Genomic DNA, 288,358 nt, shown 5'->3' with positions numbered 1-288,358 from the left:
TTTGCCTTCCTGAATACTAAGAAGCATACATGAATCCTGCAGGCACATCAGAAGATTTAGACAAAGTTATATCAAAATAACTGAGGCATGTAAATTGAGAACTGAAGAGTATTTCCATGATAAATTTCATAGAAAACAGGAATACACAGAAAATTTTTCTATGTTGTCATACAGTGAAAGGTAAATACAAGAAGAAATGTGACAACAATACAGAGAATTATATGCATTAATAGGGTTGATGGCTTTTCTAATGATCTTTAAACAGAGAAACGGGGTCTGTGTTCATCACTGATGAGAACAGACTGCTGGAAGATTTGCTAATATATACTAATTCTCACTCAAGTGTCCTACCTGTTCTTGAGCTGGTAACACCACTCTTTTTTTTTCTTTCATTGTAACTCACTTTTCTGTATTTGAGGATGTATAAGTTGAAGTGAAAATGGGATACACATCTTTTTCCCCTTATTGCCTACCATGTAAGCAAGAGTATGTCAGAACAATGATAATTTAATAAATATGTGTTATAAAATGCTTAAAATCATGTTTTCCAACAGCAATTAAAAACTGTTTTCATAGAGTTACTAGTTTCATCATCAGAGAAGTTATATAGAGCAAAAGAGGGATGCTAGAATATATAGAAATTTGTGTTAAATATGTTGAAATTTCAGAGAAAACTATCTTTGAGAATTTCTGTAGGTTTTGTGAATTTTCAGCTCATACATATGCCTTGTGGACCCCATTTTCTATGTTCAATGTCTAAGAGCTGTGTTACAAGATACAGCACAGAAACAAAGCAGTAGCTTTTGATCAGTCTGACTCAGTTTATAACAAGAAGTCTTGACAGCAAGCTAAGATTCCTTTTGTCATGTTATACATTCTTTTCTCAGAATTTGACTCCATTTTCAATCTATGCAATTATCCCTAGGTTCAAGATAGAATTGCACTATATTCACACTAGAGATACAGTGTCAATAAAGATTCAGGGGTAGGATTTATTTTAGTAGTTTCTGCTAAGCTTCAGGACTGCTCCATAATTTTTGCTACAAATTCTTGTAAATTTATATTTCATCAATTTCCTTAGTTACAATCATGTTATTTGAGCTTCTGCTTTGGAAGTTTTTCATGATCAGACACACAAAACCATGTCAAAAATAAGAGATATTTAACACAATTTTCAGCAAATATTATTTTAAAAATAATTTTATGAATTCCCTGAGAAGTCATAAAATTTTGAGGCATAAAAAAGTTCCCTAATGATGAAGATTTTGTTTCTAATAAGGAAATTACTTTGATGCAACTACTCCACCAATATTCTCAAATAAACTGCTCTTTTTAAACAAAAAACTGAATGTGCAGGTACTAAGAAGGATGGGAACCCCAGAATTTTTTCTGCACATATTGATCTCCTGAATTGAAAAGGTATTTCAAAATTTCATTTAAATGGTGTGTTTCACTGAGTTTTGGAATTACTGCTGCTGTTCAGTTAGCACCGTTATGTGAATATTGAAGACTGGCTTTCTTTACAGAATGCAACTCACTTTTAATGCATTTTTAAAATTGTTCAATTTACCCCGAGATGTAGCAAATAGTTTTAAGCCTTTACATTATTAGAAAATTGAAGGTGTATAAATTGGGTGGAAAATACAAATACATAGCACCAAATGAAGACAGATGGTGACCCTGTACATTACTGAAGACAGACTAAATAGTGGCTCTTTTGCAGCAAACCTCAACTTTTACCAACGCCAGACCAGAAACTTTAACCAGAAAAAAATGCAAGACACAGAGCTGCTGCTATGCAATATTTAAATTTATGTTTACTGTGTTCAGCCATTTTGTAAGATTCAGTTCCGTTTTGGAATATCCTCTCTCTTGTTTTCACAGAAAAGGCAAAACATCTAAATAGGGGATCTCAGCTAGAGAAGTTCTTAGGATTTTCTTTCTCAGATTGAAAACATCCATGGTGAAATCTGGTTCTTTACTTCTGGAAGTCATTCCTATGACTTTTAGCTGCAGTGAATCCTAGGTTACTATAGGACATAGCTGAACATTTCTGCATCTAACAAACAATCATATGTGAAGGATTTGCATATTAACAAGTTTTATTCTGAGCACAAAATATATAAATTAAATAAATAAATAAAAGTTTAAGATTGTGTTACTTTTCATTCCACTCCAATGACAATTTTTCATCATCCTAAATATCTGTCTAAACATCAGGACACTGTAAATTTTTGTAGTGGGATAATAAAGCTAGCTGAATTGCCCTTTTCTAAGAAGGGAGAACACTTGCAGCAAGGAGAAAAATTGGGGTTTTTTTAGTTAGTTAGTTTTTGTTTGTTTTCCCTCATTTATTTTCTGTATTTGTTTTATTCTCGTGCATAATCTGGGTAAGTTTTCTAACTGATGGGACTGAATGAAAGGAGGAGCATTGCTGAATAGAGGAAATAGTGTTAGGTATGCAAAACTTTGGCACTTTACTCAATTCTGGAAAGAATTGAAACTAATTATAAAGGGCAAAAAATTGACTCTTTTTCCATACACTTGGTAGAACACTTTTTTTTTTTCTGTGTTATTTGTAGTACTAGCTACTTGGATCAATGGATTGCTAATTAGAAACTGACTTTGGAAGGCTGCAGCATGCTTCTCAATGATTCATGTGTTTGCATTGATTTTTGCATAAAAGCAAAATCTAGCTGTAATATTTAGCACTTAGAAATTGGTCCTCAATGAACTATTTGTAGCTTAATAGGCTTGATAATACTTGGAAGCTCATTATTGTGTTTTTATAATTATTTCTTGGATTAAACTATATACATACACACATATGTATATACACACAACAGTCACACTCGCATACGGAGTTGTATTAAGCCAAAAGACAAGGTAGGCAGCAGCTTATGGCAGCAGACTGTGTGCTTCCTCTGTGCCAAGGATGGGGCCTGGCTTTCCAGGATGAACAGCAGGTCTTTGTTTCCTGCTTTATGCAGCCATCTTCCTCTCCTGCTGTTGCTAGCACTGAGTGAACAAACAGGATGCAACCTAGGGATGTGCAGCTTCTCAGGGAAAGGATAGTCACTTCTCTGTCTGCCTTTCCTCCAGGAAGGTGTGTGGCCCAAGTCCTCTGTGACAGCCGTCCCTTTCAATGTTCTGCTGTTGCTTATCCCAGGAGGAGCAGGCCTTGCCTCTGTGGGATAACAGGACACTGCAGGCTTTCCTGTCAGGAAAAGGGTAGTGCATGAGGATGGGTCCATGGCTGATGAGTAAAGGGTGGATGGTGAAAGCTCTGTGCTTCAGAAAAGTGAGGAAGAAGGAGATTACCCATGAAAATAGTCAAGATCTCAGAAGCACAGAGGGGTAGAAGAGCTGTCACTACCCGGATAACACAACCCCACTAAAGCCTCCCTTAGCTTCTCCAGCCTTTTTAGTCTTCTCAATCACTTTGTACCCAGAATATCATGGACCTTCCTTGACCTCTGAGTTGCAAGCTCCAGTCTTACTCCAGAAACCCCATTCTCTCCCCCCACAACCCATCTGTTCTGTCCGCTGAAGCCTCCACTGAATCTTTTTAGCCTCTTTCTCCCATCTGCTGTGACCCATATTGCTGCTTCCATAAAACTGATTCTGCCTACACTGCTGAGAAGCCTTCAGCTGAGTTAGCATATACAATATGGATTGTTGGTGTCATATGTCCTATATATGTATGTGTCTATAAATAGATTTATTGTCTGTATATGCAGCCAACAGTTCAGCCAAGGTTCCTGTGAACATTCTTAACTTTTTGTCCGTGAATACTTAAATATAAATTTAGGCACCTGCTAAAGTTCCTTGCAAAACCAGGGAACTAATATCCAGATGGTTACTTACAGGATCTGTATCTAAGATTCAACTTCATTCTCAATCTGTGGACATATTTAAGGCTATTGATGAGATCTTTGCTTCCAAATCCATGAACCTGCAGAGAACAAGTTTTTGCACTAAACTGCCAAGGTCACCCTGACTATTTTATCATATCTTTATTTATCACAGCCAAGAGATTACGGAATTTTTTTTTCACTCCATTTTCCAGTTCTGATTTAAATTTTGCAATATATAAGTCTGTATTTCTTCCTGAGAAGAGGTTTCCAATTTAAAACTTGCAACACATTTGAACTCTTTGAAAATAATAGCATCCAGACTGACCATTCAGCAAATCTCTTAAGCAGAATACTGATATTGTAGTGATTCCAGATTTGGTTTTCAACTTTGAAAACTATTTCTGCATGTCCCCATGACTAGCAGAGAAGCTGTACTAAACCAGAACAGTATCAATTAACCACAGACACCCAACTGTACTGCTACTTTAGCAGACAGGTGGAATTGGACGAATTATCATACGAGGTTACAGAAGGAAAAAAGACCTGCAGTCTCTCTAGGAGAATTACCAGCCAGAGATGGCCCCCTCCCTTTGCTGCAATTATCTCCAAATCACACCTGCCAAGCTGTAGGGAAGCATTCCTGTCATTTGTGGCTAAGAACAGAGTCAGGTAAACTGTTATTTTAGTTGGATTAGAAATCCTCCATACTTCCACTTTTTTCAAAGAATACTATACTGTAACTGTTTCTGCAGGAAAAGAGACACGATCAGTAAAAAAAACACACGTTAGAAATTAAACTTTTTAAAAATTATTATTATTATAAAGGAGTTTTAGGGTGAGATACCATTGAAAGATTTTAGTGTCAGAATTAGAGAATGAGTAAAAATGATTCTTATCATCATGGCTAAATTGAGATGTTTTTCCACATAGATATGAGAATGTAGTTCCTCTGTTGAAGGAGACCAGGATCTAGAGAGCATTTGTGCTAAATGAAAAACTTGCTCAGTTTGTAAGAAAGTGGTGTTAATACAAGACAGAAATTTCAAGGCCTGATTTTTCGGAGAGATAGATGAGATATCTGAGAGGCAGAATATCACCTCTTGGGATTCTCAGTGGTGAATCTTAAGTCTAGATTGTAAGTCACCTTTTTCCTAGAGGTCATGAGAGAGCAGAGTTTATTTCAGCTCACAAGTTTGCCATTCTAATGTGTACCTTGGATAAGATGAGTAGTGGAACCTCTGAGAAAGATCTCCGAACCCTTGTTAAGTACCCTTATCACTGTTTTGTAAAGGTACTCTTGTTTGCAATTGTTGCATCTATTTAAATGTTTTGAAAGTGATGAGTTCAGAAGTATGAAATCAATCCTCCAAATTTTTGTGGCAGATGATTTCTATGTTAAGAATCTAATTCTCTCTGACTGCAATAAATCGTCAACAAGTCTTCCTGATGGTCTTTTAGAAGATGGAAAAATCGCATGTGTAGAAATTATTTGAAAATAATAGTTTTAGATAAATTAGTTTACACTAGTCATAAGAGAAAATGTTTATTTTCTTGAAAGAAAATTGTGTTAAATGCAATTGCTCTCATTCATTGTGTCTACCTCAGTACATGGAAAGACAGTGAGAGGGCAGTACTCTATGCAAGCAGTCAAACTCAATATATAGGACAAACAAAATGACAGCAGCTATTTGTATGATTGACTTTCACATGATTGTGCCATGCCCAGTGTTTGAATCTTAGCTGCAGAGTCCAGATGGTATCCTATGGAGAGCCAACACTTCGATCTTGAGCACTGGCTCACTTTTTCTACAGGCCTAGAGCTAAACCACTGGATAAAAGACCTGAGATTTATGCTTGTGGTCACAACATGGTCTAAGACACATCTGGAGTCTGAGAACTGACATGCAGACACAGCTGCTGTTATTCTAAAGAACAATTATCTGAGGGAGAGTGAAAGATGGGGAGATGAAAATAAAGAACATTGGATTTCAAATTTGCTCTTGACAAAAATAGGTTTAGCCTCAGTTATTTTTAGCAAATTATCAAAACACATTTTTATTGCAACTTAATTATCTTCAATACGTTACTTTATTTTACATGATAAAAATATTATACATACTGCAGTGTTCATAAAGTATTAACTTAGATATAAACATTTGCATTAATTCATGCAACGGTGATCCATGATGCAAGCATATTTTAAAACTAGTCTTACATTACACATGATCTAATTGCCTCTATTATATTGACAGATACCTAGAAATTAATTTGATTATACCATTAAGCTATTTCAGAGATTCATATCAGAAATGCTCAATAGAACCCTAGTGATGTTATTGGAAAAAATTCCTTTCTTCAGTTTTTGTGTTACCAAGTTAGTAAAAGAACACATCAGTCAGAGTAGGGGCTGGTCCTGTAATTTTATAATCCTACATTGTTGTCAGGCCTTATGACTTTTTGGTGGTTGCAGTTTTTTTGGAGGCAAATTGGCTGAAACAAGTACACTTGGGAATGTGGCTTACAATGTTGGGTTGAGAGAAGCATGCTTGGTAATGTTATCATATCCCTTTTGGAATCTGTCATGAGAATAAACTGTGTCCAGGATGATACCTGGGGTTAGGTCAAAGGTGAGAGAGAAGTTAAACAGTATGAACAATCAAGAATCCAGTTTTCAATCACTCACCCTATTTTATTTGGCAATGTAGGTGTACCTAGGGAGCTCATATCTGAGTTTCCTTGTCTTTTACATGGGAATTAAAGATGAAAAAGGTATCATAAAGGTAACAATGGTCTATACAGGGTCAGCTACTGACATAGCTTTCCTGTCATGCTGTTTTTTCAAGAAAATATGGTAATTCAGAACATTTTCATAGTCCTGCCCTTTAAATGTGAGGCTTATGGTTATGTTAAAATGCAAATTGCAGTGTAGAAAGAAAACTGATATTGTGTTATATGCATTGTTTCAAGTTCTCACAGCCCTGCCACAGGAGGTGATCAACCTCAGCTAAACATTCTACTAGAAAAGAATACAACTGGCAATGAATTCCTGCAAACTTTTATTTTTACTGGATTCTCTGGACTTTTACACAAGATTTGGGCCTGTTCTTCATTTACATTTTCCTACATCATTTTTCTTTCAACTAATCACAGCCAATCACAGACAGAATTTTACTAAGATATCTAAGGATTGTCTTTCCAGATAGTGTGATTGTAGCTGCTGTTTCCGGCAAAGGGCTAAATTAACTCTTGTCATAGTTTTCCTTTAAGGGCAAGAATGTGATGGTAGGACTGAAAAACTTAAGCAGGCGTAGACCTGTAATTCAAATACAGGTTCTTCTCTCCATTCTCCCTCTTCATGCCCAAAAAAATCCATATTTTCCTCTTGAATCCATGCTTCATCCCTATGTCCTTCATTTCTCGTCCTCCAGGTTTTCAAAATCTTCCCACTTGCTTCTCATAACATGGTGTTTACACATATTCCTTCCAATGTGTGAAATCTTCATGGTGAAGCACATCAGAATAAGCCATTGCTTTATTGCTTCTTTGTGTGGATACAATCTACTTGATAGATACCCTCTGAAATGTATGTCTGTAGACTTATGGGAAAATTAATAAAACAGAAATTAAAACTGACAGCTTTGAAATTATATGCTACCCTTAGCATATGGACTACCTCACACGAACACTTTACAGGATTTGTATCAGGATTATGGACAGTAACTCAATAGGGGATAACTTCCAAACTATATTCCTAAATCTCATTTGACAGGTTTTGGATGCTGTATAATTCTTACAGTATTATAATGTCATGTCAGTGATGCTACAGTCATCATTAAGATAGTCCTTTCATTCTTAGTGCTAATTTTGTCTTATAATTGCTTTTGCAGTGAAATTTCATATGCTTTTTCTAAGCAGACAAATGAGCTTCCTTAAAAAAATTAAATGCTTCATTCTCCAGTAAGACATGCTTTGAAGATCCAGTTTCCTCAGAAATAGGCAGCTCTATTTAGAGAGGAACAACAACAATCCTTTATGCTCTGAGCTTTTAAATATATACTAATGATTTACATTATCAACTTTGGCACCATTAAAAATATGCTAGGAAGTAAAAATAGTTAAACATTAATTGTGTTAGGATCCTCTCCTACTTTACTTGCGGTATTGGTATGCATCAAGGATCTTATATCTTTAAGGGAGTGAAAGACTGGGACAGGTTTAATTATGTAAAACCGAAAGCAGAGTCCTCTATCACATCAAAATCCCAGAGCAGTGGTTAAGTCGTTTTCTTGGAGTATAGAAATAATAGCAATTTAACCAGGAATATATGTCTTCTGGCTATCCTGGTTGGTATTTTGTGAAGTCAATTTGCAAACGTTGCAATTTACTCTTCTCCTCTTGGAACAGAAGTATGAGGAAAGAAAAGGGGTGACTATCAAAGTTCTTCAGTCAAAGCAGCTACACCCTGAAGCAAGAACAACAGGGAACTTGAAGTGAAAGAGAGATTGCTTACTGTGGATTGAAAAGAGCGTTCCTTTCTGCATAGCTCTTACTAGCTTTGCTAGATTAATCTCTCAGAATAATTTTATGCAATCTTCCTGAAAAAATTAAGTATTGCCACTGGTTTGGCATAAGGATAGTGGATGTCTTCAAGCTTTGCTAACTTTTTCTCTCTCTTTTCTGACAGAAGCCTTTGATTTGTTTGCTTCTGCTCATTCTGTAAAATATACCATGGCTGTTTGACAGTTACTTGTGCTCCATGCTTGTGCTCTACATAGATTTGAGCTAGCTTTGCAGGATATATATAAGCTGTGTTTTGTACTGTTTGGAGTACCTTTGCTCCAGAGTATGCATCTTCTCTATGATTATTAAAATATTCTAGAAACAGGTTTTTGCTTTCTTTGGAGACAGATTGTTACTTTCAAAGACTATTAATAACTACTTTCAAGCTATATGCTTTTGTGAGCATAAAATGGAATTGGTTCTTCACTCCAGATGAAATAATTTTGTTGCTAGTAAATACAATTTTTAGTTGATTTCAGTAAACATTCTTTTTTGTGTTGGTGACATTCCAGCCATTGTGCTGCATCACAATCCAAATAGCTTTTGAAGCTCAAGCAGAAGGAATTGGTGAGAGTGAGGGAGAAGGAAAAGCAAACTGCAGGTCACATGCAGTAGCTGAAAAAACAGTTAATGGAAACTACATCAAAACCGTGCAAGTGTCTCTGCCAAGAAGGGACTAGGAGGTTGTGTACAACATTGAATATTCTAGCTCTTTACATTTCCTTACTTTCTGTCCAGAGGCAACAGCATAAGGAGCTTCAGTTAATTTTGGCTGCCTGCAATGGAGACAATGTAGTCTCCACTAGTCCTGTAGGAATTCCTGTTGCACATGTGCACTATATTCATATGCATATAGTACATCTTATCTTCTAGCCTTGTTTTATTTTGTTATGGAAGTATATTTGAACATATATGAAAAAAAAAGTGGATTTTCAAACATATGGCTGATCACGAAACAGTGAAAGTGGCATGTAGGGGGTTAATGGAATGATGAGGGAAAAAAATGCACTGCCAGCAGAATTCCCCAAAGGGTAAACAAAACTCTTAACTGTTGCAAACAATAAATTGTCAATACCTTGTAGAAACAGTGGATAATGAAAAGTTATAATGCCTATAGTTAGTACCCTCTTTAAAAGAATTTACACAGGATATGAAATTAAATTCTGTGCACAGTTCTCTTAATTTGCCCTTAATTAAACAATACTCCATAAATGGTGCATTCAGTGACCAAATGTTCAGAGACAGCAAAATGGTGGGTCCCAAGCCATTAGGAATGAAATAAAGTCAGTCCCCTGAGAGCCTGCTAGAATCTGGTCTATCTAAGTGACAACTGATGGTTTAGGAAAGATAATTAACTTTGCAATTACAAACCGCAGCTTTCACCAATGCTGTTTCTTTCAGTATTCTCTTCTAAATGTTCTACTATTTTTACAGTGAGATAAAATGCTTTTTAAAAATGCTGAGTTCATAGGGGCCCATTTTTCCTACACAAATATAATTTGAATATTTTATTTTAAATATTTCAGATCGTTAATTATATGTACAGTTATTTTATAAATTACAGAGGATAAATGTTATATTTTTATGACAGTTAAGAGATCTTTCTTTATTTGAAAGATGAAAGGGGCATGCTGCATCAAACAGATTTCATTTTTTTCCTTTGGTAGCAAATCCTGGACCTAGCAAATCTAAATTAGGCTTGTTCTTTAGCTATGTAGATTGAAATTCTCTTCAGTATAGGGAACATCAGTTCTAATCTGCTGACGTGCCTTCATATTCATAAAAAATGCTTGTATTGAAGAGAGTTTTCTAGTTGAATCCATATGTCTGTACCCTGGATTATCTTTACCATAATGTCTCCTAGCATGTAAATGAGTGTATTTTCATGCTGGCATACATGTCCTGAAATCTTCAAATATGCCATACGCACATACTTATATGTGCAAGCATTGGTATTTCCGTATGATGTATTAGAGGATTATGAAGAAGCTCAGCTTAGACTGTAAAATATTATGTTCAGCAGTGGGCTTTTGTTTTGACTGAAGATGTCTATATACTAAATAGAGTTCCAGGTAGGTATAGACACAGGTAAGATTGAAGTCAGAATCAGAACCTAAACTTTGTGAAAAATTTATTGTAACTATATTTGCTGTGATTTCACATACTGTAGTCCACTGAATAGTATTAGAACTGGCTTCAGAAAATCCCAGTTTTAAAAAAAAATTGAACAAGCTAATTTAGCTTGCTACAAGGGACCAGCTCCATGCATTGATTTAGTAGGTGAAAGCAAAATTTAGCCCTTGCTGGAAGTGTAGCTGCTTCCTTATAATCACCTGCAGACTGATGCTGATGCCTGATGCCAGACTGCTGTAAGCAGCAGATGTCCTGACACTGTTTGCTGGGATGTCCCGTGGAACTCTGCTCCTGGAATTAGCTCATCATTTTGTCTGTGCTTAGGGGAAGATGGTTTATCTCTCTATGCCACCATGACAAGTGATAAGGACATTTTTCTCACTCCATTTGTGTTTGATTTGGAACCTCATCAGAAACTTTCTAGCTGTGCTCATGTACAATCAAGGCTGCAACACTCTGAGATCTCAGTCACTGACTCTGGATGCTCTGTAAGAAAAAAACTAATTTAAATTATGTATATCTTTTTGGTAAAGGTGCATTTCTGTGACTTGCTCTGTATAACTCCAATTGCACTGGTCATGCCTGTGTGATTTCACATTTGCCACTTATATGTAGTTAACTTTAGAAAAGTAAGGAAAATACTGTGATATTTAAATTACACTTAAGTGGCAGTTTTAAAGACTTTAATGACTGGCACTCTATAGTGACATGTAAATTTGTAGATTGTCAAGGAAAGGGATATTCTTACTGATAATGTGTATATGTATTCTATTTCCCTAACCAATCTTACTTCATGAATATGCTTTAACATATTAAGCTGTCTTGTATGTCATTTTGTCCAGCATTGCCACTTGTGAAGTGTTACACACATATGCTTCATCACAGTTAATAGTTCAATCTTACCAGAGGGCTTAGGGTTTTAAGGTAGTCCGAAAACTTGTATGAAAGGAATCATTGCCTACAAAATGCCTGTTATTGCACTCACTGATTCTTATATGGGCCTCTGAATGTTGTGTTGATATTTGTGTTTAACATCTCTTTCCACTGGAATGTGATTCAACTCTCTATATCACCCTTAGTGAGGCATTTAAAATTCTTGTTGCTGGGCATAACACAAGCTGCAGTGTTATTTTTCTGTCCTTCAGTGTTGATACGTCTGAAGACAATACACAGAACAAGAGAAGGATTTTTGTGGTACACACAACAGTACTTTATTTGAAAGTACCAGAATGTTTGTTCTTTTAAAAATTATTTATTAATATAAAATGCATGTCAAGCATGGGCTGTGGTTTGATATTTAGCATCAGCTTAAGAAATTGCCTTATTTAAATTCATCAGAGGTTAATAGAAAATGGAAAAATTGTGAGATCTATGGGAAAATTCAGTTGATATATCTGAATTTCTATAAATATAAAGAAAGAAAATGATACTGCTTTTTAAAAAGAATTAACTATAGTTCTTGTTCTTTCTTTTTTGTGCAAAGATTTTCCAATGTGTTTTAGTAGTTTTAATTCTAGATCTTAGTTTGGACTACTGCTCCATATGGATTAAAAAACAGATAGTAAGAGATGGATTCAGGTTTTCAAAAGCATCAAGTAATTTGAAAGAAAAGTGCTTCACAGTGTTAAGTTCCAACAATTTGATTTGGCTGTTATTGTGGAACCCTGGTATCCAACACTGAATTTCTTCAGAAAGGAAAAGTTTATCTCCACCCTCTTTCATGATGTGTGATTCAAAATGCCAATCACTGGCAGTGGAATACAATTATATTCACTAATATGTCTAAAATAGAAACTCTTGCTGTCAATATATACTCATTAGTACTGAGTTGCAAATGAATTCTGGAATTGTGCTCTTATTAATTAGGTGGCAGACTAGAAAACTTCTTGCTTCTGTTTAGCCAGATGGAGGGACAGTGGGTGTAATGACCTCTGTTGGGCCTTTCCCAGGGGATTTCTTTGGTGTTTCTTGATGTCAGTATAGGTCCATCTTCCATTTGCCATTTAAAATAAACAACCAAAAACTTGCACAAGTGTACATTTCAATTACATTCAGAAAAAGAGATAGTAATTTTGTTTAGTTTTAAAATTAGTTATGCATTGCATTCTTAAAATTCCAGGGGGACTTGGGCACACAGATGCAAGATGAAAAATATTTTTTAGGAAAAAGTAAGTCAGTCTGCTTTTTTCCCTGTTACACTATCTTACATAGTGTGCCTCATAATCCAGCAACATAGTGCAGTTTGGTTTTACAACTCTGTTTCTTGTTTTTTACTTTTTTTTTTTTTTTTTTTTTTTTTTGCTGTATGAGTTGCTCAGAATTCTAAGAGGCTTCAGTGATTCAAAAATGGACTTCTGGGGGGAGGGGGAGGAGCAGGGGAAGTTGGTAATCAGCCCACATGAAAAGTCCCTAATTCTCTAATTGACCCTGTATATTCTAAAGAGTTGTCAAGATACTTAAATGTGTATCTTCATTAAAGGGTATGAGTAATACCATGAACTGAATGGAATTACTCATGGGTTTTACATTTTACATGAATCAACTATCACCCTGCATAGTAGCCTACATAAGAAAATATTTTTTAAGATTTGCAGAAGATGCTTCAGCTTTGTCAGCATTAAAAAAGATTCTTTGAAAGTTGGTCGTTTGTTTCAAATGAATAAGAAACAGGAAAAAAAGCACCTTCAGAATAATACATAGCATCAAGTTGTGGTTTTTCATGGCTACAGTTCTGTTCTCAAAGTTTTAAAATCTATGGCACTTGAGTTAATTGGAAAAAGAAATTTTCTCTTGACCTTGTGGATGACTAATTTTCCACAAATAACTTTATTCTGTGTGAGCTCCCAACTGGTGTTGGTTCTGCCAAGTAAAAGCTAATACCAAGCAAATCAGTTGAGCACCCTCATTTCCCACTGTGCGTCTCTTCATCTCCAACTGTGTTACTTACTGTGCAGACAAACACTGACAAGATTTATGTGGATCTGAAAATTTTCTGTTTAAATGCACAAGAATGTGCAATTTTTGCTCTCTAAAGAGGGAAAATTATTTGCAAAGAAATCTGGTTAATGATTTCAGAGAAAAAAAAAGGCCTAGATTTTTATTGAACAAATAGAGAAATATATTTAACAACTTATTCCTAGTAGATTATTCACTTGGTTTTACATTTATAGAACTTCACTTGGGTTTACATTTATAGAAGTTTATTACAGAAATTGTGAAAACATTTTGGATTTTGTGAGTATAGAATCACACATATAAATCATATGGTAGCTATAACTTGATGCAGGAATTAAAAGCTTGCTTTGTATAGAAATGTAGTTTCTCATTCTCATTCTCATTCTCATATCCAGTGTCCTTAGATTCCAAATGAGATGGATAATTATTTTTTATTTTCTTGTGTGTGAGTCTTCTCTCTGTCTTGTCCCTTTCAGGAGATGCAAAGAGGTTGGCCCAATGAGTCAGTGATTTGCTTCCCCTAAATCTGAAATATGAGGTGGACAGTAATGTGATTAAAATCCCTTGCAGGCCTAGGAACTATATATACCTGAAAGCAGCTGGGATCTGAGCATTTAAATTTGGAAGAGAAGCAGAACTTATGATTGAAAAAATTATGAAGGTCATGTGATATACAACAGTGTATTTGATCTCTTCATTACAAGGGCAATGGAATGAATTGCCCTCATGTGACTGTCTGACATATGACTGCCGTGGTCCAGTATAATCCCAATTTTTTACCTTGAATGAAAATGATGAAACAATTAAGAATAGAAAAGAAATAATATTGCAGAAGGATACAATGTGGCTTTAACTGCAAAAAGATAGCAGATGAGGAGTAATCAAGAGGGTATTTTTAAATAATTCATTTTTGGAACACAGTTGTAAAACTTCAAGCAGTTTTACAGGCACAACTCGATGAGCACCTGCCTGAGGCCAGCCACATTAACTTTGAAGCCCTCTGAAAGCTGAGGGGAGAGAGACTGGATACTAGTTGTTGGAGATTTTCAGAATAATGTAAAAGAGCATGACACACATGAATTCCATTTTTTCAGATCCCTACATAATAGGTCACTTTTTGAGACTGACCCTCTATCAGACAGAAATAGTGAATGTACAAGAGCTGTCATCTGTCATGTCTGCCCATCGTGTTCAAAGCCAGATAAAATAAATTTCATTCTCCTTTTTCCTTTAAAGCTTTTTATTTCCCTTCTATTCTTTTACTTCCTTTTTTTTTTTTTTTTTTTTAATTAAAAATATGCCCTGGTGAACTGTTAAGTGCCAAAGAGTATTAGACCCTTAGTGTTGTCTTTGTAAATTTTGCATGTAATTTTTAATCAAAAAATGCTAATGAAGCAATGAAAATATATGCAAGTCCTTATTTAACATTTGATGATTTTTCAACATTTTTAAATACTTGTCTGTTCAAGATTTTTATGAAGGCTTTAAGTCCTTAATTGTCTGAAGGACCACTTTATCAGAATCTAAATAAATACATTAATATATTCTGCACTGTGAAGTAGGTTCAAAATAATATGTACGCAGTAGAAAATGGAAACATGTTGACATTCTTAAGGTTATAAACACATTGGAAGTTATCCTAATTGTAAAATTGAAGATTGTGAAGTGCAATGTCCCTGAAAATCCTAGAACGGCATCTTTCTCATTTTTTAATTGCTCCAACACTTGAGATCTCAATATGATGTTTTTTTCTCTGCGCAAATGAGCAAGTGGAGGCCACACAACCTATCTAAAAAGGCAGTTGCATTAAATAATTGATCTATAAAACAATTAGTGGCAGGACTAGAGTGCAGCTATTATGACTTATTGAGGTCAGGTTTTGGTGGGTTGAACTAGGTATGCAACTTTTTTTTTTTTTTTTTTCACCAAAACACACAAAAAAATATTGCCAAAATCGTCATTTCTTCTTGGCACAATTTATCCCAGTGCTAGTATCCATATATATCTGTGTCCTGTGCTTGATGGTGGGAAATGGATATGGAAGTTAAGGCTGTGTGTTCACCTTCTGCTTTTCTGTGTCTTTATGCAAGGATGAGCCTCAGTTCTCTTCAGAAATCTTAAGAAAAATGTTATAAACTTTTCTAATAAAGAATGTTTCCTTTCACTATTCCTACTCAAAGTGCTCAATTTTCTTTGCTTTTTCTATTTTTTTTTTCAAAGAAGAAGAACAAGAAACAACCTGCAACTTCTGCAAGAAAGAAAGGAGCTGTCATCAATCACTGCCTGATAATAATAGAATATCAGGTGTTAATTTTGTCTTGTCCAGCAACAAATCAACAAATAGGAAGAGGGGTAATATAAAAATTTACTGTTGCAATTAGGAGTACTCTATGCTCCTTTTTGTTAGAAATCAGAAGTGTGGCGTTCTTCAGGTCAAACTGTAGCTGCTGAATGTTCTGGACACATACATCTGGCCCTTATAGCAGTGATTATGATAGAAATTAATTCAGATAAAGTAATCAGAATATTAATGGGGAAAACAGTCCAGGTGGTAAAGCATTTGAAGAAATCATCCCTGAACACCCTGGTGTTTGTGAAGCCCTCTGCCTACTGATAACCACTACTTCAGGCAGAATAATCTCCTCGTCATCCACAGTGATGGTTTCTCTACTGCATATTTTGAAACCACCTATGGAAAAAATAGCAAGGACTTTGTAAACTCACATCAATTTTTACAGAGTAATGATATATTTGAGGCTGAAGATAAAGAAAAATCAATAGAAATCATTGCCTTAGACAAAAATTCTCTGAATTGAGCAGAATGATTTTTTTATAACTGATTCCCATGGGGATAAGCAAAAACCAAAGGCTCCATGTCATCTTAAGAGATATTTGGTCAGTACGAAACCCTGGATTATTACTGCCTCCATGTAACTTCTCAGTGATCTTTTCTAGCACTGATTTCCTTCTCCTGTCAAACAATGACCACAAAGTGTCCTGGAATCCTATTTAAACTTCAACCATATCTTGTAGCATGGCTTTCTTAGTATCATGTATTTAGAGAAAATATAGGAAAAACCTTTTCTAATGACTAAAGACAAGAGAATATTTTTAATGCAAAACCCCCCAAGAACTTACTATTTTCAAATTTGCAGTAGGATTTTTGAAAATTGGGATGGAAAATATTGCATTTTTCTAGCAAACTCTTTTATTATGTATTGTGTGCATGGTTAAAAATCCATCTAGAGATGGTGATGATTCAGCCTATTGTGATTGAAATAGATAAATGGCTGGAAATCTTTGTTCTCAGATGCCAGAGGAATACCCAAAAAAGTGATGATGTATGATAATAAAGATTGGAGACACCCCTTTTTGAACAAAGATTTCTTAAAATTGCACTTTAGTCTTTGTATTCAGCATTGTGTTAGTCTCATTGAGATAACTTTTTATTCTGGTAGTAGACAAGAGAAAATTTTTCAGTTTAGATATAACTAGCAGGATTGCAAGGTTTATAATATATGGGTAACATGGAGGGAATACACTGAAGGAGTTAAGGATTTTGAATATTTTTTAAAGATGATCCAACTGATTAACATAGTATTATATGCCTGAGGAAAAACTCTTTTTAAACCTCAGTGAAATTTGAGAGTATTTCCAAAGTTTTTCTCTTTGAAAGAAGTTATTTTTCTAGCAAAGTAATCTGTAGAATATGGAGAAAAAGTAGAATTTGCAGTAGAGATGTTCTTTGGGGAGGAGCCAGACTGGACAATTTTGAATTGTGTCTTCTGTAAACAAACATTGTACCACCATATTAAAAATCTACTAGAATCTTTAAAGTCTTTATAATTGAGATCTGAATTTTTCTGCTGAGGAGTTTGTGGATGTGCACTCTAAAATTTAGAATGTGTCTCCACTTTTTGTGTTTAACTACATTTTTACCTTGTGCAATGTGCTTGTATCTGTTTATCCACTGTTTACCACATGTAGACTGCAAGTGCTTAAGATATCTGGACAAACTGTTAGAATTTCTTAATAAAATGCCACACATAATGGACCTATGATACAACAACAAAAAAAAAAAATTCTTGCAATATCCATGACATTCAAAGGTCTGTGTATTAGTGGAGCCTCAAATGGACATTGGCTAATTTAGCCAACAATCTGAGTAAAGAAAGATAGGAGATAATGACAGAAAGATTTTTCACAGTATCTTAGAAGTAGCGTAAGCAGGATATTAGTGGAAAGCAGTTGGCTACATAGCTTAAAAAGTTACTGATGGATCACAGCAGGGGGATCCAGTGAGAAAAGTGGTAAGATTAGCAGGGTAGATATTTTCTACTGGTGAGGGGAAAAGAGAGACAATGAAGGAAATATTTGGGGGTAGGGTGTCAAAACTAGAGATGTAAATACAGGCTAGAGACATAACCTGGAAACTAGGTGGTGTGCTTGCTTGGATTCATTCCCACACCACTTGCAGTTTGGAAGAGATGAATGAGTGGAGCTGGGTGGAAATATTAACCTGTCTCTGTTCTTTGTATTCTTACATGTGACAGCTAAGGCCTGCATTGAGCGCTCCAGGCTGAGCATCAGATCCATACAAAGATCCTGTGCTCTCTTCTAGGATGTATCTGCTCCTCAGCATATTTTTAACACACAGAGTCACTTGAAGTGCATAGAGACATTGCTGCAGTCATCCTTATCACACTTTCAGCACACAGCCAGATTATTGCCTGGCATTAGCAGATTGACAGACTCCAGGATCCTGGGAATGTTGCCCTTTGTGAATACATCAAAATCTTCATTATTTTTCCAGCAAAATACAAGGCACTGTGAACAGAATGTAATCCAAATTCTGAATGCCATCTCTGTGACAGTAGCATGCACATCTCAGCATCTGGTCTGTGAGAGATGTGCCAGATTCTAGGGCTCAGTCTGGGATGTGAATGTCTGCTCCCAATCTAACCACCGAGTCCTGTGGTTCTCTGTAGGTAACTCCTGGTAGCTGGCTGCTCAGTTAAAAACAGTGTTCAATAAACGTACCTTTTGCCAAAGAAACTTTTTTCATAATGCCCTCGGCATTAGGGGCAAGTGCTGCTTGGCCTGCTGTCTCCTATTTCTCTGTACTTAATGAGTCTAAGGAAAAAAAAGTCCTATTCTTGATTTTCTGTCTTTCATTTATCTTTCTTTTCTTCACAGGAATCTTGTCCTTCCCCCATGCTTTCTCTTTTACCTCTAGTAAGAAACTTATGGTTAAAACTCATGTTCTTCTTGCTTCATAACCGAACAGACATGTGGTGTCTCAAAACAGAAGTGGTGTTTTTTTCACCATTTCTGCTTGATGCTGATATTATGAGAGTGTGACAAGATGAGAAGGGCAGCTGTAACTGATGGAGAAAGGCCTGAAGGAGGGGTCTGAAGACAAGATGCCCTTCTGGATGCCAAATTGGTTCCACATCTGTTGGACAAATTAGCAGTGGACAGCTTGCTGTCCAGAGTAAAAAAAAACACAGAACCCCCTCAAACAGATAGGAGTCTTTGAAACAGAATGTGGGTAAAGGGATTTGACCAGCAGGAAATTGGTCCTACTGTCCAAGTAAAGCACTCTGTAGGATGTTTAGAAAAAAAATATTTTGGAGGCAGAATTCAGTCTACCTCCTTCCACCCTCTCAGGGCTTATGACTGTCTCCAGTGTCCAGGAGCAGTGCAGCATGGGAAAGCAAAGTAATAACAGGGGCAAAGAGTGGCACTTTAGTTCTCAAGGCTGTAGCCTTGAGAATATTGATCATGAGAAAAATGTATTGAATGCCAAAGTGTGATCATGTTCATCAGCCTCTGAAAATGTGATAACAGTTGAAGAAGGATATTGAGATGAACTACATCACTTGAGATGGGAGCTTAGATATTTAGGTGGTGTGCTTTATTGATGATCTGGTGTAGACAGTCATGTCTCTTGGGTAGTTAAATCCTGATTATGTGTGGATGCCTAGGAAACATTTGCCAAAAATTTAATTAGGGTAACTCCTCTTTCTTCTTTCCACACTTTTTTCCTATAGGCTCTGACTGCATAATAATAACTTGACTGTGCCAGTGACTGTTCTGTGGCACTGAGGGCAACTGGTGTGGGAGGGCTTCAGTCACCCTATTCAGTGCTCTTACCCTTCAAAACAGGGTGATTGCATGAACATTTCTACCTGGGAAAGGTACCTGGGTTTTGCTAACTTTCCTAATGCACCCACATATATATAAAAATACCAGTTTATTTAAAACTTTTATTTTCTTTAAACTGGGATCCCATTAGTGTAGTTTGACTAATCACCAGTTTTTTACTGATTCACAGGATGTGTTCCTATGTATATTCTTTAAATATAGAATTACATGATCTTTTATAAGCAATGAGACATTAAAATGTTTTGTTTGATACTTTAGGCAAAATATTATAGCACTTACAGTAAACCATAATAAGAAGTTGTGAAACTTCCAGAAAGCCACATAGAAAGTCATTGGCATGGCTAAAAATTGGTTTATTTTTCTATCTGTACTTTCTGGTATTTCTATTATCTTTTGCCTGTACAAACGCATCATCATAGCGCATTCAAACTAGTAGGCATAATATGTTTGATTGCTAACAAATTTGCCTGCTGTAACCAGTCTGCTAAATCTGATTTTACTTCTTTTCCATCAAATACTCATTGCATTTCTTGTTACAGTGTCTGACGCTGGGGATATCTGGCAATCAGCTAACACATTCATTGGTTTGCATAAGGGGAGGAGACAGGACTGCACAGTGGCAGCAACTATGCAAACAACTCATTTCATGCTAGCTCCCCCAGGTAAGAGATTCTTTCAAAGGAGATCATTGATTTTGTGTGTTTCATATTTCAGGCACCATTGTCTGATACCCAATTGCACATAAAGCATCTGGTGTAAGCAAAACTAATTTGGATATTCTTTTGTAAAATGTTAGCTGGATTAAGGGATCAGGTAGCCTCTTTCCTTATAAGAATCACTAGTGGGAACCATACTGTGAAAAAGAAAAAAATAATTAGGGCAGCAGAAAACAGGCATCATGGATCTCAACTGCAAATATTCCTGTGTAAACTCAGCCCATATAATTATATTAGTTTCCTTATCAAGCAAGCTAGCTTCTTTTGAAATTTAATAGCTATCTGTATTGCACTCACTGTATTGACACCTGTGACTATTGTATTCTAGAGTTTTCCAGCTCTTATGGGCTTGAGTCATCACATAGGCAAAAATTAATATTCCAGAGCCAGTTCAGTGTTTGAATTCTGAGGGGAAAAGGCAACATAAACTAGACTTTGTCAAATGCAGGATGTAATGTTCATATTTATAGTAGAATAAACACTATAGAAGTTACTAAAGGGAAAGCTGCTGGCCAACGTCTGAAACATATTGCAAGGATTCCTAAGAGGTACCATAATCCAGATAATTAATAGTAAGTCACAAGAACATACCAAAGTGTTAGATACTTTTAAATGCATATTTTTATTTTTATGTGTGATCACAAAATTCTACAGAAATCTACTGTGAATTTTTTAAAAAGTGATTAATTCTTTTGCATGTTGGTAGCTATTATTTAAAATGACACATCGCACACAGTTACTTTTGTTAGTTTGTATGACCTTCAGTAGTTTTAGGGTTTTTTGCCCTGCATAGTCCCAATGTACCCAACAGGTTTTCAATCTCATGTCAATACTAGCACTGAGAAAATCAATCATATAAAGAAAATAAAATTGTTGTCCTGGAATGGCTAGTCCTTATTACAGTGTAACTAAGGCTTTTTCTAAGATAACCATAAAATATTTTCATCACAATCAAGCAACTCAGCACACTATTACTAAATTAGTTGGAAATTTTTGAAAAACTTTGGCCTAGTAAGTTTTTGTACCTTACAGTGCTTTACACATTTGTAAAATATGGTCTAACTTCTCATATTTCTTAGTCCATTACACTACTTTGCAATTCTGGGAAAAGAATAAGCAAATATTACAGAGTCTCTTATCCATCTAAATGGCACTTATTACAGAAGTGCTCAGGCTTTTCTTTCTATACGATATACTACTTAATTCCTTTATCTTTCTGCAGTATTATAGTTAAAACTTTGTCCTTCTGTTATAAACCCTTACAACCAATAGCTTGAAATTTACTCCACATGACAAGAAAACAATGTAATGCTTTAAAATATATTTCCTATTCTTTATGAACATGAATCAAAACTACCACTTTCAGAGAACAAATGCTAACACAGTATTACAATCAACCATTAATCTTCCTGTTCAGTCTTCAGAATTCCCTGTAGGCTCAGTTCCCACCACTGCTCTGAACTTGGGAACAGCAAAACCCCAACTGACTGCTCTGTTTCCATTCATTTTCAGGGAAGAGTAATACCCTATATTTAAATGTTCTGAACACTTGATTTTTGAATAAAAGAGTTGCAGACCTATGTCCCAACTTAGAATGTTTCTGATTTAGAAATATTCTGTAGAGTTTGGAATAAATACATAAGCAAAAACAGTGGAAAAGACACTTCTGCATTTTTAATTTGGTTCTTGAAATGAATAAGACAAAAATCTACCGAGGGGAGCCCATGGGACTACCCTGGTCATAAAAAATAAAGGTATATTTCAGAACTGATATTATACTGGTCCCCATATATTAAATGTTCAGACTCCCTCTGAGGAGGAAGAACTACGTTTTTTTGCATGGGGAAACTTACTAGACCTTTCAAGTGATTTACCAATGTTACATTTGAGTGTGTCACCGGATGCAGGGGATAGACTGAAGATGGAAGCTGTGGAAACATATGAAATTATTTCTATATTTGAGATTTTTCTTCAACTAGCTGAAGCATCAAGGACCTGTACTGAGGCTAAGTAGCATCAAAACATGGATGGGCTGAGGCATTTAAAGAAAATGTACTCTTGAATGTTGCAATAACATTTTTTTACCACAAAGTGGTATAAAACTGTAGCTGTCTTCAGCATCCATAAATTATCCACATTCCTAGTCTGGATATCATTCTCATTGTGCTTTGCTGTGGTGAATATCATTAGTATCAGTGTGGCTGGTTTTATCAGTGTGGCTGGAAAACCAGGGACCTACTGGAGGTACCCTACTACCAAGTGGCAGAGAACCAATTGCTCTCTGTAAGGGGTAGGTTTCCAGAGCAGTCTTTGAGCAGTGTTGCTTTTCCCAGTTGCCCTGTGAGAAGATCCCTCATTGCAGACCACAAAAAAAAAAAAAAAAAAAAAAAAAAAAAAAAAAAAAAAAAAAAAAAAAAAAAAGAAAAAGAAAAAGATGACCATTTCTGAATAATGTCAATGTCAGGGACCTAAAATGTGAGTCTTAATATTTGTGTTGAACTTACTCCAACAGAAGATTCAGAATGCCTTTTATGCAGCTAAGGTCCTTGCAAGAGAGACGTGAAATTAAAGTTGGTATAAAGGCAACACATACTCTCTAAATCACAAAAAAAATTTCCTCCTCTGAATTGGTGTATCTTAAATTTAGACTTTTTTTTTTTTTTTTTTTTTTTTTTTTTTTTTTTTGAGTCATGTCAGAATCTGGTCCCACATCCTCTGCAGCTGCAGAAGAATTCAAACAGGTTGTTTGGGTTTTTTCAGAGGGTTTTTTGGTGTTATTTTTTCGTTTGTTTGTTTTTTGTTTTATTTTATTTTATTTTATTTATCTCTTCTGTCATCTACAACAGCTGTAGAGAGTTGATTAACACACCTGTTTTGGACTGGAAAAACTAAGTATGCTTTTGATTTTTTTGTCATGTGAGACACTTCTTAAAATTTCATTTGAGAAATGCAGTTGCACTGAGTAAAAGAGTAAAATCAGAGATCAGTGAAGATTTTGTTTACAGCAGAGTATTTGGATGAAATGAGGTTGTATGTGGACTTCAGTATTTCTACTACTGGACTATTTTTGTTCAAGGAAAGCTCATCCTAAATAGAAATCCCAGATGATGCTTTTGTCATCATCTTCTTGGTCATAGTTCTCATAGGCTGGTTAACATTTAAAATGAATAATTTTCTGCTATGGCATATGTGAGTCTTAGCTGTTAGGGTGGGAATGGTTGTTTTGAAGAGTGCTAGGTTTAAATCTGGTTTTGGAACTATTCCTGAAGAGAGATACTTCTTAAATTAAAATAAATATTAAACAGCTCTTGTATTGGAAATTCCTGCCAAAGTTACACATAGAAAAGAAATAATGATTTTTTTTAAAAAACAAAACACCAAGAAACACCAATTCTTGTGCTTTTATTCACAAATAAAAAATAATATTTACTGTAATTTATAAAAAAATTCATTAAGCATCTAATACAGATCTTAATATAGGCTTTGTCAACATTCTTATTCATATTTTAGCCTTTTCAAAAATTTAAAATTGGTTTTAAAATCTATCTTTCTGAAGGAAAAAAAAGGATGGCTATACAAATGTCACAGTTCAGAGGAGACAGTGCCAGAACCACATTTCACTGTTTTTTTAAATACTTTTTTTAAAGTTCTATTTTCATTATGAGTTTCTATGTATTGTTTTAACTTTTATCTTTAAATTGTAAAGTCAGCCACGTTTGTGTGTTCTGTAGTGTACAAAATGGATCACTAAAAAATAGGAAACTATGGCTGGCAAGTTGTAGTTAAATAAAATCTTTAACATCATATGCATTACGGAAGATATAAAGCAGAAGCTGTCATTTAATTATCCTAGTTCCTAGAAACCCAAGATTAAGAGGGAGAAGAGAAAAATGTTGCTTGACAACAAGTGCACTGCCCCATAGCTGCTGATGTATCTGGCTCACAAACAATACTCTTTGTTGTCATTTCTCTTTCCTCAGTCATGTGCCAAGACAGGACAGACAACAGGTAGTTTAGTTTCTCTCTAAATAAATCTACAGCCATAAGCATTCTGTCTTGTTTTATAGTCTTTCCTACCTCTTGTTTTATCTGATTTTTTTTCTTTAAAATAAGGAAACCAGATTTTTCATTTCATTTAAGTGTCCTCAAAATTACTTGTTTAGTTGTGTTCTTTCCTTCCATGCATTCCTATTGACCTCTCTGACTGAATTTCCGATTGTCTTACTTTTACCAAAAGCAGACAAACAGATTGAAGCATGGACTGTGAAAACAGGTAGAAAAAATGCAATAATTTGGTTTAGATTGTTGTCAAGGCTCTTAGAACCAACCAATTTATCACATTTTCTAGTCTTCCTCAATGACTGTGGCTATTTCCCTAATTTCTCTGTTACAGTATCAGTAATTATGCTTCTTTTATAGCTCAAGGATACTGTGAATATATAAATGCACTGGAAATTGTGAAATATCCTGATACTATCTCCTATAAGAGAAGTTGAATTAATTTCTGAGAAAGAGAAAAAATTGAAATGACTCATAAATTAGATTACTTTTAGAGGGTGCACTTTTGTAGTTTTATCTCAAGTGCAGATGAAATATGCTTGTAGGACTTCAGCTGTGAAGACAGCCTGTCTTAGGTCTTAGCTCTTAGCTCTTTCCTCATTCACTCTGTTGGTTACTGTAGATTGCATTCTTAGGCACAGACACCTACTCAGCTAAAGGACATCTAACATGGAACTTATCGGTCTTTATTGATAAGACTGGCCCCCAGGGATCTCTGACTCAGAAGTCCAGGGTATATGAATTTTGGGAGAAAGACCTTCCCTTGGTCAAGGACAATTTGGTCAGAGAACACCAGAATGAGCTTGATACCTACAACTCCATGGGCCCTGGTGATATGCGCCCACCAGGGCTGAGAGGATTGGTGGACATCATAGTCCGGTCACTCATAGTCATCTTTGAAAGGTCATGACCATCTGGAGAGGTGCCTGAAGGCTGAAAGAAAGCAAATGTCACCCTGGTCTTCAAAAAGATCAAGAAGGAGGACCCAGGGGCTGGTCAGCCTCACCTCAATCCCTGGAAAGGTGATGGAGAACCTCATTTTGGAGGCCATCTCTATCCACATGGATGACAAGAAGTTGATCAGGAGTAGTCAATGTGGATTCACTGAAGGTAAATTATGCCTGACCAACCTGATTGCCTTCTATAGTGAAACAAATACCTGGGTGGATAAGGGGAGAGCAGTGAATATTGTCTACCTCAACTTCAGCAAGGCTTTCGACACTGTCTCTCACAATATCCTGGAAAACTCAGGAAGTGTGGACTGGATGAGTCAACAGTGGGGTGGATTGGGAACTGGCTGAACCAGAGGGTCGTAATCAGTGGCACAGAGTTCAGCTGGAGGCATGTAACTACTGGTGCTCACCAGAGTTCTGTTCTGGGCCCAGTATTGTTTAACTTGTTCATCGATGGCTTGGACAATGGAGCAGATGTCTCGTCTGCAAGACCACCAATGGTACAAAAGTGTGAGGAGTGGCTGGTATCTCAGAGAGTTGTGTGGACCTTAGGAGAGACCTCAACATTTTGAAGAGATGGGTAGAGTAGGACCTTCTGAAATTCAAAAACAGCCAATGAAGGTTCTTCACCTGGGGAAGAATAACCTCAGGTACCAGTACAGGCTGGGGCTAACCTGCTGAAAAGGACTTTGGGATGCTGGAGGATAACAAGCTGTCCATGAGGCAGCAGTGTGCCCTGGCATGCATTAGGAACAGCATTGTCATCGAGTTAAGGGAAGTGATCCTGTCCCTCTACTCAATTATATGTGGCCTCCTAGTGAGGCCATATCTGGAGTGCCATGTCCAGTTTGGGGCTACTCAGAGAGACATGGAGTTCCTGGGGCAAGGGGCTGTGATATGTAGGGGTTGGAGCACCTCTCCTGGGAAATCTGAGCTGGGACTCTTTAGCCTGGAGAAGACTGAGAGTGGATTTTGTCAATGCATATAAGTATCTAAAAGGTGTCAAGTGAATGGAGCCAGACTCTTCTTGGTGATGCCAGACACTGGGACAAGAGGCAATGGGCAGAAGCTGATGCACAGGAAGTTCCACCTGAACATGAGGAAGAACTTTTTTCCTGTGCCAGCAACTGGGCACTGGAACAGATTGCCTGGAGAGATTGTGGAGTCTCCCTCACTGCACATTTTCAGGAACCATGTGGACATGATCCTGTGCCATGTGCTGTCAGATGACTCTTCTCAAGCAGGAAGGTTGGACCAGATGATCCACTGTGGTGCCTTCCAATCTTACCCATTCTGTGAATTTCCTTTATTTTTAAATTTTTTTTTTACTTTACTTTTTAATTATTTTTATTGTATTGTGTTTTGCTTCACTTTTTTGTTTTAATTAGGTATGATTTTTTTATTTAGTTTTATTTTTATCTTTAGCTTTATCACTGTTTTAATGCTAGGGCTTCTTGTTTGGAGTTCTTTGTCTATTTTTTCCTTTGGTTCCTTTATGTTTACTTACTGGGGTTTTAGATTGGTATTTTACATTTTATTTGTATTTTGTTCCTTATTTTGGAATACTTTGTTGTTTTTTTTTTGACCTTTTAAAATATTGTATTTAGTTTTATATTATATTTTGTTTTGTGCTGGGTTTTATGCTGGGGTTTTACATTGGGGTGTATGTAGAGATCTTACATTAGGGATTTTGTGTTTTTAAGTTGGACTTATAATTTTTGTTTGGGATTTTGTTGTTAATTTTGGTTTACTTTGTTGAGTTTTCTTTATTTTACATTGCTGTACTTCTGGGATTTTATTGTTTTGTTTTATGCATTACATTGGGATTTACATTTTATTCCAGTTTATTTTTGTTTATTTTCATGTTTTCTTTTTAATTTTACTTTGTTGTAAGGTTTATGATATTTTATGTTGGGGCTCTACTTTTTCTGGGTTTTTCTTAATTTATCTTGAGTTTACTTTGTTTAAAATTCAGGGGCTGTTTTTTTTTTTTTATTTACTTTCTGGTTTTAAGTTTTTTAGTTTTACATTGAATTTTTTCCATTAAGGGTTTACTTTGGGGCTTTACATTGAGGTTTCAGGTTAGTTCTTTTCTTTTACTTTGGTTTATGTTTTGAGGGGGGTTATTTTATTTTATTTCTATTCAATTATATTAGGGGGCTTTTTTGTTGATTTTATTGGGTTACTTTGGTGTTTTATTTATGTTAGGCTTTTAAAAGTTTCTTTTTGTTTACCTTTTATTTTTTGACGGGGTTTAATAGAGTTTTCTGTTGGGATTTTCTTTTTGTTTCTTTTGTTTTGTTTTACTTGTTTGGATTTGTAATTTTTATTTAACTTTCAATTCAGGTTTCTTTTTGTATTATTGTTGTATGTTGGGGCTTTGAAGATCTTTCCTATTTTTTGTTTACTTTTGTTCACCTTTTTTTCCCCATGGTTTTATTCTGGTATTTTTCTTTTTGTTTTACGTTTTTTATTTTTGCTTAACACTGAGGATAAATTTTTGGGTTTTTTTTTTTTTGTTGTTGAGATTCTACCTTGGTGTTCTATGTTGGAGTTCTACTTTTTGCTTGTTCTGTTTAATTTACGGTTTGCTCTTTTTACTTTTGGGTAAAAAGCTGTAGTGCACACAGCCATTGCTGATTCTACTGTCATCATAGCTTTAAATTAGCTTCCAGCCAGTCTTCTTCACCTTCCAATAGCAATTACATGGCAAAAGACAGACTTGCATATCTGCAAGTATAACTTTTTTAGGATTGCCTTCTCTTCATATATGAGAAGATCTTTCTGTCTGAAGGGTTGCCAGAAACATTTTGGAAAATGTGGAGAGTTCATGAAAATAAGACTGTCAGTAAAAATTGGTACTGCAGAAGTAACAAGGCTATTTTGTGGCATTCTTTTCTACCTTGTGCTTGTACTTTCTGCAAGCTTTAGTCATCATGATTCTGTGGCTGAATTTTAAGCTTATACTTTGCTTTTGGTTCTAAATTAAAATTTGGATTTCTTTTTTTTTTTTTTTTTTTTTTTGTAATTTCCTGAAACTGCAATCCATTTTGAGTACAGACTATTGCATATTTTAATATTCTTCAGAATAGCACTCCAGGGTCTTCTTTTGTATCACAGACACACAACAAGAGTACCACAAATGAGGCATCATTGACCAGGTTTTATGCTTTTCCTTGCCATTTTGCAAAAATGCTAAATTACTCAGTGTTGTCTTGGCCTTTTCCATAAATGCTGACAGCCCACAATTTCCTCTTCCACTTTTTAAGTAGCACATTTTTTTACAGTAGTCTATAAACTACATCGTTAATCAGATAGTGTAAAATCCAATTAGAGACATTAGAATCCAGAAATACAAGTGTTAAGGAATTTATTTCTTGATTGACAAGAAAGCCAAATAGACTCATCTATTTAGAATCTTAGCAACAATTAGCTGCCTTAGTTTCATTTATTGTGACATAAAAAATCTGGTTTATTGAGAGCTCTATTGAATAAGATTTCTATGATATGCACCATGAGAAAATATCTTCAAACTAAAATGATTGTTTTGCTGTAATAAATTGAACCATATGTACACTATGTTATTCAATCCTTTTTCTTCAAGGCATAAATTGATATTAAAGAACATTTAAGTCATAACACATGGTTATCCAGGCATGAACGAGGCAATAACCCATATAAGTTGTCAAGGTGAAGCCAAAGCATTTATTAGAGGTTTGTGTTGTTTTTGAAAAGTGCACGGTTGGATAAACATGGATTAGTGCTATTATGCTGCTACGATGACTCAAGTGTGTTTTTACAGTGTCAGTAATTTTTATGTTTAAAAATCACTGGTGCAGTATATTAGCTATAATTTATGTTTATCATCTTGTGTACTCTAATAGGTTTCAACAAACCATTTAACACTTCAGCTTGTGCATATACATTACTTAATAGGTATTTATCTTAAAAAAGAGATACTTAAACGGGACTTTCAAAGCTTGCAACTGCATGCTAAGAGCAAATACTGCAGTCAGGCACATTAACTATTTTTTCTTTGGTCTGCATTTAACTTTGAACAGTGTGACCACACAATTTCTTTGCACATTTTGTTCCTAACCAGAGCAAGAAAGATATATCATCTCTAAACCCCATCAGCCTGAATGACATCGAAGTCCCTGACATGAAGTGTCCGTCACACTTACTAAGTAGAGTAGATGTGATAAAGCCTACGCAGCTGAAAATGCCAATAAGTTCCTGTCATCAGAGATTGCCCTTTCAGGATAGCATAGGACTTTATGCTTTCCTAATTATGCTTTCCTATTGCTAATAGCAGACTCTATTAATTATATTTCTTTTGCTATTATTTTTTGGTACCTTGACTTTCTTATTTTCGAAAATCAGTTACCCTTTCTCATAACTCTCAACACTTGGTTTGGAGAGCAACTTCATCTCAATATAAAGGAGTTGGGGTTGGCAAAGAGAGAGCTGAAGTAAAAGCTTCACTTGGGGAGGGCTTTTGGGTGGCAGTGGATGAGTTGAACATATGATACTATTGATTGCTTCCAACAACATGTTGCTTATTACATGGGTTGTGCTGATGGTGATTTTCTGTTCTAGACAGTCTAGGTTTGAATGAATGATGTTTAGTGCTTCCATAAAAGAGATTGATGGCAATTTAAAAATCATCACATTGGCCTTTTCTTGGGGCGAGAGTTCTCCTGCAGTTTCCTGAAGTTAGGTATTAGTCAGAAATTTGTAGAAAAAAACAGCCAAATAAATATTGCTGTAAATTCTGTTTACCAATCTCATGAAATGCCTGATTCCTTCACTAGTGAGGTCATTTCAGAGGAGGTAAAGGAGTTGATGCAGAACCCTGAGATTATGGACATGCTGATCTGGTGTGTAATAGATTTTTTACAAAGAGGTTATCAATTCTCCTGACTCAGTCAAGCATGTCTGTTGGCTGAGTCGGCAAATAGGGAGGATTTATTACTCACATGGGAATAATTGACCAAGATGGACTACTTGTTATTGCAGACTACTTTTTTGGAGTAGCCTCTTTTTTAAACATAATTTAAAAAATATTGATATAATTTAGAGAATATTCTTAAGTGCCTACAAACGTAGGAAGTATATTCAAAAGATTTGGATATCAATTGATACCTGTAATAATTGCATATGCATAGAAATTACTTTTTCTTTAATATTCACCTATTTAAAAATGGAGTACTAAAAAGTCATGCTTTACATTTTATTACACCTAAACAATACATGCCATTTTCACTGCTTTAGAGTACACATTCACAACACTTTTCTTGTGTTGCAAAATGTACTGCTTCCTTCCATGTTAGGCATCATGCAAGTTTATTCTGTTGACATTTTTAGCAGTTTTAATGTTCTGTGCAGTAGGTGGTATAGTGTAGTCCATGTTTGATGTGTTTCCTGGAAGCATTACTTATTTATTTTGTTACAGAAATCCCTGCAGACCACATGGGAATGCGGTCCCATTTTCCAAGATACTATACAAAAGCATCATGAAAGAGTATTTCTGCCCTAGGGATCTTACGGTTTTACCATTACATATTTAGAAAGAATTGAAAGCATGATATTTTCCCTGGTGAACAAGGACAAGGAAGTCAGAACTACATTTTTGTGGAGGTCTTTACTGTGTCTTTCATTTTTCATTTTTTGTCTAGTTTAAGAAGGAGTGATTTCCTATATCACAGCAGAAGTAAGGAAGAGACTTTGAAGCAAAACTGATATTACTGTCCTCATACTAACATAGCTTTACACTTTCCACAGCAAAATTCTTACAACCTTCTTCTGGGGAAGAGAGTGCAGATCCTTGCTAGTACTTCTGTCTCACCTGGAAGGCTTTTCAGAGTTGCTTTTAAATCTGTGCAAAAATTTGGAGGCTTTCCTGCGAGTGAGGATGCTGCAAAGGCCAGCTGTTGTCCATGGCATGGAAAGCCCTTAGCCGAGGGCTGAGCTGCCACAAAGATATGAAGGCAGGTTCATCACTGGCTACAGCGGGTCGGAGCTTGGCATGATGGCCAAAGAGGTTACTCATCAACCCAATAATCGGGCAAGCTGATAATCAAATGCATTTATCAAGTTCACTGCTATTGCCAATGTTAAAATTTATGAAAGATATTAGCAAACTCTTCTTTTCTCTTCTCTGATTATAGTAATGACCATTAAAAGTGGCTGCATTGTCAGTGTGATTTTCTACTCACTCACTGGTGGAAGCGCTTCTATTTTTCTGGCCATGCTGGTAGCCATGGGAGTAATGGAGAAAGACCACATCATATCTTCTGCTGTTGTGCACCAAAGGCCTCTGGTGGTACTAACTTCTTACATGACTATCCCTGGAAATTCTGTCCTCTTTCTGTCCCAGTGGCTGTTTAAAGTAGCCTCTTCTCTATAGAACAGATAAACAAAACAGGTAAAGTTGAAACTCATGGAGAAATGAAGGGATAAGGCAGCAAGGTTGCCTTATTTTTTGCTACTCACTGGAAGTGCCTTTTACATTGCCAAGGTACCCCAAAGGGATTTATGTTTCAAACAAACAGTTAAACCCCCAACATCAAAAGGTTCTGTCTAGTCACAACTCCATGGTTCAGGAAGAATGTTGAGAAATTGCAGAGGAGTCAGAAGAAGCTTCTTAATATGGCTCAGGTTCTCATGTACATGACCTATTGGGAAAGGCTGAGGGGTTTGATTTTTTTTATTCTGGTGGAGTGGTTGTGAAACAGAGATCCAGCTGAAGCTTACAGCTACTTGAATAAAATGATAAACATTGAGCTGTTCTTGGTACTGACAAATAATATGGCAAGGAGGAAGAGTCATACGTTGCAGTTTGGAAAGGTCCATCTGAACATTAAGAAAATGTCTCAGTGAGTGCTACGGATACGTAATGTTTTCCCAAAGACCATGGGATCTTCATCCTTGGAGGTTTTCAAGTCAGGGAGGTAAAGATATGGCTGACCTGACCATGTGTTGGCAACAAGCCCTCTCTGAAGGGGACATTGTACTAAGTGACATCTAGGTGCTTTCAGACAGCATTTGGGTGATCAGTGAAATATAATCCTCCAGTTTTCAGCTGGATTTTTTTGTTGTGTTTTTTTTTCTTGTAGAGATTAACTTTTTTTCTCATTTTAAAATTGTTTACTGCAACAAAGTGACGGTACTGTTTCTAGGTTTCCTCTTGTCCAGGATTGAATAAAATCCAAATGAGTGTTCCTTGCCTTTAAGACCTACCACAGAGGTTAAACTCTATTTGTCTTGCAAACATTCTTTCTCATTTTACCTTTTCCTCATGGGAGAAGATTGTTTCCAATTGCTGATGAAAGCCTTCTTTGAGCATGAAGGAGGTAGAAGGAAAATCTTGTCTCTAGAGGGTTCTCAGGGCAGAAAGCTCACTAAAAGGATATTGGAAGATGCTTTTTGCTGACAAGTTTTTTGTAGTGCTGTGCCTGTAAAACTGGAGACATGGTGTATTTCCATGGTAAAAATTGTAGGTCCAGTTAGGGCTCAATCTATAGCAGAAATAATCTGGGAGGGCTGGTAGAACTGTTTTTGCAAAACCAGCCTGAAAGTTCTAGGAAGCATGGTTCTTATGAGTACCTGGAACTTATTTTTCTCTATGCTATCTCTTTTTTTTAAAGGTCCTTACTAATTTTCAGCTTGGTTTAATATGTGTGTTTAAAATTATGATAATCTTCTAGTGCACAGAAAGCCTAATGTTATTAAAGCTAGAGGGGCTGTAGGTGGAAGCAGGATAGCCAAGACCTTGATGTCAGTCCTATTCTTAGTCAATCAAGATTAGCTATAATGGCTTTTCATATGGCTGCTGATAATGTTATAATTAGATGAGCTAAAAAAAATAGGGGGAAGAAGGTAAATATTACAAGCAAATTTTGAAATTTTTAATGTGAAAAATCAAACAATTAAGCAATTAAACAATTAAATTTTCAATGGTTCAATTAAACAATTGTTTAATTGAAAAATCAAATCATGAAAGAGTTTGGTCATAATTTGGTGTACTTACTTAAATGTATATATTTAGATTTTTTTTTTTCCTGTTAGATGGGTAGTCTGCATTTACAATACTGTTATATGAGAAGTTTAATCAGCCAAATTTAATTAATAGGTTTTTGTTGTTTATTCACTACTCTTGGTGATGAAAATGTACTGATATTTTCACAAACAAAAGAATGGATGCATATTTCTTCAGTGAGAATTTCTTTCTCACTATTATGCAGGAAATAGAAACATGCAGAGTTTCTCTTTGGATACTGCCCATTTTAAACTCATTCTTGCATTACAGAAGAAGAGGCAGAATAGATTTTTTTTTTTTAGAAGCAAACAAACAGCTCTAAAAAAGAAATATACCTCCATCTCTTCAAATATATATAAGAATACTAAACATGCATGGATATATACACATATATAAATAATGTGTATAGAAAGTAAGTGAAGACCTTCCAGTCTCATTAATTTCTTAATTTTTTTGTCAGATAACTACTTAAAAATAAATCTTTAGTTATGCACAGAGTGTAAATCTAACTCTGATATTGATGGTCTTGTACCAAATGAAGATGGCATTAATATTGAAGGGAACTGAACACTCTATACCTTACCCATCCCATCTTCCCTGATAAAACTGTATCCGCTACTGGGATATTATTTAATTTTTATTTGTTTGTGGCTTAGGACCCCTGCTTAATATATCAAAACTGTCCCAGAGAATTTTAGGTTCTAATTTGAGAAAAAGAGAAATTTCAAAGGTTAAGGGTAGGGAAGAAGGAGAACCATTAAGAACAATAAAAGCCACAGCAAGTGTTTGAATAATTTTTTTCACTGTTTCTAAAGGATCTTAGAGGGTTTATAAAATCTGTTATTTCTACACACAAGTGACAGTATCTTAAATTATTGCAGCTGTGCTCAAGTACAGCTTTATACTAATACAAAATTGTTTAGCTCTGAGAAATATAATTTTCCTAAGGTGTTTCTTCTTTGGATAAAAACATTTGCACTTAACATATCTCAATATGATATTCAATAAAACAAAAGTGTCATAGGCTGGTTAAGCCTAAATCTGAGTTATTTTTCTAAGGCAGTAATCTAAAATCTGCCTACATGAACTGGTACAAGACTCAATCCTCTGCTTCCTGATACTTGTGTAAGTCTACTCTAACAAGTAACACAATACATAAAAGCAAACTGTGAAAAAATGCCACCAAATAACCAGTCTAAAGGGCTTTTTCTTTGCTAGTAATTCTCAGAAAGCAAGATTTTTTTCCTCTTTCCATTTTGCAAAGCAGTTTCTTGCTCAGCTGGTGGAAATCTCAAACAGAACATTGAAAGCATAGTTTGGCCTTTATGCAGAAGATGTGTAGCAAGATACCAGGCAAGATATTTTGTCTGAATTCCAAGGTGGTAAATTTTGTACATTTGTTCACTTATGAAGATTTTGACTTGTATGTAGTCATTTAATGCTCAGAGTTTAGATTATTTTCTAAACAAGTACTTATAGAAAACTATACAAACTAAGGAACTATCAGTCTTAACAGAAGCAATTCTGAAAAACAATTATTTTCATTTTAGCACTGACAATTATGTAAATGTGTCTGCAACAGCAATGGGCACCTTAATTATGACACCTAATTATACCAATTTATTTATACACCTCCTTGAAAAACAACATTTTATTTATAACTCTCCCACTCATTCAAAGACAAGAAAAAATACAGTGGAATTTCATAGATGGTTGTTTTATCATTGAAACATAAACACAACTTGAACTATTTGAACTTGAACCTTCACATATATAGCATGTCCACATTGTGTTGCCTTCTTTTTGTTTTCCATCTTTCAAAGAATGATTACTTTTTGTATCTCAGTTTTCAAGTGAAACACTCTTTCATTCCTGGTAGAAATCTTTCATATATGCAGCACATTTGGAAAATGCAACCCAAAATTACCTACATTCCCTTATTTTTTAAAATTTTTCACAATCTTCTTGCTGAAAATTAGAGAATCATGAAGACTTTAGGTTGGAAAAGACCTTTAAGATCACCAAGTCTAACCATAAAGTTAACACTGCTGAGTTGACCACTAAACCATGTCCCTAAGTGCTAATTTGCATATATTTTAAATGCCTCTAGGGATGGTAACACCACCACTTACTTCCCTGGAAAACCTGTTCACATGACAGACAGCCCTTTCAGTGAAGAAATTTTTCCTAATATCAAATCTAAACTTCCTCTGGTGCAAATTGAGGCCTTTCATTCTTACTTGGAAAAGGAGACCAGTGTCCACTACACCCTTCTTTCGGGCAGTTGCAGAGAGTGATAAGGTCTCCCCTGAGCCTCCTTTTCTTCAGTCTGATCAAGCCCAGCTTTCTCAGCTGCTCCTCAAAGAACTTGTGCTCCAGACCCTTTACCAGCTCCATTGCCATTCCCTGGACATGCTCCAGCATTTCAATGTTTTTCCTGACTTTCCATACTAGTTTTGATACTTTGATATTTTGTCATTGGCCTTCTTGGCCACCTGAGCACATGCTGGCTGATGTTCAGCCACTGTTGACCAGCACCTCCAGGTCGTTTTCTGCCGGGCACTTTTCCAGTCACTCTGTCCACTCTGTGGCACTGCCTGGGGTTGTTTTGGCTGAAGTGGCAAACTTGGACTTGTTGAATCTCTCACAAATGGCCTCAGCTCATCAATCCAGGCTGTCCAGATCCCTCTGTGGAGGCTTCTCACCCTTCAGCAGATCATCACTCCTGCCTAATATGGTGTCAGCTGCAAACTTACTGAGGGTGCACTCCATTCCCCCATCCAGATCATGGATAAAGATACGAAAGGGGACTGGCCCCACCACTGAGCTCTGGTGGACACCACTTGTGTCCAGCTATCAGCTGGATGTAAACTCCATTCACCACCACTCTCCGGGCCTGGCCACCCAGGCAGTTCTTTATGCAGTGAAGAATACATTTGTCCAAGCTAGGAGCAGCCAGTCTCTCCAGGAGAATGTTGAGGGAAGCAATAGCAAAGGCTTTACTAAAGTTGAGGTAGACAATGCCGACAGCCTTTCTCTCATCTGATAAATGGTCACCATGTCACGGAAGGAGAGTACCACAGTATACATGAAACCAAAAGTTATAAAAGTATTTTATGAAGTGTAAGATCCCAATGCTCTGCTTGAAAAAAATGATGCAGTCTTCCTTCTGGATTATTATCATTTGTCCCTTCCAAGAAAATAATGTTTTTCTCTAGACAAGCAGGACAATTCTGTATAAATTAGCATGACTAGAGTCCCTGCTTAGGACTTGCTTAGGACTGGGTTAATGCAGTTAATAAATAATAGTAATAATAAATCAATGAGAGTATCTCACCTTTCCAGTTAGGCTGTACATTCTGTATTACAGAAGGTGTCTGTATGTCTTTGAGTCTTTCCATCACTGAATTATCTGTTTGGCCTTGGGGTTGAGCACAGAGAGCTGCTTGAACAGAGATGTTGCTGGGAAGGAACACCTATAAGTGGATATGCTGTATTGTGTTGTGGTTTTAATTTTTTTTCCCTGTTGCAGTCAGAGAAACAGGATTTTATAACTGTTTTTTAGAAATTACAGAATCATAGAGTATCCTGAGATAGAAGGCACTCATAAGTATTGAGTTCAACTCCCTGTTTCAAATAAGAAAGATTGCTCTGATGCATACACCTGATGTCAGTTTCTCTCCCAGAGGACAGAGCCCCAGGCACTGGCTACACTTGGCTAACAAGGCAGCACTACTACATAATTCCCACATGTTCAAAAGAGGTTGCTAACTTTCCCTGTTACCTTATTATTCCCATTTAATTCCTTTGAAACATTTCTTGTCCAAGATCAGTAACTGTGATCGAGTCCTTAGGGTAATTTCCTCACTGTTTTCTATCCAAGGAAACAGTGATAGTTATGTGGATTGCTTAGGTTTGGGGTCTTGGAGGGGAGGGATTTGTTTGTTCTTTAAAATTGGTTCAATATGCGGTGTGACTTTGGATAATATAATTTTTAAATTCATTTGTTTGTTAAAAATACCCTAATTTCTGTGTCCCAGAAAAAAATCCTGAAATAAAGATCTTCCATTTGCAGGCATTTATTGCACCCTAATCTCCCTTGTTTTTATTTCCTGACAATGCACTCAGTGTGTCTTTTTAACCCTCTTTCAAGTTATTCTGTAAGATGTTCCAGCCATGTTGTAATTTAAAAATTATAGGTCAGGGTGCTGCCATCATCCCTAAGATTCCTAGTATAGAATGAATCACACAGCCAAAGATTTATATTTTAGCAATCATGACTGGCACAACTCTTTCTAAAATTTCAGCTGTACATTTAATATGACTAATAGCCTCTGGTCCCCAAACTTGATATATTTCTTCCTTTACATGCAATTAAAGTTATATTTTCAGGCACAAGAGTTCAAAATTACTTCACCAGCAAGTGAGATCACTAAAGCTGGATAAAATAGAGATGACAAAATTGTACCAGGAGGAACCAGAGGGAATTAAACAGATTAAGGAAGTGGAACAAGACTGAGAACAAATTTGACCAAGTTTGATAATGACAGAACCCTTCTGCTTTTTTCATCCTACTCATCCTCTCTCATTTCTCTCATCCTTTTTTGCTAGAGCTTTCTTTTTCAGTTAAACAAACCATACAATTTTTATAGGTGTTGCTTGAGAAGCTCAGGACAGAATTTCACTTCAGACTAGTGATTTTAATATTTATAGAAGAGTAAGATTCAGAAAAAAAAAAAAAACCACTGTGTCCTAACTTAAGATCTGAGTTCGGATCAGAGCCTGAAACATAGAAACCAGCACAGTTTGAATGGGAACATCACAGTCAAGAGACCTTGAAGTCAGGAAAGTTCTTGATCTAAACCTTTAATATCAGGAATGCAGGAATGGACAGTAAATGAGTACTTAAAAACTACAGGAAGCAGTACTATTCTAAGAGGACTAGTAGCTGGATCATGGTTCATTTTCATAAGAAATATGTACAGTATATTCATGAGTGTCCTCAGTGGGGCTGATTCTAAGACAGAAGCACATGGTTGATACCTTCCCTTTTGGCAGATTTGTTTTCAAATTGGTATCAGTAATTTGGTTCCATGGAAAGAATAATGTCTAGGTAAATAATGGAGCTGAGACTGAGAGTGCTGAGTTTGGAGCCCTAGAACAACAGAATATTTCTGATGACTCTCAGCTGGATGGTGGTATTTTCCCACATAAGTGCTGTAAAGATACGTAAAAGAATTGCAGAGCCTTTCAAAGCGCTAAACAACTCACTTTCTGCATGTCATTAAGGGTGCTGGGGATATCTACCATGCATCTGTTCACAGGTATGCACAGGCTTCCCTGAGAAAGATTTATAATCCTACAGCCTGAGACTGTAGTCTTGAAGTCATAGCAGTGTGAACTTCAGCTTCCAAGAACCTGTCAGTCTTGTGCTGGGCCTGTGCTGCCTGCTATAACACCTGAACTGTTTTGGTACATGAGCTAGTTGAAGGATGCCCACATACGATGCAATTCTATGCACCTGGACGGCAGTGAACATCCTTCACTTTGTAGCTGCAGTGCAGGTCATAGTACAAAGCCCTCAATATGGGTACAGGGAAACATTCATAAGTAGATCTAAACCATCTGCCTACAAGTTTGCACTGTTTCTTTCCAGTGAACAGAAGCACTATCATATCTGCCTTGTGGGTCTGCTTGTAGCTGCTCAATGGCTGCTCAGTTCATAAATCCATAAAACTGCTTATCCCAGTCCTTGCACAGAAGAGATGTAGGAACAGGGTGGAATGCTGGTGACATGGTAGTCTGGATGTCTTGACTCTTACTTGCTCAGAACCACTGTGATTTCCTACATTCTACAAGAACAGCAGTTTTTGAGTTTTGTAACAGAGCAGGTATATTTTGTTTCTATGTTTACACCATCAAGAAGTTGTTATGTTAAACATTGCTTATATTTTAAATATGGTCTGCTTGGAGGGAGACATATAAAAGAGTTAAGCAACTTCCTATTATTAGTGGAACCAGAAGAATATATTTTAAATGTCCAGTTCACTCAGAAACCCCTGCTGATGTCTAACAACAGCATGCGTTAAAACCATGATGACTACATACTGTAATTTCTGGTACAGCACTCAAATTATCAGAACTGTCATTAGGTAGAAGATAGAGTGGACACAATTCCAAGAGAAACTGAGCATCCGAGTCCCTTTAAGTAGTTGTGGAAATTTCAGTCATGCATTCAAGCCTTATATCTCTTGAGTCACTGACATATGTATTACTCACTTCACTAATCTGAAGAGGAAAAGAAAAATAAAAAACAAAAACAGCACCTCCAGTTGAGGAATTTCTTCAACAAGGAATTTTAAATGTGCACTCATTTGGCAGCAGCCTTATTGTAAGATGATTATACAGTGTATGAATGTTTATTGCCTGACTTTAAGATGCAGAATGTAAGATTAACAATTATAGGGGTTTTTTTTCTGCAAATGCTGTATTTCTGCTATTGTGTTTGCAGAATACGGCTAGATAATAATTGATTCTGTGACAGGGATTGGCTAATTTGCCAACAGTATAGTATAAAACACATTTATACAGTCAATTACACCCAAGTGCATGGCCTATTTGCTTTATAATTTCATAAACTTGCCAGCAATTTAAATAAAAAAGTTCCATTAAATTATCATATCATGTGATAGAATGATATTGCCAAGTATATTAAACCATGTGTGTTCAGCCAGAATTAATTAAATAGTATTACTTTTTTCTTATTAACACATTGAACCTATCCTTCCTACTCAGTACTAGAAATAGAAGCCTATTAGTGAACAAAGTAAACTTAGGGGCAAAGTTTAAACATTTTCCTGAGGGTGCTTCATTAAAATTCCTCGTTCTTTTGTTTAAACATTTGCTTATGCTAAATGTACTTGTATTGTGAAAATATTTTATGTTCTTAGATATGAATACTGGAGAAGTTTAAAGGTAATACTTAATAATAATATTCAGATATCCAGGTCAGATCTGATCTTTTCTCATCCAACTTTGTTTTAAACTTCATTCCTTACTTATTCTTTATCATGTTTTCATAACCTTATGAAGCAAAAAGTAATATTGGTGGTTCAGCATGACCATTATCCAAAATCTCATCTTCCCCTGCCAAACAGTGAAATAAATAAGAAATTCCTGTTTTATATGAAATATATTAACATGATGGCTCAGGAGAACTTCTTATTTCAAGAAGGTGACAACAAACAGTGAGAATTAACCATATAATTTTAATGCAAATTGACCTGCTGAGTTATAAAACAAAAATTTCTCAATAACCTGCTCTGTGTACATGCAAACATGTCTTCTCTCCCTCTCTCCCTGTCTCTCTCTGTCTCTTTCTCTCTCTCTCTCTCTCTCTCTCTCTCTCTCATATCAGGTGTTGTAATATCAGGCTCTGTTTGAGATCTCTTGGTTTTAAAACACAGGGGATCCTTTTAGGGAAAGCTTTATCATCTTATTTTAAAAAGACTTTTAGAAAACGCCAAATTTAAAACGTGCAGCTTCATAATTACTGGCATGTATTTAGTCTAATAAGATAGTGTGTTTGAAAGTGGATAAGCATATCTTTAACAGCAGTCTACCAGGAATCAGCAGAAATAATTACTGTCAAGATTTAATTATGTCAGACAAGAGTATCTGTCCTGAATAACAGTGTCGACAGTAGAAGCTGGCATTGCTGTATGTTCAAGCCAGCTATGTGTATACTTCTGTTAAACAAAGTCTTAGCTATTCTGCTGTGACTCACTTCAAATTAATGTTATTGAACATATCGAAACAATGAAAAAATATGGATGATTAAAAAAAAAGAGAGGAATATGAACAAAAAGAAACTTTTGAAAGAATTGGGGTTGGCCTTTCTCTTACATACAAAACATTGATCAGAAACACCTCAGCATGTTAATGTGGGAGCAATGTAGTATGAGGTATAAAAGAGTTCAGAGGTTTATGTGTAAGAGTCTCTGCCTTCTCTTAAGAGGAGCTTCAGAAATTATGCAAAATTATTTTGACTGTGATGTTATTGATTTTCTGATTTTTAAGGCAGGCTTTCATTAGAATGTCTCCAAACTATGCAGAATACTATAGCTTGTGTTGCAGCCAAACCAAAATACAAAGTTTTTGATTAATCAAGCAAGTGGTGTTATTGAGCAAAGCAAATCTGTAATCTGAGTAAATATTACACAGTATTATTAAACAAGCTTAAAAAAGAAAGAAAAAAGAATTGTACTAGACTTAATTAAGGCTTCAAGTAAAGCTTGCTTTTATGGGCAATTTTTTGTTGCAACAAGAAAACTAAAAATTAAGAGGATGGTTGGCAGCAATATTGATATGCTAATGGATAAACATGCTAATTTAGAAAAAAACTAATCAGCAAAGACATTACTAATGGAAATGTACTGGAAAATGGCTAATGCTGTATGCAGACCTGGTATCTCCCAAATTAAGAAGAACTCATTTTGTGTTTATAATTGTAACTTGGAAGCTAAGCCTTGATCTTCTCTCTGCTTTGCTTTGGTTAATATTCAAAGATATTTCAGATGACCTGTCCTGGTACCATGACACCTGTTCAGTTTCTCTATAATTATGTTGCTGAAATTACATGTTCTATTTATTGAAAGGAGAGCTAAAAGTCTTACATTTTTTTCTGGTCTTTCTGGTACATTTTTAAATCTAATTTACCAGACACTTTCTCTAGACAAAGAGACCATTCAAATTAAAAATTATGTATGAGTCCAGTCCTCTGACTGAGGTGCTACAGAACATCTCTGATTATCAGTATTAGATGTTCACTGTCTCAAGAATTGAAACATTAATAATATATTTAGGAACTACAATAGGACTTTTAGAACACTTAGTATTGGTTCTGCTTTTTTTACACCATGGTCAACGGCTTTACTTGCAGCTGAGTTAAACTAGTTCTGAGTCTTTTCTCTCATTCCACAATCATTTGTATGCCTTTTTGTCTATTTTTCCCCCCAAGATGGTTGTTCCAAATACTTTTTTAGAGGGTACACACTCTTTTTCTAATTTTAGTCTGTATTTTGAGTGTACAGCTGTAAGCCAGGTTATTTTAACAACAGCTCATGTTATCAAAGATTTCTGAGGTGTTTTTAAATCTAATAACTTTTTCTGGTTGGAAACTGTCATTCACAGATATCAATTAAAGAATTAAATAATAAAGATTGTTTTGAAACAGTTTTCAGAATTTTCCAGGGTCCTGGGGAGTTATGGAGGACAAAACAGTGCTTAGAGTTTTATGGTCTGTGAGATTGAAACTGATTGAAGGTTGGAAAAGGTTCATTTTAGTGGGGAGGTGGAGTTTGAAGATCCGGGCTACGTAAACTCAAGATCCAAGGGAACATTTGTATATGTACTTCTCAAACCACTTTGGTCTGTTTTCATGTAGTTTTCATGTATTGTTCTTATATCTCATATATTTGAAAGAAAGAGAAACAGGATAAACTGGGATTAAGAGATAAAAGTTGTTTCAAATGGCACAGATGTACATAATTTTTTTCAGATTAATACCTTCTTTTAAAGCAAATTTATTTAGTTTTCAGATTGTTGTTGCATGAAGATCATAGAGAACAGGTTCTTAAACTGAAAAACACTTAGCTTAAGGTGATATGGATGTATTGCATAGAGATAATTTCAAATCATTTTAATCCATCAGTCTGCCTCATAGCATAAAGCAAGATCAGAAGACCTATTGACAATAGAAAATTGCTCAAGTCTAATGTTTACAGAATACACTTAAGAAGATCTAAATCCCCAAGAATTTTGTAAGTGAAAAGAACTCTAAAAGAATTTAATGTCCTAATAATTGCCAGGATTCCGTGTTTTATGTCCTGACAAATAAAAAATCAATTAGTATTACTTCTCTGGCTCTGATTGAATGCAAAGTAAATTGTCATGATTTTTTTTTTTTTGTTGAGGATAAGCAAAAATATCTATGAAATTAATATTTTTTATCAGATTGGCACAAATAAAACAGTTCTACAAGACTATTTGAATGAGGGAGATTTACTCAATCCTTTATGATTACCCTAAAACCAGGAATAATTTAGCCCTAAGAACAAATGGGTCATTCACTTTGGAATCAGATATAGCAGTTGAACAGAGAACGACAATTTTAGGATCATTTTATTTAGACAGTACTTGAGGCTAAATGTTAAAGTTTGCATAGCTTAGACAATTAAATCAAAATAATAAATTATTATTGAGTGCAGAAAAATTATTTCCCTCTACAGATCAAAGCACACAACATAACAAAACCATTCATTGCTGCCTCAAAATTTGGAAATTTACTTTTTTCCCACTTATTTACCAATTAAAATAAATAGAAAAAGGAATAAACATCAAGAAATTTCTTTTCAATAAATAAATTAATTACATCCAAAAAAATCTAGAAAAGTAGGAAGAGTTATTGTTATTGCCAATAAAAATTTAAATGAAAAAATACTACCATTATGGTGAAATTAGAATGCCCTTGTAGGATGCAATGAATATACTTCATCATCTTCAGATGAATAATAGTACTCAGAATGGACCATCTTCCTGAGGTTACCTGTTTCTAACTCACATGACTGAAACTTTATTGATAAATACACTCACACACATGTAATGTGTTAAATGTGTGGGATAAATTGCTCATTTCATATGTTGTGCTTATTTCTTTCATCCCAATATTGATTTAATTTATTTCATTCAGGATATTCCAACAAAGATTTTTTTAAGCAGAAGATAAATCATATTAATGTCTGGCAGATAATTATAACAAATTATAAGTCAAAAGTAATAAGCTGATGCTGGGCCCTGGAGAAGCAACATTATGTGCATTTGGAGATTGTAATCTGAAATAGCTCTATTGTCCTAGGAACTAAAGACACCTTAGCAGCTGGAGTAAATTGGGTGGACTCCTAAAGCTCAACTTCTAGTTTCATCCATAAAAAATCTGAATCATAAGAGCTCAGGCTCTTTCATGGCTCAAGAAAAAAAAATACAGACTGGAAAAAACTATACTGCCCTGTTTTTGGCTGGGCCAGGGTAGCTAGCTGGTACAGTGCTGTGTTTTAGACTTACTATAAGAATAATGTTGATATTGCATTGATGTTTAGTTGTAGCTAACTAGTGCTTAGTATAAGTCAAGGATCTTCTGGTTTTCTGTGTTTTCCCAGTGTGGAGGTGAACAAGAAGCCAGGACAGCTAACTCAAACTGGCCAAAGGTATAGTCAGTGCCATAAAATGTCATGTCCATTATATAAACTGGGGCGTGTTGGATGAAAGGCAGAGATTACTGCTCAGACACAGGCTGGGCATCCATCAGCAGGGGATGAGTAATTGTAGTGAACATCAGTTGTCGGTCTTAGATTTTCTTCTTCTCTCTCCTTTTCATTATTACTATTATTACTGATATTATTTGTATCATTATATATATTATATATTATATATTATATATTTATAATAATATAACATTATTACTTGGTTGATGTACCTGCTGGTCAGTTGATTCAGTACTATGTGTTCTGTAATGAGCATTAGATTTAGCAATACTGGATGTATATAAATACTAAAGTTTCTTGATGTAATTTGATTTAGTTCTATAAAGCTCATTTTACAAGATAGTGTCTATGTGTCACCCACATCTGATAGGCAATGGTCACTTCTCACTTTAAAAGTTCAAAGATGTATATAGAAACAGAGTGCTCATTCAAAATACAAATCTCATCAGCAATATAATTATAGAATTATTGCTTAAGTCCACTTCCAGCAAGTTTTTTTTGTAGTATAAAAGATAGGATTGAATCATGAATGGAACCGAATGCTTGCTAAAGGATTGTTCAACCCAGTTGGAGATAATGAGCCTTAGTTTATTTAAAAGTGCTTATAAACAACTAAATATGAGTCCTAAAAATTCATATCAATCTCTCTGTTGTATTCTGAAGACAGAGAACAATTTTACTCCCAGTGTACACATAGTGGGTGTATTTTCATTGTTGGTGTCAATGCATTCCACCTTTGGGTTTAAATAAGCTGAAGAGATCAACACCAAAATGTGTGGTGCCATTGATTCACTGCAGGGAAGGGATGCCATCCAGAGGAACCTTGACAGTTTTGAGAGGTGAGCCTGTGTGAACCTCATGAAGTTCAACAATGCCAAGTGCAAGGTCCTGCACGTGTCAGGGCTATCCCAGGCACAGAGATGAAAAGGAACCAGAGAGACCTTAGAGCAGTACCTAAAGGGGACCTACAAAAGATCTGAGATGGACTTTGTGCAACAGCAGGAAGTGGTAGGGAGAATAGAAACACAAAGAGGGAAGGGTTAGGTTACATATTAGGAATAAATAATTTATTGTGAGGATGTTGAGGCAATGGAACAGTTTTTCCAGACAAGTTGTGAAAGCTGCACCATGGAAGGCCAGGCTGGATGTGGCTTTTAGCAACCTGATCTAGTGGAAGATGCCCCAGTGTCCATGGCAGAAGGGTTTGAACTAGGTGATATTTAAGGTCCCTTCCAATCCAAACCAATCTATGATTCTATGAAATTATCAAAATGTTCATTGCTTAGTGTTGCTTCTTCCTATAGAAATATAAGGGTCACTCTCTTTGCAACAGGTTCATGGACCCTATGATCTATTGTGAACCCTTTTGGACTTATTTTTTATTATTTCTAGTGAAATACCTTCTTGTCTTCATCTCATTCTTTCTTAGAAATAGAGTAATATTGCCCTGAATAATGAGTTACATTCTGCCATTTAAAATGATATTAAGTATAGTTGTCGCTCCCCAAAATTGTAATTCTATAGGTACTTAAACAAAGGAAATACTCTAGACCTTTTTGAGGGGTAATTTTTCAGGAAGGTGACACATACATTACTGAAGCATGAGAAATACAAATAGCTTTAAGATGTTTATGCTTTTTACAGGCATTCTAACCTTTTTAGAAAATGGCTATAATTTGAAGATATAATGTGAAGGGAGTGTTCTTAATGTTACATTAATTACAAGGGCTCGCTTTCATTCCCTCTTTGCAGACATTTTTGTATTTTTATATGAAAAGATGCATATAATATTGGGCAATAATGAGCTTAATGTAACTGGAAGCTATCAGCTAAGATTGTATCAAAATTTCAAATACAAATAGCACCAGCTATTGTATGCCTGAATGTCTCTCTTCATAGCTCACATACTGAAAACTTTTTCCTTGCCACTAAGTGGCACTGTATTATTGTTAGTTGGTTGTTTAGATGATATTAAAAAACCTTTGGGCCAAATTTATTCTTGATACAGTCTTATTAAGTCAATGGAATACATATTAAGTGAATTTGGCCCACAGTTTTAACAGCACCTAATTCTAAATAATTGCTGTACATTTCCATTGTGGAGGCCCAAAAGAAAAATAAAAATCAGTTTGTGTTTAATCTTGCAAAGAACTGACCCTTTCATTTGTTGTTTAACTGTTTCATTATATTTTTTTTCTACTGAATTAGCCCTAGTTAAAAAGGTTCATCTTATCTATTTCAGTAGAATTGTCAGTAAATTTTGATTTAAAAACAGATGAGCTCTGTGATCTTTGCATTAACCCTTAATTTTCATCAATAACATATTTATTGAAATATATGTGAGTCTGCTATTGAAAACCGTATTATACTCTCACAAGATATGTCAAGAACAAAATCTAAAGAAGATTAGGTTTATCAGATGTCATAATTTACTCTTTTTTTTTCTTTACAGTGATAGAAAAGTAAATAGGCTCATGAGAATGTTCAAAGCACTGCTTAAAGTCTCTTTTTTCTTTGTCTTATCAGTCTGCATAAAACACAGAAATGTGTTAAAGACTTAAGACACCATAAACTTTTAAGCAAAACTGCTTGCAGCTTTGGCATAAGACAATCCTTTCCCTCCTAATATACATTTAAATTGTTACTTGCTTAGATAGTAAAAGAAAATGACAGCTATTTTCCTGAATTGTTAGTAAAGAGGTAGTTTATTAAATCCTTTATATATGAACTGAGAGACTTATTTGAGAAAAAAAGGCTATGTTCACATCCAAGAATACCTGTCTCATTGGCTTCATACAGACCAAGTAAGGTGTGCAAGAGAATAGAACATGGCACAGGATCTCCGGTAGCAGAAAGTATACCTGCATGAGAAAACATTACCTTTGGAGGACAGACTCCATAGAGCTGTATGGGTCTGGCAAATATTTCCCTTCCAGTTTTCTACTAGACACCCACATTTTTTATTCTTTCCACAACAGGAGTACAAGTATTTCTTTTAGGTCCTAGCACTGCCTTTTCACTATCTGTAGAATATTCAGAGTCAGGGTTTTTTTCTGATAAGGGCTGTCATTTATAAAATGGGAGAGATATTACTTTCTTCACAGTGTTGGTTTTGTTAAAAAGAGAAGTATTTTTTTTCTTTATCTAATACTAATCCTTGTTTAAGGTTTACCAAATTACTTAGAAACAAAAATTACAGAAACCATATGAGGATGGCAAGGTGACACCTAACCTTTTATTAGGATAGTTAGCTAAAGGATGGGAGGTTTGGGGCACACCAATATCATCACAATTGTACACAATCTTTTAGGATATTAGAAGCGGAATCAATGGTGATTAAAACTGTCTTGCAATGTGCATGGAAGACTTTGAAATCCGTCTTACATTGAGTGACCAAACCAGGAACTAGCGGGAACCTTTCAAATGTTGTTTCTTTATTTTATTTTTAAGCTGGTTTTGAAAACACAAACACATGGAATAAACCTAAATACTAGACTAGTTCTTTCTCTGATATGAGAATTTAGAGTACTGACAAATATTACTTTTGTCTGTTTCTGTTTGGGGTGTTGCTAATTTGGTTTATTATTAATAAATATATGAACAACATGTACTTGACAGGGTGACTGTAGAATATCTTATAACTACTTCCCTTTTGGTAGTACAGTCTGTTCATATCTGTTCTGATTTAGCTACCAGTATTTACCAGAATAAACTAATATTCAGACATCTTGGGAAAAAGCAATGTCTTGGAGAACTAGTCTACTTTCTTCCCAACTTCTAATAAAAACTTGGAAAGTGTAAATACAAATTAATGTGAACTATTGTAAATATTAAGAAAATTTTCTGAAAGGGATGCTTAAAGAAATGTTTTAAAAACAGCTGACTTGGCTCTTACAGTTCCTATCTCCAGCGAAACATTTGCAAAATATTTGTTGGTCTAGTATGTGCCTACTGTGTGGGGATTCTAGCTGGACCCACATGAATAAACTTTGGAAGCGGAATTGTACACAGACTGTGAGAGTCAACACTGCAAGTGATATAGTCTTAGCATTGTTGACGACATACTGCAGAGAGACTTGGTTTGGTTTATCCAGTAATATTTTTACCATCTCTGTACTGATTTCCATTTTAATATCACTCTTGACAGTGCTTTCTGCATGGATAGCCTCCTGTTTTGTGATGCAGTAACCTGGAGATACATCCTTAGTTATCCAGGCTGAACCTGGAAGAGCAATAAATTCCATCATGTTTCCTAAGTTTACATACTGGAATGCTTCATGCATGAAGTATCATTGTGCTATTTCTCTTGCTCAGTACTTTTTTCATTAGTCTGAGCTGCTGCAATCTTATTTCTGCAGAGCACTTATGTACTAGGTATCACTACCTTGGAGCCCTGACAATGAAATCACTGCATTTTAAGGCCATTAACAAGGTCAGTCCAGCAACTTTAAAGAACTGATCTGTTAGTTCTTTGCTGACATCTCTGTTCATGAACCAATTGCCATTTAAAGATCCCATCTGACATTTTCAGTTGATAACCATTATGCCATTTTGATGAGTCCTATGAGAATGTTCGGTAACCACTCTATTAATTTTTTTCCCTTCTCCCTTGTTAAAAACAAAAGGCCTTCAGGTTCATTATTTTATAGTTGTAAATGTTGAGGAGAAACAAAATATTATTTTTGTACAGACCATGAATGTACTTTTTTTCCTAGTGCTTCTCTTTCCCATCAGGGGAAAAAAAAAAAAGTCCCCTCATCTATAGCTTGTTATAAGATATTTTATTTGTTTTGGATCTGTTGACTGGCATACAGAGTGTTTCTAAATAGGGAATAGGATATAAGGACTTTTGGATTTAGTATAGTCAACACTTTTACACAGGTTACATAGAGATGTTTTATATGAAGCAAAATTGAATCCAGGCTATTAAATATGTAATTTTATAAATCACCCATAATAATACAAATAAAATAATTTTCATGCATACTTGCATAAAACAATATCATGTCCTGAAATTAGTATTTAGTAAAAAACTCTTTATTCTCTTTTGCAGTAGAACTCTTTTTCTCTACCATCTTCCAGGAATAAGAACTAAAAAGTTGTCATGGTTTGACATGGAAGTGATTTTTTCAAGAAGTTGGGTCAAACCAATCAGTGGTCAAGTTTGGATATTGGCACCTGAAGTGACCACTGAAGATAGGGATACGCCTCTGAGAACACAGGGTGTTAAAAGCAAGAATTTCTAAGAGCTCGCTCTCTTTGGTTCCGGTCAGGGTGCTGTGCAGACCTCCCCTGCCCAGCCATGGGGCTGGGTGGGAGAGGGGAAGCCATGAGGCCTGGTTGAGGTGAGCTGAGGGGTAGAAGGACTGGAACCGAGCCAGCTCCTGTGGACGGAAGGGTGGAGAGAAGCGGAAATGTCTTTGTCATCCCCCCTCACAGAGGGAAGAGACAGAGAGTCCGGATGGCACCTGTAACTTTGCCGGCGCGGAGGAGAAGGTGGGGGGGAAGGCGCCCAGCCTTGGCCTTGGGAATCGGCTGCTGGGCAGAGATATCAGCCGTCCAGGGAGTCTGAGCTTTTAACCCTTTCCTGAGAAATGAAGGCTTTGTAAAATATTACTCCTCCTTGATTTGAAGTAGAAGAGAGACAGTCTGGGATCCGAGATGATATAAGAAGAAATTCTTGAGTTGGAAGGAGATGATGGAGTGGCTTGTGGCTGGACTTTTCTTGTTAGCCATAGACTGAACCAAATTCTCCTAACAGAAGCTGCACTTAGCGGGGTGCGTTGGTGTGCCAAGAGACTTGTTTCAGTGATTACCAGCAGAGGAGTAGCGAGAACAGAGGAAAGTTGGAGAAAGTGTGGAGAAGCCCTCTATCTTCAAGGAAGAAGAAGAGGAGAAGAAAACCTCTGTTCTTGGACCTTCAGCCCCAGGGGAAAATGGGGGGGACTGTAGTCCCAAGATGAGAAACTGAACTGTTGTCTCTTTTGGTCCATGGCAAAGCATCCTTAAAGGAGCCCTATGAGCAGTCTGTCCATGCACGGTGGTGAGAGCACTGTGACATGGAAAGGAGAGTGTCACCATGGCAGATTTTCTCTGGGCGGTTGCCATGTGTGGCATGGAAACACAAGGGTGGCAATTGTGTTTCCTGGGGAGTCTGTGGCACAGGAGAGACTCCTGTCTCCCTTGAAAGATTTAGTATTTGAATATCTGAAGGGTAGCAACTTGATCAGGATCCTGGGTGGTGTCTCACTGCTGAGTTTGTTTGGAAATTAGGCGGGGAGAGGAAGGGTGTTTTGGAAAGTCTTCATCCAGGATTTAGTGTTTGTAGTTTTTCTAGTAGTAGTAGTTTAATAAAGTTCTTTTCTTTGTTACTAAGCTTGGGCCTGCTCTGCTCTGTTCCTGATCACATCTCACAGCAATTATTTAGAAAAGTACATTTTCATGAGGGCGCTGGCATCGTGCCAGTGCCAAACCATGACAAAAGTGAATAATGTCTACAGTACTTGGCTCATAGCATGTAACAGTAGTAGCAATATTTATTAAAGAAACAAAGTGTACATTCTCCAATTTATCCAAGAGTTAATCTCTCAGCTCTTTGCCCTCTGATAAGCATCTGTAATTCCATCTGAACTATCTGGGAATTTAAGAGCACAGTTTTGCAGGTAGATGGAAGTCCTGAATGTGAGAATACCACAACTGGGCATAAAGAAATCTATGGCAAGGTCAGCTGGTGAAAGGGTACAAACATACAAACTCTGATTAATGCAAGATAGAGCATGTCAGTGAGAAGAAGATGCCTATGTTTAACCTGTAGTTTGAGATGTTTCTAAAAAAGGAGCCTTAACCAAGCACTAACTTCACGTTGCAGATAGAAAGGATAATACAAAATGTGACTTGAGTTTGTTTAGTGGTAAAGGGGAAGATGGCACAGCACCTTATCTGGAACGTCAGAGTTAACCTCTCTCTGCCCCACCACTCATCCCACATTGCATTCTATATGTGATGCCTCTGTTGGCTGCATGCTATGGGCATTATCTCCCATCTGCGGTAGAACATGCATTTATCCTACCCTTCATATGTGGTAATGAGAGATTTGTAGAGGATTCAGTACTTACTTTCTGAGATTATACATCTCAGAGTGCTGAATCCTGGTTCACACCAAGTTTGTGAAGAGGCTTGGAGCCTTACCCATGATTTACGAAGACTGCAGCCTACGCACACCTACAACTTACCCACACTTAGAGAGATCATAGAAATCTGAGTAGATGGCACAGTAACCTAAATATGTAGCACCTGGGGTTTTGCATGTTTTCTCAGGGACTTTTAACTCTGCTTCTGTAGACCTTCGTTGCTGTTCTACACTTTACCTGACCAACACGTGCATAAAACTGTGAGATGTGCTTATCGTTTGCATCAAGACCAGTATCTCACACACACACCCCTCCATAACTAGCAATGAGCTACATAAATCCTCACATAAGTTGCTTTAAATGTTGCTTTAAATTACATGTGTCAAGCTGCAGGTGTTTCTGCACTAGTTAATACAGAGCTTTTTTTCAACAAAGCTTTTGGTTTTCCTGATTCTTTCAGTTCAGAAAACTTGATGTAAAGTTTCTCTATGATTTTACAGAAATTAATATTTTGTAGTCTACTATTTTTTATGGAAGTTGAGAATGTACCAGTTGCTGATGTTGTGGCATGCCTTAATTGTTTTAAAACAAAATTGAGGGCTGATAATTGCTGCCAAAAATGATTTTTTAGTACGACCTCTCTGCCCTAAACCAGGACACTCTCTTAACAATTTAAAGTACAGAGATGAGAAGTTCAGTGCTGGAGTTTCTGTGAAAATAACTCTAGATCACAGCTCAAAGTGGTTTTTAAATCTCATTTTTAAAAATAATTTCTTTTATATGGTTAGTTGTTAAAATGATAAGCATTTTATTAGTTCTTTTAATCTTTCATAAACCCCTCTGTTTTCAGAAGTGCTCTTTAGTGCCTGTGCAAATGTTGACACTAGGTCTGCCTTTGACTTGCACAGCCTGAGTGGGCAAACTAGGCAATAGATTATGAAAAGACCTAAAGAATTTCAAAAACACCTTTCTAAGGGCAAAAATTTTTTTTAAACCTGTCTCATCACACTCACTCTCAGGCAGTGTGTGTGTTCTGTCATTTGAACTTGTCTGAGAGTCTAAAAGGCAAAGATTAAAAAATAATTGTTCAACAGAACCCTCATTTAAAATTTTGCAGAGGTTTATATCTAGGAAATAAAGGTGGGAATGACCAAAATGAACTCCACCCATTGATGGACTTGAAAATATTTCAGATAGTATTCTTTCAGTTGTGCTGATTAAAAGTAAAAATTCAGCATATTTCAGTTTTGTTCCCTGAGTCTGATCTTGAATACAAATGAATTCTCGTGGTGTACTGAGGTTCACATTATAACATTGATTTTTATCATGGGTTTAGTGGAGTTGGAAGGAAGAGTGCAGTTGTCTTGAGTCAGATAATAACCAAAGAGCTTAAAAGTGAATGCATATGTTATTTCAAAAGAACATTTCCAGGCATGAATTTTCAGTTTCCTGCTAAACAAACAAAAGAATAACAGCTTGGACCTGGTCCTCCCCTTTTAAAATCAGTGGGAGTTTGGGCCCTAGAGTCTATTTTAGCAGTTTATATTATTTGAAATGAAATATGACAGACAGTAAAATTATCTTTCCTGATGGAACACTCATTAAAAAAAATCTTTCAAGGAAAGGGAGAAATGAGAAGGGAACAGGGATTTCTGTGCTTGTTGTGCACTGAAGTGCTTTTATTTTTTTATTTAAAACTTTTTCTTGTTTAGAGGTCAAAAATGTCACTTTATCATTGCCTTGTATATCAAGCAGGAGACCCTTAGACATCTGTCTTCTGATGGACCCTGAGCACAGCAGGAGACATATAGAGCTGTAAATTTGAATGTTCTCCAAGAAAATTTCACTTGTCCTAGTACTTCATCTCCTCTTTCTACCAAAATATTGCATTTTCTCTTCCAATAAAGATGTTTTATAATGGCAATAAGGGGCTGTAACTCTAGAAGGTGGTATTGCTCATATTTTCTTTGTGCCATGCAGCTCCCACTGCATTATGATAGCATATGTTACCTCTCTGTCATGAGTTATTGCCTAAGTGCAGCACATTTTTATCTATATTTAGAAAACAACCTTCTTCTCTCACAAAAAACCCATGAGCAATGCTAGGCTGGCCATATTGCATAATGGTTTCTGTGCTAAGCAAAATAATTGTATGTGGCACTTCCTACTTGGGTTTTGCTTCCTAAATCCTTAATTGGCAAATATACTTCTTAAGTTCTATAGGCATTTGAGGCATTTTGCCATGCTGTGTTGAAATAACTATTCAGGCTGTCTTTGTACGTGTGAGATCTATAATAAGAAAATTTATTTTCAGTCCATGAGAAAAACAGCTGAGGTCAAATAATACCAGTTCCAGAAAAAAATAGAAACATTAATTTCCAGTCACCAACTCCTCCACTCTTTCACAAATACTGAAAAGGAAACTATCAAAATGGCTTGTCTTTGATATTTTTAGAGCAGTTTTTGTAATCCCACTGTAAAGAAGTTGAAGAAAATAGGTAAGGACATAGTATTGATTTGCAGCAGTAAAAGTCCTACAAATTCTGAATTTGTGCTTTGTGTTGAATATAATACCAAAACTAGCAAACTGTATGTAGAATATTTTGTATTTTCTAAATATAAGGACTCTGCACAGACAACATATGTGTGTTTAGGTATTATCAGATTACTACTTGAGAAGACTGTAGTCGCTTAGAGACTTTTTCTTTTTTCTTAATTTCTAATTAATGTGGAGTATAATATTTAAAATTTGCTTATAGACAAACTTTAAAAAGAAACCCACTGCAATCTCAGCATTACAGGATGTAGAAGCTGAATTATTGCCTAAAGGTAATACATTTGAAACGATACTTTAATCTGTGCTAAAGCCAAGGTTCTTACTTGAGTGTTTCTTGGAGGCAGTCATTGCACCCTGACTGTGGCTTTAGAAAGTCCTTCCATGTGGTATTTTAATTTTTTTTTTGCCTTCTACAGAATTATAAGTAAATAATTCAAAGCATCAGGCTCTTAAGTTCCTTACAACAGCAAATATCTTATGGTATCATACATGCACATGTTTTCCTGAGCTACTGTTGACTGAGGTGACTGAATCTCAACATGAAACTAAACACACTGGCTGTGAGTCAAACTGTGTTGATGCAAACCTGCACTCAGGCACAAGCTTTAGATAAGCTTCAGAGAGTGAAGACAGGGAGAAATCTTCTACCCATTCCATCCTGAATGAGGATTCTTGCTCATATGTCTACCTGGAATATAAATTTAACAGCTTCACTATCCATGGCTATGGTTTTTGTCCTCTCTGCACATATATCTGTCCTTACAGTTTGTGTCAGAACTGCAACTTTGTGAAGTTCTCTGAGTAGAGATTTTTTTGAAAAGTAATTTTGAAGCTGAAAATTTTAATAAGTCATATAAATTAAAAGCAAGAAATACAATATACTTCGGGCAGTAGTAATTAATTTCAGAGATCTAGAAGCAGAGCAAGGATTTTTACAATTGGCAAGTAAGGAAAAGATGTTCCTATCTCAACAGTGGGATTCAATTGTAAATTTTCTGGATACAAAGAAAAGTCATCTATGCAGAGAGATTATGCAAATATGTAACTGAAAAGAAGTGTTTTCTTATTTTAAAGTAGATTTCTGGGTACAGAGAGAACAAGCAATGGAAAACCTACTGGCTGTTTAATTAGGAAATTGAGAAATTAATGGAGATTACAGATTTTGCACAGTAAGGCAAGGTAGGTTTCTGATTAAGCACACTTGGATTTGAATTAATGGCTGAAAATGAGACAGAAGCAACAAAACATGAAGCTGTTTCTCACAAACTAAGACTGTATGAAATATAATGCATGTGTGATGCACCTGTAATTTTCAGAAGTAGTGATGGAAGTGTTATAGGAAAGCATACTTTCATTCTTTCAGATGATAAGTAAATCAGAGTAATCTTACTTTGCAAATAGAAACATCATGAAGAACAAATCAGTAACTTTTTTAACATCGCTCTGTAAAGATTGACTTGTCAAATGCAAGACAAAAGTGAAAGCAGGGCTGGACATGATGCTGTGGTAATTAATGAGTTCATGGAGAGATCAGCTTTTCATTCAAGTCCTGACAATATGTCACTGTTAAAATATAAATAATAACAAAAATTATGTGAACTGGCTTGAATTTAGTAATACACTTAGTTATTAAGTAGTATTGATTTGTTATTGGTGTATAACATTAACCAACATTTTACTTTCAGTTTTACTGAAACCAAATATTTTTAGTAATGTTTCTAGTAGTATTATGTATGGCTACTGATTTATAGGTCCTCACTTTTTGTATATGTATCACTGAATTCAGTAGTTTTCTTAAAGAAAAAAATTATCATTTCTTTAGAATTTAATAACCACAAATAATATTTCTGCTTCTACTGGAGAGGCCTTGAAAATCTGACTGTTTATAGACTGAACAGACATGGTTCCATTCATTTTTTCAGAGGTCATTTGTAAATATATTTGTAAATATGTGTAAGTATAAAAGGCATTATTAAGAAAAAAATCTCAGTTCTAAATGGCAGGTTTTTTCCATGACCGTTAATTGTGATTAATGGTGTTTTTTAGCTATTAAGAAAACTGAAAACCATTTCAATTGCTAGAGTCTTTTTTATGTTCATCCCCTTCCTTTTAATTAGTAGTGGTTGTATGATGCAAGAATTCTATTTCCATCCTAGCAGAAATGGCTTACAAGCATGATTATATTCTTGTATTTCTAGGTGGGTTTCCAAGACATATGATAACTTTAAAACTTGATACAGAGGCAAATATATTCTTTTTGGTTTGAAGTGATGAAACTCATAAATTTATGTAAAGTGTAATAAAAAGGAAAAGTTGTTGCCATTATCATTAAAAGTAGATTTACCAGATTGAGCTGAACCAATTGCTTTTGACAGCCCAGAGGATATTTATATTTTCAGTGAACTTTTTATATCAATTTTTCATCACTAAACTATTTACTCTTGCTGGTTTAGCTAGATTTTGACTCCCTTGATTGTTCATATGGGAAGCAGATGATGACGTTATATTTGATTTTCATTACTCCTGTGAGTGTATACAGTTTGAGATGCTTAGTGTGATGCATTCTATTCATATCATGTTACTTTAATTCCCTCTTATCACTAAGTTTGTATTTTTATATTTTTATTAAAAGGAAACTTCCAAATAGGAAAAAAAAACATTAAAAATTTGACACAAATATGAAGGAAGGGAGTCTCAGCTATTAGAAGATGCCCTTTTTGTCCTAATGAATGATATTTTCTTGATCCAACACACAATCAGTACTCCAAGTTTGTAATAACTGAAAAGAAGTTCCTTTGCTGGCCAAGCAGATATCCAGAGTGAGAAACTTAAAAGTGGATGCATATGCTAAACAGAATCTGAGCATACTGTAATTCATTTTAAGCAGAGATTTTATAGACCTTTTTAATAAATTCTATTTGGCTATATTCCATTTACTGTTCCATTTATTTTCCCCAAAGCTGTTTCTCACACAGAGGAGTCAGGGAAAGATATATAGATATATATCTCTCTCTATATATAGATGTATATATATAGATGATATAGATATAGATATAGGTATAGATGATATAGATATAGATATAGATATAGATATAGATATAGATATAGATGATATAGATGATATAGATGATATAGATGATATAGATGATATAGATATAGATATAGATATAGATAGATGATATAGATAGATAGATATAGATATACACACCAAAAATACTTCAAAAGTCATTCAATCAAAAGCTATAATAGTATCTGTGATTTTAAATGACCAGTGCAGCTGATTGGAAGGTAAACTTCAAAGGCATTACAATCAGAAGAGCTGTATGGCAGCATGCAAAAATCTTCTGCTAGGCCTGCTGTGAGAGAAAGAATATTTTTTCATATCAATTTCACAGGTAATTATTATCAGGTCTATCTTCAAAAGTGACCACTGTTGACCAGTGACTTGAAGGAATGAAATGAAAGAAATGCCAGAGCCCCCAAGAGAAAGCTCTTCTTCTGAGCTCAGATAGGACTTTCAGCATTCAAAGAAAATTTGGATTTATTGGTTCAGACCCAGGGAAACAACATAGCAATCTGAAATATAAGTATTCTTTTCTGAAGGAATTTAGTGGAAATTGCCTGAAGGATACTGTTGGAGGAGGTTTCGGCTGGCATTTAGAGATGTTTTCATACTATCCTAGCTAGAGGAAGGTTGAGTCCATGCTGATAGCCCTGATAAGATTATGAGACGTGGATAGTAGGTGTTGTCTAGAAGAGATAAAACATATTTCTCAAGAGCAAACACTTGCAGTCATTCTATTATTTGTTAACTTGAATACCCAGAACAATCTATCCATGCCACACATGCTATGAGCAGTTGAAATTTCTTTGGAACTCGTAATCTGTTTATGTTAAAGGAGAAAGTATTCTATAATATTTTATGTAGGAGGTCATCAGTAAAGACAACTCAGATATACATACAGGAGGAATAACCTTTTATATACATCTGTGGTGACTGAGCGAAACACCAAGATGATTGTAGGAAACAGACATATGTGGATAACACCTTTTAGTGCGATATTTGTGACACTCATCTTCTGAGGGAGAATGAGGGAGATGAAAATCTGTTTTTAAGGCACTGGAAAGAAGTCTGTGGAACATAGATGAAGGACTGAGCATAATACCTGAATGAAATAGCAGTGCTTGGTGCAAAAGTTTTGTCAACATACAGGAGAAAATCCATATAAAACAATACTTATAGCCTGTAGGAGCAAAGAAGAGTAAAAATTTTGGTGAGATAAATGTTTCATGCTTCAAGGAAAGATATCCAGTGTGAGGGATAGGAGAAGGATTATTTAGCCAGGGACAGATGTAAGGTTCAGTACAGGAAGTCAAGAAAAATAACTCCCAATCTTTTATTCTTTATGTCATGCTTATGATGTTCTCATTCCTGATTTTCAAACATATGGACTATACATTACAGTCCTTAAAAAGATGACTCTGGTATTTCTTGAGGGGACTGAAACCTTCCTTCTGCTGTGTCAATAAGGAAGAATTTATGAGAAAATGATACTGTCTGCTAATAAAATTAATCCAATCCCTTCAGGACAGACTAGGACTGAAGCAATCCTTTACAATAATCCAAGGTCTTTGCCATGCTACTGGACAATATGAAGTCCAATAAAATAAGAAGATAATCTCAGATCTACAGACTGGACATGTGGAGGATCAATCCACATGGCTTTTAAGAACATACCTGTTTCTGTACTGGGGTCAATCATCCTGCAATAACAAAATGTGAACATTCAGAAAGGAAGTCTGATGGACTGAGTGTCCTCTACCTCTTTACAAAAGGAAAAAAATGGTAATAGAGGAAAGCAAAATCCTCTTTACTTAATGTGGACCTCTGTCTCTGGTGTGCAAGTCCTTCGTGTCCAAAGATAATTAGCACTTTATAATGCTAATTATTATAATTATGTCTGAGAAAAAAATCATTAAGGGGTAGGGCTGTTCAATGATTTTCAATTGCCCCCTATATTAAAAAATAAGGTCATTGTTTGATTAGCTAATTTTAGAAGCTAGAAGATGGAAACTGTGTTACAGAAAATCCTTTGGTTGTTTATTTTCTCATCTAAGATATTTGGTTAATACTTTAATAAGAAAAAAAAATGTCATAAATTATGGCTGTCATAAAATTACCTCAAAATTTCTGCCCACATGGTACCAATATATATAACAGAAAAGGTATTTATTTTTATAATTCTTTGGCATAAGAATGTGAAACCAGAAGTAAAAGTAGCTAAGAGAAGTCACCTTATAACTTCTTCTGTCACATATTTATTTGAAATACCAAGGGTGGCAGCTGAAAATTGAAAAGCATATGTTGTAGAACATTAATAGGAAATTTACTTTTGGACCCGAAGTAAAAAATTCAAACTGGAACATTTTACTGGGAGTGAAAACAACCAAATTAATAGAAATTATTTGGGTTTTCCTCCCCTCAGTCAGCTTAAAATTTGTACAAGTATAGTTTAGTTGCCAAAAGCTATAAGTTTCAAATTGTATTTTTAGATGTACCTTCAAAGCACCCTAGAATTAACATTATAACCAGTAATTAAACTGTGAGTGATGTCAAGTGTTATGATTGTTCCTGAACATAGTGAATTCATTTCACCACAAACCTAGAAAGATAGTTAGTGAATTCATTTGACTTAGTTTTGTTGCTGAGCAGGGAGCCAAGCTGGGGGCTATTTTTCCAGCAATATACAGAGATATGAGAGAAGGAAAATGGTGATGCTGAGTAGGTTGTACTACAAATGGAGCAAAAGATGTGTTGATTTAAAAATATTTAATAGATGGCTTCTAGAAGGTAATGTACCTTAGCTGTCAATTCAGAAAGTGAAATTAGTTGTTAAGATACCTTTATAACACAGTCTATTCAGGTAGACATAGGGGCTAAAAGGAAGTGTATTTCATTATTTTTCCAAATTAGGATTATGGAATTGAACTAAAATTAGAAAATTACACTAAAATCTAGCTTCTGTTGTTGATGAACCATGTTCTCTGATTTGGGCTGATATTTCATGTTGTCTTAAGTGTTTGAGGGTAGAGAAAATATGACCTCTGACATATGCCTTAACTAATATTTTGTGAAAAAAAGTAGTTTAATCATTTATATTCCATATATCATAAAAAAAAAAAAAGGCCAATAATTTTACCACATAAAACTGTGGTGTGAAAACTCAGAAACACATTGATGGAATTCTCCAACATTTAGAGACCACTTTTGCAGATTTGCTTTAATGTGGAACCTAAGGTGAATTAAAATGCTTTTGCACTCTGGATCAGACACTTCCCTACAGCTCTAGAGACAGCCTAGATTTAAAAAAGAAAAAAAAAAAAAAAAAGTAAGTTATTCAGGAGGAAAATATTTCCCTCCCAAGGTTGTGAAGAAGAAAGATCCTCACTGATGTCTCCAGATGGAAATTAGCCCTTCACATATAATTTGACATATTAAAAGGAAAAGCATCCCAGGAGAAAGCAAGATATTTGTTGCATAGATTGAACTCTTTAAAAGGGAAAAGCTTGAATGAATTTTGAGATGGCCACTCCACATTTTCAGAAGATGGGTACTGACAAAAAAAGAAATGTAATGAAGAAACCACACTAATATAAAAAATAATAATCTGTTAATGCAGATTTTTTTCTTAATGTAATAACAAAATATGATCCACTGCACACGTGTGATATTTATAAAGGAGAAGAAGAAAAAAAACAAAACAACACTAGAGAACACTATCTTAATTATTTCAGAAAACAGTTTAGGCAAAGCAAATATCAAGTTAATGTATGATAAAACTGATAAACCTTCTATTTTTCTCTTCCCTCTCAGAATTTCCATTATTATGACTTCAGGAAACCATCAGAAATTCTATGTTGAAATTCATTTTAGTAAAGCACTCAAGCCTGTTCTTAATTTTGAAAGCCAATGAAAGTAACAGAATTACTTGCATGCTTAAAAGTTAAGCACACTCACAAGTACTTGTTCCCACCAAAGCAGCATCCTTTCATCCCTAATGAAATCAAAATATTCTCTTATGCCTAAAATTAAGATGATATAGCTTTTATTAGTATCCTGTGGATACTGAGGTCAAACGCTGATCTGAATAAACAAGGCAGTCAGGCATCTCAAATTGCCTAGACCTAACATTGATTTTAGGGTGCCTCAATTTTAAACACCAGTAGAATGTATAAGTAAGGATTTTTTTTTTGACTTAGCTCTTTTCTTGTTGTTCTTGGCACTTCTGATATGTCTTTGACAGTGACCTTTTTTTACAATGCACTACTCTACAGAAAGAGAATAAGACCTCAGCCCATCCACTCTAGTCATATAGGATATCAGTTGCCATCACAAAGATATTTGACAGGCAACAGCTTAAAGCCACAAATTTTTGTCATTTAAGCGACCTTGGTTCACCTAGCTTATAACTGTTGAATACCTAAATGATTATGAAAAGGCTGTGTTGTATGGGTCTTGGAGCAATTTGGTCAAGTGGAAGATGTCCTGCCCATGGCAGTGGGCTTGGAACTGGGTGATCTTTAAGGTCCCTTCCAACCCAAGCCATTCTACGATTCTATGATTCTATGATTCAATTCTATGATTCTATGATTCAATTCTATGATTCTATGATGACTTTCATTCTTTGCATCAGAGAAGGAAGGTGGGCAAGAGTGATTCCTTTCAGTTAAATTATAGCCATGACAGGGACAAATCTCAGTGTTAAAGAGTGATTCATGGACCACTGGTATTGATGAGATCATGGTGGGTAACCCTGAGCCAATATTCAGATTTAGTGTGAATGTTTTACATTAATGGTTCAGCTAAAAAGTTGATGATAATGTTACTTGCTTTCTTATGAAGAACTGAAAGGGATTTCTAGATCCAAAGAGCCTAAGAAATATAATTGGTTTCACTACAGACAGATTTTAGCATGCAATCACAGAATCACAGAATGGTTGAAATAGGCAGCTCTGGAGGTCATCATCCAACACCCCACTCCAAGTGGGTCACATAGAGCCAGTTACCCAGGAACATGTGTAGATGGAGTTTTTTATAAATCTTCAAGGAAGGAGACTCCACAACATCTCTGAAAACATGTTGCAGATTTCAGTCACCCTCACAGTAAACAAAATGCTTCCTTATGTTTATAGAGCCTCTTGTGCTGACACTGAACATTGTAGATTTGTCCTGTGTGCATGGTCCGTTCAGGTATTTACATACATTTGTAAGATGCCACATTAGCCTCCTCTTCACAGAGGTAAGAACTTCTAATAAAGGCAGATGGTAGCTAGACTGTAAAAAATATTGTTTATTAATTTCTTTTTTCCTTTGCTTCATATAGTGATTCTGCTATTGCAGGCTGGGTGCCAATAATTTGGGATGGTGAGACATGGAACTAATACAAAATGTGTTCAGTTTATAGTTGGGCTAAAATAGAAGCAAAGTTGAAAACAAGCAAAGTTTAAGTCAGCCAGATTCAACTTTATAAACTTCCTTGCTCTAGTTTAGAAATATTACTTGTGATGAAGCAAATCTGTTGGTTCTGGTGGGTGTAGAGCCCCCAGTGCAAGCTGTGAGATCTCTAGCCCAAAGAATCAATACATCTTCTAATTGTGTCATGCCATGTCTGTGATTTAGACTGCAATATAGTCTGTGATTTGTTTAATAAACTTGCAAGCTTAAATACCATGCTTTTGTGGGATGCTCCCCTGGGATTCATCCTTAAGGGTGTCCAAATGTATCTCCTCTTCCAGTGACCTACGTAGGAAGTGACATGAGACATGTGGTGGTTTAATTAGCAAAATGTTGGCATCAGATTAATAAAGAAGAGAATATCCTTTTCTAGAGTTTCTGTTTCATATAAATATCTCTCGCAGAGCTCTGGTTCCATATGGCAATTAGAAGTACTTGTTAACAGTTGTTTAGGTATACGAATAATGAAGGTGAATTTTCTCCAAGACTGAAAGAAATAAGGATGGACAGATTTGTTCAGATGGAATCCAAACTCATCAATCCACAGAAAAATACTCATTGGTTTTTTTAGAAGTCAAACTTATATTGTAAGCTTCTAATATTCTCATTTCTGGGTAGGTTTTTAAAATTATAATTACTATTTTGAATTACTTTTTATTTATTTTCACATGCTAAAGATTACTTGGAAATAAGAATCATTATTTCATGAGAAAAGTCAGTGTCTCAAAGAAGCACTCATATAGGAATTGAAAATTTGATTATCTGCATAAGTTGAGTATAGTTCTTAAATATAGTGAAACACTGGATACTGGATTTAAAAAAAAACCCACAAACAATAACTATAGTTCATTTATTCAGTCAAATTACCTTCTACCTTTAGAACATCCATCAGAAGACAAAAAGAAATCTTGAATTTACATATATTCAAAGATTTTTTCAGTCTTATTCTTTGAGAGGTGAATTGCAAAAGTCTTCATTTCATCCATAATATTCAATATTTTATTGATGACAACAGAAGTCATAGAATAGCAAGATTGCACATTTGTGCAAGCTAGAACTGCAAGAGTAAAATTCTTTAGGGAAAATTTAGTGAAGAAAAAATCTTGAATTAAGACTGCTCATGTATAATTTTAAAATTTTCCTCCTTGTTTGGAAAAAAAAATGTCTTCAGCTTCCTTGGGTCTAAGAATGCACTGTCTTGCTTTGTATAATTGACACTAAGACTGCTAAGATAAAGGAAAATGGAGGTAAAGTTAGCATTAATTTTTTCAATTTTTTTATTAGCCCAAAAGTGGAGTTTGGGAGTATCACAATCCTCACTGCATTAGGTATTAAATTATCTTTTGCTCTTCCTTTGCTTATTTCAACTTCTTCTTAAAAGTCAGGAATAGTTCTGTTATTTGTATCTCTTCCAAAGAGCAACTTTTAGCAAGACCTTAAATCAGAGACAGATCTTGACAAATAGACTGAATAGCCAGACAGACAACTGATGATCATGACTGAAAAAAAATCCTTAACTCTTCTCTATCTCTATAAAAAGAGCACTTCAGATTTTGGACTTCTATCATCTTCTGTGATGAAGAAGGCCAAAGGCCCACTTGGAATTGAGTCTGGCAAGGTATATCAAGGACAACAAGAAGGATATCTACAAGTACATCTGTAGCAAAAGGAAGATTAGGGAAAATGTGAGGCCAATGCTGTATCTGATGGGCATCCTAATAAAGGAAGACACAAAGAAGGTGGAATTACTGAATACCTTTATTGCCTGTCTTTACTGCTGAGGTTGACCCTTGGAGTCCCAGACCTCGGAGGTAACAAAAGGCTGAAGAAAGGAGGACTTCCCTATGTTTGGGGTGGGTTAGAGATCAGGTAAAGAGATTTAATGCCATAAACCCATGGGCCCTGAGGGGATGCACTCATCAGCGCTGAGCTAACTCGCAAATAGCGTTGCTAATTCATTCTCCATCATCTTTTAAAAATGATGGAGAATGGGAGAAATGGCCAATGAATGGAGAAAGGACAATGTTAGTCCTGTCTTCAAAAAGGGCAAGAAGGAAGACTGGGGAAACTTCTGGCCAATTAGCCTCATCATCCTTCCATCCCTGGAAAAAAGATGGAGCAGATCTCCCTGGAGGTCATCACCAAGCACATAGAAGAAAAGAAGGTCATCAGGATAGTCAGCATGGATTCACCAAGGGGAAATCTTGCCAGACCAATCTGATAGTCTTCCATGATGGTATGGCAGGATGGATTGATAAAAGCAGCGCAGTGGAGGTTGTCTAGTTTTACTTCACCAAGGCTTTTGACATTATCTTCTGTAACATGCTTCATAGGTAAGTTTGGGAAATGTGGATTAGATGAGTGGACAGTGAGGTGGTTCAAGCACTGGCTGAGCAGAAAGGATCATGATCAGTGGAGTAGAACCCAGATGGAGGCCTCTAGTCAATGGCATTCCCCAGGAATCAATACTAGGTCCAGTCTTATTTAACTTGGTTTTAACTCACTGCTGAGATGCCTGGTGGTGGTTCTGGTGTGAATAATATGACAATTACTCTTACATGTCTCCGAGCCTTAATGTCTCCAAACTAGACAAACACAGTGTTTTCAGCCGCTCCTTACAGGACATTCCTCAGGGCTTATCACCAGCTTTGTTGCCCTTCTCTGGACTCATGCAAGGACTTCCACATCCTACTTAAATCGTGGGCCCCAGGACTGCACACAGTGTCCATGGTGAGGCCACAGCAACACTGAATGCAGTGGGATGGTCACCTCTGACTGGCTGGAGATGCTGTGTCTGAGGCACCTCAGGATGGGGATTGCCTGCTGGGCTGACAGGGCTCACTGCTGACCAGGAGTCCCAGAGGTCTTTCTGTAGGAATGCTCTTCAGCCACAATCTCCCAGCTTGTACAGGAAAATTTATATTTGAGCCTGGCATCAGAGTTAATTGCAGTTGAAAGCTCCTCAATTTTATTTATTTGTTTTCATGTTTGTTATCAGAGTGGTTTAATGTCTGTTGGAGAATTTCAAATTGCTTGAGCAATGTGTGAAATTCTCTTTACATGTGATGAAATTGTTTTATTCTGCAAAGACTGTGCTCCCTAAAAGGAGAGGAAGCTCACTTTTTTTGTTCTTAAATGTATGTAGGTTAGCAAAAACATTCTTCAAAGGATTTGCATGAGACTTACGGAACATATGCAATTAAATTATGATACTTGCAGAATTCTTCAAAGACTGTGCTACAGGATATGGTTTATATTGTTATCTAGGTAAAACCATAAACACAAAGAGCAACAGATCTGCAAGAATTATTTTGTCAGAAAACATGCCACTCATGTAAGCTAGACATTCAAAGCTAAAACACTGATTTAAAATACTTGGGGTTAGATTTAATGAAAAGAATAATAAAGAGTCCTCATGTTGGATGGTACAGACAGGCATAACATAGGCTTTCACAATTTATTTCATCTATTCACCTTGTCCTGCTGTTACACCACTGCTATTTCAATTTTGAGCTTTGTGAACAGAGGCATATCCATGTTCTCAGCTCTACTGGTTAATATAACAGTGATTCTGTTACAAAGGTAAAAGGAGAATAAAATAACCAGATTTTCTTTTTTTTTCCTTGTAACCTCCATGTTTGAAGCTAAATTCCAGTAACAGAAAGGTTAGTATCTTCATTTAACAAAGAGGTCTTCATGGACTGGCTCCTTTGAAATCAATGGAAGTTTGTGAGAATCATAAATGGCATTGGCAGGGAGTAATTGCAGGGTCAAGGAACAGTGTGTCAGAGCACTTACCTCTGAGATATTTCTCTCTGCCTATCTGTTAGCAGCAACAAAGAGAATTCCTTTCATTTTCTTACAGCAACTGGGCCTTTTTAAATAGAGGAAGAAAAATAAAACATGAATTCATTCTTACTCAGATTTGAATTGAATGAATAGAACTAATGTATAATCTTCTTTCTGCAAAGTGATAAATATTTACAGTGTGTAATGAGATTTCATGTCAAAAATTGATGGTATTTATTGTGTTTTAATAAAAGCAGATTTGAAAATGTTAGTTTTATTAGAGAAAAGAAGTGTTGAAAATATTGCCATTTTCACATTTGCTTTTTCTACGGAGACCTTATATGCAAAGACAGATTTTGAGCTAACTACATTACTATGGAAATCAGTTGCAACAGAGTAGAAATGGTATGAAATAATGAAAACATTAATACTTCTTTACACCTTGTTTCATTTATTTATCAGTTACATTCTCATTTTTTTTTCTTTGCTATTAAGGCTCACACATTCCAATAGTAAAAATCTTTTCCTTCTCTTTTCATAATTTCTTTTCGCAATTCAAATTTCCAGAATTTATAACAAGAAACAGACATTTTGTACACAGAAATATGGAAGTTAAGAGCACTGCCATGTAGGGTGCTGAACTTAAGTGCTACACAGAGATTTGTGTCTCAGTGAAGAAATTCTTTTCAGCAATATGTTGTTGTTAGAAAGAAGCTGTATCCTCTCTCCGCTCAATGATGAGTCCAGTCATCAGTTACTTCTAAACAGACTTATGGCAGTACCTTAACAAATGTTGCCATTAAGTAATCTGCTAAGTCTATAGAGCTCAGCTTTCTTGGGGATTTAAGACACATTAGTCAAAATATCACTACACAGGTGCTGAGTGCTTGAAAATATCTATGTGGTTCCTTCCATTTGTATAAAACTTTTAATCATTTAATGTTTCACAAATAGATGAAGCAAGTGATCAGGCTTGTTTTTAAAAGGCTAAAAACTCTAAGCAAACTCTAAAGTAGTTCAATAATATTTAGTTTCCAGGTCATGTAGCTTCAAAATCCCTGTTGGCTGGTATTTATGTTAAATTAGTGAATGATTTTCAAAAGGATAAATGCACAAGGAGTTTTTTCTTGTAAGTTAAAAATATAAAGGAGGAAAGGTAATGGCAAAATATAGTAAGATGTGAAATTCAGCCTATTTTGTGCAATAATGATTATTTTAGATTGCATGTATGTAACATGCATGTGTGTATTAGCATGTGTAACTCCTAAGATCAGCATTTGTTCTTCAGGCAAACAGAAAGAAACCTCTTACAGTGTCCCTTTAACTGGCATGAAGCCAGCCTTGCTCATTTTCTGCAGCTGGCATGAAAATAAACTCATTTTCCAGAAGTGACCCCCATTATTTCATTTTTCCTAGCTCCCAACAAGTTGATGAGCTATAATACAAAGCAAAGCAATTAATTGTTATATGGCATCTTTGTTAGAATAGTAGTGGTGATCAGCAGTTGGGGAGGAGGAAATAGTCTTGAGCATGTAGTAAAATACAGATTTTTCAGCAGAATAAATAAGTAAAATGGCTTCAGATAGAAGTTACACGCTATTTAGTTATGGCTGGAGAAGAAAATAAAGGTCTTATGTAAAGTGGACTAGAGATTTCCCAACTAATTGAGACAGCTTTGGGAAGCTTTTTTGGTTTTTCCTGAATTTTTGCTTGCTTTTAAAATTCTAAATCTCCCTTCTGCACTTGAAATGCAAGCTTCAGCATTGGCAAGGATGGAATTCTCTTCCAAGAGGAGGTGTTGCTCTGCAGTGCTGTTCTGACCTGGAGAATTACAAACTAGAGCAGAAAGTCACCCAGTCAATCAAGATTAAATCTTCTGTGGAGTGACACGAGACATGGCTTGGGCTTCTGTCTACAGTGCAGCTGCACCCAACCAGTAGATATTTGTTGTATTCCTTGTTGAACCTTGTTCCACTCTATGTCAGTAGTAGTAAATATTGATTGAAGTTGCATCTGAAGTTCAGCCTCTTATCCTATTTCAGCATCGCAAATGTGAGTCACTGGCTGTTCTGTTGCTAATTGAGGTCTCTTCCTTCTTTGTCACACTCTTTCTCTCAGCACTTCCCATACTAAAAGGCACATACTAAATTTTAACCTCTTACAGACTAGATTCTTCCCTAATTCCAGTTCTGAACTGTGGACATTTTGTGGGAGGCTAAACCAGGGAAACCCATGGTAAAAAATAAGGTATTATAAAGCAAGTCAGTGAGGCCATTACTGTCACTGGAAGCAGAGATTATAACTCTACTGTTGTAGAATACTGCCACAGCTGGGAAAGATGAAGGGAGGGATTTTACAGCAAGAAATGAATGACTAAGAAGACAGACAGTGCTTCCTAGACAGAAGGTAAGAGTAGGAGACCATTAAAGTAAAAATGGAATATTGCAAATTTTGGCACCTGATATTTGTCAGAGAGATAAAGAGAAGAGCAGCAAGATGTTGTGCTGTTGAAGAAGGACGAAAGAGGCAATTGTGTTCTGGATCATCATCTGGATTCCATGGAAATGACAATGAATTAAGTCTACTACCTATATTACTTTAGAAGATACGTTAGAAAGGGGAAAAGCCTGGGTAAACAGGAATGCAAATTGAGTAATTCTTTTTAGCAGCAGTATGACTAACACAGTCAGGTTAAAACAAATTGGTTTCAACAGATTATTTTTAATCTTTGTCAGTTCATCACATTCCCTTGCTACTGGTATTAGTGTTCAGGAACACACATAATCACAGGATATGATTATATGCAGGTTCTTTTATTGAAGAGCTCTGGGAATCAGGGGTACAGACCCAAATCTGACTCTGACATGGCTTTTGAGCTGAATGTATTTTATATTCTATCATTATATAACTTACATATTAATTACTAAACTTATATTTTTCTATTGTATACATTGACCTTATTCAAGTATGAGATTCTTGTGATCTTTCTCAAGCCCCTGACCACAGTTTCTCATGATTATTCTTACGATTAAACAGTAGTTATATTTAATTACTAAACAATCATCACAGCTAACAATTATATCATTTATCATATACTAGCTACACAGGCGCAGTTCTAGCTAGTGCAAGGCCAATATTTTCCCAGGGTATTTCCCAGGGCCTACTAAACCTAACTTTCCTTCGAACTCCCCAAATTCCCATGATTTTAAAACCATTTTACTATCTCTGAGTGTACAGCTGAAGAGTATAAAGGGTGTGGGAACATTAAGCCATGCACCAGAAGGATGAGAGGGAATATCTAGGCTGTTTAAGATGGTGCTCTTATCAAGACCACTCTTCATCACACTGTAACATTTCTGCATGCTGTGATGCAGTTCAGACTTCTTTCCATGATCAAACATCTAAACCCGATTCCTTCTCTGCACCTACACAGAGAGATGAAAGAAAAATCTGGAGTGTGTAAGTCACTTGATGATAACTTAGGGTCCAAAATACCTCTACAGTTAAGAACATTTATCTTACTGATTTACTACAGGCCTTTGGAAGGTTATCAGAAGCTCCTAATACAAATGATATATTGTTTCAGTTGTTACCTGCAGAAATACTTATCTTAACCAATAGTGATTTTATTTTTCTTAAGCCCGTTCTTAAACTACAGAATGAGCAAGTCTTCTGCAAAGCTGTATCTCAAACCTGGGCTAGAAGACCATACTACAGGCATAAAGGAAGCAGTCAGGTGTCTACCTGAATGTGAGGCTCTAATTCTCATGTTCTGACACAGCTGAGCTGTAGCAGATGTCGTGGGTATGTCTTGTGTTTGGAACATCTGCCTTCTTCAAAGCTATCTGAGAATGAGGTTTTCTTCTCTTTTAATGCTTTATCTTTTGATATACCTGGCAAATGCAACAACCACTGAACCATTAACCACTTGAATGGTATGCATACTTGTTTCCCATAAAAGACAATGTTTTCTGTCTTGCTGAAAACTGTCTGAACTAACATACCTCACTCCAGAAACATGTAAGTTTGTGAGAAATGTGTAAAGTCTTGGTATTGCTGTACGAATGTAGGAATGACATTCACTATGTGAAAATGAATTGGTCAAGAAATACCACAGCGGCAACAAACAAATAATCTCTGTTTGGTCCTTAATTTTGCAGTAGAAACTACCTCCCCAAGGCACTACAATAAATATCTTGAGAGACAGGAACAAATGGAAAGACATTTTTTGAATAGTCTCTGATGGAAAACAGTTGTTTCCACCTATGACAGAGGACAGCAGGAGTCTTGAGAGAGGAAAGAGGGGAGACAGTGCTGTCTATGAACAAAATGTTGATGGAAGAACAGTGACATGTAACTTCCTTGTAACATGGCATACAAGGAGGAAAGAAGTGCAGCACTTCTCTATCAGGAAATACACTTAGAAGAGAAGTATAAAAACCAGCAATTATTCAGCTGAAAACCCACAACAAGAACTCAGTTAAGGTTACCCACTGGGGTGGCATCACTAATATTGCCTGTGACCTTCTGCTTTAAGGAAGAAAGGAAGAAAGCCTGTTGTAATTGGAACAGTAATGTCTATTAAAATGTTATTAAATTTTGTTAGCATTACAATTCTATTTGGGAACACAGCATGTTAGATGGCAGGACTTCTAAAACACTGCTAAGACTGACTACCTATTGTAAGGCTATAGTCTTGCAAATAGTTTCTGAGGAGAATATATGTGACTAGTCTTGTGAAGACAGTCACAAGAACAAATCACATGAAATTTGTAGATCAGAAAAAACATAGAAGGAGGACATGACAATATAATGAAGAAGAAGCACACATATGTATTTGCAAAAATATTGAATAGAGTCTGAGGGCTATATTCTATGTAAGAGAAAAAAATTAGAAAGTCTTTACTTGTTTTTTATGATTTCAAAATATCTACTGATGCTGTAATGGACTTCCATGTTGTTGAAGAATATTTCTAGGCAAGTGAAGGCCCCACAACTGTTAAATTGTATTTGTATGACAGTATTTTTATAAGCATGTTTGTAAACAGGAAAAAAGTTCTGAAAAATTATGTTAAACCATCCATAATAATTCTTGTTTTATCTTTCCTGCAAAATACAGTTCATGTTGACCATACATTGCATAGCAGTGGGAAAGATATTTTTGTTTCAAGATATTGCAACATGGCTTTGATGCTGTTAGTGGCAAATCCATCCCAAGTTCAAGTGACAAAATCACAAAGATGGAAAGACTGTGGAAACTTTAGCCGACCAGTGAGATAGCTGGCCTATATAAATCATATTCTACTGTATATCTTTACCTTTATCAACCTGAGATTCACCACTGGATCCATCAAATCTGTAATCTTTTGCTTGTTGGAATAGCTAATACGCTACAAACATTTTAAAATAACCAGATCAAAGTCCATTAATTTAGTTAGCAGTGCTTCCTGTAGTGACTCTCTTTAACCTTTCTCCTGATCATCTGATCACACATAGGTTACATATTTTGTTCTGGTCCCGGATATAAATCAAACAAGTCCATTTCAGCAAAGAATGACACAAAAGAGATCAGTGCTATGTGCTGAGACAGAGAGGCTGACTGTCTCAGCTGGCATAAACTGGTGTAGTTGCAGTAGGGCTAAGTTATTTTACCCTAGATGAGAATCTCTTTATTGTGTGTCTCAGAATAAGCCTTTATTGAACCAAACCCAAGGGGAGAAAGGGAGAGAAGAATGATGGAAAGAAGGAGACCAAAAGGTACGCAGGGCAGAAGTAGACAAAACCCTCTTCCCCTATCACTGATTACAAATTATTATACAAGCTGAGCCCCATATTGTATACTTCATTTACAGTAATTGTACAACAGCTGTATAATAGGTGTAGTTTAAGGTATGAGTGTTGCTCAGAGTGTAGCTTAAATGTCCACAGTGAGATGTGAATATGAATATGAATGGTCCTGACTGCATAGTAATTGGTGGTATTATGGGAGTGAATGGAAAAGCTACATATGGATGAATGGGTGGGGCCAGGGAAGGGCGCAGCACAAGAGACTAATGGTAGATTTTATTTTCTCACATAGATGGCTTTTCCTTTCAATAATTAGCCAGCGGCAGTAGAAGCAAATGAAGAGAAAGAGAAGGAGACTAGTTTGGCACATTGAAGCTCTATACTCATTACATTAAATCATTCCAATTTCCCTCTCTTCACCCCACCTACCTATACATTGATTCATCCACATTAAACTTGTAACAAGTTCCAGCCTGCATGGGGAAAAAGGTTTTGAGAATGTGATAGCGTTAAAGCAAAAGGATGGTTGTACAATATACCTTAGAACTCTTAAAAAAGACAGCCAATAGACCCCTCAAAATAACCAGTGTGGAATAGAATCATTCTTTTTCACACATGCTACTGGTTTATGTGTGTTGCTGTTGGGGTGTTAAAAATGAGAGGTGTATGATGCTGTGCAGGAATGGTGACTTTGGAGTCAGAGCTAAGAACCAAATTATATTTGCTCAGTTTTCATATTATGTTACAATAAAATTTGGAAAGCATGTCTCTGGTTTTGCTTGGGGTTTTTTCCCATCTTTTTTTTCTTTATTATTTTTGTGAATTCAAGTGCATGGCAATCTGTCCCTTTGATCCAACTGAATATATGGTTATCAGTCAAATTATGAAATTTTGACTGCTTGGGTGATTTGAACAATTTATTGCTATATCCAAAATTCTGTAAGTGCAAAGCAAGAATTATACTTCATGACAGGAAAGAGACTTAAAAAATCTTGTGAATTATTTTGCAGTATCACAGATAGCCACTTATATTGAAAGTTCATATAAACTCAGAGGCTGATCCTGCAGATGTTAACACTTCAGAAAACTTGAATTCAGTGTGATTTCCTCACCCAGTACATGACTGTTTGGGGGTTCTCCCTCCAGCCAAAGCAGATGAATCTGATTTTGCATTTTAGGTTGTAGTGCAAAGCTATACAGTAAGAAGTAGCAAATTATAAAACAATTAAAACTGATTATATATCACATTAAGACAGAAAATATATTTGGTGTTAAAAACTTGACAAGTTGGTGTTATGCATATTACTGATCCTCAAGGTCCTTGTCTTTTTGATGACTATTTTTTATTTTGCCAGACATGATTTCCTAGAGAAGACATTGAAACCAGATAGCCTAGTATTGCATCATGCCACCTATTTATAAATTCTAAGGAATAAACACAGCAAAAATTAATTACAATTATTCATGTTCTTGAAAATGACAGTACATCTTGAAAATGACAAGCAAGAAGGGTCACTATTGCTCACTTCTTTTTTAAAACAATCTTTGTTTACCTAGTTCCCAAGTGTTAAGAGCCAGTACGGTACATTTGCATAGGATAACTAACATATACCACACCATTTTCACGTCTGCAAGTACACGTGAGTAACCGTAATTACACGTGACACCAATTACTCTATTACTTTGTATTAAATTATAATGGAAAATTCCACTAGAGAATTGAAGCCTAATTGCATCTTAATTTGCATATTTTTGCATATTAATTACATCTCAGATGAATAATAAATTTCAGCAGATTTTTAATTTATGCATAGACACAAAAACAAGTGGAGAAATAATTTACAAAAAAATACCAGCAACTATTACTTAGGGCATTCAACTAATTTTGCTTAGTTTAGCAAAACAAAACTTGGTTTGTTTAATATAGCATCTTTAGGCTGATTGCTGTTTATTGCACAATATGTCAGTTTTGAAGCACAGAGAGAAGCTGAGTCTTTTTAATAGAAAATATAAATGTTAATTCAGAGCATTTTAAGTTGAGGGATTTTACATTTTTGAACAAAATGTTTGGAGGACATTGCTATTTAATTAATTTGAGAATGGGCTTAATTGTGATAGTTTTTTTACTTATAAGACATCTTATTTCATTGCATTTTTTTAAATGAAGGAATAAAAAATAGAATATTAAAAAACAGTCTTGATGAGGAGGTTTCTCTGTTAATCAAATGTGGAATGTTTTCTTGTTTAAAGACAGCAGTTGAGCCACTACAATTTTGATGACTATTAGTTTCAAACAAAGGGCAAAATTAAGGCCAGGAAATGCGTAACACTTTAAATCAACATATATTTAAATAATTCTGGAGGTATTCTGTTTGTTTCAGAGTCATTTTATACACCAGAAAAATAACTATGTAATCAAAATGCACAAAAATATCATACTTAAACTGCAAAGCTTGTCTTAACTTTAGAGACAAAATAATCCGAGTTGCCCCCATGAAGTTCAGCTGGACAAACTCACTTATACAAAGTTAGGAAGGTAGGAAAAGGAAGAGTCAATAACAATGCTTGCTCTTTTTGGCTTAGCAGTTCTCAAATCTTTATTTGAAAATAAAAATATTTTTACATGTCTCTGTCAAATTTATTTAACAAAAAACAATTAACAGTACAAATTTCACAGAAAGGTTTTGCTTCGATAAATTCCAGCCACATTACCAACCCACTTACTGCTTTTCAACCTAGTCTATAAAACTGAAGTCCCTTTACGCTGTCAATTCATCCCAAAGCCTAATCTGGTATGATGCCTTTTGTACCTCCTGCCACAGTCAATCTGAGACTGCCTGCACAAAGAATAATTCTATTGATCATTTGCCAAATTGTACAAAGAGAATGGATGTCAATGCTCTAATAAATCAGGAGACTGTCAAAATGAATGAACACATTTGTCTTCTCCTTTGCTCCAAAAACATTTTAAGAAACCTACACAAAACCACCAAACCCTAAAGAAGCATATATTTTCTAATTTGTTTTGTAGTTCTGCCACTATAGCGGCTAAGCAAAATAGGAGAAGACTGTGTAATCTCCAAGAGTCCACTTTATGTATTTTCTGGTGCAGTAGTCTGGATTTTGCCAGTTGAAATGGCCTGGGAGATTGTAAAAATGAGTTCTTTGTAGCATATGTTTACATTGTACCAGTTACACATAATTATTTTTACTTGTCAAGGAGGAATCTGATGAATACCGAACTTTTCTTTTTGTTTTACCATGACACTTTTTTAAAATTAATAAATCCCTAGGAAAAGTTTTCTTTTGCTCTAGAAAGCACTGAATGTAGCAAATGTGTTCTTGTTGTGATGTCTATTGCTATCATGTCTCTGGTTTCTGGTGTCAGGTGCCTGTCACTTGGTTCCATCTGCATAGCACACCAAATCCCATTAGTAGCACCATCTTTATTACCCTTCTTGTTAAAAGTTAAAACAGTCTAGCTTTCAAAAATAGCATTCTAATGAGGATCACGATTGTCCTTTTACGTTCTGAACATCCCATTTGGCAGGGTTCAGATAAGCAGAGGGAAATTGCGCTGAAGGAACTGAAGTGGGAATTATGCATCTTCAACTGTTAAACAATAGTTCCCTCTCATGGACGTTGGGAGCTACCACAGTTTGCAAAACGTGTCTGGAAAGTGGCAGCATTTTAAAAAAGCATTACATTTTACTTCTTCCGTGCACCAAACACGAGATATTTGCTTACAGAAGGGAGGAGAAATGGTCCCTACAGCACTCACCATTACCCTAGTCTGTGGCAAAAGCAGGTGGGAATGAAAGGTTTTTTTTACACTTTGCGAAGGGATATAACTTTTTTTTTTTCCTGTAAGGTATTTTAACTGGGAGAATACTTACCAGGAAGTTTATAATAATATTATGTATTGTTTATTCAGTCCTCACCATAACAGAAAAACTTAACATTTTATCTCAATAAAGTACAAGTTAATGTAAATAACTTTTGTCAAATGAGATTATAATGGATCATGTATTTTGTAGTTATACCTAAGATCAGTCTTTGATATCTTGAGACTGGGTTTGATCCTGCAAGATAGTAAAGCCTGGGTCTCCTTTTGGAATTTGGAAATGTAAAGTAATCCCTGTAATCTGCATGGATGTGAGAATTCTCTTCCCACAGCACCTTCCCTCTCCCTTGAATGCCCACTGCAATATTTCAGGAAAAAGTTATCTACTTTTCCTTAATTGGTGTTATTTAATTCCTGTGCTGCCTGCTTCTGTAACATTAGGTGGCTTTTTCACTTTCCAGTTAAGTACCACATCAGACATCACACAGAAAGCAGAAGAGAATTTACCAACTTTTTTTCTGTATTTACATGTCCTAACAAAATGCCTTTTAATCCTCTGCAGATCTATTTGGGCTTTGAATGTTAACATTCTCCTGCTTTATTTTGGAAATCAAGACCAGCTTGGAACTGCACTCTTGCAGAGATGTGTTTCAAAATCCCTGACTTATCTCTCTTTCAGAAGCATAGTTTGATCAACCAGTTTAGCAAATGCATATATAAAAGGCTAAGGACAGATGACAAGTGACATTTTTCCTGGATATAATTTTCAGTATTTGACCTATACCAAGACAACCAGGATATACTACTCCTTAGATTTCAAATTTATCTTGGTACGAGACATTCTTTCAGATGCTAACAAAAATTACTCTTAAATTCAAAAAAAATGACTCAAAAATTACTCTTAATTTCAGAATTGCAAAAGACCTAACGAAATTTTTAGAATTAGGATGTAAACAGAAATTATTTATCTACTGATTTAGTCTAGCATCTTAAAATGTTTTGGATTTTTTTTTTTTAAATCCAACACAGCTGTGAAAATGAACTGTTTGTAAGGGGGCATTCTATTGTGGCATGTGTGAAAATATTTTTGTTCATTTTCCAAAGTGTAGGAAATTTGCAGGGAAAAGAAGAAGTTCATTTAAAGTGAATTTCAAAATGGAAGTAATGGACACAATTTTAAAATCAGTCACTCAAATGCTTTTGACATTTGTAATATAATGTCATTACTGTACCGATGTAATGTTTGTAAAAATATATTGCATGTACAAAATGAGAAAAGAATAGTGAAAAAGACATGATTCTGAAAGTCATATCACAGGGCTGTGTGCAGGCAGAAGATATTGATACAAAGGCTTGAGGAATAATTTCTATTTTTTTTTCTATAAAACATGTAAAAAGATGTGTCAATGCTTTTCCAAACTGCTTTTTTCTTGTTCTGATTAACTCAAAATTAGAAGTTAATTCTTGGCTTCTTTTCAGAAGGTGAGCTCTAAGTATCAGTTCACACATTTATATGATGTGGATGCCTGGCTTCAGGGAGATGAGTTAGAATAACAGCTCATTTCACACAGAAGTATCATACATATAACTGAATCCTAATTTCTCTCCTTTTTAACTCTAATTGCCCCATTTCACTGTGCTATGCACCTGTAATGCTAGAGATAAATAGGCTTCTTTGAGGCTGTAATGGTAATTTTTGTCATCCCTGTCCACTTCAAGGAGCAACAGAAGATGTCTGTTTCCACTAGCAACAGAAAATGAAAAAGATGAATTGCAAATCTGATGCAGCCATGCCTTGTTCAGGCATGATCTTGTCCAAGTGACCAAGCTGAAGTGACCCCAATGAGTTCTAAAATTCACCACTTGCCCGATATATTTCAAATTTAGGACATTGCTGTGATTTCCTCAACTTTTGTATGTTAGATGCCAGGAATCTGCGTGTTTTGTCAGGTGAGATTTCTCATGTGCAATGCAATGTTGCAGAAGAGTAAGCTGAATTTGCAACACAAAACATAAATCCATCAATTCTGGAGTCAAAAGACTATAGCAGCCAAATGTGACCTGTACAGTCAGGGACTGGCTACCAAGCCTCAAAGCAAAGTAGACCCAGGTCACAGATCCCCAACAGGAGCAGTAGTACCCTAGAAAACTGAGCTGCTCTTGTTTTTCTACAGTGGATTAGATTAGGACCTGTGGCTGTAGGGTTGACTTTTCCATAGTAATCTCCTCTACCCCATAGAAAGAGTGAATCTGCAACTTTGACAGCACAGGGCTCTCCCTATCCTGTTTGGACCACATCAGCCTTCATCTGTGTGTTTATTTTTCCATAGCTGAGCATCCTGACTTTGAGGTAATATTGATCTGTCATCTTTGGGGTTGCAAAAATTGGTTTTAACTCACCGCTGAGATGCCTGGTGGAGGGTCTGGTGTGAATAATATGACAATTACGGTTACATACTTATCCAGGTGCAGGGAAATGCAGGAAACTTTAACTTAAACATCTGAATATAAGGCAGCAAATGCTATAGAGATTTCAGGTAATCTTTTGCTTTCATTTATTGCTTTGGGGTATTTATATGTTTTAATTTCATATGTCTTAAAACAGTTCTGTACTTTGTTATATCATTCAGGAAAGCCTGGAAGTAGAAACAGGAAAAAGAGATGCTGAAATAAAACTGATCCATTTCTCTCCTTTACAACCAGATGAATAAAATCCATGTGATTAACTGATTGCTGTAGTTGTCTTGTGATTTTCTTTGACACTTTTTCACTTATTTACTTGCAATGCAGAGTATAGCAGAAGAATGGCACCTCTGTCCTATTTAGTTAGGGGTTTGGAAGAAATGCTCAATGTGCAAGGTACAAAGATATGAGTATCTCCCAAATGAGTGGATGTTACTTCAGTCTTCAGAGACCTTGGGTCTACTCTTTTCCTTAAATTAGACTCTCATTCCTTATTCATAAGATTGCCATTTTCCATCCCCGCTTATGCTTTCAAATCTCAGCTTTGGAAAGGCGAGGTTTGCTGAGTCGGTCATTTTAACTGGGGTGGCTCAGTATTTGACTTTTTCCTGTAGTATTTTTCTTTATAGCACCAATGAATGTTAATCAGGATGGGAAAGTATTGGGGAAATCCTAGCCTTTCTTTAAATCAGCAAAGTATTAGATGCAGAAGAAAAAGCACAGTGTGATTTGTAGATGCCAAAACATTTTTGGGTTACTAAGCTGCTTACCATGTTCTTTGTCTCCTATCTGCTATATAAAAACACTGTTTAAAAACTGTGTGAAAATTTTCAAAAACACCTTTAAAAGATTCCATTACTTAAAGTGATTTGGATAATTGTGTTCAATGGTAGCCATTATTTAAAAATATAATTAGTTGCTGAACTCGGAGAAGGAGGGAAATTTCTGCAGGTGTTTCTCATTATTTGCTATGCATACAAAATATCTGCATAAATTACCATTATTATTTCAATGTATACTAAGAGACAATAAAGCATTAGCAAGCAAAGGAAAATGTTGTTGACCCACAATCTGTGTTAGCAGCATAGAGTTTTGGCCTTCAGTGTTTTTGAGGCACATGTGCAACAGCATTCAAGATTGAAATTACAGTTTTGCACCTGTAACAACATTAAATATGTAACAAGAGTGTATCAGAAGAATATTGAAAATGCAAAGACATTAGGAGAAAGACAGTAGCACACGCTACATGACTTTGCCACACAAAACAAGCACTGATAGGCAGAACTTTTTGGTCTGTATTAAGGCTTCGAGTAAAGGAAGTAATTCCATAATGATCTGAGCCTTCAAGAATATATTTTTACATTTATTGATGCTGCTACAGAATGATTTGTATGTGAAGTGCAGAGACCGGTTAGGAACTTCTGACTTTTACTTCTGGTTCTGAGCAAGACATTCTGCAACTTTGGGAAAGTTTCTATTTCTTATTCTGTGAAATGGAGCAATAGTAGTAATAAGAGATGAACAATAAGCAGAAAAAAATCAAGTTCTCTACTAGAGCAGTCATTTTGAATATGTGCATTCTTTATGAACACAAGTGAGAGGAAGTTTCAGACAATCTTTAATTTCATAGAAATTTATTCTGTTTTAAAAACTTGAGTTATACACTGCTTTATATATTAGTTTTACAATGAGGCCATGCAAAAGTAAGCTTTGATTAGTTTACTGGAATGTTGATGTATGAAAAAGCATTTACTCATTACAACAAAAGTTTTATCTTTCCTGTCTGAATGTGTTTTATTTTAATCTTTTTGTTTTTAGAATGTTATCCAATAAAGGGCAAAAGGTAGTAATCTTAAGTCAATGCATACCCATAAATTAGTTCTCTCTTACTGATTATGAATGCTTTGCATCTTATCACAGTAAGTGGTATTCATAATGCCCCACCAGGTAGAAAGATCTGCCTTGAAGGGAGAATAAGATTTTCTCATGTTACACACTCAGGATGTAATGGTGTCCACATCAAGACTTTTTTAACAATTCAAAGTTCATAAATTGATGATGAACTTATGCTCTGAAGTATTTATGCTGTTATATGAGCAGACTTTGCATATTACAATACAATCCTATTGTATTTAATTTCAATGAGGGGGATGCAGTCTCTCTGAGACTCAAGTTCACAAAAAGTCTAGAAGGGCAAAGGATCATAACTAGAAGTCCTAACAGAAAATATTAAAATACACTTCAAATAACCATTTGATGGTTTTTACACTAGAACAGAATTTTTAAAATTAGTTTTACAACCCTCTTAAAAAAAAAAAATCAGAGGATAATCTGGTGGTAATTGACTTGCATTTGTTACTAAAAGAATGTCATGTGTATAAATGCAAGATAACACAGTGTGAATAAAAGGCTTCGGGAAGACTGGAATGATGCAGTGTCTATCTGCACAGGAACAGATTTCAGTGTTCTCCATTCCTTATTCCTGGGATAATGCAAGACCTTAGACAAAGGTGTACAGGAAGTGACTCAGTTTTTTTGAGAATTCTATATTTCAGTGTCTCCAAAGTTCTCCTGTGAATTCAAGGATGGAAATTGATATTTATAGTCACTAGGAAGCATCTTAATGTTCAGGTTCAGAATCAATAGCAGAAAATATAATGGTTGAGTTATGTCTTATGGGAATCAAAACTTTTCAAAATTTTTGAAAATCTGTTGCATTGGTAAGTAGTCAAGTTAGAAAATTTTAGTCATCTGCTGGTAATTTTAGACCAGTTTATTGCACATATTGCACCAGGTTTCAATGAGCATTGTCTTCCACTGAGAAATACTCTTCTATCCTTGCTATTCTAATTTCCCGTGCTTAATGCAAAATATTTTCTCTTCTGAGTAGGATGTTCCTTTGTGTTTGTTTTGATCTGTAAATTCTTCTAAATTTGGAAGGCCTGTTTATTTTGTACTGTTCTTGGTGGTTTCCTAGTTTTTAACAGGAAATGGGTAAAAAGTTTTTTGCAATTAGTTGAAGTATGATTATCCAAAAACATAACAGTTGCAAAATTTAAGTGAAGGAAAAGTAAGAATTCTAGAGCACATGACAAGTGTAATGATATACTGTATAAAGATGTCTGGTCAGAATGACTGTGCTGTGTGACAAAGACTGTTCATTTAGAAAGAACCACAACTTTCATTTACCTAAAACCTAGCTCCATTTAACGAAGTATTGCATTTATAAAACTATTCCTCCTCCTCCTAAAAAATCCTGTAACTTAAAATTCCATGTACTAACGCTTTTAACAGCTCAACATAATAGCTGGATACTAGCCTTGAAATTTATAAGAACTCGGATCTCCATAATTTTGGTGGTGTATCACAGTAACATGAAGGAGAAGATTTATTAATTCATTCTTCTGAGATTAAATGTAATTGGTTTAAAGTGATAATAATTCTTTTGTTTGAGTTTTATGCATTTCTTATGAAGAGCTAACACATTTTTTTCTGCAGTCTGACAAAGTCTACGGTCTTTTATCCTCATTTCCCAGTGGATAAATACTTTGTTAATTAATAAAGTATTATATTAGCACTTAGTGTCTGCATTTAACAGTGGAAGGATTTTATTCAGATTATGTTAATAGATTTTTCTGCTTTATTTTTGCATTAATTACAACCTTTTCCTGTGATGTTGTCATAAAATAATTGTCCCTATAAATACAAGGGCTTGTTTGGATTATTTTTGTTTGACTGTTCTGAAACAATGCTTGTTATATATTGTTATTTATGCTATTGAGCTGGATGATTAATCATATTACTCACAATTACAAAAAACTGCAAATTCAACTTTTCTTCTGCTTCTTAATTGTTTACAAGTATATCCTGATATACATATGTATCTGTATATAAGTATATAAAGCATTTACAACATAGCAAACAAATTTGTAAGTATCTTAGATTTTCTTGGTGCATTTTTTTCTGATTATGTGACTTTTCTAATATCAGCTAAATCACATCCTGGAGTGGTACAGGTGCTAAAGAAAATGTATGAGATTTCTTCTTAAGCAAGATTGAAGAATGAGAAAAAATATTAACCAGAAAGAAAATAAAAATTCACCATAAATACTTACCTTTGTAGCAGTATTGTAATTCTGTGCATGTTGCTGGATTGAGTTGGTCCAGATAAATGTGTAATTGCAGTGGCAGGTCTTTGCATCTAGTCTATGAGACAGTGTATGTATGTGGGAAACAGAGGAGCTTTGTGGAATTGTAATGTAGGACATTCTTAATTAGCTTTACCTATGTCTATGTTGCTGGAATGAGAAGAGGAAACAGTTTCATTTTCAATGTCTTTTGGACACATTTCCTTGGAAGGGGAAATTATTTGTCACTATAGGAACACATATTGTATTATTTGGTTTTGTACTTCACATCTAATGATAGAAAGAGAATCTCCTGGTTGGACATTGAAAATCAGTGAAACCTCATTGCATTCTGTGGGAATCTGATCATACTGGCCTGTAAATAGAAAACATGTGCTATTTTTAGAATACTCAAAACAAATCTAGATGTGACCCCGGGAATTAATTCTTCATAAGATGTGTTTTAAAATATACTGAAATTAATATTTTTTTTCTTTTCCATTTCCCAATAATTCTGCTGAACTGCTGATATATTGGTAATGAAGGAAATGCCAAGTTTTCAATTTAACCTCTTATTTATTCAGCTTGTTGTTCTTATTTTCAGATAAAAGGATCTCTAAAGGCATAGATAATTTTTAAAAATCTATCTGCAATCTTGATGAAGATAATTACTACATGTGCTTTATTAAAAATGTCTGAGGTACTAGAGGTATGTTAGTGGAGTTCCAAGTTATAACTTAGGCCAGGTGCCCATGACTCAGGAGGCAAATAACTATCCGTGGTTTATCATTCTTCTATCATTGGCTTTGGGCTTTTTTTTTTTTTGGGGGGGGGGTGGTGGAGGGTTGAGGGTTTTTTAAAATTATAATTTTTTTAAATTTTATAATTATAGGTATTTCCTGCAAGCCTAAATAAACAAACAAATAAATAAATGAATAGAGGTCTAATTTTCCTGTGTTAAAGCTGATGGTCTATATATCACTATCTGCTACCAGGAAAAGATTCTCAGCCCTTCTCATACACCCACATGGTGATACCACAATAGCTTAGATGGCAGCCTCTGCACAGAGGTGTCCTGCCCCAGAAGAACTGAAGCTTCAAGGAACATTGGCAAAACTAGCTGCAGAAGCTTACTCACAGTGCTCACAGTGTGTTAGGACCTATCTATATCTTTCTCTTTCTGCTTCTTCTATTGTATTCATCAAATTCACCAAGGAAAATAGGTGAAAATAAAAAGGCAAAAAATACAGATGTACCTTCCAGTATTTTACATCACATAAGCCACCACTACCTTCTAAATATTGCTGGTTTTATTTACTTTACTGACCACACTCAAAAAAAACTCTCAATTGAGTGTTATACAGAGACAAGTAAGTTCAGGCCTGGGAAGTCTTCTGACATTGGGGAATCTGAAAGAAACCGTTTTTTTCAATTTTTGAGACATCAGTTTGTCTCTTAAGAGCTTATAGAATTTGGGATGCTAAAACATGAAGAAGCTTTCAAAGGCATTTTTCTTGAGATCAGGAGATCACTTTCTTTTGCAGTGAATCACCCAGTAATCCCCATTGCCATGATGTATGTATTTTGAAGTGGTTCAGACTTGGAGATGGAGATGAAACTGAAGTGGAAGATGTACTCCCCAATGCATATTGGAAGAATCACCAAGAGTGTTCATGTCAGATGTTCAGCAGCAGCAGTTTTGTTTCAGAAATCTGTTCCTGATATATGACACAATTTGCCAATACAGACTTGGCCAGCTGCATACCTCAGAGGATCTGCTAGCAACTGGATACACAGATTGTGGGAAAGAAGAATGTCATGAGCACAAAAGCTTGCCACTCATTCCAAGTGAGAAATTCATATTACAGAAAGGCTCTTAACCTTCTGATGTTTTCCAAGGGGATCGGTGATCCTTGAGAAGACAACGTGGACAACATTGAACATCTCCCAGTTTCTAGGAGAACATACAACTCATGATGCTTTTGGATCCTTTCCCCAGTCTGAAAGCTGCCTGCTTTTGATGACATGGTCCTCAAGTTGCTCCTCCTTCATGCTGAAAACACTGTAAAGTTGTAAGAAGAAGCAGAAGACACGGACAAGATTGACAACTACCTAGAGGAAGATGCTCAACTAACTAAAAGAAGGTCCCTCACTATTTTCATCACTGAGAAAACAGGTACACAAGGGCAGCTTTACTCTACTAATTCAGTGGTGTTGACTGAAGTGCTTGCTTGAAAGAAAATCAAACGTGCTCAGAAATGAATTGTATGAAGGTAACCTTCTGATGGTACAAAATCTAGTTTTTCTGTGGTACAGAACTGAGAAAACCAGAATGCATTTGTTCTTTGGAATGAAATAATGTTTTAAATTATTGTGAAATGTTTAGAGAAACCAGGCAGACCGGTATTAGCAACGTTTCCAGATAAACAAAAATCTTTGTCATTAAGCATGTTAAAATTTGATGCAAACACATTGCTACCTTTAAAGTGGAACATTTTTCTTTATAAACCTCTAAATATTGTGATAGCTATCAGCTGTCATTCATTTAAGGACAGTGATGCAAAATGGCTGGAATTTTAGAACCAAATCTGCAGAACCTATTATATTTTTGTAACATATTTGGAGGCTTTCCAAGACACACTTTCAATATAAGACTAAGATGGGCAGTATTATTGGACTATTTTTGTATAATGCAGTTTAACAGTTTGTTTGGAAGGCCCTGGGCAATTTGGTTAGTGCTGTTTGATGGAGCAGTGTCATCAGCATGAAGTGGAACAGTTCTGCTTGTAAGTGTCTGGCAGGAGATCCGAGCTTCTGAACCTCATACCGGCATAAGCAATAAACAACATGTTATTGTATGCTCCATTTTATATTTTTATAGCTGAAGAAAATTAATAATGCATGAGCATCCAATAGGTCTCCATAAGACTCTGCCTTGAAAATAAAAATACCAACTACAGCTTGTGGTAGCATAAATGTCTCTATTTCATATCTGTGAGCACACTTTCATGTCTCTCGTGGCAGCAAGAACCTGGGCTGAATTCTGGTCTTGCTGAAGTCAGAGCTCCACTAGACCCAGATGTGCCAGTATCCCACCCTGGTTTGCAGTGGTGAATTGTGGCCATGTTGCTGCACTAGAGACTGCATCAGGTGCTGCTGCTGCTAGGCAGTGCAGATGGAGAACAATCCCTCTTTGTAATGCTCAGCTGCCCTTTTGTTCCCCCATGTCGGGGTTGCACAGCAGATACTGCAGAGACATTCCTCATCAGAGGATATGTTTGAATTCAGATTTCCCTGTACCCATACTCTGAAAATTTATCCTTATTTGCCTTTTGTCCTTTTTTCTGCCAAGAAAAGTCTTCCAGATTATTGATCATCTGAAGCTGCAGAAGGACAGAGGTCCAATGGTGCTGTTGATAGGTGAAGAGTTGATAGGGTCTGCCACTAACTGTGCTTTTTGGTTTTTGGTCCAGAACTGTTGAAAACACATGAGGGCTGGACTGCTGGTTGTGATGGTTTCCATACCAGAGCCAATGTGTGAACGCTGCTTATCTGAAACTTTCGGGTAGGATTTATTGGTTGATGCAAAACCAGAAAATGAAACACCTTGGAACTGAGCATTATGCCTCAATAACTAGATAAGATTCTTGCCAAAGTAATACTTGAGGTATTTTTAATTTGCATTTTGCAGACAAACCTTTCTTTGTTTCATAAGATGGAGTTGAAATGGCATGAGCACTCGAAGTAATTTTCTGGTCTTTATGACACAGCTGCAGAAATCCTAGTTGGTTATCTGCAAATTCTTGGATGTTCTGCCATTGAATTAGATCAAATATTGCTTTTCACTTTGCCTTACCCAGGATCTATACACACTTTACAGCTGCAGTTGTGTGGTAACAGATTTAGGTCTGTGAAGTGCAGGATTACTTCACAGTATACACCAAAGTAACCAAAGTTAGGATTAAATTGTCCAGCATACATAAATCAATGTTGATATTGGTTGCGAGGGAGAAAAAAAAAAATCACATTTAGCATAACAGTGGAACTGTGTAGGTTGGTGATACCTAGTCTAGGGATGATGCCTGCCTGGAAGACATACTTCCACAGTGTTTTGGACAAATATCAATATGAAAAGCATATTCTAATTTTAGTCTTCTTGTGGCTGTGGTGTTTCTACTCTATTTTGTAATGCTCTGAAACCTGATTTACTGTATTACATAAGGTAAATTAGAATAAATAAGCTCAAAGGCAAAGCCATAATCTAGAAATTCAGCCCCACTTTGCTGCCTCTGACAATGAACAGCCAGTCTTGGCTGTATAACTCACCATTACCAGAAGTCAGGCAGAATTCAAGTGTACATGGTAATATATAAAAAACCTTCATTTGCCCTTCACAAGAAGGCAAAAGTAGGCTCTAATTCCTTATTTATTTATTTATTGTTTGAAGAGCAACTATAAGCTGAAACCTAAGAGGCAGAGATTTAATTTTCATTTTTACTGTTTGATTGCACAGAGTGACACCTGATGGCTGCATAGAAGATTGTCTTTGTAATGTACATTGTGATAGATTAACAGATTTTCAAGCCAGAAGGATTCTATTAATGTGAGCCACCTGGAAATTAGCACAGGTGTCATCATTTCCTCAGGTGATTCTGGTCTAGCATAACCCTGGTGAAACAATGCCATTCATCACCTTGAAACACAGTGAATCCTTCAACATGTTAAAGTGATTCTGTAAAAGGATATAAATTGACTTAATGTGCGTTTGTCCTAAGGTGGTTAATGATCTAGGTAACTATTCTAGTCTCTGCCTTTCTATATTGTTGTGATTTTGTTAGATTAAAGCTACTAAGGTGTAGAAAGTCTGCAGCTTCCATGGTAAGTTCTGTTATTTATATAACTTTGTGATTAACAAATGAATATGTCTTCTTGGTTTATTTTCTCTTTCCACAAATTTTCTAGTTTTGGCTAAAAATTCTGGAGCATAGATATGATCGTGGGAGTTTTTCAGATAATGCTTCTTCTAAAAGTCCTTGGGTAAAGAGGTGGTGGGGTGTTGCAGAGAAGGAGAACTTGCTAGATGTTTTCAGTGAAGACTAGAATTCCTCCTACTTGCAATAGAAGAAAGGATTTAATAATAAAATGTAATTTTGGGGGTTTCCCTGTTCACATTTGGTCTCTGTGGCTGTACATTTAAAGCAGATCTAGGTGTCTCTTTCATGTGATGCATGAATATTCACTAGGAGCAAAGTAACAATTCCTAGTAGATCACCTGTGTACCATTAGACTAATATAATCAATTGCATTTCAGATTATGGATTTAGTTTAAGCAAAAGAAAATGAAGCTCAAAAACAAGGGAATAAGTTACAAATTCTAGTTAACTTTGTCTTTATGTGGTTAAAAGTCTGACGACTTCTGTGGTTAGTAAGACAGATTAAGTTTCTATGCTCTTAAGTATTATAGTACTTAAAATGCCTCTTGGATTTTATTATTGAAATTTTCTAAAGTTTTCAGTCAACATGAACAAACAATAGATGGAAGAGTATTTAAAAATTACATGACTTTAAATATCAACTGTTTTGAACTCCATGGAAAAAGAAACTTGGTCAACACTTGCAAGCTCTAGTCCATTGCAAAAATTGAGAATACAATAAAGAGCCCTTCATGCAAAAAATATAATATTTGCAGAAGCAGGGCCGTGCTTTTCACATCAGTAATTTCATGTTTCTTAATTTGTAGGGATTTTTATAAGTAGCTGTATGACAGCTTTTATGATAATATAGAGATCTGCAATGTTGATAAGGATTTAGATTGCTAAAGAGAGAAAGCAAGCAAGATCAAAAATATGAGGGACAATGCAAAGTAGAGTCTTAGAGAAAGGCTGCCTTTATAGCTCATCAGTGCAAATTTCTTGTCAAAATGCTCCTTGAGCTAAGTAAGGGTTACTTATTCATGTGAACACCTGACTTATAAAATCAATCAAGCACTGATATCAACGATGTCTGGCTTTTACATCTATTCAGGTTGATGCTTCCATTAACTTAACTTCATACTCTAAAAGCATATTTCATTTCTAAATATGCTGTGTATAACTCATTAACATCAGAGCCCCCAGCAGTAATTGCTTGAAAGTGAGTAAAGAAAATCGAAAAAGATGAAGAGCTGAATTGCCACTTAATGAAAGGAAAAAAACACACAGACACACACTTAAATTGGCTATCATGCAGTAGCAAGTCTCTTCTCTATGGAAAACATTCAGACTGCATTTACAGTTTGTGTCGAGATGTTTAAAAATGTGTTAAGTAATACTAAATACTACTTAAAAGCTCAATGTGCTCCTAGATGGAATTTTACTCAGAAATTATGCTTGTTAATGATCTTTTCTTTATGTTTACAATATTTTATGCTTTTTCACGCTACATATTGTGGTTATGTCAGCCTTTAGAAAGATCTTAAGAATGAAGTGAAACTCAGTTTTAAGAAAGTATGAAGTAGCAGAAATCTGTTTTTCAGAAAACTTCATTTCAGGCAAAGCAGCACCACCACTTCCATTATCTGACTGACCTTTGGGAACTGAAGTTATTTGAGTCCAAGATCAGCCTGAGAATGTGCTTGCACATGTTTTTTGTGGTCGCCATGTAACAGAGGGGATGGCTTCCCAGTGGAGTCTGTCAGTATGGCTCCATTTGCCTTGGTGCAGCTGGATTGACTTCCATCAGCTGCAGATCTGTGTGGGAGTGTGCAGGGATCATCATGGAGGCAGGCAGCAGCTTTAAATATTTTAACATCATGAAGGCAAATAAAGGTGAGGACAACTTTTGTCAGTTTATCAGGTTGCAGCGATAAATGCTTGATTTGATTGTTATAATGCAGCACAAGGAAGTCTTTGTGCGTGTGCACTACTAGAAGCTAGATTGAAACATTTTGTAGGCACAGTTGGATTTGGATTGAAAACTAAGTGTTGTTGGTGCAATTTATATTGATTCCTTGGGTGCTTTTACTCTAGCTTTGTGACATAAAAATTCTTATTTTCAAGACAGTTCTTCCAAATTCCTCCAGGTAGCTGTTGGGGAGAAGAAGGTGACACAGTGCACTGGCACAGCTTAACTCTAAATCATTCACAACTCTTGCAGGGACTCTTACTACAGGATGAATATTTGTTATTCTTATCCTGGGAACTAACATTTCAGTTGAAGAATGCAGTAAGATTTCTTTTTAAAATACCTATGTAGATGTGATCAAAGTAAGAACTAAATATTTAGGTACATATATGCTGTGTGCTAAGGGTGGATAGGGAGGAAAACAACCACTGAGAAAACTGCTCTACCACTGAGGTATAGAAGGACAACATCTAGGAAGACCAATGTTTTACTGGAGCAGCTATAGAGATTAATTTATCCCTATTGCTTTACAGTGCATGATTCAAAGAGATTCCAGGTAGCAAGTTAAAAATCCAGTGTTTTAAAAATAACAGTCAAGTTTACTTTTTCACCTTAGCTGTGAAATGAGGAAATAAAATATTTATTTTCAAACTGCACCTATTTCTGAACACCTTCCAGTCATGAACAATATGATTCCTATCAGGCCACATGCCACTACTGATATTTTATCTCCCTAGAATGACAAGCACACATATGCATGGTATTTTAGGTGTGCCAAAGCTGTGCTGCATGTGTTTAGCAGCAAGGAGAGAATTGAAGGCTGATAAGCCTTTAACAGAAGTAAACAACAGCAGAGTTTGCTGTTTATTCTTTAGACATACAAAGGTCTATTTTATGGTTTTCAATGTGTTCCACCACAAGTGTGGTTTTTCTTCTTGCTTCTACCCTCACTAATTCCTATTGAGCTTAATTAACCACTGCTGCCAGGGTAAGCGCTTCTTCTTTATATATTTCATAAACTTTTCTTGGATTTAAATGTATCTTTAATACTTCACAATCTCGTGGTTTTATATTGTACACATTCCAGAAATCTGTCTTTGTTAATTCCCCTCCTTTTTAGGCACATGCTGAACAACTCCATTTTGGTAAACCATTATGACCATTTGCCAAAGCACGGGCACATGAATGGCAGAAGTGTGGCTTGTTCTGGGACCGCACCCGCAGGTGGCCAGGTCTTGGTGGCATATGTATTGTGGAGTGACATTTAGTGAAGACCTGATGGCATGTACTTCTATTGAGATGGCAGAGCAGCTTTGTCTATGCCACCTCAACAATGCATTATTTCTGGGCCTGTTTCTCCTACCTCAATCATGTATGGACACGTTTGGAGATGGCATGGGAGATGTGGAGTGAGAAAGTACCACTGTTCCTATGCACTGCTCTTCACAGCAGACATCTGCTTGGACCTGGGCTAATGGGTGCCATGGAAACAGGATTTGTTCCTCACCACAGTCTGGGCTTATGATCACATAACTTGTATCAGATAAGTATGAACTCAAGCATAAGGTTGGACTCATGCTTAAAATCAATCCTGAAGTAGCCATAATAACCACTCCACTAGTAGGCTGAGTTTGCCAGAGCTACTTTGTGCCCCAAAAATGTGAACAGTGTTAGCAGTATGTTTCCTTAATTGGTAGGATTTGTATGTATACATCCTGACGTAACCTTTTCCAAGAAGAGAGTCTCTACGCTCAAAGACTAATAATTAATTTTACAGGAGGCAAAAGTCCACAATGAATGAAGTATCAGGACTTAAAAAAAAAAATCTAAATCTATCAGTCTGCCCAAAAAAACCTGCATTAATTATAAAGCTTATATAATTCTTTATGGTATTCATTAATCTAAATTGAAAACATGGGCCACAAATTTGAGATTGCCACGAGTCAGTAACCTGTTACCTTTTGTTTTCATTATCATCTGCTGTTTTTCTATGCACACACAAAAAATTGTAATCTGAATATCCAAGTATTTCATAAGTACTTAGATGAGTAACACTCTTGTTCCAAGGAAAACATAGTCTAATATGGAACAAAGCACAAGTAATTAAGAGGAACAAAGAGGAGATTATAGATAACATGAATGGGATCCTGCTGCTTTCCTATGATATTTTTGCTTCATTCTGAAGTTGTCAGATACTAAGTGATAAATAAAATCTGTTATTTCCAACTGCTGCGCAAACACGCCAATTACAGTTTCCTGGGCTTTACTGTTGGACCTGCCCTTATAATAATGATTAAAGGGGTCAGTTTTCAAGTGAATGGTTTTGTTAACATGGAAAGTATTTTACAGTAGTGAGTAAATGCAGAATTAAAATTTGGAAATGCTGGAGAAGCTGGAATTGGAGCATTCAAAACCAATACCATTAGTGGAGTAGAACATGTGTGCCAGTGTGCTTACATAGTACAAGAAATATTGTGAGAGGAAAAAATGTGGGTTGCAGAGGAGAAAGACTTGTAAGGGAATATTTTAAGTAAAGACAAAATAGAAGTAGAATTAGTAACTAAAGTTTAATGCAGTGTATTTGGCTTCACTGGACAGTAGGAAATGACAGAGAAATATGGCAGGTACCACCAATACTACCTGTGGGAGGCTGGCAGAGGGACCTCAATTAATTGTGCTTTGTTTAGAGGGTAAATGTTTAGAATGTTTAGGTATTCTAGGGACAGGGCTCCAATGAGACTTCAATGCTAATCTGAAGATTGGGCTTGTTCCCAAGAGTTCAAGGCTCCAGTTTCTGATAGTCACACAGTTATCTGATTTGTTATTATTCACAGTTTAAATGGCTTTATTTTTCTATAAGTTTCTAAGCCACCTCAAAAAAAAAAAAAAAAAAAAAAAAAGGAGAAAATATCTGATTATGTCTGTTTCCTTTCTCATTCTCAGCTTTCCGAAACACGCAACTCCAATTTTACATGGTATCCTGTAAAGATCAAAAGCAAGCCCTGCTCCATCCTGCTTCTCTTAAACACTTGTACTGCATACAGCTGCTGTGCACAGAGAGATGCACAGACCTTTCTGAGCTATCAGACTTCAACAATTAATATATTTGTGTACTTCGGCCTCTGTCATTAGTAACTGGTGGGAGGTGTGACAGCAAAGCACAGGGTCAGTTTTTGCTATCCTTGTCTTGTCACCATTCCCATTACTCCCACCTTAAAGTCAAGCCTTTTCTTTTTGTATGACTCCCTTATCCTCTACATAGCAAAGAGGAGGAGGAAGACAGCCCCCTGTCTATAATTCTGGTGCTAGATGAAGCTAGTAGGAATGATGTTTAGAAGGCCAGATGACGCTGAATTGTCATCTGCCTCCCTTGCTCGGTCACGAATGAGCGGCCGCGGGGTCCCGGCTGCGCTGGAGCGCAGTGCGGGAGAGGGGACGCGAGGGGGCGGCCGTGCCACGCCAGCCACAGCCGCGGGAGCCATCGCGCGAGTCCGGCATGGATCGCGCCCGGGGGCCACTCGGAAGGAGCCGAGAGGGGAAAAAGTGCTGGAGAACACCCACAGAAGTGTTACAATAAGAATCCGCGTGTGGTTGTTTTTTCCTGGACCCCATTAACCCTGCTTAAACCAGAAGTGTTGCAACAAATTATCTGAGAAAATATTTTAGGGGCGTGCAATAGGAATTTATTAGTTGCGAGGTGCAATTGGTAACCCAGGATTTCTGAGCGGGATATTTGAATATGTGTTAAGCTTGCTGGTTCTCTGCTGAACAGCCTGTTCTGTTATTGGCTTGGTTTTGTGCTTACAGTGGAAAATAAAATTTGTCAGTTCTTGATTAATAAATAAGGCTTGTGAAAAGAATGATACAGGAGAACCAATCAAAACACTTGCTCCTTTGATTTAAAATCAACACTACTGTACCTCTAAAGAGAGTTTACCCTATGCCTGGAGTGGGTCAAAATATTTTTTAAGTGCTGGAATGCTGTATCTAGAAGTCAAGTGCAAATATGAATTTCTGGTTTGGGCTCATTCTTTTTGTTTGTAGGATATGTGAATGGCCATGCTAAATGATAGATAAGGTGGGTGGATGTAAAAGAAAATAATACAGTGAAGGGATTATTAAATAGCCATCTAAAAAAATCCTCTGAGTTCTTCTTCAAATGAAGTTATGAATGAAGGATTCAAAGTATAAATATTAGTGAAATATTCTGTCTCTGAAGAGCAACAATCTTGAAAATCTTCTTTAAACCCTTAGAAAACTTTGTTATGGAGTATTTCAGTGTTCAGAATACCTAATTTTGCAAAGAAAAACATCTAACGCTAGATAAAGATATAATTTTCACATTTGAAACAATAGGTTTTACGAGACAAAATTGGTTTTGAGGTAATGAGGCAAAGATTAAAGCTTTGGGTTTTTTCCACAGAAAACCAGATTTCAGAGGCTTTTCTGAAAATGGTTTATAATGTCCATTGCAAGTAAATGCATCAATTCATTGTCATAATTGCTGTTAATTTCAGTAATTAGGATTGTGAAATTAAGCTTTTTTCTAGGTTTCTTCTCTCAGTCTTCGTTCTGACAGTCAATATTCAGAATTCTTCCACTTGTAATCTCAAAAAGTTCACTCCTTGGGCTAACATAATGTCATGGTTTGACGCTGGCCAAATGCTATGCGCCCAGGAAAGTCATTCATTCACTCACTCCCCTCTGCAGCTGTGCAGAGGAGAGAAAATTTAACAAAGGGTTCATGAGTTAAGAACCAGGAGCGGTCACTCATCAAACACCATCACAGGCAAACATGGCTCAACTTAGAGATATGAAATGATATTTTTTTATTACTAAAAAATCAGAGCAAGATAATGAGAAATGAAAAAGCCGTAAAAAATACCTTTGCCCCACACCTCTACAGTACCTCCTGCCCCTCCTTCTCCACTGACCTTGGTGTCTGCAGAGTTGTTCTCACTCCTCCCTTCTCTAGACACAATTGAAACTGCACCTCAACTTTTATTTTAATTTCTTCTCAAATCTTTTATCACAGAGGCATTGCCACCATTTCTAATTGGTCCAGCCTTGGCCAGCAGCCTGTCCATCTTTGGAGCCACCAGCAATTGCCTCTGTTATACATGGAAGAAGCTTCTAGAAACTTCTCACAGGAGCCACCCTGTAGCCTCCCCACTGCCAAAAATCAGGCCTTGCAAAACCAGTGCACATAACTACCCATAAAAGTGTGTTATGGGTGAGGCACAGGAGGCCTGTGCTGAGTTTTTGAACTGTCACATTCACAGAATTGTGCCTTTGGGCCAACTCTAGCTGTCACACGTCAGAGTGGTAAAGTTGTTTCACTGAACGGTTTCATACAGTGTTTTCCCGTAGGTCACTTCTGGTCCCTTTATGCATGTGCTTGTAATGGTGTTTTCTTGATAATATCATCAGTAGTCACATTTTTGAGTAGATTCTGAGGAAACACGTATGGACAGCCCCATCCAACCCGAAAGTGAGCAGGCTGTGTCTGAGTAAGAGATGGAATTATGCAAATGTTCCCGCTTTATCTCTGAAGGAAACCACTGTAGGCTAAAGAAATTCTGTAATGATCCAGAAATATGAAGTTTAATTATTGCAGTTACACTCCTGAAACAAAAAGTTGTTTAAATGACCTGGGGGACTGGGGGTTTGGTGAGTAGATGATTAGATGCTGGACTAATCATGGTCATGTCTTGGTTCCTTAGAGAGCTGGTAATTGCAAAGCGAATGACTGTTTGTTGTTGCACTTACAAGTTGTGGTATGCTTAGACATTGCAGTACATCTTGATCCTCACACAATTGTCTGCATGCTTTTGAAACTTGTGTGATTGCCTGGTGATTAATGTATGGAATAGTTGGAAGATTATGATATATGCTTAATACACTGCTTATGTATAATGTAGGAGATGAGACATTGTTTGGATTTTCTGAACCAAGCTGTTGGATGGCTAGGAAGTACTTGGTATTACAGCCAGGCTGTAATTTGGTGCCTTTCTACCTCCAAAAGAGGCTTTGCATTCCTCTTTTAAGGTCTTGATTAATCACACAAAATAAGCTGATTATGTTAATATATGGTATGTTAATAAAACTTCATCCTGTTGTATCTCATAAGTTAGCTTGTACAGTGAATGTTAGGACTTTTAGATGGATTAAAGACATTCTTTCAAGATCCATTATTTGTTGACTGTGCTATTTTAATTAAAAGAAATTTTCTGATTTTGTTACAAAAAGGAGCACAAACCTAGTTTAAAACTAGTTGAGGGTAGTGGCAAAGTACTTTCCTGCTGGCCTTAAGGTGTGCAGGAAAGTCAAAATAGTCTCAATGCCCTAGGAAAATCCATAATTTCATTCTCTATCCTATAAATCAGTATGTTTTTCCACTATAAACCATCATGTCTGGAAAATGCAAATGCTGCACTGAGGAGTAGCATGCAGAACCACAAATGGTAGTGCAGGGTGCCTGCACTATTTGTGTTCTCTGTTCAATACTTCTCTCTTGTGTGAAAAATATAAAGCATTTGTCCAATTACTGCAGCTCTTTCCTGAACTGGTCACATGTAGTTAAAAATGTGATAGAAATGTCTGTTTTATTTCAATTTGTGAGCAAAGGACAACTTTAAGAAACTGCACTGTGCATGGTTTCTTGCAGCAGACCTTGTGCTAGGAAACCTTGTCCCACACATTGTGCTGACACAGATTTTGGCAGGGCTACAATACAACCTGAATCAGAGGAAATATACAGGCTGGAAAAGGAATTTGATTCTTGAAGGTAACTCTGAATCCAGAAGAATTTGCTGATTTGATTCATTGAGCAGCTATTAAACAAATTCCACTATCAAAACTAAGGTCCTAGGGAACCTGGGAGCACCAAGGAATGAACTTAAGCTGGTTTTGTTTGCTTTAGGCTGCTTTTCTGTTTGTTTGTTGGTTGTAGAGGTAATGGATTTTTTTTCTTAGATTATATGGGAAAAGGCAAAGACTTACAGAATGCTTTGCTGGTAGGAACATTGGAAACATTTATGTACATTTCTAGATATGTTTCTAGCCAGGTTTGAAGCTTAAAGTAAACTGCCTACACTGAGTAGATAGATTACTTTTATTTCTTATATCCTTTTCCTTTTTTTCCCCCCAAACTGTAACAAACTTAGATATCAAAGCAAGAATCACCGAGTTGCCCACTGAGCAACCAAACCAGAAATTTTGAGCCAAAGAGTTCCTCTGCTAACTTCAGTGAACTGGAGAAAAAACTTGGCAGGCAAAAACCAAATTTATGTCACAAAGTTTATGCTACTTTCTATGGGCTCTGGCAGGCAAAAACCAAATTTATGTCACAAAGTTTATGCTACTTTCTAACCTTAACTTTGGAGTGCATGTGCTCTTTCAATTGACTGTAAAGAACTCTGCTTCTCCAGCAGTAGAGCACCAATTTTTACATGATAAGCTGTTTGTGAAGCTCTTTTTTGAGAACTGGACTTTTGCATCAGAATCATGAAATATCAGTCATGATTGCTTCCAGGTTACTTTATGTCATTAGGAAACTAGTTTCTCTTGTATTTAATTCAGGCTATTTAGCAGTAGGTGGCATCCTACTTTAAGATTAGAGTGAACTGTAGACTTCCTAGCGTGCATTGTCACTCAGTCTAGAAAGTTCTTAGAATTTCTCTTCTATTTGTACTCATGTGCGGTATTACCAAGGAAATACTTTTTTGGCTTAAAGTAAACAAAAATGTGTGTGAGTTCTGATGTAAGTACTATATACTGGAAGCTTGCTAGTACCATGCAGTGAAAGTCCTAGTTGAAATTGAATTTGAAATTTGTTTTGCAAAACTCAAAGGAGACCTTTTTAAATCAGGAGTGATGAGCAAAATCAAATTATTAAAGGCTTTTATGAGAAGCTGGATTGGTTTCAGCTTTCTCGGATGCTTATTGTGTTCTGTCTGCAGTACCAGTGGGAAGTGAAAATAATTAATCCTGAAAATTAGATTGAACGGCTGTTCAAAGCAATAAGAGGAAGGAAATTAATTGCTAGTATTGATACACTATCCTTAAGTCATCTCACTCAATATCACAAAGTGTCAGATTATGTGCTTAGGTAGAAGCTAGTGAAAAAATATAACTCAGATGTGTTTAATGGAAAAAATCTAAAACAAAGTTTTGAAAGGAAAAGAGTTAGTGATGGCTCTAAGTGATAATGCAGAAGGAAATTGGGAATGGTAAGAGTCTTGGGAGGTGGATGACAGGGAAATCAATCAGTAAGTGAAGCTGGTTTTGTGGGATCTTAATATGCTTCACCAGAATCCCTCTGACTTGGATTAGCTATTCTCTTTTCAGACTCAAAAAAGGTCGTCAGAACTGCTTTAGCAGCATCCAAAAAGGTTCCTAACTTCCTTTTCCTTTCTCCCAGTCCCCCTCCCCTACCCTGAGGTTTTTGTGTATAGAAATACACTTTCAGTACAATTAAAGTATAGATTGCTGAGGTATCCCTGAGAGCATTCTTTGAAATACCAGTGCTCAAGTTTGAATGGGAACTACCAGGAGTAGGCAACATTTGAGACTCAGTGTCCTAAACTGGGTGAGGTACCTCTTTTATTTTAGTATATATTTATTTGTGTGGATTTTGGCCAGGACAGATTTACCTAACAGCTGCTCATTCTCTTTCTAATATGATAATTGTATCATGCTGAAAAGGAAGAATACTCAGTGCTTAAATGTTTTTGTGTATCTGGCCCTTGTGATGCAAATAAGCAGCTTTTGTAATATTCAAAATCACATGGGTGCTCAACAAAAAAATATTTCATTTATTGTTTAATCTTTTCTCTTTAAGCTGATCACTTTGCTTTTGCATAAGAGAGCAGCTCTGTTTTAATAAGTAGTGAAAGATTCAAGCCTTGTTAAATGTTCCATGAAAATGTACAAAGACATAAAAGGTGTTTAAACATTAGTTTGATATGAATTGTGTCTTTAACTTCACTATAATAACTCATGTGCTTAACATCATTCATGTACTTATATAACCACTTAAATGTGGGCTGTGAGAGACAGGTTTATGAAAGAATTTTTATGGCACACACTTTTATCTCAGTATTTATATTTCTGAAAGGAAAATGTTACCGTAACATGATAGGTCTTGGGCCAATTCACCTTGGGTATTGCTGTCTCTAGAGCCTGCTTCATTACTGATGTATTATGAAATATATCACTTGCACATTTAATAATAAACAATAAAACTGAGTTACATGTGGTTCTGTATTGCAGATGAAACCTTCCTAATGTTAAAAACAGTGTTTGGTGAATGGGACTGGTACTCCTCAAATAAAATAATATCTTCCTGTTTATGTTTAGCTCTTACTAATTTACCATCTATAATCTAATTACAAACTAGACAAATATAGTTAGAAATGGGACATGGGATTTCAGTATGTGTAGGCTGTTTAAAAAGTGAGAATACTAAAGAAGGAAATATAGAATGAGTTGCTGTGAGACAACACATGTGCAAAGCATATAAGGGAGAAACCCCACCCAATTTTAGTGTCAATTTTATGTTTAGACCATAGCTGGAAATATTATATTTATCTTTTGTCAATTTCAAATGTTACATAACAGTTATTGAAACACTTTCTTAAGGTTTTTAAGGAAAGAGAATGGATTATTGACCTAACAACATCTAAATAAAACTGCTAAAAAAGATCCTTCTTTGAGAAAAGTAATTCTGTGTACATCTAAAACTTCATTTTTAAAGCCACATCAAATACAGCCAAGTGAACCTCCAGTGAAAGCAATAGATCCTGTGGGAACTCACAAAATGTGTATGTTGTATAATGTTTAGAGCCAAGGACTGGAAGCTGTGTTGTATCTCCAGTGCCATCAGTATAATTACACCAGCAGAGACCTAGGCTTTTTGTCTATTCAGGCTTTAAAACATATAAGTAATCAGGTCATGCTGTGGCTGGAGGCAAACATTGACCACAGTCCTGGAAAAATGCATTTTGAGAGTATAATGCTTGAGTATGCTTATCTTACAAAATACACTGCAGCAAGTGCTAAAGGTATTTCACTAAATAGAGCTTAATGTTAAGCATATTACCAGTCCTATATTAGTATATGTTTTAAGTGCTTTGCTGGATTAGTTCTGGAGAACATTAAGCTTGTGCTTACAGTACTAGAGTACTGATTTCAAGTTCTTTTTCAGAAAAGTAAATTTAGAAAAAAAGCACGTACTTATTTGAGTACAAGTTGTATTCAAAATATTTGCAACAGTTGTGTATTTTACTGAATTGAAGTGTGCCAAAATATGTTCATACAAGCTCCTTTCCTGTAATTCAACCTGTAGTCAGTAAAAATACTAATTTGAACAATTTCTGCTAGTTATAATATTCAGAGTAGCATATTGCCCAATTAAATTAAGAAAATGGAGGCACATCTAGCTGTGAAAATAATATCCAATTTCTTCTACCACACTTCTATAACCCGAAACCACATGAATGATGGAACTGGTTATCAATCAGCAGGTTGTTAGCTTGTATTTTCACCTGAGGAAACAGCTGGTCCAAATTTATATTTCAAAGCTTTTATTTTAAGTTATTTTTTTCCAGGATCTTTCATGTGCTTCTTATATGCTCATTAAAATTGCTTCATGTTCCTTGTGGTAAGGCTGCTCTTTTAGTGATGTAACTACACTGAAGGATAAGGGCCCAGATCACGCATGATGCAAAAGCCAGACTTCCAAAGTGTTCAGGGTCTGACTGTGTCCTCCTTCAGCTGCTGCAGCTGGATGACTGAAGAGGTTCCTGCCCCTAATCACTCATCTCTGCTCTCTGCTGACTTGTCCAGCACTGCCTGGGATGGTGGTCTTTGGAGCAGCCTGCCTCACTCATATTTATCAAAATGGGCTGCATAAGCAAAGGTGAGGGAATGATTACAGGGAGCTATTCAGACTGGGGAGAAGGAAAATTGGAGTCCTGATGGCTATATGGTCCTGAAGCAAATCATTTGCTTCATGCACAGTGGAGGAGAAAGTGAGAACAACTTCTCATGCCTCCATTGGGACTTACAGAAAAAAACAAGTGGTCCTCAGGAGGCAAAATTACACAAAACAAATAAACATTTTTGTAAATCCTCTACCTTTCCCACCTTCTTCTTTAATCACCTAAAAACCTTTAAAATCTGATCTTTAGTTGTTAGTACCTTGAACTTAGTGTTTTACCTGACCTTAATCGAAGTTTGAACAGTCTGAAGCTGATCCTTGCGCTTTATTTTACTCAATATGATATTGCAATCTCAACTGTGATATGGCAAGATTTTCTACTGTAACTCTTGTAATTCTCATCTATTAGTCACAAAATGCTTCAGTAAAGATACAAATATTCCAAAGATAAACAAAAAGTAAATTGCAAAAATTATTTAATGTCTTCTTCGGAGTAAGAAAATGTGGTAATACTTAATGTGAAAGGCAATGCTTGTCCGTGTTTTCGTTTAAAGAATGTGAAAATCCAAATGCAATCTTACATTTTGTGCTATTTTAGGTAGGATAAGAGGCCCAAATATCAGAGGTGTTAGAATAAGCTTGTTACTATGTGAAATTGAATGAGATGAACTTTTAAGAGAAGAACATCAATATTTAGCAGCTATGACAAATGTAGAATATTCATTCCAGAGTGTGGAAATGTACTCAAATATGCAAATATTCCAAATCTGGAAGACACATTCAGAGTTTTGAAATTAAATGTTTGTGAAGAACAACAGGATTAGTCAAAAGTTATTACAATAAATCTGAGAACCACAGTATAAATTCATAAACGTTGCGTGCCTTGTCAAAGAGGAGAGAATTAATTCCAAAAGCAGGTTGGCAGTTATTAGGTGACGGCTTAGACATCGTATTCTGTTTTTTGCAGTTCTGTACAAGAAAAATACTAAATGAAATTGATATAATAAGGCAATAGGACTCCTTTTACTTCTCTAATAACCTACTATGGCCTGTTGATTGCCAAATGCTTGTTTTTCTTGCTTACCATATGTTATATCAGTTACATCACTACAAACCTTGGATTTTTCAGCAGGCATTTCCATGGACTCTTCGCTTATTTATTATAATAATTCCTTTTGTCTTGTAACTGAAACAAACCTCCTAAACCCTGGTGTCTGCAATAGTTATGATCACGTTTCAGTTCTTTACAAGTTGTTCAAGTGTTTATTCTGCACATAGTTTGTCATAAAATATAAACAAAACCAATATGTTTTGAAAATTAGGGAGGGAATAGCAAAGTGCTTATCTCAGCTGTTAAAAGATTATAGCAAACGAAAACTACTGTGAGTAGGTAATAAAAGATTATTCTCTGCCCAGGGCAGTAAACTCTAGAATGTTCCAGCTGTAAATTTATCTTTCCAACCATTTACAGAGCATAGGTAATATCTGTTACTTAACCTGTCTAATAAATACCTACATTTCTAATGAAAAAAACAGCTGTTTAGATTGCAGGAGCCTAGAAGTGTATATTTTAGTAATATTAAATTTACTTAGGAAAATTGTAAGCTAATACCAATGAGATAACACCATAAACTGCATGTTTACCTGTGTACATATAGCTTCAAACAAATTGTATGATAGAGGTTCCCTTAATTTTCCATTTTCATCTTCTGACAGATGATCAGATAGTGGAGATGTACATAAAGGCCGGTTCATAATGTTTATGTATTTCTTAGTTCACTTGAGAAAGTTTGTGATGCTTATTTTTGTGAGGCTTTTGATTGTTGTTTCCTGTGGATAACCTGGTAGAACAACTTAAGTAGAAAAAATGGTACCAAAGGGTGGGAAAATGAATTCTGTCCAAATCATGAATGTTTCAGCTCACCTTGAATTTGATTCCACATTATTTGATCCCACTAAATCACTAGATAGAATAATTCCCACCTCTGCTGTTTGACACGAGATCAAATACTTGAACCTGATCACAGGTTTCTGTTCCATATTATGAAACAAATTATTTTAAACCTTAATATAAAGAGGTTTTTTAGTATAAGCAGCAGAATAAGATATTATTCCTTGGAAAATAAATGTGTTTCAGAAGAACACCTGGGAAACCTTTTCCATGGCCATGAAATCTCAAAACAATACTTATAAAGTACCCATGGATTTTATATTGTTCAGTTATTATGAGCTTGGAGGAAGCTGTGAGCTTTTTTCTGGACCATGACTACATTATCTACTTTAGTGTTTTAATTTCAGGTCTTCATGGGACAAAAAGTGCTGACACAAATTCTGTACTGAGCTTTAAACTGCACTGTAACAGCAAATGCCATCCTAGATAAAAGATTAGTCTTGAAAATTGTACCAAGAATATACCAACTTGTCTATGCAAAAAGGATAAGGATATTAATTCAACCTGACTAGGGAGCGGATTATACTATAAATAGGACTCTGAGGCTGCATCTACTGCAAGGCTGGTACTTTCCTACAAAATCCATTGCATGTATATGTGTCCTAATCCTATAATATGATCCTCAGTCTAATCCTTACACCTACCTATTATGCCATACTAATTTTCCTGTGCAGAGAGCTCTGCATACCTGTGGCTTTACTTGCTTGGATCCATTGTAGGACCAGAGCATTGCTTATAGATGAAATATATAAAGTATAAGGAAGATTTTATGTAGAAGGTAAGCTAATAGAGGACTGACACATCTGAAATCCCAAATTCTTTGAAATACTGAAAAAACTGGGACAGATCAAAATCTAAATAAAAGCAATAATTCTTCAGGTTTAAAGTGTCATGCAGACTATTTTGCAGTGTATTTTGGAGCTGACTGGAGTTCAAGATTCATTTCTTCAGACAAAGTCCAAAAAGAACCTGTTTCTGCCCTGTTGGGGGTTTGCTGAAAGAAGAGCACACAAAATTAGATGGATGTGATTGCAGCATAAAAGTCCCCTTAATCCTGATTTCCACGTTCTCACAACTGTTTCAGTTACAGACAAAAATGTTGTATTTTTATTTTTTCTTTCTTTTTTTCCTGGTCTCTGCATGATTAAGCATTGTTTGAATCTTCCTCTTCATTCTTAGACCTGGTGTGCTGCCCACTTTCCTCTCCCTTGATTTCATCTCCTCCTACTTAAACCCTGTTTTGCCTGTTGTCACAAGTGCTGCACAACAGATTTAGTCCAAACCTCAGTCCTGTGCCAAACATAGTAACTTTCACCTATTAGATGTTTGCTTAACTGTCTACTTCCATAGGATTTATTTACCAGTTCTTTGCCTTAGTCATTGAGATTCTTTTTCTCTGAACAGTGAAACTTCTTTCCTGCAGTTTTCTTTGTCTACCTCTATCCTTTTGTAGTGTTCCTCTCTGCAAATGTCTAACTCAAAGTACACATTCAGGGAAGACACATGGATGAAAATCTCTCCAAAATAAGGGAGTAACATATATGTTTTTCTAATAAGGGTGAAAATAGGGTAGTCTGTATGACTTATTTTTGGAGAATTGGAGTATCTTCCAGACAGAGAAACATTTCTTCTGACTACTGAAGTATCTACTGGCTCTTCTGTTTAAATGGACTCATGAGAAGAGCAACTAATGAAACTGTTATTAAGATGGAAAAGAAGTTGATGAGTTGGAGAAGATTAAAAAGCAAATCAATCAGTATTAAGGCAGATCTGTTACAGCCTTGATGGATCAAGTTAGACTCTTTTTCCTTAATTACTTGCTGTTTAACTGCTGTCTTCTGAAGAAGTTGTTTTGTAGAAGTAAGATTTACTGCAAAACAAAAGGTTGTGGAGGATTTGTTGTGTTGTAGGGGTTTTCAATTTATTTTTAAACAGTCATGCAATTGACTTAAGTAGAAGAAAATTCAGTTATCGCTGTTATAATCGAAAAGTCATGTAACCTGAACTGTAGTTAAAAAAGGTACTATCTAAAATCTGTGGAAAATGGCACTAAAATGCATTTATACTTTATAGACAGGTATTTTGGAACTATAGTAATATCTTTTTGAGTTAAAGACATTTTTATCTAACAATTTGGGAATTTTCTCAAGCTGCTGCTCATGACATTTTAATTATACATCAAATATACTTTTTTATCTCTGTGAGCGTTGTATTTACAATCTTCTATGGCAAAGATTAAGCACCTCAAGATGCCTTAAAGTACATGTCAATTAAGGTCACTTACTATATGTATTGAAGCAGAAGGTACATTTGACCTGCCATAAGTATTGATCCTGAATTATTTCTGTGTAAAACAATGCTAAAAGAATTAAGCTCACATCATCCAGTTATTGCTCAGATATTATGAAAGGTACTAAAAAATATGCTGATTATGCTTACGTAATGGGGAGAACTTCAGTTTTCCCTGTTGGAAGCTTTCAAAAGCAAAAATTAATATCTGACTTCAAGTTATTTCTGACTTCTGCAAAGCTTGCCAATTGTACCTTAGAGAAAATGTACTATTACTGTTAACACCCAAACAAACCATGTAATTGAGTGGTATTCATATTTACCATCAAAACCCCTAAATATAAGAGAATTTTCATCTATGTCTCTCTAGGAGGATGTTTTTGGTAGGTAAATTAGATGTCAGGTCTAATTTATATATTAATATAAAAGTACATACATCGTAGCACTAATTTCTGTGTCTTTGTGATATGAAGTGATTAAAAATACTTGTACATTATGAGCTTGGAATTTTCCAATACTTTTAACTTGTTTTAAACATTAATCTTATATTTTAATATTAGATTTTCACTTTTTAAAATGCAGTAAAACCTAAGAGAAAAGAAGGAAGAAGACCTAATAATGCCACCTAGGCTTTTTATTAATGAATTATCTGTCAAGGCAATTGCACTGATAAATCTGAAGATGACATCTAGTAAAGTACTATTCTATTTCCTTTTGAGTATTCTGTGTCTTGGTAGTCTTTTGTGACTTGCAGTGATTTATAACAAACAATATTGCTCTCACTTCCTGCTCTCTTGTCACTTCATGGATGGTCACCAAAATCTTAATTCACATCAGCACTACAACATTGCTAGGGACCAGCATAGCTGTAGTGCTTGATTCTTTCAGCATTATCCACGGTGCTTTGCAGGTCAGAAAAATTAATAAAATCAAACCAGCTGGCATGTCTCATCCTGCTCTTTATTGCACTGGTGCAAATCAGGAAAAATGTGGCTGAGTCATGCGAGTTATTTTGGAGATGTTGAAGATGTTTAAGCACAATATAAATTGTACTCAAAAAATATCATGTAAGGAACAGAAGAAATTATTTTTGACTGATTTGGTTTAAGGATTTTAAAATAGGTGTACTTATGAAGGGATTTTTTCTGTCTTTGGAGTTGCTTTTCAATAATGGTATTTAGAATGTGATAATGAAATTTAGATAGCAATTTCCCAGTGTTCAGGGGATATCTGTGTAGAAGCATGGTAGCACAAATTCTAATAAACTTGGAGGGATCTGTGGGAGGAATCACTTTTTTCACATCCATGTAAGATGATGTTTAAGGCTTGAGAGAAAATCCCATATCTAGAGCTGTACTTGTGATTATTCTGTATTCAAAGCATCCTTCCATGTCTCTTATCCAATCAGTATCACCCCTTAAACTTTTGGACAGAGTTCTCCTTGCTTTTCTCTGAGCACAATCTTGCCTTGCAAATAATTCTGGTATTGTACTCTTTGAATTCAAGCAGATAAATGGCAATTGATTACATTTTATAATGAAAATATTTCAAACTCTAGGTCATAAAAAAGAGAAGTTCTGATATTACTACAAAGAATATTGTCAACAGCTATTTTGATATTCACTGAGTGAATTAATTCCTTTCCAAAAGGAAGAATTTGGAACAAAATTAACTGAACTGGCCACTTTTTGGAGATGTGGAATAATCTACAACATCCTTTAACATCAACATTGCCTCTAATGCCACAGTGAGGGTGAAAGGCTTATGATGTCTTTCATACCCAGTAAATACAAAATAAGTAATTACAATGCCTCAGTCTCTTCTGAATTCAACTTTCTTTTTATTTTTATTTTATTGCAACAATTTTAAGAAGAAAATTCTGTTCCTATTTAGTTAACTATAAGGTTTGTCACCAGAATTATAATGTAGATATTTAATTTTACTTTTTATTTAATAATAGTAGTATTATTTTGGAGGGCTCTTGTTTTAGTTTGCTGGGGGTTTTGGTTTTGTTTTCTAGTGAAAACCAAACTCCACTCAAAACAGAGATTGCTTATTCAGTTTTGGATGCTAATTTTGTGCATAGAGGTACATTTCTCCTTTATGCAGTACTTTTTTCCAATAAACAATGATTTTTTCCCCACATGATGGTGCTCAATTAATGTTAGAGCAACTTAGTGTCTTCTTAATTCCTTCTTGTTTGAAATATGGTTCAATAACTTTCTGAATGCTATCCAATCTCTTCAATAACAACTGCTAATTTGTTTCGAGCTTTATCAGAGGTTTTTGTGAAATTTTCTTGTTTTGTGAACATTAACCACATACACACTATCTTTGGAGGTGAAATTATGATTCTGTTTTTATAGAAAGGAAAGTGGAAAACAGAAATTTTATAATGTTATTAATTTTGTGGTCTGATAGTCTATTCACCATTGAACCATTTTTTTTTATTTGACAACAGAGCTACCTTTAGATCTTAATTCAATTTCTACTTTGTAAAAAACAAGAGACAGCATCTTCTCTCCTTGTAAACCCAATGGACATATGAAACCTGGTTCTGTAAATGTATGAAGAGCTTTCTAACCATACAGAACACAAATCAATATTGTATAAATCTTTAATCTACTTAGTTGAACTATATGTATATTGGAATTAAACCTTATCCATGATTACCTATATATGTCAAAATAAAACAAATGCATAAATTGCAGCCTAATACAATTGTGATATCAATATAATTAGAACCTTGTGCATCTACCACAGTGCTTTTTAAGTATATTGGTGAATGGCATGTCTCTAAGCATTAGGTTTGCATCCTTTAACACCAGTACTAAAGAGAAATTAGGCTTTTGCCAAAATGTTTAATGGGTGTCTGCCAAGAGCAGAGGAAAAGTGATGTTTGAATCTTTAACTTCATTCAAAGTACTACCATATATGTATTCTTCTGTTTGCTTGCGACTTCTTCCGGTTTGTAGGAACTTAGTCTCCTCCTGAGCCAGATGTTCTAGCTTTACATTTAAACTTCAACCCAAACAGTCCCTTGTTTGTCAGAGTTTTAATTATGCAGCTCTAGTCTTGAAAAGTTCTCTTGTTGGCTTATGCACAACAAAAGGCAGGGGCCAGCATTTTTTGAAGCACAATAATCATTTATCAGGATAATATTCTTAACACACACTACTTAAGACTAACTTAACCTGTTCATTGCAGATGAACAGCAGGTTGCCATTCTTTGCCATTTCCTAGTATTTTCAGGCTTTTACATAATTCCTTTTTTTTTTCCACTGGATGCCAGGGTTAACAAACAAATAAGTGGGTGGCAATTTCAAGCACAAAAGTAAGCTGCAGGCAGTCCTTGTTAATTTGATTTTCACTATCTGCTTTCATTTGCATAATTGTAGCAGGTAAGTTGAGGTCAAATGGTTATGCCAGGGAAGCAATTCCTGACTTCTTGCTTCATGAGGTAATTCATGATACTGTGGAATATTAATAACAAAATTTGGGAAAAGTTCTGTTGGTTAAATCGTAAATGGAAAAAAGTTATGAGCAAAAATGCTACAACATGGTGCTCCTTGCTTATATTTTATGCAAAACTCTGCCCATGCCAACATTTCTGGGTAACAAGCAATAATATAGCTTATACCATGCCTCACTATGTAATGTGCTATGTTGAGGGCCCAAGTAGCTGTGGATAAGTAGGGGAAAATGTATGGCTGCGATTTTATATACTGCTGAGTAATTTGAAGTGGCAAACCTTATTTTCTTAGATAGTCCTTCTGGTCTAAAGTCCAAGCCCCTGAGAAAACTTCGTTTGCAATCTCTGGGTGCTAATGCCTTCCTGAAGAGTAGCAGCAGTGCTATCAGTACTTAATTTCTCAGCTTTGGTACTGTTCATCTGTAACTCTTATCCATATATATTTACATATATTTATGTCTTTGAATTCAGAAAAATGCTCCACAGTGGGGGGAAAAAAAAAAAAAAAAAGAAGGAATACAGGGAGTGGGCTATTTACGTAAATTGGATATAGATTTATACACAAAAAAAAATCAATGTTGATTCCAACTCTTGCTTACCTGTCCCTGCCAGCAAAAATAAGTATTATATTAGGCACTGTGTCCAGATATTCCAGATATTAGAAATTAATACAGCAAAATTGAAAGCTGGCTTCTTGAAAAAAGATAAAAATCACCTGTGTTTTAAGTTTAATTTTCCTTAAACATTTATATATATATATATATATATATATATATGTCTGTGACTATTCAGAGTCCCTAGTTTGCTTTTCATTTAAAGGTGAAAAATAATTTTCTACAACTTGACTGCAAATTTTCAGCTGCTCCCTTTACCTCCCTTTTACACATACTCAGCTCGTGTCTGCTTTTCTTAACTATTTCTTCTTTGCTCACTGAAATTTCAGCCTTGAGCTTTGAGCAACTTTAAGCTTCTGTGTTTTGCAGTAAACTCTCTGAAGCACCAGTTTGGATTAAGGAGGATTTTACTCTGAGTAAAAGTCTCTAGAATATGCTAAATACAAGTGCAAAATAGGATAGTGCACTTCAATTTATCATCTTTTGTAGTTCGAGCCCTTTTATGTACATTATTTTTCTAATATATTTTATTCTATTTCAGAGGCATTTGGGTGGTTGCTTTGTGATACATAAAACGCAAACACAATTTTTAGGACCTTAATTGTTACTAATTGTTCATGGTACGTAGCCATTTCCATTAGCAATTTATAACAGTATGGCATGATTGTGGGTACTTCTGAAGAACAGCAAACTTTCTTCCTCTTTCCTGAAGTTCTCAGAAATGAAGAGGCTTTCAGCAGCATTTGGTAACTTTCCCTCTTGTGCATCAGCAGAATTCCTCTGTTGGTAGAGCTTTCACTGCCATTGCTATCACCTCCCCTTGGCTAGTGGTGAATTTCAATAACTAATTTGTGTTCACCCCTATCAACATGGAATATGCCATGTAAATACTCTGGCACTTATCCATCCTTACTGAGCTGTGTGTTTGCACAGCTGTTTGGCATTCTTCGTCCAAGTTAAGTCCTAAGGCTTTATTAAAACATTTTTTGTCTCATGATTAAGAAATTTCCATGAGCTGTTAATAAAGCTCTAAACTTGCAGAAGCTGTTATGTCATATAGCCCTTAAAACATTATGATTACAGCTCAGACTTGGTGTGGCCATTTATGGGCTTGCCGACTTACCAGGCAACAACCTGACTCCCCTGGAAAATTGTCTCTTTTCCCTTTTGTGATGACCAAAATTGAGAAATACACTTATATGTTTAAAAGTATATATAGGTTTGCTTCTCCTGACTGCCTGTACTAGGACTAAGAATGCATTCCTTTCTCTTTCACTGCATCCTTACTTAAATGGTGTTTGGGCAGGCCCTGGAAAAAAATGCAAACTGAAACACAATTGCAGCAACACAGGCTACAACATAGGCAACTCTTTTGTCAGGTTTCAAAGGTTTGGATTTATCTTAACAACCTCTGTTGCTGAGCACTTTGGCAGAAGTGAAAACCTGATCATGCTTTTCCGGGTTTTCCAGGTATTGAAACAGGATTTTCTTTATTTCACTAGTGAGTACATGTACCATCAAACCCAACTAGCCAGAGAGGATAAATGGAAAACTATCAGTAGAAATTAATTTTATGACTCTGCTTATATTGAACTAGAAGATATGAGAATAATAATGAAAATTTAAAATTGCTGGTATTAAAAATTGTATATTTTAAGGACATGGCTGCTGCTTATGTACTTCAAGGACAAGGCTAACATGAATTTGAAGACTATCAATTAGCAAGAAGCTGATAGTACTTTGAGACCTTGAAGATTTCCAAAGTACTGTACAGGCAGTCTCTCAGTTCATGTGCTCCTTCTGAAAACTGATCTGGCAGCTCTATATCAACTAGTTTGTGAAAGGCTTCTAGTACAAGGGCAACCAGACAGATTCATGATCTCAGCAAAATACTGCTACATTCTCCAGAGCCAAGGAGAGGTTACCATGGGTAGGCTTTATATTGTGCTAGAAACCCTGTGTATCAGCATTTTCTGGGGTTCTCGGGGGGTTTTATGTTTCATTATCTATTGTAAACAAAGACCATTTTTTCTCTTTTGTAACCTCTCTGTGCTGCTTATGCTAAAAAGTGGAAATCAAAGTCTTCTAACCATCTGGAGAAAGAGAGAATCCTAAATAAACAGGAATAACAAAATATACAAATAGCAGTACTGTAAAATAGCAAGAACCCAACAGGCTTCCTCTGCATAGTGACTTTGTAGATTAGGGAGTGTATTCCCATTTCTTTTCTCTAGGGACTTTTAATCCTGAAAGAACATGGGGAAGTTTTGCCATTGCTGCTACAGTAAGTGAAATGACTGTACTACGGAGAGTTATCTGGCAGCATTTAAAGAACCATGGTACCAGTCTGAGCAGGTTACTCATCTGAATATGGAATGCCACTTCTTTATTACTATTGTTACATATTTATTTATTGGAATTTACACATTAGCCCTTCTGGGCTAGGATATGTATTCATTCTTTCTTTAGCTGTCAGGAAAAAAAAAAAAAATTCAGGAATTTTTCAGGGAAGAATGTTGAAAGAATGCTATAGGATGTACTAACAATCACAGAAAAATGTCTATTCCTTAAATAAATGAAATAGCCTAACCATGCAAATAATGTCTGAGGCCACATTCTGGTGGAGAATTATCCATGTCCCAGTCTCACTCTCCAATGAGCACCTCCAGAGGCATTTGCTATCTACCACGGGTGTTTCTTCTCCTTGCAGCAAAGTAAGCCCGTCCTTTACCCTGCGGTATTACCCTGTTACTCATATAACAGGGTCCCTGTGAGCTGAGATACCTGGGACCCTTCTCAAGTGCTAGAGCTGAAATGTGTCTGGGTCTGCCGGGGGCGGAGGAGGCCCCGGAGCCGCCGGTCCCTGCGCTGCCCCGCCCCACCCGGCTCGGCTACAGGTGGATAAAGGTGGCTCTTCCCCAGCTCCCTGCTCTCCTCCCGCCCGTCCTTCTTCACGGCGGCTCTCCACAGGCGCCCCCTCCCCCTTGCCTTTGGAGGGGTGCGGGGAGGGGGAGCGGGCGCTGCCGGCCGGGGGCGCGGCTCCGCACCTGTGCGCGGCTCCCCGGGGCGGGAGCGCTGTGCGGGGCCGGGGCTGACGAGCGGGGGGCTCCCAGCGCCGGAGGCGGCGCGGCGGCATCCCCATCCTCCTTCTCCTCCCGATCCCTCCGCCTCCTCCCTCCCTCCTTCCCCCGGGCGCCCTCTGCACTTTCTTCTCGAGCCACCCTCGTAGACAAACTTTGATGGGGAACCTCGCACCGCGCTGGAAAAATGCCGGTTATGAAGGGATTACTGGCACCCCAGAACACCTTCCTCGACACCATCGCCACCCGGTTTGACGGCACACGTGAGTCCGGGCTGGGGCTCCGGACTCCCGGAGAAGGGGATGCACGGGGGGCATTGCACGTACGGTGGGAGCTTCCTCTTCCCTCCGCCCCCCCCCGGGGTTTCCCTGCTACCAGAAGCCGGCAATGAGGAAGTCGAGGCGAGGGAGCTCCCAACCTCTCCCGCTCTCCTGCCTGGCTTCTCTATAGCTTTGCAGGCGAGGAGGGCGCCAGGTCCCCTCCGTCTTCGATCCCCTTCGCGGGGGCTCCGATGGGGCAGAAGCCCGGCTCCCTGCAGGAAAGTTGCGCCCTGCACTGGGGCTTCCCCCGCGCCCGGGGCAGCCGAGAGACCGCCAGGGAAAGGCACCCTTCGAGCCTGGGAAGGGGTTTGGGGAATTTATTTTTGTTAAGTACCCCCAGCCTTGAGGGGGTTCGAAATCTCCCCAAAAGCTGAATTCCTGTAAATCGGGCTCAGCAGCCACAGTAGCTGTTGCAGGGCGTTGGCGGAGGCAGGCAGCCGGGAAGGGGCCGAGGGCCCCTGGGCCGTGGCTCTGGCAGCGCCGGCGGCCCGGCTGCAGGACCACGGACAGGTCCCGGCCTGGGCGGGTCCCGGCCCGGGCTCCGCTCCGCTCCCCGCCGCGCGCGGCTCCTCCCGCTCGGCCCCGCCGGGCAGCTCCCCCGGCCAGGCGCTGCCTTCCCCGGCTGGCGTGCTCCCCCTCCGGCCGAGAGGGAGGACCCGCCTGTTTCTTGACTTTTGTTTCTTCTTTAACGGGGCTCGCGCATAATAAAAGGAGCAGGGAGATAGCGGATTTGGGCCAAAATGGTCTGCCTTCCCTTTGGTTCCCTTCTAAGAAATCTCGACATCGATAGTGGAGAATAAACTCAGATTTGAGTTGCTGTTAGCTGTTTCTTGACTGAAAACATTGCTATCTAATTGGTTTGGTATCTTCTTGATTATTGGCATTCTCTCTATGGTTCAATTACCGTGTGATTAAGACAGCTGAACTGTGATTACTGAATCAGCAAGTTGTAAAACGTCAGGGAAACGATGCAGACACAGAGATCAATTGCAGAGAAGCATAGAACTGCATTATAACTGCTCTGCTAGTCTGAGGATAATTATGATCCAGGGATGTGTGTAACTGATACTTCACTATAAAGCAATCTCTCATAAGACTACTTAGATGTACCTTTAAATTCCTTTGACTACAGAACTCAAAGTCCTTTCCCCCCATCCTCCAACCTTTTATTTCTACAAAGTGTATGAGTATTATTTACTGTATATTGAAGCATGTGGCTCTTATTAGAGTTTTGTTGCTGATACTGCCATTTGCCAGAAAAGCAATTCTTCCCTTCTTTGTGCTCAGGACCCTCCCCCTTCACAATGGTTTCCTTTCAAAGGATGGAGCACACAGTCTGTGAGCTGTACACACAAACACTTCACATATTCTATACTGTTCTTCAAAGATTCAATTTAGCAAGCGATATTAGTGATGACATCCAGGTCTCTTATTAAATAAAACACCAGAAAAATGTCTAATCCCTGTCTTCTCAGTGACACCAAGAGGCTAGTGTGGTAGAAAGCTTATTTCTTAGCTGCATTCTACACCCATATTGAACTATCTTTTTAAGCCAATGATATTACTGACTTTCATGAAGTAAAGGACTGACCTTTGTTTAAACATAAAACAGACCCCAGTGTCTTACATTGAAATGTAATGCTAGCAACTCATCTACGTTTTCCTGGGATATAATTGGAAAAGAATGTAATTAGGTGTTTAAGTTCACCAGAAAGTACAGCACATTATCTATTTATTAGAGTCATTGAAATCATTCTTTTTAGTTAGCTTTCCAGAATCTGGCTTAAATGTTAAACAGGTGTATTCTAGAAGTCGTCATTGTACAATTATTGGCATTCACACAGAAAGATGCTTTATGTACTATGTGGTTTTACACCTAGAAAAACATTGCAGGAAGATACTATTCTATGGAAAACTGCTGGCATGTCTCTTAAAATGCAGAATAACGTAACATCTCCTTTAGAGCGTTAAAGTGATGAATCAACTTCATGTCATCTGAAACAAAGTTTCAGAAATAGAAAGTAGTTCACAAACAGCTCATCTGCTTTGTTGCTTTAGAAAAGCTAAATTTAAATATAAAATTAATACTTCTTTAACTGGCCAAAAAAATTCAAATAAAGAAGTACAATTTTTCAAAATGTGTGTACATATCTGACCCTCAAGTAGAAAAATTAAAACCAATTTATTTTTCATTTAAATTGCCTGTGTGGCTGGTATTTTTTTTCTGAGCTTGCTCAGGTGGATAAAGCTAGAAGTAGTAGGCATGGCTAATCCTTGCAGGAATCAGTCCCATGCTTTACTAGTTTTACAGGTGATACAGCCTGTAGAAAGAGTAGGAGTGATCCATGGCACTGAACCTGAGGCTATGTTTCACTAACTTTGACTTCCCACATGATGATAGTTGAATGTTAAAATACGGTCTCATATCCAATGTCCTTTTTTTCCTTCTTTTTCTTTCCTGTTGTTTTAATACAGTCTGTAGTTAACAGACCTCTTTTCAGTTTAAGCCTCTGGGAAGGATATATTATGTTGTCATCAGTGATAGACTAATCCACCAATGCATCTTTAATCCAGGAGAGGGATAATTCTAATTCCGGGCAAAAGTGCAAGAAGGGATTCCAGATAATATTAGAAAATATGCTTTGCTTTGCACGGAATTGTCAAAATTTCATTGACGGAACTTGTAAAACTATACTATTGCAGTGATTTATGTCTAATTAGCAGTTATAAATTACACTATGAAATACTACATTTCTCAAAAAATGTATAAAACAAGTTCTTGGCAGGTGCTTCAGCTCCTCAGAATTCTCCCAGTAGATTTTTTTTGCAGTATGTAACACATAAGTATTCTTTACATATAAAACTAATAACATGTGCTAAAGAAAGCAATTAGATTAATTTTGGGGTTAGTATTAGCTGTGCAGGAGATTGCAGAAGTCTCCTGCAAATTTCCCACTACCTGTGTTGCACATGTGGAAGAGGAGCATTCAAGGTTTGCTTCTCTGGATTTCCAAGGCAGAGCTTCTTGGCTCTGCCTATGTGTTTTTATACCGACACCTTCTTCCAACTCAAAAATATCTTTTGTGTTCCTGACATCTTAATTTAAGTTAATGGTTTCCCACAATGTTTCCCTCTCCATGCAAAATGTAAACACCAAGTCATCCAAAAACTTTTTGTCCCCTCTGTTAACAATGTGTTTATTGCATACATGGAAAGCAAACAGAAGCATTATCAAGTGAGTGGTGTGTGGTTTAAGGGTTTTGCTTTGTTTAGTTTTGTTTTTCTTTTTAGATGTTCGAGACAAAATATCATTTTCAAGTGTGAAAATATTTCAAATACAAACCTATAATTAACTCCACCACCAAATATTATGAAACTGAATGTCTGAAGTGAGTTATTTCACTTCAAGCTTTTGAATGGAAAATTTGCATATTGTTGCTTCTTAACCCTATTTAGATTAGGCAAAGCATTCAGAAATAGTTGCATGGTAGGAAATTATGTTCTATTGTTTTCATATATATATATATATGTATATATACACACATATACATAAATATTCTACATGCACTATTTATTTATTTAAATAGATTAAATACACATAAGGTGGTGGTTTCTGAAAATTTGTGAGACTTTCTGAGGAAGTAAAGTTAACCGAGATTCAGAAAATATCCTTATTAATTTGCATTTAAAAAAGAACAACAATTTTGTGTATGGTTATGCTATGAAATGACAGCTGAAGTTCTATAATTATCTCCTGTCTGTCATATGTGATCAGATTCCAAATTAAGCATGTACTTCGCATTCTTATTGACAATTTTACACTATCCATCTAACCCGAAGATCAAGCTAAGTAAATTCCTTCTTGCTCAGTGTCAATGGTGATAATTTGTTAATTCTCTATTTACTGAACAACTTCTAGATTCAAATATATTTTCCAATTAAAATCGTGCTCAAGTGCTATCAAAAGGATCTTTGCACCTAAGCAGCAATTTCCATAACTGTTTGGTGTTTTTTTCCTTCCTGATAAAGTTGAATCAGTTTTCCGATTGTTTTAGTTACCCTCGAGGTGTGATTGAAAAGTACCTGATGAGAACATACAGATTGAAGCATACCAAATGTGATGTCAGCATACTTCTGCTGGCACTGTGGGTAGAACCAGGTTGTCTCTTTTGCATCATTGTCAGTTGGTACAGACCGAAAGCCTTTGTATGCAGTGATCTTTCCAGATTGCAGGGTCAGATTCCTCCCCCACTCTTTCCCAGCTACCCTCAGCACTTTCTTTTCTGTCTCACAAACAAACTGGTGGTGTCTGCTAAGTTGAGCCAATGAACTAACACTTTCTGCAACTTTGTTGTCAAATTCTGTCTCATTCAGGGTGAATCCTATCCTCTCTCCCCCAGTCAATGTGCTGCTTAATAGTATCACCAAAACTTTGAAAGCAGAAAAGTGCTTCTTGGCTGCCTGGGGGTTCTCCCTCAAACAGGGCTCAAGGAATTGCAGCAGTGTCAGATGTAGGGAAGCAACAACTGAGTTTCTGGGGGGAGGAAGCTTTTCATCAGACTCCAGGATCAGAATGGTCCACCTGACAAAGACAAAATATGCTCCAATTACAGACTGGGAGCAGAGTGACTGGAAAGCTGCCCAGCAGAAAAGTCCTTTGGGGTGCTGGGTGACAGCTGGCTGAACATGAGCCAGTGTGTGCCTAGATGGCCAAGAAGGGCACTGGCATCCTGGCCTGTATTAGGAATTGTGGGGCCAGTAGGACCAGGGCAGTGATCATAGCCTCATACATGGCACTGGTGAGGCTGCACCTTAAATACAGTGTCCAGTTCTGGGCCCCCCAAATCAGGAAGGGCATTGAGGTGCTGGAGTGGGTACAGAGCAGGACAATGAAGCTGGTGAAGAGTCAGGAGAGAATGTCCTATGAGGACCAGCTGAGGGAGCTGGGGTTGTTTAGCATGGAGAAAAGGAGGCTCAGGGGAAGCCTTATCACTCTCTACAACTGCCTGAAAGGAGGGTGTAGCCAGGTGGGGATTGGTCTCTTCCAGGCAACCAGTGACAGGACGAGAGGACACAGTCTCAAGCTGTCCTGGGGAAGCTTAGGTTGGACATTAGAAAGAAATTCTTCACTGTCCCTGGAGGTGTGTAAGGAAAGACTGGATATGGCCCTTGGTGTAAACATGGTGATGTTCAGTCATAGGTTGGACTTGATGATCTCAGAGGTTTTTTCAAATTGAGTTGATTCTGAGATTCTGTAAAATCCTGTGACCAAGGAAGGGTGAGGCAAACTATGATAAGCACTAATCAAAGTCAATGAGACTTCAAAGCAGTGACAGTGGAAAATCTGGTGGTCTGTCAAACTGTCCCTCTGAAGGAATAAGAGCGGGGAAGCTGGTCAAGTTCTTTCTTGTAGAGATGGGGTGAGTTGGCCAGAGGGAAATTTCCAAAGATGATTCTATTGTTGCTCCTATGTTAATGCAGAATTGTTTAGTGCATTTACTCGTATCCTTGAACAAGTAAATAATGGGGTGTTGTGAATAAATAATTTGTTACTGGAAAAATATACATTCAACACTGGAAAGAATATTGCCTGTTCTCAGCTCAGAACCCCAAAAATGCAGACCTTACCTCTCTCTACTTTTCTCCATAAGATGTGACCAGTACTGCACCTTGCTGTAGCTCCATTACTAAAAAGGCAAATATGGGTTTTAATAAAAAACAGGGATTGGATGTTGGAGCCTGTGTTGTATTGTTGTTCTTTCCTGGAAGTAACCAAGTGCCTAGATTAGGCAGCTAACTGGAAAAATCTTTTTCTCTTCTTTTGGCACATGTTTTGGGGGTGTAGAACTTCATAATTTAATGTTGATTAACTTGTTTTCTTCACTTGCAGCAGTTAGAGTAACTTCTGATTCTAACTTGAGCTGAAATTGGACCTGAAAGATGGAATTGGAAGGGTTTCAAGGCATCTTAAGATCATGTTTTGCTAAATTTTTGAGTTCTAGTCCTAAGGATCTGATTCAAGCAAATAAAAATGTATTCAGGCATTATTTTTAAAGTGCAGTTACTTTAAAACAATGAAAAATAGTCATTACTGTAAGTTTTATTCAGAGTCTATGTTATTGCTAGAGAATATACTGATGTATTCAAATTTTTCGGTGATGTTCTCTTATTTTTTGCTAGACAGAAATAAGGCAGGATGATAATTCTATAGTTCTTCCATTCAGATGCTATATAATTCAGTAATCACACTAATCTTAGATTAGTATTATAAATATAAAGTTGGACTAATAGCACGCATCATTACTTGAGAAATAAACCCTATATTTGTATTAAAGGCAAGCATTTGAGATTTAAGAGTGAAAATATCCATTAAATAAGGGACTCTTTTTCCTGAGTAACAAAAGAATATTATCTTCTGTATTGTTTTTGGGTAGAAACCTGATACACATTACAGTGATCAAATCAAATCTGTATATATGAAGTTACATATATTTGAATGAACGTGTACTTTGGGTAAGTGGAAGAAATTTTTTAGTGTTTCTAAACCATAGATGATTATCTGGATTCCCACTGGAGAGTTTCTGTAAATGTCCCTTTATTCCCTTCCCCAAACATATATTACTTTTTTCTCTGTCTATGCATTTCAATGAGTAAATAGGTTTATCCTGAAAACAAATTTCTCTTATTGTTATCATTACATTTGTACACTCAACTTCCATTTTATCAATTTTTATTTTATTTGTGCAGATAGCAATTTTATACGCATTCCCAGCCTTTTTGGATGTAAAGGAAAGATGCTCAGAGTATTTTTCGGGGCAGTAAAGAATAGAAATACAACAAAAACACTGCCTCAAGCACATGTAGAAGTGTAAGCTAATAGATGTATATGAATATATTAAAATAAATCAGGCAAGATAGGGGTTTACAGAGCATTCGCTGCTCCTAGTACTAGTCTGAGGAAATGAATTTTTGAAAGGAAAACACAGTATGTATATTACACATGCTGTAGCCTGGAAAAGGTTAACAAAGGCAGTTGCTACAGCAGTTTTGCATTATCACAAGCAAGCTCATCTTACCTTGTGTTAAAGTGACTAAAAGAAAAAAAGCAGGTAAGGAACAACCTGCTCACAGAATAATTTTGTTTCTTGCCCACTCAATCTAAAAATAAATAAATAAGAAATAAGGAAAAAAGAAAGGATAACAAGGGAAAGGAGTGGGGGAAGGGGAGCAAAATAAAGAAACAAACACAACATTCTCAAATCCCAGAGAGCAGAGAGACTTTCTAAACAGTAAAAAAAAATTCTTCTTTTGGACTTAATCTTGCCAAGAGTTTCTGGCTCCTTCTGTTTTCTGGGACTGATAGTAGTATTCAAAGACTTTGGAACAGGTGTTGTTCTTAAAATACAAGTGCATTCAATGTTGAACTTGACATTAAATATCGTCTGAGCATCCCTAAAGCTTAATGCTGGCTGTCAATCATTTCTGGGACAGATGAAGACAATTGTGTTATGGAGAAATATGTAGTCTTCCCTGTTGATCTTTTGAAGAGGAAACAGATTCCAGTGTGCCAGCACTCAATTCACTTTCTCCTCAGGCCTTACTTCTGATGACTAGGAGTCTAGGATAATTTTGCTTTTTTCTCTTTTTTAAACCTATAGAAATACAGAAGGATTCATCTGAACCGAATAGACCTGAAATTCATTGTTACAGCTTTTTTTGGTGGCCTTTTCTTTTGGCCTTCCATCTCACTCAATAGCTAGTTATGAAATGTGACTAGGAATCTTATTCCAAAGGTATGAAAGAGAATTCTGAGCTAGTCCTTTTGTCATTTATTTGATGTTTAGAATGAGAAAATTGTCCTTGGACAAATAACTTGATTTTTTTCTTCCCCCCTAAATGTCAGATAACTCCTGGACAAGTGTTTTTGCGTAAGTTCTGCCTTTTCTCACATTTTAGTTAGGAATTTCTCACAATTTAGTTTAGGAATTTATAGTGATATGAAAAAGGATAGGGAAACTATATTGTTTTAGTGGAAGATATTTTTGCAGAAAAAATAATCTTTGTGGAAGATCAAAAGTTCTCTTGGAGAGTAAAAAATATTCAAAATTCAATAATAATCACAGTGTATCAGTGGCAAGCTGTTCTCACTACTTTTTGTGTGTTTTTATTGGTTGAAATCAAAATACATGGTATTTATTCTACATATTTCTTTTTACTGTATGAATTATGTTTGTGAGATGATAAGACATTCACTACATTTATTAAACTGGATTGTTTCTTTATTCTATTGAAAGATCTTGAGGATTTGGAATTTGGACTTAACATTTTATTTTATTCACTTCTAGAACAGTGGGAAGAAGAATGCACCTAATAAAACCTGTAGTTATGGAATTATATGTTAGTGATTTAAATAATTAAAAGTTCAATGTAGAAAAGAATAGTTAATAAATATTAATGAAAGGTATTGAGCTACACATTTGCCAAGACTAAGTAAAATTAACAGGGTCACTGATTTACAGAGGAATATATATATAGCGGTAAGTTGTGTCTGCTTCAGAGCTGTAATAATTGGGTGACAGCATGGGAGGAAAAAGGTGAGAGAATAGTGTGATTATGCACTACATTTTGGGGGCCTTTCAAGGTCTTACTGTAAATTAATGTTTGGGATTTTAATGGCCATGGTCTTAATGGCCCTCTTTGAAGCTGAACTATGACTAAGTTATCTTAGTCATGCTCAAGAGTTGCTACTGCACTGGAAACAGAAACCAGGATGCATTAGAAATCCTGACTGTCTTTGCTACCTCTTTGTATGTTTACAGGAATATTTACCGAAAGCTGTTGGTTTGTTTAGGGTGTTTTAATTGACACATATGAGTTGTTTAGATTTCACGAGGAGAGTGGCTCTGCTGACATGCCTTGCAGAGCATGCACCTGAGAGTGGTTAGAGCAAGGCATGGTCCATGGGTCTGTTGCCAACAACTTCTTGCCTGGAATTAGGCAGGTGATGCTCTTCCATTGTACTGCACTGAGCACTTTCCCTAAGGAAAGGGGTGGGAGGCTTGGCTACCCACATCAGTCATATGAACTCACTGCAGTGTAGTGTGGGACCACAGACAGGATTCATCCTTTACATGCTTACAGATTAAAGCATACTTCCAGATTTTCTTTTGATAGGGTGGAGGTTTGCATCCAACTATTTTCAATTCCCTGTAAAAGCTTGCCATTTTCCCTTCTGAATCAGCAATTTTGTTTCCTTCAAATTCATCTGCAATTACAGATATTAATTAACAAATTCTTGTACCTGTGGCGAGTAGCCATATGTGATGTCTAAATTTTAAAAAAGCAGTCTCTTATCCTTTAAGAAACTTTAAAAAAACCAGATTATAAGAAACCTTAAACACAAAATTGATTTTTTTTTAAGTTTACTTACAGAACGAACTGCAGAGGTGATTGATTTTTAGAGGAAAAGGATAGTCCTGGGTGGTAAAGTGTACAAGTGATGTTTGGCCAAGAACAGAAAGAGGAGGGAGCAGCTGTGAAGAAGCAGAGATGGATTGACTGATGGGGTTGCTGAGTGAGCAGCAGGTATTGCTCTGGAATGAGCCAAATGCTTCCCCACGCTGCTGATCGATCCCTGCAGCAGAAGCAGTGATCAACAAGAGTCAGGATGGACAGGTGGAAATTACTGCAGACGTTTAAACACATCAGCCATGATTCTTATGTAAATAAGACAGGCAGGTGTTGACGTGTGTTCATACTGCTGTGAGCAGGATCTAGATGGGGATTTGGGATTTTGGTTCCAATTACGACTCAGTGCTAATCATCAAATTAGATAGTGGGAGCAGTAACTCTTGGAGAAATGCAGAGACTTTGCTGCCTGCATCTAGTCGGAGCTATCTGAATTGCAGTTTTTTCCTCCTGATTTTGTTCTGATTAAATAAGACAGTTATGTATCAAAAATTTTCTTCCTTTTAACACCAACAGTATCTTCAGAAAAGCAGCTATCTATCTGGACATTGCAACACTTTGTATTTCAAATAATTTTATAAATAGAGAAACATATAGGCAGGTGATAACCTGCTTTAATTGCAGAAGAAATCATGCTTCAGATAGAAGAAACAGTTAATTTATTAATTTTTCTGCTGATGTGTGTCTCCTGGGAATGATTGCTTGAACTGGCAGGGGAGCTACAGACCTTCTGTTTGTGTCTTTTGTAGTGAATTATGGTAATGTTGCTAATTTCTGCTGGGTTTTTTGTGGGTATGCTTTTTAAACATAAATAATCACAACCTGATGTTGTATCAATCTCACATGGAATATATCAAATTACTGAAGCAATAACTTTATATATATAGATATAATCACTAAAAGAAAAAGGTGGAAATAAAACCAGCCACTTTATGCATCAATAAGTCAGACATGCAGTACAGGTAAATAGTTCAGCTGGCACTCACAAGTGATGAGCATGAGTGTCTCTTCCAGGGAAGCAGCAGACTAAGTTCAGGGAAATAAAAGTCATCTAAATAAATAAATAATCTGGAATTATAGTAATTATTTTGCAGTTTACCTTTATTCTTCATTTTAAAGCAAGTTTCCTTTTTATGAGTTCAGTGTAGGCAAGGTCCTCTCACTTCCTCTCACAAGGAAGACAAAGGCCAGAAAACCCAACAGTAGAAATACTGTGTGACCCACACCATGATGGATGGATCTTAATAAGCTGAGTTTTAGGAGCTGAGTGAAATAATTGCAAGTAAAGCTAAGAGGTTAGAATTAATTGGGAGAATATTATTAGGTTTTTCCCCAGCCTGATATAGTTGATATGTCAGTTTATATGAACTGTCATTGAAAATAATGTTTCCAGGTGCTCTATTAAAGGTTATGAGACATCTTCTGCCACCTTTAGATATTCTGTTTTATGGTATCATTTTCTGAGAGAAGCAAGAATGAAGGAGGAAGTTTTTTATATTCATAGAACGAAGGCATTGGCTTCTAACCTTTTTGATGCTCAGAAGTCTATAAAATTGATTGTTTGTATTTAATTAAGATATACATAACTATTTATTCAATGAACTATTTTTCTAAAGTGAAGTTAATGAGAAAGAATCCTTGTTATAGTGTTTCTTAGTTTGATAGTAGCTGTTTTTCTAGCTATTAAATTTTGACATATTGCTGTGCTGAGAACAGTGATTTTATTTCATCTGCTTTAATGCTTAGAGTATTGTAGCAGTTTGCACAGCACTTGAATGTTTGGTGCTCATTTATCATGGCTAATTCATGGCTTCCAGGGAGAATCTGTGAATGGCACAATAAACTAAATGTAATAACAGAATAGTTTGCCCTTGAAAGCAGGTGCTTCCTGATAGGTTTCTCATGCTTGGCAAGCAAAGTTTGTGGCACCAAAACAATGCAGTGAGTGTTCTAATAGTTTGGCTGAGCAAAAAAATGGAATCCTTCCTTTTTGACAGACCAGTGTTTTCTTTGGCACATAATAAAATGCCATCTTGGGCCGCATGACACAGAATATCTCTGGGGCTGGTGATGAAAATTTGGATATGTCTTCCAGCCAGGCTCAGACCAACTGTAGGGCTTGCTGTTGTGCTGCAGGGAAGCACCAATACTTCTCTTGTTCTGGGAACCTCTCTTCCAGATAAGTCCTTGAATAACAAATCAAGCATCAGAGCTGGCATCTACACAAATAATGTGGATCCCTGACAGGAAAGGGTCTAAATTAAAACACTGTCTGATGGTCACAAGCCTGTGTGCTGGGATTATGAGGCAAGAGTCAAGAGCTGTTCTCTGTATTATCAAGAAAGTAAAATAGTCCCCAGAAATAAATGAAATTTTCTACAAAAATTTAATTTCTTTCTGGTAGAACTGCTGCTCCACATTAAGGGATGTTTGTACATTTGTTAAATCCTCAGTAGTGCCCACATGAATTTATACTTGTACTTTAAATCAAACATGTGGTGTAATTATAGAAAATAAACTAAAACATATTTATGAAGAAAAAAAATATCTTCAGTTTTTAATATCTGAAACTTTGGATGAATCCTGAAATTTTATCAAGTTTTAAGCTTTAGAAGTAATTTTCAGTAGCCTTTTACATTTTATTACTCAAGAAATGTCATGTTGACCAAAATAATTTCAAGATCTCTTGTAGCATCTAGGTATTATATGTTAAAATATAGTGCTGCAGAACATAATAGCTACAGCAGAAGAGAAATGGAGAAGTAAAAAAAGTGAAGGCTGTATCTTATTTTCAGAAGTGCAATTTACTATGAGAGTTACAGATACAAGACTTTCACCACTAAAAATCACCCTTGTACCTTATCTATCCAATTCTTGCCATAAAAAGGGGCGTGTTTCACACCCTTAATCCTTCCAGTATAGCTCCTTTATATGAATGGATTGTTGCAGATGAGAAGCATATTTCCATCCTTACCCTGTGTTTCCAAAATTACTCTTGTAAAATGGTATCCTGACAAGACCAGACTAGCTGGAAATGTTAAATTTGGCTGAAACTATACTGATGACAAACAGGAAGGAAAAGAGGATGGAACTAGATAGTCTAAGCCACAGAAACAAATCTTGCATTAGAAACAGAAAATATTCTCACTTTTTCTAATCTTGTAATGGTCTCGATCACAGATTTTGAAGAAATGAAAGGATTTTTCACCACACGAGATTTGTAACAACCTACACTATGATGAAACAGCATGTCTATAATGAGCAATTCTATCTTTACTTGCAATGCATATCTTTCAGAACATTAATGCCCAGTCAGCAACACAAAAACTTTTCATATAAATGTGGTTTTAAATGTCTAGTAAGAAAAAAATGTTCCTCTAAAAATGTACTCTACTTTCCAAAAAGTTGTTCTAATGACATAGCTTTCAGACCAAAATCAGAAAGCAAATTGCATTAATGTTTAAAAAGAAAAAAATGCCTAAAACTAAAAGAGGAACCTGAACAAACTCACATTGGTGAAAATGTGGTAAAAATTAATTTATGTATTTTATCACACTGATATATTTTTATTTTAGAACTTCAGGATTGCAATACTGTGTTCTACCACATTTTGGGAAGCATCAAAAACAGAGTGGCTTTTACTGGTATTAACTGCATTTTCTGAGGGACAGCTGAATTTATTTTCAATCTACTTAAAGTAAAAATAGAACTACTATGAATACTCTAAGGTGTCACGGTGTGTTTTCATGCTTTCTAAATCACCAAGACAAGAACTTCCTGGCACTTGCTGTTTCTTCAATGTAGTATCTTTCCTGATTCCTTCCATTCCAACTGGGTACCAGTGACCCAACCTTTCTCCCAAGACAGCTCTCGACCCAGCTCAGATCAGCTGGAAAATTTCTTTTGCCAAGTGTGAGAGAGTTGTCCTTGAAGTGTGGGGCCTTCAGTTGCTCCCTCATTCACCAGGCTAACTGTAAAAGTTCTGTGAGGTTTTATTTCCATAAAAAATTCACACGTTCCAAACTGTTTTGTGAGAACAGCACAAACCCAAATTTTTCTCCCTAACTGAAATATAAAATCAGTGATGAGAAATGAAAACCTTTAGATTCTAGCCCTGGACTGGTCACTTTTAGTATGCAGTGAGCATGGTACCAATTCAAATGGACATCTAGAAAATTTCTTTGGATAGTCCTTTTCTCTTTGTTTTTAATCAATAATTTTTGTTTCCTAATTTCACAAAGTGCTGAAATTCTAACATTTAATATTTGCTAAAGTATCAGAGAAAAGAAAAATCTCTTCAGCTCTTGCAAATATATGAAAGGGGTAAAAAATGATTCTATATGCCAAAGAATCCTTGTATGCCCTTGCAGTTGAGCTGCTATATGAATGTTCTGTAATCCAATACTGTCAAGCTGACACTGAAATTTTGTGAAATTAGGGCACAAGTAATTTTTCTCCTGGCTGTTTTATAAAGCTTATTGTATCTCTTCTTCTCTGATAAATATTGCTGAAAATAGGCAGGGGATTTAGTGTTAAGAAGAGACGATATGGGGAGAAGAATCTGAGGTGTATGGGAAACACTGTCACTTAAGTCCTGTTTGCTTTATTACAAAAAGCAGCAGTACATTAAAACTTCCTTGAGAGATTCAGCAAGCATGGGCAATCCATAGCAGCTCAAATATCACCCTTTAGAATACTCTGAAACAGACACCTAAGTGATTCTGTATTGAAGCTTTCCAGTTTAAGTCTTTTTTGGCTTCAGGAACCTGAAATAAATGTGATGCATTAATTCTGAGTCTACTGTGGTAAGGGAGAAAATAAATCAGTTGAAATGCTCAGAAGACAGTCGTATACGGTATTTGTCCTTCTTACTATTTTAGACAGGAGGTTTTTTTAGCACTGAATACCTGTGAAAGGTATGGTGAACATGGCACTATTTTTCTTTGCTGAACTGGTTCAAGTTATTTGCAGAATGGAGTACAGGAAAGTGCTTTTCTTTCTTTTGTCTGCAGAGGGAATCTTGCATTCCTAATCTTTAGTGCTTCTTGGATGCACTCTAATTAGAGGTCTAAAATAGACTGTATAACTCCCCTTCATAACTGCATAAAACTTATAAGAATCTCGTAATAGCTCCTCTCAAATCTCTCATATCTGGAAATAGTGAAACCAATTATGTTTGAGAGTTGCCTTTTTCTGCTTTTATGGAAGGATCTTGCATAACACCCTGAGAAGCACACCTCTTAGAAGAACTGATGCAGAAAGTGAAAGAGTGGTCAAAAGCAGAGCTACCTAGTTTCTTCTCTTGCATTTTTTTCCATGCAGATGGATTTGAACTAATTTCATCTATACAAATTACTGCCTAAGTGGAATAATTTATTTGCTTGAAACAATTTAGAAATAAATGACACTTAAATGAGTTTTCTAACAACATTCATTTTTATACTGTTTCAGCTAAATCATATATTAGTACACAAATGAAGCAGCTGGAGATAGTTCTGACACTTGAGAAAAGACCCAAATTTATAGCCATAAATTTAACCCATATGGGTATGATGAATATATTTTTAGATATATGTGATATCAGTACCAGTCTTAATATGCACATAATGTATTTTCTGATAATTAAACCATTATTTGAGTATATATTTAATTATTTAGTATCTCTAATATTGCTGAATAGAGTTTTGGTTTTGCCTAAAAATGTACTTGAGGAGTATGAACTTAGCTGGTTTTGCTATTAGAATCAAAGTCTGAACCAGCAAAGTCTGGTTGCTGTTTGCTTGGGTTTTTTAATATACTGAAATAATCACTAATGTAATTGCCAATGAATCACACATTGCATGATACTCCAAATCTTTCACACAGTTTTTTGTGGTTTTCCCTATGAAAACAATTTCTCCCCAAAATAACAGCATTATCTGGTATGCAGTCTCTGAACATCATGTACTTACTACGTTCTCTGTTGTTCTATGCAATGGTAAAGATTATATCAGAGTAGTTTCCATATAAACTGAACCACTGATTTATAACATTTTATGCCATTAAGTATTTCAAAATAGTTTTATCCACTGGTAGAGAAGAGTCATGAAGTTATGCATTTATAACACAAAAATCAGCAGAACAGAAATATTTTAAATATTTCTTCAGAATCAATGATTGTAAAAGCCCAGAGCTTTATCATTAACAATGAAAAATAACTCTCCAGTTGGGTTGCCTTGGCCTGCATTCATATTTCCATGAGTGGAAATTGGGTAATAAGGAACAAGTCCCCCTGACAGATCTCAAAATACAGATACAAAATTATTTTGTACATAATCATCCATGTCTGGTGAGTCAACATGTTATATATAACTTGCAGTGCATTATTTTTTATAAGTGACTTCATTCTTGGAAATATAATTTTCAGATAAGTCTAAGGAATGAAGTCAATTTTAAACTAGAACTTCAAACTTCTGGAGGACCAAATGTTTTAGTGTCTTTATTAGGACCACACTCACTAAATGGATTGCCAGATATAGGAAGGGGACAGGCGAGTCCAGATGGTGTTTTCACCATCTGAAAAGTGTCCTTTTCTCCATTGATAAGAATACAGAAGTAGAGAATATATGCCTGAAATTTGACAAGACAAAAGAGACCACTAGTCGTGTTCCACTGTGTTTAAGTGGCCATAATGGCCACGGTTATGAAGTTCAATAATTAAAGAATATTGATTATTTTAAATAAATTAATTTAAAATATATTTGTGTATATATATATACAATATATATATATATATATACATATGTATTACAGCAAGTTCTGATTGCTGCAGTGAAACCAAGTTAGTATTGATATTTGAATTTAAGTCTACTGGCTATATTTATCATCAGTAGTAGGTTACATCTGCAGAGCAATGTATTGAAAGCCATGTGCCAAATTAAAACTGGGAATGGTATTTAACAGGGTTGCTCTGATTTTACTCTAGGTCTGAACTTAATTCTGTTTTTAATGAAGTTAAATTGCAAATTAAAACCCCTGTATAACTCTTGGCTTTCAATGCTGAGGTAAATAGAGTAGATGTAGAAACAGATGACCGTGAGAAGCTGCCCACTCTAGGTTAAAAGGAAACACGGGTGAGTCAGGAGTGACTGGGTTGTTGTTTGCCACTTACCTTATGTTTGTTCATAATCCTGTAGGCCTTTGGGTGATTACTGTGGAACATAGCAGTCCTGTAACAACGCTTCACATGGTAATAATCAGGAAAAACCTGTTTCCCAGTAAACAGAAGGAGCTCTGTACACCCACCAAACCATAAGCCTTTTCGAAGTAAGCCCTCTCAAGCTGGAAACACTGCCTGCTTGCCACAGTATGCTCTCCTTCACTGTTCCTCAGGAACTTGCAAGCCCGGACTTCTAAAAGGAAAGAGGGCTGAAAATGTCGCTACACAGATCAGATCATTCACAGATAGAATATTTTCCATGGGAATGTTATCCCCATCTCTCTTGATACTGCTTGCAGCTATGCAAGGTGTTTCATTGCATAATGGGAAAATACACAAGCAGTATGTTCATAGGAAGTTCTTGATTATGCTTTGTAACATTATTACTTTAACTCAAACATACACCATTGCCTCTTGTTAATGAGTTTGCATTAAAAATGAGGTGTGGTCTGAATAGCTCCTAACAGTGGGGCTGGAACTTAAGGTCCTTCTGAACCCTAATCATTCTATGATTCTAAGAATAGATCTCCTATTTGTCCTTTAATTTAGATAAAACCTGTATACACGATCCCTGTATGGTATCTGCAGCGGGTTTCACATTTGCTGTATGGATTGCACCAACCACAGTGCCCTGTTAATTCCATACAATCTGTGAGACAGAGTGGGCATGAAGATCTGGTTCATTCCTGGTCTGGAATAGCAGGAAGCATCGCTGACACTGTGCAATGTCCTGTAGCAACATGCCAGATCCAGTGAGACCACAGTAATATGCACAGTAAACTGCATTTCTGCAGTTTTCTGAAGGTGATGATCCACATGTTGCATTAGTGGTCTGTCCCTCAATAAAGGCTTTGCTCATTATTTCTGGATATCCCATGGTCATGCTTTCTCTCTATCTCGCTCCTTTAGAACTAAGTCCATGGGAAGGTACTGCACAAAAATACAGGAAAATAAATTCTTTCCAAGTAGGAAGACTGAGTGTGGTATGAGGGCAAATCTGAGGGGAAATTAAGATATCTGATAGTTCTAGATTTCAGTAGAAAGGTAGCATTTTGGATGATTTAAATTATACCTTCATTCTGGCTCTTGAGGCAGTTACAAGGATGAGTAAATAACAAAATTCCCTGAATCAATTTTCTTCCATCCTTGAAATAAGACTTCATGTACACTTAACTTGCGAGCGAGCTCTGAAGAATATTTAATGCTTTTAAAACATCTTGAAGATGTGCAATGATCTGCAAGTATTGGCTATCATTCCTTAATTACTAAGAAATTATTCATTTCCCAAATCCATTAACACTTATTATTTTATCTTCGATTACTGCTCTGAATGAATACTTTTTCAAAAAAATATATCATTTAAACATAAAAAAGAAAATTATTTTTACTCTGGTCCAACCTAAAACTCCTTTGGGGTGAGTGGCCAATTCCGTGGAAGGCGTATCCCTGTTTGGCAGAGCAATAAGGTTGTGTGAAGTTCCAGCTGCTGCTGTGGTATGTTGCTCACCAAGCAATACTGACTCTATAATATTGTTTGTTTAACTCCAGCTTAACCAAAACTTTGGGTTTCTCAGTTATGATGCCAGTTTTGTTTTGAGAAGATTTATAATATCTGTGCAGTTTCATGTTCTCCAGATATCATTGCCAAATTAATTGAAACAGACACATCAGAAACATGTTGTAGAAAAAGGTTTAATTCCATGTTCTTTTCAAAATTTATATATAATGTTGCTATCACTCCTTATCATTTTGTGCATCAAATGCTCTCTTTGTTTTCTTGTACATTTTTTTCTGTTGGGGTTATCCAGTCTTTCTTAATGTGCTGTAATTTTTTTGAAAACATCACAATAAGATATTAATTATAAAGGAGTCTTCTTTCTTTTTTTTTTTTCCTTTCTTTTTTTTTCTTCTAGGTACTTCATTGTAATTTTAAACTTACAGTACTTGCATTTTCTTCCTTTCTGTGTGTGAATGCTCCACACCCACTTTCTAGGAGTCAGAGTGACACATAGATGGGACAAATCAGAGAACTTAATAGCTGGAAGAGCAGAGATTCTATTTGCTAAAGACTGCTGAGTCTTAAGCCAAAAATGCATATATATTACTCTTTCTGAGACTCATTGTACCATGAGAAATCCTACTGTCATGGACCTATTAGAATGCCTGTTCCTGGAATTTCCATTTTCTTCCTTTCCTTGACTTGTGAAAGTCTCTTCTTTTGTTCTTTTGGTTTGTTTTGGTTTTTTGTTGTTGTTGTTGTTTTGGGTTTTTTGGTTTTTTTAACATCTATTTCATACTATTCAGTGTATTTTTACGTTCCTATGCCTTTTTTGCTTTCCCATAGGGACTGGGTGTAAATGGGCAGTGGAGAGCATGATCACAAATGCCCTCCTCTATGGCCTTCACCCTTTCCAGCTGCACAGCTGGTTTTCATTCCAGCTGTTGTTCAGTTATCACATCCACTACTCTTGTTTAGGAAGAACTTGATTGTCTACTGGCTCATAAAGAAGTATACTCAACCCTGCTGACTCCAGACTTATCATGGGCCAGGGCTTAGTCTCGTCTCCTTTTTTGTGATCTATGAGCTTTTTCAGGCCCACTCTTTAACTGTTTGTATATAAATCACAGGAGTGGTGGCACTTGATCTTAATACTTTCTTTAAGATTTCACCAAAAATAGTCTTTGAAACATATAAAAACAAGGACTTATGCAATCTTAGCAAGAAATAAATATCTTCTGAATTGTAAAGTAAATAATTATTTAATGGGGATAAATTCCAGAAGTTCACATTTATTTAAATCTTAACCTTTAAAACCTCAGAGGAAGGAAAAGTATCTACAGGACACTATAACTCAGCAGTAGCTTACTGTTCAGACTGAAATATTTAAAAAACTCCTGGGTCTCTGTGCACTCAAAAAATATATATGATGGATGATGAACCTTAAAGCAGATTTTTATTTTCAAGATGATAGTAGAAAATACTTTTTTTTTTTTAAATACAATATAGGTCTTGTTTGCCATCCATTTTTAATAATAGGTTTTCATATTATGTGCTAGAGTTTGTGCTGTTTCTTGAACAATTTCATACAGACTTTCAGATCAGGATGTGCCATAAATATCAGAGTATAAATAATCTATCGTTATACAGACATTTCATAAATAATGTATGGCTGTGACAAGAATGAGCAAGCATAACTTCTAAGGCAACCTTTTGAAACACTGATAAATATATGCAACAAAAATTTGTAACATTTATTCTCAAATTGTAACAGCTACACAATGATGTAGTAAGGAGACGAAGTGAATGGTTAATACACAGAAAAAAAGAGTATTTGCAGACACTGTTAGTTGTGAATACAGATTATAATTTAAGATATTGTGTGCTAGGTGAGATTACTAGACTATTAGTAAATCAACTAAGGAAAAAAGCTGATATATACCCACTTCTGAAAATCATGATCTTAAGTACTGGTGCTCTGTGTATAAGTCTATGAAAACTTTTTTGTGTGTATGATCATCAGATGATAAACATATCAAAATGCAAAGGTATAATAAAAAAAAATCTGTTCAACTATTGATTAAAAATGCGGCTTCATTTTTTCCCTACTGTTATTGATTTATCACAGAAAATAATTTTCTTCTTTGTGTGTGTGAATTTGAATCCTGAGTGCTTCTTTATAATTAACTACTTTGATTTCTTAAGCATATTTTATATGTAGAATTTCTTGATAAAAACCATTACTTTCCCTGGTATCTCATCCAGTGATGATATGTTCCATTCACTTCTGAAATTCTGTAGACTGTAGCACTTTCTCCCTGAAAACCCTTTGATAATTTTAATAGTATATCTTCATTTTTGCATTTTTGCTTTGAAAAAATACACAATTTAAAACTAGAGGCAAAAATATGAGGGAAATGTATTATAAACAGAGTTGTAAGTTAAGTTTTCCTAAACATCACATATGATTATGTCTTAGGGTCTTTCAGTTCCTTTTAATGACATGGAGATAACTGATTTTAGTAGAGAACAAGAAATGTTTAAATATCTTGCATTATGCATGTTGTTAAGTAGGCATGTATTACACTTTTATTTAATCAATTGCAGTTACCAGCAAATGATGACATGTCTAACTTCTGGTATAATACTGAGGAAAACTATGATCATGACATACTTTAATGGCATGCAGGGCTCCAAATGCTCCCACTGTTTATCACTGCAGGATCATTCCTCTTCTTTTTTCATGTGTGATTTAGAAGTGGTAGGTCAGATGTGCTTTTGAAAAGTGAAACAGCACTAATCACTTTCTACTTTCCTGTACAGTCAGATTATCCATTTAGATTAATTATAGTGTAGAAAAAACACTACAAAGATATTCTGTTTATTAATAGTTTTTAAATGCTGAAAAGAGTAACAACAACCAGCAAAAAGTGAAATTACCCTTCTAAGGGTTTCTAAAAGTTGCAGCAAAAAGTTACCCAGATGTACACGGGTGCAAAATCAGGGTTGGGGGTAACACTCATCTGGGATTGATTGCACTGAAAAGCACAGTGAAATCCTGTATTTTTAGGGGGAAAAAAAAAAAAAAGTGGGGCCCTGATTATTTTGTCAGAGAACAAATTCTTTGCATATGTTGTGTGTCCCAGTGGCTGGTTTTAAATTCTGCTCTGCGAGTTGGTTCCTTTGATAAGTGGCCTTGTTATCACACTGACTTCTTTCACAAAGTTGTTTTTTTTTTTTTGTTGTTTATGCTTTATCATCACAGAAGGTGTTTCCAGTCTTCTCTCTGTACATTAAGAATAGGTTTCTATATGTATATCCGATCCCAAGGGAAAGGGGACATCTTTGGGATGATAAATCACATTCTTTTGTTTAAATTGCTTACCAAAACCCTGATTTAAGAAAGGACCGAAGCAGAAACTTGAGAGGAAATAGATGTCCCAATCTAGAGTCTTTATTTTTTTTCTTTTCTCTTTGTTTTCTTTAATTTCTGCATGAGTGAAAAAGGAAGAACATTACACTAAGTGATAGGCTTTTTTATTCTGATTGTGACTCAAGCTTTTGGGTTACTAGATTATGTCCACTCAGCTTTTTTACATTTGTTTTTTTGAAATGCTGAACTTCAGAATATAGGTAATGCATCCCTTTATTTCATCAAGAAAATGATAGATATTACTTTTGCGGCCATTAGGTCTCTATTTTTTACCCCACAAAATAGATGTTCCTGAAAAATAGGTGACTGATTTTTCTTTTTTTAACTTTTCCATATTATTGAACTCAATAACCTTGGGTGTTTCTCAGTTAGGGTTTATATTGCTTGGATTACGATCACAATTTGATGCTATTTCTTGTGTATGTATAAGCATATATGTACATTTCATAACTCTATTTTGTATAAAGGAATTTATATGAAACACTAGAAATGAGCCTATGTAAATAATAGATTTTTTTAATTTGGGGAGCCTAATAAAACTTAACAAAAAAGGAATTTTGGGGCTTTTGTGAAAAAGCTTCAGAACTATAGCTATCTTAAATGCTTTCACAATATTTTGAACAATTTTTCCCTTTTCAGTCACAGTCTCTGGGATGAAACCAGCAACAAAATTCAACCAATAAGTGGTGATATCTCAAACTTACAAAAACATGTTTCAGGGGGCACTTGTTACTTAACTTACATTCTTGTTTGTAGTTTAGTTCCTGTTAGGCTTGGTTTCAGTTACAGAACGTGTCAGAACCAGTTTCCTGGGACATGCTGCATCCTAGGGTTATCTTCTGCACTGTGGTGTGTCTCAGTAATGATGGAATAACATCGCCACGGCAATTACACTAAGTAGTGTTGCCACTGCATTTAATACTCTCTTATCTATTTTAATACAGTGTAACAGGTGGAAATTGGAGGCAACCTGCCGTCAACACAGCAGCCCAGCATGATGTTTTAGCATTTCTGTGAGAGCTACATAGATGGTAGATAGATCACAATAAATGTAAATAATTATAGAATGTTTAAGAAACTGTCAAAGTGGAGATAAATCAATAACATGATGGCTGTTTTCTGCTTCAGATGTGTTAAATAAATATGAAACTAAAGAGTCCTAAATGACAAAAGACTCCTCAAACAGGAAAAATATTATGATTGGGTTTAGTCCATGATGTATGATTATTTGTTTCATTTAGATGTAGATATAAAGATTTTTTTAGAAAATGAACATGTGTACTTATGAATATATAACTTGGATTAGATTATATTTTTATAAATCAACTTTAAAATCCATACTTAATAGAGAGTAATCGGTCACAAATATTCTCATTTGGTATGTAAACTTTAGAAGGAGGTGAAAAGTCTGTGAAAACAGACTTTAAAAAATATAAAAATGAATAGAAGTCATAAATTTGTATCTTTAAGAAGGTTCTAAATGCCGATAAGGATTAATATTATTTTCTTTTCTAGTCTGTCTATATTTTACTTCAATTTTCTTTTTTGTCTGAATATATGAAATTTTCTCTTTTTGGAACAAAGTTTCCTTTAAATTACTTTAATTTGGGGTTTTTTTGTTTCATTCCCTTTCCATACAGTTCTGATTTTTGAGTTGTACAGTAGCCACTGCAAGTCATTTACCTCAGCACGCAAGCTAGCTCTTTAAAGCTTCTTCACAGAACTTTCCCTGTCAATATGTGGTAAAAGGGGCTATCTCAGCACACTGTTGGTTGTAATTTCAGCTTCAGCTTGAAGCATGCACGGCATTTCTATAGAAAAGGACAAAATCTACTCTTCAGGTCAAGTCTGCATTTCATGTACAATCCCAGCGAGATAACTCTGCTGGAGAATAGTTTTAAATTAATTCCAGTTTCACTAATAATAACAACAGGGCCAGAGTCTGCAATTATTCCCTTCAGCCATGGTCTAATGATTATTTCACAAACAGCCATGTTGATTTACAATGTTTGTACTCTCTCGGGGGTGATTAGTATCTTCACAGTGCAGCCAGTGTAATGGATATTATTAGTGTTCTTGATATGTTTTTGTGCAAAAATCAGCCAACATAGTTTGTTGTAATTTCTGCCTTCTTTGTAGAGAGGTGGTGAGGAATACTCAGGAGAAATATATGGCAACTGAGGCCAGGGATTGTGGTTTCACCAGGTGAAGACAGATTCAAAGAGGAAGGCAGAAACTCAGTAATCATCCTGTAATGGCTCTGTTTGCTACCTTATGCCACTAAGAACTCCTTTAAAGTCAGTGCAGCCATTTTCAGGGCAGATATACCCTAAGACAGAAATTATAAGGATGGACAATGGTAGTCAATTATCTATGTGGGACTCAGTTTCTACCCATTGTGATCTCTTCCATTATTCCCAGTAGAATCCTGGAGGAAGAAAAAAAGCTGTTTCCCTGGTGCTGCTCTTCTTGAGCAGAGGCAGGCAGGTAGTTAGAGAAAAAAAGTAAGAAGCAGCTGAAGCCTTGAGAGCTCTGTTCTCTGTCACACATCATCAACTGTAGCTGAGGGGAAAAAAAGAAAGGATTTCTTTCCTATCCTCAATTTCCTCCTCCATTTCCTATCCTCCTATCGTCCTCTTTCTTTCCTATCCTCCATTTCCTTTTCTAAATCCCAAAGAGAAGAGGGGATAGAAACCAGGTTTTATATACTGGAAGGAGCACTTACTAAGTTCTCTGACTTATTTGGTGTAGAAGGCCCACTGATTTTTAAGTTTGGGGAAATAATTAAAGTAAATTTGTTGTGGTTTTCACCCTACTTTAATTACAACACAAAGCACTTCAAATGTAGTAGTTGCCAGATCTTTTTGCATATTCAGTGTAAATTAAAATAATCATCCTGATTATCTGACAAGATCTATGTAAAGTGATCATAAAATAGATGGAATACAGTATTAATTTTCTTACTATAATATGTTGCCTAAAACTGAAGTGTTGTGGTCCCTGGAGTGATGTATGGGTAAATATTAATCTATGAACTTGATATTATTTTCCATGTCACGCTTGTAAGTCACAGGAAAGTACATAAAATATTTCCTTCTGTCTTTTTCAATTCTGAGCAGAAAGGTTATGAATCTGTGACCTGTCATTATGATCACTAATAACTGAAGAATGTAGTTAAGAAAGAATATCTGAGGAAAGTAGTCATAGAATAGTGAGCTAAACTTGTAAGAGCTTTCTTTAAAGAAAGCTGAAAATATGAAAGGAAAGACATATTGGTTACACATGCATTTTAAAAGGATAAATAAGGGAATTACTCATTTTCCCTCCGAGTGTTTGGATGTATCATTACAGAGAAGAATCTGGCTGTAGAATTATACAGTCATCTGAACTCTTCCTATTTAGATTCCACATGGTATTTTAAAAACTTAGCACTTTTTTTTGCTTGTTTTTGTAACTTGAAGACATGCTCAGCATTAAAATAGTATTGCTGAAATTATTCTATTGGGCAAAACAAAGCTAGTTGTGTCATTTTCAGCTGACTAAAATGCTATGTGAAAAGGGAAAAGAATTATTTTACATAATGTAGACATTCTGATGCAGAAACTATGTTTTTTCCCATTGCCTTTATTATCTCCTTTAGTTAAGATTCTAAGATTCTAAGATTTAGGCACAGATTCTTCTATACCGGTCCTGAAATTATTGACTCAAAAAAGGTAGGAATAAGGACTGACATATTTATTATGCTGAACAGCAGACTGTCAGCAATGATGTAGAGGCAAAAGATGAAGGAAGAACAATGGAAAAATACATTATGAGTTACATGCTTTGGTGACTCTCTTATGTCAGTTTTATTTTGGTACAACTTAATTATTTTTCAGTGGAACTACTTTACACAGTATTAGAACAAAATTTATCTTAAAAGACTCTGTGAGTACTGGGTAAAGTGCTTAAATCTGCAAGATGGCATGTAAGATGTTCACACAAACGAGATTTTGTGTCTCTGAGTAAACATCTCTACACATATTCGTAGGATTACAGCATATGCAGCTATGGTTACAAGTATAATGAATGCAAGTACTAGACAAAGCACAGATATTCACAGTTCCATTGAAGAAAATGGGAAATCTGTCTGCTGTTACCAGCAGGATTTAGCCTGTTCAGATTTCATTTAATTTCTTGTTGGCAGTGGTATCAGTCTCTGCTTCTCTTCAAATGTTAAACCATGTGCTCCTGCCATAAGCAGGGGAAATGAGCAGCAACTGAAATGGTCATACACCTGCTGGCAAGGAGAGGAAAGAGCTACTGGAAACTGCCTTGGTAAAAGCACCAAACATCATCATGAGGTGCCTAAAGTAATACCAGTGTGGTGCCTTGAGATTTTGAGATAGGGCACTAGATTTAAAGACTTTCTAAGGCGTTATGTTGAGATTTTTTTTAAAAAAACTACAAGGTTTACATTTTAGCTCAATTTTAGGAAGTTTTAATAGATAACTGAATTGTGTACAAAGGATTTTGGCAGATTTTATTTAGCAGAAATTGCTAAATTCGCGTATTTGTCGTCTTCCTAAAGCACACAAGATTAAAGTGATATATATATGTATATATGTATGTATATATATATATAAAAAAATCTGTAAACCTCTTCCTTCAACCAACAGCATCATCAGCCAATTCTTGCAGAGCTGCTTCTGGCACAAAAGCATTACTTAGTTTAATATGGAAAATCTGTTGCGCTGGTGCAAGGAACACTGAACAGAGAGATTTGAGTTACTACATCTCCTACCGTGCTATTCAAACCTGGTGGAGAGAAAGAATTAAAATTCATTAATGTTTGCTCTTGGGGATAGTCTTTCTTACCAGATGAGATATGAGAGACAGTGAATAGACATGCTAAACATTATTTTTGATGAAAGTTGTATCATAGTGTCAGATAATTTGTGATGGTGTCACTAGGAGATCTTGTGTTCTGAACAGATCAACAGGCAAAGCTGACCTGGGTTTTGTTTATAGAGGTCTTTTCAGAGGTTCTGTAGACTCAAGCATTGCCTTTCCAGTTCTGCAAGCATTATTAATCACTCCATTACAGCCCTTATGCCTTGTCTTTTTTGCTTTTTTTTTTTTGTCATTGACTAGTTAATTTAGCATAAAAAATGCTATACAAATAAGAGACAAAACAATAACCACGCAAAGAATGAAGAGTCTTGCAAATGTAAGTTTTGCTACCAGTCTATAAAAAGTGTATTTGTGAGAATTTATCCTTACTGCTCCCTCTTCATATATCCAGTTTTAAAAATATCTTTGAATTCTAGTTAGCCCTTTGAGAAATCCATAATTATAACCTTTCTTATTAACTAGTGTCTTGAAAGATTTAGTATATTGAAAAGGAGAAAAAATCTCTTGAAATACTTTCACATTATATAAAAATGTCTTGAGTTTGACTTGGAGAGTATGCTTTTCTTTTAAAAAAATTGTGAGTGATTTAGACAGATTACATCATACAGAAGAAAGAAAATGTTACATGGATTAGAGATGATTAAAGGTTTCCCTCATTATAAGGAGGAGAAACGTTTATAAAACAACAGTTTCTGCCTCTCATTTACATGTAATTTAGTGATACATGTATTGAAGTCCTATCTAGTGAAATACTTAAAAGTGGGGGCTTTGGTCCAATGAAATTTTTTAAGAAAGTTTCAGTGTTGACAGACTGATCAATTTTAGCTGTTGATCAGGAAAAGATGCATTTTACATAAAGGCATGGAAACTGAACTGCTGTGGATATCTGTGATTAAACAAATGCAAATGCTCTTGGAGAGGTTTGAATAGAAAGACACAAAGCCCAACAGCAACAAATCTACGTCACATTTTAAGTTTCAGTCCTTTCCCTAATGTCCTTCTATTAGGATAGCAGATCTATTTGGGAAAGAGATGCTGACTTCCTAGAAGAAAAACGAATAGCTTGTCCAAGATTACACTATTTCTGAAAACTCCTGTGGCTGGTGATTCAGCCTGTAACAAACCACTAAAAACAGATATGATTAGGCTGTGAACCAAGGGCAATACTCCACCAGCCCAGCTGATTGAATATGCAACTTATTATAAGCATTTTTTTTATTCCTCTGTGTATTTGAGGAAATATATATGGGAGAGAAACATGAGCACAATCCAATGTATGTGTTTAATATACATGGAGAACAGGATTGGATCATGCTAATTGAACGTTCCCGTCAGAAAAATGTTCCAACTCGTGAGGGGAGAAATCTGCAGGAAATTGCTGCCTAATTAGATCTTTCATTAATTTGTTCATTCCAGGCAAAACTTTCACTGTGCTTCACTTATTAGTAATAGATTTTTTGACCATATGCAATAGAATTTGGTCTGGGTTTAGGCAAAAGAATTACAACAGAAATTTCAAGTCATGTCTTTGAGGTTCTTTCCTTGAAGGTATAAAATGAGATTGCTTCTGAATCCACACCTCTTTCATAAGCAAAAATTCACTAAGGAAAACATTCAGTTTAATCTACTGGTGTCTGTCAAACTCCCACATTTCTTCCTCTGTTACTAGCTGCTTCTTTATAAAACGTGCAAGATTAAATAGACAAAGTTTAAGGTATCTTTTGTAATTGTTTTAAGTAACATAACTTGCAAAGGAAATAAATATATTAATGAACTGCACAGCTAAAGGACTTGTTTTTTTCTTCTTTCCACTTTAGTTTTTGATTATAATGATCCGGTACAAAGAATAAGGTAGGGCACTGTGGTGTAACAGCTGAGTATTGAATTGTGACTGTACTTGTACGTAAGACGAACCTCTGTGTCATGTTGGATAATATCAATTTAGGAGCCACAGGGATAGAGAGAATCATTCCCTTTAAGAAAGAAGAATAAGGAGGGTTTATGCAAGTCAGTATAGAAATGGGTCTGTCTTTTTGTCAAGAGGGTGAAAATGAAAAGTATGAAAGTCAATGTCAGATTTAATGAATAGAAATATTAGAAGCAAAATTTTGTTTAAAGTAGATGACAAAATCCCTTCTGTCTACACATATGAGATATTAATGTGTCTTACTATGAGCCAAAGGGTTCTGGAAAAATATCGAGTTTGGAATCACTAAATTAAAATACTCACTGTGACCCTTGGTATAAACTGCGATTTATACATTTGTTAAATTAGTTTCTGTTTCTAGATAGTTAAGATTTTTCTAATTCTTCTTCTTCAAATAAAATTGTATTTCATTAGGATGCTGTGAATGAGAGTTTAGAATTTTCATCTTCCATCATAAATCAAATTCCTTTTCAAACTATTAATTTTTTTCTAAGTATCATAAGTATAATGAATTTTTTCTGCTCATGTGTCCTTAGTAGCAAGTAAGGATTTGTCATACATGAAGAACATTACATAAAATTGGCCTATTTTAACATAAATAGTAGCTATGCAGGCAAGTTAATTCATAAATATGAATCAATTAAGTATTTTTTTCATGTGCTTGTAAGTAACTACACTTATGAGGAGATAATTTGGGACTAGAGAGGCATTTCCAAAAGTATAATTATTGTTAGAATTTTTTTTCCCAACTCTTAAGAGAAATAAAATTACACTGATATTCTGAAATAGGAGACTCAGGAAGCTATGACACAGCTATATCTTCAAATGAGTCTCCGGGACAGAAATACCAGCCATATATTTCAGTAGTGCAGCACAATAAAATGGGAAAGATCCATTGTGGCAAATATAATCCAAGCATATTTAAATGAGACTGGCATGCTCCTGTGAAACTTGTAGTTTAAGCAATTAGAAGGAAAAAGAAATAGTATTATAAAAAGTTGAAATCACCTATGTTTGTCATCACAAAAAAAATTTGGTCATAATTATCAGAATGGAGCAGTGGAGGCTCTTGTCTTGGTTTGCCAGTTTGGCTGCATTCACCAAAACTATCTCTAAAAATAATTCAGGAACAGTATAAACAACCTTTAAAAATAAATAAAAATCCTCTTCAGTGTTATTCTGCATTATGTATTTCAGGTAAGTGGTATAACATTTGCTGTTATGAATTCTGTATTTATATGAAATGAGCACACTTCTACCCCTCCTTCATAACTCATGTGCCATAGAGTGGAAAATTCTGCAGGATGCTTCTGAGTTCTTAGCACCTGACAAGTTCCGAGTTCAGTTTTCAACATTAGATTTTAATGTTACTGCTCTTGTTTCCAGACCATTTTCTGCCAAGGAACTGGAACACAGGTCTGTAGGTACTTGTTTACAGAATCTTATCTACATCTGCTTTTACATGAATTGTATCATGACTTCACTGAGTTGAAGAAAATAGGATTATTTTGTTTTTTATTTGTCCCTTTATGTGCACTTAATGTTTTCCTGATTATCTTGTAGTGTTTTGCAGAAAAATATAAGGCTGAATAAAATTTTTCACTCATTTAAATCTGAATTTTCTTGAAACATAAGGGTAAGAAGTAAAATATCTGAGCATATTCATTTGAATGTATTAGAGTTTTTTCTAAGTTACTTTTTCATTATACTTTTTTGACATTTTTCTTTTCAAGATCAAGTCCCTACGCCTTTAGGTGTTGCTCTGTGTTGCCACATAGGTACCGCTACTTCTCTGAACTTTGCTTAGGTCTTGTGGCTACTATCTGAGTTGAGAACCAAGGAGATGGTTTCAGGAAAGCTACGTGCTGACTTTTCTCATAATCAAGCTCGCTGTAAATGTCTTAATTTAAAAGGATAGCATATAGTATTGTCCCATTGAAGCTTATGGCCCAATTCCCACTGGACACATTCAATACAGCATCATCTCAAATACACTTTGAGTTTACTTACCAGGCAAAGAACTGAAAAAAAAAATTAAATGGTATTAAAAAAAAACACCTTAAACTTTCTTGTATTTTTTCTAGTGGTGTTTCATTTTTTATGTGAAATGCATGTTCTCCATATGCATATCATAATTGCCATAGACTGGAGAATTTTACAGGATGCTGCTGACTTTCCAAGATCATTTACATTGTTACAATTAATTTTCAGGGTGTTATTTATAATGGGTCTTCCTTATTTTGAAACAATACGTGCTAAGAAAATTATGTGAGTCTGCAAATGCAGAGCTATCCCAGACCTGTCAGAGGAAAAAAGCAGGCAGTCATTCCATTGCATCCTGGCAGAGGGCAGAATTTCAAGGCAGGTGTGACCCATTAATGAGTCAGAATGTTACAGGATGCTGAGGTACCTGCTGTCTTTTCCTCTGTTGCTGCTGTGGTCCACTTCAACTTCTGTTAGGTTACTCTTGATCAAGTTCATCAGGGGCAGGTAAGACCCTATGGAGTCTTGGATTGGGTCTTTTTCTGGTTATTGAAGGTAGAATACTTTTTATTGAGCATCTTAGACTATTTCCTAGAATGTCTCTATTTTTGATGTATTTGTGGGGAAAAGGGATAGCAATGCCTTTTTCCTGTAAGTAATGCATTGGCCTTTCATGTCAGTAGAAATGATATGAAATTACTACAATGGTGTAAGAACATGTTCAAAGTTAACATAAACCAGAAACAGCTGAAGATATCAAACATATTCAGTTACAGAACCTTTTGCAGATAATTAAAGAAGATAAATTATCACATTTTTTGTCTGTTTCGCTGGGAGTGGTTTAATTCTGAAGATGGAGCAATCACAATTTATAAGCCATATGCAACCTTCTAATTCTGAAAGTGCTGTTGTTGTGGTCTTGATGTCAACTAAAGCAGTTAAAAGGATGTCTATGTGAACTTTTCAACACCTGCTGAAAACTAACATCACATAGCTGCAATCTTCCACTTTATGCTCCCTTCAAACACCTTTCTGTCCAGGGTTGAAACCTGTAGCCTGCCGTTACTGATCCTGTTAATATTTGCTTGAGAGTCAACAGAGGAAAACTTGCCTGGCCAGCAGCAGCCAAAATCTGGTATCTTGTTGTAGGCTGCATGTTAAGTAAACATGAAGGGAATCTCATTCAAATATGAATAGGTGATGATCTTCCATAAATGTTTTAGTTGAGAAATTAATTTTTGAAAGCTGTTTGCACTTAGGCTCAATCAGAAACCAGGAAATGCCTTCTCAGTGATTTTCTTTTAACACTGAAGTCTTTCTAATCCAGTTGATCTAAAAAAATGACATTGTTAAACAACACAGGCTATAGCAAACCTGTGAAAAGGTGCAGCCCCAATCAGAGGGCTGAGGTAGAAGCTTTCTGTTCAGTTTGTGTATGTATATTCCTTAGGTTGATGGTAAATTTATGCTTTGTGATATATAGCCAAGAAAATAGGAATGGAACATATATGCAGATATGCCTGTAAATCCTAATAATAAGCTTTACATGGCTTTTATTTGCTTTAATTTCCTTTTCATTTTTGAACAGTAATATAACTTACATTGGCATTTCATCTCATTTTAGAGGATTCTTTATAGTCTTTCACTGAAATCCTTATTGTTATTGTACTCTTACATTGAAAAAATAATTGTCAGCAAGTGTGGATTTAATTTCCTCCGTATAAATCTGGACTGATGATGACATTAAAAGAAGAGTAACTTATAATAAGTAAGATTTTAGATTTTTATTTCATTGCAATCTTTCAGTATAATATCACAGGCTACTAGAACTTTCTTGAAATTTTCCAATATTAATTTCATGGATGTAAAATATTATCTCTAAGAAAATGTACGTAAATCATTAATTCACTGTTTTTTCATTCTTGGTTTATTTTAATTTTTTTTTGTTCTAGATTAAATAAATCCAACAACACCAAACCCAAGACAAACAAAAAACACCATCAAAAAAACCTGCCTATATTTTAGTCAGACTGAAAGTTTTATTCCTCATTAGTATTTTAAGATATAGTTTATTTCACTAAAATTTCTAAAAGGTGGTATGTTCAGTCATTAGTGAAAAGTTAGAGGTTTCAGAGGATGGTACACAATGTCCTGAGCTAACTGTTTGCAGAGCATGATTCATACAAGCTCTCCCTCCACTTTGGCTTGTAGGTGTAGAGAGTTTCTGCCAGAGAAGACAGATCTCAATTCAGGATGCTGGTGTATCTCACAAATAGCCTTATATGTTAAAAGTATTTGAGGACAGAAAAGGAAACATGTTTCAAGTGTTTTCTCAATAGCCAATATACTCTTTAGACTGTTGGGAAAGTTAAGATATTGTCAGCGGGCAGAACCTGAAGTTTATTGCATGCTGTAGGTGACCGTGGGAAGCCAAGGCACAAACCTGATCTTGTGTTACTAGTGGAATGTGTGATGCTAAACAAATTTAAGGCATATTTTCTTTGTTCTCCTGTCTTCTTTTTGACATATCTAGCTGGTTTATGTACCAAAGCTCTAGGTTCTTTAAAGTCAATCTTTTAAATTAACTTCTTTTCACAGAGCTTGGTCAAGATAAATCACAGTACATAGCAAACAAGGCCATATATAGCTAAAATTGAGTCCATTACCTTTTCAGACCTCATACTGCCTGTAAGAAAACATTTTATGTAGGAACTGTTCTACAAACAGTTTTACACAAGGACACATTCAGAATTTCTGCCCCTATTTATAAACAACCTGAATCATACAAGATGACTCATGAGAATAACTGCATGTAGAAGTGTGGGACTGTACTGGGTAAGGTTAGGATGCTGGTTCTTGCTCAAGGAAAAAACCTAACTTGTAGATGATTTGTGTGCTCCCTTGGCAATGTGAAGCTGTGTGCTATGCCAGCGTGGAGTCTGCTGGACAAGAGGAATCAGGTATCCAGTCCAGACAGGCATTTTCCTTCCAAAATATCAGGAAATTACTACAAACCAGCAAGCTTGACCATGCATATTAGCTGGTGCTTCTCTATAGACTACATTGAAGGCTTGTTCCAGGACAAAGTCACAGGTGACCTCAAGTCAGAGGATGCTTGAACCATTTTTGTGTTTATAGTGGAGCAGAGGAATCCTGAAATGTTTGTGCAGGTGTCTTCTGTAAACAAAATCAGGCACAAAATGGAGCTTAACCTTTCAGAGGATTGAACTTAAATTGTTTTTCAGTTTCAACAGTTTTTAAATCATTTCACTCTTTTAAAGTTTCTTATCCAGATTTTCATAGACCATGGTTTACCTTCTAAAAGAGTAGTAGAGTGGAATAATAAAAGGGAGGTGACCTCTGCATTTCCATTACTTTTTGGACTGTATTAAATATGTTGCTCCTCTAATCTAAATATCCACCTTAAGTCAAAGCCATCTTCTCCCTCTATAATTAGTGGATAGAAATAGACAACTTCAGGGCATGGCTAATTTGACCTTTCTGTGACCTCTACATTAAAACAGATGAATGGTGACCAGGAAACACCCATCATCCCTCTAGAGGTCTTTACCAGACCAAATGTCTAGTTCAGATTTAAAGTATATTTTGTCAGGTGAGACTTCAGCAAGGTTTAAGGAATGGACTTTTTTTAAAAGTACAGTGAATATATACAGGCTAACTTTTCTTTCCTGTATGTGGATGTTGTTTCTTTCCTGTATGTGATCTGTTGTCTAGGTATCTCAGGGAAAAAAATAGCTTCAAAGACTCTGCTACACAAATTTGTCAGAACATACTGTTATGTGGGCGGCAAGGGCATGGAATCCTGAAGTCTCTGTTTATAATACTTATTTCATAATACAAGAATTGCATAAAATTAATATCAAAACTAATAAACTCTTAAGTATTTGCTGTTTCTATCTTAGATCTTGCAATAGATTTTATGGTGTCAGACCTGTGAAGGAGAAATAGGGGTCTATAGTGGCAGCCATGTCACAGAAGGAGGTAATTTAAAAGAAAGATGGCTAAAATCTTCCATTGTTCCAATTAATAGTACGTTTGAAACTATGGTGGTGTCTGTCTTCTTAAAAAGAAGGCAGCTTTTTCTCATGTACTCTTTAAGAAATTCAGTCAGTCTATTAGCATTAGAAAAAATTTCTGGAGAAAGAGTTAGGGGTGACTAAAACCCAAGATATGCAATATCCTGGGATATTGGTGACTGTGGCCAGCTCAGTCACTCTCTGACTCAGTGAATGCTATCTTTCATGTGGGGTAGAAAGGTCTGAGAGACAGAAATTCAATAATCCAAGTATTTACAGATTCAACACATTTGGGATCAAATCCTTCATGCTGGATAAGTGTCCAGTCTTCTTAATTTCTGATTACTGGTAAAAAAGAAGAAAGGAAACAAGGACAAAGATGCATGCAAATCTCCTTTTCTACTAGGAAGATGAGGCACCTCATGTTGAACAAAATCTGTACTTCCAGACTACAACATTTCTGATGAAATTGGTTCTCTCTTCTCAGAGTACTCTTATTCTACTCAATTCCATGGTGCTGTGAGTTTAAAGTTTGAATCTTGTTGCAAGCTTGCTGATGTTATAATTGACAAATACTGCTGTGACTCTTCTATGTATGCTTCATGTTGCCACTCAAGTTTATGCTCCTAAGTGTAATAAACTTGAATCACTGTATCTAGGGTCCACTTTCAAAGCATGCTTAATAAACACAGCCCCTCCATAAACATTGCTTTTAAATTGGGACTGGCAGAGTAGAATACATAACAAATGTATGCTTAGTTGATGGAAATACTCTGATTTCATTCACTCATAGAATGAAATCCAGAACAAATAAATATCAGTTTTAGAGTAGGGAAGTCCTGTTTGCCTGCTACAGCTCTTTATCCATAATGGGAATTCTGCTCATTTAGAATTACGCTGCCATGTCAGACTCAGTTTATTGATATTTCTGCTTATATCCCTCATTTTACTTCAGATTATTGTTGCATTCCTACATATGTCTAGAGTGTATCCAAGGAAGGCCAATAAATCTAGGGAAGGGTCTGGAGCACTAGTGAAGGATCTGGAGAGAGGGAGCTGAGATTGTTTAGCCTGGAGAAAAGGAGGCTGTGGGGCGACCTTATCACTCTCTGCAACTGCCTGAAAGGAGGTAGTAGCCAGGTGGGGGTCAGCCTCTTCTCCCAGGTAACAAGTGACAGAACAACCAGAAATGGACTCAAGTTACAACAAGGGAGGTTTAGATTAGTTGTCAGGAAGAATGTCTCCACCAAAAGGATTTACGGGCAGTTAAATGGGCTGCACAGGAAAGTGGTGGAGTTACTATTTCTGGAGGTATTTAAAAGACATGTAGATGTGGTACTCAGGGACTTGGGTTTGTGGTGGATTTGGCAGTAATGGGTTAATGGTCGAACTCAATTTTAGAGCTCTTTTCCAACCGAAACAGTTCTATGATTCTAAGCTTTTATTAGCTGACTTGGAAAATATTGTTAAATAATTGGTAAGTAGTTGTTGCAAGTGACATAATGACTGCTTAATTAATACTTATTTCTGTCTATGTGTTTGAAGAAATATAAGCGCCCATTTTCGGTTTAAGCCAACTTCATTTATTCTAGATAGTGTGTTTTTAATCTTGAGGCTGAGCACAATGTCTCAGCTTAAGGTAAGTTATAAACCAGTCAGCTTTTCCCAGTCTTGATGAATCTCTTCAAGATGACAATCTTCTTGCAAGTCAGAGGAGGAGGTTAGTATTGGCAAGGAAAGTTGCCACATGTCCTGTGTCTATACCACAGATCTGTTGAGATATATTACTGGATTATAAAGTTGGCTGTCAGGAAGGTTACCTACCCTTTGCTCTCTGAAATTGTTATATTGCACATTTTACCTGGCTGCATGTACATGTCACAAACAACTAATTTCCAAGCTCAAAAATAATACACAAAAAGTAACTCCCATCTTCAACCTTTCATTTTAGCTGCAGGCAGCACCTTTGCATCTTTTTTCAGTAATCTTCTGACTGGGAGTGGGAGACTAGAGATGGCTTGTACTAAGCTAGAGAAATTAGTCAGAAAAACATAAATGAGAAAAATTAGAGAGGAGAAAGGGGATATGCGAGAAATCAGAGAAGCAAAATAAACATGAGAGGGAAAAAAGAAGTATGAGACTATCCCATGTGACAAAAACCCAGAACTATCCCTGTCCCCAGTAAAATAATTCATATGAATCCAGTGGAGTGTTTTTGGGGAAGACTGAAACCCATTTTCATATAATTCAGTGTGGGCACTGATTCTTTTGAACAAATCTACTATAATTGTTTCTGTGTTTTGATTAGTTTTGAATTTCATGTTTATTCAGCTTTGTTTTACTTAACTTCTGGTGAAAGGTGAGATGCTAAAATTGCAGAATAATCTTTAATAACCAGACCTGTGTAATGAGTATTAAACAGTAGTTTCTTCCAGCAGGCCCTGTATGCTGAAGCAGGATCAGCTCAGACAGCAGTTTCATGCAGAGGCAGGTCACATAACAAATCCATCAAAAGTTCTCTTTTCTTTTAAAAGTAGTAATGAAGGTATTGTTTTGCTCTCTGAAGTCTCTTCATATTTCTGCTGTTAGTGATTTTCAGACAGATGCAATACTGCAGAGCTTTGACATGAATGAATCTTGAATTAACTTCTGATCTGGTGTCAGGGAAAACACTGATTTTGTTACAGTTCTTATAGAGAAATAAATGGGGATTTTTAAGGGATTTTTTCAAGGGAGTAGCTACTCAATATGCAATTGCAGGGGAGAGCTCAGAAGACACAAAAACTGCATTCTAAACTTTACATAATGCTCTGGGCATTCATGATTGGAAAAATCATGATATAAATTAAATTTCAAAATTTGCAGAACAATTTTAATGTCTTTGGAATATCTTTTCTATGAAAAATCTTTTGAACGGTCTATTAATGCACTTTTAGAGAGATGCCATTGACTTTGCTTTTCTTCTATAGTTTATAAATGTTCTAATTGTATTAATTTATCAAGCAATTAGTCCTTTTGATACTATTATAATTTCTCTAACAGATCTTGTCACATATTTTCATATTGACAGATGAATGCTGTTTAGCACCCTTGTTTTGCAGGGAGAAAGAATTTTAAAAATGAAACAACATCAAACCAAAAATAGCAGGAGAATAAATAATGTAACATCTGTTGTAAAGTGGAACAAAACAGTTTATAAAAGAGAGAATGTGGAAGTTTAGAAACAAATTCTATTTATTGACAGTAAAACAGCAACCTAAAATGATTATTGCCTTAGTTGCTGTTTCACTGGTTCTCTTTTATAACATTGCAATTCAATACAATTGGTTAATTGCTAGATTGTGATCCTAAAATCATTGTCTCTCCTTTAGTATGCAGAGAAAATATTTTGTACAAAATGCAAATGAATATTATTGAAATCAGAATCTAATTTGCCAGCTGCCAGGGTAAAAGTGCTGGATTCAAATGAAATGTCTTTCAAAAGTGCTAAAACTTAATCCAAGTTTTCAGATTTCCATCTCTTCTACAATAAGGTAAATTTATTACTGTTAAATGAGTTGCCCTGGAGATGTACCAGGGTAACTGAGAGCATAAAGAATGTGATTTTAAATATATATCTCTCTAAAGATGAAGATTTGAAAGTGAAAAAAAACATATATAGATTAAAATGACATTAATTCCTTCTCATTATGAACTGGTTTTTAGGGAATCAAGGAGAGGAAATTATGGTCCTTATCAGGAAAGGGTTTTTATTTAGTTCTCCCCTCCCACCTTGCTTCTTACCTTTATATTAAGTAGTAAAGTACATTTCAAGTAGTACACAGAACCATGGAATCATAGGATCACAGAATGGCTTAGTTGGATGGGACCTCAAATGGAAAGTTGATTTAGTTTTAACCCCTTTGCCATGGGCAGGGTCACCTTTCATTAGACCAGGTACTCAGAGTCCCATCCAACCTGGTCTTGAAGCACATCCAGGAACAAGGCATCTACAACTTCTCTTGGAAACCTGTTCCAGTATCTCACCACCCCCATAGCAAAGAATTTCTAATATCTAAAACCTTATATTCTTTCAGTTTGGAGCCAGTCCCACTTGTCCTGTCACTACATGCCCTTGTAAAAAGTCTCTCTTCATCTTTCTGTGGGCTCCCTAGAGTTACTGGAAGGCCACAATTAGGTCACCTTGGATCCTTCATTTTCCGGGTTGCACAATCCCAATTCTTTCAGCCTTTACTTATAGGAGACGTGTTCCATCCTTCTCATCATTTTGGTAGCCGTCCTCAACAGGTTGATATCCTTCCTGTGCTGAGGACCCTAGAGCTGGGCACAGTGCTCCAGGTGGGGTCTCACCAGAGCAGAGGGAGAGAATCACCTGCCTAACCCTGCTGGCCCAGGAGACAACTGGCTTTCTGGGCTGTAAGTGCACCCTCCTGGGTCATGTCCTCTCATCCAGCAGCACCCCAAGTCCTTCTGGACAGAGCTGCTGTCAATCTGTTCATGCCTCAGCCTGTGTTGGTACCAAGTGTCATCCTGACCCAGGTGCAGTGCCTTGCTCTTGGTCCTGTCAAATCTCATGTGATTCCCAGGGGCCCACTTCTTGAGCCAGTCCATCTCTCTCTGGATGGCATCCCACTCTGCACGTATGTCAAGTCCACAGCGTGGTGTCATCAGTAAATTTGTTTTATTCTTTTTTTGATAATATGATTTTGGTCTGCACACTCATGACTCCAAAGAGACATCATGGAAAACCAGAGAGGTTGCACTTGAACAAGCTTTTATCAGGATCCGTTCAGCTGAGTATTTTCAGACATATTCAGAATCTATTAAATGGAGAGTAACTGTGGGAAACAAAAGTATAGACTTTAACCTTGAGTTGCTAATATCTCATTCACAAGAATAACCTTTTTTAATGTATATTGTGACAGAAAAACAAGATTATATGAGACAGCTTTTGCATACATTTGGAATCAAGGTAAAGAAAAAGAAAAAATGAAGGAGAAATAATGATAATGGGAAATAAAGAGGACTTCAGTGCTCTCACAGCTCCTGTAGGAATCTTATGAAGGACTGTAACTACAATTTATGTATCCAGTCAATAGCAAGCTTGAGAAAACAAGATGTGTACTGTATTATTCTCTGTTAGTTCTTTTTCCCCAGGAAGTAATCTTGGGAACTTGCTGGATGAATTAAAAATATTAAGTTTGTGCAACTGGCCTGCAAAAGAAACAATCAGAAGCCACAAAAAATATTCTGAGCCATTTGTTTGGCTCTCAGCACCTGAGACGTTCAACTTGGCTCAACCTTGAGATAGGGAACTCAAGAAGACAGGGAGGACCTGGGGAAATCATGAGGGGAGCATGTAAGGAAGACTGCAATAGAGAAAGAAGAGGATTTAAGTACCATGGCATAAGGAAAGGAATTAGGAAGATGCTCTTTTCATAGTGGACTGCAGTTGCAAATTCTTTGGCTAGGAGTTGCATATCCATATAACTGATGATCCTAGGGTCTTTTCCAATCTAAACAATTCTATGATTTTATTATTATACATCCCATTAAAGAAACCAAATTTTTGTTTCACAGCTAATAATTAAGGAATGTCTATAACTCACTTGCTATAACTCTATTGTGAAAGGCCTCCTTAGGATTTTTTTCCCTTGCAAATACTCCTGAAATTTGAAAGCAACTCCAGGAAACGCAAGTGCAAAGCAGAAAGCTTGCATGCACCTCATTTTCTTTTCAAAACAAACATTGTTTGGGTGAAAGCATCACTGATGGTGCCAGTCAACCATCAGTAATGCTGTGTTCTGAGACGGGGTGCTGAACGCAGTGGAACATCAATGGGGCACATCTGTCTCACAGCTGAGAAACAGGCTCCTTGTGAATTATCTTGTTCCTGAACAGTTTTATATATTGCATATTAATCTTGTTTTGAATGTGGTCTCTGTTTCTTTTTGACTTTGAAGAGAAAAAATCCTTTTGGAAATGAAACACCTCAGTTACAAAAATAAGATGTCATAATCAATACAAATCTTGCTTACATGTCCACGTAGCAACAGAAGTGTTTGGCTAGATATGGATTTTAATTTTTCTCTAAGTTTTTTTTAGAAACAACTCATACCAGGTTTGGAAGTGAAATAAAATAAATGGGCCATTTGTCTCTTCTAGTTTGGTTTGAGTTACAGAAAGTGAAAACTTACTCTTTAGCTTCAGCAGCTGAATAGGACTGAGTCAATTACCATCAGCTCCCTCTTCGTCAGCATAATTGAGACCAGTACCTGAAAATGTCTGGCATGTCACTAAGAAATGGAGAAATTAATAATCAGAAATTGAATATTCAAATAATTGCATAAAAATATATTGAAAAATGTGAATGTCACTGAATTTAATTGAAAATGTTGTAACATGGTATATACTTGAAAAGTGAAATCCTTAACATTGCCTCTTTTTACAAAGGAAGATGTTAAATGTAAGTTTTATCGTTTCCTTCACTTCTTGTGGAAGCTGAAATATTTACAAAAGATTTTTACGTTACTCACTTTTCTACTGTGGGCATGTAGCTGACAGAGTAATCTGGTTTAGTTGTATCTCTTGAGAGCTGGGATAAGATCAAGGGACTCAAACTCTGAATGAGGCTATTCATTCTTCTCCAGGAAAGCCAAAGTGGAAGGGAAAGCTGTTTAGGAAGAACATTAGTTGTTAAATGCTGCAAAGGCAAAGGTCCACGTGACTAACCTTTGTGTTATAACCTTTTAGTACCATAGATTGAAGATCAAGAACATGTGATTCTCAGATTCTTGCTAAAATCAAGTTTGAGAAAAATGCTATTTCTGTTCCAATCTCATTCCCAGTCTCCTAAATCCAGTCAGAGACAGATACCATAATAATCATCATAAAGCCCCTTTCCTAGGAATTCAGACCACCCAAAGAAATAGTGATAGTTCTGGGAATTGGAGTGGTAGTGGAGGCCAGAACAGGTGGGTAAAGAGATGAGAAACAAATTTGACCACTTTTTAAAGCAGAGGGCCTGGATTACTTCTACAATGGAAAGAAACTGCTGAGGGTCTCTGAAGAATGAAATTTAGTGTCTATGGCATTGAATTTGGTCCTCTAAATGCCATTCATGCATTGCCGATTTGCTCATTCATTAATATGTGGGCATAAAAAGCCAAACTGAAAATCCTTTACTGAAATATTATCAGTGTACTGCTTTCCAGAGCTCCAAGCATATTTACTTTTCTTGCATGCTGCAAAAATGTTGGTTAATGCATTATTGAGGCTATATCCTGAGAAGAACAAAAGCTTTGGGAAATGGTTTTCTTTATTTCTTTTCTTAATTGATTTTTTCCCTGTGTGCTGTTTTATATTTTCATTACCATGGTGCATGAAATGGTAAAAAAAGAGCTTATCCTTATTACCTTTGGTTTCTTCTTCTTCTTTTTTTCATAAAGCATTTTTCATAATAAAAATGAATTTACTTGAAACTTTGATTAAATTTTTATTTCATTTTAGTCTTAGTTTCAAATACATGGATTCATTTGAATAATTTTTTGAAGTCATGCTCTTGCAATGTAGAGATTATATGGACAAGGTATTTTTAAAAGCAAATTTAAATGTTAATTAAAAGCTAGTTAGTAGTACTTCCAGAAAAATACATAATACGCTTCCTGCTTCTGAAGAACCCTTTGAATGTAGTCAGTTAGTTGGTGGGCTAGAAACCTGGGGAACAGGTTTCCTGCTGTTCTGGAAAACAGGAACTTCCAGAACTGCTCTGGGACAGGCCCAAAACTTAATCTTATGACAGTATTCCAATTAATTTTGAAGGATTCTAATCAATCACATATTTTTATATAATGAAAAATAAACTTCAAGGTATTATTGGAAAAATATACCTCTTATGATGGCTTTAATTAAAAGAATATCTTAATTATATCTAAAACTCACTGTTTTTGGCTTTTGCTCTTTGGAATATCTTTAATGAAGTGGAGTGAGGAAGTGGGGCCAAGACGTTAACAATCTGACCTGTGCAGACATCTGTATCCCAGAATGTCCTCTGGAATTGGCAAGCCAATTATGTCACTAACAACTTTCCTGATTTCACCCTCATTTTTTATTCATTTTTTCCCCATATTTCTAATTGTTTTCCCTCTCTGTTCCCTTCTTTGGTGTCTCTTAATTTAAATTTTGTTTCATGATTAAAGCCGCTTAGAGGACTTTTTAAATTTTTGTGTGGATATGCTCATAAAGCACCACAGAACATAAGCATCTAGCAAAGTGCAAGTAGTTAGTAACGCTGAAAAAGCAGTCATTTTGGAAAGCAGTGGCAGGATTTATTGAAGAGCTCTGAGCAGTTCTCTAGTGCAATGGTTGGCAGTTAGGTCGATTTTTCACCTGTTGCTATTCACTTTTATCAGAACCTTTTTTAACCCTCCCATTGTTCACCACTAGTGGTTTTTATTAAGTGATGGCATTAGTGCTGATTGATGAATTAGCCAGCAGTGATGTGTATTTATTACTTCTTAAGTTTGTGCATGCACATTTTACAGGTTAACATTTATTGGTACATAGATCAGTATTAATTACTTGCATGTGCACAGTGTTTCAGTTCTGTCTAATAAACTGATATCTTACAAAGTGAGATAAGGAGGTAGTGGGAATGGAGGGGTAGTTCTCAAACCACTGTTAGGTGCTTACTGTGAGAAGCCATCACTATTCAGCCTTGCAGGTGCAAGGCTGGGAGAAGTGTGGTATAAGAACTTCAGTATGTGGAGAATAAAGTTAAAATAATACTAGAGAGGGTGAAAAATGCCTCAGTAATGCAGGTAGAGGTTACAAAGCCATGGTTATTGCCAAGGCTGCAACTATGGTACCTAAAATACCACAAAACACACGTTCTTATTTCTGATGCAAATCCACTGTGTCATGTTTTCTATGCTTGTGTTAAGGTTATTTGATTTTAATGCTTCATACCTTTTGTTTGTTATTTTTGACCAAGACTTCTAGATTTTTTGAAGTTTTGCCCAGAGTTCTCATTATTGCTATTGTAACTTAAGAAAGTTAATTTATGCTGTTTTGCACAGTCTGTATAAATACCCTATTTACTTATATTTACAAATATGGAGTGGTCTGAAATGGAATAATTTTCCTACATCACAGTACAATCCACAAGTTCAGACTCCTACTTCATGCACCTTATTCAATTAGTATAAAAATAAAATCACCAAAACCAGCAACAAAAAAATGTACCTTTTTATCTTTCCTCAGAATAATTTCAAATTAAGAAATTAGTTCTGCAGTATCTCACCTACAGATGAATCTTCAGATGTTCTTTGACCTTTATTTGCAAGAAGGAAAGAAATGGGCACAGTCAGGTGCATTTACTCAACATTTAGAGCCTGGCTGTGTAAATGTAGTACAGAAGTGTTCTGATTTCTATCCTGGCTTGATGTTGATGTTACCTACTTCCTGTGCTTTAAGATGATGCCAGACCTGAAGGATTTGGGGCATCACACCCTCCACATATGATAAACGTAAGTCCTTATTCTGAGTAACGCCTTGAAGATGTCACTTCCTACTATTCCAGTGGAGTTGAACCTCCTGACCCTAATACTGAGGTTAAAGGAGAGGTTTTACAGTGCTTAGATGGTTTGGCCTCCTGTTTTGCAAGTAGCATTTTTGCTGATGTATATGATGCTGTTGGTTAAATTCTCCAACTGATTTTTAGTCTCTGAAATATATTTTTACTTTCAAAGCAGTATTTAGAGCAGCAATGAATTTCCACATTTATAGCATCAGATTGCATAGGAAATGCGGCTGTATAATCATGTTGTAATTTATAGCTTTCTTCTATTTTTGGTGTTTAAAGTAAGTGTAATTTATGGAACCTTATTTTGGTATTTTTCGTATTTTTCTCTGTTTGCTTAGTGCCACTTTTAGTTGATGAGATAAAGATGTAAATATCTGGCTTTCTACAAATTATTTCCAAACTCTCAGAATGAAAAAGATTATTCTCTCTAGCATGAAAACTTTGCAACCAGATACAAGCACCTGCTGCCATTTGAAAAGACAATTTTCATCACTTTCTTCAGATTGGGCTCCAGAAAAACTAAGTAAGACTTTGAACAACCTCCCATAACAACACTGGAATTAGACTACAGCATTCTTATACCTTATTCCTGTAGAACAAAAATGTTGTGTTGCTTTTATCTAGCAAGTACAGTTTCAGCAACTGGTTTTTTTTTTTTTACTTTAAAATATTTTGAACCAGTTAGAAGAATTTAATTAAAAACCCTAGTGGAATTTGTATGTTTTGACTGATAGAATTCTCAGAAACATTACCTGGTTCCCTAATGATACTGATTCACTGCAGTACAGTTAATAGGTAACATTTTCCTGGGATTTTGGAGGTTTGAGACTTGCATTAATTATTGAGCACTAGCCTATTGTTCTCCTGAGAGTCTCTTTCTGAAGTAAGGTTTGGGTTTTTTTATATTTAGGCAGTGCTTTGGGGAAAAGAGGTGGGAAGGGGTATTGGTTTTGTTCCATGGCAGAATAAAACTTTTGCTTTAGAAATGCCAAAGGTGGTTCTGTGATACTTAGTCTCTATTTCCTGTAAAAAAGAACCAGAAATAGAACAAAGCAAGCAGACACAAAACGGTCTAGATTTGGGTAACTATCTTCAGTCCTGTCATTATTTTGGTGTGTTTCTTCTCTTATCTGGACTGTTTAAGCCCTTAGGGATTCAGTTCAGTGGTTTGTTTTTTTTTAATAGCAATCTCTTCCTGTACCTGATATCTTTCATTGAGACAGTACTTAGTCCAAAGTTGTTTTTTTCTTCTTCAAAGTTAATCGAAACCCTGACAATTCCACTGTGTATTTATATATGTACTCCTTTGTTGCAAAAAAGTTCCAGATGTTTCGTATCTTCAGATCATATTCATTTCTTCAGCCAAAATCTGAATTTTTCTCCAGAAGACCATCTTATGTCAGTGTTCACGTCAAGCCTTTCTGGTTCCCCAAGCAGCTTCTTCCATAGTTATTTGTATATCTTGCATAAATCAGGAGGTCCAAGCTCAGGTGCTCCTGATGTAAACTATGCCAGTCCTTCAGGAGGTCCATCAAAACTTTATTATGAGAAATAATAGCCCATGTCTACTTCCCACATCTGCTTTTCCATTAAGGTTATTCTACTTGTTTATTCTACAGCAAAACGCATCCTTACACATATTTTTAATGTTTTTCCTCTGGATTTTTTATGAGATCATTCTTAGTTGAGAAATCCACTACAAGATGATTAGTTTTCCTTTGAATATGGTAACTTAATTACATTCTCACCTGTAACCACCCTCTCATCATTTTCCACCCTCAAAAAATATTTTTTTTTTACAGATCTTGCTCAAGACAATGCCAGTGATCCCTATATTGAAATTCTTAGGATATTTTTATTCGGAAAGGTTGAGTTTGGGATATACTGTGTAATTTTTTATTATGGCAGATAGTGCAGTATACAACTCTCCCCTCTGGAAATGGCATTTCCTGGACACTGTTTATTATTTTATGCACCATTTTTAATATAATTTGTGTCAGTTTTTCAGAAGAGCATTCTTGGAATGGGCTTTCTTTTCCACGGCATTATTTCAGATTAGTGTTCCTACTCTAAGAAAACTGTGTGCAGAAATCCTTGCTGTTTACAGAGAACTCATTTCACTGGAATAGGCACAAGGGAGTCTGCTTTTTCTCCTCATTAAAATTAACTCAGGATTATCCTTTAATTTCAGGGATTGAGAGATGAGCATATAAACTACAAAGGTTCAAAATGGTTACTCTTAAAGTTCTGACACCTTAATATTGAAGTACAATATTTATAAGGAAAAATCAATAAGTAAAACTCACCACTAGCTGTCATGAAATTGTCATGGGAGTCATAGGGGATTATAAAAGTGACAGTGGAAAGCCCAGAATTTATGTATAAGGGCTAGTATACATGCAAATCAGCTTTGAGCCTCTTTGAGTAACAACTTCAGGTTAGTGTAGCTCTTGTATAAAATGGAAAAAAGTTTCTTTTTCAGAGAGCATAATAGGAACATGTGGTATCTGAACAGATAGTGGTTTTGACATTTTCATTTGGGTATCTCACCTGTAAAAATGAAAATCATATGCAAAATTGAGGATCCTGCATCACCCTCTGTGGAGCCCAGTTGCTGCATTAGACAGACGATGCTGAGGAAGGATGACCACTGTCCCTTCTGCTTTCAATTTAAAACCCAGATGTGGGTCTGGTTTAGTTCTGAGGATACATAATTTTGTTCAGGTGAGGAACCTTGGTATAAAATGCCCCACTGTTACCAGAGGAGAATTAGTATGTTTATGATTCATGACTCACTGGAGTCTCTCCACAGGGGATAGCTTGGTCTCTTTCTTCTATGGTCAGTTCCAGGGCTGCAAGTGGAATTTCTCCTCCTTCATTCTTGGGAATGGTGGCTGAAAGTTCTCTTAGCTCAGCACATGGACAGAAACTACCTTCTGGACATGCATGGTAGAAGCAAGTGGAAGGGCTATAAAGATTTTCCACTCTTTGTACTAATATATTTTTATATTTCTGTGTTGAAAATATTTGCTTTATGTACTTACTGATAACATTCTTTTATATAGGATTTATAGAAGCCACACTTTTTTTAACATGGTCACTTCAAAGGGGAAACAAATTTCCATGAAATCTCAAAACTAATTTCAAAACCCTGGCAATTTTGCTGTGTATTCATATATGTGATTCTTTACTGCAAAATGTTCTGGACACTTTGAGTCTTTCAGACCATATCCACTTCAAATGATAAGATGAAACTTTCCCAATGACAGGCAAATAGTCCTTGAACTCCACATCATCACGTTATAAAGAAATTTAGTTTCTTGTTTCCAGTATAGATGGTATCAAGATATTTTCCAAGCTCCTGAGCTACCACTCCATAATTAACACAGTCTCATACGAAGAAAGAAGCACTAGATTTCAAAGAGCCAGGAACATGATCTTTCAAAGCCATTTCACACTGGATTCAAAATGTCTAGTTTATATTCTTCTGCTCAGTTGTGCAAGAATAATGTCTGGTAAATCTTTTTCCCTGTATTCTTCCACTAGCTCTCTTAGCAGAATCTGTAACATATGGCTGCTCATATATTGCACTATCAGTAGCTGTGCATACATTGAGTGCAAATATTCAAAGGGTTATCCACTGCAATTGCTTTATAAATAGGTTCATCAGGCATGTGTGAAGTAAAGGTAGGTGTGGAATACTAAACCCACAAAATATTATGAAATGGTGAAAATTTAGTATGCCAGTAAACCGAGTGCCAATTGTGAGTAGGTGACACAGTGCTTAGTACAGCTGTAAACAAAACAGCTTTCAACTCCTTATTTCATTTCTACTTCAGACAAGTGACAAAGGAAGGTATGGACAGGATCACATTAATAAATATTTCTTGATGATGTGGCCCTTGTCTTTGAAAATATTTCTATTCAAGAGGAGTGTTGTCTGCAAACCTTTTTCTTGGTTGAACACTTGAAAGCAAGTCATGGTCCCAGACTCTTAAATCATTGGGCTACATGATTTGAGCTTATGAGAACCCTATGTATTAATTTGATTTATGGCAATTCAGTTTCTAAATTCCAGGTAAATCTTAAATCAGTGGAACAGTTGGGAAAAAAACCAAACAGCAAATTGAATATAGGTGGGCTAAACAAATGGTTCTTGTGCCTGGTGGATGAATTTAAAATTTCCATGTATTTTATTGGAGAAATTACAAAACATGCTTCCCTTGGAAATGTGATCCTGTGCACCCTGCTGTGCAATGGGCACTCACAGAATGCACTGAACAGAAGCTGAACTCCCTCATGAGGGATATAAGGTTCAGTTCTGTCAGAAAAACAAGCACCCAGCGAGTAACTTCTGGATGACACGGCACATTGTCACAACATGCTGGTGACACATGAGTTGCACTGTCTCTTGAGTGCTAATGTCTTTGTTTTTCTGATTTTTTTCCCCCAGTGCCATGTGCTGTTTTACTTGCAACATGTCAATGTCCATAAAACTGGCATGTAAATATTTGACAGTTGCAATATAGCTTTTTTAGTTACATCTGCACTGTGCACTGGCAGTCACTGCACAATCAATACCACAAATATAGTTCATCAAATATAATGTAATAGTTTTTTTACTGAAAAATTAAATTTTGTTAATATCCAAAAAGCTCAAGGGCGGGAAAAGAAATATTTTGTTGCAACCTTGATTCAGCTGACATATTTAAGTTTGCAATTTCAGGTAAATATAAAATCAAAAGCAAAGATTTATTTTAGGCTAGTTAATATTTCCTTCTGAAGAAAAGATTTAGCTATTTGCTTCTGCTAGTGGAGCTTAATTTTTAAGAATTTGAAAGTCATCTCTACTGAAAGTTTTTCTCCCTTACTATTTCCACCCTTTACAATTGCTCCTAATTGTTCATTTGAAAGGTGTTCTGTGATGATAAATGAGCAGCCACAGCAGTACTGCTATTTCAACAAAGTCCTTCTCATTCTTAGTTTTTAGAGTTTAGGTAGATTGAAATTATACTAAGATTGGCAAAGCAATAGGAACATGCACAAAAATTTCTAATTGAAGAACAAATTATTTTTTTTCCTTGCTAAGATGTCAGAAGCCCATTTCACCATGAGGTTCACTACTGCTTTTGTTTTTCACTTTGTTTCTCTCTGATACAGTCTGACTTTTTGGTCTGTTTTCTTATAGGAGTAGGTAATTTTAAAGGTCTTGCAGAAATCTGCAGTCATTATTCCAGTATTGACCTGATGCACTAATGGCAATAGAAGCTGGGTTGGAGATCATTAAACACTGAGTCTCTTAAGTGGCTTATGATCTTGTGTTTATCAATAAGACTGGGAAATGATTTAGCAGCCAGATGCCCAAAGTTCGCTTAGATATCTCCATGCTCAACTGCATTGCAGATTAACTCTTGTAGCTATAAATATTCTATACAGTAAATCATCACTGTCAGACTAAATATTATTTTGTAAATACAAAGTGAAATATTTATTTCTTAGCTGCTGAATTCAGAAATTTTCTATTTGCTGTAAATTATTCCTGTCAGTTCAGGTCAAGTGGGAAGTATGGAAACTCACCCCTTTAGCTGAGTCCATAGGGCTGGGTACTTCAAATACTGATTCATAACTCTAAATTTGTAGCTGTTACCCAATTTTATGAATCCTTGTAATGAAATGAGTAGGTCAATTCAATCAATTATAAAGGTTACATTGAGTTACAGTGGTAGGTCTTTTGTTCATCAGTCCATACTTGTATTTATAATGCAATAGTTTTCCTCTCACTGTACTACTATAAATTCATTGGAATATGAATGCATTTTCAGAGAGAAGTGGGAGAAAATATCAGTATAATCATCTTCTTTTCTGACTTAGATCTAGATAAATCTTCACGTCACATTAGTGACCCAGTGAACTGTACTGAGATTTTTCAAGAGGAATTTTAATGTCTGGAAGGGTATGCATTATAAAAATCATCTTGGTCTTGATCAGATTCAAAAGACACTAGCTGGCAAATGATTTTGAGCTCTAATTAAATTCACTTGCATCTAAATGTGCTGACATAAAGCCAAATGTTTTCATGCATTTTAATCATTCTATTAATCAGTAATCTTAACTGTTAATGTGGTCATGTTCTCCATCACGGTAATTTGCATGAACCTGGAATGAGATTTCCCTTGTTAAATTGACTGTGTACAATCTGTGGAAAAAAATCTAAGTGTACTACATCCTTTCATCTAAAAGAATTTTGGACTGTTCTACAATATGTAGAGTAACTATGTGAGTCACTTGCTTATTTAATGCAGCTTCTTTAATTGCTAAAGATTTTTTCTTTTGTAGGATTTTTTCTTCCTCTTTAATTCTTAAATAATTTAGCATTTAAAATTAGAATGGTTGCTGGCTTTTCTCAGTTGCAAAAGAAGTCAGGTGTTCTCTTCATGAAAACTTCTGGACTTTGATTGAAAAGAACTGTGAAAAGAACTGGGGAAGCACAATGATGAGATTTACAGCAGACATAGTCATAGTATTAAAGCAAAAATCCTTTTGTCATTTTTTGCTGGATGTGACAGTAGGATTCATGAAGGGAGTGAAGAGTACAAATGTAACACAGTGTCATTACAAACAGTCACATAAATTGTGGGCATTCATTAGGAGGAAGAGTATTGCATAAAGCATTTTTCTTTAATTATCTCAATTCTAAAACTTTATCATAGGATGTTTGCTGAATAAGAGTCTCTGAATCAGATAGCATGAGATCTAAATCTCTGTTGCTCCAGTTATGATTTTTGGGTATCACATCATTGAAACAGGGCAACATTGTCTAAGCCTGTGATTGAAGATATAGTTTCCATGGTTCTGGTTTGTCTTATTTGATTGTCTCTGGCTTTATGCTGTGTTTCTGGCAGAGGTTTCTGAAAAACCACACGAGTCTTCCATTGATCAATGTCCTATCCTCTCCAGTATGTTCTATTTCTGAAATGAAGGTAGGCATGCAAGCTCCTAATAGTCTTCCTTCAAACTTTCATGTGAAAAAGTAACTTGATCTTCATGGAAAATGAGCTTAAAGTAAAATAATCACAAATGAAAGAAATCTGCTTTAAAATTTCATTGGCAAGCCAGGGACCTCTCTCATATTCCTCCATCTCTGCTGACTTGCTGCTAAAGGAAATCCTCGTGAGTGTTGGATATTTTGTGTTTAGGCTTCTTTTGCCATCTTAGCAGAGCCACTTTTAAATCATCCTCCACACAGCAGGCTTGGACAAACAATCAAGAATTTCTTGCCAGAGCTAATATATAAATATCCAATCTGAATTTTTAAAATTTTATTTTGCAGAGACTTACACCACTTAATTTCTGAGCTGAAACCTAGAGTTGAGTGATTAAAAAAAACATCCTGTCTGCCCATTTTCTGGACTCTCTGTCAGTCTCGCTCCCAGCTCAGAGACTGTCACAGCTGGTTCCCTGTGGGTGGCTCCAGTGACCTGAGAGGTGCTTGCTTGACTCCCCACACACCCCACATTCACACAGTCAGACCAGATTTCCCTCCCAGATCCACCCCAGCTTTCCCAGAGCAGAGCTCAGATGACTCTTTCTACAAAGCCATTTGCCCGTGGCACAGCAGCACAGCAACAGCCCCAGATGGTGCCTCTGGGAAGGACCCTCAGCAAAGGAAACCCAAGGATTTTATACCCTCACAGTCTCTCCTCACACAAGTGTCTCTTTCTCCTGAGTCCTCTGTGCCTGCTGTGTCTCCCAGAGTCCATCCACCCAGCTGTCACCACCCTTCTTTGCTCCCTTGCTAACCAAAGGGTTGGCAGCTCACAGTCTCTTGTCTCGAGCTCAGTTTGCATCTCATTGTGCAGTTGGCAAACTGAGCTACCTGCACCAGATTTATTTCTCAATACTCCAAATCTGTTCTTTCTTACACAGATTTTCAGCAGCTCTACTCTGTTGTTCCAAAGGCTCAGGGTTACATCTGTCTCAATAGGTCAAGTATTTTGCTTGGATATATTTTCTTATCTAAAAATAAAATTAAAAAGAAACCTCCACCAGTTATCTAATATTGTCTGCTGAGCAACCAACCTGATCAATAAAATAACTTAATATTCAAGCCAATGTGCTGAAAGCATAATGTGGAATTCAACAACTTCTATATTATGGAAGTGTTGCAATCTACACACAAACATATACCAAAATATACAGACCAACAGGTTTGTATCACTCATTGCAACTTTCCTATTGCAAGTTCAAAAATAGGAAAATGTGTTGTCTTCCAGTCCATAAGTTTCTAATAAATTATTCTCAAGAAAATGTTATTTATCTTACTTTTTCAAATATTTTATAGCATTTTACATACATGACTAATAGCAAGGGTTATTAAAGATTTGAAAGTATAAACATAAATTACAGAACTAAACAAAGTTTTAACTAGAATATTTTAAGGTATGGGTTTGTTGGGATTTTTTTTAAATTTGCTTTATTTAATAGGTAAATATTAATTACTTTATAATTGTTACTGAAGAATTGGATGATACATGGAATTTCTGGGCATAATGTTTCTTGGTCCTTTTTAGTATGACAAGAAATTTTTCAACAAATTATTTAGATATGTCCCTTAGTTTGGGATTATAGGTGCATCTCTCATTGTTTCATTTGAAATTCAAGCTCAAGAAGAGCAGCAAATATAATTCTGATTGTATTTTCCTGTTTCTTTGCTTTTGTACTCAAAATGTTCAGTAAAATTTGGCTTACAAGTCTTATCAGACACATCGTGATATTAAGAGGAAGATTGGCTGTTATTCTAGCTAGTACTGGATTGGCATTTATAAGTAAACTGGTTTATTCCATGAATGTTAAAGCAAATACAATTATTCTGGGTTCATTTTGGTGTAACTGACAATAGAATTTGGCCACCTTATATTTTTCATAAAACCATGGTATGCTTGGTAAGCTCCAATGTGTTCCTGTTCATAATTACATTAATTCACCACTGCACATCCTCTCCACCTTTTGTGTCCTTTTGGTGTTCCATATTCTGCTTCATACAACTCTCAACAATTAGAATTATAAAGAAAAACAAAACCCCACAGCAGTCTTTGCATCACATAATTGTATCGTAAACAACAAGAATCAGAGAAGTAAATTAATTTGCTAGCTACAAATATATTTGGTATGAATGATCTGCTGGTCTTGCACCTTCACACTTTAATTATGCACTGCAAGCATATGATTTTAATTCTTTTGGCAGTATGGGGATTTAGTTTTGTGTTGACTGAGGTAGCAGCATGTTAGTGCATGAATGGTAATGATACTTATTCCCCAGTTAGGCAAATAAAAATGACAGGCTAAGTCAAGCACTGCACTGAACCAGAATGCATTTTAGAAACACATTATTTGGTAAATTGGAAAAGACTGTTTTAACATAACAATCATTTATTGAAAGAATTTATTTAAATTGGTACAAAATGTGGGCAACTAAAGGAAAGTCTTGAGAGAAAATTGATCACTTAATAAACCTCCATTGTCTTTAAAATACTGAAAGCAGTATAAGACATAACATTTTATCCCTTGGGTAATTAAAGAGTAACATAGCTGGTTTTTGGGGTTTCACAGATGTAGAACTCTGTGACAGTTCAGACTGCAAAGCAGACTTATTTTTCCTCTATTTTAGTGTATGGATTCTGTCTCTCCCTTCCCAATCATAAATAATATATCCCTGTATGAGGATTAGGTATAGCAACCTGAGTTTTCCATTAAAATAATTCATTTCTTTCTCTTTAAATTTATGAATATTTATCAAGGGATTATGGGTTAGTTAATAGTATTTCCCCTTAATACATACACATGAATTCACTTGCACATAAGTCTGAAAAATGAGAGGTGTCTATCTTGGGACTAGACTTCTCCTAAGCTCCTGCTAGCAAGCTGTAAGGTAAACATTCCTTAACAAGCAATGGACAAAAAATAGTTTTTCCTCCCTCAATGTGAAATGTAGACAGATTCTGCCCATAAAAGGTTTTGGTTTTTTGTTTTGGGGGTTTTTTTGTGGGGTTTTTTTTTTTTTTTTGGGTGGGTTTTTTTTTTCCACTTCAAGATAAGGAAACACAGGCAAAACACCTGTATGAGAAGTTCATATGTTATCTGGAAAGGAAGGGTGTCCCTGAAAACTGAAAAATACTGTAAAGGGTCAGATCTGTTGACATGGGTTGAAGATGAAGTTCTGAGGTCCAAAGCCTTCAAAAACATTTCAGAGAGGGATGGGAATGAACTATTAGGCTACCAATAGTTTGAACTGTTAGATTTGCCAAACATTTGAAATAAAATTAGAACAACACATTTAATTGATTGATGTCCATGTCAATAGGCTTCTCTTGAAGGTATCATACATGATAGGTGCAACTTAAACAGTCTGAAAAAATATAAAGAGCATTACGTATAACAGAACGGTGAATGGAGCATTAAGTATAAGAGAATGGTGAATCCATTTCATATGGGAGAAGTATGGTGGGGCTCCAAAAGGCAGGTGACTGATTTTGAATGAAACCTTTTTTACTCAAAACCAAAGAAAACAAAAACCAAACAAATGAGCAAAAAAAACCCCAGAACAAAACAAACTAACCAAAAAAAAAAAAAACCCAAAATCAACCCCACCTCCCATAAAAGACAAATGATTCCTTGTAGTTTAGAATGTCCCTAATTCCATGTAGCCTGGTGTGTCGCTCAACTGTGTTCTAAGGATTCTCTTGCAAAATTATATCGAATAAATTAATTTGCTGATATAGGTCAACATTATCTTATTGAGACTATGGAGATTTTTGAGTTTTTATGATGTAGCTGTGTCTGTTCAGACTGCAGAGTAGTCTGAGTGGCAGCATAACATTTAAAATTTCTCCAAAATTTTGATATTTGTTACCAGTTTTTGGTCAAATGGTTGTTTTAGTGTGTTGGCATCTATCTCAGAGGCAACTATCATAAAGTATTCCTTGAGGAGACAATGAGGCAAACTGTACAAAGCCATGAAGAACTATTGATTATGATCTGTGGACTAGATCTTTGACTTAATTTTAGAATACTAGTCTGAAACCAGTTAGATCCTGGTTTGCAGGCAAGCTGAGACTTTGCTTTTAAATATTTGTCCAGGTGTGCCTTCTTATGATGCTAAAGAAAGTACTGTGTCAAGCAGTGTAAAATTTAGACTTTAATTCATATTTTACTTTTGTGTTCTTCTGCAGATAGTAACTTCATCCTTGCAAATGCTCAGGTGGCTAAGGGATTCCCCATTGTTTACTGCTCTGATGGCTTCTGTGATCTTGCTGGATTTGCACGGACTGAAGTCATGCAGAAGAGCTGCAGCTGTAAATTCTTACTTGGTGCTGAAACAAATGAGCAGATGATTCTTCAAATTGAGAAATCGTTGGAGGAAAAGATAGAATTTAAAGGAGAAATCATGTTCTATAAGAAGAATGGTAAGTCTTTCTTTCCTGTTCTGTTAGTCATAAGGAATTAAACTTAGCATGAATGCACATAATACATAATGATCAATTCTAAATAATAATTTAGCTTATAATAAAGCTTATAATGGTAGATTTGAATGACAGTAGGGTACACAAGTTATTTTTTAAAAATGATAACTGCATAATGACAACAAAGTGATTTGGCGTGCTGGGGAAGGCAGCTTCAGTTTCACTAGCAACGAAAAGGAAGAAGAATGTTCCTTAGTTGGCTTGTGTTCATGACTGCTGCTCCTCATAGTATGAAATTTTGAATTTAATCTGGAAGCTCCTCCTAAATGCCTCCTTGTCTTGACTTTCTGGGGAGGCTTGGGAGTGTCTGAGTGTGTTTGGTTTCAGTTTTTAGCATATAGAAGAGACTCACACAGTTTCTTTGAATGTTCTCAGGAAGGTTATCCAAATAAAGTAGTTCCAAGTTGTAAAACATGTTTGAATGTCTGAATATGAGGGGGAAATTGTTTTAACCTGGAAGGATAAGAGCTGCTTTTTTTCCAGTATTCGATAGTGATAACTGGGCATGATAAGAAGATATTTCAATGTATTTAAATTAAAGAAGTAAAGCTAAGACATTAATTTCATTTTCTTTGTCCTGAATGATAAATTGTGATTCCTTTACATTTTGAAGGGGTGCTTCAAATCTGTAATAGGTATGATTAACACAGGCAGAAAGAGATTGCAGGTCAATTATTAGAGAAGTAGCTGAATCACAAATAAATAGATTAAAAGAAATTGTTGAGGCTAAAAGAATTCCCACTATACATCATACATGCATCCCTCTGTATAATTTGACTGGAAGCTTCCCCAGTACATTTTCTGAATAGGAATAAATTTCCTCAACCGCCCATTATATTTTTCATTTCTATGTGTTTCTGTACCACTGGGAAACAGAAATGAATAGGAAATAAAATAACATGACAGTTTCTTGTATAAAAGCTAAATTTATCCTAAGAAATAATCTTGGTTTTTCAACAGAACTGCAAAATGCAGGCTCCAAATTTGGCAAATCAGCCATTTTACCTAAATGTCTTTTGGGTTGGGTTTGGGTTTTTTTTTTCAGAGGAAAAATTGGACTTCTGAAGCTGTTAAACCTATTCAACTTTGTTTTTGTCCAGAAAAAGGTTTTAAAGATATTTTAAGACAAAAGAACTTTGGGAATAATATCCCTGAAAAGATCGTATGAATACATTCCAGTATATCCAATATGGAAAATCATTGATTTTTGAGCTGGTATAATGCCAGGAACACAGGTCAGTGGGAGACAAGTAGCTAGCAATGCCTAGTTATCACAGGGCTATATTTCAATGTCCTGCTAGGCCTTTAGGGTGTGAGAAGGGAACTCCCATCTGCCTTTAGTCTGCTATTTAGCACAGCCTTGCTTTGTAGGCCTAACTACAAGACCAAACGAGCACTTCCAAGCCTCAGGGGTATTTCTGAGCTCATGGAATGCTTCTTGAAATCTTGAGAGTTCGTAAAACATTATGATAAAAAAATTACTATGAGGGACATGGGTGTATGAATACAATAATTTATTCTTGGTTTGTTCTTCTGGATTTGGTCTAAAATGTATATCATATGTGTCCTGTTTTTTGGGGCAGACGTTCAAGGTTACAAAACTGAACATGCATCTATTCCTCAAGTGTCACATTTTTCAATATTTTAAATTTGATTTAAACTTATTTCAAAGCTGATTCAGTTTTTATCATTAAATTAGACTGCTCATTCTAAACAAGCAGCTTTGATCTGAATTTATTACACTTGAATATGGACCTTTCAGAGTTATTTAACCATCATTAAAGAATTCACATAGCACCTTTGCTCAGTAATTGTTAATTAAAGGAATGATTGCTATAACTAAAACAACCCCAGCAGTCCACATGCAATTTCGTGGAAATTCAAGACTGCTCTGAGCTGATTCTGAAGCAACAGTGTTGTGCAAGGAGCTGGATGAGAATCTGAGTAAAGTCTGTCTGTGTTGGATGAACCACAGTATTTCCTTGTCTTTGTCATTCGGGTTTGGATTTCAAGAGAAGAATGATCTTAAGCAGTTGTGCTCTGACCTATCCTTCTGAGACCACAAGTAGATAAGAACTTTTTTCTATGTGTGTTCTCATTTGGGAATTTTAATGAATTCTTAGAATAGGATAAACTGGTTGTAACGCCTCATCCTGAACATTTTCTGCCATGCTAGCAACAGAGCAATATTAGAACAATGGCAGCAGACACAGCAGCTTCAGAGAGGGACATCTTTTGAAAATTCAACTCAAAATATACTTTTCATCATAGTTTCAGTATTTATTTTGGTTCATCAGAAAGTTTCTTGCTTTTTCTTCGACAGAGCTATATTAGTTTCTCGAAAACAATCAGAAAAGGAGACTATTAAAAGACAAGGAATTTTATGATTTTTGCCTTCTTCAGAAAGTTTTAAAACTATATTGCTTAGGAGCTGATTTTTAAACTTTTTTTCTGTTACTATTTCTACATTTTCTTTGAAACATCTGCAACAAATTAAGTTGTCAATTATGATAATAGAAATGCAAATTAACCTTTTGGAATTCAAGTGAGTTGTGAGAAAGATGCTCACTCCTAGATCTCTTGTTTAGAACAATCTAAAAGCAGTTGGACACTATGCTGAGGAGCTATATTTAAATAAACCCTCTTTTTCTCTCTGTCAGACCTTTTCTGAAATTTGTCAGTAGCAAGTACAGGTAGTTAAATGAGGTGTTCCCATTCCCTCAAACTGAAGTACAATTAAGCATCTATGTGGATTTTTTCCTTTTCTGTTACAAGCTAAGATAATGCTACAATAAGCCCTATAATCAGTGACTTTGTCTAGTCTAAGATCTCCATTTTCAGTTGCTGAGAAGGTCACAGCTTGGGTCCCCTATGACCCCATCAGATTTATTTCCTTTGTCTCAGAATTAGGTTTGTAGTATTTGAAAAGGGATCTGTACTTACACACAACCCTTTCAAACATGCAGTAGTTCCACAGCCCTCCTTCACTGAAAGGAAATTGGCCTATTTCTGTGTATGTCTAAGCTGTGTGAAACACAGTGTAATCAGCAGTGGCCACTTGTGATTTATGGACATTTGAGAGACTCCACTGTGGTGACCATCATATCTGTGTACCCCAGAAAAAAGGCTGTTTGCACAAGCCTTTGTGCACAGTTAAAAATCCCCACTGTAAGAGGACTGGAGCAAGTGGGTGCTGCTGGGACTCTCTTTACAAGGTGCCTTAGGACTTTGGTGCAAGCAGAGTTTGCTTTGTCTGTAACAGTTAACCAGGACTCAAGGGACATTTTGTCAGCTTCTATATGTGCACTGATTTAAACCCTTTCTGGGTTATGTCTTAGACATGTTCTTGGTCCCTAAAGGTTTGGTAAGTAAATTATAAGGTCAGGAAGATATGATGTATTCAATTTCTGTATTTATTTCTTCATTTATTACAAGTCAGTAAGATTAAATCAAAGTATTTTTTCTCTTCTCTTCACTGCATGAGAATGTCTATTTTGATAAGGCTGTCTCCATATCTGGAATGTCAGGATTAAGGTATTTCACATAGGCAGAATATGAGTAGAGACAGGGTGAAAGTCAGACCCTCTTACTGAGCTCCTGGATTCATCAGGCAAAAGGCTGTTTGAAGTCTGGGTGCTCTCACATGAACAGCAACAACAGACACAGGTCAATGAAATAAGGCTCAGGCCATGAGACATCATCCATTGCCTCTGCCATGTTTGTGGTTGAATAATGTGGCTAGAGAATAGCAAAGGCTACACAACATCATTTATATTTAATGCACTCCTTGTGTTAGGAAAACATAAAAGGGTTTTTTTTTTTTAGAAAAAGAGTTCAATGTTATTTAAAATTGTAGAAGAATTATGAAGAAATTGAAGAGAAATTAATTTCTTTTAAAGGGAAAGAAAATTGGATTTTCCTCAAGCTTCTCTACAGAAAGTATCTACCTTCTTTAACAAACTCCTGAAATACACCATGTCTTTTGGAAGTTAAGCCCAGCAGTAAGAAAAGAGGCATTTATTAGAATTATCTGACTGTAAAAAAAAAAGTTCTGGACAGACACCTCAATTTTTTTGTGACTACTTTCTACTATTTTTAGTGACAATTTTCTACTTACTAATGTAGAGAAAGCCCCTTGACAAGTTGCTTGACAGAGCAGTTTGTAGCAATGTGGCCTCACTGCTGCTTCACTGCTTCTCTGCCTTGAAAATCTCATCTAAAAATAAGAAAGCTAAAAACCTTTTGTGGCTGGCTTGCTCACATTTGCTAAATTATCGTACAAAATACAGGAAGAGGGAAATAAAAAAAGCAAGCAACACTGAAAGATTAATCTGAAGGTAATATCTAATTTCAATTACCTGAGCCATAAAAAATAATTTGTAACTTTATAAAAGAATATGGGTTTTTCCTTCTTTCTTTTTTCTCTTTTCTTTCTTCTTTTCTTTTCTCTTTCTTTTTTCATTTTTTTCTTTTTCTGTTTTCTCGTTCTTTTTCATTTCCCCTTTTCATATAACTCATTAATCATTAGGAAGTGTCACTGCTTTTTGGGAAGTCTTCCTCTTTAAAAAGCAGTACAGTATATAGACAGAAGACATGTCCTTATTTTCCTCTGTTTCACTGAATAGGGAATATTTTTCTCCTTTTCTCTCCAAACCCTTCATTTGCTTGACCCATGGCTTCTGATGAAAGGCAATGTATACCTCTGAAATGTTTTGATGTTTTAGTGACAGACCCAGCTTCTGCAGCAGAAGAGGAAGACAGAGCAGGCTTGTCCTCCTCTGTAGTGCCCTGGCTAAAACTTTACAGAGGCCTGGGTGAAGTGGGCAGCAAGAGCCTGAAAGAAAACAAAACAAGGGGATGAATTTCAGTTAAAAGGAAAAAAGAAAGGCAGCAAAAAACCATGTCCAATGTGATCTAAACCATCTGAGATCTTTTTCTGGTATCTAATGAGACATCAGCAAGACTGCAGCTCACTGACAGTGCTGATACTTCGTTCTGATGCATTCACAGTGATATTGGCTAATAGCTTCTTTCAGCAGCATCATGATGTATTAAAAGCATAATTCACTGAGAAAACACTTGTTCTTCTAGAACCACATTGATATGTAAATAAATCTGTGTGAAATTTTCCTGTTCCTTGTTATATTGCTACAACCTGATGCCCTTCACTGCTAAAAGATGCAATTAGTGTTTCCACACAGGCACCCTGGGCTCCCAGCTGCACCTGACATGAATGGCTGTTGGTACTGCTGGATGCTTTTTTTTTTAGTTTTTAAAAGACATTTCATTGTGCTGCTTTTTATACCTCCATTTTTAGTAAGAGATATTAGTAGTAATTTTGGAGTAGGATGTTCATAGGACATCAAACTAGTCACCTTTCTGTTCAAATTTTTCTCACAATTTTATGGCCACACTGAGTCTGCTGCCTTTTATTTTTTTATGAGATTTAAATCAAGCTTTGGCTAAAAGCTGACTTGCGTGCCTGTGCCCCACCAGGAGTAAAGGCTGTTCTTTGGATAAAGAAAGTTCGAGGTGTCATTTCTCCAGATGGCCATATGCTTCTCTTCTGCTGTCATTGCCTTATTTTGTCCCTGATCCCTAAATCCACATTCTGGATTATGATGCAGACTATTTGCCACCTCCTAGGCTGACCACCGCAATGGGTTCTTGCTTTAGCTCCATAGTTTTTTGGAAGGTGATGGGAGCTCAGGTTAGCACTGTCTACTGAACCCTCTCACTGATTTGGGTAGGGAATTGCAAAAGCAGCTTGAGTTCACAGAGCAGTTAAATAACTAGAAGGTTAAAACCTGCTGCTTTCCAGATGGTGGGGTTACTATAATTTGTTTCATTGGACAGGCTCAGAGACTGTTTACAGCAGGTGCTCACATGGACTGAAGTGGTGAATTGGGAAGATTAATCCTTTCTACCGTGTTACATAATTGCTCAGTGTGTGTTTCAAAACCCTTCTGTATAAAAACCTCAAACCTGACAAAATGGAATTATCAGTTCATATTCATGACTCAGCTCCATCTCCAAGTCCCAGCTTTAGCTCCCTCTTTCCAGAAAGGTGCCCACAGACTGCATGTGAAGTATAGGTTCAAGTTCTTGAATCACAGCCTCAACATAAAATCTCTAAACTTGATGAAAACTTCTGAATAATATTAACAGATAAGACAAGGATTATAGACAAGGATTATAAAGTAAAATATTCTCTAACCTAACCCTGTGGGAAAAACAGTGTAAAATAAATTGATCAGTTTCTAAAATGTAGCTTTTCAGTGTAAGTGGATGAGTAACCAGCAGAATCCCCCTTTTCTCAATGTCATGCCTTTAGAAATCTTTATGGATAAGCATGAGGTTGCAGCCAGCACCTCTTCCAGTGCGGGGAGATCTCCCATTCTGCAGACTCCAGACTTCTGTTTCTAGGGGCTGCCACTGCCAGAGACACTAAAGTGAGAATCACAAAAATATTTTTCAGATATTTTAGTTTATATAATTATCACTTGTTTTTTAAAACTGAAAACGTGACTTTTTTTTTCATAGGTGTAGTGATCTGTTTGGAGATTGCTGGGTTTTTTGATTGCAGTAAATGTCACATCATCTTTGAAGTCTCTCTTTTCAGATTATAAAAATAATGAGCTTAAAAGCAAAATAATGTAATTTGGAAACATGGCTATGTTTAGATGAATGTGTGCTTTAACGCCTTCAGATGTGAAAATAAAAGATGAAATTTCAGAATAATAAATATCTTTTTATTTGTATATAGACATGAATATATATGCAAATATATATCCAGACATACATAATGTATATGAGAGATCATCCTGTTAAAAAAAAAAAAAAATTCTTGCCTTCTTTTCAGAAGTGCATCCCTTAGTAGGCTGAGAAATTATATTTACTGCTGTGTTTATATCTACATGTTGACTCTGAAAGTCCAAAAGGAATAAGCACACTTTTAACAATAGATTTCAAAAATACAGTAATCAATGGAAAGAAAATTTGCCTTATTTGGAAATTGCTTGAGTGAAAGCAATGAAATAAAGATTAAACTGATCAGGAAGGACCAAGCCTGACTATTTCTGAAGCAGTCTGTATAAAGATATTGAAGAAACTGCATTTTGTTCTGTTTTCTGTTGCTTTTGTTTGGTTGGGTTATTTTTCATTTTAGCCATAGATATTGTATATTTGTTTATAAAGTATATTGTCTCAATTAGTATTTTCCCAGGAGTTAGCTGACAAATGCTGAATGCCCTGTACTAATATAACTGTGACAAAGTAATTATCATTGGAAGGAGAGGGAAAGTAAGCTGCAGACTGATAATGTTTATGAGTCTGCCCTGAAGCTTTTTGCATTTAAACAGAATGCATCTCACTGACTTAACTTAGTTTTTAGATAATCCTGTGTGTTTTGCTAATTGTCATAACTGCAACCCAGTAAATGTATTACATCAGGGAAGTACTTATGTCCCTAAATGTCATTTTATTTTCTAATCTGGATGGACATAGGAATAGGAAATTAGGGCAGACTAAAAGAAAGTAGTACGCTTAAGGATAATGTATCTCACATGGCATTAAAAGGCATTGCTTAGTTCTCTGCTTTTGTTCAAGGAAACTCAGGGTAACTAGAGGATTTTGAAATGGTTTTATTAATTAGGGAAGATAGTGGAGCTATACGAGGAAAGACCAGAAAGCTGAATAAACAAAGCTGAAATGTAAATGTGCTGGAGCTCATAAATCAGTTTGTATAAAACACTCACTGTAAACTGCAGTAGCTGTTGCATGCAGAGACTGTTCCATTAAGGCTGGAAAAGACATACACTCAAACTAGGGGCTGCCGTAACACTGACAGTCTGTGTCCAAAAAGTGTCAAACACAAATGTTGGGGTTGTGAATTAAGCTTCTCTCTGCTAAACATTGGCAGTTTGCAGGAGAGGCAAGGGTGGGAGAATTTTGTGTTGAAAAGGGTCTTCTCCTAGGGCATCCTTTCCCTCTTTTCATCTTTCCATCATGGCAGCAATGGCAGAGAAAGTTGGACATGCTGGGCAATATAAAACATGTGACATATGAGGCACTGGACTACCTGGGAGCAGAAGGGACAGAGCATAAGTTGAAGCTGGGCACAGAAAAGGCTGGGAAGACATGGAGGGATGGATTTGTGTATCTCTGATGAGATGTAATAGATTTGAACAATTGCACATGATACTCCATAGGGTATATAGAGGACTGGGGAGCTATTTTTAAGAAGTTTTAAACCAACTCCACAGGATTAATAATTCCCTACTTATTCATACTGAAATACAATTTTTGCTTTGTTATTACAGAATCTTACTATCATCTTTCATCTCCCAAATTCTTGAGACACAACTGCATTCTGCTTTGAGAAATAAATTTTGGAATGGATCCATTTTGGATGCATTAATGCATTACAAATATATTTTGGAATAGATCTACATTGACTGTTAAAACTTGTAAGGAGACTTACTTCCAGGATACAAGTGTGATCTTGTGGTCACACAAAAGTAGGGGAAACAAGTTCTTGAGTCTGCTTTACCACTCGTATGATAATGTGAACACAACCACCTGTTCCCATATAAGCCAGCTTCATCATAGCCCACATAAGTTCTTAATTTTGCAATTTTTTCTGACCAAAGAATGTCACTAGGTGTAGCAGATAACCTGGCACCTGCAACAGCAGAATTCAAGAAAAATAAATTATAGATTTTGTTAACTTATAAATTTGATTTTTGCAGAGATAATGGAGAAGAATGAGGTGATAATTTGCTTAAAGCAGCAAAATTTTGCATTAGCTGTATTAATTGATCATTGTTAAGGTTATGATATTTACAAAAGAGAAAGTACTTGAATGTATAGCTAAAGTTTTCTTGCAGCTCATTTCCTTTCCTGTTCAGTCCAGTTGCAATTTTTTAAAGCATTGTTTTCTTTGCACTTTGCTCTCCTCAACAGAATGTTGACATCTTGTCAAAACCACTTAACTTTCAAAATTATGTGTTATCAGTGAGGCTGGGAATTTTTGGGTAAGCTGATGAAAGAGAACTGATGAAAGAGAGACTTTCCTCAGACAAAGTCTTTGGCATCCTAGTCTGCCAGTCTTGAAGTGCACACTTTCCATGATGGAAAAGTGGAAATGATCAGGCTCAAATATCTCTGGTGTTATGATGCAGGTTTATTTTGCTAATAATTAGTAACCATCAATGAGACACTGTTGTAATGCTGAGGATTTAGCATCAATCTTGTTGACAACTTATTACAGCTATCTACATGAAAATATCTTTATCTTTGTCTTCTACATAAATTCCTGGAAATAGGGTGATGTGTTTTAATATTTTTCTTTAAGGCTTGATTTGCATCTCCCTACAAGAGCATTTAGTTTACTAAATCATCTACTTAAACAAAAAGAAATATTCCAGATTTATGATGGCTTGTGAAGCCTAATTCTTCCTTCTTATGCATATATATAATTATTCCTTGAACAACTATTGTTTTGTGCCACCAGACTTTTATATCTGGTATGCAAACCATTTAAACTTACTTTCTTTTTTTCTTTCTTTCTTCATATATTTAGGCTCTTAGTCTAGGAGTCATTGCATTTAGTTAATTTGATGTATTATGTGCAGATTCAGCGCTTCTCAAAAGAGCTTGATCCCTCTTCCTTGTGCCACAAAGAAGTGGAGATAGATCACAGAAAATTGTGTGTTTCTTATTTCTGACCCCTGAATGATGGAAGGGACTGCGTAAAATGTCTCAGTGTCCCTCTGGAGAGCAGTGTGGCAAGAAAAGTCCTGAGGAATTGAGGGTCTGGAAGTGGATATAACCACACCAATCAAAAAGCAACAGGAAGCCTTAAGCTTTTCTTCCTGGACAAAACTACTCCCAGATTGTCAAGAGCAAAAGGAAGCCATAGCCTGGGATGAGTAGCACTCCAAGTATTTCTTAGATGTTTGTATTGCTAAAAAAGTGTGAAGTAAAATTTTAACAAGATGGGTGTACAGTTTATTTTGTTAAAGAATTACATAAACTTTGCAGACCATCATCCCACATCATATCTATATTATCAAACCTCTGCAATACCCAAATATCCACCAAAGATATTTCTGTTCTGAGTATTTCATTGGGCTCTGTCTGGGGTGGGCATGACTACAGATTATCTATTATCATATGGTGAGTGCACACAGCTCATCAACAGAGCTTATGGTCTCAGTCTGTCCCATGGTTCAAGCAAGCTTTATTTTCTAGTGAAAAGAGTGTTTGATTTTGAAGGTTACTGGCATTCTAATGACAGGGTTTTGTATAAAATCTCCCTTTTAAATGCCCTGGTCTGTTGACCCTTGTTTTGATTTCAGTCTGAAGACAGACTTCTAGCTGTCAAAATGAGGAAAGGTAGAAAGGGTGGTTGAGAGAGTGACCATAAAGCACTCTCTTTTTTTTATATATATAAAAGGTGGACTATAGCCAAATTGCCTTGTGATAAGATTATGCTTCATTTGGTCTCTTTTCTCCTTCCCTGTGATGTGCTTATACAAGCCTTGAGGATATTAAAATATATTTTGACCTTTCATAATGCAAGAGAAAGATTAGACTCTTTTTCCAAGAGTGGTGGCTTGAAGCAATAAAAATGTCTATATATAAATAAACCTCCAAAAGAAATTTCTTTGATAGGCGACTCTTGGAAATACAGAAAACCTTTGTATGCACCATCTGAAGCAGGGAAGGAATTTCTGTCTCACAGATGAGTGCATTCAAAAGAACCATAACAAAATAGGGCAATACTTTTTTTGATGAAGAGAAAGTTCTGGTTTTGGTTTATAGAATTATGTGATGCTGGCTTTCAGTAAAAGCTATGTAACAGATTGCATTGCAGTTTATTTTTTCCGAGGATGCTCCTCAATAGTGAAAGAGAGAGAGCACTTCTGTTCTTGACAGAATTCAACCTTATATTGACCTAGTCCTGACCTAAAACAGATCATCTCACCTAGTTTTAAATCTTAATATTCATTTGCTCCTTTCAGAGAAAAGGCAGGAAAACCAAATTAAATTAAAACACAGAAAAAACCCCACCAAATCAACTAGCTCTGATTTAGAACTTCTGAAGATTCAGTGTATAAGTACAGCCAGAACTGACAGCCCACCACACAGGGTATTAGCCTGGAACTCTTCAGGAGAGAAGTTGCCTGTGCATGAATTGGATGTGTGTTTTCTTTAGTGGCACACACCATATTTTACATAAGTTTGCTTTGCTTAGTCAAAATATTTTCAGATATATTTACAGAGAAGGAGAATGAGAAAAGAAAACAAAAGAAAATATGATTGAGAGAAACTAAATGATGACAGGATGTGGAACAATTTCAGTGACAAACCTCTAAAGAATTTAAATGCATTTTGATTATACAAAAGAGCCAATGCATTAAACCATTAAATATTAAATTGATTTGTCTCTACTGATTAACCATGTTGTAATAATTCCTTTAAACCTACAAATTACCATTTCTGACAATATTACTGTAACTGAGGTTTGTTTGAAATGCCTACTGTCTGCAACTTTCTTTCAGGCCTTAATAGTTTATGTGTGTGTGTGTGTGTGTTTGTGTGTGTGTAGTAAAGACATGTAACAGTTGAAAAGAGAAAGATATTGTTCCACTTCTGGAGGAGATAGAAACATCTTCTTAAAAGACCATTGGCCCTCTTGGTGGTGTTTAGAAGAAGGAGTTAAGAGAAACTTCTTGCCCACTGAAACTACTGCTAGAATGCAGTTAGATAGAAAGGAATTTTGCCAATAGGAGTTTGGCCAGTTTAGAAGTTATGATGGTATTTTGTAAAGACTTATGTATCTATTTTTAGGCAGCAAAATTTCTTAATGTTCCTTCATCTTGAATGGACCACTTCACATTGGGAGAGTGTGACTCTCTAAAACATTTCTGACAGCAATGCCACTGAGCAGTTTTTCCCAGAATTTTTGATAGAGTCAAATCTATTAAAAAAAAAAAAAAAAAGGGAATGGAGACTCAAAGTGTGAGAAAGAACAATAGAAATGACTGGCTTCTGATTCTGACATGTTTTACCTTCTTTTTAAAAGGGAATCTTTTCTTGCTTTGTCTTCAAAATAAGAATATTTAAACCCAATACAAAGCCAGTCTGCTTCTTTCCACAGGTTTTTCTGTCCTCCAGTTTTCTTTTCTCTTGTTCCAATTTCTCCATGTCCCTTCTTTAAATACCTTAAGTGGAAGTGTTGCCAGATTGCTGAACTAGTAATGTTAGTCTCAAAGGTGCCTGTGTGACTCTTGGAAAGTTTGATCGGGGCACAGAGGGCCAGATGAGTTTCCTTTGAAGCAATTTTTTTTACCTTTAACTGTCATGGGCCTTGAAAAGAAAAGCTGCTCTTTCACCTATCATGCTCATCTACAGTGTTCAAAAGGCAGCCAAGGAACTTCCACTTGAAAATCTAAATTATAAACTTAACTGTGATCTTCTTGTGCCCAGTTCCTTTTCAAAACTGGAAACTTTAGAAGACAGCACAGCAGGAAGTGGCTAGTCTGCTTGCTGTTCCCAAGGAGCCCTCCAAAGCTCAGCTGATCATTTGGCAATAGTCAGCTGGAGCAGCAGTGGCCCAGGGAACCAGTCCTGTTTCTTTTTATGAATTTAAGTAGACTTTTGTTTGTAAATGAATGCTAAAAATAGTATGTTGTGAAGCAGCAGATTGTGGAAGTGTAAAGATGTACAAAAATAAATTTTAAACCCTCTAGCAGTACTTATATCTCTTTTAAATAATATTTGTGGGCTGATGGTGGATGGAAGTAATTAGCATTGATACCTAAAACCCGAAAGAGACAAAAGTCTGGTACGGGGCTGAGTTATCCCAGAATGGATGGGAGTGAGATCTAGGATGCTTCCATCTAGGCATAAAATATTTTCTTTTTCCAAGTGGTGTTGATAGGAAACTTATGAATTTTATCATTGGAATTGAACAACATATCTCACAAACAGGACATGTGACACAGACAGTGAGAATTTATTATAAACCGCATCATTATGTAGCAGGTGTGGACAGAAGAAAGTTGACAGGAATTAAAAATATTGTCAAACTCAGTTTTGTCCAACTTCAGTCTTAAAAAAGTGAACATTATGAAAGCTAAGAAGACAGCTGATATTAATTTTAGAGCTGATATGTGGTATTATATATATATATCTCACTGTCTGTGCAATGAGTTTGTTTCTATTCTAAGTCTGATATCTAATTAATTTAAATATCTTTGAATTAGTGAAATGATGCTCTATCAGATCTTCTGTCAAGAGTTTATAATGAGTATCAAGTCAGATGATTAAGGTAGAATGATTCTATAGCAGACATAAATGCTTCAGATGCCAAGTTAACAATGTGAAAGCTATTCCAGGAAATGCATCAGTTGAGAGTTCAAAGGAAAGCATGGTTTCAGAGGAGTAAGCAGCTTCATTAAACTCTATTAATGATCCCTGTAGATAAATTTTGCATTTAAATTAATGTCTTGTGTCTGAAGAAAGCAGTATTATAAAGCTTTAACCAATGATGCAAAGTGATTTACATGAGCTGATCATCTGTGATTCCCTGACTACTGACCTCCTAAATCAGTAGTTCACTTTCCCCCCCTGCCCCTCCCTGCTAAAAGACAGCTGTTTTAATTAAATTCATTCTTTATCCTTGCAGGGTCTTCATTCTGGTGCTTACTGGATATTGTTCCTATAAAGAATGAAAAAGGAGATGTAGTACTCTTTCTGGCCTCTTTCAAAGACATAACAGACACAAAAGCGAAGATTGCTGCAGAAGACAAAAAGGAAGGTTTGTGAGAATTGCAAAAACATTTATAAGAACCAACATTAATATGTTTTTAAGAATTGCACCTGCATGAGAATTCTCTCACATGTACACTATTCAATACAGAGACCTCCTATTTTTTTTCCAAATAAGAAATTAATATGTGGCATGGAATGATAAATAATCTGTTTGGGTTTTTTTTTATTATTTGCATACTGCTGCAGGTTCTGTAAACATGGAATTTAGGAGAAAGAGTATTTTGTCCTAAAAATTAAAATTGTTTTCATGTACCATGATTTAATGTATTTACTTTCTGGATTTACAGAAGTATATTTTGGTATTTTGGAGAAGCTTTGGACCTTTTCAAAAGTTCCATCTATGAATCTGATTTCAGCATGGCTGAGAGTAACTGAATGTGTTTTTTCATGTTTTCCAATAAGAAGAATTTAAAACAGCTTTAGAAATTATTTTGCCTATTGACAAGCTTATATTTTCTTGTGTCATCTCATTTTAATTACACTTTAAGTTATAAGACTTATTATGTCATCAGAATTATCCAATAGTATGAGAAATAATTTCTCACTTTTATTTGCTTCTGAAAGGAAACACTGCAAAGATTCTGTTCCATGAATTTGGAAAATTGTCTTATTGTAATGTCTCACAACTGCCATAAAATAATTTTGACTATATAGTGTAATTAAGGTTTGCTAAATTTTGCTAACACAAAACAAAGTCAGTGCAGGGGAATGAAGGCTATGCAGTGAACATTGAGTTGCGCATCAAAGGCAGTGAATTTCTTCCAGATTTGCATTTTGTAAAGGTATAGTGAACCAACACTTTACTTTTGTAATTTTTCACTCTCTAAGGAACTGCTTAGAAAGAGTTTATCTGTAGACACCAAGAGTGGGTCTCAGAATTTTTTAAAATGCCATTGATGTTGAATTTTCCAACCTGGTACTACTCTGGGATCTATTTAAATTTTTCACCCCGTGATAGCCATTGATCTCTGCATAACTCAAAAACTATATAGTTATGGCCCTTAGAACACATCTACTCCTCATGGATTTCTAAAGTAGGGGAACAATTAATATTCAACTTTTTCATGTTTTAAATGTTCATTTATCAACAAAAAAGTTATATTTCAGTTAAGAGGTGTGTGATTCAGCATTCTTTTATGAAATTGTAGTACTTTAAATGGTAAAATATTATGCTTTCTTGTGCTGATTAATACTTATAAATTAACACTTATGCTTATGATGTCTGCCTCTTGTGTACAGTTGGACAAATAATTTCACCTTTTACTTACTTTTAAAGCTCTGAATATTAGAAGGTTTTGGAGGGGGGGGGAATTTTGCATTCTTCACTTTTTGCACTGAATATATTTGAAAATTTCAAAGCTGGAAAACTGAAAAATGGTTTTGAAGTAGTACAAAAGTATATTTTACTGCTTTTCCTTACGCTCAATTTCAACCAATTGCTACCTCTTGAAATAAAAAGTATGAAAAATATTTTACCTTTTTTCTCCTTAAGCCTCAGAAAACCTTACTCTTATAAAAGTTTTAGGGAAGTCATTTATTAAAACCTGATACGTAGAACCATGTAGGAGAGAGATTGTCAGAACATCTGTGCTCAAAAGGCTGATGATTTACTTACAAGTGATGCAAATTTTCAGGATAGACTCAGTGAGAAATCACATTAAGCATGCCAGTGATGATTTGAAATAGGTATGTTGCTGATTACTTGCAAAGTGACAGCTATTGTTTATCTGATAAACATTTTGTAGCTGCGTGTTTATTTTAGGATGGATTAAGATGGTCTTTTGACATGGTTTCATGTCAAATTATAAATCCAAGCAGATTTTAACTCCTGTTTCCTTTAGCACATTTACAAATTAATATGATTCTGCTGTGTGCTGACGCAGGAATGCATTTGTGCAGGACTACACTACACCAGCAAATGCCCATTCAATTGCCACAAGAATAAATATAGACACTTGGCTTTCTTCCATGATGTATTGGAGCACCATCCTGAAACTTGGTTGTTCTGTTCCTTCATCCTAATTTTAAAACCATGACAATCATTTTATGTTATAAGCATCATGGAAGCAGAAAGTAGCACTTAGTGTAAGGCTTTACCAGTTATGGTGTTTTATTAAATAGAGTGAGATAACAAACAGGATTTTACCATTTATTCAATTTTTCTGTTAAATTCAGCATTTTAATTTTGTGTACATCCACCTGACTATATAAAAATATAGGGGTATACCAGCCCTTTTTTAATAACATTAAATTTCTTCCTCTGCAGAGTGATTTACTAATCCTCCAGTGGTGAATATTATCTCATTATGTTCAGAAAATAATTCCCAGTACAATCTGTGCAATTCATTCAGTATCTGAAATTTCAGAATGTTTAATTTATAGAAGTAATTGGTGATTCTTTACTTAGACCACAGCTAGTATCAGAAATGTACCTTGCACCTTCTATTAACAAAAACTTGAGTTGCTGTTTTGTTTGGATGTATGAAAAAACCTTTTTAATGTTCAGAGATTGATTTCCCTTTTCAAGAATTACTGAATTTTTCCTTTCAAAAATCAAATAATTTTTAAACTTGTAGCTGAAACTGAGCTATTGCTACAAGGTAATTGCCATTATGCACAGTTTTCTATTGCCTTTTTAGCACATCTCTTGAGGTTTGACTGTGTATGAAGGAGAACTTAGATACAAACATTTCAGTGTGAAACTATTCTACCCATGCAAGGCCCCTTGCCAATGTTTTTGTTTCAGTCTCTCTCTTCTGTTTTCTGCCCAGAACTGACTTTTATAATTTGTATGGGTCTTTAATAGTTATTTCCCATCTCACTATAATTTCTAAACTCTTTAGAAAACTTATCTAAAAAATTTCTTTCATGTTCCTTTTCTCCTAAGTCCTTTGACATCCCACCAGCACTTTATGGTAGCACGCTGTTGCTGGTTGTGCCTCCAAAAGCCTACTCCAGACTCCTACTTCCTCAGGTCTTTCTTACTTTTGAAATCACCTGTTTCTTCTGTAGAATCTTGTTCTCCTTGTACTTTTACAATGACATCTTCCTGAACTTTATCTTCTGATTTTATGGCCTCTTTCTTCTTGTGCATTGTGTATTTACTTTTGCAAATCTCAGGAGCCAATTCTGTCTGATTTTTTGCAGACATTTTCTTATCAATTTTATATTATCTGTTCACACAACTTCAGTTGGTCCTTTGTGCCAATGTGCCTTCCAAAAGCCCACTTTTTTACCCTATTTTCCTTTACCCAACCTAAATGTCAGATGTCGTCTGTGACCTTTTCTTTTGAATGTGTCATTCTAAATACAAATTTAACAGGTTTTTTTCCTGCTTTTCTTCTCTCTATAAAAGTTTCCAGTGAAAAGAGCCCTATCAACCAATGAGAGAAGTAGACTTTGTTCTAAGACTTTCACATAAGAAAAATGGAAAAACACATGTCTGAGAAGTTTGACAGTCTTTAAGAAGTGCTGTGACTGTCAGCAACTTTCACACTACTTTGGTTTGGGTTGGGTTGAGTTTTTAAGTCAATTTGACAATATTCTTAAAGGCTTCAGATTTTCAGTATTGCTAATTTGCCTTCAACAATACATGTTTTCTCTACCTGTTACTTTACTGTAGAAATATGCTCTGCTTTCCATCTGCTTAATAATATCTGTAATCATTTTGCTGTTGTGAAAAGCAACTTGCCACTGTTTCTTCCTAAAACTGTGCACTCTAAGCAAACTGATTTTCTTTTCAATATACAGGAAAAGGTTTGTTTGCTTTTTTCTAAACTGTTTCTTGAGTAGATTTATGGGAGTTTTATTTTAGCATCCTAACTTACAATGAGCTACTTTTTGGTAATCTAGTTTGAAGTTCCATTGTCCTTTTGGAGGAAAAGTGATTAAACTGAAAATCCTATTCTCCAAATCTGGACTCCAATGTGGCGTGGCTGGGTCAGTGCTTTTTCACTTCTGCATATGACACTAGATCATATGCAGGAATTTAGTGGGAATACAGGAATCCAGGTAAGAAAATAAGAAATTAAATTATTCTGTGACTACTTTTAGCCCTCTGCTCTGTGGACTAAAATGGAATAACCTAGATTACGTCAATGTAGAGTTCCACTGCTATAGTCACTGCTAAAATTCCCCTGATTAATTTGACTCATTTCACAAAGCTATTGGTAATCTATTTGCTTTTGTTTTATTTTGTTTTTTTATTGTGAACATTTTGAACTCTTTGTTTGAAAGCAGTTATTTTAGGACAGATTTTCTCAACTTTATTCCAGAATTATTATAAAAATGTGTGCAATATATAGTAACCACAGAATCACACATTATTTGAGGTGGGATCTGTGGAGATTATCTGGTCCAATGTCCCCTTCTCAAAGCAGGGTCAGATTGAATGAATTGCCCAGGAACACATGCAGATATGTGCTCAATAGCATGAAGGATGGAGACTCCGCAACTTATCTGGGCAGTCTTTTCCACTGTTTGACTCCTCATAAAGCAAAAAAAAAATATTTTCTTAAACAGAATTTAATGGTTTAGATTGGTCTTCCTGTTGGCAAAGATGCCTTCACTCTCGAAATAATGTGAATTAAAAGTTGGACTACACCTTATGCCACAACAGATTCAACTAAGATGCGTGTTATGGTTCAACTGTCTGGCTTTTTCTGGCTTTTTAGTAATCCTTAGGTCCATATGAATTTCTGAGGAGACAGATTTATTTTGATTATAAATCGTTTGTTAGAGGGAGGAGTTGTTCTTTTCAGTATGCCAGAAGTGAAATACCATGTGCCAAACATTTTACATTCCAGATTTTTAATGTTGAAAATGTCTATTTGGAGCAGCACTAGTCTCTCGTAAGAAATTCTGCAATGTGTACTTTGATTTATTCTGCTTAATTAATGTCTCAGCTACTTCATGATTGCTCAAGCTACTGCAGTGAATATTCAGGAGACAATTTTTCATTTTAAAGCTTCTTATACCTATCAGGAGGCAGTATGTTGGGATGGAGAGCATAACCATACAGTCACCCAGACTTACATTAACCAAAGCAGTTGAAATTGTTTTCAGGATGCACAGGCATCATGCAGTTCTATCAATGTAGGAGGTGGGACAGAAGCAGAGTTTTACCCCAATATTCCTGCTGCCAAAAGGAAGAACATATTGAGGAAGCCTTTATTCTGCAATTACTCAGTTACATCCCCCCAAGGATGACTTTGCCCCTGGTTCACCATCCAACTGAGAAGGGTCTGATACTCTTCTGCCATCATTAAAACTCCTTTCCTCCTAGTCTGTGGACTATAGTTTAAATAATTAGAGGACAAAAATAGAGCTGCCTTTCCCTCCCTGCTCCTTTTTGCATTTGTAAGCACGTAGATGCTCTCCCTCTCACCTTTTCACTTTCTCATCCAAGCAAATAAGTTTTATTTGAGCCCTGAATCTTTAGAGACGTATCAATCTATCTTTGTAGCTCTTGCTTTAGCCTTGCACCAAGTGTTAAATGCAAGTGGCAGTTGCATTCCAACAGCTCTCAGAGAGGCACAGGGCATGTTCTGGAGCTGAGGGAAAAGTGTCCTTTGTGAGAGATGCAGAATGAAAATGAGAAAAAAGACAAGCAAAGTCTGATTCTTGAGCAAATGCAGAGCAGCAGACTATTCTGTGATATTCTTGAAGGTTGAGAGAATATATGCATTTGCACCCAAAACCAGTTCCTAGATAAATTTATGCCATCGCTTCCAGATTTTCCTTAGAAAACAAGGTTATCAAGGTGCGGCAAGAAGGGAGAAGTTTTTTGTTTAGGTTTCTGGTTTGTTTCGTTTTTCATTTTGCTGGCAGACTGTTGAAAAGTATCTTCAGACGTTACTTTTAAAGTTTGAAAACTCAGCCGTGTAATACAGACAAGAAAAGCATGGAAGAAACCGAGAATATCTTCAGTACATTTGTTGCTGAAGAACTTTTCAGAGCTGTGTGTGTGTGATATGTGTTTTTTTAACAAGTCAGAAAATTTACAACCTTCCTATACAATTTACAACCTTTCTTAGTTCTGTGGGAAAAAAAAAAATCTGAAAAGGGAGAAATATCTTTAAAGACTTTTACTGGCCTAGACACAGTCTGGTATCTTACATTTTATTAAGATACCATGAGGATTAGAATGCATATTTCATGTGTACTTTGTGTTCAGAAACACGTTTAGAAGGCCTTGGGCCATTTGCAAAATTTAACTGTAATTACAGTTATAGGGCATGTAGTTCATGCTGTAGCTCCTCAGAGCAACTCTGAGGTCCTGTAAAGACACAGCAGGTAAGATCTATTACAAGTGAGTTTTGCATAGCTGTAGAACAGATGGGTTTACAACTATCCGTCCTAAATGGTGTACTTAGAACTGTAAAACAGGTTGGGCTTAGGGCCAGTCACTCTCAGAGTCTGAGAATCTCTTTTCTTGAGGGATAATCAGAGATACTTGTTGGGTCTTTAAATGACTACATCAAACATATACACAGACATCACAGGATTTTGAACTTATATATTTCTTAATTTTAAAAACTATTTTTTAAAATTATTCCCCCTCCCTCTGCTGTTTTAACATTGACCATAAAATATTTTAATGGGTGACTGATCTGGTTCTGTATTGTACATAAATATATTAAGAACACAAGTCTTCATTCTCAAAAGACAAACTTTCATTACAAGATAGGAATTTTTCAGGTACATGTATTACTATTTTCACTTGAATAAGCAAGTCATCATCAGCTGTGCAAATTATTTTTAAAAATTATTTTTGCAATTAATGTCTTTGAAATCATGATAATCTTTTTTTGAATATAAAAAAGGAGAAAAATATCAATAAATAAAATACATTACTAAATTTTATGGAACTAAAGGAAGAAAGAAAACCCTCATGTTCTGTGACATGATGTCCTTAAATACTACACACTTGCAGAGGAAGAGATAGTGACACTTGCTGAAGAGAATGAAAAATTTCTTGGTGACTTAAATAGTTGGCACTATTCAGTTCTATGGGTTCTTGAAATATTTTTATATATGAGCATATATATGAGCATATAACTGTCTCGTGAGCTTTGTGGGAATTTGCTGGGGGAAACGAAAACTGTTCCAGGAAAAAACAGTCACTTTAAAAACAGGTGGAAGTGAGTGATGACCCAGCTGTAAATTCAACACTACATTTTATTCTGTAAAAACAACATATGACTACTCACTTCAGTTCGATCAATAGATGTCTCAAATTTGATGACATAATAAAAATTACAATTTTCCAGTTTGTGAGACAATTCTAGAGTAGTAACAGTAGAACACTGGCAAACAAACTATTTTTACACAATTATGAAATAGCTATTTTTGAGTTGGAATATTTTACTTCGTTACAAAAGTTCTGTAACTTTTGGCATTAGTATTAATAAATGAGAAAATAGTTTAAAGTAATTCACTTTAAGTGTTCTTCCGGTGAAACTCAGCCTATTGGAAGCAGTTGAAGAAAGGCAGTATTTTGGAAATTTTTTTCCCAATTACTTTAATGAGTTTTATGAGGTAGACCCAAATACAGGCATCTAAAAAGGAAAATTTATTCATTTATTTAGGGGTATACTCCCATCAACCAGCAAAATATAAGAGGAGAAAGAACCCTTCTTTTGGCTTTGTGTGTCTCTTTCCTCACACCGTTTTTTTCTTCATAGTGGAAGAATCAGCAGGCCAAAATGTAGTTAAGGATCTTTATCTCATAAGCTATTTAAAGGTCTTTCTAATTCATAAAAACTTTAATAGTTATGTATAATATTCCTTTTTTTTTCTGTTCAAAGCTGAATTTTCTCTCAAGGCATAATACTAAAATTATGATAATCATACTGTTGATTCTGTGTAAAATTTGCCCCTTTAAAAAATGTTCTGTAATAATGTTTACAGTGTATAACTGGTACGTGTGTTAGGAACATCTTCTTATTGAATCAATTAATCAGTTAACAGAATTAAAGAAGCAGCTAGAGGCTAGCCTGGATCCACCATACAGCGAAGAGTTTTGTGAATTGTTGGTTGTTGTTGACAGTGAGACTGTGTCATACAACCAACAGAACTCCTGCAGCCTCTTGCCCATGGTAGTGCTTTTATTCTGTCATTAGAAGACTTTTATCGGTTTTGTATTTATTGGCAACTGCTGGTGTGCTGTCCCCTGAATAATAACTGAACATTTTTCTAGATCTTTTTAAAAGCCTGGAAAAAATCATAACAACTTTACATATAATCTGGTTTTAGAGGGGGTTTTTGGGTTCATTCAGAGTTGCTTTACTCCAGTTGTCTCCTTCAGAATTTCCTTGGTGGTTTACTTTTCTTGAGGACTGCCTATGAAATGTGTTTTGTGTCAATGGTACTGGGTATGTTTTCAAACCATTGTGTTTCCTGTAGACATCATTGTATATATTTTATTGCACATGGGTTATTCGTGGGGGCCTATTCAAAGATAATACTTTCTGTTGGGCTGTTCCTTACTTTATGATGCAAGTGATGAGTGTTTCTCAAGACGTATTAAAAGGACAAAAAACCCTTTATTGCATTTCTTGCAGGAAGCCTTTTATAAATGGAGTTGTAAGACAAATAAATGATGGACAAATTTTTTAACAAATCATTCATTGAACCCAGGTTCAAAAAGGAACAATTCAGTACTTGTAAGATATTCCACGTAAAAACATCTCTCTGTGTGACTGGGCTGTGTGGTTGTGACAGCATAAAGATATACACAGGAAGGGTAATGGGGGAGGTTTATTTTCCTGCCTGATTTCAGAATAGAGCAGTAGGAGAGACCACACAGGTACCACAATACACCACTGTGTCTTGAGCAGGGAAGGGTCCAACCAGCATTAAAAATCACCGCATTAACCTGGTTACTACGCATTTTCACAGTGTTCCTTCTAGTGTGTGCATGGAGCAGCATCATGGATTTCTTCAAGTCTGTCTGAATCTGGATACCTTTTAGCAATGGAGTCCATTTGTCCTGTTCTACTCTGTTGTTGGTGTTATTGTTCAAAAGGAAATCTAGTTTACACACTCAGAATTATGTTATTTCTATGATAAATTTTCTTAGGTGGGAGTTGGCATTACTCGCTGTTTCATTTCATGATTGACTTTAATTTTGTAAACAATGAAATAAATGAAAATTTCTTATCTACTATGCCAGCTTACCTAGTCCTTTGAGTAAAATGCTAGTAAAACAAAAATTTTATCTTTTTATTCCTTGTACTCTCTCCTGGCTTAGCTTTCAAAATAGCTAAAATGAAGTAATCTCATTATTTTCTGGAATATAAAGGGGATAGTCAATGTGCCTGAATCAATCTTACCCTAAGCCTAACAACCACTCCTGCCAGGCAAACAGGACAGTGGTGGCAATCAAGTAGCTGGGGCTGGAATATAATTTTGAGCATGGAGCTAAAATTCCTGTGAAAATATAAAAAAGCAGCAAAGAGTCACAGTCCTATCCCTAGTGGTGAACTTGTCTTTCCTTGGCTACTGTACTGCAGAAATACTGCTTAGAGATCCAGGTCTGTAGCCTCACAGCCTTTATGATAACTCTGTCACACTGGTTATTGGTAGAACTACCATGTCTGCATAAAGCTACTCAGTTGTGCATGTATTTCCATAACGAAACTCCCAGGCTACTTTACATCATCCCTCTCTGTTTCATTCACGTACTGCCAGTACATTGTGTTCTGGGTTAAATTTGAGAGGTGCAGGTTGCTTTTATTCATTCTCTATGTTTTAAGTAAACACAGGCAAATCTCTTGGATTTTCCTGTGTCATATGAATGAAATGATAGATCTTAATTTTCGATTTTGTGTCCATGCACACTTGTATTGAAAATTTTCAATACAAAATCATAGGTAATGATCCATGATCAGACTGGGAAATGTTTCCATACAATAGTATGTTGGGTAAGTATCGCACCAGAGGGAACTGTAGACAGCGGTTTTAATTAATGCATGAATGAGAATAGTGAAAGCAGTTCTTTTGAAAGGATACAAATGAATGCTATGAAGAATGAGGAAAACATACAAAGGCTGAGGCTTTTTTTGTAAATAAAGTGCAAACTTTCTGACCAAAGCAGGTTAGTTCATTTTGGTATTTGGAAAAAAATGCATTTCATGTTCTCTCTCATGCCACAGGTTGTCTGCTATGAAGTGAGCATAGTGCTTTTGGGTCATATCAGGGTTACTCAGTCTTCACTAAGTGAGTGGGGAGGCACTGGAACAGCTGAGAAATGGAACAGAATGTTCCATCCCTGGAAGTGTCCAAGGCCAGGTTTGATGGGGCTTTGAGTAACCAGGTCTAGTAGAAGGTGTCCCTGCCCATGGCAAGAAGGTTGGAACTTGATGATCTTAAAAATCTCTTCCAACCCAAACCATTCCACGATTCTATGATTCTGTAAATGTGTCAGACTTTACCTGGAGAATGAGATCATTGGAAATCATAAAGAATTCTGGACTCTATCTAATGCTATGCTCTTACTATTCTGATTTTAGGAAATAATTCTTCACCAAAAGTACTATCGAGCTTGGAACAGGCTGCCTAGAAAGCGGTTGAGTCACCACACCTGAAAATATTTGAAAGATGCATCAGAGTGGCACTTGGGGACATGGTTTAGTGGTGGATTTCACAAATTAGTGATTGCGAATTGGTGATCCTAAGGGTCTTTCTAACCTAAATTATTCTAGGATTCAGCGAACTGCTTAGAAGGAGAGCAGACATACATTTGGTGTCAATTTATTCAGTAAATCTGGCTTTCCAGTTCTTCTGCATTGCTAGAGCAGCATATACCTATGAGAGCTTGTCAGAACTTGTCAGGGTTTATATTTCTGATTTATACCTAAGAAGTGGATCTTTTGTGTTTTTCCAAAGGGACAAGAAAAGAGTTATGCCTCCCCTTTCTATTAACCTTAAATGGATGATTGAAGCCTCATGTTCTTATAAAAACACAAGAAAAGACAAGAGTTACAAAGACATTTGTGTCTGGATGTGCTTTCTTTTACTGCAACCTTCCCTCACAAGAAGTCTGAAGCTATTAGGAGGCTAATGTTAAGCTTAGCAAAGAAGTTTTGCGTTATTTTATTTTCTTAGAAAATATTTTGTAATTGCCATGTCTGATGGTTGTGGTACTATAACTATCTTCATTTGAAAGAAGAACAACCGGAAGGTCAGCAGTAAGAATTAAAAAATATATTATCACTTTTCTGATAAAGGGGAGATAAGACTAAATTGTAAACATCCTTTTTAAGAGTTATCTTGGGAAGGTGTTTACCATTACAGAAGGAAGGGTGTGTAGAAGCACCAGGAAATAGACCCCAAAATCTGGGATTTTTCTAGAACAAGATTTCTCACTGTATTTGGGGAGATGAGAAATCCTTTTGATTTTTAGCATGGGGCAAAAATAAGCTAGTTGTGTTAAAGTGACTTTCTGCTTATGCTTGATTTTATTCTTGGATCTTTTTTCCTAAGATCAGCTGTGGAAAAAAAAATAAAAATTGAGTCTGTCAGGTATCTAAATTTTTGAAAAACCAGAGAGAAACAGATGGGGTTTATAAAAAATAAGCTGTCTCTTCAGAATAGTGAGCTGTGAACTGAGTATGACAGAAGAAAAGAGGAAAGTTACAGAAAATAATCACACACATGTAGATGCACACCTGAACAATGTAGTTTGCTAAAGCTCAGGATTGATTCCTTTTCTGAAGACTTTGGCAAACCAGAAAGCAGGAGAATTCACAAATGTCATTCACTTATTTATAAGCTACTGACGTGCTCTGATGGCATCTTATCTTTACAATAAATCAATTTTTTTCACTTCTAATAACAACCATAAAAACTTTTTTGCCATTTCTGGTTAGTAAGAAAATTACTACTTCATAATTAATGTAATGCTTTCCTTATTGATGCATGCTTTTCTGTCTTTAGGAGTTGAGTGACTCCAAATATTAACACAGAGGTAGCATTAATCCTTTGCAAATAGTGTAATCAGCATGTGATGGAAGTCACTTGCTGTGAAAGTATGCAATTGGTGTGATTCTAAGTGCCATATCAAGTCCCACAGCCTGCAGGTTAGTGAGTACAACACCCTTCGTGACTGAAACTCTGAACCTTGGTAGGAGAGATGGAATCTGTGTAAAGCCAAAAATTATCAGGCTGCTGGCGCATAAAATTTAAAACCTTACAAGGAACCTGTCCTCATTTAAAAGTGGATAGAAAGTGAAACTCTGTGTCAGTAAATATAGGGGGGAAAAAGGAAACAATAATTGAATATGTGTACATTGACTGTTTCCATAACCTTGTGGCATTCTGGAAAGAGATGGAATTGTGGACAGCTTTCATCTCAGTGCTCAGCATATGAGAGAAAGGCATATCTGAGACTAGGAGTTATAAAGAAAAAATCTGAAGGCAATATTACACCATGGTACCAGGCAATCGTGTATGCATAGCTTGAAAGGTGCATGTTCTGCAAATAGCTACTGAAAGGATACATTTAAAGAATATATTTTAAATGGCATAGGTGATCTAGCCAAGGTAAAGAGAAGACTTCCAAGGTTGACCAGAGGTAAGGAGATCCACTTCCATGCTGGAAGGCCTCATATTGCTGGGGATGCTGAAAGAACTCAAGGAAATTCCACCTGAAGGTACCAGGCCTGCCTTCTGAATACAGCTCAGTGTGGGTCTCACAACAGATCACGTCACCAAGGCTGCTCCACCTGCCATCTGCCAGGATAGACTACCTCGGGCTCTATAGGCTAAGGACAAGGACAAGTTTTAGATATTTATAGCATGAGGATGAAGCCTCTAGCTAAAGCATCTCAAAAGCGTTGCTGGCCAAAAGATCAAGAAAAGTGTTTTCTCAGCCTGCCTCCTAGCAGATCTAAAGCTTCTTTTATTGACTTATTTTGGATGCAGTAGAGTGAACAAGTTGCCTCATACAACATGGCAGTTTCGGTTGAGAAAGGAAAAAAAGAGTGGTCTGTAAATACTTTTAAAGAGAATTTCAGTCATATGACAAAACCAGGCTACTATAGCTGAACAATTCTACAGTGGAGACCCAATTCAATTGACTTAAATTCGTTTTTCCTCAGAGAAGGAGATAAGCATTTTGTTCTTACCCAGAATTTAAGAAGACTTAAAATTTAGTTTGATTTTAAATGGTTTGATGATTAACATATTTTTTTTTTAAAAAACATTAATTTAGTTGGATCTTTTCTGAAATAATGCTTTTTGTTCTATCTCTCTTCATTATGGCAGATACCAATATGTGTTGGAGATGGGAAAGTATGAGGCTTCCCCATCTGCCCCCTTCAACTTTTGAGTAGCTATTTGGCTTTGCAGTACAAAGATTTTCCCTTCTTGTTTTTTTTCTTTTCTTTTTCCCCCTTCTCTTTACTGACAAGTTAAAAAAATCCTCAACTAGAGAGTGCTTTTGCATGAGTTACATGAAAACTTCTTTACTGAAAAGTTTGGAAAATTTTTCCTCCTACACATTTTGTTATGTATAGTTTTGTGCTGTTAAGCCAAAAATACATCAGTCTCGTATAATACAAATCTTTCTTGCTTTTCTAGGCAGGTTTCAAAATGTAGCTATTTTCCTTGCTTCTAAATTCTGGCTCTGCTAATTAGTTTTGTGTTTTGTTAATTTTTTCCTCCCTTAATTTGTATGCATTCAATTGACTTTAATTAAACGTCCTTGACAGACGGCTTCTTCCTTTAGTCCCATAATTTTTTTTTTTCTTAATCCTGACACATCGCAAAAAGTCTGCTTTCATTTACTCTGGCATCAATTCACTGTAATTCCACCAGAGTGACTGGAATTACTTTGAATTTACTGCTTTATAAGCAAGAACAAAATTTGTTCCCATGATTGACAATTACAGACATCTGAATGGAGGTAAAAAGCACAAACCTTTCCAAAATAATGTTCAGTCTTTACTCTTAATGGGTTTCATGTCACCAAGGAATATGTCACGTGGTCTTGCCAGTGGCCATGTGGTGGGAAAAAGAATCTAAACACATGAATACAAGAATTGGTTATAACTAATGAGCAAGCTTACAAATTAGCATATTCTGACATAATGGAAGCCTAGTACAAGTCAGACTCTCTGTTTTTAAAAACCACAAAGTATTTTTTTTTCTTTCTGTGAAGTGAGAGAGAGAGAGAGAGTAGGATCACCTCAAGGATATTTTCAGTGGTTGCTTCTAGACATTCTTCCCACTGGTCTGAAACAGTAGAGAGTATATTAATCTTATCTGTGAAATCAAATGTTGCAATTACTTGCTTCTGAGTTGTGTGAAGGTATTTGACAATTAAAACTTTACAGTGGTTTTTATTTGCCCATTGGGAGAGGGGGGTTTTGTTTCTTTGCTGCAAAAGATTAAGCAAAAAAAAAGGTGTACATAATATTTACATTTCTACCAATGTCTGAAATGTCAGTAGTTCAGGTCCCAAAGGTTGAAGTGTTATTTCCTGATCTTTAATGCACTCTCACTTCTGTTCTGCAGAAAAATGGAAAGGAAGAGGAAGAGCAGGATCGCATTTTGAGTCGGCACGCAGACGGAGTAGAGCTGTCCTTTATCATATCTCTGGACATCTACAAAGAAGAGAGAAGAACAAATTAAAAATTAATAATGTATGTGAAATTCTTTTCTTCCCCTGCACCCACCCCAGGAAAAAAAAAAAGTAGCCTTTGCACTAACTTAAAAAAAAAAAAAAATGAAGTGCTGTAAAAGGCCAGCAAGTACTTGAGATGTATCCTGATCACAATTTTACAGTAACAAGGATTAGAATGCTTCTCACTGAAGCATATTTCTGCCTACTGTAGGGTTTGTTACCAAATAGTAAGATAGTGCATTTAATCATATTGTAAACAGACATTTAATGCCATGAAAGCCACATTATAAAATTTCTCAGAATTTTAGTTCCAATTTACCTTGTCATACAACCACTTCCATTGAATTTAAATATTAAATGTTGAAAAATAATTAATTTTTTTTTAAACTTACAAGTATTTCATGTTGAAGAAGCATAATAATATTAAAAAAACCCTACAAAATATGGGTCTTACAGGGATATTTTCATTGTATAGTAATATGATAATATTTTTAGGAACATGACTCTTAAATAGTGTTTGATGCCTTACCTGTACTGTCAAAATGCTAGCACAGATGTTATTTTACCATGTTAAAACATTTATACTGAGACTAATTTACCAGCTTTAATACATGGATTTTTGGAGCTATGGGTTAGAAATAATATGAAGAATGCTTTCTTTCCCATGACTAAAAAATGGGCTGACTCTAAGAACAGTGAGAATTCAGCTGCTTAAATTCATGAATAAGAACCAAGAATAGAGAAGGCAATGACATCAGTATTTCAAAGGAAGCACAAAGAGAAAGGCTGTGATAGACAAGGCAAATGTAGTTAAGTCTAAGGCAAATGTAGTTAAGTCTATGGTTATGCAGGTTTTGTCTTTTTAATTTCATAGTGAATAACTTCAAGATCAGAAGTAATCTTAGCTTGCTGCATGCACAGTATTGTTTTGGGAGGCTCTTTTTTACTGGAACAGCATTAACCAGGATCGCAGTAACAGTGAGCAAGAATTTTGTTAGTAAATAATGCAAGACAGGTCATGTCCCACATGCTGCTTTTTGGGGAGGGTAGGTGTGTTTTGTTAAAGCTATGAGAGGTGAAAACTAAGAATTTCTACAGCTTGACACTGAAATCTTGGTTGCATAAAACAGTGGTAAGACACAAACTCAAGACAAAGCTAGTCTAGTGAGAAAGGTAGTCCGTTCTGGAGCCATATTATGGTAGATTAGTATTTTGATTTAGATCAGGAGTGCAATTTTTGAGAAAAATAAAAAGTTATTCCTACTAATTGTGCTTTCATTCACATGAACTGGATTCCTGCAGATGAAACTAAAGCAGGAGAGGTGCTGCAAGTACCGGAGCTGTTCAATCCATAGGACCAGGCTAGAGATAGTCTGAAAGAACCTCCTCACAGCTCTGTGTATAGGATGTTTTCTTTCAATACCAGTTGCTTCTTTCCATATGTTTCTATTTACAGTACTATGTCTTTGTGTATACAAAGATCTCACTTATCTGTCCACTAGAATAATATTGCTCTGAAGTGAGAATTAGTTCAACAAAGGAAGAAACAGTTTGCCACATGCAGTCCTCTCTTACTCCATTTAATCTGTAACTTATTAGTCTTCTTCCTGCCTCAACATTCACAAAAGTTATTCCATGAACATCTGCATAAATGAATGTTAGGTCTAAGTTAGAAAAAAAGTAGCATTTGTTCTTCTATATTATTTTTTTTTTACAAAACATCAACCGCCTAAGGGCTGTGTTGCAAGAAATGCTTCTGTGTAATCAAATAATTGTTTTGTCTCATTTAATTTTTTTCTCTCTTTTTCAGAATGTTTTCGTAGATAAACCAGCATTTCCAGAATACAAAGTTTCAGATGCAAAAAAATCCAAATTCATATTGCTGCATTTTAGCACTTTTAAAGCTGGCTGGGACTGGCTTATTTTACTGGCAACGTTTTATGTTGCTGTGACTGTACCTTACAATGTTTCCTTTATTGGCCATGATGAGCTGTCTACAACTCGAAGCACAACTGTCAGTGACATTGCAGTGGAAATTCTCTTTATCATCGGTAAGATTTGTTTGGGGGTTGTTTGGGATCTTTTTTCTGACATTTGGGATTTTCAGAGAATGAATAATATTTTAGAAAAGGAAATAATCCTTCCTTTCATGACTTTAAATAAAATCAGTTTTAGCTGTATGGCATGATATTTTATCTGAACTTTAGATCACCCTTATTTTTTTTTTTTTTTTTTTACTTTAAATTGATTTGGGTAATTCTGCTATTATTCTAAAGTGACTTTTGTTTTCACGGAAGATTGAAACCAATTGTTTCACCCTGGGGATGCCTCAAACCTTCCCAGTATAGGGATGTGCCCTGGAATTGCTTCAGTTTTTTTCACAATCTATGGGGTTATTTTTTTATTTCCCACTTAGAAGAGTCACAGACCACAAGCTGAATAGATTTTTTAAATATCAATGTAAGATTTAAACTCATACTGCAGTAGCACACATGTACAATGCCAATATGCTATATTGACAACTGGGATAGAATTTGAGAGGTTCAAGTTTGTCATCTGATCCATTCTCCAAACCTTTTATTTCTGTGATCCATTTAATTCTTATATGTCTTAAGAATCAAAAAAAAAAAAAAAAAAAAAGATAAGGTTATATATAATAATGGCTTTGTACCAAAGAAGTTTCTAATATTTTGTTTGGTAGTATATTTTTCAATTTATTTCTGAAGATTGAAAAGAGTCCCTGAATAGTCCAACAGATTTTTTCCCCAAGACTTTACTGCTATAATACCACTCAGTGCTGTCACACTGAGTGGTATTATAGCACTCTCAGATCTTTTGCTACTTGCAGGTGGAGAAGCTATCATTTTTAAGAAATAAGCCAAGTTTGGTATGTCCTTCTTGAATATGAAAAGGGTTCAGATGGGTTCTGAGAGAGAAAGTGTCTTGGTTTGGTAAGACAGGTGTCTGCTAAAGAAGCAGGAGCCTCTCTTGAAATGGAAAATGTAAACCCCTTCCCTCCGAATTATAATTTTGAAACTAAGGAACTCTCAGGTAAAGATATGAGAGTAGGAATGACAGTTCTTTATTAGGAAAAATAAAAATAAAAATGCAGTTATGCAAAACAAGACTGACAGAATACGACCTGACACCCTGCTGGTCAGGGTGTTGGTAGCAGTCCCATTAAATGGTGCCTGCAGTCCTCCTGGAGTGACAGGTGTGGTTCTGTTAGAGCAGTCATCCTGTAGAAGGGTGTAGTTTTACTCTGAAGGTTCAGTGGTGGTGTAGATGGGCCTGATCTTCCTCTGGGAATCCAGTGGAAAAGGCTGGTCTGGTGTTCCAAATCTCAGATTATATCCAGGTGCTTGGCTTGGCTCCTCCCTCTGGGCAGAGCTTCTCACAATGGGATGACATAGTTTTATCAGTCATGCAGTGAGATTCAATGACCCATTAATAGAAGATATCTCCCTGGAGGGAGGATTGGTTGTGGAAGAGATTAAAAACTAAAAACTGCCTCACCTGGTTCTAACAGATGGCAATAGAATACATACCCCTGGCCACATCTTGCATTTGCAACCTAAGACAGAAAGAGAACAAAAAAACCCAATAAAATAATTTTCAGGTTTGAAACTTCTTTCCTTATTTTTTTAATGAAAAAATACAGCTTAGATCAAACATTAAAAGCAACGTTACATCTTTTCTTGGAGAACTGAAGAAAATTGAAACACCATAAACACTTATAAATAACTCAGAAGATTTTCTTATAAAAATTTTGAAAATGTTATTCCTTTTCTCTATCAGCTTTATTGTAGACAGTAAGACTGGTAGGTGATGTGGCTGATGGAAGAATCAGATGCTATGATGAGTAACAATTTGTTTGTTCCTTTGGTCATTGTTTTGTCATTGGACTTAAGGTCTAAATTTCCATTTTATGCTTACTATTTGATCTTGGTGGACTCTTTCACATTAATGCAAACAATTCACATTCAAAGATTCTCAAGCACTGCAGTAAGAAACTTGCATTCTGCAATGCAGATCATCAAGGATCATCTTGTGTTTTGCGTAAAAAGAGTGAGGTCATGACTCTAGTCAGTCATAAATTAATGTTATATTAAGAATAGTAAATCAAATAAACCCACTTGATGTACCTGGGTGACTTTGTAAAAAGGTTACAGCATTTTGATAATAGTGTAAATAACTGGTTTGCTTTATAAATATGTTTATTTGAATATAAGAACAAGGGAGTATAATCTGTATCTAACTGATTTATCTGCTGCAGTATTAATTTGAAACAAGAAAGATGGTGAACTGTTCAGTGTTACTTTTCTAGTTATATATTTTGCTGGAAATATGGAGTCTTTATATCTTTAAGTCAAAAGCAAAGACATCTCTATGATCAATAGAATGGCTGAGTCAGAAAAATAAAGCAAAGAAGATTTTCTGTAAATTTTACTTCATATTTTCTGATTAGGTTTTTAGATCTGTAGTTCAGGAAATGACACTATGGCTGTAACTAAATGCATTTAATGAAATGTGCATGAAGCACTAGAAGAGACTTTGACTAATCATGTTACTGGTAACCACAAACACTGTACTGGAGAATGCCAATATTCCTCCCCCAGAGTTTGAATAATGGCTCAATTTTCCCCAGATTTTTTTTTTTCTAGAGTTATTATCTGATTTAAATCTCCAGCTCTGAGGAAAGGTTTATGGAGTATTTTCAGGACATTGTCATACTGCATTTAAATCCCTGCAGTGAATTTAAAGAAAATAGTGTGTTTATGATCATCTCTTCAGGGTCCCTTTCTGTTAAAATGTTGAATTAATGTGTCTCAGAACATGTATAACTATATTGAAAGTAGTAAGATTGACAATGTACTTAATTTTAAGCATGTTTCCGCGCATTTTTTGCACTGTGGCTCTGACAAGCATATCTTTGATGGATGATCTATGTGCTCTGAGAAAAGTCAATGAGAAATGTTGAAAGAAATTCTTCTTATGATGCCACTGCCTCAGAAATGCAGTGGGATATCTGTCTGATATAGGATCTTCAGTTGTATTACAGCTTTGTAGTCATGGATTGAAGAAATAGAGTCTATCTACTTTGATTTTATTCATATTTCTGAGAATATGGAGCAATATTCCTCTTATGAACGTGATTTGCATAAACAGTCATTTAGACTTGACAAGGTCTTTGTTTTTAGCTGTGTTTTCCAAGACTGACTATATTCTCAGGCATATGGTGTGACTCTTAGGGATGGTTCTGTTGATGGCCAGGAACTGGACCTGGTGATCCTTGCAGGTCCATAACAACTCAGCTTAATCTGTGATTCTGTGATGTGTGTCAACCTATGCTTAAGCGGGATAAAAGTACATATGGAAGTGTTCTTCTGACTTGGGGTGCTTACAAGTAAGAGCATTGATATGAATTAAATTATTTATGAGAAAAGCATCTAGCTAGAGGTTTAACTGCTTTAGCCTTTAAAGTTCTCTAAAACACAGACAGGAGATAAACAATAATAACAGCCCATTTTGTGACATCTTCAGGGAAGAGGATGAAGGGAGAATGTAATTAGGTGATAACTTGTGATATCTGTGATAACTTGTGTGATGTTGTACTTTAATGTATTTCCATTATCTATTTCCCTTTGTTATGTGTGCAAACCTTCTCTAACATCCCCCTGTAAATAAATCTTTTGCTTCCACTCACCAAAGATAGAGTTAGTTTAGTTTTAGAATTTTTTATTGTCTTATGTATTCAAAAACCATAAAGAGGTGCAGAAAAACTTGTTAGCCTTAATGTATTTAAAAATTCATTAAAAATATCCTAAGAAGTGTTTTATCTGGTGAGGACTATTATCTGCTTTAATGCACTATTTGCTTCAAAGTTTATGCTCTTGTATTTGCATAGATAGTAGCTGGGTCCTTCATTTCTGGATAGGTATGTCTGGGAGCCTGAAAATATCTCTAAGAGGCTTAATGGATCTTGGTTACTTTTCAATAATATTTTTAAAGTTTTCTGTCTTCTGGAGGAAAAAAGGCAGGAGAACCTCTCACCAAGTTCATTCAATTTAATTAGTAATAACTTTCCAATTGCTTAATTTTACTCTTCCGTAACTATCCAGTGCAGTATTTTTGTTTCTGCAACAGTTTCATTCCAGTTTACAGATATTGTCTTTCTTTTTCCATTTTGTTTTTTAAAAAAAAATTATTCAACATCTTGATTGAAGAAAGCAATAATATCTGAAAAATTATCAGTACGTTATTGTCTACTCACAGGACTATTTGAATAGGAAGCCTTCAACAGGAGTTGAGATCAGTGCAATGGTTCAGTGAAAATTTTCACAGGCTTTCCAGAGTTGCACAGCTAATCCAGAAGTTAAACGAGGATTTAAACCAGAACTTTATCTATGTCACTAAATGCAGACATGACAAGTTTACTTACTTTTCTCTCTTTGCATTCTTACTGAATGCAAATTCTCCCACTTCCTTTGCATTTTTGCTGCTAATTAGCAAGCTTAGAGAAGAGAGAGCATATTCAAAGGAGTCAAAAGTGGGCAACTTTCTGATGATATAAAAAGATGCCATGGCAGTTGTTAAAGAAATCCCAACACAACTTGGCTAATTATATTTAGAGGTCTCAATTTGTTACTTTTGATCTAGGATTATATAGCTTGGTTTATATTATATTGCATGGTAATGATTATTTGCTGAATAAGATCAAAAGGGTCTGAGTATTTTGTATCTGAGGTGGCCAGGAACAACTATAGAGAGAAGAGTTCAATTTTCTATTAGTGGATCATTTTGTTTTCAGTGGAAGACAAACACTGGACACTAATTATGGCTATAAAATTATACTTTTTATGAACAGACTGGAGAGTTATTTTAAGGGATTTCCTGCAGTATAGTACTTTGCCACCTGTGGGGGAAAAATCCCATACCCACCCCTTCCTCCACTCTCCACACACACACAGGCATCTGAAGACTTGATCTATCGTTTACACTTTCAAGAGAAAAAATTTATCTCAATTTACACTAATATTTCCTCTCTTTTTATGTATATTTCTCTCTCTCCCATTAAATATATTTAACAAAGTGTTTTATCAGCAATTTATGTGTTTTAAAGCAGTATGTTTAACAGTGCTAAAGCTCTGATTTGTGTGGCATGACACTGTAGACTAAAGGGACTTGTGTGGCCATTACTATCTATCACAAATGTAAATGACTCAAAATCTTTCAAAACTGTTTTAAATCATATTAAGTCCTTGAATCTCACATGTTTAATATGTAGAGACTTAAAACTATGGTATAAACCTTGTAGAAATTAATATAATCATTCATGTCCTGCACAGTAATTCAAGTATACATATTGTACTGAAAATAACATATGTTGAATGAAATTCATTGGAATAAGATGAGGAAGTATTAAATGCTATAAATTTTATTAGATTGCTTTAAAATGGAAGGCTTGTTTTCTTTTTTCTCTCATCTTCTTATTCATTATTATAATGATTATCATTTCCTATCTTTGCAAGTGCATAGAAGGTAATTTTAAACAATTTCTGTGTCTGCGGGACCTCACATCTATGAAAACTTCTGCATTTTGAAAGGAAATCGCGGTGCCTTGAAATTTTGAAGGTGTGGTTTCAGGTTGTAATAGTCTAAAATTCAGGAAAGGACTAAGGGAGTGGTTTGAAATTATCTCTGGGAATTTATTTCTAAGCAACAAATGGTCTCATCTGTGAATGCATATGAACAGAGCATGTACACAGATAGAGTTACATTGTTGATACACCTAATGTTTGAAAGAGAAGGTCATAAGAAAATGTTCATGCTCTGTGGATTACCTAGTAATGTGAAAAAACAGTGCAAAATATTTGTGCTGAAAAGCAGTAGTGAGTTTCCTAAAGATTTTCCCTCAAAATATTAAACTCAGTTGGGCAAGACTACTATAATGTTAAAAATTATTCCAATAACCTTCCTTGGATACTTGTAAGGAGAAGAGATGCTTGTCTGCACACACGATGCTGTTTCCAAGCACAAAAACATCAGCCTCAACCTAAAGGAGAAAATGTAAACCAAAAGTGATTATTTTATGGAAGTATTTCTATATCTTCAGGTAGATGAAGATAAGTGTTATGGTAATGGAGGCACACTGAAAATTTTACTTGTATTGCCACTACTAACTCTTCTTTATTAGAACTACAATCAGATAAAAGTTGTATTTTTCATTTGCTATCCTATAATAGTACAGTGATAATACAGTATTGTATTTTTCAATAAGATTAAAGTCTTTAAATCTTTTCTAGGTAATCTAATCTAGGTAATTTCCATGGAAATTATTTGATGCTTAGTAGTTTACCACACTTTTTGTGAAGTAGCATGTGGTCTTTTTTCCCTTTTTTTGGTATGATTTATGACTATTATCCATGTGAATTGCTGTCAAACTGCACGGGGTAAGTTCTGAGAAAAATAGTTCAGGTTTTCCCCTTGGAATTGGTCAAAAATTGGAAATGAACGAAGCAGTTATGCCACTGCCCACTGAATATTTTACTGATTTGATCTTTGTTTTGTTTCCTGCAACATTTGTGTGAAGTAAAATCTGTCCATGAAATACTCAACACCTATGTCTTTTTCACATAGGTTGAATTTAGTGAAAAGCTGCATCATATGATTGATGCTTCTCCACTCTTTGGAATTACTTCCTTCTGCCATATTTCTGCAGGTTCTATAAGAAAATTGCCCAAGTAGAAATTCTCTCACTTCTGCAGTCACACCTACTAGCTTCTTTTCAAAGCAGAGCTAACAGTTCATTTTTCAGAAATATTTCAAATTCTTTGCTTTTCTTTCAAGACTCCAAAGTCTTTCATTGTAGAAAAGTCAACAAAACATATTTTAGCTATTCAATATGTTTGGGGATTGAGTCTGTTTTCAAATGATACAGCATCGTTTATAAGAAAGAAGTCTTTCCAGTTTATTGTGTTATTATAATGGTCATGATATGTGATGTTTTTCTGGTGTGTCAGCTACTATGGGACAGAGATTAACTAACTCCAGTTAGGCACCCTCATAGTCAAAAAAAGCAACTAAAAAGGGCAAACCCCAAAGGCTTAAAATCAAAGAAGCAGGTAAAAGAAATAACCCCCATGTCTTGCCTTTGGGGTGATGGTCATTCATGTCTACAGCAGCCAAAGGATGGGGTTTGATAGAACATATCGTCTTAGTGCATTATCGCTGACCATGTCCTTCTGGAGGGAATGATTTTCATTATAAAAATACCCACTCAGAACATGCCTTCAGATTTCTTTTTATATATATACTAATGGGTAATTTACCCAAGAAAAAACAGTATTTCAACTTGGATGTAACTTCAATATTACATTACTTTTCACTGTAAGAACAAATAGTAAGGAAGAGCAAATCAGACTGTCAGTTACAGATGGATTTTGGGAGTCAGTTCTACTATGATCCATCACACCCAAAAATGGATTTTCTTCCATTAAAATCACTGGAAATGTTGTTTATTTGACAAACTTGAATGAATCAAGGCTGAAAACATACATCATAGCAGTGCCTTAGGACAGGGACTGTGCCACTCCTCATGTAGTGTGCAGTGATAAGCAACTTGGTGTCAAATGGTAAATAAACCCTTCTCACTGGAGAAGTTTGCCTGGTAAAACAGCTCAGTGTATTCAAACGTGACTTTAACAGCAAAATCTCTGAATTATAGTTACTCCATGCTAGCAGAAATCTCTTATTCAGAAGTCCATCATGTTAGATAATATCATGTGAATTGTGGTAAAGATTTTAAGAATTTGTAGCTTTTAACCATGTTCCTGCTGTTCATCTGAACTCCAGTCATCCAGCTAAAGCCACAAGACATCTAAAAAAGAGCTTCTTTCAATGGAAGTGTAATGTGGCTCTAAAATGTGTTTTCCAGACTCTGTGACTGCCCGCACAAACTAAATGCGGTTGTTTGCACAATATTCTGAAGTGCTAGTGACCAGGAGAAAATGGTATTTGGGGTTGCACCCAAAGGAAAATAGGAGGAAAAGGTATACTTGATAGCCATATTTTATGTTTTTAAATGTACTGTTGCTTAAGGGCTAATTCTAATCCTTTTCCATAATTTTCTTGAATGATAATGCTCCTCAATGAGAATTTTTTTTCCCGTTTAAGCAGTGGAAGAGAGCAAATTATCCTACTTAACAAAACACCATCCTGGTAGTACAATAATGGGTATTGATATTCCATTTTAGATATCAAGTCCATTAGGATCTAGACACCATATCTTGGGATACTTCATTTCTTTAACTTCCAGCAGTATATAATCTGGTCCATGTTCTTCCTTCTCATTGTTTCCTACATCAACGCAATATACCTGAGACTTCAGTTATACGTAGTTTTGTATGATCTTTCAGTTCTCAAAGATTCTGACAAGAACTAGAATTTTTTACCATCTAGTTGAGTCTTAAATAAAAGATGTCATATTTAATCTGTGTATTAAAGACACTGTATTCAGATTAAGCATGTTTTCCTGAAGGACCTCAACTCTTCTTCAAAGACCGTAAAGAATTCATAACTCCATTTATTTATGGCTTGTAAACCACATATTTCTATTTTTGGAGGGTTTTTTTTTTCATCAACCTGCAGAAGTGACATCTCTTTAAGTGTTTGGCTTTTAAAATGTTGCTACCTCCTGACTCTTATTTTGGGCACACTGGATTGTAATTTAACATCTGATATGACACAACCTTGTTTTGCTGCTTCATTCCAAAATTAGATAAGATGTATTGAATACATCTGGATTTCCTGCGAGATTATTATTAGCTTCTCTTGTAATGACATGAAACTATTTATCATTATCCTTACTATTTACAAAGGAACTCAAGTTTCCTATTAGTGTGTCTTTCCTAAAACTGTCATTTTCCTTCATAATGGGCACCAGTGATTTCTTTCGCTTTCTCAAACAGTCTAGGTTTTCATTACAATTTTGCAATAGTTTATATCAGTTGTTGCTTAATATCTGTTCATTGCTTGATATAACTTTCTAAAAAAGAAGAAAAAAATACTGTTCCTACACCACTGCAATAAGCTTTTGTTAAGACATAATTTTGATTATATTATTTATATAGTATGTATTATATTAAATTTAATATATTTCTTACATAAAATTCCTACATTTTAGGACTTAGTTTATTGGTACTTGACCTCTGCTGTGCTTTTTTTCTTTTGTTGTAAACTTTATTAGATTTCATAATGACTCAAGTGTGATCTACAATGGTGTGCATTACTTTCTTTTCCTACATAAACCCAATTCCATCTCCCTCACCTGATCATGTCAGCCTATGAAAGAAAATCATCAAGCTAATTGTGGTTCTAAATGTCTGGAAGGAAGATGCTGAATTGAAAAATCACACTTCCATTTGAATAAATTTTTCCTAGGCAATTTACTAGGAACCTCTATGTTTATCTCAGGATTAGAATGAAAAATAAGAGTTTATATAGGGACAGATAAATTGTTCTTCAAACAATATGGCATTAATATTTCCTGGAAACTTTCCTAAAAGCTCTCTGGCCAGATTCTAATATCATTGTCCTTGTATCATTAAATAAAATTTGCTAAAACAATCAGGTAGATGAAAGAGCCTGGACTTTCGGGAAAATATTACTAGCTAAGGACAATCAATGTAAAATCACATAAAGGAAAGTGAAAAAAAATACAAGAAATTAAAGATGAGTCAGTCATACCATCGAGAAGAGGGAGATAAAGTAGAAAACTGTCTCCTCTGAATATCAGTGGGCTTAACATACCTAAATCATCTACTTCTCCAGCGCAGGTTTGAATGACTGCAGTTTAATAAAACATCATTGCTTATATGTATGCTACTTGCCCTAAAGGCACAGGGTTTTTCAATTTCACTTAGTTCCCAGTGAAAGACAGTTAAACTGAGGTATATTACATTGCATTTTCTGAAATTTAAGATTATGTCATGGGCAGTTATTGAATCATCTGCCTAATCCTGAAATGTTATTCTGCTATAATTTAATCATATGTTTAATCCCAGCAGGATTTATTTTTTAAACAATCAAACCTAAAGAGAGAAAAAAAAAATGTTGTCACAGGGAAATAAGCTGATTCAGGTAAAATAATCCTGTTTATGAGTAAAGTGGGTCAGCTGGCCTCCAGGTAGCGAATCTTTTTAACAGGGATTAGAAATTGAGTTTACACAAAACACATATTGTGTTTTTAAAATTTTACAAGGGGAAAACATCTTAATGATTAATAGGCTAGTTTGATGACTACCAGTTTGTGGCTTTTGTTCCTTTTATATCATTTAGGAGACCAATCTGCATTATGCCCTAAGTAGAACATCCATTTTTAATTTTTTTTTTCCCTTTTTTGAACACCTATTTGAATTGCTGTTTTTATACTATTCACTGTGGGAATGTGTCTCTGTGTGAATGTGCCACATAGTAGAAATCTAGGAAGAGGCAACTTGGTCAAGGATGTAGCATGTCATACAGAGCTTTAATCCAAGCGTGGTCACCAGTTTCAAAACCTCATGAGCTTGCTTAGATTTCCCAGCTCTTTTATGCCCAGCTATGAAATAAGTTGCCTTTTCTTAGGAATTGAGCATTGCTAGGGCATGGATTTCACACTGGAAGCTTGTGAAAAAAAAAAAACTAGTCACCAATAGGTGAGTCAAAGCCATTAGAGCACTCAAATAAGGAAAGTAATTGTTTAGAGCTTTCCAGTTATATCATGTTATTGGCTAGAGGTATTTGGAATGAAAATATCACACACCCATGTAGACATAATTACAAACTTGGAAGACATTCAGTTAATAATGGTCCCTGAGTTCTGGTGTTTACTCCTGTGAATACTGTTTAAGAGCTTAATGGGAGCAAAATATATAAATAAATTAGAAACTGCAACTGTATAGAGATTACAATTTTAAATTCATTTCATGGCTGAAAAGCTGGGGTTTGTTTTATAAAAATGCATTTTCTATAATCTTTCAATGTATCTTTGCATGAGTTGGAGATATCATATTTATTATAAGATTTTTTTTTTTTTAAGGGATGTGTGTCCACTAGTAGTGGAAATAACAGACTGAGAGAATCCATGCACATGGAACTAATTAGCTGTGGAATCCAACCAGGAGAAAAATCACAGTCATGGTTTCACAAATTCACTGTTTATTATCTCTGCATGCCTCTTAAGGACATAGTGCCTAAAGGGGCTTCTGGTCTGTGTTGGGTTGGGTTGGTAGGGAAAGGTGATCAGTCTGCAGAGTAGAGAGAAGGAGGACTCAGAGGAACAGGATTCAAAAAGCAGAACGTAATTGCATCAGCAGGGAACTGTGAACAGAGGGTGTGTGGAGCAGAAGCCCATTTTCCTACACAGTGTGCAAGGGTGACATGTTTCTTAGTTCCAAGCCACTTGAAATTGAGATCTTGGGTTCTCCCTGTTGCCTGCTTTCAGGTCAAGTTTACCTTTGTGTTCAACAGACAAAAAAAACCCTCACTGCTTGGAAGGCTGACACTCTTTGCTCAAGGTTCACACACAGCAGTGTGTGCAGAAATGAGTGGCGAAGGAGGAGATCATGGCTGGCTTAAGACACATTGTTGTTTGTTAACACAACATGTGTCTGTGTTAAACACAGTATAAGTCTTGTGGAAAAGCCCATGTAGTTAAACATTATTTAAGGACCTTTCTTAAAGTCAATAGGAAAGTCTAGATTTTATATTGAGCTTTAATTTGCTTGAATCCTGACCTTTTTTCTGTCTAATTTGAACTGAAATTGAATTATGTAGCAAAATATGAACTCAGATTTTTCCCAATGAAGACATTTTACACTTTTTTCCCTCTCTACATCAAGAAAAATATGGTACTTTAGATATATGTGTGCTGTGCTTCAAGACAGGTGTAATGAGTTAAGAAGTTTGATATTTTCTGCTGTTCCTCCTGCTTTAGTTTTAGGCAACTTTGTAATTATATTTCTCATGTCAGAGACATTATTTAAATGCTCTATTCTGCTTTCCTGAGCCCATGGCATGTGTGGCTCACAAGACCAGTTAAAATGATTCTTTTCTATCTCACATTTTAAAAAATTGCAATAAAATATTTTTTTTTTTTTAGCAATAATCTTTGTTTATAATGTTTGCTGAGAAGTGCTAAAGCAGAAGAGAGATTGCAGTCTTTGTCCCAGCCTGAAACAATCAAAAACAGCTTTAAATATGAAGTTCACAAAGGCTGAAGATTTTGTTAGAGCATGCTTAAAGATAGTATAATCAAATGTATCTCTTGTAGAAAAATTTTAATCCACTAATTATCCAGATATATTGGGGTCACTTCATATATGATTTAAGAATCAGCTGAGAGATTAAACATCCTTCTATCCTGGTTTATAGTTGTAAACTTACAATTGTTGCCCTTCATGTGGTAGGACATGATTAAAACTCACCTCATCTCAGAGCATTTAGAACAAACTCAGCACTAGAGATAACCATTCGTTTTGAAGCTCTCAAGTTATCTGGACTCTCCAAAGCTTTAAATTATTGATGCTTGTGTTGAATTTCAGATTGTTCTTTCAATTGTCATCAGTTTGTAGAAGCTACTGTGCAATAAGATTAACAAACAATTTCTAAAATATTAAATAATGCATTCGTATTTTCTATTTTTGCATTAGTAAAGATAGTATTAGTGATAAGAAAACATTTATATAAAAAATGAAAAAGTAAATCATTTTTTAACAGAAATCCCAAAAAAACTGTGGAAGATATAATTCCTAGAAATAATATAATCTCCCAGAAGAAATGGTAATTTCTAAACTTGTGTTAAAGATTTTGTTGTGGTCTTAGAAGTTTTTTGCCTCAGGAGTTCTTTTCTTGTGTTTTCCCTTACAGGTTTCTCAGTAAGTACTTCAGCACAGCAGTTAAGTTGTAAATAATATTGCCCAGATGAAGAAACTGTTTACACCCAAGTATAGCTCAGAAAGTTGTTAAGGAATACAAGATGGATCAGCCCTCTGGACTTTCATCTAATAAGCTGGATGCAGATCGAAGCACTTAGCTTTTTTTTTTTTTTTTTTTTTTTTTTTTAATAGATATCATCATCTGGGGCAGTTGCCTTAAATTGCTTTGATAGGATGATAGGATGGCAGAAAAGAATGCAGTGCAGAAAAACCTCTAATCTCTTCAATCCTGAACAGTGAATTGTATATGCACACTGATAAGCCTTTGGTGTACTGGATGTACTTACATTTAAAGCACGAATTTATCTCCTTTTCTGTTAAAGCTTTAGTTGTTTCACAGATGCTAATGGGCAATAAATAAGCAAATACTTTTTTCTGACTTTGATAACTACACTTCGGAGTTTGTGACACAAATGGCAATGAACAGTTTCAACATACTAGTGATGCAAATATCTTTATCTTTCTTATCTCTATGAAACAAATCTTCGTGAAGATGTTCTGTATGTGACTGATGATGCCATACTGATCTGGAAATGTGATAGTAACCAACTGTCTCTACAAAGCACCTGTGGAGTTAAACTCACTGCCTTGCTCATTATGAACCATGTGAAATTATGCTATATTCCCATCGTATTTGTATTATTGAAAATTTCAAAATATTTTTGTAGCTTTAAGAATGCAGAGACAGCTGAGACTACTTCATGAGACGACTGAGACTACTGAAATTATTATATCTCTGATCTTCCTGATATGTTCTATTCAGCCTGAGGAGCTGGTTGAAGGAAAGCATTAGTTCATAAACTGTGAACCAATTATAACCTGCAAGACCTCAGTCCATGAACCAGATACCTGCCCATGTGTGTCTAGGTTACTTTGTCTTACGGTTTTGCACTAAATCCTGAAAAAATTGCAGAATCAACACTGTGCCAAAAAATGGAGAAATTCCCCAATGATTTCATATAGTTGAGGATACTTGACTGTACTGGGTCAAAGGGTGGGAGTGGCCAAGGTCAAAATGTTAGAAATGCTTTAGGTTTATTACTAGCAAAGTACAGGTTAATCAGTATGACAAATGTTCATAGCAGGCTGTCTAGCTTCCAGCTGCAGAAGACAGCATAAAAATTTTCTGCTAGTGAAACCTGGCAAATTATTATTTTTCAGACCCAGAACATTAGGACTTGCAAAATTTATCCTAAATTAATATTTTCTGATACCCCAAAGGAATGATCCAGGATGATTTTCTCGGTGTGTGCTGAGTCTCTCTCTTCTCTTTGCCCCCAGTGGGGAGGAAAAAGATTTTTTCCTGTCTTCTTACATATTGTGGTTAGCTGGCTTGAAGAAAAGGTCATGCTTTATGCAGTCTTAGTGTAGGCTACCTAAATAACTTCTAGGGAGAAATGCAAATTTATCTCTTTTTTTTCCCTAAAGCTATCTTGCTGTAAAACACCAGCCTTAATGGTTGGCTGCACTCTTTTCTGACGCTGTAAAAGTTGCACAAGTAGTTGTCACTAATGTTAGTAGAAACAGGGTGCATAGCTTGAGGACAGATTATAGTCTTGGTCTGGTAGGACATGAAAATAATCGAGACTTTGTTGTCAAGATCTGAGTTTTTCTTTGAGTGCAAATGTGTTTTGGCAAGACACGTCAAAATTACATCTCTTACTGAAAGACACTAATCTTGGAATGTTAGATGGGAACATACAAAATACACAAGTCACCAAGAAATTCATATCACTTTTCTGATCTCCACCATAGCCCAAAAAGCCTTTCATTCAAGTGTGTTCAACATTTTTCAGCTGATAAAAAAATGGTTATCCTTGACGTTGACATTTGTCATCTATGCTAAGTAGTTATCACTAAAAGAGCTTAAATCACATCTTTTAAATAAAATAATAAATTATTTTTTTTTCAAAATAATGTAACTAGATTTTATGGACAAAAATAATACCCTTTTTTTCATTTAGAAAAATACCAATATTTGTACAGTTTAAAGATCAATGTGTGTGGATGTTGTTTTTTAATTCAAATCCTCTTTTAATCAGTGAGTGATAAATGTTTTAGACATTTCATTTACTCCTTGAAAAGAATAATGCATACATTGGATTTGCTCTGTGTATGTGCATCTCTTACTACTATGGTTTTTTTGTTCCTGTATTAGATTATTCACCTGGTATTTATGATGCAGAAGAAAACCAATCTGCGTTATTCTGGATTCCTGGTGTTGTGCCCAGGAATTAAGAAATCACTGTCTCTGATTCTGTTCATTCTTTGTCAAGCAGATATTATTTTAAATTTCCGAACAACATATGTCAGCAAGTCTGGCCAAGTGATATTTGAAGCAAGATCTATTTGTATCCACTATGTGACTACATGGTTTATCATTGACTTAATTGCCGCACTTCCTTTCGATCTTCTTTATGCTTTCAACGTCACTGTGGTAAGTACTACCCTCTCTTCTTAATTTTTCTCTTTTTTCAAGAGGGGTTTGTTGATGTGGGTTTGTTTTTTTTTTATTCCCCGAGATCTGGAGACTGAAACTGAACTAAACTGGAGACTGAACTAAAATACCAAGGTGTCTTTTACAACTTTGTGGTGTATTTTCACCCTGGATGTACCAATTTTTTAATTGAATTTTCTTTGCATTGTAAACAATTGCATCTATGTTAGCTTAGTGTTTAATTACTTTACTCAAATACAGTTTGCTATGACTTTTGCTCTCTTATGGTGCATAAATTCAGTCCTTAATTTTTCAAGACTCATACATTTTTACTGTGGTAAAGTAAATCATTGTTATGGTCAGCATGTTTACTTAGCCAGGAATCCTCTTTCTCTTTACTTGTGGGAATTTTCATGCAAAAATTACAGCCTGACTACTAATTTTTTGTATGTTCTAACATATATTGCTTACAATTGTCACTTACTGTGACTTTGGTTTCAACTCATCTTTTTTTTTTTTTTTGGAATATAATGATAAAAAGCTTAATCTGCTTTGAAAATGTTTGTTCTAAAATTAGGTGATGTCACAGTCATGATGGTTTACATTTGCATTGGCTTACTTATGCTAAGACAAAGGTTTTTATTCTGCTAGCCCTATTGCATTTTATAGAGTAAGGATCTACAAAGCAAAATTGCAATAAGCAACCAAGCAAACAATCCCCTCCTCCCAAAAATGCAAACTCCTACCCCTCTGAACCAAAAAGTTTAGCTTTTGAAAAAAATGTCAGCAGAGGTTCCTTGATTTTGTGGATTTTTGCCATAAAAGACTAAGGTTTTCAGCTATCCACTTTCTGATTCCCAGAATTTTGATCTTTCATAAAGAGATGCACTCAGTCTCAATTTCATTGAAAGAGAGTTACAGACAAGTACAGAAATGATAGGATAAACACATATCAGAAAAAAAAAAACAACATAGGAAAACACTAGTCAGGAAGAGTCCCATATAAGGTATCATGTTTGATTTTGTCATTTAGTTCCATTTCCTTCAATGAACTTCCTTTTCATGCCATTTATTACATAAAGAACCATCAATCTAATGCTAGTGCAGATGCTTTTTAGAACCTGATTGTTGGTTTCACACTGTTCATTGTTTCTTTATAAAAGCTGGGTAATCTATTTAAATACATTACTATCTCAGTTTATCCCTTGCACTCAAACCAAACAGCCAGCATAGTGCTGTTGGTTTAATTTCCATTAATAATTTTCATTAAATTAACCATGTTTACTTTTTCTGTCAAAGAAAAAAAAATTAAAAACCTGAAAACAAATTTTGGTCCCCACTGGAAGGACTGATAAGATTTCCATACTTAATTCTGGAAAAGTATTATCCAATTATTATTTTTACAGGTAAAATGTCACAGTATTAAAATGCTGCCGTAATATGATTAATACACATCTCCTGTCATACTTTTAAACTTTTTCCCTCAATAAGACCTCTGTATGATTCCTTGATGGGGACACAGTGTCTTACTGTATCATATCTCCTGTTGTGACAAGACTTGGCAACTGTTAATATAAACCTCAAGATAACAGTGATGTATCAGCTGTCTCAAGAACGGGGGGGAGGTGTTAATCACAGTGCACTGTTTTCAGACTTCATGATTTAATAAGCCATTTCCTCATGTCTGTTCTCAGATTTTCACTTCATCGACTTTCAGATGTTGCCTCAACAGAACGGTGAGAAGGGGCATCAGGGAGCATCTCACCCCTTTGCTGCTCAGGCCCCGGCACAAAGGCCAAACCTTTAGGGACGCTCTAAATTCTGCAAGCCATAGGTATAGTGCCATACATACACAGGTATATATGGCACATATATGTCATACCCCAGCTGGAGAATGGTGGAGCCAGAGTGCATGTAAATGCTGTGGAGTCGTTTGTTGGTTTCGTATATATTTTGAAAGAATCAAAAATTAAACTGTATGAGTTGGCTCTACTGCCTTTACACCTTACCTGGATTCTGCCCTGCTGTTAAAATCAGGGACTCTTTGGAGATCTGAGACCACAGGCATATTCCTGCTTATCCTCAGTGCATGCCGAGACCCCAGCTCCTTCCATCCTTGTGTCCATCTGACATGAAGTTTCCCTTAATTTGGGGAAATATGTTTTCAGAAGTTGCCATAAAAACCAGGCCATTAAGCACTAGTTATAATGATTAACTGCTCCTTTTTGAGTAGCTATGGATGGTTGTAGAGCACGAGTATCATCATTTCAGGAAAAGCAAACAGCCAGGTGGAAGAAAAATGATTAAAAATCTCTCCCACTAGTCATTTCTTAAAATGTATCCTGTTTCTTCATTAATTCATTTTTTATGTAGGAGATGATTCTTCCAAGCAGAGTATTTCATCACTGGTTTGTAGCAACTTTATTTTTTGTCAGTACTTCTTAGGACTATGCTGATTGAATTTGTGTTAGTCTCAAATAAAATTCTGTCCCTTTGACAGAAAAAGGTTAACCCAGCTAGTCTAAAATGATTAACAAAATGGAAAATTTTGATGATTTTATATCTGTGGGCAAAGAAAAAATCTATGCAGGCACAAGTATGAGTGCTGACACCTTATTTTGTCTTCCTAAATTTGTGATATAGAATAAGAAGTTGCCTGATGGCATTTTAGATCGTCCAGTGACATATTGGGCACAATACCAGAAGAACATTTGGCATGACTAATGAGAAAATTCAGTGCAATAATACATGATTAACTACATCTGTGCTCAATTTTATGAAGAAATGCTTTTGAAATGGGGAAGTCCTTAGGCCTTAAAATGAAACCTGCTTCCACATTAAAAAGAATATTTATGATATGTGATTCATTTTCTTTATATTTGTAGCTTAACAAAAATGGTCAGAATTTAGGCTAGACTGATAAGTGGCAGGGCACACAGAGAATTATAACAGTCCTTTTGCAATTTCTTGTTTGTAGGTATATTTTAAAAATTATTTCACCAAAGCTGCCATTATTTAATTGTGATATTTTAGAACATAGGCTCCCATGGGAAGATGAAGGCTCCAATGTGTAGGCCATAGCACATATACAATCATTATACAAATGTTTGTATGTTACTGCTACACCTTGAAGAGTCGGTCATGAATAGGAAGACATTTACGTTATGAAAGCAACAGAACTATGTCTGGTTCAAACAAGCTGATGAGAGAGAAGAACAGGAGACTTTGTGAAATTAATTACCACTGAAACAGAGGCAGTTGGTACAATTTCATGGCAATTAAAGAATAAATATAAATTAAAGTTATATGATTGTAGTAATATAAACATGGCAATTACTTCTAATATTTTGCAGCCATCTGCCCTAGATTTGCAGATATTCTTGGGCTTAAGGCCACAGACATAACTAATTCTCTGGCACTGTAGATGGAGAATGACATAGAAATGCAATGCAAGAAATGACCTTGTAAATATTTGTGTGCTCAAATGTCAGACCTTATTTTAGCAATGTATCCTGAAAAATGCCATATTTTTGTTGATTTTCTTTTTTTCCTTTCTATGTACATTAAAAAATGCAAAAGTTCTTGAGAAAAAAAAACCACACTAGATAATGGGCTGCAAATACTGCCCTTTGAAGAGGCTCGTGGGAGAATTACCTATGCACTTCCAAAACTGTAGTGACAAAAAAAAGATAATGCTTGTAGATTTCTTATTTTCTTCTTTACAGGTTTCTCGCATACTTAATTCCTGAGAGTGGAATAAAATCAACGAGTTGTTAAGTCTTTGAACAAATCAAAAACACCTGATGTTACAGAATATATCAGTCACTTCAAATCTAGCTGTTGGTGAAGGCACACCATTAAAATTTAGATTTCAGATTATTAGTTTTGGTAACAGAAAGGATGAGCTTCAGGATATTCTGGATTAGCAAAGGCAAAAGCATATTGATTGAGCTGTGTTTTTAGACTTGCTTTTGAGAGAGCTCTTTACTGTGGTCTGGGAGTGCTGTGGCAAGACACATCAAGTCTGATGTTACTTTTCCAGCTGATGTGGGTATCCTGTATCAACCAGGCCTTAATCCTACTGTCTCATTAATGAAAGAAGAAAAAAAAAGCTTATTGTTAATAAAAATTATTGCTATTTAATCTTAGACAAATACAATAAAACTGTTTGGATCCTAATCTGTATATTGTTTGCTAACTCGACTGAACAGCTGAAACATAAGCCAAGCACATTCCCTGCAGAACTGTAAGCTGTGCACAATAAATATGGTATGGATGTAGGTTGCAGGATGCTCTGGAAGGGTTGGGGTCATCTAGACACTGTTCATTTTATGCTGGAACTCCTCTAAAGCCAGAGCCATATTCTTCATAAACTGATGTATACTTAGGGTGCTGAGCAGATTAGGTGCTGCTTTTGCCACATAAACTTGAAAGGCAATAATACTTTAGATAAGGATAAATTATAGGCTGGCTCCATCTCATACATAGTTAAATTAGGTGTGCTGTTAGCTGAAGCTGAAAAATCATTGTGTGCTTGGAGATATTATTTTGTGGTTTCATATTGCAAACAAATGATCTTTGGTCAGTTTGACAATTGTGTTTCTCTCCTAGAGGTGGAAAGAGTCAATTTTTCACAAACACAAAATTTTAAGCTAAATCTGAAAGAAGACTGCATGAAAAAAAAGATAACATGAAAGATCTAGTATTTCAAGTTTGTTTGGTTTATATCAGAAATAGTAATTGTGTATTTACACATCAAAATTTCACACTTTTTTTTTAAAGCATCTTCTTTGCTGTTCTTTGTTGTCTTAAGATTTAGTCTAGTCAGCTGTGCAGCTGAATGAAGAGTGGGCAACATTTCATAGAGCTTTAGAATTTCCTTTCTTGAAACAAGAGAACTGTGTGATAGAAGTAACCTGCTGCCAAGCTGTTTAGGTGCTGATGAGTGGTTTTCTCTCCCTGTTCTCCCAGGTTTCCCTTGTCCACCTTCTGAAAACAGTGCGGCTCCTGCGCCTCTTGCGTCTCCTGCAGAAGCTGGATCGTTACTCCCAGCACAGCACAATCGTTCTCACACTTCTCATGTCCATGTTTGCCTTGCTTGCTCACTGGATGGCCTGCATCTGGTATGTCATAGGGAAAAGGGAGATGGAGCAGAATAACCCCCTTACCTGGGACATAGGTAAGTTCTTCCTTCCCACATGGATATATGCACACACGTATATATCCGTAAATGTATGTAAATATATAAAAGTGCGTGTATAAGTCACTCAAAATGTCAGGTTTTATTCAATATTATAAGATTTATTCAATCTTATACCATTTTATTCAATATTAAAACATTATTTAGTGTTTGTAGAGAAAAGGAAGAGACTGACACGCTGAATTTCCGATCAATCTAAAGAAGAGGGTTAAAATAAAAATCAGTTGGAAAAAATATAAAATAATTTTAGATTTTTAAGAGTGATTCAAAGTTTGGAAAATTCAGGATCTGTATAGGAAATGACTAGACAGACTGCATAGAAGAATAGATTAGATAACACATCCTGGTTTTGCAAATTAGGAAAATTCATCAACCAAAACATTCCCTCAGGTGTGCAGATTATTTCTTCTTATGCATTGATACAGATAGGCCCTGAAATGTCTTCAAGTTAAAAACTCCCTTTGAAATTATTGTTTAGAGGATCTGCAGGCTTCGATTTTTGCAGAGCAGATGAGGTGTTTATCAATGGAATGCTCAATTTTGGTCCAGTCTATAGTTTCTACCCCAGCCCTCATTCTGATCTGAGTGTTCCACATTAACTCTTCAGAGTTCAAGCTTTTCATCTTTTGTAATGAAACACCTTCCATAAACAAAGTTTATCTAAAGGTAAAATAGCTCCCCAAGAGAAAAAAATGTTTGGTGTGGGGGAAATAATGCAAACACCTGTGACCAAAAGCTCAGTGATCTGCATTCAAACTGCAGATTGCTTTATTCTTATCTCCTTTAATTTCTCTGTTTTCTCTTATCCCTGTTATTATCCGTTTAAATATTTTCTAATTATGAGAAATCTAAGGGGAAAATGACAATCTTATAAAGGTGCTTGACCTCAGAGAAGTGAGGATGCTGGGTCGGGCAGAGAAAAAGAAAAAAGAAGAAAGTTCAATAAATATGTGTTTCTAGTTTTTCAATAGGTTACATCAAGATTTCTGGAGGCTTCTTATTCTTCTAAGTTGATTGTTGATTTGTCTTTTCTTTTGCAAACCAGGTCTGTGACCTGCTGCTGAACTCTTTATAGAGAGCAAACTTCTGACAGAAAAGACTGCAGCTCTAGGGGAGAATTTACAAAGAAAGCCCACTGTGTAAAAATTGGTCAAATACCACTAGCAGAGAAACAAATCCAGATAATAATTATAATGATAATAATGGCTCTCTGGTGGGAAGTAGCTCAGAAGGCACTTTGTCAGCTTATGTAGGCCACAAACAATAGCTGCTTTCAAAGCATGCATTGCAGTCCGAATGATGATGGTGCGCTGCAGCCTTGCTCCCAGGTAGGGCTGTTGGCCATGCTCCCCATGCTCCCTTTTCCCTGAGGCAAGGACACATTCAGAAAACTTTTTTCATATACCCTGGGGCTCTTGACATATATTACTATGAAAACATTAACCTTCACCCATCAGTTTTATCCTTTCTTGGGCAACAGGAGTAATAATCAAATGTCCCAACAACCTCATTAGAACCAATCCCAGTTTAACTGGAATGGAGACATATCCCAGAAGTCCCGTTTGTATCTCAGTGCAGAGGGTTCTATCTTGGTTATCACAAACTGATCATCTTCCAGTGGGTTTCCCAGGCCAGAACTGTTCCTTAACAGCCCCTCACCATCAACTTACCTTAACCTGTGACAATTAGGGGCATTCCCTGGACAGCTGTAAGTACTGCATTTCCACGTTGGATGGGCCAAAGCACTTAGTGGTGTGTGATCTCAGACTTTCACTTTCTACATGGAAAAAGGGCTTTTCTATTGGGCTTACAAACAGGCATTTTTTGGGTTTTTTTCTTTCTTAAAGGTGTGAGTCTGCAATTTTGCCTAGAAGGCTGTTCCACCACCTTAGTGGATGGTCTCTAAAATATTTAGATGCTATAAATTTATAATAAAAATTATATTGCAATGACTCCTGTAATGCTCCTACAGATATTAGTTCTAGAACTAAGTTAAATAATTTATAGCTTTGGGGATTTGTTTGGATTAGTTTTGTTTGTTTGGGGTTTTTTTAAGTGAAATGGTTTTAAAATGTTAAAGTTTTAAAGTGTTAAAGGATTAGATACCGGTTGAAAGAAAAGGGTTCCGAAAATTCCAGATATCTGTCATGAAGCTGTTGTTTTGCAAGGACCAGTCCAGCACTGACAAAATTTCTGGTTAAGCTTATGTGTCACATATATGAGCACAAAAATTTAGATTATGTATTTTCAATCAGTACAAATTCAATTGCTCTCCACATGCAAACTACTTGCTGATGAAAGACAATGAAATTAAGTCTTGGTCCTCTGTGTATCTTTTGCTGTTCTGGTGATTATATGTAGCCAGCCTTTCTTTGTCATTTAAGAAAACTTCAAATGACAAGTTCACTACACCTCATAGCATCCACACTGGGGATATTTTGAGGGGAGAATAGTAGGTGTAATTTAGAGTATTAGTGATTAAGCAAAGTCAAATGAGGTCTGAAAATCATACTAAATCATAAGCAAATAATGCACACAGGAGAAATCTTGCTTGGAGTATAATTAAGGTAATATTACTGTAAGGCACTGAGTATATTCTGTTCTCCTAAAGGAAGACCTCAACTGAAAAATTTGTGCTGTTTTGGAGAGTATGTAAAAGAGGTTTCTTACTCCAGGCAAAGCAGTAGAATATGATCTTTACTCTTATACTTACAGGTTTTAATTTTTTAACTTTTAATTTTGATATATTAATACCACAACTGGAGACTCAAGTTTCCATCAATGCATCATACACAGAGTTTATTCCAGCCATTGAGAGGCTTTCTAGTGGAAAACATTAAAAAATACCATGCAAAAAATTATAATTCTTATACTTTTTAATTAAAGGAAATGTGTTTCTTCCTTGGAAATTCTATTTTTTATTCTTCACTGGAATGTCTCAGGTTATGTCCACTTGAAAACAGAATGGCACCTTGAGTATGGATACTTCAATGTATGGAATAGCTAATATATAGGAATGGGTTTGTTCTAAGAAAAGAAAATTATGTCTGGAATGAAAAGAAGATTAATTTGATTTTTATGTTTGCTGCTATTTTTGGGGGTTGAGGTGGAGGGAGAAAAAGGCTATTAGCTTTTACTTACCCCATTTAGTGCTTCCTCAGAAAGCCTGTAGCACAGATTTCAACACCAAGATTTGCTAACACTTAAAACAAACATTTTAAAGCTGCAGTACTGTTAACATAATACTTTGAACCTTGCTGTGCCATCAGATATGCACCATGGCCCAGATCTAGCAGCACTTGCCTCTGTGTATCTATTTCTCTAGCTACTTTAAACAAATGTGGTGCTTAATTTGCATTTGAATTGGGGCAAGGGGAGTGATAACATTGTTCCTATGAAAATACCCAGAACAGAAAATAGCATTTGCTTTGTTCTTTGGACCTAATTGTAAGCCTTTATTTCACTTTTTGTCTTTATTCAGGCAACATTCCCATGGCAAATAATTTAAAAACATGGTTGCATTCACAAATTTAGCCACGTTGGTTGCACAGTGAGAAAGGTGAAGAGTCTGGGTCTATTACTGATGAACTGTCATGATGTAGGGGCATTGGGACATCATGTTAAAAACTGGATCTCTTGCTTAGCTCTAGTATTGCTAGATTTAACTGATTACATGATTTGGAAGATACAAAGCATGGGCATCGTTTTAGATGCTGGAAACCTTTACATCAGCAAGTTCTCCCATCTTAGGAAAGAGTTGTTCCATGTGCAGTATTTTGACTCTAATGTGTGATAAAATCACGACTCCTGGACATATCATTCCCACCCAGTGGAGACAGTGGTACAGTTCTGTCCTGCTTTTCCCTTCTAGCATTTTCAGGTACCTCTCTGTTACATTTCACCTTGTTCCTCTCATTTCTTTTCATTGGTGAAAAAATGTTTCCCTGAGATATGGCATGATCTTCACCAACCTGTAAAAATAAGATTAATTTTCTGTTAGCTGACATGGAGTAGAGGTTAGACTGTGTTTAAGTTCCTGGCGGATCTTAACAGTCCAATTCCATTGGCTCCCATTTCTATAGTTCAACTGGCACCAGATTTAGGCATGGGCTCTTTAATTGCAGATTGCTGTTTTATTTCAATATATACTGAGCTATATACTATATCCCTTAAAGATCTTATTAAACATGAGAAAATGATTTTTCTACCTGTCTCCAGGAAACAAGTAATATTGAAAATATTTCCTGTTACTGAAGGCATTCATTCTGTGAGAACCCTGTGAGTTGTTGAAACCCAGTTGTCTTGAGTGTAGTGAGGAGATTAGGAGAGGGCCAAGAGTCAGGATGCTGGCTCCCTTAGATAATAAAAACTGTCAGGTATAATTTGTGCCACTGTCTCAAAAAAAATTCCTTCCTTTCCACCAGAAATTTAGCTGCAACTTTTTGTCATTCCTACAGTAGCACAACATTCTGGCTATGGAGGAGTTGTTATCAATGCAAAATACCGTAAAAAAAAAAAAAAACAAACCAAACCTGTGGTTTTTATAGTTAATAAATGTTTTCTTTGGAATAAGCTTTAAAAATAGGCCTGTAAAGGGCATTGTTCTTCAGCTATTTAAATCTTTATTTCAGGTGAATACCTCAAGTTTCATCTCAGGTTTTTACTCATTTTCTATTAGTTTTTTAACGTACAGCACTTTTGAACACAAGAACTCAATTTTGACTGAACCACATCCTCTGCAATATAAAAATTACCACACACATTTTGTTTATCACACTCTTGCAGTCAGAGCCTTTAAAAGGACTTGGTTACTGACTCCCAGTGAACACCTACAATTAGTTGTCAGTGGCAGGATCCAGAAAAAGGTGCTCAGCACCCGAGGGGTGCCAGTAGGAAACACTGAAAATAAGACTGTGTCTTTCACTCAAGTGTTATATGTCCCATGTTGGACTGAAGTGAACAGCCTGAATTCAAAAAATTATCTTCCCCACTGAGTTCTTCAGTAAATTCAGATGCAGAGACAAGGTGACTGAAAGATCCCCACCTGGTGCAGATAGGACGGAATCTCCAAGTGTCTTAATCATGTAAAGACTGTGGTGCTTCTGGCCGGATGCAGAAGTTGGCTGAAACGCGTTTTCCAAAGTGCAAGTGTCCTACATCTTAGATGCAAACTTTAGGTTAAAATCTTGAGTTCAGGTTCCTAAATTCTGCCTAAGTCCTTTGTGGTCCCCAGGTAGCTTCACTCTTGTCAGAATTTTGTGAGTCAGCATCAAGCTGGAATACCCATTAAGAGAGACATTTACCTGAAATTCTCTTGAGTTTCAACAGCCTGGGAAGTTTTAGTGCCAGGAAACTTTTTCCTAGCTTATGCTAAGAAACCAGAGGCAGCTGGTTTTAGTTTTCCCAAGGTCCTGAGCAATTTTGCCAGGAATTCTGAAGGTACAGATTTAAGCGTATCCTTGACAATAGATACTTGTGGCATTGGTATATTTATTCAGGTTTAAACTCAGGCTATCCTGTTTTCAGAAGAAAGACTGTTTTTAGGTATGTGTGCATCTGCTAGTTCTTCCATAAGTATTGTATGTCAATGAACTAACAAGTTTCTGGTATTCTTAGACCCAGCATAACCATTAGGTAAATAACAGTAGAAATCATATCAGAAAAACCAGTGCCATTACTTCCATTCTTGAGCAATACAATACATAATTTGTCAAAGCAATAATTAACTTTTGAATCCTAGTGTTTTCATGTTACAGTAAGTCTCAGAATGTACTGTAGAAGCAGGTAAATATGAATGTATTTTTGCAAAAAAAATTACTTAAATGGATAGACATGACAGAAGACTTGGTATGAAAGTTGAGATAGAGGCTTGGTTTTTATTTTTCTTTTTTTATATATGAATTATCTTCACTATTAATGATCTTAGATCATTCCAGCTTTGTCCCTGTAAACCATTTCCTTCTGCAAAAGGATTAAAAACTTGGGTTTGAATGTGACATGAGCACTTTTTATTAAATCTAAGCATTCAAAAAACATTTTAAAAATATGAAAAATAATGATATTTTTTTAAATGTGTTAATATCAGTCTGCTTTTGAACCCTCTGAGACTCATATTCGCAACATATTCTTGGCAACATGGCAACCAGGAACTTAGTTTCAAAAAAAAAAAAAAGAAACCTGGGATTTTGTGTGATCACAAATCTCCAGGTAGTGGGGCTGTCAGGAAAATCAGCTAACAGAAGACACATGGTAAAACTGTAGTGCTAAAGAACAATCAGGTTTTGGATCCAGATGATGGAAATGTTTGGTGCATGCAGGTACGTGTACCTACTTCTGTATTCCAGACCTACCGTCTGGAGTTTGAGCCTGGACCTACATAAGAACAGCTTCCAGTAATTTCAACAAATGTTCAGCTTATGAAGAGCTAGTTCTAATGAGCTACAACTGGAGTCTTGGGAAAGGCTTCAGCTGGCACCTGCTCTGGTGCTGTCTGGCAGATGGCAATGCTCGGCACAGGTGCCCAGCATGCCCTGGTCTGCTTTAGTGGGAACATCAGTTCAGTTTGTTTTGTGGCACTGTAAGAACTAAGTGAATCCTCCTCACTGCCAGAAAGAGTACTTGTAAATTTCCAAGGATCTCAGCCAAGAGAACTGTGTTCTACTGTAAAATATTGGTCTGGTTTCACTGCTCCAAACACACATCCATCAGGTTAGAACTGACACGTGTAGATTTATGAATCCTTGTGCAGAACAAGAAAGAACATCATGCTGACTACACTTCACAGATATTATAGTCTATAAAATATTACAGTGCTAGCTCATTCGCTAGCGGTGATCAATTGCTCACTTCAGTCTGTCATCTTTCTACCTGAATGTTTGATTTTAATTTCTTTTCCAGTCTGCTTCATTATGTTCTCAATTATTGGTTTTCTTCATTTTTAGTCATTAGTAATAACAGAACCTGTTCCTCTGGAACTATGGTCCTTTCTGGTTTTGAACATGCATCTTTAAGAAAAAGTGTTTTAAAAATATACTTATGTCATACATGAGTGCTGGTATCTTCAATTTAGTAAAATCAATTTTAATGTTCTCTTGACCTGGGGTACCTGTATTGAAGGTCCACTTTTATGTGAAATAGAAATATCTGTATACTCAACTGTCTAGTTTTTTGGTGGGTTTTTTTTTTTTTTTTTTTTTTTTTTTTTTTTTGTAGGAAGCAGGGCTGAAAATTCACTTTTAATTAATATTTGAAGGAAATGGTTGATGGTTACCACTCTTGTGAAGTATTTGGGGTATCAATATCTGAGAGACTCAGCCAACTAGTTTGGGTGGTTTCTTGCAGTATTATAGAAAATAATTAGCCCCTGGAATGTCATACAGAAATAATAAATAGGAATAAAGTAGACAACCAAAACAAGATGATCACTTTGAAGTTATGAAAGTTTTCAAAGTACTCATCTTACGAATAACTACAAACCATACTTATTACATTGCACATACTTTGAAAAAGACAAGGATATACCAAAATTCTGAAACATTACATAGTAATGAAACACTCCAAAGCAGTTCAAACAGAAAAATTTAATCCCAGGAGAATATCTAACATTGGAATGCTTTTAAATAATTTTATTGCCTTTTTTAATCCTTACAAGTTTTAGTCCTCTGTGAATGTCCTCACGATATCTAGACTTGATAGAACAAATATAGATAAAATCATTAAAATCATGAAGAAATTAGAGTTAATGTACTATGTATTTTAAAACAACCAAAAAATCTTTACTTATAGTCTGCTGAATATCTTACCTGAATGGTGAAAATAATTTTTTATGTAAAATACTATATATGAGGCCAAGTTTGGAGAAGCTTTTGGTGTGAAATATTAAGGGAAGAACTACTTTTTTTTTTTTCTCTAATGGGGTTAGACTTTTGAATAAGGTAGAAATGAGAGCAAGTTCATCTGGCTTTTGAAGAAATCCTAATTGCAGATAAACATAGCTATTAATTATTTTTAGTACAAAAAAGGCAGAGGCACATAGTATTTTCTGTGTCTGTCAGTTGGTTAGATTGGACACAGAGAAATTTAACTGCTGCAAGGGAGATTCATGTGCAAAACTGTAACCACCAGAACATAGTGGGAACTGTGTGTGGAAACCCGTCTGCCCATGGTAAAGACCTACACTTATAAATTAAGGTCTTGGAAGGGCTTATCTAAAACCCTGGCCCTGCTTCTTTGCATTTTGTATGTTAAATACATATTATATAAACAAATATACACCATATATCAATATGTTTTCTACAACAGGTTTTCTTTATTAAAACCCCTCTTTTCAGACCAGTGTACACTAGACCTTGCCAGGATTTAAAATATTCATAGAAATATAGTTTGTGCAAATTATTCACTTTCTATTTGCAAACCCAAACCAGTGTTTTTGAGGTGCAGGTGTGTGAAAGTAAAATATCATTTATTGAGCTGAACTGAAGCATTCCCTTTGCATTTAGATTAACATCAATTTCTATTTTAGCTGTTCTAGGCCTTAGTAAGTTTTCCCTGCTGTTTATCCTATAAGCTTAGTTCCTTGATTAAACTGTATTTTCCTTTACACACCGTACTTTGCCTTCTGATTGAACCATTTTAATCAATCACCAAATACCCCAGGACTGAGATACCCTATTGGATGTGTAGCCCAGAAAAAAACAGTCATGAAAGTAGCTTATTAAAGGAAGTGTGAATTTTTTACATCATTATGAATACACTTCCAAGATTTTGTAACTAATAAAAGAAATTTTAGACCGTTTTTAAGTCAAAGGTAAAAATCTGGTGTGCAGACAAAGCCCCTGAGATTTGACAAAGTGTCCTCCCGCATTGAACCACAGATTACCTGGGTATCATTTATTAATGCTACAAAGCAGTTTTTATCTCAGTAGAAAAGCTGTATCTGGACCAATTTCTGCAACCATGATAGAAATTCTCAGTGTCACATGTAGAGGAAAAATCTGCCTCATAAACACCCCAGAGGAGGGGATGGTCCCAAGTGGTAAAATAACGCCAGCATCTTTCCACATGGCTTCTGTAATGGGAACACCAGAGAGTATAATTAATTGCAAGTTGAAAATATTGTGCAAAGAAGCTCTGGTCAATCAATTTGAAGTTACATCAGAGTCTTTAACCCTTAACTGTACTTGGAACTGTAGATCTCTTGACTGCAGAGAGCCTCTGGGGTTTATTTAAACCAGTCATATAGCTGAACCAGGACTATCACATGCAGTAAATTGGGTCAAACACAGCTTGCTCCATCCAAGTCCTGAAAACCTTGGCTGGGTAGCTTGTACTAGGGTTACACTACCCTCCTCTGAGAGCTTTGCTAAAACATTAGTGTCTCTTATACATTGGTGTGTTAGGAAGTTCTGTTAAAACTTGGAAATTTCTACTTCTGTTTTAAAGCTCATGGCTTGGCTATTCAAACTATAACTTTTTAATCCAGTTTAAACACACAAAGTCTTTGCTATGTATTTTGAAATCTTTCCAGCAGCTGCTTCAATAGGTGATTGGGCTGCCTCTCAGCCCCATCACATAGGTGGAGATCCTAGGGTGCTGGAATGCCATGTTGCATTCCAAAGACATCCCATAATGACTAAAATAGCTTTTCTTTTCTTTTGTAGCACAAGAATGCCTTACATTGTAGAGATGTCCTTTGCATATATTCCTATTTTCTATTTATTTATCCTTTTTTCCCTGCCCTTTACCAGAGCAGTTGCTTGATAAAAGAAGGGTTTTCTGCTGCTAGAATAGGAAATCATTTTTGTACAGAAACGAAGAAATTATTCAAGAGTCTTTTCTTTCCAGCCTCTCTTCCATTTTCCTATACCCTGAAAAATGTTTCTGTTCATTTTGTACTTTCAGGTGACAGTGCTTAAAGTTACCTAGTACTTACTTTCAGTCAAAGAAGCCAATGTGAAGCTGTGAGAGTATGTCAATGAATTCTGCAGCATGTAAAGTTTTTCACAAGACACATTCTGTAAAAGTAATTACACCTAATTATTTTAAATTGTTTTTCATTGTCAGGTTTAAGAGAGCTGGAGATAAAAATGCTAATGCTTAGGATTCCCTTATGTCACACACTTCAAAAAGACCTGTCATTTCTGCAGACACAGATGTATTATTTCAGAACTGCATCAGCTTTAAAAATGCAGTGTACTTTTCCATTAAGACGCCACTTTCTTCCTTACTTTTTACTCTTTCTTTACATCAAGCCCTTATTACACTGCAAATTCTTGTTTTTTTTTTTTTTTATCTTTAGGTATAAACCAGAGTAATAGATCCTCTGTTGCTGATCTCTCCCTCACAAAAGTCAAATATGTTTGGATCTAAACTTCCTTGATTCAAGTGGCACATAATAAAAAAAAAATTTGAAAAATGTTACTTATGTTGTAGAATCAAGAAATAAAAAAGCTAAGACAAAGCAAAAGCAAATAAAGTGCTAATACCATTTATCATAGGGCTGCCTGTCAGAGGCAGGTCCCTGTAGAACACAGTGGCTCCTTAGATAAGAACACAGAGGAGAATGTTTAGACAAAGCTATAAAATCTATGGAGCAGGCAAGGACAGGATTGTAGCAAGGGTTAGCACACTTAGCTGTTATCTAACCAGCATGGATGTCAGCAATAAAGAAGACAAGGAGAAATGGATGTCATATAGGCTGCAGCAGACTATGTTGACCCACACTGAACGCCATACTGTCATTACCACCTCCTGTGTGACCATGCAGGCCATTCAGATGGAAATTAGCATGGTTTTATTGCAATTCTGCAATTAACCTTCCATTTGCAGTTAGACCGACAAAAGGAAACAGTTTCTGTGCTGAGGCTTCTGTCCCTGCTTTAAGGCTTCTGCCCCTGTTTTGCCAAACTGGGAGACTGCATTTGAGCAGGTAGTAGGTGCTGCAAGTTGGCTCGATTTCTGGAGTAAGGAAGATGGCAGGAGAGGGGAAGGTACCACCTGTCAGGGACCACTTCTTGCATTACCCAGATTTAAAAAGTGGAGCTTGGAAGTAAACAGCTCTACTCTTGCAGGCTGCTTGTTGCTAGACAGAATGAAAATATAAAATATGTGTAGTAAATTACACTGCTTTTCTAAAAAATATAGTCCTCTTGATATCTTGCTCTTGCAAATAAACAATACCTTTTTTTACAAAGGTTTTAAGATATTGATTACCACTGTCACTGCCTTCATGAGAATTTATTTGCAGAGTCTGAGTCAGAACTTTAATATATTAAGTCTTAGGTCTGAGAAATAGTTATAAGAACTGAAAGACTTTATTTTGTATTTCTCTGATGTGAGACCTAAGCAGGTGAGAACAGCGGGGTAGAGGTGAGATTAATTTATTAATGCCATGCTGTGCACACTTAGACTCAAAGTTTTGCTAGCAACTTTAAAACTTACATTCTGCAAGGCTGTGTGTGGGAGATTTTGGCATATTTTGATAATAAAGACTTCATTTTAAAGTCATCTCTATTGCTTATGGAGGAGAGTGCTTATTTCTTTAAAAAGATATGAATAGCCTGCCTGTAGTAGCTCAAAAGCTTTTTGGCATGATTTGGACTCCAAATACATAAAGCTGCAAAACAGGTTTCTAACACTAGCTGACACCATAAAAAAAACCCTCATTACCATAAATATTATTGTAGGAACACCTGGGATGCTACTTATGGGTCAAGGCCCTCTTGTCTCCATTGCTGAATTAGATAAAAAGGCTGCTCTTGCCCAAAAGGATATTACAGTCTAAATATAAGATCAGAAAAGCTCCAACAGATGGGTACAGGCTGATGGTGCACAGGGAAGCAAAGAGGGCATAGATGGACGTGCTCTTTGCACTGAGTGGACAACCAGCACAAACGTGTCTAATTCCCACTTAGCTGCAAGGCATTTAATAGCCTGGAAAAGGACAGTAACAGCCAGTTTGCCTAAGGAGCAGTAATGTTAAATACTGAAACTCTTTCTTCAGTGACACTGGGAGCATTTCCTTAAAGATGATATTCACATGATTTAAATGCTTCTGATTATGGCCTTACAATTTTACTTCTTAAATTACCTACATGTTTAGATTTGTATGGTTTACCTATAGTCTAAAAATTAAATTAACATTATACTATATTAACAAAAAAGTAGTTAATTTACTTATGTTACTATTTTTTTTTAGTGTAAGAACCCTAGGAAAATATAGTGGGTAGAACAAAGCAAGATCATTTTCAAAAAAATGAAAAAGTGTTTTTCTTCACTCCAAATATGATAATGGCATTAGAGCTGTTTGTATACTATTCCTAGTAAAATAAAACTTTTAATAAAAATAGTTAGCTATATTAAGTGCTTTGCATGTATTGCATTCTACTATTGCAGAAAGTTGATATTGAAAATTTCCCCATCTTGTCCTTTCTTTGGACCTCGTGATCTCCAATGTCTTTTCCAACTTATTTGATTCTGTGATTCTGTGATTCAATGATGTGGGGAAGAGAGAGTAAACTGCTGACTTGCAAAAGCAAGAGGGATTTAAATCTCCCACATATTCAAACACAGTCATCTAACAAATTACTATTGAGAAGAGCTCTACTAGCTTATCACAGAGAAGAGTTTCAGGAACATTCCTTTTCTAAATGTACTGACTCTTTGATAAATGAGGCTGAAGGAAGTTATGACCTAGTTCTGCAGGAATGCAGGTGCACTGACCATGTATGCTGGCACTTCTTTGCAACAGTAAGTCTAGGTGTTTAGAGAGCTGTCATAAAATATCAAGAGGAATGTGTTCCTTTCAGGTCTGCTGAGTCAGCTCTTAAAATTCTTATACATAGCTCTTATATGTAATATAGACAGGTCTCTCTACCTTGCAATAAATGTATCTCTACTGTAAGGGGAATCTTTATTACATTATACTGTGAGACTGGTATGGAGGTATATTGGAGTCTTCCTCATAAATATGAGGAGCAGATCTGTCTGATTTGTTTAGCCATCCACAGAACAACAGCTGCATGTTCCAGAGATGCAATCTGCAGCGTTATGAGGCAGCAAGGCAGTGTAGGGGTGAGGGGGAGGGACAACTCACCCAGAGCCTTATGGAGGTGATAACCTCTGTGTTCCTGCAGAGCATTAGCTGGCCATTTGGAGACTCTTGGAGCTCTGCCCAAAGGGATATCTACCCCTGGTACCACTCCTTTCTTTCTTCTCTCACCAGAATAAACCTGACTTGTAGGCATGAAGTAACTTCTCTGGAAAGACAATATTTTGCCACATGGTGGAGAAGAAATGTAAATAGCTAATTCACATGAATTATCTACCAACATTAAGAAGCATCAAGGGCTCTGAATGTGAAACTTTATCTGGGCTCTTCCTCAGGGATTTCTCACAGTAGAAGAAAAAGTAAAAGAGAAAAACTATTTTGCAGACAAAAGAAGATAGGACATCATCTAGAAATTTTAATCTAACTATAGTTAGATTCTGGCTAGAAATGTGCAGGACTTGAAATGCGTGAAGCTGTTGGTAATTCATGTACACTGTGTTTTGTAGAGTGTTTATGTAGCATTTTGTATTAGGTGGAAGGTATGCCAAACTCCATACTGTTCTAACTTGTTGCTAACTAAATATTTTAAAACATAGCTTTCCAACATTGTTTTCTAATAAAATGCTATCATTGCAAATATTTAATATCAGGACTTTTGCTCTACTATTTTTAAGCCATAAACATGCCCAGGAGTGATTAATCAGAGGCTTTTTGCATTATAAGTCTTACAGTGCCTTTACTGAAGTGGATAGCAAGTTTCTCATAGGAGGTACCTCTCCTTGCACTTCCGGCTTCCCAAAACAAAAATGTAAAGTATTTAACAGGCCACGCCTTGGTAATGACAAGAAATTACTTCCTACAAGAAAGTTTTGTCTATATCTCGAAGGTGACAGCAATTTCACCATGAGAAAAGAGAAATGCTACTTTTTTATTCTAAGTAGACATACTTGCAATTTAGATTTGAGTTCTTTCAGATAATTAAGGCCTAATTTTCAGGTTTTCAGCATTTCTGTGGGCTCAGCTGTGTTTTTCTTGTTATAAGGAACATTGCAATTACATGTTAGATTTTTTTTCCTTTTTTAATTCCTTGATTGAGCTCCTCTTCCTACTGAAACTGATTCCTTCATGGAGTATTTATTTCACCATGAAAGTTTCATTTTCAGTGAAAACAATGGGTCAATATCTTGTTATGACTTTGTCAAATTAGATGAGTTAAAGCTCTGCAAAATGTTGGGGGTTTTTTAATGCTACCTTCCAAGTATACATTCAAGTAGAACTACAACAGCCAATTTATATACAAAAAGTATTCTTTAGCCTCATAAAATAATTCACCTTTCAACTCAAATTAACTTTTGATAGACCTGACAGAGGTTAGGCTTGTCTCTAAAAACGTTCTAACACAACAAGGAGTACACATTTAGTTAGGAAAGATCTATGGGTTTTGAAAGTATTTTAAAAAACATCTGTCTCAACATACGTCTCTAGATACTCAAAAACTTTCCCTAAGGATCTTGGGGATGATAGAGTTTCCTCCAGATTATTGTACCTGCAAAGGGTAAGGCAAGCATTCAGAAGGAACTAGATATGAAGGTATTCATGTCACCTACCTCTCTTTGACTGCAGAGGTTTGTGCATCTTGAATGTCCAAGATCAATGAGCAGTACACAAACCTCTAGTTTTTAACTTTGTTTTTCTCTTCTGACTGAATTATGTCCAAGTTCCAATTTTCCCTGGCTGATGTTACAGGTGCTCAAAAATCAGTGGCAAAATTCCCAAAGTTTGGCAGAAGATTACAATTTCATCTGATAGATGTTCAAAACTTGATTTTTTAATTTGATCCATTAAAAAAAAAAGTTCATGCAAGGGTCTGAATTGTCAGCTTTATTAGGAGTGTGTTTGTGCCTTTGATTTTGGCTCATGACCATCACTCACTTCATGTGCTAATTTGGGAAGAGATATAATAAAAATTCTATCCAGTTTCTCTGCAATGGAAATCAAATGGCATATTTATTGAATCTAGCCATTCCTTATGTTCACCTGAATTCTAATATGACAATGACCCTCAAAGTTGCTACTGGTGGATCTATAATTTTGGTAAGATGTCTCATTTCTGAGAATGATGTAGCTTTTAAATTCTCAGCTATTTTACTTGTAATTTTAAAATATTCCATTTTGTAATTTCCAGTGTTTGCAAGCTCCCCAAAAATAGGCTGTTAATATTTTCACAGGGATCTTATATGACATATATATATAGCACCTACATGAAAGAATAGAATTTTTGTTTATGGATTAGACTTTAAAGAGGTGAACTGTGGCAAGCACATTTCTCTCTCTCTCAGGATTTTTATAAAGGTGTACAGAGAGAAGTGAAAGAGAAAACAATTTCTATTTCTGCTCCTTGTTTTTCTCATGTGGAATGTGTTTGGAGAATTGTTTACCTACAGCGAATGCCTGGTTGGATCACGGTGGATTGTTTGGGTCTGATGGCCAATGAGATCCACCTGTGTCTGGATTCTGGAGAACAGGGTCATGAGTTGTGAAGTGAGTTAAGATAGTTAGAGAGAGAAGCATGTAGTTTTTAGTATCCTCTTTTATATAGTATATTAATGTATCATAGCATAATTATAATAAAGAAATCATTCAGCCTTCTGAAATAAGTCAGACATCATCATTCTTCCCATTGGGTTCGCTGACATCTACAACAGTGAACCTCTGAGATCTGAAGTATGAAGTCTTATAAAATTTGTCCTCTCGCCTCTGAAGATTTTATCTGTTTAATAGAAAGAGGTATAGAGTACTTTGATTACATATTAAAGGGGGTTTTGAGGTGTTTTCTTTTTTTCTTACATATTGTCTGTAATGTGCACATTCAGCAAGTAAATGTATATAAACTTCCATATATGTCTGTAGAAAATCTTGCGTAGTTTCCATCAAAGTAATATCCACATGTCTCACATTTTGGCACTTGAAAATCATTATACTTAACCAGAGGTTAAGTATAAATTTAACACAGCCCTCCATTACCTGGGTTAGCTGATGTAACCAATGCATCAGAAGGTTGCCAGGGATTATGACCTTAGCATAGAAAAATGGAGGAAAATACTAAAATAGACATAAATTAGATTTAAAAGTATACAGATAATGGGTTTCAAAGGTAAGAGAAAGGCAAGGCTATGATGTGTGGAGGGCAGATACCCCTGCCTTGCATCAATCCAAAGCACTAATCCCCATCCTTGCTGCACACATGGCAGTTCCAAGTCAGCACGGCTGGGCTCTGCTCCCAAGGTCACACAGGGCAGCCTTGAGAGTGTCTTTACCACAAGGACTTCATTCGCAGGCATTTGAGATAAAATTATGTTTCATATAGGCCAAGTTAAACCTGTTTCTGTTCTACATCATGGCAAACATTTCCCTCCATAAAATTTGAATACTGCAGTAGTGTTCCTTTATTTCTGTAACACTACCATCTCATTCATAGCTATGTTATGTCTTTCTAGTTTAAGGAAAAAAAAAATCATTAAATTCATCATAGTAAAGAATATACTCTGATAAACTAATTCAAAGCTAAAATAAGAGGTATTTAGAATAAATTATTTTGAAACTTTAACATTTTTAAGCAGTCTCAGTACTTGAGAAATATGTTATTTTCTTTAGTATATTAGTTTTGTTTCTCATTTTAGGTGTCCATTCTTTGCAGGAAAGTGTGTTAGCAGAATAAAGATCAAGGGAACTAAATTAATGCTAATTGTTCCTGATTGTCCTGCAGCCATTATGGTTATGTCTGTTGTACTAATATTAAAATCACTCTAGTTTAAATTTCATGCATTTGTAATTAACTTTTACTTATCTTGAATACCAGCTAATTTTCTTCAAATATAATCCTCTTGGCCAGAGCTGTTCCTTTGTACCTTGTTCTTGTTGACATATCATATAGACACACCTCTGGTTTCCTCTTACACGCTTATTTATTGTCTTCATTTTGAAAAGAGCATAAATCCATGTCCTGTATTTTACTAGTGTGCAATTCTGTCATTTAAGCACATGTGCTGGAGCTGTATTTTCACACTCTCACAAGATGCAACTGTGTCATGTGTTCAGGACTATGTCTTGGTCTTGGTTTTTGTTTTTTAGGTTTGGTTTGGATGGGGAGGGAAAGGTCTGCGGTGGGGGGTGGGGGGGATGGTTAGTACCTTTTTTTTTTCCCTAATTTGTGTGAAAGAAAAGCCTGATTCCTATTTTGCTTATTGACCCAGTTCAATAAGATCTGACACATTTACTGTCCTCCAGAAGCAGTGGTATGATTGCTCTTGTCATCTCTGGGGTTCTTTAATCCTAAAACCATCTGCTCTGGTACCTGACAGCCTCCCCTAACATGACAGGCAAAGCTCCACCATAAATCAAACCTGTAAACAAATGATCAGGTTTTGTGACAATGAAAGAGTAACAGCAATATTCCACAGGGTGAAATAGTAGGAAATAGGTGCTATTTGGTGTATTAATAGTCTGGGGAAAAACTACAAATGATTTAGCAGGGAGAAGCTGCACATGTCAAAAACATTTTGGCTAGACAGGGATAAAAAAGGCTTTGAAGCTCTTGTGAAGAACCTGAGTAATCACCATGTGAACAGAGGCAATAATTATTCAATAATGCAGTCATACACACAGGAAGAAGTAAAATGATTTCATCTTCTTATACACCTTTAGATTCTGAATGGATTATATCAGTCAGCAACATCTAGAGAGTAATTGTGCAAAATTCTTTGGAAGCAATCTTAAAAATGAAGCTACTGTTTTAATGTCTAATGAATAATAATTAGGGTTTGATATGGTAAAATGTATTCATTTTGCTGTTCTAAAAAAATCTCATCTCAAATACAATATTAGCTCTGGCCTCCCCTCTTCAAATGAACTTTAGCTATGATACATTCTGAAGAAGCCACATAGACAGTTGAGGGAAGTGATTTGGACATCTAAAATCACAGAAACTGTAATCACAGGTCCTTTTACCTAAAAAGAAGGAAATTCACCTACTTGCTCTCTCTTAGCAACTGTTCTGCCTTAAGGTTTATTTTTGGGAGGTTAATACAAAGAAACATACAGATGGATACAGCTGAGAATCTTGGTTCATTGAGACCAATAGAAAGTCGGACTATTTTCCCCCCATTTAAAATGGAAATATGAGATGTTTGTTTGCAGATCAGAGTGTCCTGCTATGTGATGAAAAGGAGGTGTGCTTTGCTGTGCAAACCTACAGCTCCTGGCTGCCTGGCTCTAGACCTGAAATCAGGAGCTATCAGCAGTGATCAGGGACTACTGCAGTGGGAACCAGCACAGCTCTCAGGCTACACAGGGATTTTAATTTAAAAATGCATTCCAGTGATGAAGGATCTAATTTTTCTTGTATAGTTTTTATCTTCTCCTTAATGACACTTTACTGTTCACTGCAACACGCATTAATAGTCACAGGCTAGTGACTTCTGTGTTGAAACTTACAGTCTGTTTATTTCAGAAGTCTGCATGTGCTCCAGTTCAGGACATTTTTCTTTCTTTTTTTTTTTTCTTTTCAGTTGAGTCAGAAAAACAAAACTCAGCCTCAGACATACTCCTTAAATATAATCCTCACGTAATACAATCCAAAGTGTCCTTTAGTTAACTCCAGCATTTCTCACTATATAGTCTCTTTTTCTACTCTCAGCTTAGTATTGCTTACTCTCTCTTCTCGCTAGCATGAAAGGGCCAGGTATGGTCTGGCCCTGAATAAGGTTGAAATACTGTTTAAACATCCAAAAAAGTGGTTATGTGAGAGCAGATAGGCTTTTATACCTTCACATTTCCCCTAGGAATACTTGAAGTCCCTAAATTTGGTATGGAATCATACTGAGAGAAGCTCAGCCTTTGTCTCATACTTTTCTCTTTTAGCATCATCACTGCTATTGCTTTCAGACATTCAGGGATGCTCTCAGAGGTACTCCTTATCCATACCTCTTTATTCTTCCTGACACTGTAGTGTAGAATAAACCAAAGACTTTGGACCTTTTTTTTACCGGAAAAGAAAATGTTTCTCTTATTTTTAAAATAAGTGTTGTAGTTAGTTAATGCATTAGAAAATGCAATTAATGTCTAAGTTTTTGAAGTACCAGACAGTATTTTGGTAGGTTAAGTGTCTGGCATAAAAGGAAAATCTAAGTAGTAGTATAGAATGAAGCTGCAAATTATAGGGAGTATTATACATACTCAATGCAGAGAAAGCACCAAGCCAGGGGAAGGACTGATTTTCTGGATGTCTAGTAAATGAAATAATGTTATTTACATCCAGTTAAAAAGTATGCCATCTATGGAGGTTTAAATGGTTTTTTAGGCTTCTGCTGATACTTGAGCACTTCCCAGCTATAAGTAAATGAAACTCAATACAGATTCTTACAGCAATTTTCAAAGTAGCCTAATGGAGCTAGATATCACATTCCTATTGACTTTTCCAATGGGACTTGATTACTTAAGTGCTCTTTTTCCCTTTGAAAGGCCTTCCTCTTAATTATGCTAATTGGTGCTTTAAAATGTTTTCAAAGTCAGAGAGCTGTGCCTAGACAATGCTAATTCTGGACCAGACAAGATTCATAATGCTAAATTCTAGGAAGCTCCCTCTGACTCCAAGGTATATTTATTTTTCTCTTCTTCCCCGAGGGCAGAAATTAATTACTCAAGCTTGCCAGAGAATCTGCTGAGAGCTGTTACCTACAGAAACTGAAAACGCACTAGTCAGTGATGCTACCTCATGACTATTTCCATTGGCTGATGGAAGTATTTACACCCTACCCTAACTTGCCTCTATTCTGAAACTGAAAATGAAAAATAATGCAGTGCTATCAGCAAATATGAGAAGTACAGTTGATCTGGAAGATATTGGAGAATTTTATATACTCTGGCTGAAACACCACTTTATATAATTTTTTCAGAAGCTCCTGATTAGGATAATCTCTGCCAGCCAAAATAGAAATGAGAAGGTGTAAACATGGCCTTATCTACAAGTCAGAGAAATATATTTTTGGGGTTTTCCCTTTCAGACATACATTTTCTCTTCCAAGTCTAAATCTCTAAATAAGTTTACTTCATAGCTTTTCTTTACATTGTGGACATTTTAGCAATCATTAAGAATTGCTAATCATTGCTAACTGCTACTGTTTTAGCTCAGTGATAAGCCATATATCCTACTGAGGGGATGATTTGTGTGACCGACCACAGAACTAGACACTGAATACTAAACTCATCTCAAATACTGGTATCTTGGACAGAAGTGTTTTCTAGAAATTGTAAAATTATTATATTGGTATTTTGGTAGTAGAATATTTGTAGAAATATCATAGAGACTTCTACTGATTGACACAATTTTTCACATATTTTTTTACCTTACTTTTACAAGGAGTATGAATCCTTTAGGAGCAATAATATTTCAGTAGGGTTGGATGAAAGCCTTGAACATAAAGTGAGTTGTAAAGGAGAAACCAATTCACATATATCTCTCAGTTAAAGAATGCAGTCATCCACCTTTCCTGGATAGCACTGGAAATGCATGAAAAGTGAGAAAAATGGAAATAGCCTGAGAATCAGTGGATTTTAGAACACTCTGAGGCAGGAGATTTTCTCCTAAATGGCATATCAGTTACACTTCTTTAAAATAACTTGTCTCAGTTTTGCAACTGAAACAATCTTGAGCTGATCTTGAACTTTATGATTATATTGATTTACACTAGGTTTAGATAGACCTTTTTTAATTTTGTCTCCTCTCTGCCAGAGATTTTCTTAGGTTTTTATTCTATGTTCTTTAATGTTTGTGATTACATTCCCTACTATAGAAATATAGGAATTAAATCTGCCACACAAAGGACCGTGCTTCTGTTGGGGAAATGTAGTGTAATCTCAGAAAAACAGTAGTGCACAGAGTGCTGGTATTGACTCAGCTAGGCATCTTTTTTTTTTGTTTTTTTTTTTTTTCCCCATTTTGCTCTACTTTCATTTTAAATAATTGGGAGCCACAAATATAGAATAGCCCCACTTGATTAATACTATCTATTCAGGCAAAATCAAGGGGATTTTCATATGCTTTCCAGTCTGTTGGCAAGGTAAAACATCCTACTCAGTACTGCCATTGTATGACAATGCAGATTGCTTTCATTTATGCTTTTGATCAAATTCCCTGTCCTGCACAGACTGGATCAGTAGGGCCATGGCCAGACCTTGCTGTGCCATTAGCCAGCCCTTCTCCAGAGCTTTCTCTGGAGAACAGCATGCCAGAAAGCATGGAGCTGAGCACGGGAGCAACCATGGTTCAGCAGGTCTACTCTAGGTGCTAAATTCCTACAGACTTTTTCCCCAACTTGACTGGAAGTGCTGGGACAGATACTCTAAATCTAATTTCTACTTTTGCAGACATTCTGTGCAATGAGATTTCCCCCAGTTCGTATTTGGATTCATCCAAATGGATGCTGACTGAAGTGGAGAGAGAATAATCTTCGGGAGGCGATTCAGTCTGTCAGGTCCCAGCTTAATAAAGGGGGAACTCCCAAGAATTTTTATAAAAATAAAACTCTGTCTGTCAGCATTATTTTCTTTTGGCAGTTCTCCCTGTATACCAAAGAAAGATTCCAAATCTCCCAAGCAAGCTGTTTAACAGGCAAAACTGGGCACACAAATAGATTTTTATCCTTCTTTTTTTCTCCAATCTTGATTTTTGTGAAGTACTGTGTTTATGTAATTCATTCAGGTTGTGTTTTCCAGTGGGATATGTTTTCCTGCATTGTTGCTTTGGGGTTGTTTTGTTGTTTTTTTTTCAAATATCTGAGGCAGTAGCTAATTCTGCTTTCTCTGGCACACATAGACCCGTTTATCAAAATGAAAGGAAAAATTTAATGAACAATTTAGAAAATACTAACTGAAGCATGTTTTGAAAATTAATTCTGGTTTGTAAGTTATGTTTAGTTCTTTGAATCTTTTCTACTGTAAAAAGAAACATGTGAAAAGCTCTGAATATGTAATTACTATTATAATGATTTAGTCTTAGAATGTCAAAAAGCTTCCCAAGCATTAATTAATGGAAAGAATCAAATGATGTTGCATTGTTACTGCAGTGCTATTAGGTGAAATTTTTTTTCTTTTTAGTGACTTAATGGAGGTTACAAATTATATCATTAGACCTGTAATATGCAATTCAAAACCACTTGATTTCAATGCAGAAATGTAATTCTTATCATTAAAAATTGCATATAAAAATAAATATCCCAGAGACACAATACTTAATGTGCTGCATAAATTCCCACAGTTTAATGTTCTTTTTATTCTTGGAATTGTGTGAAGAATATAATGTTTTTAAGTAGATTTGTGGGGGTTTCTAGAACTGTTTTCTAGTATAATGTAAAGTTTTCACGGTGTTGTCAGTATTACTAAAAAGTAATTTTTTTTATGCTTCCTTTTGCAGGTTGGCTTCATGAGCTAGGAAAACGAATTGAATCTCCTTATTATGAGAATAATACACTTGGAGGCCCATCAATCAGAAGTGCCTATATAGCTGCCCTGTATTTCACTCTCAGCAGCCTCACCAGTGTTGGCTTTGGAAATGTTTCAGCCAATACCGATGCTGAAAAGATCTTCTCCATTTGCACAATGTTGATTGGGGGTAGGTACAATTAAGTGTCTTTTAAAGCCTTTTCAAGGAGTAGGAAAAAGTCAAATAAAAGCTGAAATTTTGCTACATTTCTTTAAAGAAGTCACAAACAAACACAGTGGAAAGCTTAATAAATTTAATTTAACATGGCAAAAGAAGGAAACAACTTTGTTTGGTTTACACTAGATAAACTCTCTCAAGCAGATATGTATCTAATCTTTTGTTCACTGATGGTGATGGAAGACAGTGTTGCCCACTGAAATGCAAGTTCACATTATTAACAGTGGAAGTGGCCCAGCCATGTGTGGGGCATTTCAGTCACTTGTGGCAGACACTTTTCCAGACAGCCGGGTATGATGTGCACACCAGCTGCAGCTCCAACCCCACAGCACCCCTGGGAATGTTCATGAGGGGAGGTGGGCAGCCCACAGGACAAAGTGTCTGTGAGCTGGTGTGTATCCTCATCTGAAGGACCAGACCAGAGAGAGGGACAGGACAAAGCCAGGAGATTGTTTGGTGAGCCTTAGCATTAAAAAAAAATGCAGTTCAATTATCATTGATAAAATCTTGATTCAGAATTGAGTCAGAATGCAATTTTTTTTTGTCATATTTGGAGCTCTTAGTAACATTTTTATTGATGCTGATTACCTAGTTGTACTGTTGGAGTTAGCCATGCACTCATTCACGGTCCTCTTCCTTCTGCTGAGGCACCTGGGTACCATAAGCAGAGATTTGTGAGCCAAGTCCTTTAGAGAAACTACCAGAAGCTCTGTCTTTTCATTCATCTTCCTCCCACAAAAAATCAGATGTGCTATTTCATGATCTGTACATAATACAGCTCAAAGATGTCACACTGGCCATGAAGGATAAAAGCAAGTCACTGCTAGAGTACTCTGTCCTCCCTTTTTCTTTCTGCTGGCTTAGTTGTTCTGGAAAAACCCCTGGGTGTCAACTTTGCACAATAAATTCTCCTTGCAACAATACATTGGAAATTTGACACTTGAAAGTCAGGGAACATGATGAATTACCTGTAAGCTATATATTTGCAGCATCAAGTGGTAAAATAGTTTTTCAATAAATTATTTTCATTTTCCTCAGTCCTGAAAATGAGAGGTAATAATATAACAAACCATCCAAGAATGAAATAATTTTAGTTTTCATAATGTCACAAAACCACAAGCAGCTCATGAATTTCATTTGGTGGTTGCATAAAATTATAGTTTTAAAATACACTGTGGTCTCTGTTCTTTGGGGATTTCAAGGAGTTTTCATTTCTGTCAAGAAATCAAGGGATCTCTTGTATAAGGCAGTGATGAATATTTAATTCACTTTAATATGGCAGAGCTTTCATAAATGTAATAGAGTAGAATATAGAAGCATCCTATACCTTTATCTAGTCCAGTTATAACAACTTCACATTTATTTCTTGTAATATGCTTGTACATTGAATCAATTGTGAAGAACTAGTCAGGTGAATGGAGTAAGAAGGAACTGATGACTGAAAGGTGAAGTTGCTTAAAGGCAAGCAGGTAGGAGAATGGATTTATATATTTATATCTGCGAGGGTCCGGTGAACAAGATATGTCCAGGTAAAAAAAGTAGAGCAGACCAATCTGCAGCTATTTTCTTGAGGAATTATATTTTAGATACTATTGAGGAAAATCAAGGAAACATGAAAGAGTAGAATGATACTGTGAAGATTGGTGAGCATGCCTTAGAAAACTCTGTTAGGAATAAAGTGCTAATCTGTATGCTTAGGGGCATTATGCCTCATCATTTCTTAAAACCTATTTTAGTGTATCTTTTTTGGCCGATATTTAATTTTCAAATTCCCTAATGGAAAGTGATGTTCTGAGAAAAACTCGTGTAAGTTTTTCAGACTTTTTGACCAAGCCATTAGTTAATGAAATTTCAGGTGTAATGGATAGGGCGAATCAGTTTAATGGTACTTTTTTCTGTATCTCTTTAATGTATGACACTACAAACTGAAAAAATGAAGTAAATTTACTTAAACCTTGAAAAAGTTAAAGACAAAAAAAAAAAAAGTGTAAACTTAACAGATTAATTATATATAGAATACCTTTTTCATATTTACCGGCCTCTTCACATTAATTTTTCTTTTGCATAAATTTGAAATTTAAATTTTTAACAAGTCATATTCTGAAGATAAAAGATCTTGTTCAATACAGTAAGTCTTCTTAAAGTTGGAAAGAAAATTTACTTATTAAAATGTAAGCAGAATTCCAAGGACACCCAGCATCTCTAAAATATTGATCAGATATGCCCTCCAGCAGGTGATTAACCATATTCTGTCTTATACTCTCCATATTCTTTCAGCAAATAATGTGTATTTTCATATTTAAGAGATTGGAGGCCCACTCTAGGAGGTCCAGTCCTATCAGACTGGATCAGAGGTGTTCCTCTGTTCCCTAAGCAAAATGTGATTTAAACTATCTATTAAAATAAAGGCCACTGCATGAAATACAGTTCCTAGAAGTTTTGAACTTGTCCTACTTGAGTTTAGACAGAGGCGTAATTGGTTTCTTACAGAAAGTAGGCTAAGTGTATGATCATTTGATAAAGAATTCTAATGCCTGTCACAGCCAAGAATAGCTTGTCATTATAAGAAGCAGTTGCCTTCCAATGTATATAGGCAAAGACAGATTCTACCACAATATTAAAATTCTAGATTATATTTTCGCCTGTAATAACATCACTGAGATCTCTACAGCTCCTAACCTTGGAGTCTGAGGGACTTACATCACATGTGAGTCTCATGTTTGCATTCATACACCACTTAACATTTTATTCCACCCCCTTTTTAAACTGATTATTGCATCCTTAAAGAGGTTACACTATTTCTTTAACCTATTTATTTGTGTCTGGTTGAATTGTTTCAAGCATAGCTGTCATATTTCTAATATAATATCCTGTATCTAGTATTACACCAGTCCCTCACATTTTGTTGCTCCAGCTTCTGACATTAATGACTTAGCAATTCACTGCACCATCATGAACAACACCTAGTTGAAATAGCTGATTATTTTTAGAAATAAATTTCCAGTTAGGCTTACTATTTTTACCACATCCACAATCCTTTTTTTTCCTGCTATTTCTACACTGCAGTTCTTTATCTATTTTTCTGCACTCCCTTCACAATAAGGACATAGATATTGTTACTAGCTCCTCTGCATTTTTCTCAGCCTGTAAAAGTTTTCTAACACTCCAAACTGCAGAATTTTCTATTTCTACTATTTAAAAGTGCAGCATTTTCTCCTCCTGTTCCCCCTTGTCTCTTCTCACTCACAGTGGACTTCTGTAAAGTGACATACAAGGTCAACAACTTGTTTGTCTTGTTTATAAACCACTTCCTTTGTCACTCTGAGAAGTCCATCTGCTTTCTTTCAAGCGCCATAAAAACAGATGTCCCTTTAGAGAAATAATCAAGATTTCAGTAATTTTTTTTAATAAACAATTTGTAGATGTGTATGTTCTATACATCAGATCAATATCACATGAAGACAATTTTGCAGTAATTCTTCCAAATCAAATGAGCAAACATATTTCTGCACAGACGAACCCAGATGACCTATATCTGTAAATATTTCTTCAATTTTGTTTCTGGTCTTTTTATTCCCAAGCCAATCAGTAATTGCAGACAAACTCCAGGATGTCAGAATGATTTTAACCATAACTGACCCTGTCAAGCAACATAAGAAATCAGATTGTCTCTGAATATTTCTTTTACCCTGAATTTCTGCTTTACAACGGGGTTTTTTTCTGACTTTTTTAAATATCTCCCCCAGAATATGATACATTTTTTAATGTTATTTACAACCTCACTCTGCTACACATGGTCCTCATTAGTAATTGCTTTTATTTATATGAGTTCTCTGAAATCTATTACATTCTGTGTAGTTTCCAACTGACCATTTGAGTCTAGTTTCCATACTGATTATTAGTATCTCATTATTTTCTGAGCATACCTGCCTACGTGTCTTCCTTCCTGTGCTTTTTGCAAAGACCTGTAGTGACAGCACAAGTGGGAATGGTACAAACTGAGAGTAGGTTTACATTAGATATTGGGAGAAATTCTTTACTATGAGGGTGGTGAGGCTCAGGAAGATGTTGCTCAGGGAAGTTGTGGATGCCCCATCCCTGGCTGTGTCCAAGGCCAGGTTGGGTGAGGCTTTGAGCAACCTGGTCTAGTGAAAGGCATCCCTGCCATGGCAGGGTGATTGGAACTAGATGATCTTAAAGGTTCCTTCCAACCCAATTTTATGATTCTAGGATTCTGTGTTCTGTTTTCCTTTTCTCTTAGACTATGGACTTTATTTGACTTAATTCTTTTGTTAGGCACCCTGACTAGATAGAATAGCTTGTTGTTCTACCCTGTCCCGTGACGCTGATTCTTAGTGTCTCAAACACCAGAAATTAATAATCATATTAATACCACAGTATTAATATACCATTACTCAAGGAGTTTTATATTCAAAAGCTTTCTTGTATCTCTCAATCAGGAAATTTTCACTCTGCGAAGATGCTGTTTATTTTCTGTGTTAAGTTTTATTGACCAACAAATCACTCCACATTGTATGTCATCTCTATGCTTCCTAGCTCTGATGCATGCCTTGGTATTTGGCAATGTGACTGCCATAATTCAGAGGATGTACTCCAGATGGTCCCTTTATCACACAAGAACCAAGGATTTGAAGGACTTTATACGGGTCCATCACCTGCCACAGCAGCTAAAGCAAAGAATGCTTGAATACTTCCAAACCACGTGGTCTGTCAATAATGGAATTGATTCCAATGAGGTAACCAAATGAGGGGGGATTTGTGTTTGATTGTTTTGACTATGAACTATGACTATGAGTCAAGGAGGGGGGTAATTTTTCTTTTGCCATGCTGTGTTTTATGTGAATTTATACAGCAAAGAAAACCATGCCTAAAAATAAACCTGGATTATCCCAGGAAGAGGGTACACAATTGAAAAAGCAGGTTTAAAACATCAAATAATGTAGTACAATTCAGTCCTCTGTGATTCTTAAATGCTGAAGAGGCATTCACCAGAAACCTTTTAGATTATGCCAGCAGAAATGCTATAATGAAGATTTTTATCTTTCACTAAACAAAATATCTACATGGGGATTTTAGGTCCTTTTTAGGATTTTAGGAGGGACTATGATGCCCTTTCTTTCCTCCTTCATCTTATTTATTGCAATACTGTAAACAAATTATTTAGGCTGATTTTTTTATGTTATTTATATCACTGCATTTTTAAATATTTCACAGTGTAACTTGAGAGTGAAATCAAAAGACAGATTTCTGGTGGTGTCTGTGCTTGCTTGTTTTAAATTACTTATCCAGGTTATGTGTTACAGTACTGCAGGAGAAATAATGGCTTCTCTCTGCTGGAGTGTTATTTGAATGGAGCACTCCCTTCAGGTTTCTTGTTATCTGTGTTATAAAACTCAGTGGTCTCTAAAGATAATGTGGAAATAAGCAGAAAGATTTGGGGTTTGGAACATTCTTTTCCTGATAAATTCTTTTTGTGTTGTGCACAGCACAAAGAATGGGATTTTCAACAGCATCTTAGCAACAGAAGGAGCTTAGAAAGATTTATAAAGGTACAAAAATTGCTTAGATGTCAAAGCTTTCCTAGATGTGGTTAATGATCACCTTCAGCTTTTGTACCTTCTGTACCTTTAGTCACACTGAAAGTGAGTGACTGCTGTACTACAACGACAGCTCCTGGAGAGACCATCAGTCTTTCATTATTTCCCTCCTATGGACAAAGCACCTTGTCTGAGCCCCCCTGGTCAAGCATTGGCTGATTGCACTGTTCAGATGCCACATCCCCTCAAACTACAAACAAAACTATATTTGTGGGCTTGCAGCTTGGAAGGAAAAAGTGAGACCTCATGGTCTTTTAGTTTCCATAGGTTCTTCCATTGAACATGCACCTTGCCTCCATTCATTTCCCACCCCTCCTTCACTGTCCAGTTACATTATTAAAAAATGAAAATAACAACAAGAAAAAAACACATTCAAAGTGGATTTTTTTTTTAGTTATTCCTCTTGCAGTGGTTTTACTATAGAAGAAGTAACATTACATATTGGTGAATTTTATAGAATTCTCTGTTTTCATTGTATATGTCACTGTATACAATGATATACCTGAGCAGCCTACTGTGTTCTATCATAGAGAAGAACTTGGATGAACTTAAATTGTGCGTTAGAGGGAATTCATACAAACAGTGTTGTTGACCTTTTTTTCCTGGGTATTTTATTTTTTTGGTGAGGCTTTTTGGGATTTTTTTTTGGTAGTAAAAAGGCATATATTTATTCATGTTTTTCCTGGAACTTATTGGTGTTAAATATTGTTAAAATAGCACATCTCATCAAGGGGATAAAAAAAATCAAAGGGAATTATTTCCAACAGTAATGTGCAGCTCCACTAAATAAGGCCACTTCTGCAAAAATGGAAACAAATAATTTTACAAATTTGCTCTTTTTCATGATTTTTTTTCCTTCTTTCGGACAGCTTTTAAAAGATTTCCCAGATGAGCTGCGTTCAGACATCACCATGCACTTGAACAAGGAGATTTTGCAGCTTTCCCTTTTCGAGTGTGCCAGTCGTGGTTGCCTCAGGTCTCTGTCTCTGCACATCAAAACCTCCTTCTGTGCTCCTGGGGAATACCTCCTCCGGCAGGGAGATGCCCTGCAAGCGATCTACTTTGTATGCTCAGGTTCCATGGAAGTTCTGAAGGACAGCACTGTGCTGGCAATCCTTGGTATGTTCACAATCTTAGACTCAAAGAGTCGAATTGACCCCCAGTGCAGGAGAACCTTCACCACTAACTGGTGGATTAGTGTGTCCTAATTGTCTGATGAGAAAGAATTTGTTTAGTTTTAATTTGCAATACCTATTCCATGTACACTGCTATTTTTTTTTTTTTTTTAGTTTGAACTTCCTTATATTTTGATGCAAGGAGCTTTCAATTGCCAAATCATTAGCTGTGCAATATTCCTTCTGGTTTCCTTATACTTATTCTCTCTTCTTTTCATGTAGGCAGGTACTTGTAAGCTTTTGACACAATTTGCTGCTTTCTGCTATATTTGGTGGTGGTACTGACAGCTCAAAGAACATTGGTCATCAGTTCCTAAATCTTTCATGAAAATTAGTGGCCGGGCAATGCTCCCACTAATGCTCCCAAATGAAAGAAAGCAATAAGAGCCTACTTTTTCATTCTTTGGCACTTGCCTATGAACACCACTTGCAAAAAAAGCCATGTGGTGAAAAACAAGCATTGTTGGCTCTGCTCCCCAAACTACTTCATGCTAACTGATGCTGTCTGCAGTTATCTGAGTATATTGGAACTGAGAAAGGCCAGAAATTCTGTTCTAATAAATTTTAGTTGTTTTTTGCAAGATGACTGTTTTTACTCATTGAGGTTTAAGCATCTCTACCTATAAATTTCTGTGATTTGCCTCAATCTAAGTCCTACTAAAGGAACTCTCTTTATCTTCAGCTAAAGGATTACTAGACCTGTCTCAGTTAATGTTTATGAAGTTTTTTAGCAAAATAAAATATAAATTTTACTCTAAAAGCATAGAATTATTTTATTTTGATTTTAATATCTGTTTAGACTTAAATGTATTCTTCTTTCTAATAACTTTTAATATTCTTATAAAACAGAGTTAAAAAGAACATTTCCTTTTTTGCTTTCCTTCCTGTTTTCTGGGCTTACACTCGACTGTTGATAATGGAAGCTTCTGGTCTTCTGTAATTGAATTTCCTTTATTTTACTAGAATGCATTTGATTGGTCTTTTTTAGAATATAAATGTGATACAGGTCCTATTTGTTTCAGAACTGTTTAATTCTATTAGACTGACAGTCCACATCACTCCATCTCTTGTTTGTTTTTAGGAAGTTTAAGAATCTCTTGATTTCATTGGATCACATAGATCAAAGATATTAAATATTACTTATAATAAAACATATGCTAAAAGCCAGCAAAATTTCAAGAGGTGGTTCCATTGGAACTATGATTTCATTAATGAATCCATCTTCAGGCACTTATGAAGGGTCTAATTAAAGCATCACTGTGTAATGGTGACAATCAAAACAATAAGAGATTAGTGAGTTTCTGAGAGAAGTTAATGAAATCATAATGCAAAAAACATAAACATAACAGTGAAATAATATTTTGTTACAGTGAATGGGAGCTTCATCATTTAAACCTAATTAACACCAGCAGAAGGTGAATGCATCAAATATGTAGGTCCCTATGAGAAATTGTGTTGCTGATGTCATGTAAATTCAAGACAGCAGGTTTTTTTTCCCTGACAATGCTGAGTTACTTGCAGTTCCCAGAATATTTTATAATTCTGTCCTGATTCTAATTCTAGTGGATTAGTTTTTGTTTACTGAACCATTCTCACTAACAAGCAGTGCAGCGACAACTCAGTGAAATGCTCTCATTAAATACATCTGCTTCCTCTAGAGACTATTACTTTATCTCTAATAATGATGCTTAGGATACATTTTATGGTAAAACATGTTTTCATATGATTTATGTACTATTTGAGCATATATCTTTGATTTATTGAAAATATTAGCCATAAATTATTTGAAAAATATGCACAATTAGAACATTCATAACTTTGACTACATGTCCCTGATTTATTGAAAAACATGTGTCTGTGAGAAACATGTATATATAGGCTTGTTATCAAATTAAAGAAAAAAGAGAGCTACTAAGAATAGCTGAAATGATTCTGTTATGTAACAAATGTTGACATTCAAGGTAGAATCATTTACTCACTTCATTAATTCTTCATGGAACTTCAGGTTACTACCTACAGCCTTTGCTTCATTATTTTCATTTGAAAAATAAACATATATTACCACTACCAGATCAATTTTAGTATTTTAAACCTGAAAATACTTCAAAATTTTAACTACAATCCAATAAAAATCTAACATTTTTTCCAAAATCTTTATGCAGTTTGGATACTAATACTGTTCATATATCTAAAATGTTTCTAATTAAGATGTTTAAGGATTAGTTTTGGTATATTTGAAATATTCTTTCCCTTGTCCATATAGACAGCCAGCAACAAATTAACACTGACAGCCCTTTGCTTAATATAATGGAAGAAATGTAAGGAATTGCTGATATTTACAGTAATATGTAAAAGTGTATTACTGTTTAACTTTATGCTATATTTTATTATGCAGCAATACATGTTGTGTTGAGCAAAGACAGATGTTATTGTTACCTATTAATTTTTTTTTCCCAGGTTGACCTAATCTCATACCAGCTCTCATTTACACAAACTGAGATTTTTAAGAGACAATAAAGTAGCATTATTCTATGTATATTCTTAGCATAAGAGAAAATCCCTCCCTATCATGAGTTTATGATAAGTACTTTTGAGAAAATTGTTCAGGCTCCAAGTAAATAAGAAAAAAATATTTTAAGGTACTAAAAATGATATAATATAGTGTGAAACTATCCCATTCAAGAAGGTTCAGGGATGGTTGACTGATTAGTTTAACTTACTCTGCAAGCTGACCATTTCCTGTGTAATATACAGTTGGAATCACATGCTGGGTGGATTTTCCAACATGACAGTCTTAACTTATTATTTATTAATCACAGAATAATGTAAGATTGAAGGGATCATCAGACCTTCAGAAGCTACCCAACGTAAACCTGCTTAAAACAGGGCAAATTTATCTCAGAGTCATAGAGGCTATATCCAGGCAAGTTTTGAACATCTCCAAGGATGCTCACAATTCCACAACGTCTTTGGGCAAGCTGTTCCACCATTTTTTGACTTTCATTTCCTGATTTATAGTGAGAATTTAATTTATTACAAACTGTGCCCAGTACATCTTGTTGCCCCGTGCACTCTGAAGAGAAGTTTAACCCTGTTTTCTCTACAATTTTTTGCTGGGCTGTTGAAAACAGTAATATCCTTTCTTTGCCTTTTCCTTGTAAGATTGAGCAATAGCCCATTTTTTCAGCCTTTTCTCATAAATTATATTCTTTATTCCCTGATTCTTGGTAGTCTCTTTTTGACTCACTCTAATATGTCAATATTATGTCTTCTACTGTGAAGCCCAAAAGCAGACACAGTGCTTCAGATGAGGTATGGCAAACAGAGGGAAAGAGTAATTTCCTGGGACTTGCTGGCTCCACTCTTGCTAATGCTGCACAGGAAGTCCTTGAACTTCTTTGCTGCAAGGACACATTGTTGCCTCACATTCAGCTTGTCCACAAGGACTACCAGGGCCTTTCCTGCAGAGCTGCTGCCTAGCTGGTCAGTTCCCAGTCCATACCGCTGTAGGGAGGGTTTTCATCTGGGGTACAGGACTTGGCATTTGGTTTTGTTGAACTTCATGATAATCCTAGCAGCCATTTTGTCTTTTGATTGAGGTCCCCCTAAATGGTAACTTTGTCCTTCAGCGAATCAACCAGTTCCCCCAGTCTGGTATTGCCCATGAACTTGCTGACAATGCACTCCATCACACTGTCCAGATCTTAAATGAAGACCATCTGCTATAACTTTTGGGGAAAACCTCTAGTTCAATGACTACACTTTGGAATTTATAGCTCAGGTCAGATGTTTATGCAAGCTTTTAATTATAAAATTTTTGTGCTCCTCAATATGGAGCATAATGGTCAATTGAGGTTTTTAATACAGCCAGTGCTCTAAAGCATTCATGCCCACAAATGAAAAAAAAAAACAGCACAAGGATTCTTTCTTAAGCCATTTTTTCTTCTTGACAGAAATGTTAAAGTGCTACCTTAACACCTGCATGTTTTAAGACACACACAAAAACCACTGACAACATATTTTTTGAAAAATAATTGCACCTGCTATTAGTTATTGGTGTAAATATTCATTTTATACATATTTACTTTATTGCTCCCTTAAATCAATCCACCAGTTACTTGTCTGGAAATTAGTTTTTGTACCTGCAAGTAATTGTGTATAAGTTTGCACCTGCAAAAAGAGGAAAAAAACTGTCTATGATCCTTTAGCATGTTATTAATTAAAAAAGTAATTAGTGACAATGAGATTTCAGGTTCAGATATCACAATTATATTAAACAGCTTTATGATTCAAAAAAGAAGTAAAAAATGTATGCTTTGAAGATAATTATTTTTGTATTCTCTTTTAGGTAAAGGAGATTTAATTGGAGCAAACCTATCCATTAGGGATCAAGTTATTAAAACAAATGCAGATGTTAAAGCTCTAACATACTGTGACCTCCAATGTATTATACTCAAAGGTCTCTTTGAAGTGCTCGACCTTTACCCAGAGTATGCTCACAAGTTTGTTGAAGACATCCAGCATGATCTCACTTACAATCTAAGAGAAGGCCATGAAAGTGATGTAAGTATCTTTAAAGGTCTCTGCAGTTATTACAGTCTTTCAGGTGTTGCACATACCTCAGTAATTTCCTATACTTTTGTTGCAGTAAAGAAATAATACGCAAATTATGTTAAAGGAACTGCTGATTCCATTTGTTTGATAATTCAGATATTACCTACAAGAATTTTTTATCAGTTGGTCAGATCATAAATATCAAACAATCTCTCTGCTTCTAATTTTCCATAACAAACATCATCCATGAGAGAAAATTCTTTGGTTTTTTAATATTTTTTGTTTATGTCTAAAAATAATTCATAGTTATGCAAGCTATGTGTCCACATAAAGGTTTTTAGCCATACCTTTTCTGGAAGCTCATGTGCCAGCCTAATGAACATTCATTTCATACATCATTGGTTATCACTTCTAGTAAAGAATGTCATCACACACACTGAAAATGAAAATCAGTTGTTTCTCATGCACTGCAATTAAAATGTGCTTTTCCACTTAAATGAGTACTTTATTTTGGAAAACAAAATAAAGCAAACAGAACCCCCAAGCAAAAACAAAACAAGAAGAAATTCCACAAAAATCACTCCTGAAAGGCTTCAGTACAGACTCACCAAAGTACTTTCACTGATATTATATAGAAAATACATATATTCAGATTTTAATAGTGAAAAGCTTGTATGATATCTCTCTTTTTCTGACTTTATTCTCTGAATGTCCAAAGACAGTTATAGCCAAACTGTCAAGTTGGTGGTTAACAGTTCAGGTGTTGTTCTTCTCCTAACATAGAGAGAACTAATATTGGAAAAAAATGAATTTTCACCAGCATACTCTCAAAACAGGGGACAAATATAATACCAAGGAAGAGCGCTCCAAAGTACTTTTCAGTGCAAAACCCCAATGAGTTTGATATATGGGCTGATTTTTCTACATAGCTTCCTATTAGGTGTACTTTGGTGCCAGTGTTTCCACAGCAACACTCTGTTAAACCATTGCAGCAGAAAGGAGTCCATATATAAGTGTGTACTTCTGGAGAGGAAAATAACCAGGATATCTCATTTGTTTGTCTCTTGAAATGTCTCCAAACTTCCTGCTGCTGAAAACAGCAGCTGAGAGTACACAGCTGTTCTGACAGCCTGGTGATCAATTTGTATAACACTTTTCCCTCAGGGAGGAATGTTGGATCTGAAAAGGAGTAAAACTCCATGAGTTTGAAGATGATTGCATTCCCCACTATAGTTTTGTCATTGAACTTGATGGATCCCCACAGTGTGTTGCTTCATGCTTTTCTCTATGGTGACAAATCTGGGGATTACCCTCTCAGCTGCATTCAGGTTTTATAAACTCAGGGACAACTCTTCCAAATTAAAGTCAGCTGGGTGCTGTACAGCTGGGTCCTCTGCTGAGAGCAAGCCTACAGCAGCCTTGAAGGTGAGTGTTTCTCAGCCTCTCTGATGAGGATGGGATAAAGTAATGTGGGACACACCCAAGTAACTTTTCTGCTTTAAAATAGAAAATATTTTTGAATATATGCCATATTTTCATGGTATAATCTGTTTTCTTAAAAATTAAAGGAAAAATATCCTGATATGGAATAGCATCCAGTGTCAGAGACAGATAAACAGAATCCAAGACAAATTATGAGTGTCACTTTTGCCTACATCCTCTGCTTAACTATCCCCTCTGCTACTATTTCTCTTGCAGTAGAACATCTCATTTATTTTCCAACCATTTTACTTACCAATAAGGATAAACAGCATAAATAAGGCAGCCAAAAAATGTACCACCACAAAAGCAGGGTTTGAAAAATGAGGACAGATATCTATGTCAGTGGCAAGTGTGCCTGGTCAACCAGTCACTTTGCTTCAGCAAGAAAATGCCCTGTCTTTGTTGCAGCTGGAATATACTTGCAAAGATAAATAATTGGCATTGTCTGATGGTTACTCTCAGAGAAAAGTAAGAAGAAAGTTTTCAGATGTACAGTTTGTGGGTATGTTAACATGACTTCTTGCTTCTTTTTGGTTTTTTGGGTTTTTTTTTTTTAAATACAGCACTTGGGAATGGTGTTATGGGAGAGCTTGTCAGCTAGGCCACTGTATCTGGATTCCCTCTCCCTAGTATAGGGAGATTTTACTTTTGAGAGTATCTGTGACTTCTGCAGCTTTATGGGATTTTTGAGTTTGGAGAACTTTTCCATAGTTAAACAGTAGATCTATTCATTTGAGTAAGTCTGTTTCTCACTCTCTTTTTCTTGGCTGTTCTAAATGACTGTAAATCTGTAGCTGAATGTGAATTTAATACTTAAAATGAATCACCAGCAGTATTGAGTGTCAGGTGAACTGCAGGGTGAAATAACATGAATTTTCCCACTATGACTTGTGAGCTCCCTTTCAGTCTTGACCTAAAATGTTATTGCATTTTCAGTCAAAGTCCACAAAATCTACTGTAGGTTGAAGATTTATTAAAACTTTAAGCCAGCATTAAAAAGCTGAGAATGAATAAGAATTTATTCCTAGTTGTTCGCTATCCCCTTTCCACCTTCATTGTTCTGATTAAAATTGAATCAGAGTTTTGAACTGAATTAGAAGCACATGGACAAAAAAGGGGTCAGAAGTCATCTGTAGTGTCCTTCTCTTGAAATGTCAGAATCGGATACTTGGAAGATTACATCTCTTCCCTACCTACACAAACACAAAAAGGAAGCATTTTAAATTTGTTTCCTTGGTTCATTTGCAAGTCTAAGAGGATATATAATGACGTGGTTCATCTGCACTAAACTCCAAGTAAGTATGACTGTGGAAAAGGCTCAAGGACTTCCATAGCTGTCTCTTTCCAGTAAAATGAGGAGATGTATACAGCTCTTCCAGTAACAGGTAGAAACTGTAGCTGTCTGGTTAAAGACTGATTGAAAGAGCTGTTTAGAAGTCTTGGCAGAAAAGCCCAGATTTTAAGTATAGGAGCAGACAATTATTTCAGGCTCTAATGAGTAAAAGGTGGAGAAACAGACTCAAAATCAGAGAGACAGAGTTTGAACAATTCCTTATGATAACTCCTAAGGCAAGAATTACTAAGTGATATATTATTAAAACCATTAATGTGTGTTCAGCCACACTGGCAGTGCTACTTTGCCATCTTTTTATACATTTTCATCACAGCAAGATATGAACTAGGAGAATAGACTTTTTGTAGATTTTTGCATATTCTGCCCCTTGCTTTCCTCGCTCCCTTTTGATCAATAAACCAATAACTGTATTTGTAAGTGTATTCAAATATTAGAAACAGTTAGAAAATACTAATTTTTCTGGTAGCTGGAGTTGACATTAAATTCAGCCATTTCAACCAATTTTTTTAGGTCTGTTATATTGTCATAGTAGGGAAATAATTTGCTGACACAGATTTTGACATGTGCCTCACCCTATCTGTATAATTTTTCACTATGGATTACAGATTGCATATGTATTAGGCAGTGAGAGTGTCCCATATTTGATTTGATAAAACTGAGCACTCAAAAGAAGGTTCTTAAAACATATGTGGATACATCTATACCCATACATTAATATGAAAGAAACTGCAAATTATTTTGTTATCCACCAACCCTGGAAAATGTGTTATTTGATGCATTTAGAGAGTAGCAGCAGCTGTTCATAACTCTGAATTATCCTATGAAGAACTCAGAATAAGTAAATGTTTGGACAATATCTTTGTGGGCTTTGGGAGAGTTTCTTGTTTCTGATTATTTCTTATGTACACACGCAAAAGAAATTACAGTGTAGACAGCATTCTTCAGATTAAAAAAAAAAAAAGGCTGGTTAGAGTCACACTGATAAAAAGAACAAGGAGCCTCCTTGACACCTATACCATCACTATAATTAAGTCTCAGAGGAAGACAAGGCACATGCAAGCACAATCTTTGTCTCACTAAAGCTCTATCGATGTGAGTCATTTTCAAAAAGAAGAGGTTATATTCCTGAAGAGTCAAAAATCTCTGTTTGTAGATAAGACTTTTAACTAAAAAGAATCTACTTTTCCTTTTGTAGACTTAAAAGTAGTGTTCTGGCTCCTACAGAAACTTTCCTTCCCCTCTCGCCAAAGAAGAAGTTGTTCTCTAAAATGAAAACGCTCAGTTTGTGAAACACAAGGAAGGGTTGATTCCATCAGTGCATCACAGTGTAAATGAAACATAAGGACAAGGTTTCATGAAAATGTGGTAGATTTCTTCTCCAGTAGGGAGCATGCAGTCTTAGTGCACCATTGCCAGACTCCTTGATAATAAAATAAATAAATAGACAAATATATTTTAAAAGGCAATCTAGCAACCAAGAAACAATAAAACCAAAGAATCTGCCCACATCTTCCCTCTGGAAGGCATTGTCTGACAAAATAGGGATTAATTCTTGTCCTTTGAAGAGGCTGGTGTTTAGAATTTATTAAATTTTAATGACTGAGTTGTGAGGAATTTTTAATATAATAAAGCTCAGGTTGTTATTAGCAATACCTAAGACATTACAAGGAATGCTCATCTTTTTCTATTGGAAAATCTGACAACAGACCAAATCAATTGTTTGCAAAGGTGAAAGTAGCTCAAAGCTCTGGAGCATACAATAGAGGACACAGCTTGGGAAGAAAAATGTCTTCAAATTCTAATCTAAAGTATACTGAGCTTTCTGGTTCATTCCAGCTAAGCCTTAAGTATTTTAAAAGCATATGAGTCATTCCTCTTCATGCCATTTTGACTGCTTATTTGAAGACTTTAATCTTTCTTTGTTCTAACTATTGTCATTATCCTTGTAGTCATAAAATGAATAGCGAAAAATATTTTGAATGCAAGTACAAAATTCAGATTAAATCCTGCCTTGCCACTGTTTGGTTTTCAGCTAGTAGATTACATATTTGACATGAATTCATTCTTGCCTTTTTAGTCATCTTTTTTCTAGATCTAGATTTCTACTATAGATCATCTGAATTTGAATGCTGCTTTCTAATACAGCAATAACACTTTCTATTACATATTTGATTATCTATTATGAATCAGCATTGAAAGTAGTGTGAAATTCCTGGTTTTTTATGCATTGATTGTCTGCATAACAAATAGTATTTCATTTTAAAGAAGCAAACAACTTATCATATTTGCTACTCTATAAATATTAAGGAAAAAAATAAGCTTTTTTTAAGAGTTGTTTTTAAGTTTGGCAAGTTTTGTAAGATAAGAAAACCTTTTAGAAACAGTCACATAATTACTTATTGAAGAGTTGACCTCCCAAAGTAAAAAAAAAAAAATAATTCTTATTTCATGGGTATTACCTATGTGCTTGTAATCAAAGTCATGCATTGAAAAAATGAATTTCCAAATCAGTTCTTATTGCACTACCATACTTAGTCACTATTCCTCTACTCCAGCCTAGACCACAGTTCATCCTGCACACTGTAGGACAATCACAGGTTGCAAAATATTTTTAGTAAGTAATTTTTATAGAACATTTCCCAAATAATTCCAACCAACTTTTTAATAGAGGAGATTTTTTTTCATACCACCCAGCAGTTATGTAAAATGAAGTAGCTTACCTTAAAGTCAATCAATCCTACTTTAACAGTAGGGCTGGATAAATTTGAGGAAAACTTGTAATTTTTAAATATGCTTAGTGCACATTAAACACCCATCTTTGTCAGTAGCTTGTCTGGTGGATGATCATGTATTACTATTCCAGGTGTAACTCACTGGTGTTTATTGTCAGTAAGTATAAAGCTTGCAGAATAAGAGACCGATCAGTGCCAGTTTTTGTGTTTCTATACAATTATTACAACAGGTAGAACATAGAACTGAATAAATCACCTGAAGCAATGGAAGTCTAGTACTTTATCTGAATGATTATTCAAAAAAAAAAAAACAAACAAAATAATTTTTAAGCTGTGAACCAACTGTTTATGAACTTTCTCTTTATTCCACGTGCACATGGTTCCCTTTGCTCTAATTGTTCTGGTAGAAGCCCTAGGTGACTGATGGCTGAACAGCCACTGCTCCTGCCCAAAAGACACCATATATTATTTTTTCCTTTATACCTCTTGATATGAAGTGGAGTCTATAAACTTCTCAACTTCTCAGTGATTATAGTGTAGGAATGAAGGTGCTCCTCATACTGTCAAAAACTAAATTAATTTTAAAACTGGTAGCATATAATTAATTTCTATTCCTGATATGTTCATTGGAGTAGGTCTCTTACCTGCCTCTGTGCATGGACTACTCTCCAGTTAGGGTTGCTGTCAAATATAACTTAGGGCTCTCACATTTTACAAGCTACTCAGATTTTTCATTTATACTTCTGGGACGATCTGGATTTTTTTTTTCCTTCTTCCCTCTCTCTGTCTCTTCCTCTTCACAAAAAAGTTACTCTATTGCTGAACAAGGCAGCACTCACACAATGTCATTCACACAGCTCAATTTCTTTATTCCTATGGAACGAGTCATGCAGCTGTACATGGGTGTGAGCACTGGCAAAAACAAACAAAAATCAAAGTCGTTAATTCACCTGTTTTACACTTCATTTTCAATATTAAATGGATGAAGTGTATTTTGGGAATATGCTCTGTCCAATAGCTCTCTGCAACATGTTCCACAGGTCTCCTACTTGTGTTCGTGACAGTAATTATGTTTTGGTGGATCTTTGGCTATTAAGTTGGATGCTAGCTTCAAACAAGGAAATCTGCTGCAAGACCCTCCTCCCTGTGTAGGGTTACAGTCAGTCCTTCCTCCAGACCCTCAGCCTGACAACTTCTTTAATTACTATGGAGCAAGGCTGACCTAGAGCTATAGTGTAGGCCAGGTCTGATGTCTTTTTTTCTAGTCTGGTAGCTCATAAAGCTTTTTTACTAGCAGTTACTGGTGAGCCTGATGTGTGGTGCCTCTGAGCCGTCTCTCCCCCCCAGTACCCCTCAAGGTAATCACCTCACTGTTCTGTTTCTAATATATTCTTCAATATGGTATGCTGCTGAGAAATAATGCAACAAGGGAACGTAATTCAAAAAAGATAGACTGGTTGGCCTTTTTATTTTCTTTCCTAGTGTCTTTACCCAAAGAACCTTTTTGCACTGATAATCTCATGTTTCATTTCTGTAGCCTTCAGTTATTCTAATATTTATGAAAATAATGACCCAGACACCTATGCTGTCTGGTTTTGTCTCTAGTAATTTATTCTTCTGATTTGTGGTCATTTTCCAGGTAGAAGATTCATCCTACCACCACTTACTTGAGCAATTATGAAATCTTTTCCATTAATATTGTTTTTCATTAATTTCTGTATTTTTATAAATCTTTCCCATTTTGCACCTAAACCAAATGGCCAAATCACAGTAAAGGTGCATCACAGAAGATCTGGAAAAGAACTAAGAGGAGGGGAGGAAAATAACCTATTTACAGTAGTCTGGGACTACGTTAGGTATATGTGACTCATCCCTAAATTCCAACTCTTATTTTTGTGAATGGATTAAGAGACAGGAATTATGAGCCTTACATTATTTATTAAAAGCTTTGAATTATTTATTAAAAGATTTTCACAAGTAGACCTTACCACTTTCTTGACAAATACAAAAAAAAAATTCCATTGTAACTAGAATTAACATGCTTAAATAAGTGATGAAATTTTACTTCTAATTTTAGCTTTTGAGTCTTTTTGAACACTCTCCATTCCCATTCATTTCACTTCCTGGGATTATTACATTCTACACCAGATTATAAAGCTTAACCCGAGGGTAACATGTTGAAAAAAATCCAGGCTAGCAAAGCAGCTTATTGATGTTTTTAGACTGTTGTATGAGGAGGGTATAAAACACTATGTCAAACAGAATTTTAGACAGGAAAAGCTCCTGGCTTTCAGAGTATTGCCTTGGAATCTAACCATATTTCTATTTTAATTAGACAGGCATGCTAGAGGATAACTTTTTTCCAATATGTCTCAGTGGGCCTCAGGGAACATGATAATATTGCTTTTACAATATTAATATTATCTTTGTATCTACACTGTAAAAAATGGAAAATAGAATTAATCCTAATATAGCTAAACTTTAAATGATATAATTTGGAAAGTGGATTGATTTTTAATTTCTTTTATATTATTATCCCCTTTATTTTGTATTGATAAAGCTGATTGGTTGGGGACCTTAAATTTAGAAGCTCTTTTACAATAACTTGTCCTTTTATTATTCTGGGTAATATAGGACTAATTAATGAAGGAAATGATAGTACCACAATGTCTTCTGTAAAAACATTAGTTCTGAGGGCATAGACTACCTTAATATACAATGTTCATGTCAGAGTGGCTTATGTGGTGAAGTTTCTACACGATTTGCAGCATGATTATAACCTCAGGAAATAACACTGAAATGTGTAAAACTAAATGTAGTGTAGTCTTTGAGAAAACTGTCTATAACCTGTGCAAGTTGTGTATCAAACTGGCATTTTACATTGACAGAAGTGTACATTCTCAGTTTTGAGCTGGTAATGTTTTTAGTGCAACTTTTCTTTAAACATCATAGAGCAGTAGAATAGCAGACCTTGGAAAGGACCTCTGAAAGTTATCTAGATCCATTACTCTGCTCAAAGATATGAAAGCATGTAAAACCAAAAATTATTTATGTAAAAATACAAAGTTTTTACTGATATCAAAAATAATATATCTGCATATTTTTCTTTTTAATTATCTATACTTTCTTCCAGTAAAACCAGAGCTACGAAACCTGCCTATACAAGTGCAAATACAGTTATGTTGAAAATAGGTTTGATACTCAAGACATATATTACATTATATTACTATAATCATGTTATTATTTACCACATCACTGAAAGTTTTCAGTGATGTGGTAAATAATATGATTGTAATAATAAATGTATACGTACATTTTATACACATATGCTGTATATACAGTACAGGACTGCATAGATAGTAAGTGTTCAGAGACAGATTCCATTGCTAATCACACTATGTTCAGTGTTCATTCCATCATTGTCCAAAATTGATATTGGTTTTTTATGACCATGTTTGGTTTTATGTCATGTTACTTCAAAGAATTCAAGTCATTTTCTTAAAAATTCTCCATGCATAAATTGCTGTCCTCAGGGAGGCACTTGCTAGCACTCATCCCACTCATTTGTGCTGCGAGTGCTAACAAAACACCTAGCCAGCATTGGGAATGTGCACAAATAGGCAATTGGCAGTGATAAAAATTTAACTGGGGAATATTCTTCAATATCCACTTCATTGTCCCTCTCTATTCTTTTCAAAAGACTCTCTGAAGTTAGATATAAATATTTACATAAATACTAGTATGAAGTTTCATTTAAAGATAAAGCTAACATTTCAAACACAACTCCTTCACTGTTATCTACAGCTTTAAACTGAGGAGTCTAACAGAATATCAACCCAGGGCCAATCATGCAAATATTTATGAGCCTGTTTAAAACTGCTTGAATTTAAGCATATAAGTTTTATTGCTTTGGAAAGTGTTAGCTTTTTTTGTAGTTTCTATTATGTAAGTATTTACTTGACTGTAATCAAACTGTAGGAGTATTAACAAGCGTTCTCCACTATATCTTTTTTCTGCAGTAATCTGAAAGCTTTTCCAAAAATACAACCTGCCAGACAGTACAGTCAGTGCCAGGTTTATTGTCTATTTTAACAATTCCTTCTTTTGTTTTCTTTTCATCTTATTGATAGACTGTTCCTTTTTTTCTTTTTGTTTTTCTTTTTTTTTTTGTGAAAGATGCATTTTCAGAGCAGTTGAGACCCTAATTTCTTCTCCTGCTTTGGGGTGGGGAAAAGGGATGTAAGCATATAGAAATAAAAATTACTAATTATACCATCCACATTTCCCATTTATTTATTCTTAATATGGCACAAGAGGCAGAGATATTTGTTTTTGCTTTCAGTGCATCTTTTTAACGAGAAATGCAATACATCCTGTATTGCTATTAAAGTATAATTTCTAAAAAATTAATTAATGCAATGAGGTTAACATTCAGGTTTTAAAGAAATATATGAAAAGTAAACTTTTAACACCAAATATAAAAGCTCATGTGAGAATTTTGCAACCAAGAAAGTATTCAATTGCAAGAAAGAAAAAAAAAATGTATCCAAAGCTAACCACAACCAGCCAGTTACAGAACATTAGTACCAAGTTAATTACAAAGAAACAAAACACTCAGGACAGCAAATTAACAGGAGATTGCAGAGCTCATGGCAATTCACGATTACAGTCTCCCTAGGACAAAACACCTGTGACAGATCTGCTGTTCAAGTTTTGCTGCTATTTCAATGTACTCTGTATTGTAAGCATCAGAGAATGCTGAAAACATCTGCTTCCACAAAATACTCTTTCTTTATCTGTCCATTAAGTGAGGGAGAGAGATAATAACCCTGAGAAAATACAGGAACAAGCCAATGAACAACAGAAAGTTTTAAAAAGAAAAACAAAACAAGAAAAAAACCACAGAGGGTGGCAAATTGTTCAGTATAAAACAATTATATATAACAAGCGCTTTGTGTGTGATTGAGTCTTTTGTGATTTAGAAGACTTGTGCTATTTCATTAAAAATTTCCTAATTACAGAAAACTGAGGCCTGAGCACATGTGAGGCATTAAATTTTGCAGCAGTACAATAATCTCCTGTTATGTACTTGTATCTTTTCCATTACCATACAGTAAATTTGCAAAGAATGGAACATCTGACGTGCATTCTTGGGTTTTTCTCCCACACTGCTGGTGTTCCTAAATGGGCTTTTCCCATTTCCAAATGCTGACTAAGAACATTAATACTCCAGTTTGATTTCAAATCCTTTCCTGAAAATATATTTTATCCTTTTGACTCCTCAATATAAAGAATGATTCATGTATTTTAGTACCAAAGATTACAAGAAAACAAGTGAAATAATGTTTTTATTTTTATTCCTACTTTTTGTGAAGGCTACAAGAATCAGACCAGCAAACAGTGGAGACATTCTATTGAGGCCCAGCATGTAATCTTACTGACTGGGCATATAATATATTAGCTTTCAATTTAGCTGTCTCTCTACATTTCTCTTTTCAGGGTTTTATCATTGGAGTTCATCTTGAATTATTGTACAGTTTATTACCTGGGTTGGTCCCAGTTCCTGGTAGAGATTGTTTATAAATGACTTCTGCCTCTTGACACTGAAAAAATTTTCAGATTATCAGCTTTCAACAGCAAACCACTAGTTTTCAGAGAAAGAAATATTCTTTTTGTGCTTCTAATAAACAATGTTTAGGATTATTGAAATTGTTTTAATCTGTATATTAAGATATTAAATAATTGGAAGATTGTAGATTTATGATTCCATAGTGGAAGAATTTTATATGAGTCTGCTTTTAGTACATAATCTATTATTGTTTTGTCTTGTATAATTAAATTTAATAGCTGGTTTCACAGGACATAGAGACACCAGGGCTGAAATCAAAACTTTAATTAAACTCTTTGACTGCATTTCACATAATCCATGCTAACATCAATCTTTCTGTTTTTTTTCTCAATGCATAGTAAGTTAAATATCTGCATTTTTTCTTTCAGCAGCCCTTATACTTTAAGAGCTGTGCTTCTTTTAAAAGGCAGGCATATGAGGTATTTGGCACACTCTTTGCATGAGGAAAAAATAGAACATTTTATAGAAGACTGCTCTAGTGTGTTGTCCTAAATAAAAGCTTTTAGCATCCTAGAAACTAGGGCAACACTTCCTAATTATTTACTCTGATACTACATTTTTGCAAAGATAAAGCTATGTGCATAATGAGGACTTCTAATTTACTGCACTTTGGCTTTGTCCAAGTTCTTTTTCATCTTTTCTCTTTGGGACTGGAGGGAGAGACAGAGAAGAGGAACTGCTGGAACAAGTTTAGAAGCAAAATTCTTGAGAATTCTCTCCGGGCACAGATTCGTTTCTTTTGCCAAGTTTCAGCTACTTAGCCATAAACCCAGGCCCCTGTTGCATGTGCAGGACAGACAATGAGTATGGTTGCAGTGTAATTATACAGAAGCAATTACAAGGCTCTTTACTGTGGATTTTGTTCTATAGGAAAGATAGCTTATAGGTCCATTGTTTATTTTAAAATATCAATATTTTCAGACTGAAATAGTCCCCAGTGGGTTAAAGGAGCTAGTCTGGGGGAATAGGAGGAGTCTGAGAAGCAGCTTCTCACATCATGTGCTCTGTGTTCATACTTACCCTTCTTTTCTGCTACACAGCCTCCTGAGAACGCTCCCTCCCCTCCTTGCAGAAAGCACCCTACCTTCAAAAATTCCTTCACCCTTCTCTTGAGAAGGTCCCAAGGCAACAAAGTGCTGCCACTCACCCCATTTTCTGTGCAGCCAGTTCCCCCTGCTGCAGTGACCAAGCCAGGGATTATAATAAATAATAAGTAAATAATAATAAATAATAAATAATACAGAGCAGCAAGGGATCAATGGGTGGCTGTGGCTCCTGTGCTGAGGAGCAGCAGGGAGGTCCAGAAGCAAGGGCACAGTGCTGGCAACTGATCATGCAGCTTAAAACCCACATAATGCTTTCTTTGTGTTTTCAAGATGTACAGTCAGGATTAACAACTATTCAGGAGGGAAAACAGCAACATTAAAACAAAAAGTGAGGGGAATCTTCACCCACATTACGAATTACAAGTGATAAGTCACTTCTAAAGCCTTCAGCAGGAAAATGCATACTTTCTGAGATGTTTTTTGTGAAGCTGCTAATATTTTGGATTTGCCTGGAATTTTAATCAAGGCTGCTATTTAACATTCCTACTGTGCCTAGAAGCCAAGCAAACTGATGTCCCAAAATTCTGGGCACAATTTTAAACTAATATTTTTAACATTTGTGCAAAGCAGGCCAGTAGTACTTCCTAATTCTGAGTTTAATATTTTAGCACATTTCTAGTTTCCTCTCATTCCGAATCGTGAAGATACTGATTTTTCAGTTGGTATAGATTACAATGCAATTATGAGATTTCAGTATTTGATAACTCATTCTCTGCTAATATCATCTAGTACTCTATCTAACTCAGTAAGTACAGAGCAGTTATTTTGTTTACATAGCCTCATTATTGCAGTTGCTCTGTTTGGTAGTTATTAGAGTGTTATTGCTACATTTAATGATACACCTGCTACTGGCTTGGCTGTTGTGCAGTAGGATTTCTGCTAACAAAAAACTTAAATATTCTGTATTTGTATATTATACCACTACTAGTACCCTCACTGCAGAACAGTTTTTAGGTTAACCTGAAAGACTTGGAACAAAAATTAAAAATTATAAAACAAAGAACAATTATTATTTTCAAATCTATGCCTAAAATTTGAATATTTAGGAGTTCTGAAGATATTTGTCAAACAAACTGAGAAGTTCAAATTATTTTCAGAAATGCCTAACTTCTACCTATGTTTGGAGAAAAATAATTGACTGATGGGTTAAGCACTTTTTGCCTTGATATGTGGGTTTAGGAAAGCTGAAAAAATCTCACAAAGTTTTACCTGGCAGACTAAAATATTCATATAAATACAGTACATAAGTGCCAGAGACTTGTCCATGGTCAAGATGTGGACATTCAAATAAACAGCCGAATTTTCAAAGCAGATATTATTCAGCAGTTCCAGTGGATTTTATTAGAGGTAGTTACTCTTGAAAGCGGCATAATTTTTTCTTTTGTTTTACTTTCTGTGTAATTCAATTCAAGTTAAACACCTCTCCCTCAGGACTACCTTGCTCCTACTTGCATCAGTCCCACCACTGCTTTTGCAAATTTCTCAGATGCTGGAGATACTTAGTTCATCTTCACATATAGACTAGGCTGGCACAGGAGCTAAAGCTAAGCAGGGCCAAAGTAGAGCACTTGTTCCTGAATTTCCACCAAACCTGAAACCACTGAAATCTACCGGGCATGCTTTCACACACATCTACATTTATTCACAGGTTTGGAATATTGATCTACTTTTTTATTAAAGTAAAATATTGTTTTTTTCATTAACTCACTTTTTATTTAAGATCAAACAACTATTTTTTTTATTCTCACAGCACCTGTTTGCAAGGATTATCCTTAGTTCAGTGTTATGTCACCATTTAATTTAATACAGCCATTTTATTGTGTCTTTTCTTTCATTGACATAAATGTTTTGGTTTAGATGTTTGTATCCCTTTGGAAGCCAAACTGTGCAGATGTACATACTTCCTACCTCTTTGGTTTGTTTTTTGCAGGTAATATCAAAATTATCCAACAAGCCTACACTATCCCAGGTATGTTGATCACATTTTAATTATGCCAAGCTTCACTTTAAATATGCACATAATTATAACCACAACAAACTCCTTCCATTCCTTCTTGAAAGCAGACTTCAATTTTTTTCAGAATGAGAATTCAAATAGCATCCTGCAGATAGTTCTGCCACTGCCCATTTTATGAGTAACAGCTTATAATCTTTTTTCCCAGGTGCTAAATTTGAATATCTTCCAACAGCAACTGCATTTTAGACGCATGGCTACCCAAGCCAAAGTTTTGAATATGAGTAACACTCATTCTCTGTAGAGTATAGGCAGTATCAGTGCCAGGTCCTGTACAATTCAATCATCATGACAGCCTTTGAATGACTACTACAGTTGACAACAAGGCTTTCCTATTTTATAAAGACATGCCTTCTGTCACAACTTGGAATTCTTACCTCTTCATATATACCTCAAATTAAAAGATACCAGTTCACTAAATCTGTCAACACATACCACGAGAAAAGCATACATTCAATGAAAGTGTGTTGTAACAAAATTAAACCTATCCTGCAGAACATTTAGACAGATGCTAATAGGGGCTTAAAATATTTGGATAAATTTCCCAAATCTGTATTTCCACCCAGCCAATCGGACTTGGCCTGAATGTGGGATATCTGACTTTGCAGGGTCATCTGAGGTTTTCTATCTAAAGCTAACAGTGCCTTAATCAAGCTTGATTAAGAGGAGTAGCCTGTAAAAAAAAAAAAAAAAAAAAAAATTAAAAGCAGCAACTCCGTTTGAAACCATGAAGTTGCATTTGGTTTGTTAATTATACCTGGAACATGAGTCTGCCTTAGGCCATTCACCTACTACCAATAAGGTAAGTTGTACCATGGGAATAAATGAAACTATTTCTGAGTTAAGGTCTGATCCTGTCTATGTTGGCACATGTCAGCACTCATGATCAGCATACTTTTTTACTAAAAAAAAATAACATTGATCTCCTACACTGTGCTTTAATTAGTACATAAATTACAGAACCCAGGTCTATGTTGCCTCTAAATTTCCATGGTTCCAACATCAAGCATCTAAATTGCATTTTTTTCAAAACCAGACATAGCTCTGCTTTCTGATGACTCAGTCCTGAAACCAAAACCATCAAAACATTTCTACATTAATGGGACTTGGAGTGAACTGAAAAGACTGCCTGCCATCCTAGAAATTCTTCAGTTACAAAAACTTAGAAGGACACAGAGACCATTGGGCTTGAGCTGAACTGGTGTAAATGCCATTTATACCTTATAAAAGGTTCCATGTGAAAAAGTGGTATTATTTGAATTACCAGCCTCAAATCTCTTCTGTGGACCACCAAGATTCTGGTAGCATAATGTTCAAGAAATAATGCCTCAGCTAAACAAAATTATTCTTCTCAAGTGTACATATGGCAAATGGCTTATAAGAACTAGTCATGTACCCTTTCTTGGTAACTAAACATATTGCAGTGAGTTTGCTGACCATGTCACAAATGACCTTTTTTAATTTGTTTGTATTTTTCTTGTGTCTGCACATATAGCTGAGGCTATGGATAAGTTCCAAAACGGCTCTCTCTAATGAGAAATGAAAGCTGTGTTAGGTCTGGGTTCGTTCCAAAATGAACAGCAGAAAAAATGGTTTTCTGCAACATCAGGCTCTGAATTCTACGCTAGTATGTATTATTTGTTATTTTAGACAGAGCTCAAGGGAAATGGAAATATAAAGAGACTCCCTTCAATTGTGGAAGATGAAGATGAGGAAGAGGAGGGAGAAGAAGAAAGCAGCACTCTTTCGCCAATTGATACACGAAGCACAAATAGCTCTCAGCAGAAGAAGACTGCAAGCAGTAAAAGCCACCTAGGGAGAAACTTGAAGCAGCTGGCCTCAGGAACTGTGCCCTTTCATTCCCCCATCCGCGCTTGCAGTTCAAACCCCTCAAGAGCCAAACATGAAACAGAGCTCCATTACTACTCCAGAAGGAAGGAGAAAAACCTTAAATTGTACCTGTCAGCACTGACCACCAGTGGCCCACCAGATCTGAGCCCAAGGTAATAGTTATGAATGGTCATTTTCCTGTCATGCTACTCCTATTAAAAATGAAATGTTTTTGACACTATAAGAGTTATTATTTAATAGTTGATACTTCTGTTCATCCCGCATTATTGTAGGAACCATTGCACACTATGCAGAATGTTATGGCTTTAGAAGTTTACTGCAAGCTAAAGTATTTTTACCCATAAAAAAGTGAGCAACTGCAAAAATGGCTATTTAAATAGTCTGGCCTTATGGTATCATTTTTTCTATAATATTCATTCTCCCAATAGCATTATGAAACGTTCTGAGTCCATCAGAGACACAAAAATTTAGAAAGCAAGTGAATGAAATTATAGCATAGCCAAGAAAGCACAAAAAATTACTGGAGTATAGAACTATAATGGAAAACAATTGCCAAGCAATTTTGGAAAATATTTAGAGGGTTTTTTTAATTAGAGACAGGAAATCTGATAATGGAAGTTATACAGACATTAAATACAGAGTTTAGCAAATCTGTTTTGCTGTATCTTTTAACACAAAGAAGCATCATGTGACAGTTTATTGAGATATTGCTAGTGTAAAATTTAAAATATTTCAATTTTTTAATTTGTACACTACTTACAAGTGATTTATGTAACCTAAACTGCTGCAGTGCAATCCTAGTTTTAGTACCAGTTCTTTAGAGAAATCACAAACATATATACAAGGAGATGCAGTAGTTCATCTTCCAGTTCAAGTTTTGTCTTCTATAAATTGAAGTGGTTTACATGTTCAAGCACTTCCTTTATTCATTAGAAGCAGAGTGGAAGTTTCAGGAACTTGCCATTGCAAATGTGAAATAGCCACAGTTTGAACAATATTTGTTTGACTCTGTCAAAGCACCAGTCTCTAGAGATGCAATCATAAAAAGGACTTGGAAGATTATATAGAACCCTTTCCACCTCATCATATTTTATCAGTACGGACACGTTTCAAATAGTATCAGGATACAAAACAATTTTAGTTTTTCATAAAATCAGAGGAATCACAGAATCATTTAGGTTGGAAAATACTTCCAAGATTGAGTCCTACATCTAATGAAGCACCACTATGCCAACAAAACCATAGCACTATGTGATATTTTCTCATTTGGTTTCTAGATCTCATATGAATTTGGTTCAGTCAGCTATGAGTAAAGGTCATTATCATTCACATAATATGTGGTAATTCAGGGAAAAACTACTTTTTATATTTTCTGCTGAAATGCAGTCTTGCTCATTATTGCTCTGAACTTATGCAGAGAGACATTGGCACCCAAGGCTATAAAAGGAAATATGAAAATGTATGTTTACACATATTATTTCCTGTTTCCATTCATAATTTTATAACTGTAGACTAATCCTGTTAATAGGCTGGAAAACTGGCCCAAGATGTATGTTTTTCAGTCTTTTTTTTTTCCAGACAAAACATTTTCATGTTATCTTATGATATAAACTCCTAGATACATCTTCATGTATCTAGGAGTTTATATTATTAGGGTATTTTAACTGACAAGTTAATACCACTTTAAAAAATAGTCTTAAGTGTTTCCTTGTAAGCATTAATGATAAAATAAGACCTTAATTAAAATTCTCATTTACATTTGGTGTTGGCAAGGGAAGGCAAGGGAAAGACAAGACTCTGGTTGAAATATCCAGTCAGTGCTGTTCTGAGGTGTATAACCACAGTTTCTGAGGAAACTTCTGCTGTGGATGTTTCTGAGAGGAAACTAACTAGAATTCTTTACAGGTACTTCAGGTTCTTTCATTATGCCCCACAGTGAAAGCAATAAAGCCCAGAGACTGGGTCAAATTTTTAAAGAGCACTTAGCGCAAGGAACAGAGGCTAGAAGTGTCATTTCTAGAATAGAGCCCTGGTCAATTGCTTTTTGGGTTCTGCCTATGAAGTGCAAGAGCACCAAAAGGAAGAAAATGTAAGTGATAATAAAGGCAGCCCTGGGAGGAGGTTTGATGTAATTGAATCTCCTTAGAACCACACAGAGGAGTGGGCTCTAATCCCTAAGCAACTGGATAGAAGAGGTCACATGTTAATCTTTTCTGACTTTTTTGGCTTCTAAGAGTAAGGTTTTCTGTCTTCAGGAGAAAATTCAGGGCTGTACAATAGCTGATTCAGAGAGGGGTAAGGCTTACCAATTACCTTTGTCCCCTCGTGTTTTCAATTTACTAGGTTATGTAGTTCCCCAGCCAGATCACTGTCTGTGCATAAGCATATTGCACATTATGTATTTTCCACAGAGAGTCTGGCACTCCCAGCTAGGTATTTGTGTTAATATAATTTCCTTTGAGTCTAAATCTTTAAACACTATAAAGAATGTAGCATCTATAAATTCCAAGTCACACCTGAGTAAGCTTTCTCCTGTGTGCTTTAAAGGCAGTTAAAATGTTAGCATTTTATATAATTAGAAGCCTCTACAAAAGTAATATTGGTGTTTAAAATTTGCCTTTTGAAGCAGTGAGGCCAAATGACATTAAACAGGTTTTATAGCAAATTTCAAAGTAATCATTCTGGTTTTCAGCTGCAGATAGCAGTACAGGCCAAGGCTGCTCAAGCAGCACATTTGAATCTCCTCTTCTACCAGAGGCTGATTAAGATTGGAGTCAAGTCTAGTAACATCCAACTGGCATCTTGAACATAGAAAGACATGACATAGAGATCTAAACCCACACAAAGAGCCAAAAAGGATTAGAACACATGGTATAGATACAGAGGTCTGAGTTATGTGGGTCTTTCAAGCCCAATACATCACAGATATCTCTGTGTTCTCTGTTCTTTCCTTCCCTAGGCATTTCCAGTCAATAAGCTTTCCTGAAAACATCTTTATTAGATAAAAATTCTCATGTCTATCATCACAAATTTATCCCCAGTGACTGAGAGGCTAATAACTTTCTATCTTAGCCCTTCCAGATTAGTGTTTAACTCATATGTCTGCTGTAAAACAGAATATGAAGCTTGTTCCTGGACAAAACAAGAAATTGATGCTTCATATCAATCAACTGACAGTTGTATGATTCTCTTTCATTGACCTTAATATAGTTCACTTTATATCACAATTTATTTTATCTGAAACAGAAAATATTCATAATTATATATTTTTAAATACTATGTATTCATTTCTTCAATACCTGTTTTCTTTAAATTCAGAACTTGATTATTGTATAAAGTACTGCTGCTTTTTTTTTTTTGTTTGTTTGGCTTTCTTGACACTGCAATTTAGAGATAACTGCTATGCATGGGTAGAAATAACTGGCAAAAATACCTTTTCTAGTAGTCAGATCCAATACCATTATTAATGTAACTGGGACACTGGAGACTGGTCTGCACATCTTCCTATATGAAATTTGCCAACAAGATTTCCCTGCCTGAACCAGTTAAAAAGAAATTTAGAATAACTATTTGCATGGAAATGGCACTTTTGACTGAAGTTTACAGAGAGGTTTTCATAAATATATTATGTTCAGGCTCAGTCTCTGCCTAGGTAAACCTAATATAAGAGCTTGATTATGCGCAGGGAAATTTTAGCTTCACAAGAGCACATTGAAGCCTCTTTAGGTTGTGCAGAAGAAAGAATGGCAACAGATTACTGTAGATATGAAAAGCAAACTATAGTCCATGTAGTTTTGGATTGGACCCAGAATATACTGTAAAAGTCATGAAAATTTTGAAACCTCAGTTAATTATACTTGGCCTCGCATTCCTTCCATTATCAGTAATTTTAATTTTTAGTGACTCACAATAAGTTATGCCAATATAATAGGTTCTGCTTTACTCTAAAGTTAATGTTTAGAGAAAAAATTTTAAAATTTACCATTGTTTAAAAATGTGCCTTTTAGGAGTAATTTTTACAACATAATATGAACATTATGTTTATGAAACTGCTCCATTACTCCAATTTTTCTCAACAGAATTGTCGATGGGATTGAGGATGGAAACCGTAACGAAGAAAGCCAAACCTTTGACTTCAGCTCTGATCAGCTCAGGCAGGAATCCAGGTTATCTCCTACAACTGGAGGTGAGCGTTGCCTTGGAAAATCACTTTTTAGAGAAAACAGTTTTCATAACTGCTTTTTCTTCCCCTTTATTTCTTTCATCCTCACTAGTGGCATAAATAGATTAAACATATATTTGTACTCTGAGGCTCATTTCAGTGCACAATTGTCAAAAACAATACAACAAGGTCCCAAAGATCATTTGTTGTTTTCCTGCCAACAGACAGTCATGATAAAACAGCTTGTGGAGGGAACTGGTTTTTCAAGCATTATGCTTTACCAGAAGAATTGTAAAATCTGCCTCATGCTCCCAAACCTTTGGTCATGGAAGGTACTAAACAAAAGGGCAAAATTGAACATAAAAACATTCTAATACCAAACTGAGAAAATACAAGCCATTAAATAAGTAGAAAACAAAACAAAACAAAAAAAAACCCACACCCAGTTCATTAAGAGCTATATGAAAACCTGGCTCTTAATGTTTTTAAAGATATTTAGAGAAGTGGAGGGGTATGGAAGTATAGAGAATTTTAAGAGTGAAAACCTTGAATAACAAGGGGTTTTAAGATGCCTTAAGTAGCCTACACCCTGAAAAGGTTGGTGAAGTAGCACCACAAAGCAATGGAACTTGTCAAGATAGGGGGGGAAAAGGATTTTTAAAAGAGACAGGCTGTTTGCAACATCCCCTCTTTTAGAAATAAACAGCTCCCATATAGCTAAGTGCCTTTATCATGGGGGCAACTAGGACACATTGTTTCTCTTAAAGCCAAGCAGGAAAATAATAATTAAAGTTTAGTCATATTTACAATTTTTAAAAAGTGTTGAGCTGTCACGTGGATGGCACCAAGGTTATCATCTTCCTTCCTTTCAGGTCCAGATTGAAGTGAGCAATATGGACTTTATTAATTGCACTTCTCTCAAGCATTAAAAAATGAACATTAAACACATGGTTTAATTCTCATTCTAGCCAACTGAAAAACTGGTTTAAATTTAAAGGATTGGTTAAGTGCAAGAACAGTATTATCATTTCTAAGTGATTATACTCTTCTCATTTACATGAATTTGAATTACTTTCAGAGGCTGAAATTGGTGCTGCAGTGCTCGTTATCAAAGCAGAAGAGACCAAACAGCAGATCAGCAGGCTTAATAATGAGGTAACAAGATTTTGTGGGGGTTAAAGGATACTATGATTCAAGAAATGCTGGAGAAAACTCAGGAAAATGATAAATGTGTTATAAATGAGTTTAAGAAACTGGATGAGGTTCCTACATGTAGGGCAGTTTGGGACTTTTAACTCATTCTCAGATTAATTTTCTACATGAAACCTACATAAAAGTTTGTGTCATGCTAGGGCTAAAAACAGAGTGAGGTTAGTGTATCTGATTTTCTTAGGATTTAGTCTCTTCTGGGTATGCCTCTATTTGTCTCATTCCTCTCATTATTTCCCTAAGTTCCTTCTCCCACATTTTCTTGTCTTGATGCCTGTTGTGCTTTTAAAGAATTTCCTTGACAGAAATGCAAATCCATTCATGTTCAAATTTATATAAAATTATTCAAATCACTTTACCTGTGTTCTACTTAGGATTAAAGAGAACTTCATCCCTTCCTGCTCAAGCAATATGACCTGAGGAATGCAGGGCCAATAGTGTTCAGTTGCACTTTCTATTCCTCCCTTTCAGTAACTTCAAACCTGTAATCAACTATCAATCCACCACTAAGGAGATGTTCTGTGGCTAAACTGTTTCAATTACACAGCCCTGGCAGTATTTTAGCTAACAAGATTAAAGCATCAGACTAAATTCACAGTTGTACTGAAAGACTAAAATCTGTTCCCAGCCTACTCTGTCTTTCAATGTGAAAAGATTAGAGACAATTCCTTATACTTCCACATGAAGAAACATTTAAATAAGTCCCACCACCACACAGGTGCACTTCCTCCCTGAGCTCATTGGTTACCAGAAATGGGTTTTTTTGTTTTTAATTTTTCCCTCTTTATTGTGTACATTTAATCTAGTTATTATTTCCCACTTACAAAGTATTGGGCCTGTAAACCTCCTTCATCCTGAGTCAGCTTAAGTTGATTAGGTAACTTAAATATCCTAAGCTAAGACTGCATGTGTGGTTAGATACTATGAATGCATCATCTCATTTGTATGTCAAACTGTAGAGTTCAGACAAAAGTCTCATGACCCATTGACTATGGGTTATGAAAAACTATGGGGTTTTATAGGATTTGGTCAAAGAACTCAAAAAAAAAAACCTTCAAGATGTTCATTGACACCACCATCATGATAGAAAATTATATTTCCTATATATGCTTTTGAAACACACAAGTCATATTGATTCATCCCTTTTGAGGACAGTAATTTTTAAAATAGGAGGATGTATTATGTGGCTATCCACAAGAAGCAATTGGAAAATATATCATGGTGACAGATGTTCCAAGGCAGACATCTTGTGTATTAAACAAACATTTCAACTGGAACAGTTCTGGGCTTCTCATTGCTTTTCTAGTGAAAAGTGATAAATAAATAAATCTTGGAGCAGGGAAAGATGTTAATCAAAAAAAGAAAAAAACCTCCACATGTTCAAGGTCATTTCTCTCCACATGCAATTTTAATTTTACCCTAATAATACTATCTGAACAAAATGTTATGCAACTTGTTTGTTCACATTAACGCAACACAGGCAGTAGGACTAGATTTAGATTTCATAGGTAATATTCTGAGCTCAAATCCCAGAGGTGGATGGGTATCCTCCAAGTCCTCCCATGGATCAAAATTTACATTGGAAAAACTGCACAACTGAAAGGCTGCTTAATTGCATATTCTACATGTACTCAAACATGCCCCAGCTGGAGTTTCTGAAGTGATAGTACAGAGCTGGTGCTTACCCAAATGAGCCTCTGGGTAGCCTTGCTGATCCACAGTAGCTGCTGCTTGGAGCTTTTTGTTATTAGAATATTTTTAGACCCAGTGCTTTCATCATTCCATCATTCGATGATGACCAGTAATGAGAACTTAGTGCTGATGCTGCAGCAGTCTACTAATTAGTTAAAATACCAGCAGAGTCAAAAACAAAGTTCACTTTTAAAGACATGCAGTCTCCTCCTAGTAAAGAAAATATGAGAAAATAGGTCACAAGTAGCCAGCAGCAGTAAACAGTGTCATTAATACATTTTCCAGTGGAGATCAAAAATCAATGAATGAATACAAAAATAACTGCTTTCATGAAAGGCAATTGTATTACAACAGTTCACTAGGTAGCTTAGAAACATTTCAGCTGTTCTTGGGCGGGGGCAGAAAAGACATGTGTATTTCCATTCAGACTTTCAATACATTCTCTTGTTAGCAAAGCAAAAAGTTACCCCAGAGAAAAATCCACGAAATTAGGTATAGCAAGTTTAGAAATACAGCTGAGCTCTTGGCAATATTTTAGGTATATGGCATTCACTACATAATCCAAAGGCCATTTCATTTACCTAAAAGAGTAACAGAAGTCAATGCCTTGGTTTCACTTCTCAGATTTGTTAACTTTAGTAGTAGTAATGGATGCACAGACTTCCTCTAAGAAGAGTAGTCTCCAGAGTCAGCACAGTGGATGTGAAGCAAACGTGAACACACACAACTGCTGTTGTACAGCGCCATGGTTTGGCTCAGCCAGTTAACCACCTACTTCACTTCCTCACCTAACTTCACTGCTCACTGAGCATTCAAGCTGATACAGGAATTTCCTTCCATGTCAGTATTGCAAGGTAGAGTGGAATAGGATGACTTTATCTCCTACTGTGTCCCTTCCTCTTAGAATAAATAATCACTGAATAAAGCAGGCATGATATCCCTTATAGTTCAGTAACTTCAGTATATGGCAGGTGAGAGCTAAGGTTCAGGTTCTTGCTCTGGTAAAATCACAGTTATTTAAGCAATAGTTTCAAGATTAGGTTACTGGATATTTACCAGCATTGTACATTTGCTGAGCTGGGGAAAGCTTGATTCAAAGACCTACTCCAAACTAGGCAGAGCAAGAATTCAGGAAGAGTACTCTGCCTTACAAGTCTGTGTCCTTCCTTTGCAGAGATCTCTACATGTGACCTGGTCTTTCCATTGCATTTGTCTGCAAAGGCTGATCAAATGAGTGTATCTGAACATTTAACATATTTTCAGAAGCACCATTTACCTGATGCAATCATAGATAAGGAGCCCACAAAGTAAAAATAGGAAACCACTAAGCAGATTTTCTGAGGTATACAGATGGACAAGACATTTAGATTAAGGCACCTGCCTATCTCTGTCCCATTGCCTGTATCCTATTAGGCTTTTAACTCTCTATCATTTGAATGCCACTGTATGAAAAGAGCGGAGAAATACTTTTACTTTGATTCAGTTTGAAAAACCCAAACCTGAATTATTTAAAACAGATCAGTTAAAATAAGAAAAATACCCAATATTTAGTCATATTTCCCCCCCTAATTACACGCACACATTCTCCACTCAAAAACATTGGTACATGATTTTAAACCCAGATAAAAAGGCCATCTCATATAGTGCATGAAGACAAATTCAGATTGCTTCGTCATATCCCCTGGTTTCCTCATATGCAATCCAGCTTCAGTGCAGCCTCCCTCAGCTTCGGAAATCTGGGGGCTGATTCCATGTTTTACCACATTAATAGATCCCACAATTACAGTACTAAAACAGTATAATGAACACAGTACTCACATTTCTCCCATTCAACTGAAAAACAAACAAACATGAGGAAATATGAACAGGGTCAGGTTTTGAGCTAGATAATTGCCTTCTATTTAGCTCCACATTGGAGCACTTAGTGGAAATTCAGCTATTTTTAATTTTAGGCTTTTTAAATGCAAGTACTTAAAGTAAGCATCTGGCACTTATGCAGAACAGAGAAAATATATTCAAGGGGATATTTAACTTTCATCTAACAAAAGGAACAATCCTAAACAAATATGTTTGTTTTTCAAATCATAAATTTTATACATGTATTATTTTAAGATATATTTCAATTCCAGCTGCCAAAAATCAATCCCATTCTCCCTCAGTACAGAAAAAATTGCATTTTTAATATTAAAAATATGTGCAAATGATAATCAAGGCCACTAAAGAAAATTTGGTGAAGCCAGTCAGGCTTCTAGTTTTACATAGGGGATATATTGTTAAAGTTCCATTTGTGAAGAGTTCATATAATAAACTTGCTTGAGTTAATTACATACATGTTCCTCTTAACAAGTTCATAACTATATCATCACACAAGAGAAATTACTTTGCAGCAAGGCTATCCCAGTGATTTGGTTTGTAAAACATCTTTCAATCAAGAAAAATGTGGCAAAAAATGAACTAATGACATTTATAGATGATGAAAACTATTAAAAGTAATCTATCCATTTTGGATTTTAGCCATATAAATTTCACATTAAAGCAAAAGCATAAAACCAAATATTATTTGTATGAAGAAATAAAAGCTTTCTAACCAATACATGCTGACTAAATTCACTTTGCCTATTGAGATTTTTAAAAATACATCTTCTCTTTTAGCACTGAGACTCATGTTTCCAAAGAACGTTATTGTTTTGTCTCTCTACTGTCATACTTCGATAGCTGTAGAGAAAGCCGTGCCAGCTAACTTTTTCCTTCTTTTAATGTTAGTTTAATAGGTATTGGCTGATGAAGGTAACAAAAATAGTTGATGCTCTGAAGCTTAGATTATATTTTCTTAAGCAGAGCACACTGCACATATGTGGCATAAGTCCCATATGTTGTGGTGTGTCCCTGGCACTTTTCCTTGGTGGAAAGGCACCTGAGACAAAGGAATTAACGAAGAGGCAGCCATGCAGTATACAAATCAACTGGACACCAAAAGCTGACTTGAAATTTGAATAAAAAATATTATTGCCATGATAGATGATGACAATTGTCCAGTTAATATCTAACAAGAATTTCAAAATGTTTCTGTACTCATAAGATCTATTTTCCCGACATCTAAATATCAACGCCTGTGGATATGGAAAGTTCATAAATTCACTGCTTTTTCTTTTTTGCCTAGAAGAACATAAGAAAAAGTTGATTGGTGTTCTCCTTCTAGAGTCAATTTATTCTGTAAATATGCTATTTCAGCAGATCTCAGCAAACCAAATTCTTCTTGACTTTCTTTGCCCATTACATTTGCTAAAAGTCCTTCATTGGTATAATTTTCTTTTGAATTGTCTTTACATCTCTGAAGTCACTGACCAAGTACACAATGTCAAGCAGCCTTAGTAATTCCTTGTGAAGAAAACCCCCTTCAAGAGTTCAATTAAAGAAGATATGCTGTTTGTATATCCTGGGAATATGATTAATGCCCACAAAGTGTCATTTAGCAGACCTTCATAGACATTTTTCTGTAATACTCTGCATAGGCAGAATATTATATTGATGCCTCTGACATTTTCTTTTCAGATATAATGTTTAACATTTATCTTTCTTGAATTTCATATTACTGATATTTAAAAGTGAACATGAATTCCATTTAGACATTAAAAATAAACATTATATATAAACAGATCAGGATAGGGTGCTAAAAAGAATATCTTAAAATGTCCATGGATAACAGCTAGCTATTGGTCATAAATCATTCCAATCATGTAAGAATCCAGCTTATGGTGATTATGTCCCTTTCACATTTTCATGTAGTTCTAGAAGAATGTCAGGTGGACAGTAACATCTTAGAAATCTTCTGACAAGATGTATATTATGTTTAAAGTTTCTTCTTATATTTTAAAATAGTTTTTCAGTTAAAGAAGAGAATTATATTCTTGCCATGGTTTATTCTTAAGAACCGTAATGTTGCCTGTTCTCCTTTAACTATTCCTTTAGATACTTACAGAAACTGTCTGCTTAATATTTTTGCCCAATATATATACTACCTCAGGCTTTCTTTCATCAGTACGTATTGCCAGCTTCTCCTCTCCCAGCCACCTGGGATTTCCACAATCATCCATTTTCTCTCAATCACTAGCTAGTCAGTCAGTTTGTCCCTGGTAGTTTTTAATTCCTTGAAGCAGTAATTTCCAAACCTGATTTTCTTATTGCCACCATTATGTTGATACCATCCTGATTCTTAGCCAGTCTGAAGACAGAGTCCACATCCAACAATCATAGAATCTTGAAATAGTTTGGGTTGGAAGGGTCCGTAAAGATCATCCAGTTCCAAACTCCCTAGCATGGGCAGGGACACCTTCCACTAGCCCAGGTTGCTCAGAGTCCCATCCAGCCTGGCCTTGAACACCTTGAGGGATGGGGGCATCCACAGCTTCCCTGTACAATCTGTTCCAGTGCCTCACCACACTCACTGTAAAGAATTTCTTCCTAATATTTAAACTAAACCTACTGCCTTTCAGTTTGAAGCCATTGCCCCTTGTCCTGTCACTACATCCTCTTGTAAATGATCCCTCTCCATCTTTCTTGTAGCCTCCCTTTAGGTACTGGAAGGTTATTTCAAAGCCTTCTCTTTTCCAGGCTGAAAAATCCCAATTCTCTTAGCCTTTCCTTGTAGGACAGGTGCTTCATACTTCTAACCAACTTTCCTCTCATAGCACTCTGCCTCCTCTCTCCTTCCCGCCAGATTCACTCCCAGTGAAGAGCCACAAATTATTATTAAAACTGCAGTTTGGGAACCTCTTTTCTAGATTTAATTTCTTGGGACCCCTGTTAACTTGAATATATTTAAATACTCTAATCCTTTATACTTCCCTCATTTATCCTTATGTGTTTAATAGCAATAATCTTGGTGTCCTAATTTACCCAGACAAACTGCAAACTGATCACTGGAACTACCAAAGAGCTGGCTAGGGAGTCAACAGACAAATGACCAAATTTCCTACTCTTACTCAGTAAAGCCAATTGCACAGCCTTCCAGATTCCTGGATTTATTTCACTGAAACTGAATCATCATATCATTGCACAAATCCTATTGATTTAATCTGAAGTCAGATTAGCTGCACTGGATTTTTTATTTTCTTTCTGCGACTAGCTTTGTTTCTAAAGCCATTAGATCAGAAATATCTGTCTTCACAATACCAATGGCCACAGAGTGGCTGATACATGATCAGTGAAGAGTCTGTCTCTGCTCAATTCTCATTTCATTGATTAAACAACGCAGTCAGTAAGAAACAGAATACAAGCAGTTAGTCAATCTGAGCCTTCAAAGTCTCATCTAGCTGAAAATCTCCCTGACTTAATGACAAACCAGAACAGAAGAAGCAATGAAAGACCAAGGAAGGGAATAGAGAAGGTTCCATATGCAGTGCAAGCCAAGCAGCTCTTCCTCTTTGCCAAAATGCAGCCTCCATTTCTCAAGAAGCCAAAATTCATCTTCACTTCTTTGGGTGTTCAGAAAGAGTCAAAGCAGGAATATATCTGGGTCTGAAGTTTGAATTTCAAAATGAACTAAACACAGGGAGACAAAAATATGTACAAATAAGAATCTAATCAGTTTCTAATCAGAAAAAAGTCTTATCCATTATTTAAATTTAGAGTTCATTATTAAAGTCACCCCAGGACATTCAGATTTATCCAGGAACAGTGATGAGAGCTAGGCATTCCAGTTGAAAATTTGTCTTAAAAGAATTAGATATTGGAATATATAATAGGAAAAAAAGAAATGTGTTTAGCCATTTAAATAAAGCAACAAGCAGCATCATCATCTTACATCACACCATTCCTACCTAACTATATGGAACAAAATACTCAAACTGCTAAAAAGATTAATACTGGTAATAAATAAAAATAGTCTTTCTTCTGAAATTGTCAAATTAATTTTAAAATACAAAATACATCTACTAAAAATTTTATTTTAACCTCTATTTTGAATATATTCTTTCCTGATAACATAGTCTACTAAAAAGGCACCAGCTTTCAACCACTTTGAGAAGCACCTCTTGCTGCTTGAAGATAAATCTGTATAAAACCCAGTTTCAACATCCGGAAACATTGCAGTATCTTTTTCAAGTCCTAGGAAGTGTTAAGGCAGCATTTCGAGTATATTTGGGATCTCAGAGATAATTTTAAAGCTGTCTGCCTAGCACAGCAAGAAACATTTGGACCAGCAGCTGTTTTGCCTAGCAATAATCAGTGAGGTCCTGAAAAGAGTGCAACCTTACTGGTATGCCAGGAATTAGCCCTTTTTCCTCAGGAAGAAACCATACTGCTTTCAATTTCTCTTTCATAGACTTAAAATTCCTTTGGCTTTTAATCCCTGTTCTTTTGCACTTTCTCAAACACTGTGAAATTGTTAATAGTACTGATAACATTTTTCCCCCGTGACACTTTTTTATTTGCATCTGCTCAGAGATCTCTGCAGGGTATTAATATAATAGTATAAACAGTGTAACATTGGTGGGAATACTAATAATATGCTATGCATGTATAGAACTATAATAATATAGAGACAGATGATAATTAATAGTGATATAGATACTGGAGGTTTAATCTTGTAATCTTATCATTGTAAAATCCTGAAAGCTACTTTTTTTTTTTTTTTTTTTTGCGTATGTGACATCCAGAATAGTCCCAAACAGATCTTACTAACTGGTAGTGGTGAATTACGTTTGGCATAACTACTCCATCATACTACTGGAAACCATTAAAGCCTATTTTATAAGGGTTTATCAGATAAATTCCTATGTTGGTGCAAGAGCAAGTTTGTGAGAAGAAAACACTCTATGAGCTAGCTGATATATCAAAAATAGAGTATCTGGGCACTAGAGCAAGTTGTAATGAGCAGAAATTCAGGGCTGTCACAAGTGCTGTTGCTGGGATTGATTTTTCCTGTATTTTCTTAATGATTTGACAAAAGAAACATGCTAAATGATGATTAAACTTCTAAAAAGCTCATAAGTAATGAGAAATGGAAAACAAAAACATGGATCAAAACAAATGACATTTTAAAATTGTGGATATTTTCACACAGCATTCATAGTTTAGGTAAGGTACATCTCATAATGTAGTGTCAATATTTCTATTTGCACACCTGCAGAAAGCCCTGAAAAAAATGATGCAAGTTAGGAAATTAAGCACAGAAAATCATTGCTGGATCCACTAGGTGCAGGGGCCAGTGATGATCCAAAAAAGAGCTGATGACCAGTGAATCTATATAGCCATAACTCTGACTGTCTGTGTTCCCCCATCCTTCCCAAAAATGCTTTTGGAGGTTTTGCAATATCATCTCCTAGGGTCCAAAAGAACATAGGAGTTCTTGTGAAGCTGATTTGTCCAGAAATCTCACTGCGTTTTCTCACAGTCTGATGGTACCAAGAACCTTCACTGGCTGCTCTGACCCCACAGGAAGCCTGTTCACAGAACACTTTGGCAGCATATTTTAATTTCTCACATTAACTGAAGTTACCAGGCATTCAAAGCTTAATCTCTTCTGAAGAGGATCTCATGGTATTTTCTATCTACCGTGACTCAATTAGACAACAAGGCAGAAAAAAATGGAAGTGCAGAGACAGAGATCCTGTCACCTGCCACTCAAGAGTCTCCTCCCTTTAAGGATTTTATATCCAGAGGCGGCGTGATCATTACAAAATTATTAAATAATACGTTGGGTTTGACCTCTAAGCTCAGAGAAAAGTAAATACATCTACAGGAGCTTCCTACTTTCTTCTCTGAATTTCTTTATTATTATTGTGTCTGTAATAATGCAATCAAACTCAGTCTGAAATGTGTTTCCAGCAGATTTCTTCGGAACTATCCTGACATAACAATGAAAATTAGTCTAAGTCATCTAATTAGTGGTGTCTCTACTTGAGGTCAAAGGAAGGCTCCCTGAATTAGCTATTTTCTTTTTGACATGTGGTTTGAAGATGAATGTGCAGTCATGTCTTTTTTTCAACAGAGTAGCACCAGTATGAGAAACTCTGTTTTAATGATAATGATGGTGCTTTGATGTAAAATAGGTTGATAACTATCATGGAGATCAATTTACTTTCTACCCTTTGAAATGATGTGTGGGTTACTTTTATGTTTGAGCCAGGCTTTTCTTTGCCCAGTACATCCTTATAAAGGCCTAAAAAATGTTCCCATTGATGTTCAAATGCCAGTCAACTTTAAAACACAAGTTCTGAACTTGCCAATCTGATCCCCACCCAAAACAGCAGTGTTAAGAAAAGACTTCATGTACTTTACGAAACCAAATGGATGCTATCAGCAGTTTCAGCATTTAAGAGAAAAGGTCTAATAAAAAATCTGATTCGTCCTTTTGCACTTGCACCAGAGAAATCTATGCAATGGATTAATGTCTGTTATATGTAGTACCTTTCAAGCATACACAAAAGTGCATGTAAACAAACAGTTTCACATTCTTTTATATTTTTTAAATAATTAGAGGTAACAAGTGGGTTTCAGAGTTTTCAGTTTTCCTTTTTTTTTTTGGTGTTTTTTTTGTTTTGTTTTGTTTTTTTTTTTTAGTAGTAGTCCACAGGATTTTCATATAGCTACTATTTGCATCCAACAACTGAGAGTATGGCTTTCTTTTATTTTACTGTGAAGATGGCAGTACACTTCACATGTATATCTAAACAAGATTTCACACAAGATTTCATATCTAAACAAGATTTCACATGTATATCTAAACAAGATTTCACAAGACCTCATTTTTATGTAATTCATCAGCATGAAATTGTTTAATAAGAAACTTTTATGGTTTAAAATATTTAGTGATTGATCAAGAAAATATTGATGTCATACTGCATCTGGAAATCCTTTCAGTTCTGACCCTATGACCATTTTTTATATATTGAGAATAAATTGAAATCAGGTGGATTAAAGTAGCTGGAAGGACTATTTCCCACATATACACTAGCAAAATGCATCTCTTTAGTACGGAGACACTGTGCCAAAGATGAAAGTTGCTATTGCTAGAAAGAAAAGAGGAATGTATGTACATATTATAGGCATGGTTCATAAATAAATACCGTGATATTTTGCCTTTTCACAACAGATGACATCTTTAAGTCAAGAAGTCTCACAATTACGTAAGGATATGAAGAATGTGATGCACCTTCTGGAAAACCTGCTCACGTCCCAGAAGCCTCCAGGATTCTGTGCTGTGCACAGCATATCTCAAAGTCCCACACTGGATAGTCTGCAGTCTCGAGTGGCTTGGACTACACATCAACCTTGCTCGCACATGCAAGCTGGGAACTTCACTTGCACCAAAGCACAACTTTGTCGTGGAAATACACTATGTGACATTTGGAATACAGGTCTGTCTTCTGTAGGCAGCAGTCCCCGAAGGACTGAACCCAACCTGCAAAATTCTATGGATGGTGAACTTTATTATACAACAGGCCTTCAAAATTCCCCTTCCCAGTATCAGGTAATTCAGAAAGACAATCTGCAATTTTTGAGATGCACCTCTCCCCACTCAGACACTACCCTGACTCCTCTTCAGTCTATTTCAGCAACCCTTTCTCCTTCAGTTTGCTCTTCATCAGAGACATCACTACACCTAGTGCTGCCCAGCAGATCAGAGGAAGGGAGCTTTAGCCAAGGAGCAATCAGCTCACTAAGCCTTGAGAACCTGCCAGGATCGTGGGACCTGGAAGGAACAGCCGGCGTAACTTCTGCACTGACCCCAGATTTCCCAACAGACATTGTGACAAGCACAAGGGATGTTAAAGACAAAGACTGCCAAGCCATAGATGTATGAGAAACAGGAAAGTGGTACTCAAAGCATGTTACACAGCTGCCAGTTTTAAATTTAGAGAGTGCATGGCTGCTTTATTTGATTCCTGTTTTGGCAATCATGGAGACTTACAAACATGAAAATTCAGATTCATAGAAAGTAAGAAAAGGTAATGGTTCATACTATAGGAAAAACAATACATTTCTAGATTCTAGAAGCATGTTGAAAAAACATTTTGAATACAGATATAACTTGTCTGTTTGACAGACTTTTGTGATAGTCCAAAGACCCTGAGGGTCAGAGCAGCTGGAAGTCTAGCACAAAGAACTGTCATGGGTGGCTTTTGTTCGTCGAAGCAAAGGTTTTCCCTGAGTGTCTGACTGTTGTTCCTAAACAATATCTATGGCACTATTTGTTTCAGGTGATTGTGGGTCCTGCTGGTCTTTTTGTCAGTTCTGTGAAGGCAAAGGACATTCGCTGCATGTCATCTAGACAATCAACCAAATAGAGCTGCTAGAGAGTGCTTAGATGTTGCACGTTATTTGTCATGTAAATGAAACCTCTTAATTTATCTAAAAATACTATTTTTATATACTTGGTATGAAACATGTACCTAAAAATTACTTTAAATATTTATAAAGAGAATAAGAGTTGGGCTTCATTTTGGTAAAAGCTTGCAGTTTTAACAAGAAATGCACTACCATTGTGTATTAGATCAAATATTATTTATTGTTAAGATATCATGTAGTTTACAAATGGCTTCCCTTTTATGTGCATGCAATTTGCAATGAATGTACTCATTCTGGTGGAATACAAATAAATTAAGGTATTATTTTATTTAAAAAAATAAAAGAGCTGGAATGTTGTATCCTATAATAAGGTATCACTACTTAAAACGTGAGTTGTTATACTGATAACATTAAGTACTCTTGGTTTGTGTCTTAGTATTGCATTGTCATTTGTAAGACCAAGTCAACATTTTAAAATACATTCCTGTTTAGGGGCTATATACCTGGTTAAAAACATTAAGAGGGATGAAAACTAATGAGCAAACTGTGGAATATTAAAGGAGAAAATTACAATTTTAGTAAGTCTGAATCAAAAAGTTAAGATTAAGGTAGTTATTTATTAATTGATCTCTTTGTTTCATCTCTAAAAACTAGCTTTGATTTTTAGTCAGTCGTTTTTTAAAAAGAGATACTATAGGTATGGCAAATTATTTAATTCAGAATCTGAATTAATGCCCCCCCCCCAACATTTTTTTTTCTGGTATATAATGTACTAGAAACATATTGCTACAGTGCAACCAAGGCTACAGATTTGCATTGGAATTTTGATTTTTATATATAAAGATGTACAGTGAGCATCAAATTTACATATCCTTTAGCAAGTTTTCTAAAAAAAACATGCTTAAAATCCAAAATAAATGTCCTAAAATGGATAAGTAAACAAAGTTATATTTAATAATTCATGCAGACTGGTGGTTATCAAATTAAAATTTTTACAGAGCACAGATTTAGGTTTAACTTCCTTATCAGCTTGTTTTGGTGGGATTTCTAATGGAAACTTCAAAGATGGAATATATTTTAACATTTAGCTGTGTGTGGGAATGCAAACCCCAGCTGATACTCTGTGCCCAACCTACATCCTTTCACAGCCATTTTCCTACTGGTACAAATCAGAGATGAAGCGTCATCTCCCATTTTGGGCTACCTGAATTTTGCCAGTGTGTCTACACCTCAATGTGAGTGTTTATATAGGGTTACTTATTTTCCCTCTCTTCCAGTTTTTACTTAGTTTAAGGTTAAATGGAGAAGTACTGATTAAATAAAGAATATCCCAGAAATTTTAAAAAACAATAAAATAATAATAGTAGCAAATACAGTACCAATACAGTTCTGTGGTATTTCTGCAAACAGTCCTGGTTCACCTTTGGCCATCTGCTGTCACCCACCCCACTTCAGCACTGGGCAGGAGGCTGGGGGAGGCTGCCTGCTCCCCACTCCCAGGGCAGGAGCCCCACCTCACCTCAGCACCCTACAGCCACTGTCTCTCCTGTCCTCACCACGAGGCACAGCTCCTTGGG

General features: G+C 35.7%; 1 protein-coding gene and 1 long non-coding RNA gene across 3 annotated transcripts; one reads left to right on the top strand and one right to left on the bottom strand.

The window, feature by feature from the left end:
• The first annotated feature begins 112,149 nt into the window (after nt 1-112,149).
• KCNH8 (potassium voltage-gated channel subfamily H member 8) lies at nt 112,150-287,180 on the top strand. 2 transcript variants are annotated; one of them, XM_068207313.1, is made up of 16 exons: nt 112,151-112,468; nt 167,774-168,007; nt 181,761-181,892; nt 196,427-196,554; nt 198,346-198,586; nt 213,793-213,950; nt 218,922-219,129; nt 241,668-241,865; nt 246,471-246,670; nt 248,401-248,650; nt 253,055-253,269; nt 267,494-267,532; nt 269,228-269,580; nt 273,508-273,614; nt 274,669-274,745; nt 285,586-287,179. In XM_068207313.1, exons 1-16 carry the CDS (start codon nt 112,393-112,395, stop codon nt 286,294-286,296), a joined length of 3,327 nt encoding a protein of 1,108 aa, XP_068063414.1. In that variant the 5' UTR covers nt 112,151-112,392; the 3' UTR covers nt 286,297-287,179. The 2 variants fall into 2 exon arrangements, with proteins under 2 accessions (XP_068063423.1, XP_068063414.1); XM_068207322.1 differs by lacking the exon at nt 267,494-267,532 and having other exon boundaries at nt 112,150-112,468; nt 285,586-287,180.
• LOC137482715 (uncharacterized) lies at nt 138,127-139,027 on the bottom strand. The gene is made up of 3 exons (XR_011004197.1): nt 138,906-139,027; nt 138,762-138,810; nt 138,127-138,401 (listed from the first exon to the last, which is right to left on the bottom strand). It is a non-coding gene; the product is annotated as an uncharacterized lncRNA (long non-coding RNA).
• Nucleotides 287,181-288,358: the final 1,178 nt, after the last annotated feature.

Source organism: Anomalospiza imberbis, chromosome 1 (assembly GCF_031753505.1).
Source record: "Anomalospiza imberbis isolate Cuckoo-Finch-1a 21T00152 chromosome 1, ASM3175350v1, whole genome shotgun sequence".
Lineage (NCBI taxonomy): Eukaryota > Metazoa > Chordata > Aves > Passeriformes > Viduidae > Anomalospiza > Anomalospiza imberbis.
The sequence above is the reverse complement of the archived record's forward strand: the minus strand, read 5'-3'. Positions and strand labels throughout refer to the sequence as shown.

Excerpts from the sequence above, each read along its gene's own strand:
- KCNH8 (XM_068207313.1), top strand. The coding sequence starts at position 112,393 with ATGCCGGTTATGAAGGGATTACTGGCACCCCAGAACACCTTCCTCGAC. Across the intron at positions 198,587-213,792 it reads GGAAATTCTCTTTATCATCG|ATATTATTTTAAATTTCCGA; the intron begins GTAAGATTTGTT and ends TTTGTCAAGCAG. Across the intron at positions 219,130-241,667 it reads CCCCCTTACCTGGGACATAG|GTTGGCTTCATGAGCTAGGA; the intron begins GTAAGTTCTTCC and ends TTCCTTTTGCAG.